The sequence below is a fragment of the Schistocerca cancellata genome, chromosome 5 (genome assembly GCF_023864275.1).
Source record: "Schistocerca cancellata isolate TAMUIC-IGC-003103 chromosome 5, iqSchCanc2.1, whole genome shotgun sequence".
Taxonomy (NCBI): Eukaryota; Metazoa; Arthropoda; class Insecta; order Orthoptera; family Acrididae; genus Schistocerca; species Schistocerca cancellata.
In genome coordinates this window covers 592,159,210-592,447,567 of record NC_064630.1, presented here as the reverse complement: position 1 = coordinate 592,447,567, position 288,358 = coordinate 592,159,210, and the positions used below count along the sequence as shown (strand labels likewise).

At 41.1% G+C, this 288,358-nt stretch overlaps 2 protein-coding genes and 1 pseudogene across 2 annotated transcripts; 1 reads left to right on the top strand and 2 right to left on the bottom strand.

Moving 5' to 3' along the window:
* The first annotated feature begins 119,586 nt into the window (after positions 1 to 119,586).
* LOC126187657 (deoxyribonuclease TATDN1) lies at positions 119,587 to 150,355 on the top strand. The gene is made up of 6 exons (XM_049928873.1): positions 119,587 to 119,801; positions 119,914 to 120,093; positions 134,374 to 134,563; positions 134,625 to 134,828; positions 136,989 to 137,192; positions 150,188 to 150,355. Exons 1-6 carry the CDS (start codon positions 119,720 to 119,722, stop codon positions 150,294 to 150,296), a joined length of 969 nt encoding a protein of 322 aa, XP_049784830.1. The 5' UTR covers positions 119,587 to 119,719; the 3' UTR covers positions 150,297 to 150,355.
* A 37,877-nt stretch (positions 150,356 to 188,232) lies between these two features.
* LOC126187656 (2-amino-3-ketobutyrate coenzyme A ligase, mitochondrial) lies at positions 188,233 to 250,275 on the bottom strand. Its single transcript, XM_049928872.1, has 9 exons — positions 250,101 to 250,275; positions 249,922 to 250,013; positions 231,679 to 231,911; positions 227,877 to 227,978; positions 227,513 to 227,720; positions 213,233 to 213,416; positions 202,183 to 202,375; positions 195,887 to 196,064; positions 188,233 to 189,944 (listed from the first exon to the last, which is right to left on the bottom strand). Exons 2-9 carry the CDS (start codon positions 249,956 to 249,958, stop codon positions 189,787 to 189,789), a joined length of 1,293 nt encoding a protein of 430 aa, XP_049784829.1. The 5' UTR covers positions 249,959 to 250,013; positions 250,101 to 250,275; the 3' UTR covers positions 188,233 to 189,786.
* Positions 250,276 to 269,252: 18,977 nt separating this feature from the next.
* On the bottom strand, positions 269,253 to 269,370 carry LOC126189265 (5S ribosomal RNA; annotated as a pseudogene).
* Between the last annotated feature and the right edge of the window lie 18,988 nt (positions 269,371 to 288,358).

Here is a 288,358-nt window from a genome sequence, read left to right as displayed (position 1 = left end):
CATAGTGCTCAGAGCCATTTGAACCATAACGGCACTGAAGTTGGCATGGTGCCACATTCCCTGTAGGTACCTCATTGACTCTCTTCCTGCACCTCTCACAATGGTGCGCACTGCAAAAGGTGGCTATTCAGTCTTGTGACAGGTGCTCACATTAACGCGACTGATGTTATTAAATGATAAAATGTCTTCACTAACTGCTGCGCCAGGAATAAGTACTGGCGTGGATTCGAGAAATTCTTGTAAATTTCGCGCAGCTATGTCTGGAAGGCTGTAGTTAAGGGGCCGATTGGACACTGAATGGCAGGTGCGGGCGATGTTGATCTTTCGCAGAGTCTGCGAGGCGGGTTTGCGACACCGCTCGCAGGCTAAAGCCTAGTTTACACGACACTAGGTTGCAGGCAACTGCGCTACCGGCCACTGCGCATGCGCGCCGGGTGTTTGCGCAACTCGTCGGAGAAGCTACACAGTTTCTGCGTGTTCCAACTTTGGCGACACTAGTTGCATGAGTTTTGATGTTGTGCGTGTTCGTAGAATGTAGATAAACTGCAATATGAAGTGGGGAACGGAGAATAATGTTCGCTTTTTGGATATCTGTGCCCTGCACAGGTGTTTGTGGGATTTCTGTGATGCTGATTACAAAAATAAGCAACACATTGCTGCTCCTGGGACCGTCATGTGCGATCAGAACATAGATAGTTCGACAATATCTGAGCTGCAGGACCAAATTTATTGAATTTGGAGCACATATACAACTGAATTACGAAAAATACAAGCAAATGTAATTCTAGCTGTAGAAAAGACTAAAATCCCATTGTTCGAGTTGGACCACTCTTTTTTTATTTTTAAGGAATATTGTTGACAGGACGGAAGGCTACGCAAATCAAGAAGCTACGTTCTTTATTTAATATTCATTTATTTAAAACTTCGCAGCAGTGCTCCCCATTCACATATGTTTGAATTTTGAAACATTGCCATCTTCAAGAGAGTAGTTTGCAAACCATTCTCTTCTTAAATGTGGCCTGCTTCGAATATTTACTGCTGTTAATGTTAATTATTATTAATGTTAATAATTATTGGTGTTAATGAACAGGCGTCATCACCACCTGAATCCGCATCTTATAACATGCCAAGTGTTCCAGATTGTAATGCATGCAATGTGATATGTAATTTCAGTTCTGGCGACAGTGCTTCATGCATTACAATATCATTATTCCTTATCACGTAATTAACTCTATTTAGAAGAAACGTTAACAGTTCTGGTGACATTATAACATAATTAAAATTCTTGGGTCTTCCATTACAAATTATTTCAGCAAGGATTCTGAGCAACCGAACTGACGTATTTTCTTCATCCAGTCACGAATCGAAACACGTTACTTATTTTTTTCTTATGCAGCCATTCCACGCAACAAGCTTTAACTCCATCACAACTCGTGCGTCGTGCAGCTGCCAAAACTTTCATTTCAGACACGACTTTGGATCCCATAAAACGACGAAGCTGGAGTATATACAGGTTTCGCCGTGTCTACTGTCAAATATGAAACCATTGGCGTGCAACTCATTCCCGCAACGAGTGGCGCAACCCAATGTCGTCGTGTAAAGTAGGCATAAAAGGCACGGCCCGGCGGGCATTGCATACAAATGTGAAGTTGTCAGAGCAGCACAGGGCACCGACGTGCTCTGAAGAACCCATACATTGCACTAAGAACAGCGTCTAGTGACCTGTGTGTAGCGGCCGAAACAGGCTGAGGAAAGCTGACGCTGTAATTATCAAACAGCACTCCACTTGTCCCCTCCAGAGGAACTACGTCAGAGGCGTAGGGAAAAGATGTATAAATAAGCGAGACCGGAGGCTGAAAACGGGCAGTCGTGTTGCCATTCTCTCTGCGTCTAGAACCGCAAAGAATGACGATTGTTTAACTTGGCGGCCAACCACTACGACTCTTTGTTGATGGATATCGGCGGCCAACCGATCCGCTGATGCTATCTCCAATCTCCGCTGCAAGGACGCGTCATTGCTGTGGAGGGCTCGTCGCACCCTGGAGCTGCACCGGCCTGAGGAGCGAGAAGGCTGCTGGCCTCCCCTCTGTGGGTGACATCGTCCGGCGGACACTAAGCTACTGTTCACAACGGCGATGCCGGAGTGCGAACTCGCAGCCCCTGGGTGCAGAGTCGTCTGTAGGCAATGAACGAGCTGCCCTGGGCGGGCGACGAGAGCTGCTAGGGCTCACTACACCGACGGCGGTCGGTTGCTCTGTTTCGGCGCTCTACATGGGATCCAGGAGGGTGGGAGGGTGGTAAATTCTAGTGAATGGGGAGTTATCACAAAGGGAGTCCCACAGGGTTCAATTTTAGGTCCTCTGCTGTTCCTTATTCATGTGAATGACCTCCCACTTAACGTTCAGCAAGCGGAACTAGTATTTTTTGCAGATGACACGAGTGTTATAATAAATTCCATTCCAGAAAAAGCAGCTGAAGATATATTTAAGGATGTCTTTCAAAGAATTATCAAGTGGTTGTGAGAAAATGGACTCTCCCCTAATTTTGAAAAAAAAAACCACACTATATCCAGTTCTCACTATATCCAGTTCTGTACATTGAACAGAGATGTAGCATATGAACAGGGCTCAGTTAAGAGGGTAGATTTCTCCACAATTTTGGGTGTTCACTTTGATGACAACTTGAGCTGGAAGAAGCATATTACTTAGCTTCTCAAACAACTAAGTTCAGCTTCTTTCGCTCTTCGTATAATCGCTAGTCTTGGTAATAAACAGATCAGCCTCCTAGCGTGCTTTGCATATTTCTACTCAATAATGTCTTATGGAATAGTTTTCTGGGGTAACTCACCACTTAGACATAAAGTATTGATTGCACAAAAGAGAGCAGTGAGAATAATTAGTGGTGTTCACCCAAGGACATCATGTAGGCACCTTTTCAAGTAGTTAGGTATTTTAAATGCACCATCAGTTTACGTATATTCGCTAATGAAATTCGTTACAAATAATCCATCTCAATTCACGAAGAACAGAGAAGTTCACACGTACAACACCAGAGGGAGAAATGACCTTTCCTATCCGTTATTGAAGCTGTCAATTGCTCAAAAAGGAGTACATTATTTAGCAACAAAAATGTTTGATCATTTTCCCAACAACACAAAGTGTCTGGCAGGTAGCAGATCAAGTTTTAAATCTAGCTTAAAATCATTTCTTTTGGACAATTCCTTCTACTCCATGGACGAGTTTCTGTTTCAGAAATGTTTTAAAAAAATTGTACCTCTAAATGTAGTTGCATGTGTAGAACTAAAAATTTCAGTAATATTAATATTAGCACTATTCATATATATATATATATATATATACACTCCTGGAAATGGAAAAAAGAACACATTGACACCGGTGTGTCAGACCCACCATACTTGCTCCGGACACTGCGAGAGGGCTGTACAAGCAATGATCACACGCACGGCACAGCGGACACACCAGGAACCGCGGTGTTGGCCGTCGAATGGCGCTAGCTGCGCAGCATTTGTGCACCGCCGCCGTCAGTGTCAGCCAGTTTGCCGTGGCATACGGAGCTCCATCGCAGTCTTTAACACTGGTAGCATGCCGCGACAGCGTGGACGTGAACCGTATGTGCAGCTGACGGACTTTGAGCGAGGGCGTATAGTGGGCATGCGGGAGGCCGGGTGGACGTACCGCCGAATTGCTCAACACGTGGGGCGTGAGGTCTCCACAGTACATCGATGTTGTCGCCAGTGGTCGGCGGAAGGTGCACGTGCCCGTCGACCTGGGACCGGACCGCAGCGACGCACGGATGCACGCCAAGACCGTAGGATCCTACGCAGTGCCGTAGGGGACCGCACCGCCACTTCCCAGCAAATTAGGGACACTGTTGCTCCTGGGGTATCGGCGAGAACCATTCGCAACCGTCTCCATGAAGCTGGGCTACGGTCCCGCACACCGTTAGGCCGTCTTCCGCTCACGCCCCAACATCGTGCAGCCCGCCTCCAGTGGTGTCGCGACAGGCGTGAATGGAGGGACGAATGGAAACGTGTCGTCTTCAGCGATGAGAGTCGCTTCTGCCTTGGTGCCAATGATGGTCGTATGCGTGTTTGGCGCCGTGCAGGTGAGCGCCACAATCAGGACTGCATACGACCGAGGCACACAGGGCCAACACCCGGCATCATGGTGTGGGGAGCGATCTCCTACACTGGCCGTACACCACTGGTGATCGTCGAGGGGACACTGAATAGTGCACGGTACATCCAAACCGTCATCGAACCCATCGTTCTACCATTCCTAGACCGGCAAGGGAACTTGCTGTTCCAACAGGACAATGCACGTCCGCATGTATCCCGTGCCACCCAACGTGCTCTGGAAGGTGTAAGTCAACTACCCTGGCCAGCAAGATCTCCGGATCTGTCCCCCATTGAGCATGTTTGGGACTGGATGAAGCGTCGTCTCACGCAGTCTGCACGTCCAGCACGAACGCTGGTCCAACTGAGGCGCCAGGTGGAAATGGCATGGCAAGCCGTTCCACAGGACTACATCCAGCATCTCTACGATCGTCTCCATGGGAGAATAGCAGCCTGCATTGCTGCGAAAGGTGGATATACACTGTACTAGTGCCGACATTGTGCATGCTCTGTTGCCTGTGTCTATGTGCCTGTGGTTCTGTCAGTGTGATCATGTGATGTATCTGACCCCAGGAATGTGTCAATAAAGTTTCCCCTTCCTGGGACAATGAATTCACGGTGTTCTTATTTCAATTTCCAGGAGTGTATATATATATATATATATATATATATATATATATATATATATATATATATATACACTCCTGGAAATTGAAATAAGAACACCGTGAATTCATTGTCCCAGGAAGGGGAAACTTTATTGACACATTCCTGGGGTCAGATACATATATATATATATATATATATATATATATATATATATATATATATATATATATAAGATATTCAAACACCCTTGGTGGGATTCAGACTGTGAAAATGCATTGGAAAGGAGAAAAAAGGCATTTCAAGAATATAACAGTAAAAAATCACAAGAAAGTCTACAGTTATTTAACGAGGTTGGAAAACAGGTTTCAAAATCTATTAGGCAAGCAAAAAGGAAGTACACAAAGGCACAACTGGATGCCATAGAAGAAAATTTCCAAAACTATAATACAAGAGACTTCTACAGAACTTTCGCAGATAAAATACGAGGATATATCCCTCAAAATTTATGTTTCAGAAAACCAGATGGTAAATTAGCCCTAACAAACCAGGAAAACTGTCAAGTATTGGCTCAATATTTTTCTAACCTACTAAATTGCCCAGAACCTAGTTTAAGGTTTCCCAAAGAAATCAGTGCCAACGCTCAACCGGATTCATTACCACCAACACAGGAAGAAATCAAATGTCACATTAAAAACTTAAAAAATAATAGAACATCTGGCGAAGATGGCATTGTTGCAGAGCTATTAAAAAACCTAGGACCAAAGACGTTGCAAGAGCTCACAAAAATAATAACAAATATATGGGAAACAGAAAAATTACCAGAGGATTGGAAATGTGCCCTTATTCACCCGTTACATAAAAAAGGAGACAGAACAAATGTCAATAACTACAGGGGAATCTCACTTTTACAAGTCACCTACAAAATTCTCTCAACATGCCTGCTGAAAAGAACACAAGAGCAGCTGGAACGCCAAATTGGTGATTATCAAGCAGGCTTCCGCCCCGGTCGCTCATGCATAGAACAAATATTTAATTTAAAGACAATATTAAAACACAAAGCAATTAGAAATGCCCCCATAATTTGTACATTTGTAGATTTTAAGAAAGCCTATGACTCAATAGACCGGCAATCTTTGTTTAACATTTTAGAGGAACTTGGACTTGACTCCAAAACACTAAGGCTTATCAAAGAATCACTGACAGACACTGTATCTAAAGTTAAATTCAGGGGAGAAATCTCTGAACCTTTTCTCATAAAAACTGGAGTACGTCAAGGTGACGGGCTATCTCCACTTCTGTTTAATATAGTCCTGGATAAAGTCATTAAGGAATGGGAAAAAGAATTAAAAAATCAATCCTACTGGAAACCAATCCATCTTGGTAGAACCAAAGACAACGTGGAGATATCTTGTTTAGCATTCGCGGACGACTTGGCCATACTTGCAGATGATGAAGAAATCGCCACCAAACAAATAGAGATCCTTAAGGAATGCGCGGATAAAGTAGGTTTACAAATTTCGTTTCAAAAGACAGAATTTTTCTGTACAAAATTACATATACACAGTTTGAACACAAAATATGGAAAAATAAATAGAGTAAAACATTTTAAATACCTAGGTGAAATTTTGGAGCCAACCGGAGGAGAGAAAGTTGCACAGAAGATCAGACAACAGAAAATGAAGATAGCATATGGTATGACACATGAAATATACAATAAAAAATGCATCTCCTCGAACACAAAAATCAGACACTACTGCGCAGTAATTAAGCCAGCAGCACTATATGCTAGTGAAACGCTCACACTCCACACAAAATGTGATTTAGAAAAAATACTAAAAGAAGAACGCAAAATTATGAGAAAGATTTTAGGTCCAAAATTAACAGAAGAAGGATATCGGATACAATCAAGAAGAACCACAGAAACTATATCAAACCTGGCAGCAGACATAAGAAGGCGAAGATTAAAATTTTATGGACATGTCACTACACTTCCCCCCACACGACTCACCAACAGAATTCTCACTTACATAGAAAAAGTCAAATCAACAACACCATGGATTAGCCAAGTAAAATTAGATTTACAAAAAGCAAATATTGAACTTAAAGATGTCAAAGACAGAAAAACTTTTAGAAATAAGGTGGAAAAGTGGATTGTATTGTCGGAGAAGGAAGCACTAAAGAGACCAGGAACAAAATGGACAGAAGAAAGAAAAAGAAAACATGGAGAACGGATGAAAGAAGTATGGAAGAAACGACGTCAGAAAGCTTTGCGTGATCCTTCTGGGTCCATTCGCGATAAGTAAGTAAGTAAGTATATATATATATATATATATATATATATATATATATATATATATATATATCTTGTAATCTGACTTATTCCACATCATATCGATAAAATAATCGGGAAAATGATCTACGGAGCATGACATAACTAAAACTAAAACGAGTCCCGTTTGAGGGTTCAGTCCGCCGTGTTCCGGGCCACGGAGCGCAGCTAATGCAAGCGGCGGCCACTTAGCCATGGCGAGAGTGCGAGCGAACCATCCGTAAAGCCCGTCTCACACGGAGCAAGGTTCGGCGCAATTTTGCGAGATGGCGTGCATGCCTGTCGGCTTGCAGGGAAAGGAGGCGGCTATCTTCCATGCCGAAGCTCTCCCTCGGTGCAAGATCGGCTGCATGTTGTATCGAACGAAGATGGCTGCTTCAGGTACAGATGTTCAGAGCAAACTGGCGTTATTAGCTGTTTTGGTGCTAAACAATGCAGAAATGCATGCTAATGAGAGAAGAAGAAAGAAAGAATAGACGAAAAACTGGATTAAGAGGAGAAACGCTGGAAAAGGTGTGCTCTCCATGCTTCATAAAGAGTTGAGGTTAATTCGCATAACACGCCCTTTTGTTTGAAAAGTATCACTATTTCATTACTGTTTGATTTTATAAATATACCGATAATGACTGTTATTTACGACTTTATTTTATATGATAGAAGATCGTACATCCTTTGCAAATTTTATACGAATGGATGTATTGCTATTTGCAACTCTTTCGAGTGCCTCTGCACGCAAGTGTTTATTATAATAGTTTGCGCTTTTCACGACGTACAGACACTGTTCTTCCCTATAAGTACATATCAATGCTTCAATCGCTTCCTTGGACCATTGCGGTGCCATTATTTAATAATTATAAGAACTTCCTACCGCACCTCACAACAGCAGAAAAGCGACTATCAACATAGGCTTCCCGCCCAAGCTTTCCGCGTCTGACGTCACAAACGAAACGCCTCATGATTGGCCAACGCAGGTAGCACGCAGGGAACCTTGCAAGAAAAATAGCACCGGACCTATCCTGGAAATCTTACAAGGCTCCCAGCAAGGTAGCCCGCTAGCAGACGACGGAGCCCGCAAGGTAGCCGCCGCGCGAGCCAGCAAGGAAACTTACAGCGAATCTTGCTCCGTGTGAGACGGGCTTAAACCTGCAAAACTGGACACCAAAGCTGCAGATTCCGGCATTCGCATTGGCGCTGACCCACACATGCTGCACGGCGCCATCGCCGAGCTTAGCAGAAGACCCACTGTGTACCTTCGATGTAATAAAGTCAATGGCACACTTGCCTGTGTTTCTCTGCACGCTTCGGCGTAAGTCATCTCTCTCTCCCAAACCTTACCTCTCGGTCGTTCTGACATATTACAACCCCTGAGCTCGGGGGGTTGTAACATTACCTAAATTGAAACACTTACTAAAGCTACACTATCATGCTTTAATATTCCTGAGTTAATACAGATTAGTTAAGAAAGTTTGTGATTACATAGCAAACGCTTTCTCATAAAAGTGGACGTCAATATAACTCGGGAACCAAAACTAGAGGAGGTAGTAAAGCTGAGCGCTGTGGTCTGAAGCGATGTCGATGTTCTAACTCATCCCATGTTCCATTGAGTTCAGGTATGGACTGTGGAGAGGCCAGTCCACTTCAGAAATGTTATTGTCCACAAACTATCCCCTCGTAGATGCTGCTTTATCACAGGGTACATTGTCAAAATGGTTCAAATGACTCTGAGCACTTTGGGACTTAACATCTGAGGTCATCAGTCCCCTAGAACTTAGAACTACTTAAACCTAACTAACCTAAGGACATCACACACATCCATGCCCGAGGCAGGATTCCAACCTGCGACCGTAGCGGTCGCGCGGTTTCAGACTGAAGTGCCTAGAACCGCTCGGCCACACCGGCCGGCGGTACATTGTCATGCTGATACAAATAATCATCGCATCCGAACTCTTCCTCTACTGCACGCAGTGCACACCGCTGTAAATTGTGTTCATATCCTTTCACATTTAGTGTTTTCTTAAGCGCAATAAGGGGACCAAACCCTAAACATAAAAAGACATCGCCATAAAGTAACACTAACTCCTCCGTACTTCACTATTACAACTATACATGATGGCAGGTGACGTCCTCCAGCCATTCGTTAAACCCACATCCTTCCATTGGATTGCCACAGAGTATAGTGTAATTCAGCACTCTGAATTACTCGTTTCCGGTCGTCCACTGTTCTTTGGCGTCGCTGTTTACACCACTTCAAGCATCGTTTAGCATTAAGTACAGAAACGTGTTGCTCATGAGGGCCTGATCGACCATTATACGTCATCCTTTTTATCTCTCTACGCAGTCATCGTGATCACTAGACTGCTGGTAGCACTCTGGAACTCACAAGTGACTCCTTTCGATGAATTCATGAGATTTTTTATAACTACCTTCCTCAATGGTCAGTGGTCCATGGGGTCTACCTGGTCTTGGTTTAGCTGCTGTTGTTCCTACTTCACAATCACATCACAAAAATTCGGCTTGGGCATCTTTAGAACCGTTGAAATGTTGATCAGGCGACATCCAATGACTAGTCCACGTTTGAAGTCACTGAGTTCCCCTGATTGGCCAATACTGCTGTTACTGTTTCTCTACTGACAACACAGTTCTTCTCGCCTTGTTTTATACTGGCGGCCCGCCACGAATTCCTCTCCTGTGCCAACCTCTTCACCTCAGAGAAGCTATTGCAACCAACGCCCTACATTATTTACTGGATGTATTCTAGTCTCTGTCTTCCTCTACAGATTTTGCCCCCTACAGCTCCCTCTAGTGCATTGGAAGTCATTCCCTCATATCTTAACACATGTCCTATCATCCTGTCCCTTCTCCTTGTCACTATTTCTCTATCTTCCTTTCCTCTCCGATTCTGCGCAGAAGCTCCTCATTTCTTACCTTAGCAGTTCACCTAATTTTCAACATTCGTCTGTAGCACCACATCTCAAATGCCTAGATTCTCTTCTGTTCCAGTTTTCCCACAGTCCATGTTTCACTAACATACAATGCTGTGCTCCCATTTCCGCTACTTCTCATTTTTTTCCATCTTTCTTCGATTTACTCTCAGTCCATATTTTGTACTCATTAGACTGCGCATTCCATTCAGTAAATCCTGTAATTCATCTTCACTTTCACTGAGGATAGCAATGTCATCAGCGAATCGTATCATTGATATCCTTTCACCTTGAATTTTAATTGCACTACTGAATCTTTCTTTTATTTCCATCATTGCTTCTTCGATGCATGGATAGAACACCAGGGGCGAAAGACTACATTCCTGTCTTAAATTCTTTTTAATCCGAGAACTTCGTTCTTGGTGTTCCACTCTTGTTATTCCCTTTTGATTCTTGTACATAGACTGATGACCTCAGAAGTTAAGTCGCATAGTGCTCAGAGCCATTTGAACCATTTGTCTTGTACATACTGTATTTTATCCGTCTAGCCCTATTTTCTTCAAAATTTCGAACATCTTGCAGCATTTTACGTAGTCGAACGCTTTTTCCAGGTCGAAACATCCCATGAACGTGTCTTAACTTTTGTTTAGTCTTGCTTCCATTATCAACCGCAAAGTCAGAATTGCCTCTCTGGTGACTTTACCTTTCCTAAACGCAAACTGGACTTCATCTAACACATCCTCAATTTTCTTTTCCATTCTTCTGTGTATTATTCTTGTCAGCAACTTAAATTCATGACCTGTTAAGCTGACTGTGCGATAATTCTCGCACTTGTCAGCTATTGTAGTCTTCGGAATTGTGTGAGTGATATTTTTCCGAAAGTCAGATGGTATATTGCCGGACTCATACATTTCGCACACCAACGTGAATAGTCGTTTTGTTGTCGCTTCCCCCAGTGATTTTAGAAATTCTGATGGAATGTTATCTGCCCCTTCTCCCTTATTTGAGCTGAAGTGTTCCAAAGCTCTTTTAAATTCTGATTCTAATATTGGATCGCCCATCTCTTCTAAATCTACTTCTGTCTCTTCTTCTATCACATCAGACGAATCTTCCCCCTCATAGAGGCCTTCCACCTAACCGCTCTCTGCTTTGCATTTAACAGTGGAATCCCCGTTGAACTCTTAATGTTACCACCCTTGGTTTTAATTTCATTGAAGACTGTTTTGGCTTTCCTACATGCTGAGTCAGTCCTTCCGACAATCATTTCTTTTTCGATTTCTTCACATTTTATACGTAGGAATTCCACCTTAGCTTCCCTGGACTCCCTGCTGTATTTAGTTAGCCACTTCCGTTGCGGACGGACTTCCCTTTAAGTTTTACGTGATTACAAACCACCTTTCCCTAAACATGTATCAGTATTACTATTACAGTTTGAACTTTTACTTTCTCTTGCAGCACATTACTTTTGAAATTACATTTATATGTAATTAAAATTACATAAATTATCATAAATAATGAATAAAAGATTTCCATATATGTTACATCAAAGAGCATGGTTATACAGAAATCACATTAAGTAAAGACAAACAAAGAAGTTAAATAAGATAATTATAGGTCATATTGATAATAGCGTTATAAATTCTTCATTGCGTAAGAGTGTCCGTGTACCTTTGATCAGAGAGTGTAGAGCTCTGTATCTATAAACGCCTGAAGATGAGTAGAACGTCCTCTAAACGCGTAGCGTTGTGTTAAGTTAAACATAAAATGAATATTTCTGAAAGTTAAAACAGTTCTAGTATGTCTGGATTTTTTATAGGTGCGAATTATATTCCATCATATAATACATTACTGACCAGTTTCAGCCTGTGATCATTTTCAAAAGCCTGCTTAAATTTCCTGTCACGTTACAGATTTCACCTCAAGGGGTTAGGGCGAGTAGTGGGGACAGGGGCTCGTGTGAAATTTTTCTAAATCTCTTGTCGAGAAATTACCTTGAACAGTTCATCAGAGAACCGACCCGTGAAGGTAACATTTTAGACTTGCTGGTGACAAACAGAACCGAACTTTTCGACTCAGTGTAGAACAGGGTGTCAGTGATCATATGACCGTTACAGCGTCATTGTACGTTGGTTGTAAACAGGAATACACAGAAAGGTAGGAAGATCAGTGTTTAGCGAGAGCGATATGTGACTAATTTCAGATTTCGTGACAGGTCAACAGGAAAATTTCGTATTCAGCACACAAAGTTAAGCATCAATGACAAAGTTCAGGAGCATCGTACAGTACACTTTACACAGTTATGTGCTGAGCAAGCTTGTGAGGGATGGAAAAGATCCACCGTGTTAGAAAGCAGTTACGAAAGCAAAAAGAGCTTCACTTGAAATTTAAAAACAAAAACTAAACGGAGCCAAAATTACCATAAGGAAGGCTATGTGTGAAGCGCTCAACTAATTAGAAATTAAAATTATATTTACCGACTTGACAGAAAATCCTAAGAAGTTTTGGTCTTATATTAAATCAGAAAATGAATCGAAGCCATTAGTATAGACACTCTTTGACCAAATGGCACTCAAATAGGGAGTGACACAGAAAAGATCGAAACACTAAACGTCTTCTTCCAAAACTGTTTCATAGAGGACTGTAGTCTCGTCGTTTATATGGTCACACGGACGACGAAATGACAGATATCTAAATAAACGACCAAGGGATATAAAAAGAACTGAAATCGCTCAGCAGAAGATAGACCATTTGATCTGACGGGATATGAATTCGGTCCAACAGAGTATGCGAAAGAACTTGCTCCTCTTCTAGCAGCAGCGTACCGTAGGTCTCTTGAGGAGCGGTGCGTTCCTGATTGGAAAAAGCACAGAACATTCTCGCTTTCAAGAAGGATCGTCGAACAGACGCTCAAATCTATAGACATTTATCTCTGACGTCGGTCTGTAGTAGATTCTTGGAAAACGTTTTTTGATTACATATTATGATATTTCTAAAGATCTCTGTAGGTTCAACATTGGCTCCGAAAACAACTATCGTGTGAAACCAAGTTCGCTCTGTTCACTAACGAGACCCAGGTGCATGCTCCTTGGTAGATCCTGTGTTCTTTGACTTGTTCCAAGTAAGGTTTTAAGTGATGGGAAAGATACACACACCATGGTTTATTAGCCGTCTTAAGAAAGCGCAACGTAAACAAAGAGCACTTCATCTTAGATTCAACAGAAATAAAAACCTAGCTGACAAACACAGGCTGAATGAAGCGAAAATGAGCGTAAGGAGAGCAATGAAAAAAGCGTTCAGTGATTTTGGAAGCAGGACGTTGTCAACCGACCTGTGTAAAAACCTTGAGATTTTTAATCTTCGTTGATCCATTTTGGTCGCATGGACACTACTGGCCATTAAAATTGCTACACCGACAAGAAATGCAAATAATTAACGGGTATTCATTGGACAGATGTATTATACTAGAACTGACATGTGATTACATTTTCACGCAATTTGGGTGCATACATCCTGAGAAATCAGTACCCAGAGCAACCACCTCTGGCCGTAATAACGGCCTTGGTACTCCTGGGCATTGAGTCAAACAAAGCTTGAATGGCGTGCACAGGTACAGCTGCCCATGGAGCTTCAACACGATAAAACAGTTCATCAAGGGTAGTGACTGGCGTATTGTGACGAGCCAGAAGCTCGGCCACCATTGACCACACATTTTCAATTGGTGAGAGATCTGGAGAATGTGCTGGCCAGGGCAGCAGTCGAAAATTTTCTTATCCAGAAAGGCCCATACGGGACCTGCAAAATGCGGTCGTGCATTATCCTGCTCAAATGTAGAGTTTCACAGGGATCGAACGAAGGGTAGAGCCACAGGTCGTAACACATCTGAAATGTAACGTCCACTGTTCAAAGTGCCGTCAATGCGAACAAGAGGTGACCGAGACGTGTAACCAATGGCACCCGATACCATCACGCCGGGTGATACGCCAGTATGGCGATGACGAATACACGCTTCCAATGTGCATTCACCTCGATGTCGCCAAACACGGATGCGACCGACATGATGCTGTAAACAGAACCTGGATTCATCCGAAAAAAATAAGTTTTGCCATTCGTGCACCCAGGTTCGTCGTTGGGTACACCATTGCAGGCGCTCCTGTCTATGATGCAGCTCAAGGGTACCCGCAGCCATGGTCTCCGAGCTGATAGTCCATGCTGCTGCAAACGTTGTCGAACTGTTCGTGCAGATTGTTGTTGCCTTGCAAACGTCCCAATCTGTTGACTCATGGATCGAGACGTGGCTGTACGTTCCCTTACAGCCATGAGGATAAGATGCCTATCATCTTGACTGCTAGTGATACGAGGCCGTTGGGATCCAGCATGGCGTTCCGTATTATCTTCCTGAACCCACTGATTCCATATTCTGCTAACAGTCATTGGATCTCGACCAACGCGAGCAGCAGTGTCACGATACGATAAACCGGAATCGCGATAGGCTACAATGCGACCATTATCAAAGTCGGAAACGTGATGGTACGCATTTCTCCTCCTTACACGAGGTATAAAAATAACTTTTCACCAGGCAACGCCGGTCAACTGCTGTTTGTGTATGAGAAATCGGTTGGAAACTTTCCTCGTCTCAGCACGTTGTAGGTGTCACCACCGGCGCTAACCTTGTGTGAATGCTCTGAAAAGCTAATCCTTTGCATATCGCAGCATCTTCTTCCTGTCGGTTAAATTTCGCTTCTGTAGCACGTCATCTTCGTGGTGTAGCAATTTTAATAGCCAGTAGTGTAAGGGATTCAAAATCATCTATTCATTCCCTCAGCGACCACGCCGGCACCGAAAGGGAAGATAATAGAGAGAAGACCGAAATACTGCATTCGGTCTTCCGAAGTTGTTTCACCGCGGAAGATCGTAACACTGTCCCTCATTTCAATTGTCGTGGGAACGTCGAAATGGCAGATATTGAGATAACCGATCGCAGAATTGAATAGCAGCTGCAATCGCGTAGTAGTGGAAAGGCTTCAGTATCAGATGAGATACCTATAAGATTCTCGAAAGATTATACGAAAGAACTGGCTGCCCTTCTAGCAGTAATTGATCGTAGATCGCTTGAGCAATGAAAGGTACCTAAGGACTGGAAAAAAGCGCAGGTCTTTCCAGTTCTTAAGGAAGGCCGTAAGACAGATCCACACAATTACACCTATATCGTTGACGTCAATCTGTTGTAGAATTATGGAACAGGTTTTATGCTCAAGAATTATGACGTTTTTGGAAAATGAACGTCTCCTCTATAGAAATCAACATGGATGACGCAAACAGAGGTCCTGCTAAACTCAGCTCGCTCTGTTCCTCCGTGAGATCCACAGCGCAGTGGACAACGGCGCTCAGGTTGATGCAGTGTTCCTTGATTTCAGTAAGGCATTTGACACTGTCCCGCATTAACGTGTAGTGAAAAAAAATACAAGCTTACGGAATATCGGAACAGGCCTGAGATTGGATTCAAGACTTTCTTGCAGATAGAACTCAACACGTCGCTCTTAACGGAACTAAACCGACAGATGTAAAGGTAATATCCGGAGTACCACAGGGAAGTGTGATAGGACCGTTGCTGTTTACAATATATATAAATGATTTAGTAGAAGGCGTCAGATGCCCTTTACGGCTATTCGCAGGTGATGCAGTTGTCTACATCAAAGTAGCAAGGCCACAATAAAGTAAGAATTTGCAGAACGACCTGCAGAGAACTTGTGAATGGTGCAGACTCTGGCAGTTGACCCTGAACGTAAATAAATGTAGCATATTGCGCATACATGGGAAAAGAAATCCACTACTTTACAGCTACACTATTGATGACAAACAGCTGGAGACAGCGTCTGCCGTAAAATATCTAGGCGTAACTGTCCAGAGCGACCTTAAGTGGTATGACCAAATAAAACAGATAATGGGAAAAACAGACACCAGACTCAGATTCATCGGAAGAATCTTAAGGAAATGTAACTCATCCACGAAAGAAGTGGCTTATAAGACCCTTGTTCGCCCGATTCTTGAGTATTGTTCATCTATCTGGGATCCCTATCGGGTAGGACTGATAGAGGAGATAGAGAAGATCCAAAGAAGAGCGGTGCGTTTCGTCACGGGATCGTTTAGCTGGCGAGAGAGCGTTACAGTGATGCTAAACAAGCTCCACTGGCAGACGTTACAAGAGAGGCGTTGTGCATCACGGAGAGATTTACTATTGATATTTCGGGACAGCACTTTTCAGGAGGAGTCAGACAACATATTACTTCCCCCCCCCCCATACATATCGTATTGACAACGAGGAGAAAATTCGAGAAATTAGAGCCAATACAGAGGCTTACCGACAATCATTCTTCCCATGCACTATTCGCGAGTGGAACAGGGTTGGAGGGATCAGATAGTGGTACCGAAAGTACCCTCCACCACACACCATAAGTGGCTTGCGGAGTATGATGTAGATGTAGATGTTCAGTACAGTTCCACATTGCGCCCTTATTAACAAGATACGAGCGCACGGAACATCAGACTATCTGAATGATTGGACTGAACAATTTCTAGCAAACAGAAGCAACACGTCATTCTAAACGGAGAGAAGGCTTCAATCATAAAAGTAATTTCGAATGTGGCCCAAGGAAGTGTTATAGGACCGTTACTTTTCACAATATATGTAAATGACCTAGTACGTAATGTAGGAAGTTTCACAAGACTTTTCGCGGATGATGCTGTTGTTTACAGGGAAGTCGCAACTCGGAAAATTGCAGCGAAATGCATGAAGACCTGCAGAGGCTCGAAGATCGGTGTAGGGAGTGGCAATTGACTATCGACATAAACAAACGTAACGTATTACGAAAACGTAGACAGAAAGATCCCTTATTGGATGATTATACGATTGCAGAACAGCCACTTCCATAAAATAACTAAGATATGCACGCGCAGCAATTTGAAGTGGAACGACCATATAAAATTTATCACTGGTAAGGCAGATGCCAGACTGTGATAAACGTAATTCGTCAACAAAGGAAGTAGCTCACAAAATCCTCACTCGACCAATACTTGAATGTTGTTCGTCAGTTTGGGATCCATGCCACATATGATTGATAGAGTAGATCCAAAGAAGAGCAGCACGTTTAGTTACAGATTCATTAAGCACGAAAGCGTCACGGAGATAATCAACCAGCTGCAGTGACAGAGGCTGTAAGAGAAGCGTCCTGCATCACGTTGTCGTTTACTATTAAAATTTCCGAGAGCTAGGGAGGATGGCGAATCAAATCCCCGTCCGGACATCCAGATTTAAGTTTTCCATCATTTCTCTGCTTTGCTTAAGGCGAACCCCGAGGTCGTTCCTTTGAAAGGGCACGGCCGGTTCCTTCCCTATACTTCCTCAGTCCTAGTGTTCGGTGGTTTTCAGTTAGTCAGATTACTCTCATTCTTCGATGAGACTGTAAAAACGTGGGAGGTCTTTCGTTTGCGGTGCGTTGATTTGAATTGCCAGTTAATCGCCTTGGCACGTTTCGAGATTTGTGTACAGGTCTGAATACTGGGCACCTTTGTTAGAATATTTATGAGGTTGTCGGCCGAGCCGTGGTGCTGTAAGATTTCGACGAGTTTCCTAATCAACATCTCCAGGCAAAGCGGTAGGTTCCTGTCCAGTTTGTTTCTTTACAGCCACGTTGTCCAGTCGGGTGCCACCGGGAGAGAAGTCGAGGTGGATTGTGGTGGTGGTGGGAAGGTGGGGGCCTGCCATGGGTGGAAGGGCTCGTGGCGTGAAATCCTGGTGACATCAGTCTGTTCTGCACATTGCCTCCGCCGCTTTCATATCATGGCGTTCCTGGCTTTTTTTTAGTAATACCACATTCCATGCGATGCTTAGATGGAAACTGCATCAGGACTGTTGTTTTCAGCTGAGCAGCACCGGTATTCAATGCCCGGATCTTCCTCAGCCCCCCTGCCCCCCTCCCCCACCAGCACTACCGATTGTGACATCTCTACTGGAGGCATACGACTGTCCCGTCCGTTGAGCCCTCAGCAGGAAGTCTGTAGTCTAGTAGCCATAAAAATAGGAATGGGACATGAATGTGGCACTTTGACTGAAGATGACGAATAGGAAATTACCCGTAACGTTGTGATAACCTGAGAAATTTCATAGATAAAAATCGCCGACAAGGCTTGCATTTCCATCTTTCGTTAGGTGGATGCCCTTCTCAACTTGTTTTCACTAACAATAACGGTACCTTATCTACGGTGAAACTGGAGTAACACCTTAGGCACCTATTGTTTATTTACCTTGATAGACGTTTCAACAGATCTGATATGGTTGAAAATCTAAAAAAAAATTAGAAATATCGTCTCTCGTGGACAGTTTGGTGTTTACAGAACTGTTCAGTATAAAGTGTCTTGTATCAAATTGTTTGTCTCGGTATCCTCTGCTGCATTAAGACGAGCTTCATACATTTTATCTGTGACAGCTTCTACTATTCCAATAGGATATCATATTAACTTGCTGAGATAGCTAAAACAGGTTAAAACACCCAGCCTGTTGGTAGATGACCTGCGTACTTGTGCAAGCAGGAATTTTCGTTACCAGTATTTGGAGGTAAAAAATAAGGAGAGGGTGGTGCTTATCAGCATACTACACCATTGTAGCAGCCTGGCTGCAGAATCATACAAGAGTGCAAAATGATCCTTCTGGCCGAATGTCGTGGACAAAATGTATGAAGCATAGATTTTTGTGTCTGTGCAGCTCCATTCGCTTTAACATTTCAGTATTCCTTCTTAAGTTACGTTGTTACTTCAGAATATGTCTTTTTGGATGATCAAAGGTCCTTGTATGCACCATAAAGTAAGTATCAAACAGTGAATGAAGTTGATATAGTGAAGGTACAGAGCTTAAGGTAGAAGGACAGATAATGTAAATCGGGATGAATCGGAACTGTAAAAAGTATTTATTATATTGATGAACTCTGGCATAGAGTTGAACCAACATGGACCGTCGTAGCTCCGCTCAGTTCGATGCCTTGCCTGGTTAGAGTCGTTGTTTTGTCTTCAGACCTGTAGTTTGTACGATATACAGGGTGCGTCAAAAAAATGTATACACACTTTGAACTGCCACAGACAATGTATTTCCCGTTCTACAAGGTTGAATATCTGTGAGAAAGTAATGGTATGTTTCTTCAACAGGTGGCAGCAGTGGAAAGGAAGTAATTGCAACATGGCGGACGTGCGTTTGAACTTTGAAGCGCGGAAGCAGATAATTAAGTGGTACTGGAAGTTTGAGAATGTAGCTGCGGTTCGAAGACAGTGGAGAAGTGAGTATGGTGCAGAACCACCCTCAAGGTTAACAATTACACGTCTACGAGAAAAATTCGAAATTCATGTAACAGTGTGCGATGTGCATAAAGGTCTATTAGGGCGACCTCATACAGCTGCAAGTGATGATTCCACAACTGCGGTCTTGGAACTGTTTCAACGTTCACCTCAAAAATCTTCAAGGCAAGCGGCACATGAGAGTAATGTAAGTGCTAGTAGTGTGCTACGCATTCTGAAGAAAGGCAAGTTTCGTGTGTACATTTCAAGGCTGGTGCAACAGCTAAGTGACGACGATCCAGATCGAAGGTTAGAATTTTGTGAATGGGTTCAGGAGATGGTGAGACATGAACCGGGATTGATGGGTGGCATAATTTGGTCGGATGAAGCCCAATTCAAACTCAATGGAACTGTCAATAGGCACAATTGTGTGTACTGGGCTGAAGATAATCCTCACATTGCAGTTGAAAAGGCTGTGAATTTGCCTGGTGTAAATGCGTGGTGTGGTTTGTCTGCAAGGGGACGCATTGGGCCTTTCCGCTTTGAAGGTACTGTTACTGGAGAAACGTGCCTAACAATGTCTGCTGACTCCATTTTCCCTGCCATTCGTGCATTATACGATAATGATGAGTTTTATTTCCAACAAGATGGCGTCCCGCCGCACTATCATAGGGACGTACGATCACAATGTGCCAGGCCAGTGGATAGGATGCAGGAGACCAATCGAATTTCCTGCATGCTCTCTAGACCTCACGCCGCTGGATTTCTTCTCTTGGGGCACAGTAAAAGACGAGGTGTAGAAACGTAAACCACGTAACCTGGACACACTTTGGAATGAGATTCAGGTGGTGTGCGCAGAAATCTCATTGGACACTTCAGTACAATGTATGGAATCAGTGGTGACTCGTACTCAGAGATGTATTGATGCTGAAGGCCATCAGTCTGAACATTAATCACATTTGCAAAGTACACTTATTTTTCCAATTGGACTTTAAGCTTTCCATTTCCAGAAATTTAACATTGTAGAACGGGAAATAAATTTTCTATGACGCTTCAAAGTGCGTATACATTTTTTTTTTTTTTTTTTTTGACACACGCTGTAGCATAACGGCGAATGCTCCGCAAACATGGTACGTGACTTTTACATTCCGTTCCACTGTATAGTGTTTGATTGTTCGTGCTCGTGGAAAACTCACCAGGTAAGATGATATGTTGAAAGAGCCAGCCCAGAGGTCGTGGATGCGAGTGCCGCGGTGTCCGCAGGGTTGGTGGAGGGCGCAGAAGAGTGCGACTGCGGGATGGACGTGGAGTGCCGCGAGGTGGACCGCTGCTGCGTGCCGCGCGGCCGTGCCGCCGCCTGCCGCGTGAACCGCCGTGCCGGTCACACCTGCCACCCCTCGCTAGGGCCCTGCTGCCTCTGCTCCTGCCAGTTCGCCGACCTGTCGCACCTCGGCATCGTAAGTCTCACATTCTACTCTGTAGGAATCAACATGGATTCCGGAAACAGCGATCGTGTGAGACCCAACTCGCTTTATTTGTTCATGAGACCCAGAAAATATTCGATACAGGCTCCCAGGCAGATGTCATTTTTCTTGACTTCCGGAAGGCGTTCGATACAGTTCCGCACTGGCACCAGATAAACAAAGTAAGAGTCTACGGAATATCAGACCAGCATGTTATTCTCAATGGAGAGACGTCTACAGGCGTTAAAGAAACCTCTGGCGTGTCACAGGGGAGTGTTATGGGACCATTGCTTTTCACAGTATACTCTACTGACCATTAAAATTGGGACACCACGAAGATGACGTGCTGCAAACGCGAAATTTAACTGACAGGAAGAAGATCCTCTAACATGCAAATGATTAGCGTTTCAGAGCTTTCACACAAGGTTGGCGCCGATGGGGACATCTACAATGTGTTGACATGAGGAAAGTTTCCGACCGATTTCTCATACACGAACAGCAGTTGACCGGCGTTGCCTGGTGAAACGTTGTTGTGATGCCTTGTATAAGGAGGAGAAATGCGTACCATCACGTTTCCGAATTTGATAAAGGTCGGATTGTAGCCTATCGCGATTGCCGTTTATCGTACCCAATATTGCTGCTTGCGTTGGTCGAGTTCCAATGACTGTTAGCAGAATGTGGAATCGGTGGGTTCAGGAGGCTAATACGGAACGCCGTGCTGGATCCCAACGGCCTCGTATCACTAGCAGTCGAGATGACAGGCCTCTTATCCGCATGACTGTAACGGATCGTGCAGCCACGTCTCGATCCCTGAGTCAACGGATGGGAACGTTTGCAAGACAACAACCATCTGCACAAACAGTTCGACGACGTTTGCAGCAGCATGGACTATCAGCTCGGAGACAATTGCTGCAGTTACCCTTGACATGTGCATCACAGACAGGAGCGCCTGCGATGGTGTACTCAACGACGAACCTGGGTGCACAAATAGCAAAACGTCATTTTTTCGGATGAATCCCGGTTCTGTATACAGCATCATGATGGCCGCATCTCTGTTTGGCGCCATCGCGGTGAACGCACATTCCAAGGGTGTATTCGTCATCACCATACTGGCGTATCACCCGGCGTGATGGTATGATGTGCCATTGGTTACACATCTCGGTCACCTCTTGTTCGCACTGCCGGCACTTTGAACAGTGGATGTTACATTTCAGATGTTTTACGACCCGTGGCTCTACCCTTCATTCGATCCCTGCGAAACCCTACATTTCGGCAGGATAATGCACGACCGCATGTTGCAGGTCCTGTACGGGCGTTTCTGGATACAGAAAATTTTCGACTGCTGCCCTGGCCAACATATTCTCCAGATCTCTCACCAACTGAAAATGTCTGGTCAATGGTGGTCGAGCAACTCGCTCGTCACAATACGCCAGTCACTACCTTTGATGAACTGTGGTATCGTCTTGAAGCTGCATGGGCAGCTGTACCTGTACACACCTGTTTAACTCAATGCCCAGGCTTATCAAGGCAGTCATTACGGCCAGAGGTGGTTGTTCTGGGTACTGATTTCTCAGGATCTATGCACCCAAATTGCGTGAAAATGTAATCACATGTCAGTTCTAGTATAATATATTTGTCCAATGAGTACCCGTTTATCATCTGCATTTCTTCTTGGTGTAGCCAGTTTTAATGGCCAGCAGTGTATATAAATGACCTAGTAGATAGTGTCGCAAATTCCATGCGGCTTTTCGCGGATGATGCTGTAGTGTACAGAGAAGTTGCAGCATTAGAAAATTTCAGCGAAATGCAGGAAGATCTGCAGCGGATAGGCACTTGGTGCAGGGAGTGGCAACTGACCCTAAACATAGACAAATGTAATTAATTGCGAATACATAGAAAGAACGAACCTTTATTGTATGTTTATATGATAGCGGAACAAACGCTGGTAGCAGTTACTTCTGTAAAATATCTGGGAGTATGCACACGGAACGATTTGAAGTGGAATGATCATATAAAATTAATTGTTGGTAAGGCGGGTGCCAGGTTAGGATTCATTGGGAGAGTCCTTAGAAAATGTAGTCCATCAACAAAGGAGGTGGCTTACAAAACACTCGTTCGACCTATACTTGAGTATTGCACAACAGTGTGGGATCCGTACCAGGTCGGGTTGACAGAGGAGATAGAGAAGATCCAAAAAAGAGCGGCGGGTTTTGTCACAGGGCTATTTGGTAAGCGTGATAGCGTTACGGAGATGTTTAGCAAACCCAATTGGCAGACTCTGCAAGAGAGGCGCTCTGCATCGCGGTGTAGCTTGCTGTCCAGGTTTCGAGAGGATGCGTTTGTGGATGAGGTATCGAATATATTGCTTCCCCCTACTTATACCTCCCGAGGAGATCACGAATGTAAAATTAGAGAGATTCGAGCGCGCACGGAGGCTTTCCGGCAGTCTTCCCGCGAACCATACGCCACTGGAATAGGAAAGGGAGGTAACGACAGTGGCACGTAAAGTGCCCTCCGCCACACACCGTTGGGTGGCTTGTGGAGTATAAATGTAGATGTAGTTGTTGTGGCCGACCTGTCGCTTCAGTGTGTCAAAATGTTTACGATGTGCATTCAATAAGTAAAACGACACATTTTTATTTTCTCGGCCAATTTCGATTGAAAAAATGCAGAATTTGTTGTGGGACGTCGTGAACTATTCCCGCTTCATGAAGTTCCGGTACGTGGCCGCGTTAAACGTAGCCCTCAAAATTCGGTGTGTAATGGGGGTGCGTTCAGGCAGACAGCTGTCATTGAATTCCTTTTCGGTGAAAACGAGAGCATCGCAGCTAGTCATAGGCGCTAGCAGAACGTCTACAGAAGGATGGCAGTGAACAAAAGCACGGTGAGTCGTCGGGCGATGCGTCTTTCATCATCGCAAGAAGCTCGCGCAAACCTGTTTCACGAGCCAGCCGGCCGCAGTGATGGAACGTGCGGACACTTCATTTGAGGTGCTCGATGAATCAAAATCAAACACCACGTTGCAGATCTGGATGTCTCTGTTGGTAGTGCTGACACACTCGTGCTGAACGATCACCGAGGAGACACTGTTGGTAGCCCCTTGTCTCATCTGGGCGATCAGTTGGTCAACAGTTGCACATCTATACGCCCGTACACATCTCTGCAGCCGTCTTTCACCCCTGTCCATTTATGGCCTGTGATGCACCAGAGATTGCCTCTGCGCCAATTTTGGATAGCGCCGTTTTGTAGTGCACGATCTGCTTTACTATACCTGTGAACAATATACTTGATAACTGTATATTTTAATTATTAAAATAATTAAACTAACTGTTTCAATGGTGGAAATTCGTGTTTAGTTGTTATAAGATTATTGTTAACAATCCAGTGCTTAGTGAAATATGTTTCCATATGATAATTTTAATAAACCAGGACACAAAGACATTTATGTGTGTTGTAAATAAATTTATTGCGTTTTGCACACTTTTTTTAACTGTTGTCTTCCAGGGGCAAACAGCACAGCTTTTTGCTCTTGCAGTTTTATTTTTGTAGATGGTTTGTAGGGGTGCAACTTGAAGTTCTATTCCCAAAAAATCTATCCTCACTATCATATTGTCTTCAACTTGATCATCATCACTGCCCTGTTATCCACCTATTTCATTGCCTACATATTTGTCTTCTCCTTCAACATCATTTTCATCTACACAGTAAAGTATTCTGACAATCTCCTCGCCCGATAATTTTTTCACTACTTTTTCAGTCGTTCTGATGTGTAATATAAAAAACCTGTTGCTGACAAGCTGGACCTGCGTAACTTACAACTATTAGGTCTACTGCTACCATTACTACTACTATTATAATAATAGTATTAGTATTATTATCATTATCGAAACACCAACAGAGCTTCGTATCATCACAAAAACTTCGTGAAAACGGAAATGTAAAAAAAAAAAAAAAACCAACACTATAGTGGGGAATGTGATATTGCAGCAATGCTACTAGTGAGGTGCATAACCGTTTCAAACAAGTTTGGACCTACTGCCAAATATGCCCTACCCGGCCAAATATTAACAGGAATCTCAAATAACGAAGTGTTGCCATCATTTAGAAATATTTGAAGCAGTAATGAGTGGGGGTACAGTATAACTTCATAGTGTGCCAGGTCTATAACTAGTAACTGGGCAACGGCATTGCAACTTCGGATACACCATTTCTCGCTAATCACCGGAGTTAAGCAGTACTTGGACGGATGACCACAGGGAGACACCGAGCAAGGTGGCGCAGTGGTTAGCACACTGGACTCCCATTCGGGAGGACGACGGTTCAATCCCGCGTCCGGTCATCCTGATTTAGGTTTTCCGTGATTTCCCTAAATCGCTCCAGGGAAATGCCGGGATGGTTCCTTTGAAAGGGCACCGCCGACTTCCTTCCCCGTCCTTCCCTAATCCGAAGAGACGGATGACCTCACTGTCTGGTCTGCTTCCCCAAACAACCCAACCCAACACAACCACAGGGAGACACCGGATGTTCCCATTCGGGAGGACGACGGTTCAATCCCGCGTCCGGTCATCCTGATTTAGGTTTTCCGTGATTTCCCTAAATCGCTCCAGGGAAATGCCGGGATGGTTCCTTTGAAAGGGCACCGCCGACTTCCTTCCCCGTCCTTCCCTAATCCGAAGAGACGGATGACCTCACTGTCTGGTCTGCTTCCCCAAACAACCCAACCCAACACAACCACAGGGAGACACCGGATGTTCCCGACTCAACGAATGCAAGTCCCTGAAGTGCCAAAGAGTTGAAAGACTTGCACTACGCAGTTGAGCTGTACGACATTATTATTATTATTATTATTATTATTATTATTACTAGCAGCTGTAAAAAAATTATTCATGCAGATATGACATACATGTTATTGCCTTATTTTTTATTTTATTTAATTTATTTATTTATTATTGCGTAGGCTAGTCATAGAGACTGGTGTACCCTATACCACATCAGGCAATATTGCCACTTGGCTGTGTGAACTGCCAATACCAATAATTTGTCCCCCCATTGCCTATACCTGAACATGCCGCCAGGTCCGGCTCCTACTTTCGTTCTCACTGCTAATTCCACCTGTGATTTCTGAACACTGTTATCAGGGGTTCGCCACGGGGTATGTGGCAATAGCTTCACTGGGGAATGGAGGAGGTGGGCGACTGAGGTTTACACATTGCCATTCGGCACTACCTCGGATACTAGAATACACGGTAGGGATGACGAGGTGTACGCGCAGTAGCAAGTCGTACCGCTGACGTCAGGGGGAACACAGTCAGCGTGCATTTGTCATAGCACATTGTATTGTTATTGCGTTTACGAGCGAAAGCAATGTTGTTTACGGCAGAGTGGATTTTTATCGCTGGCCGGGGTGGCCGAGCGGTTCTAGACGCTACAGTCTGGAACTGTACGACCACTACGTCGCAGATTCGAATCCTGCCTCGGGCATGGATGTGTGTGATGTCCTTAAGTTAGTTAGGTTTAAGTAGTTCTAAGTTCTAGGGGACTGATGACCTCAGAGGTTAAGTCCCATAGTGCTCAGAGCCATTTGAACCATTTTTTTTATTTTTATCAGTGATTGCTGACTGAGTAAAGAGTTACGCCGCAATTATCGGGTATTAAGGGATATTTTAGAGTAAGTTTCCAAGTGAACAGTGATGACTTACTGCGCGTCCCAAAAATAAAATCAGACGAAAAATTGGATAAATGCTTGTAAACGTTCAGATTCGTTTACAGCTGAAAATGGTAGTGTCTGCTCAATACAGTTTACTGATTCGGATTGTGAAAGGGATATGGAAAGTGAACTGTTGAATATACCTTCGAAACGCAGGCTGAAGACTGATGCTCTTCCAACTTTAAACCTACCACCCTGCGGTGGTGATCTAGGTTGTAGTAACGAGCCTAATAATGAGAGAAATATTTGGGCCCAAAAATGAAGCTACGGTAAAGAAGTAGAAGATATTTCAGGGGTAAACATATTACCAATTAATGAAGAAATTACTACTAGAAAAACCGTTAACCGCGAAACCAAACCCTGTTGTGAATGTGACAGTTCGTGCTGACACTAACAATCAGAAACCCTGCTGTGAATGTGACAGTTCGTGCTTACACTAACAATTCGAAATTATGGAAACAGAAATAAAAGACCTTAGGTAAAAGAATGTAGATTTACAGCATCGCTTCTCTCGATATAGAGCCGAGTCACTGAAATTAAAATATTTTCAAAAAACGATTCAGGGCTCTTTTTCTATCAACCGTAACGCGAGCGATATGTCCATGCCGTGTGTTACAGTTCATGCAAGAATGAAAAAGAATTTGATACCTTAAGTGCTAATGTATTGGCGGAAACTCGAGATACGACTGTAGAACCGGTCACCATCTTCTGAGAAGCAAGACACTTATTGTCTACAGGAGTGTGAATGCGACAACAAGGAAGTTGAAGAGATTTTTGAGAATTGTTCTGAATATGACGAGGAAAATGTTCTAGAGTTGAAGGAAAATGTTGAGCAGCTAGGGATGATTGCTGGATATGTTACTCATAGAGTTAAACGCAAGAACACCGAATCGGCACATTTGTGTGGTAAACTAACTGATTACGTAAATGTTTCAGGCAATTTCAAGAGGATTTTTAATGAAGCCAACTGAAAGATTTATGGAATTCACTTTGAGAATGGGAAGAGATTTTCAACAATTCCACGCTAATTTCATTGATCGTAACCCAAAAGTCTTTGTAATGTAAAGGATATTATAACTAAGAAGTATCTAGGAATGGAGGAATTTGCTGTAATGTGTTTCATATGGCCACACACTATCATCAGAATGAAAGCTATCAAGAAAGAAGTGCAAAGCGAACTGAGACTGAACAAAGACAAAACCTAAAGAGAAATGAAAAAAAGTTGCAACAAACTTACCAGAATAGAAAAAGGAAACTTGTTAATATATTTAAAGAGTTTAAAATGCATTAGAGGGGTTTCTCAGCATTACAGGTCTGTGGTTTAAGACTATGTGAGCCTCTTCTACAGAAATATAGCAGATCCCTCTGAGATTGTGAAAGAGGTTGATGGCCTTCGGAGGCCTTACACTAACATTTTTCTTACCATAGAAAAGAATATTCTAATATGAAGCGGAAGAAACGGAAAATCTGGATTTCTTTCATACTTGAGTTAAACATGTGTTCGCCGTATGCCCAGAATCTGCAGCGCTGTGCGGAGTGGTAAGAGGGTTCACAGTGACGCCACAGCTCACGGTCCACCTGCGCATAACCGTGTATTCTAGTATCCTTGGGGACTACTAGTAATGCTGCTGTTTGCCATAGTAGAAAATCCAGATTCGAGCCCCAGCCTCGAATAAATTTTCATTGTCACGACCAATTCATTCTTTTGGGAGTCACATTTTTTACAAATGTAAGCGTAGATAATGGCCGACTGGAGTTCTCTGACCATTTCGGCATTCTGGCAGGATTGCCTCTCGGCGACGAGGCTGGTGGATGCGAAGTGCCCTTGCGCTTCGAAGCACGACTGCACCTGTGGCGTGCTGGGCCGGTGTGTGGGCAACAGCTGTCATGCCGTCGAATGCGCCGTGTTGCAGCTGCCTGAGTGCGAATGCACCCCACACAACGGCAGCTGCCGCACCTGCTGCCAGCTGTCTGCCGGTGACTGCCTCCCAGCTGCAGACGCCGCTCTGCGTCTTGCGCAGCAAGGTGCCTTCACACTGCAGGTGAATTTTCCTTAACGTTGCTCGCGCAAAATACATGGCATCGGTGTAGAGACGCATCCTCGTCTAGAGTGCTGGGCGTTTCCATTGCTCTGTTCCGATGAGGCGCCTGTTTCAACTGACCGTCCCCAGTCGACCCGTACACTGCGAGCACTCTCGTTGCAATCTCTTTGCATCAACGTTTTGCACCGCATTCTTCCCGCACCTTACACTATCTGACCAAAAGTAACCAGGCACCTATTACTGGACATAAACAGGGGTTGCGTCCACTTATCGCCTTTCAATGATTTGAGCTCTGGTGGTGATTCTATCAGTGAGGTGTCTGAAAATCTGTGGAGCGATGGCAGCCCATCATTACCCAATAGGTGAAACCAGAAAAGGCAGCGCTGTTGAACACTGGATTGTGGAGCGAAGCCGCACTAAGTGGCCGCGCGGTTTAGGGCGCTATGTCACGGATTGCGCGGCCCCTCCCGCCGGAGGTTCGAGTCCTCCCTAGGGCATGGGTGTGTGTATGTGTTGTTCTTAGCATAAGTTAGTTTAGTAGTGTGTAAGTCTAGGAACTGATGACCTCAGCAGTTTGGTCCCTTAGGCATTCATACACATTTGAACATTTGTGGAGCGAAGTCGACCTTCTAATTCATCCCAAAGATGTTCCATTGGCTTCAGGTCGGGACTCACTGCAGTTCAGTCCATTTCGCAATGTTACTGCCACATTGTCCACAAACCGTCACCTCACAGACACTGTTTTTTAACTGGGTGCACTGTCATGATAGAATCATTCTCTCCGAGCTGTTCTTCTACTGTATGCAATACACAGTGCTGTAAAATGTGTTCATATACTTCTGCACTCAGCGTTTTCTTAAGTGCAACGAGGAGACCGCGACGTAATCATGTAAAACACCTTCATACCGTTAACAACACCTCCTACTTCACTGTTGACACTTTACATAATAGCCTGTAACATTTTCCTGCAATCCACCAAACCAAACCCTTCCATCACGTTACCACCGGGCATAGTGCGATTCATCACCCAGATCAGCCGTTTCCAGTCATCCATTGTCCAGTAGTGTCGCTCTTTACACCACCCCAAGTGTAACTTAGCACTGACTACATAGATGTGTGGCTACGAGGAGTTGCTCGACCACTACACCCCATTCTTCTTAACTTCCTATGCGTTGTCACTGCGCTGGATGAACTGCTGTTAGCACTTCAGATCTCACGAGAGTTTCCTTTTGCTTCATGTGCCTTTTTACAACCATCCTCTGCAATACTAGACGCTTCCTATCTGTCAGTAAATGAGGCCTATCTGGTACTGGTTTAGTTGTGGATGGTCCTTCGCATTTCCACTTCACAGTTACGTCACCAGCCCGCCCGGTTAGCCGAGCGGTCAAACGCATGGCTTTCCAGAGTGGGAAGGAGCACCTGGTCCCCGGCACAAAACCACCCGGCAGACTTTTGTCAATGTCCGGTGAGCCGGCCAGTCTGTGAATGGTTTTTAGGCGGTTTTCCATCTGCCTCAGCGAATGTCGGCTGGTTCCCCTTATTCTGCCTCAGCTACACTGTGTCGGCGATTACTGCATAGACAAGTTCTCTGCGCACACATACACCACCATTACTCTACCTGAAGTAAATTGTTGAATAACTTTTCAGGAGTTTTGGTAAGAATGATAACAACAACCACACACACCCCTGGCAAATTATTTTAGGTTAAAAAGGCATTGCCATATCCATCTATGTTCATACATTTATATAAAGCTGAGAATATGCATGTATGTCTGGGAAATTCTCCCAGGCCACTGGACCAAAGTGGACCAAGCGCAGCACACAATCTTCTTGCCTTGAGAGGATCAACATGGGGGGGGGGGGGGCTTCTAAGATCTAGCTCTAATATTTACAGAGATAGAGACATATGGTGTTTCTTAAGTCCTGCCATAAAGGTTGCTGTGCAGGATTTGTGTGTTTTATGGGAAGTGTTCTCACCCGTTTTATCGTCCTGCTTTGCGTAGCGGCCTATGCATCAAGGGTGAGAAACAGTTTTCCAGGTTGCCCAGCACTACAGGTGTGCTGAATTGGAGTAATATGTATGTATGTATGTCTAGGATCTCTTTCCACACTCCTGGATTTACTGCAGCCACATTTGACACACAGACAGAAAACTTCACACGCATCAACACTGTGGGGTTTATTACCCCCCAGCTCCAACAGGAGCAAACATGGAGGGAAAAACTGTGTTTTTGTTTCATTCCCTGCCATATAGGCTGCGCTACACGACAGACTTGTTGTGTGTGAAGAATACCTGTCATATCGGCTTGCTTTGCAGGGCAGCCTAAACATCAGAGACAAGAAATAGTTTTCCAGCCCCTGACTTTCAGGCTGCTCTGCACAATAGGCATGTTGTGTTCTCCCATGGTTGGCGGGAGCTACACATGCAGATAGACATGGTCGGGGGAAGGTTGGTATGTATAGAGGAGGGGATGGACAGAGAGGGGGGGGATAGGAGAGGATGGAGAGCGAGGAAAGAGGGGAGGGACAGTGGGAGAGAGCAGAAGGAGGAGCTGATAGACAGAGAAGTGAGGAGGAGGAGACAGACAGAGAAGGGAGGAGGAGGAGGAAGGGGAGGCAGAGGAGGAAGAGAAGGACAGAGAGAGGGGGGAATAAATGGACAGAGAAAGGGATAGGATGTGGTGGACATATATATGGTGAGGAAGAAATGGGCAGAGAGACGGGGTGGTGAGACAATGGATAGAGAGGGAGAGGAGGAGATTGACTGAGGTAGGGAGGGGAGGTTATAGGCAGGCAGAGGGGAAGGAGGGAATGAACATACAGAGGAGTAGGATGGAGTGTGCAGTGAAAGAGGGGCAGAGGAGATGCACAGATGTAGGGGAGAGAATGAAATGGATAGAGAAGGGGAGAGGGGATGGTCAGAGAGAGAGAGGGGGATGAGGAGATGTACAGAGGGAGGGGAGAAGGAGATAAAGAGAAGGGGAGGAGAGATGATCAGATAGAGGGGGAGGTGGAGATGGATAGAGTGTAGTGGTGAGGAGGAGTGGGAGATGTAGGAGGCATTTGGAAGATGGAGAGCAGTAGTAGAAAGGTGGAAATGGAAACGGATCATGGAAGGAATGGACAGAGGGGGAGGATGCAATGGACAGAGAGAGGAGAGGAGGAAATGGCCAGAGAAAGGGTGAGGAGTAGATAGGCAGAGAGAAGAGAGAAGAAAGAGATAGAAAGAGAGATGGAAGAAATGGGCAGAGAGTGGGGAGGAGGAGATGAAAGGCAGAGAGTGTGGAGGAGGAGACATGTGTGATATATATGTGGAATGCATATGCAGGCAAAGCAATGGGGAAAGGGCTAGTTATATACACATAAATCTGAGTATTGGTATGTATGTGTAAGAACTTGTCCAAGGCCCCTGGACTGAAGTGGTGCAAATTTGACACACTAACTCCTTGCCGTGATAGGGAGGTATATAACTCACTAGCTTCAGTACTCACAAGGATACAGACATGCATGTTTTTAGGCTTCTGCTGTGTAGGTTGTCCTGCATGACTGGCATGTTGAGTGGGAACAGTATCAGCTTTCCAAATTAGTGTGCTTTGGAGGGCAGTGTACATACCAGATGCAAGAAACTATTTTTGAGCCCCCATAGAGTGGGCTGCCATCACAACAGTCATATTGTGTTGGAATGGTATCGACCTGCTTTGCATGGCAGCCTATGCACCAGGGGCAAGAAAAGCTTTTTTTAGTCCCTGACATGTAGGCTGCCCAGGCCAACATATGTATTGTTGGGATTAGTACCAGTCTGCTTTATCAACTTCTTTTGTCGGGGCCACACATGTAGATGGATATACCTGTGGGAAGGTTAAGATAAATAGAACAGGAGATGGAGTAAAAGAGGGACAGTTGGGAAACGATATGGAGAGAGGGTGTAGGAGGAGTTGGGTAGGGTGAGTGGTAGCAGGAGGGGATAAACGGAAGGGAAGAGGGTGGAGCAGATGGACACAGAGAAAAGGAATGGAAGAGATGGACAGAGAGAGGAGAAGACAAGATGGAGAGGCAGGGAGAGGAGGAGATGGACAGAAAGAGGGGAGGGAAGAGGAGATGGACTGAGCTATTGGAGAAGGAGATGGACACATAGGGAAGTGACGAGGTGATAGGCAGAGAGGGTGGAGGAGGTGATTGACAAGTGATGTGCACATTACATGTGACATACATGTATGTAGCCATAGCTGTGGGGAAAAGGCTAGTATATTATAAATGATGCTGGGGTTTCACAATCATGTAACCATTTCATTTTCATAATATCTAATATATTTTATCTTTCTATGTATGTAATGTCTCTGTACTTCTTAGATCTAAGCTCTTTGACCATAACGTCTAGTTTCCAATGTAAACATGATGGATGTTGTGAGTGCATGTGCTTTTGTAGTTACTAACATCTAAAGTGCCACTATTGTGTCACAGACATAATATGCAGTACCAGTAATTACCATGGTGTATAATATGTAGTTAACAAGTAAAAAATCGAAATATGTGTGTGAATGATGTGATAGATGTAATGTGGAAACGGTGTGGATACTCTAGCTACATGTAAGTACTGTAATATTTTTCAGAACATGACTGAAGCCACGTCCATTTGTTTTTGTTGAATGTCTTTGGTGGCCATGACATTATTTGTTTTTTATTTAAATGTTTAACTCTAAAATTGGGTATGGAAATAAGGAAATGAATACAAACCACCTGAAGATGGGCAAAAGCCTGAAACTGTTCGTGTGCTACATAAAATCATCTTCTATTGTGACTGGTAGCGGTTATTATTCTACACCCTATAACTGTCCTGTCACATACACTCCTGGAAATTGAAATAAGAACGCCGTGAATTCATTGTCCCAGGAAGGGGAAACTTTATTGACACATTCCTGGGGTCAGATACATCACATGATCACACTGACAGAACCACAGGCACATAGACACAGGCAACAGAGCATGCACAATGTCGGCACTAGTACAGTGTATATCCACCTTTCGCAGCAATGCAGGCTGCTATTCTCCCATGGAGACGATCGTAGAGATGCTGGATGTAGTCCTGTGGAACGGCTTGCCATGCCATTTCCACCTGGCGCCTCAGTTGGACCAGCGTTCGTGCTGGACGTGCAGACCACGTGAGACGACGCTTCATCCAGTCCCAAACATGCTCAATGGGGGACAGATCCGGAGATCTTGCTGGCCAGGGTAGTTGACTTACACCTTCTAGAGCACGTTGGGTGGCACGGGATACATACGGACGTGCATTGTCCTGTTGGAACAGCAAGTTCCCTTGCCGGTCTAGGAATGGTAGAACGATGGGTTCGATGACGGTTTGGATGTACCGTGCACTATTCAGTGTCCCCTCGACGATCACCAGTGGTGTACGGCCAGTGTAGGAGATCGCTCCCCACACCATGATGCCGGGTGTTGGCCTTGTGTGCCTTGGTCGTATGCAGTCCTGATTGTGGCGCTCACCTGCACGGCGCCAAACACGCATACGACCATCATTGGCACCAAGGCAGAAGCGACTCTCATCGCTGAAGACGACACGTCTCCATTCGTCCCTCCATTCACGCCTGTCGCGACACCACTGGAGGCGGGCTGCACGATGTTGGGGCGTGAGCGGAAGACGGCCTAACGGTGTGCGGGACCGTAGCCCAGCTTCATGGAGACGGTTGCGAATGGTCCTCGCCGATACCCCAGGCGCAACAGCGTCCCTAATTTGCTGGGAAGTGGCGGTGCGGTCCCCTACGGCACTGCGTAGGATCCTACGGTCTTGGCGTGCATCCGTGCGTCGCTGCGGTCCGGTCCCAGGTCGACGGGCACGTGCACCTTCCGCCGACCACTGGCGACAACATCGATGTACTGTGGAGACCTCACGCCCCACGTGTTGAGCAATTCGGCGGTACATCCACCCGGCCTCCCGCATGCCCACTATACGCCCTCGCTCAAAGTCCATCAACTGCACATACGGTTCACGTCCACGCTGTCGCGGCATGCTACCAGTGTTAAAGACTGCGATGGAGCTCCGTATGCTACGGCAAACTGGCTGACACTGACGGCGGCGGTGCACAAATGCTGCGCAGCTAGCGCCATTCGACGGCCAACACCGCGGTTCCTGGTGTGTCCGCTGTGCCGTGCGTGTGATCATTGCTTGTACAGCCCTCTCGCAGTGTCCGGAGCAAGTATGGTGGGTCTGACACACCGGTGTCAATGTGTTCTTTTTTCCATTTCCAGGAGTGTAGTTCAGCTGCATCCATTATGGATAAAATTCAAGAAAAAATTTTCAAAGTAGTTAATGTGTTGATAAGTAATTATTTTGTGTTATGGGGCACTTGCCAATAAGGGAACAGTCTTTCACTTGGGATATGATAGATTAGACGGAAGATGTCATAATACAATTGATAATGTTTGGAAAAAAAGTACTAAGATATGTGTGATCTTGTGTAATATGTGGTAGAGGTTTGATGTTACAACAATCTAATATTATACTCGACTAGGATGTGGTATACACCTGACACCTAAGCCACAAATGCAGTGAGATCTATATAAGACTCTGAAGTGTGTTCAGAGGTCACATATGTCAGATGCTTGAGGACTCATTATTACTGAAATTGTAACTGAGTATGGTAAATGTTATGGATCCAAGAAAATTGAGGGATAGCTGGTCTGTTGAGATGGAATCAAGGAGGATATTACTTTCTGGTGTCTGCTTAAACGTTAGATTACTCCTAGACTAACCTATACAAGGATATCAGGGAACAGACTTAGGTGTGTTTATTATTAAGGCATCAGTACACTGTGCTGTTTCAAAAAATGGCTGTGTCTGACTGCTGTTTCTTTTTGTTTTAACTGTGGCCTGCAGACTTTTCTTTCTTGGGAAAAAAAGGAGATTAAGAGAACCAGCGAGCATTCAAATAGAGTTGACAATTTTTGTGTTTCATTCGAGCCAGTGTAACAGTCACATCTGTAATTTTGTGAATTGTCTTAGTCACAACGCGATGGCATCTAGGAAAGAAGAAGGTTTCATCGTTTTCTGATTATCTGGAACTGTGAACAATGCTTGCTGCACAAATGGTGTCTTCATACTCACAGTAACAATGAATTTAACATGGTGGTGCACCTATAGAAGAGCTTTCCACACCTTGTAAAAACACGCCCACAAGTGATGCCTTTCCTACTTCACAAAATGTACACAGCAGTAGCGCTTCTAATGAGAGGGATAACATGTGTAACGACTTGTCTGCAGAATTTGGAACATAAGGTTCGGTGAGCTTCGTTGATGGAAACTAAATGGCATTGCTCGAAAATCAAATGTGCATCCAGTGCTATTGAGCAACACCTCTCGATTCAAGAGGATTGGAAAATTGTTAATGGTGAAGACTAGGGCAAGTGTATTCCAATTTCCCTAGAAAATAAGATGTGTTACAGCAACGGTGGACAAACCGTGACGCATGGGCCGTATCCGGCCCGCATTTGCTTTCAATCCGGCCCACAGAAGGATTTGGTGGGAAAGGGAACAAGGCGCTCGCGCTGTAGGTCACTGCTCTGCCCATGATGCTTTTTCAGATATTCGCCTCACTGTTGTTGGCATTTTTTCAGTTTGTCTTCTTTATAATACAGCCGATATATCCCAAGATCAAGTGATTTAAACTTTTTAAAATAAATAGAGAAGTGATCGCTTAATCGGTATGCATGCGATAGCATGTGTACCTAATATGTGCCAAAATGCCGCGCAGTAAAACCGGATCATTCGGTGCTCCTACCTCTGGTTCTATTGGTGATAAAAAGGCAGGGTCAAGTGTTTTGAATAACCCTTGGGCTATGAACCATTTCTATATCAAACAGAAGAATCGTCTTGGTGTCACTAACCTGCAGTACAGGTTCAAAGTATGAATATTACACGCTTCCTTCTACTTAGGCAAACAGAGCAATCTGTTGGTCCTTTTTGCTTTTGATCTGGTCTACGGTGGGCTTGATGGGACTTTCGGAGACACCATCAGTTCACTGGTGGTTCCCCAGAAAACCTCCAATAGTGTTTTTTTACAATATTTTTGCCATCAGAGGCGAACTAAAATCCAGCCGAGGATTCCAAAACGGCTATGCACAGCAAATGACTGAAATTTTTGCGATATATTCCCAAGATCCTGATTCGAACAACATTGGAAATTTTCTTTATATCTTCAACCGTTCCAAGATACAGAGTTTCAAATTTACCCTCCTCCTATACGTAAAACACAGTATGAGACGAACTCTAAATAATAAATAACCCCAGGAAATTGCTCTTGTTTTAACGGTATATTTTCTAGGCATTTATCTCGAGTAGCGATCTCCTCTTTTACTGAAATCTTTATCCATTATCGATAAACGCTCCAAAAACTTGTTTTCTTGATACCAAAAACCAGCCGCGGATTCCGAGACGACTGCACCGTAAATGTCTGTAATTGTAGCGCTAAGACCCCGATCTCAGAAAAACATTGAAAATTTTCTTCATATCCTTATTCACTTCCGAGATGCAGAGGTTCAAATTTACCCTACTTGTACGCGTAGAATACACACGTACAATCCGTTGTGAGGAGAAAGCGTGCTTTATAAAGTGACGTAGCACGGAGAAATATGCTGTAAAGTGTACGTGCGCATGCGAAATTTTTGTGCACGTAAAATCCGGTCTGAGGTGTAAAATAATTTTGCATTATTTCACTTTTGCGTAAGTAAACTATCAAAAATACTGGACCAGGTCCACTCGAGGAGTAGTCTCAGGTCGTACCTGATGAAGGTTACGAGCTACGTTACCGAAATATCGTGCAAGTATGACGCTGATATCCGGCAGAACACCCGACAACCCAAGATGTGATTAGATCGCCGGGAAAGCCTGATGAGTTACCTCAGAAGACTCTACGGGGAGGAGATGTACCAGAATATCAAGAAGCTGGAAAAGCTTCGACAGAGAAAAGGGAGGATGCTGATTTCTCTGTTTTTTTGCTGAGTTGTCGAGATGGAGAAGTGGTGCCAGTATTTTCCAGAATTAAACATCACATCAACTCCACAACGGCGAACAAGATAAAAAAACGCAGAGCGAGCATGGTACTGGTGAGAGAGAGGATCTGAGATATGCTCCACAGATTAGAGGTGTTACACCTTCATCTGTACTTGACAGCCTCCGTAACAGAGGAAGACTGGAACTGGGTAGACCGCGCCTCCTGGTATTTAGCGGAGTGTGCCAGAAGGAAGCCTCATCTTGCAAATCTGCAAAGTTTGACCGCATGAGCAAGACAGAACAGCAGATGGGGGAGACTCGCACTGAGACGAACCTAAGTGGCAAACAGTTTGATGACGCAACCTTAAAGGTACTCAGGAAGGGTCTCAACTTCGCAACGATCCCTAGAAATGTGCCCATTTCAGGTTTCATCATTGCAATATAGCAAGTTGCAACTACACTTCTGCCTAATGTGGCAGAAGTAGTCCGCTGAGAGACTTGCAGGGCTCTCACCAACGCCAGGCCGCCAAAATCGAACTGCACAACTGAGGAGAGGCGTACACTCGAGAAGCTCTGGGAAGACAACAGTACTGTAGTACTGCCGGCAGACAAAGGGAATTCTACAGTCATTCTGCAGTGGGCGGATTACGATGAGAATATACACCAACTTCTGAGGGACCCAGCATGTAGAACCTTGGAGTGTGACCCCACTGACAAGGTGGACAAGAAGACCAGGGCTCTTCTGAAAGAGACGGGGATGCCCGATAAGATCATCAGACAACTCTGGGCAAAAGCATGAGTACCACCTAGACTATATGGTTTGCCTAAAATGCACAAGGAGGACGTGCCCCTACGCTCAATTGTCAGTAATATTGGGGCACCTATATTGCAACAGCGAAGTACTTGAAAAATCTGCTGTCTCCTTATGTGGGGAAATGTGTTCACCATATCCAAAACTCAGAAGACTTCCTGCAACGCGTCAAGCAACTATGCATGACAGATTCGGAATCGTGGTTAGTGTTGATGTCGCATCACTGTTCACTAGGGTCCCACTGAAAGATTCACTAGAATTGATTGCAGAAAAATTTGACAGTGTTCTGTTGGACCTGTTCAGGCATACACTGACACCCACAAATTTCCTGTATGGGAACCAATATTACGAGCAAACTGAAATTGTAGCTGTGGGCAGCCCACGGTCTCCTGTGGTTGCCAACATGTTTATGGGTAGATCTGAGAAGAGCGTATTAGAGACAGCCAGATATAAACCCACATGCTTCTTCAGGTATGTAGACAACACCTTCGTGATCTGGCCTATTAGGAAGGACTGGCTCAGTGAGTTCCTTGAACATCTTAACTCCTGCCACCCAAATATCAAGTCCACCATAGAACTAGAGAAGAATGCCGAGCTGCCGTTTTTGGATTTACTAGTTAAAGGGAAAGCAGATGGATCAGTTGGCCACAGTGTGTATCGAAAACCCACGCACACTGATTCATATCGGCAGGTCAGCAGCTGTCACCACCCTGCACAGAAGAATGGGGTTCTTAAGACATTGGTCTATAGAACACGTTTCCTGTCAGACCAAGAGCGCCTACCAACGGGAATAGAGCATCCTGAATAAGTGTTCTACAAAAATGGATATACTAACAAACAAATTGAGATGGCACTCCAACCAGTCACTACATCACAGGTTCCAGAAACAGATCAAGATGAAGCAAATAAGGTGGTGTACCTGCCCTGTGCTGGTTCTATTTCTGCCAGAATCAGTAAGATCCTCTGTAAACACAACATCAAGTGTGTGTTCTGCCCATCAAGCAAGATCGAGGAACTGGTGGGAAATGTTAAAGACGATCTGGGGTTACAGAAACCAGGCATTTACAATATACCTTGTCAATGTGGCATGTCCTACAGTGGCCAGACTACAAGAAAAGTGGATATCAGGTGCAATGAACATCAAAGGCACACCCGATTAAGACAGGTGACGAAATCAGCCATTGCTGAACATGTCTAGAACTAGGTCAGGCCATGACTTATGATGAAACCAAGATTCTAGCACAGATACGCAGATTTTGGGACAGTGTTATAAGGGAATCGATAAAGATAAAAGTAACTGACAATTTCATGAACCCTGACATGGGGCACTGGCCAAGTAGAACCTGGGATCCTGCTCTGGAATTGTTAAAGGAGCAATGGGGACAGCTGCATAACTCCATGAATAGAAGAACTGAAGGCGTGGATATAGAAAACGATCCCCAGACAGAGTGCCAGGCTCTCTGGACCGAAGATGGAACGTCTGGGACCGGACCGCAGAGGGTACGCTCAGAACCACAGCGTTCGGCAGGTAGCAGCGAGCGGGTACGAACCACAGAGGGAACGCCAGCAAGTCGCAGCGAGCGGGTGCGGACTGCAGAGGGAACGCTACAGGGGGAAGGCCACAGACATGAACACTGGACCAGGTCCACTCAAGGGAAGCACAGTCGAGTTGTGGCAGCCGCAGCGCGCGGGTCAGTGTAGCACGCGGCGCTCTGCTACTGCGGGAGAGTTAGCTGAGAAGAACGTACTGCGGGCGGGGTGGCAAATTGTCGTGCTGCTGTTCTAACAGCAAGGAAAGCAAATTGTCAAACCCTAGCGCGCGGTATGGTGAAAATGAGTAGCGTGGGAAGAGATGTCGCGAGAGGCGGCAACTCGGAGGCAGAAGAAGAAATTTCCCCCGCTCCCGCCCTGTACATCAAGTGCAGGGAGGTCGAGTGGGTGGAAATCTATGATGAGATGGGGCAACAAGGAGGTTGTCATTGAGTCCGACGACTCTGACGCCACCATCAAGCTCCAGGCCGCGAAATGGAACGACTACAGGGCCCTGAAGGACCTTGTGGCCGCTCATACAGTGGACGCCCCGAAAAGAAGTGCGATGGGTCACAAGATTCGTCGCAAAGAAGTTACCCAGGCACTCCTGACGGGACTGCCTTGGATTATTACGGAGCGAGCAGTCAAAGAAGGGCTGCGCCGCCAAGGATTTGTTGATGCAACCGTCAGGTTGCACAACAAGACCAATAAGAAGAAACCGCCGCTTTTCATCGTTGCGACACCAGCGGCAGACAACGGCGGGGTCATATTCGGAGTCCGAAAGCTCTTAGGCTTTCACGTGGATCCGGAAACCCCCCCCACCTGGACACGAAGCCTCAGTGCTTCAAGTGCCAGGAGGAAGAGCATGTGGCAAAACACTGCCGCAACGCCGCCAGGTGCGTCAAGTGCGGACGTCAGCAAGACAGTCGCACCTGTATCAGCACCAAAGAAGACCAACCGATGTGCGCCCGCTGCGGCGGTGAGCACGTCGCCAACTGGTTCAGATGCCAGGTCTTCAACGGCCGAAATCCCGCCACAGCACCGGAAACGGCGTCCCAGGGGAAGCGGAGACGCCGGAGAAGGAGGAGACGGCAACGTCCCACAGCCGCTGCAAACAACGGGAGGGCAGAGACCACAGCGAAAGGTGGAGACAACACCGCGGGAACAACGGCAGCACCTGGAGGAGAGACGACGGCGGCTCCCGCTCACGTGCGGCCGCCTGCTCCCGCCACGGTGGCGTGGGGGGCAGACGGCTTCGACAGATTCCGCATGGTCCTCCATGCGGAGATGGAGGCCGCCTGCCTCACCCTCCGAGAATCCTTCCGCTGCATTCCATCCAAGGAGACGCAGGCGATGCAAACCTGCGACCAGCGCAGGGACGACGGGCTTGCCACGAAGGCGGGCCACCCAGGTCGTGACCAGGCCACTCAAACGGCCTGGCCCAAAAGAATGACGATAAGCCGAGCAACGCAGGCCGCGGCAGCAACCAAAACAGCGCCGGCATCACGTAAGGACGCGGAGGTCCAGACCGAGGAGTTCGTGAATTTCCACGATTACCTGGTAAATAGCGAAATCCTGGACGACGCGATCCCGGACGTGGCCGAGCGTGACGAGCACCAGCTGAACTACATGCAAAGCTGAGAGCTCGTAAGACGGAAAGCGGAAGCCCGCGTAGAGAAGTTCAGGAAAGAAAGAGAAGAACGAGAAAGAAGGCAAGAGGCCGGGTTTTGCAGGGCGGGTTTTGCAGGTTTTCCTTGGCCGCTAAGGTAAATACCGGAACTGTCCCCAACAAACTCCTGCAAATAAATTCCCAATTGGGAGAACCCCCCCCCCCCCTTTTCGCACCCCCAGCAAGAAAAATAAACAGTGTCACAACAGAAAAAACTTCACCCAATGGCTGAAAAGAGCAATATGTACGCTCTAAAACAGCCCGCCCTTCTCAAGTGAGAAGGGAATGAAAAGTGCTAAAGTGCTAAAAAAAAAAAAATCCACTCAAGGAGCAGTCTCAGGTCGCACCTGATGGAGGTTACGAGCTACGTTACCGAAACATCGCGCGAGAACGACGCTGATACCCAGCAGAACACCCAACACCTCAAGATGTTATCAAAATTTTGCTGACCTAAAAAGTTCTTTTCATATTCGTTATATGTCCTGCTTTAACAAGAAAAAGAATGGAACCAGCAGAAGAATGGTCCTCTGGGATCACGATAAAGGCGAATATGCTACTTTTTTTACTCTGACTGAAAAGTGGGGTACACCTACCTCATTCTACCTTCCTCAGCACCTTTAAAATTTTTCCTTAAAATTTTGGCGTACAAATATACTCGCGCTTTTTTATGCTGAGAGACAAGAAGACAGTAGCAGTGGCAAAGAGAAGGAAAAATAATAAATGCTGGAAGGTAGTAGACTGTGGTTGTGTTCTAGAAGGAGCGTAGGAGACATTGGCAATGTGAGAGAAAGAAAGGGATGCAATGGAACTTAGTTGACAGTGACATAACAGTGCTAGGAAAAGAATGAAGAAGACAATGCCAGGGGAGGGGGGGGGGAATAAAGAGAAACATAAAGTGGAAGCAGGTGAGAGCCAGTGATAATGAGAGACAGAGTATATGACAAGGACATTGAGGCGGAGCAGCAGGAAGGAAGGTATGAGATATAAGCAGATACCAAACAGAAGGATCATCTTACCTACAGTTCTGGTTCAAAGTATTAGCAATAAGAGAGAGCAAGAGGGAGACAGTGACACTGAGAGGAGACTGTAATAATAGGACAGAATGAAGGACCTGCGCCTGTGACACAGGAAACGATGACAGAGGGACACAACAGACGGATAAAGACAGTGAGTTGGACTGAATGATTGAGTGAGAAAAGGCAACTGGGAGTGGATAGGCATGAGAGACTTGCAGTGATGGACTAGCAGGTGTGAGTAATTTACAATTAAAGGAACTTATGGGACTTTGAGGTGAATAGAATGTTAAAAAAAGGACAAATATGTTCACATACCAACATTTCTAGGAAAATTTTAAACGTGCTGAGGAAGCTGAGACAGCTGGTACCTCACTTTTTCGTCAGATTCTTTTAAATAACAAGGAACAAATTCGCATTTTTTGTGCCACGATAGGAGTATTTTTCCGCTGGTTTCTTTTGTGTTACTGAAACAGCGCAAGTCTATGCGATCAGTCATCAAAAGTATTTTTGCACAAATTTTTTAAAAATGCCTTCTAATAGTGTTTGTCAATATTAACAGCGTAAATTTCATTCTAATGACCTGCCTGTAGTCAAAAGTCGCAAAATTATTCTTAACTGCTTGTCGACTGGGCTTGGCTCAAATTGTTCAAATGGCTCTGAACACTACGGGACTTAACTTCTGAGGTCATCAGTCCCTTAGAACTTAGAACTACTTAAACTTAACTAACCTAAGGACATCACACACATCCATGCCTGAGGCAGGATTCGAACCTGCGGCCGTAGCGGTCGCGCGGTTCCAGACTGTAGCGCCTAGAACCGCTCGGCCACTCCGGCCGGCCTCGTTGCCTTATTTTGTTTTTCTATTCCTTCTCGTATTAATATTAGTAAATAATTCTTATCCATTGTGGACGTATGAAAACAATGCAACTGTCAAAACTAAAGGTAATTTACAGTGAGTAAGCTGCAACCGGTTGCTTTTATATATGTTTCCTTTTTTATGATGACATTTCAAGATGCATGGCAACGCTTCTTCAAATGTTTACATTTATTTACGTGTCGTGAACATTGTTTCTTCACTTACGGGAATGAGGAATTTTACAGCTGAAGGTTTTAAAGCGACTACTGAAAAATGTCGTAACTAAAGAAACTACATTCTTGAGACATAAAGAAAAGTAAACATTTGAAGATGAAGTGATCATAAAATTAATATTCTCTCAAAAAACGCGTGTTTTGAGGCATAATTTGCTGGTGTGGCGTGTCTGGGAAATGGTGCCATTCATATCGGCTCGTTATCCGTAAACATTAACATCACAGGCGTAATAGTTTGACTTTACGTGCTAGGAACGCTGCCGTTAAGTCACGTGATGAGATGCCCCATGAACGTAAGTATGTACGTGATTCCAGCCTGCAGGTAACCAAAGGTTTCCCATGCTTGTGTTACATCATATTTAATTTCATTGAAAAGGTTTCTGACTTGTTTATTTCAAAGAAATGAAGAAAAATAGCAATCATGTATGTAACACCCCACCTGCCACTTACCTGGTTTTGGCGTGTGTTCACCCCAGCTAATTGGCTAACAGATCAACAGAGAGTGCAAAACTGCCACAATATCAGATAACGCAAAAAAAGTAATAAGGCCCTGTGACTCCTGATTGATCTGTGGTGGCAGTGTTGACATTAATTGATTCAGAATTGATCAATTAAAAAGGGGTGCACATTGATTTATACTCAGCTATTGAACATCAGATGGAAATGTTGAACATAAAATTAATTAAGAAAGTGACTTGGGATTCCAACTACTTGATTGAAAAACAGATGCAGTCGATTAGCACAAATTTATTTTAACTCCCGACCTTCAATCATCACATTACAAGACTCTCCTATCAGGCAGTGGTAATAAATAGCATTTACGTGGAGTAAAGCGCGATAAATCAAAATTAATTCCTATCGACTAACCCAAGCGTAATGCGAAGTGCGAGAAGAATTCCCCAATACACAGCCCATGAAACCCTCGTGGAAACTTTGCCTAAGTGATCCAACAGATTAATCAGCCGGAGCGGGTGCAATATCACCGAATTCAGCGTGGCGGGGCGGCGTCGTTGTGAGGACATCGGCCGGCCTCGTGGTGCTGCAAGGCTGTGCTCGTCTACTCACTCCTAGCTATTTTGCTCAGTACATAGCTGAACCAAAACTTTCTATCTCCAAGCTCAATCGTTCCATTTGCTAAGTCCTAAACTGCAGATGTGCTCACTCTTTCTCAGGCAAGCTGAGTAAAGAACGCCACGTCTGCACTCTAGGCAAGCTGGAAACGGATGACCACAAAGGAGACTTCTCCCAGTCCGCTCTTCGCGTCGGTTTCCCCTCCAGCAAAATCACTTACGTCAATGGCAGCGCAAGTCGCTTCCCAGCGCCGACCAATGCCTGCTCTGGGAAATGAACTAATTCCCACAAAATTTCCCTTCCTCTCAACTTGTGCAAGGTTAGCGTCTGCACAAAACACCAATTTTTCCGGAATTCTGACTCCCAGGAGAGTACTTCAGATTCCTTGGTCCTACGTTCCCATCGGAGGCCAGTGTATTTCATTCTGTCGCTCTTCACCTGATTTACTTCAGACTCTGTGGACTGTGAATTCAGTGTGAAGTTGCTATAGTCACAAATACGCATATTTTGGCCTCTGTTGACCGTTCCACCGTAGCTTTGCGGGGCTTTCTCATATGTTTCACTGAAAACGGGACGACGGACATTTATCAACAGGCCTACAAGTTCTCCGTCTGCTTTCCGGTGCACCAGGATGGGGTCAACCACACACTCATTGTCACTCATCTTAAGGCGGCTGGAGGCCGCGCCCTGTTACCGCTTTTTCAGAGCTTGAGCCACCCTAAGCTGCCTATTGTCGCTTCCCTTCGCCGCTTCCCAAGTGGCCACATTCAACTCGGAATACTTCCCTAGGATAAACTAGCCTCCAGTAAATCGACGCGTTTCCACAAAGTTTTCATGTCGTGTGAATTACTTTACATCACCTGACATTAATTATTCCAATACATCCATACTGTACCCTCTACAAGATGTCTTGTCAGTCATTTTTGTTCAGCCCTACTGTTCGGTCAACGTGAATTAGGTGATCTTTAATGACTTCATGTAAGGGGCATAGTTCTTGCCATCTTACATGTACAAGAACTGCACGTAGACATGGTCATGTCTCATGTACAGATGATACTGTATATATGATATAGTCTTACTTGAGTCCAGTTTATTCCAATAGTGGTTATATTTTGTAGTGTTATTTTGTTTCAGACATGGCTGATTAAAACAGAGTGCTGAACTGGGGATGGCTGAGTTCCAGATTTGAAGCCTGGTCTCGCGCTCGTATTTCATGTAGCAGAAAGTTGGATATCAGCACACACTCCACTGCAGAGCATCAGATTCACTCTGGGAAATTATGTTTGTTTGATGTGAAGTTTGCACGGATTTTTATATGCATCGACGATTTTGAACAGATGTATGAACCCGCTGTTGTACAGGGTTATTCATAGGTACCTCCAGGGTTTCAGAAGATGACTGCGTGAAAACCACAAGACATACAGAAAATATACACACATCACTGTATAGGCATCTCTCCAAGTTTTTAACTCACATTGCAGGCGTTCAGTACTGGCTACGTTTGTGATCCAGCAAACGTCAGGACGGGTGAAAGAGCACGTGCATGCAATTCGTTGGAGGTGCAGCTGTACAGAAACGCGTAATGACAGCATCCTGCTTTGGGAATCTCTTGATTACGATGCCAATGATAGTGAGGTGACGAAAGTCATGGTATACCTTCTAATATCGTGTCGGACCTCTTTTTGCTCAGTGTAGTGCAGCAACTCCATATGGCATGGACTCAACAAGTCGTTGGAAGTCCCCTGCAAAAATATTAAGCCGTACTGCGTCTATAGCCGTCCATAATTGTGGAAGTATTGCCGGTGCAGCGTTTTGTGCACGAAGTGACCTCTTGCTTATGTCCCGTAAATGTTTGATGGGATTCACGTTAGGCGGTCTGGGTGCCCATATCATTGGCTCAAACTGTCCGGAATGTTCTTCAAACCATTTACGAACAATTGTGGCCCGGTGACATGGCGCGTAGCATCCATAAAAATTCCATCGTTGTTTGGGAACATGACGTCCCTGCATGGCTGCAAATAGTCTCCAAGCAGCCAAAGATAACCATTTCCAGTGAGTGATCGGTTCAATTGGACAAGAGGATCCAGTCCAGTCCAAGTAACACAGACTACAACATTATGGAGCCACTACCAGATTGTGCAGTGCCTTGTGACAACTTGGGTCCATGGCTTCATAGGGTCTGCGCCACACTCGAACCTTACCATCAACTCATACCGACTGGAATCAAGACTCAGCAGACTAGGTCTCAGTATTCCAGTCGTCTGATGTTCAACTGATATGGTCACGAGGCCAGGAGAGGCAGTGCAGGTGAGACTCGCGTCGGTCGTCTGCTGCCTGTAACATCATAGATTAAGGGTCGACCTGCGACAGCAATCGCACAACTTGCGTACGGGCCGCTAGACGGCACCACGAGCGCTAAGAGTGCATTGCGATCTCAGGCGCGCGTGGTGCGTGCGGGCCGCGAGGTGCCGTCACGAGCACAACCGTATATAAGTGCCGACGGAGTTCGGCCAGCTCTAATTTTTTTTGGCATCGCATTTTTGACTATTCTCTTATTTGCTTAGTTGCTTAGCTCTTATTCGTTTATGGCTCATGTTATTGTGCTCTCTTTCAGACATTCTGATTGTTTTGATTTACTCCCAATTGAGAAGTGCTCATTTTGGCATTTCACTTTTGCATATTTCTCATTTTGCTGATAATATGCTCCTTAGCTTTCTACAGTTGATTTGATTAACATAGTCTCATGTACTGTTTGTTCATTTCAGCCTGTTCATATTTTTGATGTTCTTTAAATACTGTAATAATTATCGGAAGCATTTCTTCCCTTAAACTTGTGTAAAGTATTCTCGATGTAGAATTTGTTCTGTGACATAGGTGTAAGGTTTTGAATATAAATTATATACGAAACTGTGCTTTAAAAGGAATTTATTTTTTCAGTTTGTACTACATCAGAAGACAATTTTGTGATACGAGCTAGAAATTTGAGTGGCGAACCCATGGAAATAGTCTTAAGTGATCCCCTTTAAAAATGAAAATTTGTGTGACACTGAAAGACGTGACACTGTAGGCACCGAAAATTTATATATATATAATTATACGTCACAGACCATAGCCTAGGGTTCAAGTAATACGATTACGAGCGCAGGAAAGGAACTGCACATGACACTCGAGTCGGTAGTCTGCTGCCAAGGCCCATTATTGCCTGATTGCGCCACACAGCTCTAACGGATACATTCGTCGTACATTGCATATTGATTTTTGCGGTTATTTCACACAGCGTTGCTTGTCTGTTATCACTGACAATTCTACAGAAACGCCTCTGCTCTTGGTCGTCAAGTGAAGGCCGTTGGCCACTGCGTTGTGAGAGCTAATGCCTGAAATTCTCCTGACACTGTAGATCTTGGGATTATTGAATTCCTTAATGATTTTCGAAATCGAATGCCCCACATGTCTAGCTCCAACTCCGCTGATAGATGTCATTTTTTGTAAGATTTTTAGTTTTTGCGCAGTCGTCTTCCGAAACCCCAGACGTACTTGTGAATGACCCGGTATTAAGTCACAAGCTGCCACTGACTGTGTGTGTGTCTGCCGAGCCAGCAGCTGGAGCAGATGGATGCGGCGCTGTCGGAGTCGAGGGGCACGGCGGAGACTGAAGAGGAGGTGAACTTATGCTCGGCGAGAGGAGGTGGCTGCGTGCAGCTGCACTTTCGGCTCTGGCCGCCGGGCGGGCCGTGTGTGTCGCGAGGCCGTGTCGGCCTGTGCTCGCTCCGTGGCTGCCACACGCAGCATCTACGCCTCCAGGACGTCTGCCCCTGGTACAGCTCCGTTGCCGACAAGTGCAGCATCCCTCTTTTCTATGTCGCTCTCGTCTTCTGCTCTTCCCTGCTACAAATAAAATACGTCATCTTTGATACACTGTATGAAATGTCTGTTCATCTGGAAGACCCCAACCTCCACCGGAGTTGACGAGATCCAGACAGTGCCACAGAAGCTGTAAACCAAAAACCTACCTGTGATGATCACCCACAGGTGGAGAAGCCTCAGAAAATGTGCAGTCCAGTCATACAAAGAACGAGTGTTTAATTACGTAATAACCCTGTTCCCAATCGCGGATTAATACTCTACTCTGAGGTGAAAAAAGTCATGTGATACCTTCCAATATCGTGTCGCACCTTCTTTTGCCGTGCGAAATGCAGCAGCTCGACGCAGCATGGGCTCGACAAATTGTTGGAAGCCTCCTGCAGAAATGTTGAGCCATGCTGCCTCTATAGCTGTCCATAATTGCAAATGTGTTGCAGGTGCAGGATTTTGTGCATGACATCTCGGTAATGCCCCATAAATGTTCGATGGGACTCGTTTTAGCCTATCTGGGTGGCCAAATAATTCGTTCCAATTGTCCAGAATGCTCTTCTGGATCTACATCGAAACTCCACAATCCACCTCACGGCGCATGGCGGAGGGTACCCCATACCACTACCAGTTCTGTGTTCCACGCGCAAATAGAACGAGGAAGAACGTCTGCCTATATGTATCCGTATGAACCCGAATTTCTCGTATCCTATCTTGTGGTCCATGTGCATAATGTATATTGGAGGCAACAGAGTTGTTCTGCAATCAGCTTCAAATACAAGATCTCTAAATTTTCTCAACTGTGTTCCTCAAAAGAACGTCGCCTTCCCTCCAGGGAAGTCCCCTGCAGAAATATTGAGCGATCGTCAATTGCAGACAGTTGCGGTTCAGTGACTTGGTGCATTGTCATCCATAAGAATTCCATTGTTGTTCGGGAACATGAAGTCCAAAAATAGCTGAAAATGGTCTCCAAGTAGCTGAACATAACCGTTTCCAGTCAATGATAGGTTGAGTTGGACCAGAGGACCTAGTCCAGTCCATGTAAACACAGCCCACACCATTATGGAGTCACCACAAACTTGCGCAGTGCCTTGTTGACAACTTGGGTCCATGGCTTCATGGGGTCTGCGCCATACTCGAACTCTGTGATCAGCACTTACCACCAGAGATCGGGACTCAACTGACCAGGCCACGTTTGCCAGTCTTTGGGTCCAACTGATATGGTCACGATCCTAGGAGGGGTGCTGCAGCCAATGCTGTGCTGTTAGCAAAGGCATTCTCGTCGGTCTTCTGCTGCCATAGCCTATTAACGCCAAATTTCGCAGCACTGTCCTAACGGGTACGTTCGTCGTACATCTCACATTGATCTATGGGATTATTTCATGCAATGTTGCTTGTCTGTTAGCACTGACAACTCTGCACAAACGCCGCTTCTCTCCGTCGTTTAGTGAAGGCCGTCGGCCACTGCATTGTCCGTGGTGACAGGTAATGCCTGAAGCGTGATATTGTCGGCACATCTTTACACTGTGGACTTCGGAATGTCGAATTCCCTAATGATTTCCGAAATGGACTGTCCCATGCATCTAGCTGCAGCTACCATTCAAAAGTTGTTAATTCCCGTCATGGGGTCATAATCACGTCGAAAAACTTTTTACATCAGTCACCTGAGTACAAATGACAGCTCCGCCACTGCACTGTTCTTTTGTACTTCGTCTACGCGATACTACTGTCATCTGCATATGTGCATGTCGCTACCCATGACTTTAGTCACCTCAGTGTATAGTAAATTGAAATCCCAGTGGTGGTATACATAGGCCAACTGTATGGTTAACTGAGAAGAATTATAGTTAACTGAGAAGAATCGCCAAATTTTTGCATTAATATGTTATCTTCAGCCATTTGGCTCACTGATGTGGATTGCTTGGGTACAGGACCATTGGGATGGTGGGGACGAATCATTTCTAATATTCGTCGATAAGTTAAATTCAGAGTTGTAAATCATTGACGTTCAGAACAGATGCGTTCAAATTTCGTCTACAGATACGCCTTAATTGATGGAGATGTTTCTCTCTAGCGGTCGTTCACCTGGCGCCACGACAGATTTGTGATGCGAAAAACCGTCCGGTTAAAAGCAGTACCGGTATTTTAGATCTGAGTAACAGGTATATTTCGCTTTTTGTTGGTCTCCGTTGTAACAGGTTTTTGCATTTTTTATTGATAACTATGTAAAAAACGGTATATAAATTTGCCATTGCAACGGTGGTAAAAATTTTAATTTTTACAACGTGGCGTTACGTAGTTTGTACACATGTAAAGAATGGCTGTATTTATGTTGTTAACAAGGTAAACATGTGTGAGCAAAATCACAGTTTAATCTTAGTTTAATTAAACAACATTAAAATAAACTTATATGAACTAAATCACTGTTTAATTAAACAATAATAAAATAACCTTTCGTTGTATCACTCTACTGCTGCGTACAGATGTTACCCAACAGAGCATTAAATAGCGCAGTTTCATCAGCTCCGAGCGAACCGCTTATTCGATTACTAATTACCCCGTTGACGTCTGCCTTTTTGAGTGATTGTGCTGCTAGCTCGGGTAATTTTTTTGCACGGACCGTAAATTTTTTTCCTCTAGCTCCATGTTTATGTTCCATTGCTGCTGTTCATTTGGACGTGACGACACTACTTACCACTGTGTTAGCTGAACCCATAACGAAGGAAAAGCTCCTGTTTAGCCACGATAACTTGACGATTGCGCTAGTGCTGCCAGAAGCGGAGAAAATCGGCATCACTTGAAATATATTCATTTGTCTCGGAGCGCTGTCATTGTCAAGCTGCCCCTAGACGCGAAGTATTACGAAGTCTTGAGTTTACTAGCAAGTAACTTCTCTTTGCACTTGCTGAGGGTTTTACATTAGAACAAGATCTTGCTGAAGTTTACTTGCTCAATTCACTGGGGCAAGTTTATTTCAGGAAGTTTCTGCAAGTACTTGTTGCAGAAGTGCAGTTATTCTTAAAAACCAACGGAGTCTTCACTGTTTTTGCGTTGCTATTAATGAATAAAATCGTGACGAAATATAAAAATAAAAAATAGAAAAAAGTTAGAGGAGTACATATTGATTTTGCCAAGAAACACTATTCAGTCAACTACAGTCAGATCATTTCACTTACATTAAAATTTTTGAGGATGTCGTATGTAAATTTTGAACATCTCTCGTCTATTGCATGATCAAATATTTGATAACAGGAAACAAAATTGCGGCGCGGTATCTCACCAAGAGACCATCTTTTAATTACATTTCGATTTTTGCAAACAGTATTTACTACTTTTAACATTAATTTAATGCATTAACATTAAAAAATAAGTTAAAATTTAAAGACGTCTATACTGCCATTCTGCTTTCCCTTTTGGTGAAACAAATGAATTGGTTAAGTAATTTCGCGCTTCCTTGACTGGTGGTGCCAATTATGTGTGTTTAAAGGTTTCAGTAGTACATTTGTTTCGGTCCATCTGTCTTTGTGTCATTCTCATTTTCGAAACTGACGTTTTCGCATCGGTACTGAACTCACACAAGTTCTGTAAGTTTGAGAAAAACTTCCACAAAATAACAAATTCGGTAAGTACTTGCAGCAAGATGCAAGAAACTACAACTAATTTTCACCCTAGAGCGGAGTGTGCGCTGAGTTGAAGCTTCCTGAAAAATTAAATCTGTGTGCCAGACCGGGAGTCGATCCTGGGAACCTGGTCTGGCCTACAGTTTTAGTTTGTCAGGAAGTTTCATGCACTGTTTTCACTAACTTGAGAATTTCTTAAAGTTGACGAAACTACCAGATGTCGACGGAGGGAGAAGGGGGCGGTGGTTGTTTGCTGTTACGCTGGTTCCTAATCATCACCCAAGTCTGTGATTGTATGGATAATGCGCCATACCACAGCAGGAGATTCGACAGAATACCCAACAAATATGATTTGAGGATCACGATGTTAGAGTGGTTGCGAGACAGGCAAATAAACTGCAACGACTCAATGAGGAAGACTGAACTGTTGTCTGAAAAAGAAAACAAACCAGTCATGAAAGTGTACGTCGTGGATAAAATCGCTGAGAGCAGAGACCATAAAATAGATCGTTTACCGCCCCACAACTGCGATCTAAGTCCGATAGAAATGTCACGGGTAAAATAAAACACAGTTTCAGGGAGAACAATGTAACGTGTGACATGTCGAAGGAAAGATTGCAGAATCTTGTTATTCTGCTTTTCTTTCGGTTACTGCACAGGACTGGCAAGGTTACCGCAGGTAAGTGCAACAGCTGTAGCAAGAGCGTTGGACACGAGATGGAGTAATGGAAATAGAAATTATTGTCAATACCACGCCCTCAAACTATGATGATAATGATCTTGAATAAAATACAAATAACAGCGATCTTTAGTGAACATCATCTTGACAATTCTTTAGGTACATATAATTACACTTTGCAAACATTACTACTGTGCTGCGTTTAATAAAAGCAATGTGCAAATAGATCGAAAAATCATTTTTATCTTTCAGTTCACGGTGTCGTATATTGTACACTCATCTACTTTCATTTTCCATTATTTTCGATGAATAAATAATACATAAGTTGTAGGTAAAACTCTCGAGCGTGAATACGAAGGGCGTTTGAAAAGACGTGCAATGTCCGAGGGATGGCACCACCGGCGCGTATCGAGATAATTGTTTAGTTAGTAGCATCTTTGGAAAGAACGCTCACCAAGTTTCAGCCATATTGGTCTATTTCTTTGTGTTTGGCATTCGTGTGAATCAACGATGTCGAGTGATTGTGAAAATGTGGACGAAAAATAATTTCGTGTGGAGATTAAAAATTACTTTCTGAAGGGCAAAACGCCTCAGGAGATTAAAGACAAGCTTTATAAACATTACGGTGACTCTGCACCTTCGGTCAGAACAGTTTATAAGTGTTTCAAAATTTTCTAGTGGCCATATGGGCACAAGTGATGCTGAACGTTCTGGACGTCCTGTGGAGGTTATGACTCCAAAATCATCGATAAAATCCATGATATGTTGATGAATGACAGAAGAGTTCTGTGGGCATCTTGATTGAACAGGTACATAATATTTTGCATAAACATTTGGACATGAGAAAGCTATCCGCAAGATGAGTTCCACGATTGCTCACACTTGACCAAAAGCGGAATCGTGTGAAGTGTTGCAAGAATGGTTTGCAGCTGTTCAGGAAGAATCTGCAGGACTTTAAGCGTCGTTTCGTAACTGTGGATGAAACATGAGTACATTACTATACCCTGAGCCCAAAGAACACTCTAAACAATTGGTTACCAAGGGAGAATCTGCACCAAAAAATGCGAAGACCATTCCTTCGGTTGGAAAGGTTATGGCGACTGTCTTTTGTAATTCGCAAGGGATAATCCTCATCGACTATATGGAAAAGGGTAAAACTATTATAGGTGCATATTATTCATCGTTATTGGACCGTTTGAAAACCGAACTGCAAGACAAACGCCGGCGATTGTACCGCAAAAAGTCTTTTTCCATCACGACAATGCACCAGCCCACACCTCAGCAGTTGTGGTCGCAAAATTAATGGAAATAGGATTCCAACTCTTTTCACATCCCCCCTGTTCTCCAGACTTGGCTCCCTCAGACTACTATATGTTCCTTGATTTCAAGAAATGGCTGACGGGACAAATATTTTATTCAAATGAGGAGATGATTGCAGCAACTAATAGCTATTTTGCAGACTTGGACAATTCCTATTATTCAGAAGGGATCAACAAATTAGAACAGTGTTGGACGAAGTGTATAAGTCTAAAAGGAGACTATGTAAGAAAATAAAAAAGGTTTACCCCAAACACATAAGTAGTTTTTATTTTTGCATGGACTTTTCAAATGCCCCTCGTATGTCAACATAATTAGGTGAATTCCAGCCAAACGGAATGGTCACTTAAGCAGCAGGCAATAATTGTGCAAGTGCAGCTTCCGATTTCGTGTTAAGCACAAAATGTGGGTAGTGGTGCCAGCACTGCTGCAGGCAACCGACCCTGCCCTCCCGTAGCTCCTCTCCCCTCGGCAGCCAGAATGCGGGGGGACAGCTGTTCCCAACAGCCACTGCGCCAATTGTTCAACTTATTGTGGACAGACAGTAGAGGCTCATAGTTGTAAAACAACAGTGGAATGATAGAAGACAATGTTATTAGTGGTTAGCACACTTTATACATAGGTGCGCCAGTTCAAGGGTAATTTTTTTCAAACGAATAACGCTTATTTGTAAAATTCCCATTGCTTTGAATACTAGATTATTAAGGAAAATGGTAAAAGTTTATAGTGCGGTTGTATAACAACATTATAGCAGCAAACAATAACTGTGAGCAAACTCATGACATAACAATCACTACAACATTGCTAAGATAATAATATACCTGTCGCCAGGTGGCGTGCCCTGTTGGATGGTAGTCTGCACGTGCATTGTGCAAGACTTGCCCACACCCAAAGACATAGGCAGGATTTAGTCAAAAGGGGGGAGGGGTCCAATTTGTTAAATAGGTCTATAAAAAAGCTCATATTATTCATTTTTTCTGAAGGTACATTTATTTATTTTTTAATGATATGTGCATAATTTTCTTCTTGGCGACCTTCATAAAAATACACTGAAGAGCCAAAGAAACTGGTACACCTGCCTAATATCATGTAAGGCCCCTGCGGGCACGTAGAAGTGCCGCAACATGACGTGGCATGGACTCGACAAATGTCTGAAGTTATGTTGGAGGAAACTGAGACCATGAATCCTGCAGGACTGTCCTTAAATCCGTAAGAGTACGTGGGGCTGGAGACCTCTTGTAAACAGCATGTTGCAAGGCACCCCAGATGTGCTCAATAATATTCGTGTCTGAGAAGTTTGGTGGTAGCGGAAGTTTTTAAACTCAACACATAGCAATTCTTGATGTGTGGGGTGTCGCTTTGTCCTGCTGGAATTTCACAAGTTCGTTAGAATTCACAATAGACATGAATAGAGGCAAGTGATCACACAGGATGCTTACGTACATGTCACCTGTCAAAGTCGTATCTAGACGTATCAGGCCTTCCATATCACTCTGACTGACATGGCCCACACCATTACAGATCCTCCATCAGTTTGAACAGTCCCCTGATGACATGCAGGGTCCATGGATTCATGAGGTTGTCTCCATACCTGTACACGCCCATCTGCTCAAAACAATTTGAAACGAGACTCGTCCGACCACGCAACATGTTTCCAGTCATCAATACTCCAATGTCGATATCGACGGGTCCAGGCAAGGTATAATATGCAGTCTTCATGGGTACACACATGGGCCTTAGGCTCCAAAAGCCCATATCAATGATGTTTCGTTGAATGGTTCGCCATTATCACAGAGCAGAAGAATCTTAACTTTCGACTGAATAACTTATAAGGTTAAACGAGCTCAAGCATCTTTAGACAAAAGCTATCTCTCTCCTACTACAAACTTGTATTTAAAGTTACTACTCATATGAATCCAACTAAGAATTCCTTCAGCCTATCAAAGCTTCCCAAAATCTCAAATTTTATTAAAGTATCTTTCATTTCATTAAAATCTTTCAATTTTCTTAAGTGATCAAGAACTTCTTTTTAAATGATTATGTGAACAGTCAGCCTGAAACTATGGCAACCAGATTTTTTTGTGAAGGAAGAAGAAACCCATAATCAGGGCCTGAGGAAAAAGCGGTAGTCGAAGAAAAAGCGGTAGTCGACCAACAGTCCTGCAGTCCTCAGTGATTCACCGTTGGATGCGGAATGGGCAGACATGGAGCCAGCACACTGTTCTCAGGGCCACTGTCGAGAAGTCCCGACCTTGGAGGCGCTACCTCGCAGTCATATAGCAGCTCTATTCGCATCATGAGAATGAGTGCACCCCAGTCCACACCTCCCACTAAGGAAAAGTCCCGGGAAATGCCAGAAATCGAACCTGGGTCCACTACATAAGGGTCTGTCGCATTTACCATTCGGCTATGGAGGCAGACTGTTTAGCTATAAAACAAAATGGGATACACAAATAATAACGAATTCCTCTATGATGTAGAACATACTTTGTCGTTTGTATGACGTTTATTTACAAGTACGTTAGAGTTGTTCAGTGTTTCAAGGATATTGCAAATAAGACATTTCTCAGTAGAGTGTCATTCTTGTAGTAAAACTTGATGACATGATATATTGCTTTTCCTCAAATGTACCATCTTTATACACGGATACATAATACAAAATGACCATCGCTAGCCGCCTACCAATCAAAATATCCCTGAAATACGCAAAATTAAGCTTAAATACTGTCTGCCTGAGAAAGAAATAACTACTCCCCAAATCAAAATAACTACTGTTACAAAAGAAGCAACTAAAAAACATTACAGTTTGAAGACAATCATAGAACATTCAAAAAATCTTCAGTTATTACCATATTACAAGAGTGTGAATAGATCCTGGCCAAAAACGTGAGGGAGGGGGGGGGGGGGGGCTGGGAGATGGAGGGCGCAGTAGGCTCAGACGAATTCAAGCAAACCCTTCAAAGAATGTTTTAGAAACGTAGAAATGCATGAATTATACACCTTTCGCTCTCTACCAATCCCTTCCCATGGTTCCGTACTGGAATTCGTTTTCATAACTGACTGCCGCCCAGGTGACTAAATTGGGCTACTAATGAGAGAATTTTTGGCAAATTGTTTAAAGAAATGCAACCATCGCCGTTTGAGCGACATCTTTGTTGATCAACGAGATTTTTGGGGGTCACAGACAAATACAAGTGTATTTGTATGCACTGATTTTAATTTCATGTTATTTGTTTACAGATCCACTGCCTTGTGGAATACAGAAGTATTGGAACACCAATGTTCTACGAGTCTCCAAATAAAGTTTCCAGTGCTAACATTAAACTGATATAGAAAGATAATTAGATTATTTAGTAGTGCTTACATATTTTTAACTTACCATAACGCTAGTGGAGGAATCAAAAACGATTTTCCTCTTTTTTCTTGTTACGAACTTAACCACAATTAGAAACTATCGCACGAAAGCAATAAACATACAGCACGAATTCAATAAACGGCAGCACTTCCATCAGAAGTAGGAACAGAACATATCGAAACAACAGAGCGTAAATAAAGCCAACAATGTACATTAGTTGGTCATGGCTTCAAGTACGGATGGGCAAATAGTCTTAGTGCTATCGATAAATCGATAGCTTAAATCTAGCGATGGCCTTGTTGACTCTACAGCGCGTATCCCTTTCTCGTCGTATGATTGAAAACCAAAATATATTTCAATTTCACTATATGACAGCTAGGTAGTGAGTAATTTCAGTTAGGTGATAAGGCGGAGGGAGGATAGGGGTGTCCGAACCCCACAGACCACCTCTTTGGCTGCGTCCTTGCCACACATTGTCTCTGAAGTCTATTCACCGAGAGCTGGGACGAAACATAAACAGTGTCACGTGAGCGACTACGCTCGTTTCCAGAGAAAGCATTTGGTGTTCACGTGATACATAGGGGTATGGAAAATCCGTGGCGCACACATTGCAGCTGGCGCGTTTGGCTGGCTGCCGAGCTGTCACAGCGGACCGTGAGAAACCTGGGCAACAGTGTACGAAATAAATTTAACAATAATGTTAAAATAATGTTAAGCTGAGTTCATTGTTAATTTTAATAACAATACCAGTAATGATAAAGGACGAAACAAAGTTCACTCTGTCGAACTTGAACTGTTTTCATTGAGGTTTATAACAAACCATTCCTCTCTATCCTCTATAATGCAGTCTAATTTCCACATTTGAGTTTCCACTTTTTCTACGACATGGAGGACGCACTTGTTCCAATCCTCTGCGGTCACTGTTCTTACTGCTTCTTCTAGCAGTACTTTAACTTCCGGCATTTTGTATTTTTTTGTTTTTCGCTGCAACATAGCCTTTGATTCTGGCCCACATTAACCCGATGGCGTTTAATTCACAGTGGTACGGAGGAATTCTGAGAACAATTTTCCCTGCATTCTTCGCCATTTCATCTACTATGTATTCGGTGTGCGCTGTTCTGTAATTTTTAACTATATCTAAAAGTTCTTTCTTCAACATGCCGTCTTCGAAATCGATGTTTTTAGATTTTAGCCACTCTGATATTTCGTGCTTACTGGAATTCACATTGGGAACTTTTTCGTTTCTCCGAGAATGGTACGGCGCGTTATCAAGAACAATAACTGCATTTTCCTGAAGCCGAGGAAGAACATCTTAAAACTACTTCTCGAAGGTTTCGGCGCTCATCTCCTCATGATAACATCCACTTTTCTTGGATTCGAAAGTTCACAAACATCCTTCAACGAACCCTGCTTTGCTGCTAATGTGTTTCCCTATACCTGATGGACCCTTGCTTCCGGTGGATAAGCCGGACAGAAGCGCTTGTTTTGAGGAATTTATAGTGTCATCTATCCAGACAGAACTTTGGGTATGTCCTGCGTTCACCCACGTCTTGTCCAAATAGTAAATGGGTCTCCCTTCATCTCTCAACCGTTTAATGGTTCGAAGATAACGCCGCCGCCTTAAAATGATGTCATCTCTGTCTATTAGCACGCTATCGCGCCCACGCCGGACATATTTGAAATTCATTTCTCTCAATAACTTATAAAATGTAGTTCTCCGAAAATTGCCCAGATCTGCATCGTTCACGACTGTAAGTACTTGTCAATTGTTGGCAATTCGTTACGGAAAAATAAAATCGTCTACTTTCCTTCGTATCGCATTTATATCGAAGTCATCAACACTTTCAGAAAGTTTCTGTCGTAATTTTCCTTTCTTGGGAGACTTCAAAGAGTGTGTGGCCTTGTACTCACTATCACACGATGCACTGAAGAACGTCCAACACCTGTAGCTGCAGCTGTTTTCGAAACAGTCAGTCATCGACTGCTCTGGATGTAACACTTCCGTTTTATACACATTAAGCACCATGTGCTTCTCAGAAGAACTTAATGATTTCTTCTTTGCTCGCTTCTTTGGTGGACTCAGAACTGACACGTCGACCTCGCTCGCTGAATCCGTAGATGACATAGTGAGGACAGCCGTATGTGATGCTAATGAAATAAGTGAATATATAAAATAAGAAACCATGCGATGCTATTGGATGCGCACATAAACAGTGAATGCTCAGCGTGACTACAAACACATATCCTTACTCTAATAATCAACAACTAGTCTTTCAAGCGTCTTTTCAGATGAACTTAAGATATCCTGAAATCGCCGCTGTACAACACCCACTAACGAGCTCACAGCTGCAACTGAGATGGCCACACTGACAGCGCCGCGCCTGCGAACTGCACAATGCATCACTCTTAAAGGACAAACGGTTGCGCCCATCGCATTTGAACAAATTACAAAATTAAATTCAAACCTTTCTGAAACTTTTCTCGCTTACACCCCCACAAAAAAATTTAAAGGGGAAAAGTTGTTGCTTACTTTATTTCGGATGATGATTTGGTAAAAGTTCTGCATCAGACGAGAGATTTTAATTTATTACTTCACTATTACTGACTCTATTGGGCACAAAATTTGCAGACGTCATCAACACATAGTACTGAAAGCAATTATAAAATTATTTTGCTGTGCGACACACAGTTTAGAAGATACGGCGTGATAAATATAGAGTAACGCGAAAAAACAACTTTTCCTGAAAGCTTAAATATTTCTCTTTTTCAGTGACAATAAATTTTAATGGAATGTAAAAAAAGGTGTCGGAAGGTAGTTCTCAGGTCGCTTTATAATGTTCAGGTGCAAATTATAAAAAAAACACAACTTTCATTTTTTAAATTCTGACTCCCCTGCCTTGTACACCCCTCGACGGCAGGGCTGTGGTCACGCGCCTTGCTGTGTTTACAGTACGTCCCTTGTTTCGGTGAATGGAGTTATAGGGTAATTTCTCGTTGTCGTCCTCGCTATCTGTTGTATTGCAGAATGACACAATTCCTAGTTTGGAAGTGATTTACCGGATGCTGTGGTAATAAAGTACAGGATGATTCAAAAAGAAAGAACAGAATTCTATTATTTGTTACAGATAAACAATCGCAAATAGAAACAGATTGCACATGTCACTGGGTAGAGCAAGGTTCAGTCTTATGTTCACACAGACATTATAACATAAACGCAACATCCTATGTTTGCACAGATATTATAACATAAAATCAACATGAGCATCATGCGATGCTCGAGAAACATCGGAACGGTAGTCTATTTCATGAGTTAACAGACCCCTTTTTTCTAACTCAACAGCTTCAACAGTTCGATTCCTCAGCCCGTGAAGAGTAGCTGCTACAGAAAAAAAACTGTTACGTTGTTAGCTGTGGTGATTTGATAGGTCAAAAGCAGTGAACAAGATCTTGTTGTCCACCTCTTCCAATTCAACTTTGTTGGCTGGTGTTGTTAAGGTAACGCCGCACCTCAAGGTGAAAGTGAGGCGGAGTGCTGTCATGCATGAAAATAAAATCATCAGAATCTTTGTGATGTTGAGGAAGCAATCACTTTTGCAGCATCTTCAGGTGTGATATGTCAGTTACAGTTTCCTCAGCAATAAACAAAGGTCCATAAACTTTATGAATAAAAATGGCATGTCACTGGTTAGAGGAAGGTTCACAGTTTTGACAAAACTGCTCCGTTGTGTATCTGCTGCTACATGGCGACTACAACGCAACAGAAATCGTTTTGTGTTTTTTTGGTGAGTCTCTTCCATGTTCGACGATGACGTCAGGATTTTGAACCCCCAAATTCTTACATTATGGCGGTTTACTCTACCCGACAGATGAAATGTTGATTCGTCGGGAAAGATCAGTCGTTCATAAAAAGTATCCTCTGCCGTATCCTGGAGAAACGAAATTCAAGACTCGTACCTTCTGTTATGGTCGCCATGACGCAACTGCTGCAGTAACTGCAACTTGTAAGGTTCCATATGCAGGTGTCGTTTCGGAAAACACAACACCGTTGCTTGAGGAAGTTGAAGTTCCAGGCCTGCCCGTCTTGTGGACTTCCAACAGCTCCGTGTGAACATATCTCGGACGCGGTCGACATTTCATCAGGCATAGGTGGCAGACTATTGCTGTTCCTATATGTAACCAGCTTCCAAGAATGTTGTACGCCACTCATAAATATATTTGTGGAGACCTCACGCCCCACGTGTTGAGCAATTCGGCGGTACGTCCACCCGGCCTCCCGCATGCCCACTATACGCCCTCGCTCAAAGTCCGTCAACTGCACATACGGTTCACATCCACACTGTCGCGGCATGCTACCAGTGTTAAAGACTGCGATGGAGCTCCGTATGCCACGGCAAACTGGCTGACACTGACGGCGGCGGTGCACAAATGCTGCGCAGCTAGCGCCATTCGACGGCCAAAACCGCGGTTCCTGGTGTGTCCGCTGTGCCGTGCGTGTGATCATTGCTTGTACAGCCCTCTCGCAGTGTCCGGAGCAAGTATGGTGGGTCTGACACACCGGTGTCAATGTGTTCTTTTTTCCATTTCCAGGAGTGTATTTTTGCTCTGGGTCTTGCCTAGGGAAAACTGCTATCGAACGATTACATCGATAGGTCGTGTGAAGAATCAAAGTGTTTAGGATCTTTGGTAGTGTTAACTCTGCCGCGTGGAGCGCGGGCAGAGGGAGAGTCTGGCTGGAGTAGCGAGTGGAGCAGGTGTGTTGTGCGACGCGCCCGCGAGTTGCCGCGCTTTCGGGGTTTGGCAGCATGTAATTGCGCTCGACTCGCGATGATAGTTTCTGACATGGTGTCGCGGACGGGAAGCATTAGCTAGCGCACATCAAGAGCCCGTTTCGTCTGGTGACCGTGTCGAGAAGAAGGCGCGCCAACATCCAGCTTCTGCAACAGCGATGGCCGACAATGAGTGACTGTCACCACCTCCTCGACCGACGGCTTCAAACCTTCAATCAACCGACGAGAAAGACTGGACGCACGTAAAGTTTTAGAACTGTATGGCAGACCTCAGCTTTTCAAACTGTTCCATTTTCGTCACTATAATTACAGCAACTTAGCATGAACGTTTGTTGCTCATTGTCCCAATTGCATTACCAAGCAGAGTCCCTTCCTTTCCCGAAATGAACCCGAGTGTCGTTGAAATTCAAACGCCAGCATTAAAGTAATATAGCTAACTCGTTTTCACTGCTTTAATTTCAAAGTTCAGTTATGGCATTCAGATTACACAAGCACAAATTAAGAGTGCGAGTTTTGTTACCGTATTTTAGCTTACTTGTGACTGCAGCTCAGCTTGGTACGTACTAAATTTTACTATTGTTAATTGTTCAGAATCATTTAATTCAAGTTCAAAGTTAAATCTCTTATTTCTAAATTGCGTAGATTCAAGTAGCTTTTGAAATGATTGTTGAGGTAGTCCAAGACTAACCGTATTTTACTGAATTTCGATGTGCTTCAGGAAGAAAGCTCAGTATTAACTTCAGTCACTAAATTAACTTTCGATTTTCCGGCTTTATTAATTCTTTTGCTAAATTAAGTCAGAGTGTAGCGAAATTTATTACTTCTGAGAAACTTTCAGTTTTCACACTACACGTGTCAATCTTCAGTTGCCACGCTTCTAGTGCTAATTATATGTGTAATAACCTTTCTTTTTCAGTTACTATAGTAATTGTCCTTAGGACTGGGGACCGTAATTTCCCCCAAATCTCAAATACCTAATTACCGCTAGTTAATTGTTAACGTAACGGCTGCACATTTACTTTCTTTATTAACTTTACCCCTTTTCAAAATTAATTTCCACCTGTTTCATTAGCATTTTTCCTTTCATTTAGATGTAACCCTTTCCTCCCTCTTTACCGACAGATTAACTTCGGTGACGATTGCTTTTCCAAAATTCCCATTAGGTACACGCGGTTTCATTTTTCACGGCCATTAAGGTCGATAAGTGAGGGGGAGGTTACACGTGGCGACCTGGTGACAGGACAATCTTCAATTTTGAAGTTGTTCTGGACACGAATTTTGCATTGTGCAAATCTCGTAACAAAGTACTGGTTACGAAATGGTCGTTACGTCAGCGAGAATAAGTAGTGGGAGTAATCCTAATTATATTTGAGATTTGGCATTTATATTGAAAAGTATTAAAGTGAGTGAAGGCAACAATTGCCAAAATTTGGTAGACTTGGATACGGAACAATCGGTCGAACAGTGGGAAACGCGCACCGCGGTACCCATTGTTCAGGGGCAGGCGGCTAGCATGAAAGACGCGACCGCCGAAACGCAACAAAGAGCAGAAATGGAATTCCAAACTTTAGGAAATGTTTCGGAATCGGAAGTGAAAATCAAATCTGAATCCCTTGGTGACGAATACGGAGGGACAATTAAAGAGGAAGCCGCTACGGAAGTGAAACCGGTAGTTTCCGGGAATTTAACTGATTTATTGAATGTTTTGATTAACGAAATCAAGAGTCAATCGGCCAAGCAAGAAGCTCAGGCTGCCAAGCAAGAAGCTCAGGCTGCCAAGCAAGAAGCTCAGGCTGCCAAGCAAGAAGCTCAGTTTGAAAAAATTGAACGGATGCTAGACAATCAGAACAAAGCTATTAACATTGTTAACAACAATGTTGGAGTTGTTAACACAAAAGTTGAGAAAATCAAAGAAGATATTGTTGTAATTAATACCGAAATCGGTAATCTTAAACAGGAAATGATAGGCGTTCAAGCGGAAATTGCGAGCATAAATACTCGTTTTTATTCCGAAATTAGCAGAATCGACGAAAGTGTAGGAGAGTCAGTTGCTCCGATCATCGAGAATAAGGTGACGGAACAAATTCAATTAGTGAAAAAAGAGGATCAAAAGAAAGTGGAAACTTTAAAGACTTTGGTGTCCGAAGTAGATACTAAAGTGAGGGAGCAGGCTAATACCTGCGAAGAGAAAAGGAGGGAAGTGGAAACGCTTGCGACAACCACTTTCCAAGTAATTACGAGAGTGTCGGAATTAGAAAAGAAACTTGACGAAAAACAGAGCTATGTGCCAATCTATGCACATAGTTCGGAATTGTTGACGAAAGAGGAGCGGTTCGACCCCTTGAAAAAAGGCGGTATACACGCGACGGATTTCATTAAGAATTGTGAAAGAGTTTTACCCAGATCATGGACTAATGAGAGAAAAATTAATGCGGTTATTGATGTGCTGGCTGGTGATGCCAAGCGTTGGGGCTTAAACCTCAACATTACGAACCTAACTTTTGACGAGTTTAAAAATTTGTTTCTGGCTGAATACTGGTCAGAGCAAAAACAGCAAAGTGCCTGGCGCGAATTTGTCGTATCGAGGCCTTTCGATGCGAATTCTCGCGGTTCGATGAAGGAGTTTTGTGAGGGCTGGATCCGCAAGTTGGAATATTTGCGTGATCGCCGCACGGAATCCGAAATAGTCTGGGAACTCTACAAAAAGCTTCCAGATGATACAAAACGCTACGTAGGAAGCAATTACAGGACAATAAATGATTTCCTGGAAAGAGTGGAGGACGAGGACAATTGGCGCAATAATCGCGACAGTAGTAGAGGCCGTGGTAACAACAACGGGTACCACAGCAACCACAACAACGATAACCATGGAAATAATGCATACTGCAACCATGGCAGCAATAACAATAATGGTTCGGACCGTAATGACAATCGGTACAATGCAAATAATAACAGGAATGACGGAAACCAGTATCGTACTAACATGATACGGGCCTCACAGAAAAGTAATAACGCCAGAGGGTGTGATGAGCCGCCTCAGCAGCATCCGGGGACCGTATCTGCTGGGAGGAGACAGGGAAACCATTAGCCGCGCCGGTGAGGGGCCGACCGGGCGTGGAGAAATTTTGGAGGCCCAATAACAATAGAAAACCCAGGTGTCGCCGTTATGAAAATTCCGTATGGTATAATCAACGGCGGGAGAGTGTGCCAGTGTTATGAGAAAAGAGTGCGCCCACAAGTAGTAGATCAGCTGTATACACGGCAGTAGGAAGTACATTCACTGTCAGTGAGAACAATTTAAGTAGTGTTCCGGAAATCGATTATAAAGTGGCAGCTGTAATACCCACAGCGGAACTGGAGATTGAGTTTAATAATGATTCACAAGTGTTCAGAGAAGATCAGATGTCGGATAAAACGTCCGTCATCGAGCGAGGGGATGCAGAGAGGGATGAGGTCTGGTTAAGGCAGTTCGGTCGCTTATACGACGAACTAAGAGATTATAGGGGCCTGTATGGGAGAAGTGTTTATGGGGAGCGCGTGCAGGATTTTCCGCGTCTCGTCCCGCAGGAAGATAGTGTTTGTGAAATGATAGAAAGTTCTGGCCCTAACCGGCAGACTTTACTAGAAATAGTTGATGTTAAGGGGGAGCACGAGCAAGATTCGTCGTGTTTCGTCCCACAGGAGTTAGATATTGAAGTAGTAACGGAAAGTTCTGGCCCTAACCGGCAGACCTTACCGAAAGTTTCAGTGGTAGAAGTAACCGACCCATCCGACGCAAGCCTCCAGTTTAAACATTGCGAGAGTATTAAGGAGAAAGATTACGAAAATTTTAGTGATAGCCGGACACGATTGGTAGAAAAGCACATAGATTACAGCGTGTATGAGGTTAGAGCTGACATTATACGGTCAGACGATAACAGTGTGGGTTGCGCCGATCTAGAGGAAGTAATTGCAGAAACTACTGGGCACATTCCTCCAGGTAGATTGGCGGATGAGATCAATCTGGCCAAAGAGGAATCAACGAAGGTGACAATTAGTGAAATGATAGCAGGGCAACACTCACTAGGTGACGAGTTAAAGGAAAAGGTTTCGGTATTGGAGGCGAAGCTACAGACTAAGCCTCAGGACAAACGTGTTGAAATTAAAACTGTATTTGAACAGAGGCTGAAAAAGCCGCCAGATAAGCCGGATTTAGGATCAAAGCCGGATGGTTTTTTCTGGAATGACCTGGATATAGACGAGGATTTACTGTGGGAAAATAAAGAAACAATCGAGGACAAGTGTAGACAGATAGTAGTGTCTGTTAATATGCACGACCTACAACTAAACGTGTTGATTGACACCGGTGCAGAATTGAGTGCTGTATCTGGGAAAATATTTGAGTTACTGAAAGACAGACCTGGCATCGTAGTTATGCCAGTAAGAGGAGTGAAAATTATCGGTGCTACTGGGAAGGCCAGTAAACCGGTCACAAAACAGATTTTTGTCCACTTCGAGATATGTGGGGCACGATTTGAACAAGAGTTTGTCGTCGTGCCAGACTTAACTACGGAAGTAATTATCGGGTTAGATTGGCTATTAAAGTACCGTGCAGTGATTAACTGCGAAAGCAAAACTTTGACATGTATGTCACTAGATAAAACAATGGTAGTTGGTTTTGACGAGGCAGGAGAGGGTGTGCATAGGCAATACCAGCCTATACACATTGTTAAGTGGCCGGATGCCATTGGCTTAGATATGAATTTGAACTGCCGTAACGTGAGGAATCTCGGCATTGACAAAAGTGTAGAAAGTGAATAGGAAGAGATAATCAAATTCCCTCCACGGATTGACATTAGTATTGGTGTGAAAAAAGATCGTTTGCGAGAAGTAATGAAGCTAAAAGCCGATGCTCGCATACGTCGTCATGACGCTAAAGCGCGTTTTGCTAAGTTTGCAATCGGAGACTTGGTACTTGTAAAAGCTCATGAGAAATCGAGCGAGATAGACAATGAAATCTCTAAATTTAAGTTTGTTTATAATGGACCATATAAAGTCATTGGTATACCTCACACAAATGCTTTTTGCTTAGAGTATCCAAGCTCTGGAAAACGATTAGGTATACGGAATATTGTAGACTTGAAATTGTACGAACCTAGGATCAATTAATACCACACAATGGGTAACTTGTACAGTATGTAAATATAGAGTGTAAGATTTAAGGATGTGCCATGTTACGATTCTTTTGCCTGACCTAGAGGTCATTAAAGAAGTTGTAATTAATAAGTAATTAATTTTGACTAAATGATTTAAGAGTAACTGATTAGTAATCATCTGAAAAATCCAAGCTGCTAGTTTAAGTTTTCAGCTGAGTCACAGTAGATTAAGGAATGTAAATATGATATTGTAACTTGCTGTAATATTTCATGAATGTGTGTTTTTATTAGTCATTGCCGATGTACTTAGCCGCTGTTTTAAGTTTCAGGCTAGTACATGCGTGTCATGATGGACAGTGTTGAGTTATCCGCTGTGATAGTGTTTATGGACTCCTTGAGATTACTCGGGAGTGAGTTTTTCCGAAAGAATTCAGTGAAACAGACGTTCTGGAAACGCCGTTACAAGGGCGAGTGAGATCAAGCGTGCCGCACAGGCGGGCGCAACAATACTGGCAAGGCTGAGTCGCTGTCGGCTCTTGTGTCGCTGTCGGCTCTTGTGCCGCTGTCGGCATTCTTTGTACTCGCGAGTACGGAATGTGGAGTTGCATTTCTTCCCGGACAGCTGATGTGAAAGAATTCTGCTGTCAATATTTATGTTTTTTTCGATCTGCTGTATATTATTTTCTTGTTTAGCGTTAATTGGACATGACGAGAAAATTAATTATGAAAAGGTTACATAAAAATGTGTATTCTATGTAATTAATCATTAGTTTGCGTATTTTGATGTACCTGTTTTTTATGACCATGTACTCTGATTAATTTTGCAAATAGTATTCCATTTCTTATAGTGTTACGAATTTTAATGATTTTGGAATAGCTAAACCATTTTCTATGTTTTCTATGAATTTTGATATGTTGTCAACCTGTTTTATTTTGTGCAAGATGACAGAGTGGAATAAGATTAGGAGTGTCGCCACTCAATTATTATCGTTTAAAAATTGGTTTATGGTTAATTAGACGAATGCTAAATTTTTTGATGTTTTGAGCATATGCATTTCCGCTGTTTCTTTTTTGAGACATTTTCTGAGTCTGTTTACGTTGCACCAACATCCTCAGACAATGTGGGGCACGTGTAACGCTGGAAATGCATATCCTCTTATTTCCATCTAGTGTACTGTAATTTTTTTCCTTGTTTTGTTACCTCAAGATATGACATTTCTGTCTCTTTATATATTGTAATTGTTTTGCTGTTTGTATATATATATTTATGCACTTATGTCGATGTATAATTGGTTGTTTTGTAAATATTATTTGTGTTTTTGCGCTGGGTCTTGCCTAGGGAAAACTGCTATCGAACGATTACATCGATAGGTCGTGTGAAGAATCAAAGTGTTTAGGATCTTTGGTAGTGTTAACTCTGCCGCGTGGAGCGCGGGCAGAGGGAGAGTCTGGCTGGAGTAGCGAGTGGAGCAGGTGTGTTGTGCGACGCGCCCGCGAGTTGCCGCGCTTTCGGGGTTTGGCAGCATGTAATTGCGCTCGACTCGCGATGATAGTTTCTGACATGGTGTCGCGGACGGGAAGCATTAGCTAGCGCACATCAAGAGCCCGTTTCGTCTGGTGACCGTGTCGAGAAGAAGGTGCGCCAACATCCAGCTTCTGCAACAGCGACGGCCGACAATGAGTGACTGTCGCCACCTCCTCGACCGACGGCTTCAAACCTTCAATCAACCGACGAGGAAGACTGGACGCACGTAAAGTTTTAGAACTGTATGGCAGACCTCAGCTTTTCAAACTGTTCCATTTTCGTCACTATAATTACAGCAACTTAGCATGAACGTTTGTTGCTCATTGTCCCAATTGCATTACCAAGCAGAGTCCCTTCCTTTTCCGAAATGAACCCGAGTGTCGTTGAAATTCAAACGCCAGCATTAAAGTAATATAGCTAACTCGTTTTCACTGCTTTAATTTCAAAGTTCAGTTATGGCATTCAGATTACACAAGCACAAATTAAGAGTGCGAGTTTTGTTACCGTATTTTAGCTTACCTGTGACTGCAGCTCAGCTTGGTACGTACTAAATTTTACTATTGTTAATTGTTCAGAATCATTTAATTCAAGTTCAAAGTTAAATCTCTTATTTCTAAATTGCGTAGATTCAAGTAGCTTTTGAAATGATTGTTGAGGTAGTCCAAGACTAACCGTATTTTACTGAATTTCGATGTGCTTCAGGAAGAAAGCTCAGTATTAACTTCAGTCACTAAATTAACTTTCGATTTTCCGGCTTTATTAATTCTTTTGCTAAATTAAGTCAGAGTGTAGCGAAATTTATTACTTCTGACAAACTTTCAGTTTTCACACTACACGTGTCAACCTTCAGTTGCCACACTTCTAGTGCTAATTATATGTGTAATAACCTTTCTTTTTCAGTTACTATAGTAATTGTCCTTAGGACTGGGGACCGTAATTTCCCCCAAATCTCAAATACCTAATTATCGCTAGTTAATTGTTAACGTAACGGCTGCACATTTACTTTCTTTATTAACTTTACCCCTTTTCAAAATTAATTTCCACCTGTTTCATTAGCATTTTTCCTTTCATTTAGATGTAACCCTTTCCTCCCTCTTTACCGACAGATTAACTTCGGTGACGATTGCTTTTCCAAAATTCCCATTAGGTACACGCGGTTTCATTTTTCATGGTCATTAAGGTCGATAAGTGAGGGGGAGGTTACACGTCCTCTACAGTGTTTGCCCTCTACAACTCCCTCTAGTACCATGGAAGTCATTCCCTGATGTCTTAACAAAGGTACTATTGTCCTATTCCCTCTCCTTATCACTGTTTTTCACATATTCCTTTGCTCTCTGATTCTGTGCAGAACCTCCTCATTCTGTACCTAATCAGTCCACCTAACTTTCAAAATTTGTTTGTAGCACCACATCTCAAATGCTTCTATGCTCTTCTGCTCCAATTGTCCTAAAGTCCGTGTTTGACTGCCATACAATGCTGTGCTCCAAACATGTTGTTGTTGTGGTCTTCAGTCCTGAGACTGGTTTGATGCAGCTCTCCATGCTACTCTATCCTGTGCAAGCTTCTTCATCTCCCAGTACCTACTGCAACCTACATCCTTCTGAATCTGCTTAGTGTATTGATCTCTTGGTCTCCCTCTACGATTTTTACCCTCCATGCTGCCCTCCAATGCTAAATTTGTGATCCCTCGATGCCTCAGAACATGGCCTACCAACCGATCCCTTCTTCTAGTCAAGTTGTGCCACAAACTCCAAACATACATTCTCATATATTTCTTCCACAAATAAAGACATATGTTTGATACTGGTATACTTCTCTTGACCAGGAATGCCCACTTTGGCAGTGCTCATCTGTTTTTGATGTCCTTCTTGTTCCATCCCTCATTGATTATTTTGCTGCATAGGTAGTAGAATTCCTTGACTTCATTTACTTCAGGACTATTAATCTTGATGTTAAGTTTCCTGTCGTTCTCATATCTGCTAATTCTCATTACTTTCGATTTTCTTCAATTGACTCTATGTACATATTTTGTACTTATTAGACTGTTTAAAATAATGCTGTGTCTGCTTATGAAAATGTAAAATTATTTTTAAATTGGATGAGAAATAAATGAATTTTCACCTCACATTCTCTTTACTTTTTTTACTGATTTCCCCCTACTCACATCTTAATAGGTATGTTGTTGTTGTTGTGGTCTTCAGTACTGAGACTGGTTTGATGCAGCTCTCCATGCTACTCTATCCTGTGCAAGCTTCTTCATCTCCCAGTATCTACTGCAACCTACATCCTTCTGAATCTGCTTAGTGTATTCATCTCTTGGTCTCCCTCTACGATTTTTACCCTCCACACTGCCCTCCAATGCTAAATTTGTGATCCCTTGATGCCTCAAAACATGTCCTACCAACCGTTCCCTTCTTCTAGTCAAGTTGTGCCACAAACTTCTCTTCTCCCCAATCCTATTCAATACCTCCTCATTAGTTACGTGATCTACCCACCTTATCTTCAGCATTCTTCTGTAGCACCACATTTCGAAAGCTTCTATTCTCTTCTTGTCCAAACTAGTTATCGTCGATGTTTCACTTCCATACATGGCTACACTCCATACAAATACTTTCAGAAACGACTTCCTGACACTTAAATCTATACTCGATGTTAACAAATTCCTCTTCTTGAGAAACGCTTTCATTGCCATTGCCAGTCTACATTTTATATCCTCTCTACTTCGACCATCATCGGTTATTTTACTCCCTAAATAGCAAAACTCCTTTACTACTTTAAGTGTCTCATTTCCTAATCTAATTCCCTCAGCATCACCCGACTTAATTTGACTACATTCCATTATCCTCGTTTTGCTTTTGTTGATGTTCATCTTATATCCTCCTTTCAAGACACTGTCCATTCCGTTCAACTGCTCTTCCAAGTCCTTTGCTGTCTCTGACAGAATTACAATGTCATCGGCGAACCTCAAAGTTTTTACTTCTTCTCCATGAATTTTAATACCTACTCCGAATTTTTCTTTTGTTTCCTTTACTGCTTGCTCAATATACAGATTGAATAACATCGGGGAGAGGCTACAACCCTGTCTTACTCCTTTCCCAACCACTGCTTCCCTTTCATGCCCCTCGACTCTTATAACTGCCATCTGGTTTCTGTACAAACTGTAAATAGCCTTTCGCTCCCTGTATTTTACCCCTGCCACCTTCAGAATTTGAAAGAGAGTATTCCAGTTAACATTGTCAAAAGCTTTCTCTAAGTCTACAAATGCTAGAAACGTAGGTTTGCCTTTTCTTAATCTTTCTTCTAAGATAAGTCGTAAGGTCAGTATTGCCTCACGTGTTCCAACATTTCTACGGAATCCAAACTGATCTTCCCCGAGGTCGGCTTCTACCAGTTTTTCCATTCGTCTGTAAAGAATTCGCGTTAGTATTTTGCAGCTGTGACTTATTAAACTGATAGTTCGGTAATTTTCACATCTGTCAACACCTGCTTTCTTTGGGATTGGAATTATTATATTCTTCTTGAAGTCTGAGGGTATTTCGCCTGTCTCATACATCGTGCTCACCAGATGGAAGAGTTTTGTCAGGACTGGCTCTCCCGAGGCCATCAGTAGTTCAAATGGAATGTTGTCTACTCCCGGGGCCTTGTTTCGACTCAGGTCTTTCAGTGCTCTGTCAAACTCTTCACGCAGTATCTTATCTCCCATTTCGTCTTCATCTACATCCTCTTCCATTTCCATAATATTGTCCTCAAGTACATCGCCCTTGTATAAACCCTCTATATACTCCTTCCGCCTTTCTGCCTTCCCTTCTTTGCTTAGAACTGGGTTGCCATCTGAGCTCTTGATATTCATACAAGTGGTTCTCTTCTCTCCAAAGGTCTCTTTAATTTTCCTGTAGGCAGTATCTATCTTACCCCTAGTGAGACAAGCCTCTACATCCTTACATTTGTCCTCTAGCCACCCCTGCTTAGCCATTTTGCACTTCCTGTCGATATCATTTTTGAGACGTCTGTATTCCTTTTTGCCTGCTTCATTTACTGCATTTTTGTATTTTCTCCTTTCATCAATTAAATTCAATATTTCTTCTGTTACCCAAGGATTTCTATTAGCCCTCGTCTTTTTACCTACTTGATCCTCTGCTGCCTTCACTACTTCATCCCTCAGAGCTACCCATTCTTCTTCTACTGTATTTCTTTCCCCCATTCCTGTCAATTGTTCCCTTATGCTCTCCCTGAAACTCTCTACAATCTCTGGTTCTTTCAGTTTATCCAGGTCCCATCTCCTTAAATTCCCACCTTTTTGCAGTTTCTTCAGTTTCAATCTGCAGTTCATAACCAATAGATTGTGGTCAGAATCCACATCTGCCCCAGGAAATGTTTTACAATTTAAAACCTGGTTCCTAAATCTCTGTCTTACCATTATATAATCTATCTGATACCTACTAGTATCTCCAGGATTCTTCCAGGTATACAACCTTCTTTTACGATTCTTGAACCAAGTGTTGGCTATGATTAAGTTATGCTCTGTGCAAAATTCGACAAGGCGGCTTCCTCTTTCATTCCTTTCCCCCAATCCATATTCACCTACTATGTTTCCTTCTCTCCCTTTTCCTACTGACGAATTCCAGTCACCCATGACTATTAAATTTTCGTCTCCTTTCACTACCTGAATAATTTCTTTTATCTCGTCATACATTTCATCTATTTCTTCATCATCTGCAGAGGTAGTTGGCATATAAACTTGTACTACTGTAGTAGGCATGGGCTTTGTGTCTATCTTGGCCACAATAATGCGTTCACTATGCTGTTTGTAGTAGCTAACCCGCACTCCTATTTTTTTATTCATTATTAAACCTACTCCTGCATTACCCCTATTTGATTTTGTATTTATAACCCTGTAATCACCTGACCAAAAGTCTTGTTCCTCCTGCCACCGAACTTCACTAATTCCCACTATATCTAACTTTAACCTATCCATTTCCCTTTTTAAATTTTCTAACCTACCTGCCCGATTAAGGGATCTGACATTCCATGCTCCGATCCGTAGAACGCCAGTTTTCTTTCTCCTGATAACAACGTCCTCCTGAGTAGTCCCCGCCCGGAGATCCGAATGGGGGACTATTTTACCTCCGGAATATTTTACCCAAGTGGACGCCATCATCATTTAATCATACAGTAGAGCTGCATGTCCTCAGGAAAAATTACGGCTGTAGTTTCCCCTTGCTTTCAGCCGTTCGCAGTACCAGCACAGCAAGGCCGTTTTGGTTAATGTTACAAGGCCAGATCAGTCAATCATCCAGACTGTTGCCCCTGCAACTACTGAAAAGGCTGCTGCCCCTCTTCAGGAACCACATGTTTGTCTGGCCTCTCAACAGATACCCCTCCGTTGTGGTTGCACCTACGGTACGGCCATCTGTATCGCTGAGGCACGCAAGCCTCCCCACCAGCGGCAAGGTCCATGGTTCATGGGGGGGTTAATAGGTATATAGTATGCAATTTTGGCCAGATACTAAGTCTGTGGGTCCCTCTCAAGCACAGATGATGTAATTCTAGATATGTTTGCTATATGTCTCTGGAAGTGGACACAGTCATGCCACCTGCTCCCATAACGCAATACGTGCAGCATGATAGGCGAAATTCCATGCAACCAATACTCCATCTTAAACTTCAGCTCCTTAATAGCACCCATGTAGAAAAATAATGTCATATGTGTGTCTTGCACCCAATTTGGTTCTAGTGATACAATCTGGTTCTTTTTTCACAACACTGATACAATTTTGTCTGTCAGATACAATTTCTTTCCTTTTCACAAAACTGGTACAGTTTGTATCTTTTTCACATAATATTTTTCAACGCAGAGATTCTTTTTTTTATCACACCTATTACTAATACTAATAACCAGTACCTGAAACCGTCCCCCACAGTCTACCCACAGTAGCATTGGTTGAACATTTACAATCTTCGGTGCACTCAAGCAGTGGCTGAAAATATTCACAACTTTTCTGGTAGGTAGCATTGGTTGAAAATATTCACAGTTTTTTTATGGACTAGGGGTTAAATATATGTGCACTAAAAACTAATCAGACTTGGATGACAAGCGGTAAGTGACACTTAAAAACAATTCTAGCTACACAACATGCAGGGATTATTTACAAATTTTCCTGTTTCTAAGGGCTATTTAGAAGTATGCATTCTGTCAGCAAGTGATGTGCATATATTTTAAGCAATTTTTGGTCTATTAGCACTATCATTGAACATTTGGTATGCATATATTTACAAGTGCACAACTATGTCAGCAAACATTGTGTGACCATATTTTATTCGATTTTTGGTCTATTTGCATTGCCACAGTACACATCATGTGCATACACTTAAATGTGCACATAGTGTGCAACTATGTCAGCACATGTGGCGTGCTATATATTTACACTAAAAATATTTACACTGTGATAAACGGATCATACCTTTCCATATGCAACCACTATTCACACGCACACTCTTTCTCTCTCATTCACACCACTCTCATCAAGTGAAGAGTGTAAGTACAGTCGAGTTCCAAACCTGTCCACACAAATTACCCACTTATTATCATGAGGCAACAGGCCAATTTTAGACTGCTGCACGGTGTACAGCTCATGTCCTTGGGACTGAATACTAGTTTGCTGTACTCTTCGCTGTGTCTGCAGTGGAGCACCACAACCACTGCTAACAGGTGCTGCAAGTAATCTTCAATTGTGAGGGTCCTTGAGGCCACATGATGCACACCCTTTGACCTACTCTTGGTGGCACCTATCAATGAGCGATAAGTAGACATTTTGGATCTAAGACTCACAAACTCCACAATCGGCAACCCATGCCTCATGTTTCTACTGAACAATACCATAAGGATTAAGAGTCATATGGGAAGATGTGCCAAAGCATTGTCATGACACCTCATTACTTCATATGGACTGCAGCCTTTCACCCAATACACGAAGCTATCTGTAACCATATAAAGTAACTTTAGATCAGTGAAATAAATTTTCACGAATTCATAATGCAATCGGTACATGTGGAGTTAGGACGTATCTAATATGCATATTCCCACATAGGTTTCATGAACTCCACTGCATTCTTCGCCATCTTTACAGCAACTAAATTATTATCGAAGATAGAGACCTGTTTAAAATTTGATCTGGCGACACATTTCCTTACACCATAACGCCCATCCCATTGGGTTCTTATAAGAATGACGCGATGTTTTCTCGAATTTTACATTGTCTTACCGAAAATTGCATTATCAATTAATTTAAAAAATATTTTTCGAAATCATTCTTTGCAGAAGCCCTCATTTGGGTAATGAAATCAATATACTCCTTCAACCAGTGCAACTGCTTGAAGGAGGCAGTGTGAGTGATTCAAACGAGCTACATCCCTAAGCGGAAACACTGTTGGAGGTTTCTGTAACACATGACATAGCTCTGCTTGTCTCCAGCGTTGTCATCAGTTTGGTGATGGAGTCTCCTCACAGAACTAGTTGTTCTGGACATAGCGGCAAATTGCTGTGCTCATCATGCAAACTAATAGGGTATTTGAGGTCTGCCTCCACAGCATACACCACAACAGAATCAGCCGCCGCATCATGGATATTTCTACCTAATTTGACACAGTCGTCTTTGGACAGCCATCGAAACTTGCCAATCAGCTGCGACTGATGCATAGCGTACCCATACAACTTACTCATGTTCGAGTACATGATGTAGCTCGAATCGTTGGCTGCATTGAACTTCTCGTCCCTCCACGGTTATTTGCCTTGACGTGCCTGTGGACACATTGGAAAAGTCCCCTGTGGATCCAACACTCAAAGAAAAGAAGCATGGTAACATCAGTCAATAGCCTGATGCCGAGTTCCACTTCCTTGAGCATAGTGTCCCAAGACAACCCAGGTGTTGTGTAATAAAAGGCAGAATCTGGAACACTGAGGAATTTCTCAAAATCATCCGCAAGCAAACACAGTTTGTGTCCATGTATAGTTTTGCATACTCTCCTAAAGTAGAGATGCTAAACTCCTGCCAAACATTCACAGCATCATACCCTGCATCCGATATGGCATCGCCTGTAAGGTTACCAGTGAATGCAGTTATGTCAGTTAGCCTGGTATGGTTGAGTTTTCCAATACAATCCAGATACTAGTATGGGAAAAACCCTTTCCTTGTCAGAAGTTGAAACTTCGTGTCATTGAAATACGCACCTTGAGTAATGTGCGTATCCTTCTGAGACAAAGTTTCAACTAGTTTCTTGACTGGCCTGCATAAAACGATTTCTTGACGCTCTCAGGCCACACACTGTCCTGATAATTCTTAGTATAGCAATTAGACAAGTGCTCAAAGAAAGTGAGCATCATACCAGCTCAAATCGTGTCAGACTGCATGTGTTGAGGGCGGTACAGAACTTCCCGTTAGGTGAAAATGGTCCCCATGAGGAGTTTCCCCTTTCCAATCGATCAGCTGCCAACAGATGTGACAGCCAACCGCCTTCTTGTACAAATCATCGTTTGATATTATTGGGAATGTTGACGCTGTAAAGCTCATCAACCTCCTATAAGTTTTTCGAGCACAGTGAGCAGCCAAATAGCAGGATTATCGCCGACATATTATTTATAATGGCTAAGACTTGAATCATTCGAACATACAGGCTGGTATGCTGCTGCACATGGTACCCGTTTTTCTGTGAAGATGGTATATGAGGCTACAGGGTCACATCATAGTGCGTCAAAGGGGCAAGGAGGCACTCAAAGTTAGCATACACTGCAAAAGGGCAGCGCTACTGATGATGGGCATTCTTACACTTTACAAGATTTTGTTTTCCTCTGTGGGCATGATAATAAGTACTGGCTCCCTGGTAGAGCAATTCACAAGATGGTTTGCTGATAACCCACTTGTGGGAAAAGCACTGAGACATCTAAGGCATTATGCTTAGTTAGCTGGGAGGAAAGGAATTGAGACATTATCTTTGATCCATACTTAGTTATTATTATTATCTTAGTTATTATTATTATCGAATGAAGTCAGGTGATGTTGAGAGAATTAGATAAGGAAATGAGGCACTTACAGTAGCAGATCAGTTTTGCTATTTGGGGAGGAAAATAACTGATAATGACCGAAGTAGAGAGTATATAAAATGTAGACTGACTATCACAAGGCAAATGTTTCTGAAGAAGAGAAATTTGTAAACATCGCGTACAGATTTAAGTGTCAGGAAGTCTTTTCTGAAAGTGTTTGTATGGAGTGTAGCCATGTATGGAAGTGAAACATGGACAGTAAATAGTTTAGACAAGAAGAGAATAGAAGCTTTCGAAATGTGGTGCTACAGAAGAATGCTGAATAATAGATGGGTAGATCACGTAACTAATGAGGAGGTGCTGATCAGAATTGGGCAGAAGAAGAAACTGTGGCACATCCTGACTAAAAGAAGGGACAGGTTGGTAGGATCACCAATTTAGTATTGGAGGGAATCGTGGAGGGTGAAAATCGTAGAGGTAGACCAAGAGACGAATACACTAAGCAGATTCAGAAGAATGTAGGTTGCTGTAGTTACTCGGAGATGAAAAGGCTTGCTCAGGATAGAGTAGCATGGAGAGCTGCATAAAACCAATTTCTGGATGGAAGACCACAACAACAACATTATCCCCATTGGAGAACAGCTGCATGTTTACATGCAGCTTACACTGACGAGCGTATTCAGAGAAATGAAGGAGTCTGACAAGTTTGTTTGGAACTTCACCAGCTTTATCCATCTTGTTCTCCTAGAGGCCTTATACGTGAACTGATGGTTTGGTATTCTTTGCCTTAAATTCAGTTATGTCCTGGGGCTTAAAAGAGAACTCGATTACTTGAAAAATGTAGTGCCTGGGAATATTATTAACTACATGGTAACTACTGGCACACTGTGGGTCGTTCTTATAATTTCTTTCACAAGCTGGGATTGACCATGCAGAACAATAGTCGATTTTTTTTATTTTGGGCATTAATACATGGCTGCTTGGCCACTATATCCTTAGCAAGCTGTATATAGCTGGACCAACCATTTATCGAATCAGAGAAATCTGTATGGATGTCAAGGTGTAGTATTCAACTGAGTGCTTTATCTGAGCTGAGATGGAAGTTATGTGATTTCGGAAAATTTGGCCAATATAGCACTCAGGATGGAATCATAAAACTACTTATCGACTGATGTGCTCCGTGTTACCTATCCATTTTCCGCCAAATATATACAGTACTCGTCCCCTCAATGCCTGAGTCCTGTTTAGGGGGATGTTTAAGTTTACAACACAGCCAACGCTGCACTTAATGGCGCAGTACCATGGACCATTAATGATTTTCAGGAGGTCAGCCTCCAGAACAAGAAGACATGCTTCAAGAAAACCGACTGGGACTCCATGCATTGCTGCTGGGTTCTCTATCTGAAAAAACGAGATGTGCTCCTCAAACACATCCTCAGTTACTTCATAGTTTAACCGTGGCATCAAATTACGAACCTGGTAACTGTCTATTATAGGGAAGGAGAGGGTATAACACTACAACAGCGTTTACATAGCTTACGTAATCAAATACCAAATTTGATTTATTACGTAGTATGCCCCAACAGAACAAATAGTCCTGTCACGTAAAAGCCACGTATAACACTCCCTGTCTGCTACCACTGTACCATAACCTCAACGCTAGAAGCAGATTGTGACATAAAACAATTTTGTGAAAGCAACTATGGCACAAAGCAACAGAACAGTGTTACCCTCTGAGAGGAATTTTGTTAAATTGACCGTGTTGTTCCTAACGGAGGTGGCTTATCGGAAATGAAAGTAAGAATTACGAAAATATTGGAATAGTGACAAACAAAATTTTGCCTAGCTATACTATTCCTAGAATAAGGGAAACGGTCGCCAGCCTAATTAGACAAGAGAAAGATTAACATTCTCGTTTATGAAAGTAGGTATAAGTAACTATAATGGACAACACAACAGACACAACCTAGACTTAGCAACACGCGAGTGCAATGAACTCTGACGCACATATGTTTTAAGATTGAAGCTAACAGTTAGAGCAGCAGGAACTATTTTCAAAATTATAACAGGTACAGAAAAACACTATCACTTTCAGGGTTTACACAAACTGAGTGGTCTTTATACTGTTAATATGCACACAAGAGAGACAAACACTTGGCATACATGAGAATGTAACGTTTTCACAACTGCAGCTTTCTCACTTTTACTACAACGAAACACAATGTTGACAAAATTGCAAGAAACTGACTCACCTTCTAGAATTTACCACAGACAACAACGTGATCATTTACTTTATAAGCCTCCGCCTAAAGTTTGGAGTTGGTAACAGCACTTTAGTAAGCAGTTTTACTAGGAAAATTATTTCAACAAGCATCATTGAATTTTAACTTTCTCTTTACTAAGTTCAAGAGGCATTATTTAACAAAGCTCTAGGCTTCAACGTACTTTCAGTAAGGACACTCGGTAATCACTTTACTTCAAACGGAGAGGACCCTGAGAGGTATTATGATGAGGAGTAAAATCAAGGTAGGTAAATAAATTCCGATATGAATTACCTTATATTTCAGCACACTAACACATCCATTAGGCTGATCCTTCACTGTACATCAATATAGTATTACGTTACAGTGATTGCGCAATGTGGTGGCAACTGCATGTTGGTAGGTGGTATTGCAGGTAGAATTGCTGCACTCTGTCATTTCTTGGTGGCGATGATAAATACAAATTCCAGAATAGTTCCTTCTATTTATCCACCCATCCGAGGCATTGGAAAGTAGCAGAAAAGCCTCTCTCTCTGAATCAGCACAATATGCACCTTTATAATGACAGTGCACAGACTCGTGGCTCCTTTCCGACTGGTGGCTCGTCTCCGACTGCTGGCTCATCCCCGACTGACTATCGGTTCCACCTTTTCCACCCTGGCCAACCACAATTTGCGCGCGCTACACAGTTCCGTTCCAGAGGGGAACCACTACACCATTTACATACAAACTAACTAAGAACCCTAAGTGAGGATCAGCAATTTACATAACAGCAAACAAATACATTAAATAAAACAGAACATTTTCACATATTGACACTTCTACAAAAAATTATTCACACAAAATTACAATTATATACAATAAGTTCTGTTCCCTCCAAATGGGACAAAGAACTTTAAATTACAGATACACTACTTTGCATAGAATCAAAACATGACTTCAAAGTTTATATAAAGAAAAGAGTACACAATTTTATGTTATCGATTTAAACACATTCACAGACGATCAACAATGTGACATTAAATAAAGCAAAAGCAAAATAAATCCATACGGCATAAGAGCTGTGGTGTTACAAGGGAACTGCCACTAGCCATCAGAATCACTATTACTAGCACTATGGCTAGCAGCCACGGACTGTGACTATCCTGTGGGTGAAGCTGGCTGTGGGGTGGAGCAATGAGGTATGTGGCATCATGCACCAGCATTGTGAGGTCACCGACAGTGGGATGCAGCTGCGTCAAAGGAGTGTGAGCATCTGGGCTGCAGGGATGGTTGCCATGAGGTGCCCGCAACTTGCAGCCTGGATCTGATTGCCTGCGATGGTGGTGTCTTAGCAGCCAGCGGGGTGGAAGCCCTCAGACGCCAGAGTGGTGCCGTAGCAGGGCGGAGTGACGGTGGTGGGGACAGTGGCGGCAAAGGCACCTGTGGCTCGTGTGGCCACGATCCACATCCTGGCGGGCAAGGCTGCATTTTGGCTCTGCCATCTTCACGTGCCTCGGCACCTGCGCCACAGTGTGCTGCAAGGATGGCAGAGTGGCTCACATCTTCGGCAGTGTTGGCTCGCTGACTGTAGGGAAAGAATAACTAAAAAATAAGTGCTCGTTATAAGCTCACCTGATGCTGCTGTAAAGAAAGAATACTGATTATATGTACTACAAAAAATAAAAATTGGTACATAAATTACGTGATTACCACATCCCCGGAGGACTGCCTCCACCTTGTCCTGCATTGGTGGTTAGACTTCACACAGCCAAAGCTCCTTCTCCATTTCCTCTACAACTGTGGTGCTCCCTTGTATGGATCAGTACGGTGTCCCTGACCTACCTCACCAATATCGTTTGCAACAATTAACAACAACATATTGATTTTAAAAGAACATATAGAGCACTCTGAAAATATTTAACGAAAAGAATATGTACATACACGATATCTGCGATAGGTTTAATACACCCCTCATCCTCCTCGAAATCTCCAACAACAATAAGAACTTATCGATTTAAAAACTTATACACATACAGGAAACACAACATTACAAAAGAAAGATTATTGATGGTAATGGGTACTTACATGGGGGAATAACCACTACAAGCTGAAAATGGCTCTGAGCACTATGGGACTTAACATTGGAGGTCATCAGTCTCCTAGAACTTAGAACTACTTAAACCTAACTAACCTACGGACATCACACACATCCATGCACAAGGCAGGATTCGAACCTGCGACTGCAGCGGTTGCGCGGATCCAGACTGTAGCGCCTAGAACCGATCGGCCACTATGGTCGGCACACTACATGCTGCTCTGGGAGCTGTACAGGTTCGTCAGTCTGTATCCTCTCAGTCTCCAGCTGCCAATCGTGATTAGCCAACATTTCAGGAATGAATGCTAGAGAAGTATGTGCCTAGCAAAAATATAGTGGAGGGAATGGATTCTCCTTGGTACAACAAACATATTAGGAAGTTACTGAGAAAGCAGAGAATTTTGCAGTCGTTTTAAACGTAGTCACTGCCCCGCATACAAACAGAAATTATGTGAAATGAAAGCAGCTGTTAGAAGGACAATGAGAGATTCTTTTAACGAATTTGAAAGTAATATTTTATCTGCAGAATCTAAAAAAAAAAAAAAAAAAAAAAAATTTGATCATACATCAAATCTATGAACGTTACAAATAATTCAATACCTTCTCTTGCTGACAGTGCGAGTAATGTAACTGATGATGATAAATAGAAGGCCGAAATTCTAAACCTAGCTTTCAAAAATTCGTTTACGGTAGAGGACTGCAGCACCATTCCCCCTTTCAATTATCGAACAAACGCAAGGATGGCTGACATAGTGTTTAGTGTATGTGGGATTTTCAAATAACTTCCGGGAATTCAGCCAGGTAACACTTTCAGCGACCACCGATATTTCGGCGGGAGATCACCCCGCCATTTTCAAGGCAAACTGCAACGGACAGGCGCCGTACATGCAAATTTAATACCTCGGTTCTCGGACCGAAGCAGGAAAGATAACACACACACACACAAACACTGATCACTAGTGCCACCAAAGATGACCAAAGTCAGAGCTATCGATAGTGAGACTATGAATTCGCAGTCTCATCCATAGTCTCACTATCTGCAATTAAGTCGGATCGGCAATCATTATGTTGCGAAAGGTAAACCAGCCACGTCTTTGTAATGGCACCCGACTTGCGGTGAAGAAATTAAAGAACAACGTAATCGAAGCCACAATTTTAAAAGGAAAGTACAAAGGTTAAGACAGTTTGATTCCACGTATCACTATGATTCCGACCGACATGCCACTCGGCTTTAAACGGTTATAATTTCCAGTGCAGCTTGCATTTGCCATGTCGATAGATAAATCGCAAGGGCAGTCGTTATATGTTTGAGGCATCAATCTTGAGAATCATTTTTTTCACATGGCCAATTGTATGTCGCATATTCCCCTGTCAGGACACCTTCAACATCATTTGTTTACGCACCAGAAAACAAAACTATCAATAACTACAATAAATGCTGCTCTGCAAAAAACTTTGACACTGCTTCACTGACCACCACAAAAGTTGACAGATATATATGAGTTTTCATGGATAGGTGAAGAGGAGATGAACTGAAGTGGCGGAGTCCAACAGAGAGAGGACGAGGAGAAGGGTAGAGGGTGGGGGGAGATGGGCCAAGGGAGGGGGATGGAGGGGAGAGGTGAACATAGAGATAGTGGGAGAGGAATAAATGGATAGAGAGAAAATAGGGGAGGGAAGATGGACTACGAGAGTATGGAATAAATAAATACCCAGGCAACGTCCGGTTTTCAGCTAGTTGTCAGATATAAAAGGATTTCTTCGAGACTTCACAATCTCTCAGTTTTGGATATTCTCAATTCAAACCACCATCAGATCACATCTCAAACAGGTTTGTGTAGCAAGCAGACAATCACTGAAAATGGAACTCCTTTGTACACTAAAAGCTAGAATTAACCACCAGGGGCGTAGATACGGGGAGGGGGGGGGGGCAGAGGTACCCCCTCCCTGGCCCCCCGAGCCCATGAACATAGTGTTTTTTGTTTTAGTGGAACGCAATGAAGTCTGTGTTGCAGGTTTCAACACTGAAATGGATGGATATTTGTACTAAAGAAGCGAACCTCCACCCCCCCCCAAAAACAAAAAGAAGATTGGTCCCCTCCCCAGAAGAATAAATTATCTACTCCCTTGATAACCACTGTACTGCAATGAGAACCAAATTAAGATTTTGGAAGCCTAGATTCTTTAACCTTAGTATGTCTCAGCCAAGTATGACACCAGTTATACAAATATTTAACTACTTTTCCAGGATGTATTTTACTGGTTCTGTGAATTCATTCAAAGTTGTCAAAATCATTCTAAATTGCCAAAATGCATTTTAACAAAATCGAAGCACTTGTTACGTATCCAGTTCGTCTAAAAACTATAGTACTGGGAATACAATGGCGACTCTGAGCCATTTTTCGCGGCGTCTACGTTTGCGTCATGAGAGACCACACTTGTAGACTAGGTCTGCGTCATAGGGACCATAGTTCGGACCCTCATGATGCAGACTTAGACGAGTGTTTACTTGCATGATGCGAACCTAAACGACGACTGTAGACCCTCATTACACAGACCTAACCGACGAGTCTGAATCCTCATGACGCAGACGTAGACGCTGTGGAGAGTGGCTCCGAGTTTCCATTATATTCCTACTACAACACATTCGTGGAAAAAGACGCTCTTCATTTTAAAAGCATTTGTAGTGTCTAGGTCTTCAGCATCTTGACCCTGCTTGTGGGATTCCCCTTAATATAGAAATACAGGAATAAAATTACATTTCGCAATGTGTGTGGAACTCAACAAAATAAATTGTAATTTAAACTCATAATGTGTATTGCCTTAATCCACAAATGAATATTTTATTTTGCAGAACACTTTTCAACATAAAATATTTACAAATTTTCCTTCAGTTCCCCTGAAAGTATTATTTAGGCCAAACCAGATACTCCTAAAAATATTTGGCTACTCTTGCAAACACAAGTAACAGAAAATGGTTTACAAACAATAATAAATGTCACTTGGGAGGATTGAAATCAAAAAGTCTAGTCTAAAATAAAAATGAACTCTATGCATTACAAAATTTCTATCTCAGAAATTGACGCCCAGAAAGCACAATTAGAAAAGTGCACTCTTAATTAGTAAATTTGCACTCAAACTCATAGTTTCCTGTTTAAAGTTCTACTGTATTCTTAATGTGTATGCTGATTAGTGTTTGAATTAATTATGACGAGATCGTTAAGTCTGTCTGTATTAAGACGTGATCGTTTTTCGCTAATTAGGTTTCCAGCGCAACTAAAAATTCTCTCACTAGAGGCAATAGTGGCTGGTATATTTAATATTTTTCTTGCCACACACGCAAGTCGAGGAAGTCGTTGGGAGTTATTTTTCCACCACTGTAGAATATCTCCCTCGTTCACACAGTGTTCTTGCAAGTATCTGCTGACTTCATCATGTAGGAGAGGAGACTCTTCTGCCCAGTCCTCAAATTTCGCCATTTTGTACGGTCCTGGATTTGTTTCTTTGGTGCTGTGATTGAGCACTTGTACTATAACTATACAGGTTCCAATTAATATTTGCAGAATAATGTGAAGATCGTACTACACATAGTTGAAATTATAATAGTTTTTAGATGATGCTATCATTTATCGTCCAGTAAAGTCACCAGAAGATCAAAACTAACTGCAGGACGATTTAAATAATATATATATTTTTGGTGTGAAAATTGGCAGTTGGCAATAAATAATGAAAAGAGCGAGGTTATCCGTGTTTGTACTAAAAATGGTTCAAATGGCTCTGAGCACCATGGGTCTCAACTTCTGAGGTCATTAGTCCCCTAGAACTTAGAACTAGTTAAACCTACCTAACCTAAGGACATTACACACATCCATGCCCGAGGCAGGATTCGAACCTGCGACTGTAGCGGTCTCGCGGTCCCCGACTGCAGCGCCAGAACCGCACGGCCACTTCGGCCGGCTGTGTGTACTAAACTAAGTCCGTTAAATTTCGTTTACAAGATCAACCAGTCAAATCTAAAGGCTGTAGATTCTACTTAATACCTCTGATTACAATTACGACCTACTTAAATAGGAATGGACACATAGAAAATGTTGTAGGCGTTTTAATGACAAAACACTCTTTGGAGCATAGCTACGCAGTTGGAGAGCCTTTTCTGGTACGATTGATGGAGGAGGTGGAAAGAGTCTAAAGAAGAGCAGCTCGTTTGGTATTATCGTGAAACAGGGGAAAGAGTGCCGCGGAAATTATACAGGAGTTGGGGTGGGAATCATTACAACAATGGCGTTTTTTGACGTGGTGCGATCTATATATGAAATTTCGATAACCAACTTACACCTCCGAATTCGAAGATATATTGTTGAGTCCCATCTACATTGGAAGAAATGATCATGAAAATAAAATACAAAAAAGCAGCGCTCAGACGGAGAGATGTAGGTGTTTTATCCCGTGCGAAATTCGAGAATAGGAGACAAATAAGTTGAAAGTGGTTCGATGAACCCTCAACCAAGCACTTGCGTGTGACTTGCAGAGTACCCATGTACATGTAGATGAAGAATATATGCATTATCTTAGGAGCTTACCTTCAGCACACATCTGTCGTGCTGCTTGGTAAACATCAATTTTTTCATCCTCAGTTAACTTTCTTAATGTGCCGTAGTTAGGCACCATAAACGTTGCAATTTTATGCACCATACTAACGCACATTTTCTGTTCTAGGAAGGCACTGGCGGCTTGTTTCTAAGGTTTCATGTCCTGAAAATACATTTTATCAACATACATATTTCACAAGTTGTTCTATAATATTCAGATGGAATAAAATTACAAACCTCTTCATCGTTATCCCGTACAGTACAGTGAGCTTTTAAGGCATAAAACCACGGTAGAACTAAATGTAGGGTTGGCTCCTTGTCACCCTCTAGATCAACTGTGGCTCCTTTGAACGGCTTAAGAAATGCTATAAGCTGGCCAGTTGTATGGTGGTCATAACCCAGCATCTTATCAGACCCACCTTCGCTATGTAAGACAGCCTTCACTGAATCAATCTGAGAATGGACTGGTACAAGCATGTCAAAATAACTATTCCAACGAGTTGAAACCCAATGCTTTAAAGATGAGTTCAGTCTCACACACAGACCTCTTCTCTTGAAGTAGGAAACCGTAGCCCGCACTGTATTAAGAATGGCTAATATATTTGGAACATTTTCTTTCAAAAACTGTTCGCTCAGAACATGTTTCAAGACTGTGTTTATACTATGAGCCATGCATGGAAGACGCTGATATATTTCGAGAGCTTTGACAATGTTACTGCCCTGGTTTGTGACAAATGTAATTTTGGCATTGTCTTCACGAGAAACACCCATAGTTTCTAAGCGATCTTCCAACTCGTTTCGAATATTCGAGCCAGTTTTTGGGCAGTCAGGAAACGCAGAGCACATCAGTACATAGTTATTCGAACGCCAGTCTGAATTTATGTAATGCATTGTCACGGACATATAATGCACCCCTTTGTAATTGTCTGTCCATAGATTAATTGTACTGGCACATATACCAGAACGAATCGCATGCACTATATTTGGGAGCATTTTGCTGTGCACTGTATCAGCTAAGGTTTGAACTTTCCTAGCTGTTGTCACTCGGGAAGGCATAATATTTTTAATATCAACTGAGCCATATTTTTTACCTATGTCGATCAGTGTCTGCCCTAAATTAAGAAATCCTTCTCCCTCTATACTGCTAAATGGTCTCAGGCCCTTCGCACACATTTCGACGCACTTTTCGGCTACTAAATCTTTGTCCTCTTTCAAGATATTTACGGAGTGAGGGAACTGCTTGTCAAATTTGCACACATGTCGTAACATACTCGAGGGTCCCGAATAAGTACTTTAGAGCTTTTTACATAGTTTGCATTGAGACACACCTACAGATTTATTTGAAGCGGCATCATAAACACACGAAAACGTTTCCCATGCGGCACTTGTGCTCTGTTTCGTTACCAGCGTGTATTCGCCAGTTGTCAATTTTTTCTCAATCTCACTAAAGCTCGACCTATTCATTGTGCCGCCCCCACCTTTGCGATAAATGAACTAACTACCTGGCTACTCTAGTCACGGTAGCTTGACAGCGCAACCTGTTGTCAGGCGCAGCAAGCTGAGCGGGTCCCATGAAGCTTGGCAGCCCTGCGGGAACCCAGGTAGCCCGGGCTTGCGGAAGCCCAAGTCGACCGCATTACCCACTATGCCTCAGTACACGCGCACTCTTTGTGTTTACGTCGCGGCAGGCTGACCTGCATGAATGGTTGCAGAGGAGCTAGGGGCAAGCAGGCTGCAAGGGGAATTTGTACACCTCTAATACCAATCTATAGAAATGGTAGAAAATCGGATGCACATAATTACCGGCCAATTTCACTGACATCGATTTGTTGTAGAATCATGAAACATATTTTGTGTTCAGACATAACTACCTTTCTAGACTCTGAGAAGCTCATCTGCAGAAACCAGCACGGTTTTAGGAAACAGCGATCATGCGAGACGCAGCTGGCCCTCTTTGTGCATGATGTATAACATGCTCTAGATACGGGCTCCCAGGCTGATGCCATATTTCTCAACTTTCGAAAGGCGTACGACTCAGTTCCGCACTGTCGCTTGCTCCAGAAAGTGCGCGCTTACGGTCTATCCGATGACATATGCGGTTAGATTAAAAGTTTTCTAACAGACAGGGAGCAGTATGTCGTCCTGAACTGGGTGACTTCAAAAGAAACAAGCGTAACTTCAGGTGTGCCCCAGGGCAGCGTAATAGGTCCGCTGCTTTTTACGATTAACATAAACAATCTGGTTTATCGTATTGACAGCGGCATTAGACTGTTTGCCGATTATGCTGTAGTCTACAGGAAAGTAGTATCACACGAGAGTTGTGAACAAATCAATGAGGATTTGCAAAAAATAAATGCGTGGTTTAATGACTGGCAGTTATCTCTCAATATTATTAAGTGTAACCTACTGCGTGTAACAAGGCGAAATTCCCCATTAATGTACGAGTACAAAATAAATGCCCAGTCTTTGGAATCGGTAACTTCCGCCAAGTATCTGGGTGTGACTATTCGAAATGATCTACATCTACATCTATATCCATACTCCGCAAGCCACCTGACGGTGTGTGGTGGAGGATACTTTGAGTACCTCTATCGGTTCTCCCTTCTATTCCAGTCTCGTATTGTTCGTGGAAAAAAAGATTGCCGGTATCCCTCTGTGTGGGCTTTAATCTCTCTGATTTTATCCTCATGGTCTCTTCGCGAGATATACGTAGGAGGGAGCAATATACTGTTTGACTCCTCGGTGAAGGTATGTTCTCGAAACTTCAACAAAAGCCCGCACCGAGCTACTGAGCGTCTCTCTTGCAGAGTCTTCCACTGGAGTTTATCTATCATCTCCGTAACGCTTTCGCGATTACTAAATGATTCTGTAACGAAGCGCGCTGCTCTCCGTTGGAGCTTCTCTATCTCTTCTATCAACCCTATCTGGTACAGATCCCACACCGGTCAGCAGTATTCAAGCAGTGGGCGAACAAGTGTACTGTAACCTACTTCCTTTGTTTTCGTATTGCATTTCCTTAGGATTCATCCAATGAATCTCAGTCTGGCATCTGCGTTACCGACGATTAATTTTATATGGTCATTCCATTTTAAACCACTCCTAATGCCTACTCCCAATTAATTTAGGGAATTAACTACTTCCAGTTGCTGACCTGCTATGCTGTAGCTAAATGATAAAGGGTCTTTCTTTCTATGTATTCGCAGCGCATTACACTTGTCTACATTGAGATTCAATTGCCATTCCCTGCACCATGCGTCAAACTGTTGCAGATCATCCTGCATTTCAGTACAATTTTCCATTGTTACAACGTCTCGATATACTACAGCATCATCCGCAAAAAGCCTTAGTAAACTTCCGATGTTATCCACAAGGTCATTTATATATATTGTGAATAGCAACGGTCCTACGACACTCCCCTGCGGCACACCTGAAATCACTCTTACTACCGCTATTAAACAGCACGCTGATGCACGAAACTGAAGAAAACGTCCACAAAGTAGAAATGACATGTCCAAACCATTTATCAAACTGTTACTAAGAGGAGAACTTCAAAGCGACTAGTTATCAATAAATATTTCCATATCCTGCCCAGAGAAGAACCAAGAATCCAGTAAGAAGCAGAGAAAAAGCAGGAAGAACAAAGTAATACGAGTAATGAGTGAGCAAATGGAATACCACAGACTAACACAAGAATGCCTAAATGCATGTCATACCTTCCCACCGTGAGACAGACGCAGTTCCGAGAGGAGAAACGACAACAGAAGCCGAGAGCAGAACCGTGCTAAGCGAGAAGGCCCTACGATAAGGGACGGACACCCACGTCGCCAGCTAACCGCTACGACCACACCACCCGCAAGTTTTTAGCGTGAGACTTTTTCGCGTCTCTGTTACGTTAGGACCACCCCCCAGACCATGTTAAAAGCTAGAGCCCTCCCGAAGAACAGAATAGATCTTACGATAACACAAAAAAGGCCACACCACCCGCAAGTTTTTAGCGTGAGACTTTTTCGCATCTCTGTTACGTTAGGACCACCCCCCAGCCCATGTTAAAAGATAGAGCCCTCCAGAAGAACACTATAGATCTTACGATAACGCTAAAAGGACCACACCAGCTGCAAGTTTTAGCGTGAGACTTTTTCGCGTCTCTGTTACGTTGCAAACTTTAAAAAACATTGACCCACCACGAAAAGTATAACGTTTCTCACTGGATAGACAGAATTTTTGTAGGTGGAGCTTAAGGTTAACATTCAGACCCTGATTGGTCAGATGAAAACACAGCCAGATAGTTTTTTTAAACCAACTTCGGTAAATTGTAGTAAGGAGAAGTTAGGAGAGAGTTGCTTCCGAGAGGACGAGCTGGACGGAGCTGCGCCGGCCACCGCCCCCTGACGAACACCGACAAGGTAATGAATGCACGCGATGCCGCAATTTTGAGCGCATAATGCTTCACTCAGAACTGCAGAAGCCTTATCTGTTACATCCCCTTTACGTAATACTAGTGTCGATCGTCAATTAAAGCTCATGGTGTTCACATTTGCCGCTTGAAGTAAAAATCTGAAACTCGATGAGTTTTCTGTTATATAGTTATTGAGAATCCACATCAGCCACTGTAATTTACGACAAGTTAGATAAGTAATTAAAGATAATTGAGGGTCACTGTAGACCATTTTGATAGTTTTCTCTTTTGTGAAACTTAATTTATACCTAGATTATAGATGTGATAGGTCATCCTTCAATCCATTGTAGAACTTGGAAACCCATTCAGGGAATATTCGTTCACATTTTTGTTGAACGCAGTTGGTTTTTACCATCCTGTATTAAAACATTTCCTTTTATCAATAGTGCAATTTATAAACGATGTTTTGTGAGTAGAATAAAATTTCCAATGGTAGACTTAACTACTTTTTCGACGTTATTTTACCAGCTAACTAAAAATAGGAAAGCCTTGAACCCCTTCCACTAAATTTAGTTAGTATTAAGATTCGTTTACAGGGAGTGCAGTGGAGCTGACGCTGAAATCATTAAGTATTTGGTTATATCATCGCTAGTCTCACTGAACTCTTCTGAATTCTACATGTCATATGTGGTCTGACGTCTCCTTACCAGCAACAGGTCTCAGGTTCAAACTAGTAAATTCCCTAAAACACACGCTCAGAGCGTCGTTGCGCGAAAGTGGTAGGGAGACACGATATAGAACAGACACCACGCAGAATGTTTAGAAAGTCACTTAAAAAATTTCACTAGATTCTTTGTCCCTGCCACCCGTTATAAACGTTTGAGTCTCGCAGTCTATATCTGGTAAATTAAAATCTCCACGGAGAACTATAACTTGGTCGGGAAATCTACTCAACATATTTTCCAAATTTTCCTTCAGGTGCTCTGCCACAACAGCTGCTGAGCCAGGAGGCTTATAGAGACATCTCAAATAGAATGATCAGTTTACACAAGTAACGGTAAGGCAAACTCTAGCTTGTGGTTTATTGGTAGAGTCCTGAAGCGATGCAGTCCTTCAGCAAAGGAATTAGCTTACAATACGTTAGTTAATTCACTCTTAGAGTATTGTTCATCTGTATGGGACCCTTGCCGGTTGGGTCTGATTCAAGAGATTGAGAAGGTCCAGAGAAGAGCGGCAAGATTCGTGACTGGTACATTTAGCCATTTCATAGTAAGTTTGAAGTGGGACACGCTTGCAGATAGACGGCGCGCTAAACGGAAGGGGCTGCTCACTAAATTCCGAAATCCGATCTTCATCGAGGATGTAGAGCATATATTATTACCACCAACTTTCAAATCGCGAAATGATTACCATTCAAAGATAAGGGAAATTAGAGCTCGTACTGAGGCGTTCAGACAGTCGTTTTTCCCTCGTGCGATCAGCGAATGGAACAGAGGGAGGCTAAATATGACTTTGGCGCGAATTGTGCCCTCCGCCACACACCGGTTGGTTGCTAGAGGAGTATGTATGTAGATGTAGATGTAGAATAAGGAAACTTTTTTTTCTAGCGATGATATACTGCTGAACTGATGAACTCATTCCATGAAATAACGAAAATATACTTCAAAATTTGGACATCTGGGCTATAAATTCGTTTTAACACACAATGAATACTTGCCACTAAATTCGTTTTTAACACTCTGAGCACCCCCCCATGAACCATGGACCTTGCCGTTGGTGGGGAGGCTTGCGTGCCTCAGCGATACAGATGGCCGTACCGTAGGTGCAACCACAATAGAGGGGTATCTGTTGAGAGGCCAGACAAACATGTGGTTCCTGAAGAGGGGCAGCAGCCTTTTCAGTAGTTGCAGGGGCAACAGTCTGGATGATTGACTGATCTGGCCTTGTAACATTAACCAAAACGGCCTTGCTGTGCTGGTACTGCGAACGGCTGAAAGCAAGGGGAAACTACAGCCGTAATTTTTCCCGAGGACATGCAGCTCTACTGTATGATTAAATGATGATGGCGTCCTCTTGGGTAAAATATTCCGGAGGTAAAATAGTCCCCCAATCGGATCTCCGGGCGGGGACTACTCAAGAGGACGTCGTTATCAGGAGAAAGAAAACTGGCGTTCTACGGATCGGAGCGTGGAATGTCAGATTACTGAATCGGGCTGGTAGGTTAGAAAATTTAAAAAGGGAGATGGATAGGTTAAAGTTAGATATAGTGGGAATTAGTGAAGTTCGGTGGCAGGAGGAACAAGACTTTTGGTCAGGTGATTACAGGGTTATAAATACAAAATCAAATAGGGGTAATGCAGGAGTAGGTTTAATAATGAATAAAAAAATAGGAGTGCGGGTTAGCTACTACAAACAGCATAGTGAACGCATTATTGCGGCCAAGATAGACACAAAGCCCATGCCTACTACAGTAGTACAAGTTTATATGCCAACTAGCTCTGCAGATGATGAAGAAATAGATGAAATGTATAACGAGATAAAAGAAATTATTCAGGTAGTGAAGGGAGGCGAAAATTTAATAGTCATGGGTGACTGGAATTCGTCAGTAGGAAAAGGGAGAGAAGGAAACATACACTCCTGGAAATGGAAAAAAGAACACATTGACACCGGTGTGTCAGACCCACCATACTTGCTCCGGACACTGCGAGAGGGCTGTACAAGCAATGATCACACGCACGGCACAGCGGACACACCAGGAACCGCGGTGTTGGCCGTCGAATGGCACTAGCTGCGCAGCATTTGTGCACCGCCGCCGTCAGTGTCAGCCAGTTTGCCGTGGCATACGGAGCTCCATCGCAGTCTTTAACACTGGTAGCATGCCGCGACAGCGTGGACGTGAACCGTATGTGCAGGTGACGGACTTTGAGCAAGGGCGTATAGTGGGCATGCGGGAGGCCGGGTGGACGTACCGCCAAATTGCTCAACACGTGGGGCGTGAGGTCTCCACAGTACATCGATGTTGTCGCCAGTGGTCGGCGGAAGGTGCACGTGCCCGTCGACCTGGGACCGGACCGCAGCGACGCACGGATGCACGCCAAGACCGTAGGATCCTACGCAGTGCCGTAGGGGACCGCACCGCCACTTCCCAGCAAATTAGGGACACTGTTGCTCCTGGGGTATCGGCGAGGACCATTCGCAACCGTCTCCATGAAGCTGGGCTACGGTCCCGCACACCGTTAGGCCGTCTTCCGCTCACGCCCCAACATCGTGCAGCCCGCCTCCAGTGGTGTCGCGAAAGGCGTGAATGGAGGGACGAATGGAGATGTGTCGTCTTCAGCGATGAGAGTCGCTTCTGCCTTGGTGCCAATGATGGTCGTATGCGTGTTTGGCGCCGTGCAGGTGAGCGCCACAATCAGGACTGCATACGACCGAGGCACACAGGGCCAACACCCGGCATCATGGTGTGGGGAGCGATCTCCTACACTGGCCGTACACCACTGGTGATCGTCGAGGGGACACTGAATAGTGCACGGTACATCCAAACTGTCATCGAACCCATCGTTCTACCATTCCTAGACCGGCAAGGGAACTTGCTGTTCCAACAGGACAATGCACGTCCGCATGCCACCCAACGTGCTCTAGAAGGTGTAAGTCAACTACCCTGGCCAGCAAGATCTCCGGATCTGTCCCCCATTGAGCATTTTTGGGACTGGATGAAGCGTCGTCTCACGCGGTCTGCACGTCCAGCACGAACGTTGGTCCAACTGAGGCGCCAGGTGGAAATGGCATGGCAAGCCGTTCCACAGGACTACATCCAGCATCTCTACGATCGTCTCCATGGGAGAATAGCAGCCTGCATTGCTGCGAAAGGTGGATATACACTGTACTAGTGCCGACATTGTGCATGCTCTGTTGCCTGTGTCTATGTGCCTGTGGTTCTGTCAGTGTGATCATGTGATGTATCTGACCCCAGGAATGTGTCAATAAAGTTTCCCCTTCCTGCGACAATGAATTCACGGTGTTCTTATTTCAATTTCCAGGAGTGTAGTAGGTGAATATGGATTGGGAGGAAGGAATGAAAGAGGAAGCCGCCTTGTAGAATTTTGCACAGAGCATAACTTAATCATAGCTAACACTTGGTTCAAGAATCATGAAAGGAGGCTGTATACATGGAAGAAGCCTGGAGATACTGACAGGTTTCAGATAGATTATATAATGGTAAGACAGAGATTTAGGAACCAGGTTTTAAATTGTAAGACATTTCCAGGGGCAGATGTGGATTCTGACCACAATCTATTGGTTATGAACTGTAGATTGAAACTGAAGAAACTGCAAAAAGGTGGGAATTTAAGGAGATGGGACCTGGATAAACTGAAAGAACCAGAGGTTGTACAGAGTTTCAGGGAGAGCATAAGGGAACAATTGACAGGAATGGGGGAAAGAAATACAGTAGAAGAAGAATGGGTAGCTCTGAGGGATGAAGTGGTGAAGGCAGCAGACGATCAGGTAGGTAAAAAGACGAGGGCTAATAGAAATCCTTGGGTAACAGAAGAAATATTGAATTTAATTGATGAAAGGAGAAAATATAAAAATGCAGTAAATGAAGCAGGCAAAAAGGAATACAAACGTCTCAAAAATGAAATTGACAGGAAGTGCAAAATGGCTAAGCAGGGATGGCTAGAGGACAAATGTATGGATGTAGAGGCTTGTCTCACTAGGGGTAAGATAGATACTGCCTACAGGAAAATTAAAGAGACCTTTGGAGAGAAGAGAACCACTTGTATGAATATCAAGAGCTCAGATGGCAACCCAGTTCTAAGCAAAGAAGGGAAAGCAGGAAGGATGTGAAAATTACCGAACTATCAGTTTAATAAGTCACAGCTGCAAAATAGTAACGCGAATTCTTTACAGACGAATGGAAAAACTGGTAGAAGCCGACCTCGGGGAAGATCAGTTTGGATTCCGTAGAAATGTTGGAACACGTGAGGCAATACTCACCTTACGACTTGTCTTGGAAGAAAGATTAAGAAAAGGCAAACCTACGTTTCTAGCATTTGTAGACTTAGAGAAAGCTTCTGACAATGTTGACTGGAATACTCTCTTTCAAATTCTAAAGGTGGCAGGGGTAAAATACAGGGAGCGAAAGGCTATTTACAATTTGTACAGAAACCAGATGGCAGTTATAAGAGTCGAGGGGCATGAAAGGGAAGCAGTGGTTGGGAAAGGAGTGAGACAGGGTTGTAGCCTGTCCCCGATGTTATTCAATCTGTATATTGAGCAAGCAGTAAAGGAAACAAAAGAAAAATTCGGAGTAGGTATTAAAATTCATGGAGAAGAAGTAAAAACCTTGAGGTTCGCCGATGACATTGTAATTCTGTCAGAGACAGCAAAGGACTTGGAAGAGCAGTTGAACGGAATGGACAGTGTCTTGAAAGGAGGATATAAGATGAACATCAACAAAAGCAAAACGAGGATAATGGAATGTAGTCAAATTAAGTCGGGTGATGCTGAGGGAATTAGATTAGGAAATGAGACACTTAAAGTAGTAAAGGAGTTTTGCTATTTAGGGAGTAAAATAACCGATGATGGGCGAAGTAGAGAGGATATAAAATGTAGACTGGCAATGGCAAGGAAAGCGTTCCTCAAGAGAAGAAATTTGTTAACTTCGAATATAGATTTAGGTGTCAGGAAGTCGTTTCTGAAAGTATTTGTATGGAGTGTAGCCATGTATGGAAGTGAGACATGGACGATAACTAGTTTGGACAAGAAGAGAATAGAAGCTTTCGAAATGTGGTGCTACAGAAGAATGCTGAAGATAAGGTGGGTAGATCACGTAACTAATGAGGAGGTATTGCATAGGATTGGGGAGAAGAGAAGTTTGTGGCACAACTTGACTAGAAGAAGGGATCGGTTGGTAGGACATGTTCTGAGGCATCGAGGGATCACAAATTTAGCATTAGAGGGCAGCGTGGAGGGTAAAAATCGTAGAGGGAGACCAAGAGATCAATACACTAAGCAGATTCAGAAGGATGTAGGTTGCAGTAGGTACTGGGAGATGAAGAAGCTTGCACAGGATAGAGTAGCATGGAGAGCTGCATCAAACCAGTCTCAGGACTGAAGACCACAACAACAACAACTCTGAGCAATGAAATAATGAAAATATACTCCAGGATCTGAACACATTGATTTTACGAACACTTGCTGCTAAATTCGTTTCAAGAAAATGTGAACACTCAGCGCAAGGAAATAAGGAAAAATATACATCAAAATCGAAGACACAGAGCAACTAACACACAAACACTTGCTATGAAAATACATACTCAGGTGTAGTTCCACGGACGTTTACCGCTGCCACTGACGCTGCTAATGTTGCTTGAAGATGCTGAATGCTTCGTGACAATGACAACTCGACAAAAGAGGTGGGCAGGTGCACTAAGGACGGCTGAATGTTGTCACAGACTAGAAGTCTCTAGTTTGTGAGGGGGTAGAGTTTATATAGACTCAAGCTCCACCCACTAGTCTGGCGCAGACCATTGGGAACTCTTGTGCAGGAGGGAAAACCCAGGCCTGTTAGGACAATATGGCGAAATTGGTGTTAATAGGCTATGGCAGCAGACGGCCGACGCGAGCGCCCTTGCTAACAGCAGGACATCAATTGTAGTGACTGTCCTGGGCTCGTCACCATGTCAGTTGGACCCTAGACGACTGGAAAAGCGTGGCTTGGCCAGATGAGTAACGACTCCAGTTAGTAAGAGCTGATGGTAAGGTTCCAGTGTGGCACAAAACCCCCAAAGTAATGGACCCAAGTTGTCAACAAGGGACGAAGCAAGCTGGTGGTGGCCCCACAATGGTGTAGGCTGTGTGAACATGGAATAGACTGGGTCCTGGTTATGTTCTGCTACTTGGAGACCATTCATGAATTTCATGCTCCCAAACGACGATGGGATTTCTATGTATGACAAAGCGCCATATCATCAAGCCACAATTGTTGAAGATGTGTTTGAAGAACATTCTGGACAGTTCAAGCGAATTATCTGGCCATCCATATCTCCCAGCGTGAATCCCATCGAATACTTACAGGGCATAATCTAGAGGTCAGTTTGTGCACAAAATCCTGCACCGGCAACGTTTTTGCTATGATGGGCGCTAAAAGAGAGGCAGCATGGCTCCTTATTTATCCAGGGGACTTTCAACATCTTGTTGAATCGGTGCCACATTGAGCTTCTGCAGTTTATTGGGAAAAAGGATGTCCTTTACTACGATATAGCGATGCTAGCCATCGCTAGCATCAGAGTTTCAGTTATTTCAGTATCTTGTCCATCTAGCTCGTTAAGTTTACAGTTGGCTGCTGATCGTCAGTATGAGACTTCATCGTCAATACTAATGACTATTAAGTATACAAAAATTATAATTAACTATTGATATACACCAGTAAAATCTACAATGTTTAATGGTTGTGCCAACAATGCCCTTCCCATAGGCATACCGTGTAATGGCTGCCAGTCAGCAGGAAAAAATCACAGTTCTCCTTCTATAAGCTTGGTGAGCAAGACTATCACAATGGTGGTGAACGTTAAGATCTTGAGTAGATCCTGCACATATAAAATTTGGAAAAATGGTTCTACAGCTATGTGCAAAAACATAACGATTAATGAAAGGAAAATTCTGACTTTTCAAATGCTTGTTATCTGTGTCATCTGGAATTCTCTCGTTATGATAGTTCTTGTGTGGTAGATCTGGTTAGGAATACTTGTAGCGGAATTATCGTGCCAGCTAGTGTAGATAATACACATTTTATTCTTCACACCATGATACAGAAAAAAGCCCATGCACTCGCAACTATTTTTCAGTGCGAGCTAACTCAACCAGAGAGTCCCTTCACACGTACTCCCCCCACTGACCAAAGAGTCTCCGACGATGGAGTAGACACAGAGAACCCCCCCCCCCCCCCAGGGTGTGCAGGGCATTAGGGCATGTGGGGTGTGATGTGGGAGGGAAGACCACTGTAGTCGCAGTAAAAAATGGTCCAAATGGCTCTGAGCACTATGGGACTCAACATCTTAGGTCAAAAGTCCCCTAGAACTTAGAACTACTTAAACCTAACTAACCTAAGGACATCACAAACACCCATGTCCGAGGCAGGATTCGAACCTGCGACCGTAGCAGTCCCGCAGTTCCGGACTGCAGCGCCAGAACCGCACGGCCACCGCGGCCGGCGTAGTCGCAGTAGATGATGTAATTTTCATGCAGCTGTATGTGAGCAGATGTGCAGTGGATGTTTTCTTTTTAGGACACGGCTGCACCATTTCTTGTCAAGAGGGTAAAAGAGAGTGTGTGTTGTTATTCTCACCCCTCTTTCAATACAGATGATATTGTGAAAGATGGGGAGGGAGTGGATGGGATTTTCTGTAGCATGGCTGTTGGCCTGTTTTGAAGTGGGGTAGTGGGGATAGAGGACTAGGTAGTAGGGTCATAGTTGCAGTAGCCTCAATATCTGTTTGATTGCGTGAGAATGGCTGCTGCTTCTTAGTAGCTGTGATAGTAAGGACTCCATCTGATGATAATCATTATGTACCATGCTTGGTTTGAGAGTTGCTAGTGAATTGCCTGGAAAGGAACCCTTCATCAAACTGCTATTACCCACGCCGCCTTTCAATGATGATGAACTCAACAACCAGTTTCACTGATATATCTTTTAGAATTGTATTAATACCTTCAGCTGCTGACAGGCGTTGATGTATATCAACGGGGACAGGTGAAAATGTGTGCCACAATAGGGACTCGAACCTGGGATCTCCTGCTTACATGGCAGACGCTCTACCCCTCTGAGTCACTCTGAGCCATCGAGGGTACAGAGGACAGCGCGACTGCAGGGACTATCTCGCGCACGTCTCCAGTGAGACCCACATTCTCACCTTCTATGTCCACACACTGCATTCGAACTGTCCCACCCCAACACACTCATTACTCTTGGAAGACATTCTAACCAAGTCCCGTAAGAGTTTACGGAATATGTGTGCATTAGCACAGAAGAAGAAGGCCATGGCTGGTGTTGCCAGAACTATATACTTTTTGCCAGAACTATATACTTATTGCCAGAACTATATACGTATATGGATTCGGACATGTACGAAAGAACAGACACTATATCCATATAAGTATATAGTTCTGGCAACACTGGCATGACCTTCTGTGCGATTGCACACATATTCCCCGAACTCTTACGGGACTTCGTAAGAATGTCTTCCACGAGTAATGAGTGTGTTGGGGTGGGAAAGTATGAATGCACTGTGTGGACATACAAGGTGAGAATGTGTGTCGCGCGGGAGACGTGCGCGAGATAGTCCTTGCAGTCGCACTATCCCCTGTGCCCTCCACCAGTGGCTCAGATGGATAGAGCACCTGCCATGTAAGCAGGAAATCCCGGGTTCGAGTCCCGGTCGGGGCACACATTTTCACCTGTTCCCGTTGATATATATCAACGCCCGTCAGCAGCTGAAGGTATTAATATAATTCTAATTTCATCAAGAGAGCTGCAGGTGATCAATGGTGTCTGTTCTTTCGGACATGTCCGAAAGATTAGACACTATATTCATATAAGGATATACAGTTTGGTTGAAACTGCTGTACATAGAGTTTCACTGTGAAAGTGTTGCTTTCTTCAGCGTATCAGATGCATAGGCATGCTCTTGAGCTGTGGCGGCCAACTATCATGTACTAATGTACAACAGCACACTGTAAATATCACACTAATATTATGTAATTTCCCTTCGAATGTGAGCTGGAAATACGCAACAAAATTACATAATTTCTCTTCGAATGCGTGCTGATATGCAAATAAAACAAACGAAAACATGTTTTATAGCGCTCTCTCCACGATGTATGAAGTGTTTAAATGATGGTCAGCCACGCTGTGATCAACTCAAACAAGGGACATAGCTCTGTTTTTGACTGCTCGTGTTGAAACGTGACGTCTTGCCTTCCGGCACTGAAACTGCTACGTTGCGCACAGTACCAGGTCAGTAATTTTCTTTGAAACTTTGTGTAACGTACTGTGCACGCATAGAGTACGACGGATTTTTGAGGAGCCATTGTCGTAATCGGGCTGTGGCTGAGTGGAGAGTCCGTGTTTGGCCGCTCTGGCATGCAGAAGTCCGTTGTGACTGTTGACAGTGGAGCACTTGTTTACTGTGGAGTTTCGTTTTTGCTGCAGGGAAGTGTCAACTGAACTGAGAGCACCACGTGTTCCACAATGATAGGAATCATGAAATTTATTGTTGAATGGAACTCTGAAAGGCCTACCCCTGTTGCTGTTCGGATATTGGTGATTAATGATGCAAACTTGCTTGATGGGGTAGTATTAGGAATTCAAATTGACATTACTGTGAACAGGGCGTTTACAAAATGTGTAAAAAAAGATGTTTGTGGACGAGTAGTGATGGCCATCATTGGCAGCGTAAAATTGGGGGATAATGATGGGTCTGTCAGCACAGTATCAACAACATATGCGGGCCCTGGCTTGCAATCTGTCACAGTCTGTAATTTACCACGCAAAGTACCACTCGAAAAGAGCAGTGAAATGCTTATTTTGTGCAGGTCAGTTTATGGTATCAGAGAAGAAGCGCAGTTAGAAAACTTTTGGCGTGTTAAGTTCAGTGATAACAGAGTAGCTAAAGCAGAATTAAAAACGAACATACTCCCTTATGTACCTGTACGCTTTCATATTATGTATGAAAACCGACCCCACACATACTCCACATGCAATTCAACTCAAGAACTGTGGCAGAATTGTGACTGTAGACACCCTGTACAAATGCCTTTTGAAAAAAGTCCAGATGTGGTGATATATGCAGCTATTTTGTCAGTCCAGTCTAACCCTATGATGGATACTTCAGGAGTTGGAAGTGGGAGAAATATGAGTGAACAAGTTACAGCATCCACCTCTGACCAGCAAGAGAACTCAACAGCGAGCAGAAACACTCATAATAAAAGTAACTCAGCTGACGAGACTGTTAGCATCACTGGTGACACACATAATGAGGGACGTTAAAGTTGGTCTATGGAATCGGATGAGCCTATCGAGAAGGCAGCGAGCAGTAGTGAAACTATCGCCAAAGGATCAGAGAAAGGAATGGACAGTATCATAGCAGAAAATAACAGTAAAAGAATATACAAGAGTGAACCAGTATCACTGACAACGCACAGGATGAGGAATATCAGAATGCGGCAAGGGAAATGGAAGAGAATGTGGAGGTGGTAGCAAATTTTGATCAAAGTAAGGAACAGTTGAGAAACGGCGACAATAATTGTTCTGCAAATGCAGAACCCAAATATGATGACAAATCTTGGACAGAAAAAGGCACCATGCTGGACAAACCCATACGAATTGGTTGCAGTTATGAATCCCCATATACACCGTGGAACTCTTCAAAATCGTCATTATGAAAGTACAAAGCAGCAACAGTACCTTGTTGAAACCAGAAAAGGCCATCAGTGAAGGAGCTGAGGAATGAAATGCAAGCTCCTGTTTCGAATACTAAAAAACACAAAAGGGAAAAGAAGGACAATGGAATTATGCTAATCTCTTTCTTGCTTCACATGGAATTCTTGAGTTGCAACAAACGGCTGGGCAGATGACCCACCAAATGCGACGGATAAAGCCTATAACTTCTGCTGCGGTACAGGAAATAATTGTAATCTGACGTATGATAATAGAGACCATGTAGTAACCTGTGTCACAAGAAGAAGTGCTAAACTGATTTGTACAAACTGCAACCAGAACTGGAAATTTTTACCATGACTTCATATTTATACACACATCGACAGACTTATTATGATCCTAACATTCAGTATCTTAGGTATTATCACCTCATCCAAATGGTAAATTGTAGGTAAATTCTTAAAAATTAGTGACGTCATGTCGCATTTCTGCAAGAAGTAGTATGTCAAGACATTTTCCTTACAGCCGCATATAACAGCTACAACAATATGGGAGAAAATCGACGTAGTTGTGCAGTCTTAACAAAGAGAAGTCTAGAAATGAGCATCTATGCTACACCCTGATGGAACAAGAAAGGCGCTTAACAGAGTTTTTTCTGCGAAACTATCACCAATTATTTAAGAAATTCCCATAATGGACTGAGGGGGGGGGGGGGGGGGAGGTGACTTTAATTATGTGCTGCGAACCATGGATATCAAAGGTAACACTACGATCTGTGAGCCCCTGCGAAATAACTGCTGTCAGCGCAAAAGACATAAGTGAAAAGCTTAACATTCAGACGACACATTGCACCTACATACACTCAAATGCACCATCCCCACTGGAAGGTTTTGTGTCCCGGAAAATATCGATGTACACAAATATGAAGTCATACCACTCAGTATGACTGATCACCAGGCAGTTCTCATTAAAGTGAAAGGATTCCCGAGAGCAATGCCTGTTGGTAAGTGCTATTGGATAATAAACACTAGCGTCCTAGATGACAAACATATTGAAGAAAAACTTCAGTGTTGAATTCTCCAACTGGAAAAGAAAGAAACGGTATTATAGAAGTCACAGCAAATGGTGAGAGAAAATAGCCAAATCAGGTATTATACGATTTTTTTTTAAATGCTTCGTACCAGTTTTACGGGGGAAGACAAAGTACCATTGAATTTAATTACAGTGCCTTACAGGAAATGCAAAAGCAAATAGATGGTGGTCTCGATAAAATGAGGGAACCGAGGGCGCTCAAACAGAAAACATTCGAGTTATAGGCAGACAGAATGAAAGGGAATATTGTTAGGTTCAAAGACTACACATGTCACTCTGGTCTCTGATGAAAGGTGGAGTCTCTTTCATTTAGCGACAGAACAAAGGAGGATGAAGGGAAGAATTGTAAGAAATATAGCAACTGCAGAACACACAACGTTACGGAAGTCCCCAGACCTTCTGGCAATAAGAAACCTTTTCGTAGAGCGTTACAGTTGGTGACACGAAAATCGCTACATTCTTAAACAATCGTGAACGGAAGTTACGCGACTACAGCAGAAATTCGTTGGTGGAACCTATGAAGACAAATTAAAATCCGTGATCAACATTTGCCAAGACACGGAAGCCGAGGTATTAATGGGATCCCATAAGAATTTTACACGAAATATTGGCACATCATAGATACTGAATTTTTCGAAGTCACAGAACGTAAGAGTGAAAACAGGAAGCTATACACAACTACAGGTCCAGGAATCATAGCGCAGTACTTGTGCCGAAACAATCAACAGCGAATACAATATCCGATTTGCGTCCAATTACATTTCTTTGCACTGATTATAAGATAATAGAGAAACTCCTCGAAGTGCGAATGCAGAGAGTACTGCAACACTGTATTAGCCAGACCAGATATGTAGCGTTCCTGGTAGAAACATCCTCAGTGGAAGACTGCGTTTTATATGCCCACAGGAATCAAAAACAAAGTAATGTACTGGCTTCCTCAGTATTGACATTGACCGTACTGTCGACAAAGTGAAGCACGAATTCTAGAGAGCAATAATGCTTCGCATTAGTTCCCCAGAATAAATAATTCACACAGTGTTACTGGTAAGTGCAGACATGATTTCAAAGGTCCAAGCGAACGGACACCTAACGGAAGGGCTTTCAGTGCAAATGTCTGTCAGACAAGGTGCCCATTGTCCATGATTAATACATACATTACATAGCCTTATTGAAGGTAAACGAATTTGAAACAGCAGCTTTGCAGTCAATGCATATGCAGATGACTTAACCGTAATAGCGAAAAGTAAGGCTGAATGATTTGCGCGAACCATATCTTGGAAACTTACGTGTTGGGATGTGAAGCAGCTATTAATGTCAATGAAACAAACTTCTTTGGTTAACGAATTGCATACACCTCGGCACTCATCCCTTTCAAGAATATGAAGATACAAAAACGCTGAGCATTCGTTTTTGAGAAATAACAGATGAGTTCCTGAACGAGAACGCAAAATAAATTGTACAGGAAATAGGAGGAGCCTTGATACCCATTCAGCGAAAACAAGTAAACATAAAATTACGTGTCGAATGGGTTACACCTGTGTGCTCTCACAGGCATGGTACATACCACAGTTACTTCCATTGAAAAACAAATTTTTTGCCAGAATAAAAACGTATATAGCGAGGTTCCCAAGGAGTGAGATCCTCTTCTGCTTAGCCAGAGAACATTTCAAGCTTCCAATGAAGGACAAGAAACTTGACCTTGTTGACTTAGAATGCAAATCGACAGCACTCCTTGTCAAAAATACACTTCATAAACTCATAGGCCTTGTGGATAGAGCACGACTCTTCAAGGAAGCATGAGGTATGTCTGGAGAGCCACAAGGACCAGTACCAAGGGATATGTCCACCATTATCAAATATGTTCAGCAGGTTGTGAAGAATATGGAAATGGGCAGTAGTGACAGTACCGAAAGTACTATAGAAATTTTGGTATCAGATGAAAAGTCACACCGCACGTTCAGTGAAAAATACTGGATGTGTCATGGAAGACTACATGGAAAAATCTCTCTGACCAGTAGATAGATGCGAAAGTCCGTTCTGACGCATACTTCTTTGTCAACGATATTTATCTACCATCGAGTGACGCCACAGGATCCACCTAGAGCAGCCGGCCGCGGTGGTCGTGCGGTTCTAGGCGCTCCAGTCCGGAGCCGCGCTGCTGCTACGGTCGCAGGTTCGAATCCTGCCTTGGGCATGGATGTGTGTGATGTCCTTAGGTTAGTTAGGTTTAATTAGTTCTAAGTTCTAGGGGACTGATGACCACAGCAGTTGAGTCCCAAAGTGCTCAGAGCCATTTGCACCATTTTGAACCGCCTAGAGCAGAATCCATACTGTCAACACTGCAATATGAGAGTCATCGCCATACACAGCATGGTTGGCTGTTCGAAAACCGTAAACGTTTCGAAATGGACCAAATAGCGAAGTGCAAATCTACAAAATCTCCTATCCGACAGAAAGCTGATTTAATTAGACATTTGAGCCTTTCCATGCGCGAGAATGAGGACAACAGCTCAGTTAATTTGTATTTACATATGTATGTAACAAGACATCATAAAACAACACGCAAAATGTTTCAAAGAGTTTGTATAGAAAGAAAGCTAGAAATTACTTTGAAATCCGAAACTGGGATAAAATACAAACCATACATATGAGCAGTCATATAACACCATGACCAATGACAGCTGTTAATGACCAAGCTTGAGAAATTTTGACTAAAACATTAAGGTTTTGTTCACTGGCCAACCTGATCGCCAATGGGTTTCCCTGGGATCCTATGAAGAAGAGTGAGAGACTGCATTCGAAATTCTATGACTATGATGTGTCCCAGTACAACTGCTGTCATCATTGTGGTCAGCAGTTTGAATGAACAGTTGTGCCTAGAAGAGAATGAAACATTCTGCAACAAGGAACCAATATATTTGTTTAAAGAGATCGATACAAGTGTACACTGACATTGTCTCCTTTTTACAAGTGTGAACTGACATCATCTTCTTTTCTTGTCTGTTTAAATCTCTTTAATAATTTCTTATACAACATTGTAATTAAACGTTTTCCACTGCAATAAGCAATTTTAGTTAAAAAGGAGAACTGCTGCATAGACAGGCTGGGTCCAGTCTCATTGTTTCCAACATTTTTTAATTTTTATTTTATTCTTTACAATGCAAACTATTTAAAAATATTTTAAAAAGTGAATTTATCTACATAAAATTAATATATTCAATTTAATTACAATTACTACTCTTTTAAATCAAAAGAGCTAGAGGGTGGTAAAAGATTTGGTATACAAGGAAATTAAGTATGAAAGTGTTTTCTGTAGATAACCTTTAAATGTTCTGATAAACAGGCCCTTACTCAGCAGATCTTTAGTGAAGAAAGTGGGATTTAGAGAGTTAGGTAGATCTGCTTCAAGTGTAAATCTAACAACAGTATTACATGGAAAGTAGCTATTCGATTTGACTTACAGAAGATGGAAAATTTCGAAATACTTACAAAATATTTTAATTGACTAAATTTACCTCAGCTAACAAAGAAATTGAAGAAATTATTAAAACCTTATAAAGCTAGTGGAAGAAACTCTATTGGAGCAGAACTTAAGAAACGGTATCTACCAAAAATTAAAGAAATGAACTGAAATTCATTTTTGAGAAAACTGGAAAACGAAAAAATTCCCAGGAGAGTGGAAAGGTAGCCTTGATATGTCCCCTACATCAGAAAGTCAATAAGAAGATGAAAACAGCTATAGACAAATTTCCTTGCAACCAGTTGCATATAACATATTTTCCAAGATTATACTAAACAGAATAGAAACATTAATGGAGAGTGATTTAGATAAATATCAAGATGGTTTAAGAAAGGGCAGATCACATTCTGAATAAATATTTAATCTGAACTCGATCGTTTGCTGCAGATTGCTATGTTCAGAAGATGTTTGTTGATTTCCAAAATGCTATTGATTCTGTTGACAGAACTCATAGATAAAAAGAAATTATGTAAGTTGAAGCAGATCGATGCCCCTTTCAGTTTCTAGAATACCTCACCTAAGTGGGCTGCAGGAAAGCTTCACACATAGAGTATGAAGGATTACTGAGGAGCGTTTTTTTTTCTAAATGCGATGTAGTTGAGTGCTTTAACAAACATACTGGTAATTCGTTGACCTAGGTTCCATTCCTGCTGTTACCAGCATTTTTTTCATTTTATTGCATTCCTCACGATGTTAAACTGTTAATAATAAAATTTCAATATAATTAAACAGTGCAGTTTATGTACAAAAAATTAAAATGAATACATTCAATTTTGTTACGATTACTCGACTTGTAAGTCAAAAGGCTACAGGCCCACACATTGTAGCATGTTGGTAAAATTTGATATGCTGTCATTATCTGCTCATGAAAAGATGTAACACAGTAGGACAAATATTATGCTTAGAACCTGTGTATATGTCTTGAGGCAGTTTAGTTGACCACAGACAAATACCCAGCTTATATGCATCCATTATTCGAGAATGGGAGGATTTAACATACTTCCTACAAACTTTATATGTAATTTCAATCCTTTATAAAACTTTTTCTCTGTGACATCCCCCTCCCTACCCCACCCCAAAATGGTGAAAGGGAAAAACTTTATTATATGTAATTTCAAACCTTTGTGAAACTTTTTCTGTGACATATCCCACCCCCCCCCCCCCACCCCAAAATGGTGAGAGGGAAAAATTTTATTGCTTATTGCATTTTTTCTGTTAATGCGGTTACTGATACATCAGGTATGACATTTTAATTTATTACTTCTTCATTACTTACTCTATTTGTATCCATTGCGCAGCCCATATCCACATATACCACTGAATGTACCTACAAAATTAGTCACTGTATGACACATAGCTCAGGAGACACAATGCCATAAACATTGAAATGTATGAAAAACTAGCTTTTGGTCGGAACAGAGCGCATATTACCCACGCTATATTCATCCAGTGTTCCATAATGCGAGAAGTTAGAGACTTCCAACAAACTTTAAACATGATTTCAAACATTTTTCAAACTTTTCTTCACTTACATGCTTAACATCAGGTGTTTAACACATTAACTCATTTCTAAAGCAATCAGAAGTTGGAAGCTGTTTTATACATGTGAGTCTGATTCCTTAACTGGAGGTTTACTGGTTGGCATATAATACTTGTTATGCCCAATGGTTGTGTAAGTTTTTCAAGAACTGTGTTTTTAAACGTCAGCCACACAAATAAACGTTGATTCTTTACCGATTTCGGTCTCTCAGACCATCATCATAGAAGATTCTCGATAGAAAAGTGAAAAAACGCAATGCGCACATTATGTTCCGCAAGTAACGTAAATACAAAGGTTACAATAAGTATATTTGCCCATCTGTCATATACCATGATCTCAAAAAGCATCAAATGAGTCTGACAGTAATACAAGACTGAATGTGAAGAACTATCATGACCAAAGACCCTTGTTGACTAGAGAACAACTAAGTTCACATGTTCATAAGGAACTACAGAGAATATAATACAACGTATACTCTACCAAATACTCAATATAGGTTACATACAAAGAAATATACTGCAAGCAATCAGATAAGTACAAGCAATCAAATATCCCATAGAAGAATAGTGTATTACAATGTGACATTGTTGTCAGCCATGTGAAGACCTATGACATGCATGAAAACAAGCTGATGTCATCACTCAAAGAGTGATACATACAAGTAGTGCAACATGCAAAGTGAAACCAAATGTTGTGTGAATCCTAAACTGTCAACACGAAATCTTAGCAACATATACATCGCAATAATACATCATTTACCCAAAAGTTTCAGCTGCAAAGTTGTGTCATAAATAAATTAAATAGGCCCCAGACACTTTTTAAAAGCAAAATTGTTTCATCTTATCGTCTACAGCTGTACATAAACATACACAAATTGACTCACAAGCATTGACAAGCAGCATATATTAACAAACTGTACCTTTAAACAACCTAAATCATGAGCTGTAATTTGTAATAATCTGATGTAGATCTCTGGCAGTTATCGTTTTGAATTCTGCTTGTCGATTAACCAAGGGCCCAGTCACTGGATGATTTAGATCTTGGATACTATACATCATAAGAAAGGTAATAAACAGGACCTGTTGTATATATTGCTATTGTAAACGGATTTCTTATATCCCTGGACCTGGAGCACTACAGTAAATAACACAATAACTGAGACTTGGTGTATGGGTGATATATGCTGTGGTATCACACTACATCAACAATACCCAAATATTTTGAAATATCAGTGTAACCCTTGTACATCAACCTGCATAGTTACAAATGTGGAACCTCAGAATCTCAATACCCATCTGAAACATAGACCTCAAGCAATAACCGCGTAGATTACGAATATTAACTTAACATAGACCCCAGTATAGAGAAGACCAAAGCATATACAGAGTAAGGAGCATACTATTAATTTATTGTATTGAGCAGTGTTGGAGTATCATATGAGGATAAGATCCAAGCACATACTTACACTGTCAGTTTTACAAAATAATAAGCACATAAACTATTTAACTAACTCAGGTATATCGCTTTCAATAGAATAACATGACATGTAGTAATACTTTCTTGTCTACTATACAATCTACCTATGCACAGTTTAATTCTGTTACACTATACATAAGTACACTTTTCAAATCTACTGCCATTCTGCCTATATACATTTTTTAAAATTTTATTACACGTTATTCCATTTCCAATTTATTGCATCTACCATGGATTCACTGACTAAATAGAAAGTACTTTCTACAAGGAATACTTTTATTGTTTATTTGAATTTCTCTTTCAAGCTGTCGGTGTGTTCCCACTATGCGTTAGGCTCGCAACTATTGCGTTCTTTTTGTGGAAGAAGTACGTCTTCTATATTTCTCATGTTTTTATTGAAGATCACTCAGGACAGAACCCATAACATAGGCAGTGATTACACAATGTCCGCCCCAACAGCTGCGTGGTCAGCGTGATGGCTTGCTGTCCTAAGGGCCTGGGTTCGATTCCCTGCTGGGTCGGGAATTTGCTTAGCTCAGGGATTGGGTATTGTGCTGTCTTCATCATCATTTCATCTCCATCCGGCGCGCAGGTCTCCCAATGTGGCGTCGAATGTAATAATAGGTGCACCCAGGCAGCTGGACCCGTACCGCAAGGGGCCTCCCGGTCAATGACGCCAAACGCTTATTTCCATTTCCATTAAACAATAGTACCCAATGGAACGTTACAGAAAACTTGGGTAGAACTCCCCAGAAACGTTCTGTGAAATCAACAACAGAACAATTATAACGTAGCACATTGTTTAAAAGTCGTGGAACGCTGGCGCGCTGCGGCAAGGACATAAACATGTCAGCGCTCCTCGCAGCCGGCACGCGAACCTCGTTGACACTTGCATTCCGTTAGTTGACAGTGACAGCCAGCCACACGACCGCCTTAGTCGCCACACAGCCCCCTCACAGGAGAGCGGAGCGCCGCTGTAGTTGGTAACTGCTTCAGACGCTGTCCTTGAATCTGGCCAGAAAGTGCACACCCCTTGTGGATCGCGTTGTACATTGCGTCTGCACTGAAGGAGCTGCTTGAGGTGCTGGATTATCAGCTAGTGAAAATGCCAGTCGGTGGAGGGAACTGTACTCATCTAAAGATTCTTCCAAGACAAAAGCAGGTTTAACTCGGTCGACTGATGCTGCTTTCTCCAATCACCATAATGTCCATCGTTTTGTCCTGTCTTGTTATTATGCAGTGTATTCCAGTGTAAGGTGGTGTGAATGCTGGCTTAATGCCATCTTTGCATAGCATGACGTGGGTGCAATGCTTTAACTCTTTATGTACAAATGTATGCGGTGTCCCATGTTGCGATGCCAGATGCAGACGCATGTGTGAAATCCGATCCCGCAATTAGATTATAAACTGGGACGAATGTGATAAGTCTCCGGTGAGGCACCTGGATCAATAAACTCGTCTGGTAGCCACAGGGATTCACCATAGACCAAGTCAGCAGGGGATGCGTCGAGGTCTGGCTTAGTGATGCTGCAGAGGCCGAGTAGTACTAAAGGAAGAGGGGTGGTCCACTTTGATTTGTGACAAGGTAGGGCGGCTTTGAGGAAACGGTGCCACCGTTCAACCATGCTATTGCTGGCTGGATCATAAAATCGTTGTTATGTGATGTGATGCGCCACAAAACTTGCTCAGCTGAGTAAAGGATCTTTTATTGTATGATTATATGATAGTGAAACAAACACTGGTAGCAGTTACTTCTGTAAAATATCTGGGAGTATGCTTGCGGAACGATTTGAAGTGGAATGATCATATAAGATTAATTGTTGGTAAGGCGGGTACCAGGCTGAGATTCATTGGGAGAGTCCTTAGAAAATGTAGTCCATCAACAAAGGAGGTGGCTTACAAAACACTCGTTTGACCTATACTTGAGTATTGCTCATCAGTGTGCGATCCGTACCAGGTCGGGTTGACAGAGGAGATAGAGAAGATCCAAAGAAGAGCAGCGCGTTTCGTCACAGGGTTATTTGGTAAGCGTGATAGCGTTACGGAGATGTTTAGCAAACTCAAGTGGCAGAACTCTGCAAGAGAGGCTCTCTGCATCGCGGTGTAGCTTGCTGTCCAGGTTTCGAGAGGGTGCGTTTCTGGACGAGGTATCGAATATATTGCTTCCCCCTACTTATACCTCCTGAGGAGATCACGAACGTAAAATTAGAGAGATTCGAGCGCGTACGAAGGCTTTCCGGCAGTCTTTCTTCCCTTGAACCATACGCGACTGGAACAGAAAAGGGAGGTAATGACAGTGGCACGTAAAGTGCTCTCCGCCCCACACCGTTGGGTGGCTTGCGGAGTATAAATGTAGATGTAGATGTAGAAACAATTCAGACTCGAACTGGCGTCCTCTGTCAGTTGTTATATGTAATGGACAGCCGAAATGGGCGACCCAGTTGGACATAAATGTGGCAGCCAGCGTTTCGGCAGAAATGTTGTCAATCGGAATAGTTTCTGTCCAGCGAGTGAATCTATCAATGATGGTTACACGTAACGACCAGATACGAGCTTCGTCGTCGCCTTTACCCCTGGATGACATAAATCGTGTGGGTTATTAAATATTTGCTTATGCAGGTCTGCGGGACAAATGGGCGCGCTTTGTTTTTGGAGATGTCGCACTATATCTCAGTTTCTGATCCTGGCACATCAATGAGCTTGAGCTGCAGGCCTGCTGTGTCATCGTTTAAGCAATTATCAAGTTCTTGATCTGATTGTTGTGCTTGGGCCAGGCGTACAATGTCGATAGTCTCCGTAATTGCATTGACGCGAGACAAACAGTCTGCCACTACATTGTTCAACCCAGAGATGTGTTTAATGGCGATGGAAAATTGGGAAATAAATTCCAACTGATTAAACTGCCTCGGTGAGCATTTGTTGTTATTCTGGCAGAAGGCGAATGTCAGAGGTTTATGGTCCGTATAAATTGTAAATACTCTCGCTTCCAGCTGCGTTCGGAAATATTTCACGGAAGCATAGATGGCCAACAATTCCCGGTCGTAAGCGCTGAGAGAGTGATAATTTCCGAGAGAATAAAACGAGGGGCTGCCAGGCTTCGTCCACATATTGCTGCAATGCTGCGACGATGGCCACCTGGTTAGCATCGACAACGAGCGCAAGAGGCGCGTCTAAAGCAGGGTGAGCAAGAAGCGTTGCCTCAGCTATGCTTTTCTTGGCGGTTCCAAAAGCGTCTATCATTGTCTGTGACCACTGCACAGGCGTTTGCCTTTTGTTTTCGGACCGACCAGCGCTGCTGTAAGTGGTTCTTGAAGTTCTGCCGCATGCGACAGATGGCAGCGGTAGAAATGGAGGATGCCGAGGAATCTACATAATTCTTTGGCTGTCTCTGGGCGAGGAAAATTCAAAATGGCTTTAACTTTCTCTGGCAAATGGCGTGATCCCGCAGAAGAAATTAGGTGATCCAATAACGTCATCTCTGGTTGTCTGAAAGCACACTTAGTGACGTTCAAAACAATGCCATAGTTATCAATGCGCTCAAAAACTTCAATGAGATGCTGTTCATGTTCCTCTGGAGTCGCTGAGAAGACATGTATGTCGCCTAGGTAGGCAAAACGACATGGTAACCCTCGTAATACAGAATCAATGACTCGTTGCCATGTTTTTGCGGCATTTCTCAGGCCAAACGTCATGAATAAGCTTTCAAACAAGCCAAAAGGCGTTGTAATGGCTGTCTTCGGAATATCTTTCTCAGTAGCCGGAATTTGTGTGTATACTTTGGCAAAATCCAACACACTAAACACCTGTTTGCCATGCAATGCGTGATTGTAGTCTTTCAGGAGAGGCACTGAATAGCGGTCTGGAATTGTTCTCGCGTTTAAGGCTCGGTAGTCGCCACATGCCGTTCTTTTTAGGCACCAAATACAAGGGTGACGACCACGCCCCACTAGATGGGCGCATAATGCCCTCGGCCAGCATAGCATCAAACTCTGCCTTAGCGATCGCATGCCAGTCGGGAGCTAATCGTCTGGGTCTGCATGAAATCGGGTGGCCAGCCTTTGTATTAATGTAGGGTACTGTATCATTACATACCTTTTGTGGGGCCCCTGGAGGCCTCGTGAGAGCAGTGAACCGTATATAGTATAAGTATATAGTTCTGGCAATACCAGCCATGACCTTCTTCTTCCGTGCAGATGCACACATATTCCCCGAACTCTTACGGGACTTGGTAAGAATGTCTTCCACGTGTAATCAGTGTGTTGGGGTGGGACACTACGAATGTAGCGTGTGGACATACAAGGTGAGAATGTGGGTCTCGCGGGAGGCGTGCGCGAGATGGTCCCTTTCCTCTGTGCCTGTTGTGGCTCAGATGGATAGAGCATCTACCATGTAAGCAGCAGATCCCGGGTTCGAATCCCAGTTGGGGCACTCATTTTCACCTGTCCCCGTTGATATATATCAACGCCTGTTAGCAGCTGAAGGTATTAATGTAATTCTAATTTGAATACAGTTTATGTCCATAATTTCAAAGTTTCTGATGTCACTGCCGTCAAACAGTATGAAATAAATATGCTAAATATACAAAGTAGCCATCATACATCAACCACAAATTGCATTATATGTCCTGCTGCAGCTGACAGCAGCGATGCCCCTTCAATTTACGAACTGTATTGTTACATATCTTACATCTCTGTGGGAATCAATATCACCAGACTGAGTGCACAGTGCACTATACTGTTTATTCTGTAAAAGAAAATAGAGACTGTTGTTTATTTTTTGTTACTTTTTTTTTTTTAGCGCTGAGGAGCGCTATAAAATGGTGACCTCACAAACAAGTGGAAATATGCACGTGAAAAGACAGAGTCGATATATACTGTCGGGTTTGAGGACCACGAGAATGTATATACAAGAACAGTTAGTAGGCATTCAAGACGAGCTACAAAGACAAATCAGGGAGTTGAAATCGGCAGTAGAATAGCAGAATGGTCCATTGATGAGTCCACGGGTGGCAATTGCTGCAAATGTGCTATGATGAGCAAACTTCAGATGAAAGCACAAATACCACAGTTCCTCCCGGAAAACCAAAAATTTGTTTTGTGAAGCTTCAATTGGCATTCGATCAAAATGAAATAACTGATGAACACACGAGGTCTGCAGTACCCATAAACATATTAGCGCCAAAGCTACTATTAAAGCTGCAGACATTGGCCCATGATGGAATGGCAATATACATTTTCAAACAAGTTATTGATCGATAGAATATCTAAACCATTTGAACAATGCATACATCAGATGTTGAAGAATGAACAGATGGGTGACAGGACCCCCTCAGTGTATTGGTGACAACTACGTGCCATTGTCAGAGAAGAAAACCTACCAGACATGAGACTGTAGCACATTTGGCTGGCACAGATGCCCGAAGCACTCGAGGTGACAATAGTTACCTACACAAAAGATGATGTCCAGGCATTGACAACGATAGCAGACAAAGTTTACCCAACAATGGTCAATATGCACATGGCATGTATGACACTGGTTGTGGAAGATCGTGAGCAGCAAGCAACCACAGCTATATGGAGGAGTCAGCTTGGGGATTTGCCCAGACAGCTGCATGAACTTTTGGGGTCACGCTGATGCATTACAATGACAAGTGTCGCAGTTGTTACAGTACAGGAAGAGCTCACCTGGTCAAAAGAAAGATAACAACGGGACTAACAGTGGCAGCCACCACTAGTGGTTTGGCGACAAGACCGTGAGATGTACCAGACCATGTGCGTACCCAAACGCCGACGGCGGTCGGCAGTAGGCGCGGCAGAATCAACAGAAGCGCCTTATGCAAGGAGGTGAGTATGATGAGGGAACTGGGATGGTGAGTAATTTGTCAATGTTATCCACCCTTTCATAGAGGCTGTATATTAAATACTTGAAGTCATGTTGTTTCTATCTGATTGACTTGTGGTCAGATGTCAGTCCACTGCCATTCAACCATTATCAGACTACCACCACAACCTCACATGTGCACCTCACAACAGCAAATGCGTCACTAATAACGAATTATGGTACCTACAAAACGGAGGGGGTTTAGGATTTAGATGGAGCTGCCACTGCAACTTTGTGCTAGCAGATGTGTCTGAGGCCATATCAGGCGCCGACTTACTGTGTAATATGAGAATCGAGATAAATATCAGTGCTCCACAGATTAAAAAAGATGATGAAGTTGTCATAGGTACACTTGGAGGAGACATATGTCGCACCGCAGGCTTCACGTGCAAGGAGGTGGTATGGGGCGAAAATGGCAGCACAAGGGCATTTCAGCCATTGTCGTCACATAGCACAGTACACCACATTAGAATCATACCCTGTCAGTCAGCACCACAATGTTGGTCATTTTAGCCCTAGGCCGAATTCGAGGCTGTGTTAAAAGCAGGCGTGCTACATACCTTCAATAGCGCATTGGCATTACTGTTACACTTAACAAAAAGGAAGGATGGTACTTGTAACCGTTGTGCTGACTATTGAAAGTTAAACGCCCGCACGGTTCCAGGCCGTTACCCAGTACCCTACGACAGAGATTTTACAAATGTCCTCGCAGATTCGACAGTCTTTAGTGTGATTGACTGTAAGAAGGTATACCATCAGATACTAGTCGCAGGGGCGGATATACCGAAGACGGCAGTCACAACACCTTTTGGGTTGCTTCAGTACATCTGAATGCCTTTCGGACTTAAAAACCTGGTGCAGATATGGAAGAGGTTCGTGGACAAGATACTATGGGGTTTAAAGTGTTGTTTCGGCTACCTAGATGATATATTGGTGTACTCAGAGACAAAAGAGATGCATGAAGAATATCTCAGGTCCGTTTTCGAAAGAACTTATCCATGAGGAGAAATGCATGAGCCGACAGCAGTAGGCGACATTTTTGGTTCACATGGTGTCAGCAGATGGCATACGTTCCTTCGACCGATAAAACAGCCATTGTCGAAGAAATACCTCAACCATCTGATTACCAAGAACTTAGAAGATTTTTAGGGGCAATAAATTTCTATAGTTGACACCTGCCACAGGCACTCGAGTTTCAGGCACCATTGTAGCGGCACTGGCGAGAAAAAACACGACTAGGAAGCAGTCCCTGAAGTGGTTTCCAGGCATGCAAAAAGCGTTTCACCAAATGAAAGCAGGTCTGAAGAAAGCAGTTCTCTTTGCATAAAGCAGCGTTGGCTATAGTGGTTGACACAAGTCAACAGGTAATAGCAGCAGCCGTCCATCAATTTGCGGGGAACCACTGGCAACCTCTGGGTTTCTTTTCACGCAAAATCACAGCAGTGCAAGTCAAATGGAGAGCGCATGACAAAGAAATTCTGGCAGTGTACGAAACTGTAAAGTATTTTCGTCCCTGCATGGAGGCCACAGCATTCACAAACCTATTACATTCGCATTCAGAGAATCCTGTTCTCCACGATAATCCCAACAACTAGAGCTCATTGGCCAGTTCACGACAGATTTGCGTCCTATTGTGGGGGCGGAAAAAGTCACGGCAGGTTTCTGGTCGAGGGTCAATATCATCTCGCAGAAAACCGATTATGAACATTTGGCAGCTGCACAGGCCACGGACCCACTATGAGAGTACCAGCAGGGCGTCACTACAGGACTGAAACTCCAGTGAATGAGGCTGGCAGGGACAAAAGTTAGTACTTGGTGCGACACATCGTAAGATAAATATCTACCTTTCGTTCCTGAAAGCTGCGGAAGACGACCTTCGATAGCATTCACGGACTGGCGCACCGCAGTGCAAACAGTGCTGTAAAACTGCTGAAGGAACCATATTGCGTGGCCAAGAATTAAGAAATATTGTCGTAGGTGGGCGAAAACGTGCGTGGCACGCCAAAAATGCACAGTCGGACGGCATCTGCAAAAACCAATAGGAGAATTTCAATGATCTATGGAGCAGTTCGCACATGATCACCTAGACATCGTAGGACTGCTGCCGCCCTCAGAAGAGTACCTTATTTGTTTACTTCTGTAGACCAGTTCACCCACTGGGCAGAAGCAGTGCCATTGGTTGTCACATCGGCAGAGATGGCAACTTGGATTGCTCGTTTTGGTTGCCTCCTCAATGTGACAAAATCTGAATCCCCTATTTTTAGAGCTGGCAAAGTTGTGTGGGTTCTGGCACTACCACCATGTTCTCGACACCGAGAGGGCACGCATTTTGTGTCCAAAGACCTGGAGCACTGTTGCCATACGTGGTTATGAACAGATGCAATACGACCACCCCTGCAACCGCCTTATTCTGGGCTATACGTGGTATTAACAAGAGAGAGCAACATGATGAAGATAGAGTTTCATGGAAAGCAGCAAACCGTCTTCATAGACTAAGGAAAACGTGCCCACATACTGTTGCCTAAGGCAGAAGCAGGACAGCAATGAGAGATAGAGACGGCTGCTGTACCGCTGGAATGGCAGGAAGAACAGACGACATAGGTAGAGAGGCTGCTACCCTCAACGAATCCGGCAGGCTTTGTGTAGGAGCCGCAGATGCCTCTGAGACATTCTAAAGCTGGCAGACGCATTACATACAAGTATCCCTACGTTCCCAGAGCTCTGCTCTATCGCAGGAGGGCTGTGTGGCAATCTTCATCACCACTCACCAGATTGAGCACACAGTACACGTTGTTGTTTATTCCGTGAAAGAATACTGGGATTGTTGTTTATTCTTTGCTTATATTTATTTCTCTTTGTTAAAAAAACTTCTGTCCTTTTATGGTAAAGATTCAGCCTTTTGCGAATACAGTTATAGCTTTCCTGAAACAGTATTTGTCGAAATTAATTACATGGATACTGAGGAGCGCTGTATCTCAAATGCTCATCAGTGGTCATGTAACATAGACTTCGGTTGTGTAAGTAAGGCAATGCCACGAATCCTCGGTTATACTTGACCTGTCCTATTTTACGAGTACACATTCTGCATATAATATAATCAAACGGGGCCAAATAAAAATCAGTCAAAATCAGTCAGTCAACCAGTGTACTCGCTCTCCTTCGTACGCTGGTATAATCCACTTATGCCCGACAACAGACCCAAGTGGCGAATTTTCAGTTAAGTGAGCACTGTTTTTCCATACATAAATTCGATGGTGTCAATCGAACGCCATCACTTTAGCTTTGCGTGAAAACTCGACTTTATGCACATGCACCCGAGAGATATGGAAGTTTACTTCTTTGACATACACCATTTCCCCGTGGAAAATAGAAAGTATGCTATCTTTGTTACAGAAGCACGTAAACATTAAACATACAGTTGAAATGTGGGATGAGAAATATTAGAATAGCGTTGGCAGTAAATAAGGTGGTGTCAACAACTGTCAGGATGTGCACCAGCAGAAAGTTTATCGGTCAGTATCAAGAAACACCATTTTTGCTCAAGATATCGTTTCTTTTCCATTCCTATATATTGATTAGAGTATTTGTATTAATTATCTACAATAGTTGTATTAACTTTATCAGATATTGGTGCGAATCTCACGGATCCAATGTTTAGAGGAATATACCATTCAAAGCGTAAGCACGACGATGATTTTAAAAGTGTTCTCGAGCGTGCGTGGAATATAGGTTTGGAGAAAATAATCATTACCGGAGGAAGTTTGAGTGAAAGCAAGGAGGCTCTTCAGTTAGCGAACTCTGATGGTAAGTTAATGTAAATCTGTTGTGTACTATTCCCACGCTTCACCTTCCTTGTCATCTGAGTTGTGTGTTTAAAGTTAATTTGGAAGAATGTATGTCATATTAGACTTAGAAAACAAATAGTATAAATAATAATACCCACCATGAACCACAGTCTGCAAACATATGCGACGCCGAGGGAAAAAAAAGAAAGAATAACGAAATTTTAATGTTGAAGTGAAGAGAGCGGTAGTTTTGACATGCTGCTATAGAGACAAAGGCATGTAATGTACAACCGTTGCTGCTGCGTGAAATAAGCTCCAAAGCTTTCAGACTATAAATGTTGTTCGTTGGATTTAGAATGCTAGACATCGATGTTATTAATGCAAGAAGATTATGTTTAAGGTAGCAGTCCAGTAGGCTTGACAGCATGGCACCTTAAAATTCCAAGGGTGTTCCCAGCAAGAGGCAGTACAGTGCGGCTATCCTCTCTTACGAAAAAAGGAAAATTATGATTGATGATCTTCATAAACTGAACTTTCATCAACTGCCACTGTGTTTCGAATTTGTTGTGTCTCTTCATTTCACAATGATTTCGTTGTCACCATCCAATGTTGAGAACTATGATAAATATGAATACATAAAGTATCTCATGTATTTACCAGGTAGTAAAATAATATACACAAATCTCGTGTAGACTATGTTAGGTTCAGTGTATGCAGTAGGTATATATTATATGTATTACAAAGAGGTAACATGATTGATTGATATGTGACCTGAGCCTTCCTGGCATAAATGTTCTCGGGAGTCCAGCCAGATACGATCGTCAAATGCCCACAACGTTTTGATGAATAACCATTCCATCATCATCAGATGGTGCTGATATAAAAGTCTGTCCACTCTCCGCTGCTAGTATTTACCCCTTGTGGCTCCAGGTGTGATTCCATGTGCCGATGGTGTGCGGCCTGTGCGGTGGTGGGGGAAGGGGAGGCTGTGTCATATAATTGGGGGGGGGGTGGCGACGCACTATCTCTTTGGCAGCCATGGCGGAATGATCTTGTGTCCACTGCACCATTGCTCCTGGATAGTGCTTAGTATTGTTTCCAGGTCTTACTGAGTTGGTAACAAGTGCCCCTGTTGACTAGGTTGTCTGTTTACACAAATTTTTATGGGCTCTTTGAAGATGCAGTCCTAGTAGTTATTTGTGGAGACTTGTACTTTTGCCTCATCATAATTAGCTGTGTGTCCAGTGTTTATGCAATCTTCTGCTAGGGCAGATTGGCTTGGTTGACCTAGGCAGGTGTAGCATTCATGTTATTTGCATCGATCTCCCAACGTACAAATTGTTTGGCCAATGTAGGATTTGCCACAGCTGCGAGGAATTTTGTATATACCCACTTTCTTGAGACCGATATCATCTTTCACTGTTCCTAGTACTGCACGCTTCTTAGGTGGTGGTTGGAAGACTGTGTCGATCTTGTGTTGCATCAATAGTCTCCATATTTTGGATGACATGTTGCTTGCAAATGGTAGAAATGTCAGGCCATTTTTCTCTTTTCTTTGGTTTGTTCTTCACCTTGGTCCCTACTGCACTTACGTTGTCAGAAGGCTCTTAGGGTTTGGTGGTTGCTGTATCCATTCTTGTGGAACACAGTCTCCAGATGTTTGAGTTCTGTTGATAGCTTCTGCTCATCCGAGATTATATGTGCTCTGTGTACCAATGTGTTGAGCATTTATTTAGCTGAGCTGCATGGTGACAGCTGGGAGCATATAGGTACAGGTCAGTGTGAGTGGCCTTGTGATACTCACTGTGACCTGGCAAGCCATCTGACCTGTGGTGCACAAAATCATCGAGAAAGGGTAGTTGTCAATCTTTCTCGATGCACATAGTAAACTGTATGCTACCACGGATGGAATTTAGATGTTGTGGGAATATTTGTAGTTGATCCTTTCCATGTGGCCATATTACAAATGTGTTGTTCACATTTTGGAAGAATCATACAGGCTTCAGTTCGGCGGTTTCCAGGGCTACTTCTTTAAAACTCTCCATGAATAGGTTGGCTATCACCAGAGAGACAGGGCTCTCCATGGCCACTTCATTGGTCTGCTCATAGTATAGGTCGCTGAAGACAAAGTAGGTATATGTTAATACATGCCTGAAAAGTTGTCGGTTCTGCTCCAAATTGGTTGATGTTTTTCAGTAATTTTGTGTTTTATTTTGTGAGAAATTGTGCTAGGTTTAGTGCACCCCTTTCTGGAAACTAATTAATGGTTGATAGCATTACCACTCACACCAAAAGAATATGTGATTTAACTCACCTTCTGTTGTTGAATAGCACAAAGATGTTTGATAGTATCAAACGCCTATCCTTTGGAGTTAATTTGTGAAGTTTACATTTTGTGAGTGGAACCTTATCGTTGATATTAGCTATTATTAACCACATGTCCAATACATAAACTTTGGTCTGAGCAGAGCAAGATCCACATTACAGTGATGGCAGTCTCTCTCTATTCTGTGTCTTCTTCCTCTGTCCATGAATTATATGCTCCGACATTAAGATCAGTATTGTGACTGGGCCCATTCTATCAATAAGCATCTGTCGTGCACTCCAAGGATGTCCATGTTCTCATTTTGTTGGTGGTATGGAGTCCAAAGAAGTTCACTCAAGATCCATACCATTGCAGCTCAGTCACCTTGTGTTTTACATTCTTAAGATAAGCAATGTTATCCCGCTGTATTGCTGAGGTGTAGAGCGCTGATGGTACGCATAATGAGTCGGAAATCACCATGACCTTGTTCAACCCAAACTGCTTGATGAGCTGGAGAGTTGCATGATGGCAGTTACGGTAGCAATTGTCTCTACAGCATAACAGCATATTCTAGCATATTCTGCGCTCTCCCAATTCCCCTAAGCTAAACCTCTGCTAATGTGTTCCACACTGCCTGACCTTACCTTTTCTCTCTTGTATCCACACTGCTTCTTCCCCATGCAAATCAGTTCTGCTCTACATTCTGAACTCCTTTCTTCTTCTTGTGCAGCCACTGAGTCGTTTTTGGAACCTGTCAACATTCTCTCCTGGACTAATGTTTAGTTTCAGAGCATTCTTTTATGTATGGTTCACAGCCTGAAAGGTGTTCTTGCATAGTCCTTAGGTGCAGTTACTCCATGCTGCCCCATTAATAGAATATCATTATGCCTTCTATGCAATGATGTCACAGTGCTGAACCATGTGTTCCTGACAATCGTGCACAGTCTGTGGCAGTGTGCTTCTTGCTTGTCTGTGTTCGAGCACTCCCAGGTATTAATATTTGTTACACAACCATTGCATGCTGGGCAGCTGTGCTATGCTCAGAGATTTTATTCTTCACTCTAATACTATTTTGCTGTGCAACATTCCCCCATCCTTTATAAAATTCGATCTAAATTTGTGCGCACTCATCCTACCTCTTACTAACTAAAATACGTGTTCACATCTTCATCATTAATTCGCTCATCATTGGGTATCTTTTCCCTCTAATTACATCTAATTCCACGAAGCATAAACCCTCACATGTATTTCCTTAATCTATTACCCCTTTCCCCAGACAACTCTTTATCCTTTATTTGCGTAGATCTATGATTTGACTCAATTACTCAGTGTTATTACTTCCTGTGACATGAGTAAACCAGGCAACTGGTAACTGATTGACAGGTAATTCTGGGTGTCATTCAGTCTTTTGTTTTGCAAAAAATACAAATGACACAAATGTTGAGCAGAGTTGCTGCAGTACTGGTAGCTGAAATGCTTATATTCACAATGTAGTTATGCAGCTTCTCTTAGTACTGCTGAATGTGTTGCAACACCTGTTCTGGCGGAAATATGCCTCTTCTGTGATGCTATCATTCAAAAAGTTAAACCAAATGAGGTGATTCAGTGTTTAGCACACTGGACTCGCATTTGAGAGGATGATGGTTGAAACCTGTGTCCATTCTGATTTAGGTTTCATGTGATTTCCCTAAATTGCTTCAGGCAAATGCCGGAATGGTTCCTTATAAAGGGCATGGCTGATTTCCTTCTCTGTCCTTCCCTGATCCGAGGTTGTGCTCTGTAGCTAATGACTTCATTGTTGACGGGACATTAAACACTAATCTCCTCCTCCTCCAAAAATCTAAAATTCTGAACTGGCAGCATCTTCAATCTCTTCTGTGGCCAAACAGCAAAGGCTGTGTCAATTTGATCACTGTTGTATCCATAATTGTGACTGGAAGTGGAAGATTTTTCTGGCTGTGTCACAAACTACCATTTGTGGGAATGCCACTGTTACTTAGTCCCATCTTAGCCGAACCCTCCGGCTCCCCTTCTCAGAACAGTTCAGAGTTACAACCTGTGGAGCGAATACCAAATAAATCCAATGTGCGCACATTCTCCGAAAATGTGGATAGGGGTTAGTACTTGGATACTCTGTTGCTTCAGATTTCCACAGGAACAGCTGCATCTCATATGCCTGTGTGTTAGTCCAAACCGCCCTTGCTGGACAGACCATGCTACTCTCTTACTGGAAACACCACAGCTCTTCAAAGGACCTTGGAAAATCAATTTCCCCATTTTCAAAGACCATTAGTACTTCACTGGTTTATACCTGTACCCAGTTTCATGCTGCACAACGTTTCACAAGCTAAGGCATATAGTAAAACATTGATATTGTGCATTCAAGCCTGCAGCTGGAAAATGTGCCAACACATGCAACCTTTTGCCTTCCATAATGTCTTCGATTACTGACCTGTGATAAAACGGTGCCAAACTGACTTCAGTTGGTTCTGTTATGTGCAATAACTTTTGGGCTCTCCGCAGTCAGGTAGAAACTGCTGCAGTGACAATAGTGTGGAGCTCAATTGCCTGTGTATGGCATGGAATAGAGCTCCCTGCAATGTAGTTGCTTCTAACCTTTCATCATTTATACTTTCCACCAAAACCCGTGGTAATCTGGCTGCAGCTGCTCACCCATCCTGTGTGTTCTATTGGTTCTGTACCTTTCTAGATCACTATTTACATTCTACCTTGTGCCTTTTGTATATTGCATCAACTCTGTTGCCAACTCTCATACCATCCTCATATTATTCAGTGCATTCTGCTCAACGTTGACCAGTTTAGTAGGCCGAAAGTCTACCTTGTACTTAGTAGCGTCCACTACCATTTGCACTTGCTCCACCGTGTTGTTCAAATTATGAATATCCCCGTTGTCTGCTGTCACAAACACTGTTTTCAACAGTTTCCCACATGCATTTACCCATCTTCTCTTTTTCCAAACTAGTGCTATCAGCATCAGATCAGTCACCTACTCCCTCTGTTTACTATAAGAGCTGTAATCTGCAGTATTATTAGTGAACTTCTGCTAGAATTCTCATTTTTCTATACCTCTTCCTACAGTTCCAAAAAGATACCTTCCAGACATTGAAAGTTGGTATAAACGCTGATCGATGATTTGTTAACAATATATCTTCTTGCCTTGAGAACACTACTCTAGAGTCAACAGGCTGGTTCTGTAATCCACCACTTCTTCCCTCTGGAAGAGGTGTAGCATCAGCAAGATTGCCAAATTATTTCTAGCTGCCCCTGCTGGCACACCAACTGAGCTGCATGTATCCTGATCATTCTTAACTACTGACTCCTTTGCTCTTGTATTGTCTGTCACCTGCAGTGATGGAATCTGTGGCAGAGCGTGTACCCCTCCACTGAAAGAATTGACTTGGTTGATATGAATAACTTCTCATCACTTTCTCTCCCTTATTAAAAAATGCAGATGCATAATAAGAACGCTATAAAAATATAATAATATCATAATATCAACTCCTAACCTAATCAGCACAAAACAAGAAACAAACTGCCAAAACACAGTAGTATGAACCTCAGTGGTTCAGAAACAAGACAAAAATGCATATTGAGATAAAAGAAACTAAATACTGTTTACCTATCATGCAGTCTTAGATCATATGGCATGCTGCATGTATTCTAATCATTCTTAACTACTGGCTTCTTTGGTCTCATGTTCTCTATCACCTGCAGTGATGGAATCTGTGGCAAAGTGTTTGCCACTCCACTCAATGGTTTGACTTGGCTGACATGAATAATAATGTCTCCGTTGGAAGCTGCACCTTCTCATGTATCAGTGATTTCACCTCTATCACTTGGTATGCACCATGATACTTAGTTAAAAACTTCTGTGTTGTGTTCAATGGTATATAAGGGTTTGTCACTAAACCCTGCCGGCCACCTCAGTATAGCGACAGTTTCCCAGTACATTGCCACAGCCATTCCTGACAACCTTTTGCCTAACCTCTCTTAACCATTGTACACTTGTTCACCAATTCATCATTAGCACCTAATTTAGGTTTCAGAACCTTGAAAGGAGATGGCATGTTCCTACCCTATACCACTCCATATTGTGAAAGAGCTGTACCTGTGTGTACTTCACAATTACTTGTGGAGATGACATATTGAAGATATGTATCTCGATTGTCATGCTGATTATTTACGTAAAGAACATTTTAGAAACTCTGCACACCCATTCATTCACTTGCGGATGGAAACGGCTAGGGCAAAGTTTTCAAATATGAAGGAGGTGACACCACTGCTTCAACACATCTGATATAAAATTTGTAGCCCTTCGGGGCTCAGCATTCATTTGCTAGCTACGGGCTTTGTGACACCGGGGTTACAAGGCTGGGGACTGGTAAGCACTGTCAATCCTCAGTCACTGTAAACTTTGGGCATGCTTCAGCACGGCAGTGGAACATTGTGTCTCATAGGGAATGAGGATCTTACGAGGTGCATTCAAGTTCTACGGCCTCCGATTTTTTTTCTCCGGACTGTAAAGAGATAGAAACATGCGTATTGTTTTAAAATGAGGCCGCGTTCATTGTCAATATGTCCCAGAGATGGCAGCACCGTATGGCAGATAGAATTTTACCGCCAGCGGCGAGAATGAGAACTGTTTTAAATACTTAAAATGGCGACGTTTTCCTTACTTGAACACCGTGCAATCATTCGTTTTCTGAATTTGTGCGGTGTGAAACCAATTGAAATTCGACAGTTGAAGGAGACATATGGTGATGGAGTTATGGATGTGCCGAAAGTGCGTTCGTGGGTGTGACAGTTTAATGAAGGCAGAACATCGTGTGACAACAAACTGAAACAACCTCGGGCTCGCACAAGCTGGTCTGACGACATGATCGAGAAAGTGGAGAGAATTGTTTTGGGGGATTGCCGAATGACTGTTGAACAGATCGCCTCCAGAGTTGGCATTTCTGTGGGTTCTGTGCACACAATCCTGCATGACGACCTGAAAATGCGAAAAGTGTCATCCAGGTGGGTGCCACGAATGCTGACGGATGACCACATGGCTGCCCGTGTGGCATGTTGCCACGCAATGTTAACGCGCAACGACAGCATGAATGGGACTTTCTTTTCGTCGGTTGTGACAATGGATGAGACGTGGATGCCATTTTTCAATCCAGAAACAAAGTGCCAGTCAGCTCAATGGAAGCACACAGATTCACCGCCACCAAAAAAATTTCGGGTAACCGCCAGTGCTGAAAAAATGATGGTGTCCATGTTCTGGGACAGCGAGGGCGTAATCCTTACCCATTGCGTTCCAAAGGGCACTACGGTAATAGGTGCATCCTACGAAAATGTTTTGAAGAACAAATTCCTTCCTGCACTGTAACAAAAACGTCCGGGAAGGGCTGTGCGTGTGCTGTTTCACCAAGACAACGCATCTGCACATCGAGCTAATGTTACACAACAATTTCTTCGTGATAACAACTTTGAAGCGATTCCTCATGCTCCCTACTCACCTGACCTGGCTCCTAGTGACTTTTGGCTTTTTCCAACTATGAAAGACACTCTCCGTGGCCGCACATTCACCAGCCGTGCTGCTATTGCCTCAGCGATTTTCCAGGGTCAAAACAGACTCCTAAGGAAGCCTTCGCCGCTGCCATGGAATCATGGCATCAGCTTTGTGAAAAATGTGTATGTCTGCAGGGCGATTATGTCGAGAAGTAACGCCAGTTTCATCGATTTCGGGTGAGTAGTTAATTAGAAAAAAAGTCGGAGCCCTTAGAACTTGAATGCACCTAGTACTTGACCACCTGGATTACAAGATATATACGTGTATAAAAACCACACGTCTCAAGGTTTGCTGTGTGCCAGTGAGATGCAATGCTGTTGAGGTAGAACAGTCATTAGTGGGCAACTTCTGGGGAAGCTGCTGCATCTAGGTTGTATAAGGTTACTCAGGCAAATGGGGTTCTGACAAGTGGACCCTTATTTCCCTAGCTGCTCGAGGGACCAAGATAGAAACTTGAAATCTCCTTCACCTTTCAGTGGTATGGGTGGGCTGCTGGTAGGTATCAATACACAATGTAAGAGACCTCATGTGACAAGTCCTCCAGATTCTAAATTTCTTGTGGGTACTTCCATCTTTTGTAACAGAATTCATGCTGTATGTCAGAAAGTGCTTTTTGTAGTTTAACAAAAGAAGGGAATCTTTTAGCAAGTTCAGTAGCATGACATTCCCAGAGCACCGTGAAGGGGGTATCCATTGCTTCAGCATGTGGCCCTATGTCTCCAACTCAATATGCAGATTTAAATGCCAGTGCTTTGGGCCCACCACCTTAGGATGTAAGGGAGAAGCTGTTTGTGACAAATGTGGAAAAGCTGTCCACAAAGCAGTCAGTTGTTAGTCTCCTCTGAAGTGTGTGAACTGCTGAACAGCTCTGGGGATCATGCTGTCTAGAGTAGAGACTGCAGAACAACAAAGCACATCCTGTTCCTGTGTGGTGAGGCCAAAAAGATGTATAAGGCCATGCTGCCCCCTCCCCCTCTTCTCTCCTCCCCTTCCCCCTGGTCCCCAAAACACGCACACGCGCGCGCGCACTCACTCACTCACTCACACACACACACACACACACACACACACACACACACACACACACACACGCTACCTCATTTCCTTCATCTTTTAAAAAACCTCTTCAGAAAAGGCCATGGTTGCCACGTTGCAGGGCTACCTGCCTCTCCCATGGCTTGGTCTAGTCCATTGCTGCTACCTCTGCTGCAGTTTTGACTCCAAAGCCTCCCAAAGCTAAAAAATCAAAAGAAAATCATCAATCACTGACTGGGATGGGAAGTAAACAGTCTGGCAGTGTCAACATCCTTCTATCTGATGTCATTCATGATTTGCCTTCCGAACCTATGGACCTTGGGTCAGTCTGGGGGGGCACTCATCTCACCCAAAGAGTGAGCCTGCACCCATTGTGGGCAGTCCTCCCTGACAGAAAGACAGGGTGAAAGTGCAACCACCGTGATAAATGGCTTCCATACTACAGTGGAACATTAATGGGTTCAGGACACATGTAGAGGAACTTAAAATACCTAACACAAGAATGCCCCTGTGCTTGTTTTTGGCAGGAAGTGCATTTTTAAAGCATCTGACGCCCCTGTACTATGAGGCTGTACCATCCATTGCAATGATGACCTGATGGGGAAAGAGCTAAGGGAGGAATTGCTGGATTTGTCAATAATGTGCACCACTCCTACAACTCCCCCGGCCATTTCTCCTACTGGGAGACTTCAATGCCCATTATGTATTGTGGGCCTCAACCCCTACTTGCCCTCGGGGTCAGAGTTTGGAGAGGACCATGACACCTCAACACCTCAGGAGCTGTGCATCCTCAACACAGGGACTCCCACTCATTTCTGTACTACTACTACTACTACTACTACTACTACTACTACTGAGTTGTCCTTATCCATCAACTGCTCATTCTGCTCTCGAGCCCTTGAGGACTCTGATCAGTGGGAAGTCATTGATGACCTTCATTCTGGTGACCAGTTCCCACTCTGAACACGTCTACTGGATGGAGCTGTCCCTGAAAGAACACAGCCATGATGGATGATCAGCAGAGCCAGCTGACAGCTGTTCAGCCAGATGATGGTGTTTGAATGCCGCAACAGCATCCAGCAGTTGGTAGCCTGCATCACAAAAGCGATCCACCATGCCACGGACATCTTTATCCTGAAGTGTATGCCTCGCCGTTGCCACATCCTCTGCACCCTCTGCCGTCGTCTTGCTGCCTACAGCCTCAGGCCCCAGTATGGATTGTGGCCTCCACCTGCTGTGGTAGCCTGTGGATTTTGAGCTGCGCTCTGGGTCATTAATGTTCTCCCAACCAGGGAAACCCAAGGAACAGTGCAAGAAATCGAAAAAGACGACCCCCAAGAACAAGGAACAGGATTGCTGGGAGAGGTACGTGTCGACCATTGGCTGCCTTGTATCATTACCATCAATGGCGTGCTGTGTACCGACGCAAATGCGATTTCCGAGCACTTTACTGAGCACTATGCTCAAGCCTCTTATGTCAGAGAAATACGCCCCAGCCTTTTGCAACGGCAGATGGAAAGGAAAGTCCTCTCACTCACTACACGCCACAGTGAACCCTGTAGTGCCCCATTTACGGAGTGGGAGCACCTCAGCACACTTGCACATTGCCCCGACACAGCTCCTGGCCCGGATCGGATCCACAGTCAGATGATTAAACATTTCTCATCTGACTACAAGCGCCATCTCCTCATCATCTTGAACCGGATCTGGTGCTGTGGCGTCTTTCCATCACAATGGCGTGAGAGCACCATCATTCCGGTGCTCAAACCTGGTAAAAACCCACTTGATGTGGATAGCTATCGGACCATCAGCCTCACCAACGTTGTTTGTAAGCTGCTGGAACATGTGGTGTGTCGGATTGGGTCCTGGAGTCACGTGGCCTACTGGCTCCATGTCAGGGCAGCTTCCACTAGGAGCAATCTACCACTGATAATCTAGTGTCTCTATAGTCTGCCATCCGAACAGCCTTTTCCAGATGCCAAGGCTTGCTCTAGATTTTTATCCAGAATTTCCTGTCACTCCATACTTTGAGTCCAAGTTGTGTCTCCCATAGTTCCCCCCCATATCCAGGAGAATGGGGTCCCACAGGGCTCTGTACTGAGTGCATCACTATTTGTAGTGGCCATTAATGGTCTAGCAGCAGCTGTAGGGCCGTCTGTCTCACCCCCTCTGTACGCAGACAACTTCTGCATTTCGCACTGCTCCACCAGTACTGGTGTTGCTGAGCAGCGCCTACAGGGAGCCATCCACAAGCTGCAGTCATGGGCTCTCACTCATTACGGCTTCCAGTTTTCGGCCACTAAGTCGTGTGTCATGCACTTCTGTCAACATCATACTGTTCCTCCGAAAGCAGAACTTTACTTTCATGATGGTCCACTCACTGTAGTGGAGACATATCAATTCTTAGGACTGGTTTTCGATGTCCGATTGACTTGGCTGCCTCATCTTCATTAGCTTAAGTGGAAGTACTGGCAGCACCTCAATGCCCTCCGCTGTCTGAGCAACACCAGCTGGGGTGCAGATCGCTCTACTCTGTTGCAGCTCTACAAAGTCCTTGGTCAGTTCCGCCTTGACCATGAGAGTCTGGCTTATAATTCAGTGGCTCCCTCAGTGTTGTGTGTACACGATCCAGTGCACCACTGTGGTGTTCACCTAGCGACGAGAGCTTTTTGAACAAGTCTGGTGATGATTGTCATGGTGAAGGCTGGAGCCCTTCCATTGCAGATCTGACGTGCACAACTGCTCGTCAGTTATGTTGCACACATTTGTAGTTCTGCTGAGCATCCAAGTCACCATCTCCTTTTTCCACCTGCGGCATATCATCTCCCACATCGGTGGCCAGGTCTGGGCTAACGATTGCGCTTCACGTGCGATCCCTTCTGTTTGAACTGGATTCCTTCCCTTTACCATGTCCTATCCAGGTCCGTCCGCATATACCTCCATGGTGTACACCTAGGCCACAGATTTGTGTGGACCTTTGGCATGACCCTTAGGACTCAGTTACTCCTGCCGATCTCCACTGTCACTTCCTCTCTATTCTTGACGTGTTCCGGGGCTCTGAAGTGGTTTACACCAACAGCTCGATGGCTGATGGTCATATTGGCTTCGCCTACGTCCACAGATGCCATTTTGAACAGCATTCCTTGCCTGATGGCTGCAGTGTATTCACAGCAGAACTGGTGGCCATCTTTCATGCACTTCAGTATATCCGTTCATGCCTCCGGGAATCGTTTCTTATGTGTACTGACTCCTTGAGCAGCCTACAAGCTATCAACCAGTGCTACCCTTTCCATCTTTTGGTAGCGTCCATCCAGGAGTCCATATATGCCCTGGACTGGTCCTGTCCTTCAGTGGTGTTTGTGTGGACCCCTTGCTGACAGGCCATGTGGAGACCGCTTCAGAAGATGGACATCTCTGAACCTGATCTGCTTTGTGATTTACGCTGTAGGGTTTTTCGGCTTTGGAAGACGGAATGGCATGACAGTACACACAGCAAACTGCATCTCATTAAGAAGACTACGAATGTGTGGAAGACTTCCATGCAGGCCTCTCACAGAGAATCAGTTATCCTCTGCTGGCTCTGCCTTGGCCATGCTTGGGTGACCCACAGTTACCTCCTGCACCGTGAAGACCTGCCTGAGTGTCGGTGCGGTGCCCGGTGGACAGTGGCCCATATTCTGGTGCACTGTCCCACTTTGACTGCCCAGTGACGAAATCTTGGTTTACCGGACTCGTTGCCTCTAATTTTATCTGACAACACCTCATCGGCTGATTTAGTTACGTTTTATTCATCAGGGTGGGTTTTATCATTTGATCTAAGTTTTAACGCATGTCCTTTGTCCCTCTGTCCCCCCTACCCTAGTGCTTCTAGGGTGGAGGTTTTAATGTGTTGCAGAGTGGCTGGCTTCTCCTTTTTTATTCTCGTGGTTAACCAGCCATGGTAATCTGCTTTGTTGTTTTAATCTCTTCGCCCGTTTCTTGTGTTTCTGTGGTTTTCTTGTCCCCTTTTGTCCATTTACATGTTTGTTGCCCTTCATTGTTCTTGTGATTTACCATTTCATTCTGTTCGCGCGCCCACACACACACACACACACACACACACACACACACACACTGGAAACCAGAAGAAGTGGAATCAAATCCCGGTCAGACCATAGATTTTATCAGTCTGTTTTTAACCCAGCCTTCACCACTCAGTGATTTGAAGGTTCACCAGGAATGACATGTGGTTTGTGTTCAACATTTTCTAGCTAGTTAGTTACATATTGCATATATCATTTGAATGATTCCTTTACCAAGATGATGTGGAACAAGTCAGTTTATAGGATATGTATACATGATTAGTGTTAACATTAATGAACTCATTATTTTCTAGTACTGCTCATCCAAATACACTAAAAAGTAAGATGTTTTTTCCCTGTCTGCCAGTTTTTAAAGAGAAATTCATCCATGGAATGGGAGGAGTTGTCCAGGAGACATGAATTTAGGTTTGATTTAATACTTGCTTTGGCTACTTATTAAACAGTTTGTTACTGGGCAAATGATTAAAAATTTTTGGTGCTACATGTTGAACTCCTTTCTGAGTCACTGACAGCTTTAATAATGGATAATATATGTCATTTTTTCACCTAGGATTTTGGTACAGACATCACTCCTCTTCTCAAATTGTGATTGATTATTTATGATGAATTTTACTAGCAAATATATGTATCGTGATGGTGCAGTTAAAATGCAGAACACCTTGGAAAGGAACCTAAGTAATGACCACAGGTGTAGACCACATATTATTCTTCCTGGTGGTTTTCGTGCTATCAGTATTCTATTTCTAAGTCATGAAGTTACCCAGAAAAGCACTCCATAATATATTATTGAATCAAAATATGTCAGGAAGTTGATTAGTATCTTTGCAAGACTGGAAATCACTTGAGGAGCAAAAGTAGCTGAATTTTATTATTTGAGAAGCTCAGTAATATGCTTATTCCCATTCAATTTTTCATAAATATATACACGCAAAAATTTGGAGTATGTGAGTAGGATGATGAATTTCTGTAGTTTGGGGATCATATTTCTATTTATGTTTCTTAAACTTCACTAGGTTCCAATTGAAAGACTTGCACCAGGTCACTGACCCACACAAAATCAATGTTATGATTCAATTTCCTAAAATTGTACGGGTATGAGAAGCACATTTCACCATATACTGGACTGGTTTCTATGGGTTACTGATCTGATAGACATTTGAAAATTAATGTAGGGAGGTGCTAAGTATAATAGAGATGTAGGTACCAACCATCACTTTTTTGAGAAAATTGCTGTAAAACTTAAGATTTTTACAAACCCATATACTTTTGAAATGTACAAATTTGCTTACATTGTTATAGAAAGATTATTCAGCACTGTGGGTTGTCATCCAACTCGCTGTGGAGAATTTGAAAAATTTGGAGACCCCAATGAATATCTGAACAGTCTTCAGGAACTTGCTATTCAAAATAAGAGGAAAGTTGTAGCCATTGGAGAATGTGGGTTGGACTATGACAGATTAGAATTTTGCCAGAAGGAAACTCAATACAGGTACTTCAGATACTCAAAATTACATTTCTTTAATACACAGTGTGTATATACATTGAAATAGATATTTTGAAAAACAGTTGGCCATGTGTGAATCCATCAAGCTGCCATTGTTTCTTCATTGTCGTAATGCTGCATCGGACATGATAGAGATCCTCCAGAAACATAGAGATGGCCTGATGGGTGGTGTCGTTCACTCGTTCGATGGCACGAAAGAAGAGGCAAAGGCCTTCCTTGATCTTGGATACTATATAGGTATAAATGGCTGGTGAGAACAATTTTGTACCATTATATTTTTTTATTCAGCTATTGATTTGATACAAATCTATATGTATTGTTTTAGAACTTTTTGAAACTTTTCCACTGTACTTTGTAAACAATGATGTTCTTCTGCATTATGCCACAATACATTTTAAGTTATTGTATGGTGATGCAAATAATATACCCATTACACACTTTTACACTGCTGTGTAGTTGATAAAGAATGAAGCTGGAAATACAATGTTTCGATTAATGTTCTCCATATTCTGGTACCAACATTGTTGCTGAGGGCAGCAAAATGTAGATCTGGCAATGAGGACAGCACTTCATGGTGTTGTAATGTGATGCGAGAGAGATGAAGGTGGTCATGTACATAAGACACACTGAAAATGTAGCAGTTATAATAACTTGAAATAATGTGTTTTCTCTTTCTGTTAAGAGGAATACAGAAGTGGGCAAAACCAAAAGTTTCGATTCCGCCTGTCTGCTTTGATCCGTGACATCATCAAGATGGTAACACCCCTATTTCAAGACTATACAATATGGAAACCATGACATCACACATTATAACCACAAACGAACATATATAATATGTGAAATATTTAACTCCAGCGGTAGAACGAAATTAATAGGTTAACCATGAGAAGTAGAAGGTTTTGGGCAGGGGCAGACTAAATATACAACATTAAGAACAATGACACCATTCCAAAACAAATATTAACCCAATAATCAAGCACACGAAATTCTCAGCATTAAAAAAAAAAAAAAAATGCAGGGGGAAAAGGGGAAAAAAATGGAGTGATATCATAAATTTTGCTTGCGTATGTAGCTCAAATGGGGATCATGATATTAGTAACCCACACAAAACTCAATAACCTGGTGTCACAAATTTCACTTGATCTAAATAGCTCGAACATAGCCCTCAGCACCAAAAAACCCTCATGTGACTCTGAAACCTGATACAGAAAATTTTGCTTGATGTATATGGCAGCTAAAACAAAGCCTTCAGTACCAAGAACCAACAGTCATTTCCATTATCCATTACGTTCATCTACCCTGTCTTATCTAAAACTAAGTCTGCAATAAAACAAACTAAAACTCACTCTCATAACTAATTCAAAAAACATAAACTAACCAGTGATGGTAAACCAATATCCATGATACCTATCAACCACAATTCAATACAGTTACCAAACACTAACAAAAAAATCCACAAAATTTATGAAAACTCCCAAGATCACCAATTTTGATATTCAGAAACAACTATAATCATAAAGACACATACCATACACATCACAATAAAAAACTAGAACCACAAAAGAATACTTACCAATCAGAGCTCCCCCCCCCCCCACCTCCCCGCCCCTCCACACACACACACACACCCACACACACACACACACACACACACACACACACACACACACAAAACCTAAAGAAACAAAAGAAAACAAAATCATCTGCAATGAGTATAAGTAACTGTAGGAACTGGATCGTAGGCAACGTATCTTCACCCATCTCAACAAGTAATAACCTACTCACCTATTCTTAAATTTCTGTCATCGATAATTGATGAAAAAAATGTATTAAATCTCTGACCGTAAGATGCACACAGCACCATTAATTCCAAACACAAAGATGAACTCATCAGCCACAACACACAAAATCAAACTAAATCACTAGCAAATGGGCAGGAACTTCCAATAACAATCTGACACAGTCAGCCCACAACATTAAATGAGTCATTAATAGCGAGTCAAAACATAAACATCCAACACGAGAGTGTGCCACCAAATACTCCCCCCCCTTACACACACACACACACACACACACACACACACACACACACACACACACCTGGTGCTATTGTGTACACATGATGATAATTGTTCAACACAGCTGACTGTACTTGCTGTGTGTCACTGTTGCTCTAGAAACTTACTTTGCTTGATCATGCTACTCGTCTTCATGTATTTCAATTATTATTCACAGTTTGAAGCATTTTTAGAAATGTGTTGTGATAAGTTTTGCACCAAAGTATAGCTGTACCTAATGAATTGTAATTTTTCAATGTTTGTATAATTTTAGTCAGATGTTTTTAGTATTTTGTATATGTCCTGTATTTGGTTATGTAATCAGTCTTGTGCTTTTTATTATAATTCTGTAGCTCACTGAAGACAGAAGACAACCTGAAGACAGTTGCTGATATTCCTAGTGACCGTCTCTTACTGGAAACAGACTGTCCTTGGTGTGGCGTGCGACCATCACATGCTGGGGCCCGCTATATAAAAACTACATTTCCCTCTGTTAAGAAAGAGAAGTGGCAAGCAGGAAATATGGTTAAAGATAGGAATGAACCTGCAAATATTGTGTGAGTCCTATGAAAAAAATTTGTAATGTTTTATGTAATTATCTAACAATTTAAATAATGGCAGTAGTAAACACAACATCTCGGCATGTAGTTGGATAATTGAGCAGCCAATAAGAACATAAAACTGAGTTAAAGCTTTTGAATGGTATTCTTCAGAGTTGTTTAGCACAGGCAGTGTTACCGGTGCCTATCAGTTGATCAGTGTCTCAGCTGCTACCTCTACTCCTTCCATTATTTATATTCCCTGTGGGACTTTTCATTATGATATTTATCATTTTAGAAACCACTGATAACTGAAAGTGAGATATTAGACAGAAAACTTTAATTTTTAAATTGGGACTCGTCCAGAGGAATATAGACATTCACTTTACCCTCACTCCATTTGTGAGTGGGACAGAAAGGGAATGACAAGTAGTGGTGTTAGGTACTGTCCATCATGCACCTTATTTTTGCTTACAGAGTATGACTTAATGTCTGTAGACGTAGATGACTTAATGTCTATAAATGTAAATGACTTAGAAGTGTACAGAAAATAATATACAATGGTTTAATGAAAAGTAATTCCTCCAACTTTGTTAACTGGATTTGGATGGGAATATTTTAATAAATCAAACACAGAAATAATTCTTAGAATGTGATCTTTAATTACCAATATTCACTTTTCCACATAATCACCAGCGAATTGGATACATTCCTGCCAACAATGAAAATGTTTTCTGAAGCCGTCACGGAAAAAGTCGACACTGTGTTTCCACAACCACAGTCTCACAGTTCTCTCAACGTCTTCATCAGAAGCATGGTGATGTCCCCGCATATTGTCTTTCATGATCGGGAACAGATGAAAGTCAGACAGTGCTAAATGTGGCAAATTTCAAGTATGTGCACTTTCATTTCAAGCATCTGGGGTACCTATTGTGCACAGATCTTCAGATAGCCAAGCAAAGCAATAATGTGACCCACATGTTCTTGTGACATGCCGATTGTGCTTGCAATTTCTCTCTGAGTGATATGGTGATTGTTCTGAATAAATCTGTCACATTTTGCTTGTGAAACTTGGTGGTTGCTGTCACAGGACGTCAAACTCTTTGTCACGCAGGTCAGATGTTCCCGCTTCAACATCTTTAAACTTAGTAGCCCAACGCACAGTACTCGCATCAGCACAATCACCATAAACTGCTTTCATTCTCTGATGAGTCTCCCTTGAAGTGACACCTCCTGCTGTCAAGAATTCAATGACTGCATGTTGCTTAAATCGCACTGACCGGCCGTCTTCACAGGGTTCCATACATTACACTGTAACAACACAACCGTTCAATGCTAAGACTTCCCGCCAACTGTAGCTGTAGAGAAGAGGCTGTGGAACACGCCAGTACCTGCCACGTACCAATTCTGCCAACTGTTGAAGAGTTATGAAGGTGAAGACATTACTTTTCAGTCAACCCTCGTACAAAGTGACCACATTTTTCACCATCATCATCTGGTTGTTTTTGTTGTTATCTTCTCTTCTCTTAATCACACATTCCTTAACTCCAACAATACATCTGTTTCTCACATCTTCCTGTATGTCTCCTGCCTCTTATTGTCACGTCAAGGCCCTGTTTTTATATCCCGCTAACTCGAAGTTTTTTAACAAGCCCATACCACTGTGTCTTTTCTATGGTCTGTTAGAATGGCTTCTCTTTCAATGTTTCTCTCATTGTCTCATTTCTTACTCAGTCCACTCCAGAAAGTCATATTCTGCTTTTTTGAAATTTTATCTTGCTTGCTTGTATCCTGCACATCTGACTTTTTCTTCATTACACACATTAGTTACAACCACATGACCACTCTCTCTGGCTGCTGAGGCCAGACTGCAAGCAACTACGCGTGTTGGGAAAAGCAATCTGAGTGGTATGGTTAAGGAGGAGGCTGAATGGGAGGGAATGGGATAGCAGGGTGGGGGTGGGGGGCAGGAAAGTGCTGCTTGTGGGAACATACAGGGATGAGGTGGGGGAAGAGTGGAACAGCTAAGTGCAGTTGGGAAGTTAGACAGAGGGAGGTAGGGGGAAGGAAGTGGAAAAGGAGAAAAGTGAAAAGACTGTAGGGCACTGATGGAATAGGAGGCTGTGCAGTACTCGAGTGGGAACAGGGAAGGGGACAAATGGATAAAGGACAGTGACTAATCAAAGGGTTATAGGAACGTTGGATATTTTGCAGGGGGAGTTCCCACCTGCACAATTCAGAAAAGCTGGTGTTGATAGGAAGGCTGTGAAGCAGTCACTGAAGTGAACAACATTGTATTGGGCAGTTCACTCTGAAATTGGATGGTCCAGCTATTTATTGGCTGTGGATTTTTTGGTGGCTTCTCATGGGCAGTCAGATTTTTGATTGTCAAGCACACACAGATTGCAACTTAGTGGCTGCATCTTATCTTGTAAATCACATGATTGCTTTCACAGGTTCTCCTGCCTTTGATAGGACAAGTGATACTTGTGACTGGACTGGAGTATGTGGCAGTGGGTGGATGTATGGGACAGTTCTCATATCTAGGTCTATTACATGGAGCCATGAGCCCCATTTAAGTTCATTTTTGCATTTTGCTAATGGCCGTACTTCCTCAGGTTTCATCTTGTTTCCCCGTATTTCAACCATTTCATCCTTTCTGTGACTTTTTCCACGTATTTTGGCACACTTTTGCATATTTTTTCACAAGTATATCTACATTATTTATTTATTTTTTGCATTTTTATTCTCCACCATGGATTCTTGTTCGTTCCACCTGCACCAATACAGAAAATTTTTCTTATCTCTAGCCAGAACCCAGTGCCACATACTGTGCCTGTGTTGTTGCCTGGCTCCTGGAATCCCCCCAAATGGCCTTCCTATCAAATTACCCATCTCCGGCTGCAACCCCTCCTTCCACAATGACCTCCGTCTCTTCAGATTCCACCAGTCCTCAACCGTCACAAACATAGTACTGCAAAACCATATATCAGGTCCAAACCTCCTTCCAATACCTCCTTTCCATCTGTAAAACTCTCCTGCTGTGCAATTCCAAATTCCTGTATCCCATCTCCCATATTGCATCTCTTGCCCTCCAGGAACTAGTGCAGCATGCACACTGCCACCTTGAACAACTCTCCAACTTGTTCACTTTGTATTCCCACCTTGGACTACTACTGTCTACCACTTCTACAACAGTGTCCAAATGTGCACCACATCATTTCATAGCTGACAAACCCTGTTTTACTGACATACTACATTTACCACACCCTATAAAATTCCCCGTGACCACCATACAGAATTGAGAACATAAACAGGCCTGAAACAGTCAGGAACATTTCCTCCAAAAGCCTTAATCCCATAGAAGTATCAGTCCTTTACAAAGGCCTTACCTTTTGCCCCGCTCCTACATTCAGTCATGCTGAACTTGTTCAAGACTTTCTTTCCTTCTCCAAAACACATTTTCACCACCAACCCCTTCAATTAGGCTCAACTCAAAACCAATGTTGAACCCTGCTTGACTCAGTTCACTCCTCCATCCAACCATGATCCACCCCCATTGCCTCCAAGTGACCCCTGCTAACTTTCCAGAATTTCTGAACCTTGAGCCTTGGCCCACCATCATTCGCCAATCCCTCAATGTGTAAACTAACCTTACATCCACAGAAAGAACTGCAATCCACCACCTAAAAACTGATCCCAAACTTATAATTGTACCTGCCAACAAAGGCTCCACCATTGTAGTTTTGATGCGCAAGGATGATCTGGTGGAAGAACTCCACCAGCTGTCAGATTCATCCACCTACAAACCCCGCCACAATGACCTGATTCCAGAAATCCAACAAGATCTCCAGTTTCTCCTCAAAACCTTAGGCTCACCACAGAACCTCTACCCAGAGTCTTATCTCTCTCCTCACTCCAACTGTGCCCCCCCCCCCCTCCCTCCATGCCCTGCACTCCTACTTTCTACATGATTCCTAAAGTCCATAAACCCATCCACACAGGACACCCCATTGTGGCCCATTACCGTGCTCGCACTGAGAGAATCTCTGCTCTCACAGACCAACACCTTTAACCTGTTATCCACAACCTACCCTCCTATGTAAAAGACACCAATCATTTCCTCCAGTGACTTGCTACGTGGGTAGGCACATATTTTTCCAAGCTAGTTTCCCGTGTCTTACGCTCTGTTTTATCTTATTGTTCTGAGTCTTTTCTTGACACCCATCTCAATCTGTTACTGAGTGGGCGCTGAAAACCTTGCCGTCGTGCGCCCTTAAAACCCTCTCCATCCATCCATGTTCTGTTCTTTTACTACACGATGCCCTGCTTGGCACTGTTGATGCCACCTCCCTTTACACTAACATCCCTAATGCCCATGATGTTGATGCTTTTGAACCCTACCTTTCCCAATGCCCAGTGGATTCCAAACCTACAACCTCCTTCCTGGTCACCATGTCAAACTATATCCTCACCCACAATTACTTCACCTTTGAAGGTATCACCTACTAACAAATCCATGGTATGGCAGTGGGCAGCTACATGACGCCATCTAATGCCAACCTATTCGTGGGTCTTCTAGAGGAATCCTTCGTAAACACCTACAATCCCAAACCCGTCACCTGCTTCAGATTCATTGATGACATCTTCATGATCTGGATCGAAGGTGAGGATACACTTTTCAAATTTCTCCAGACTCTTAACACTTTTTCCCCCATGTGCTTCATCTGGTCCCCCTCAACCCAAGAAGCCACCTTCCTCAATGTTGACCACAGCATCAGTATTTCCGTCCATATCAAACCTTCCAACCACCAGCAATACCTCCAGTTCAGCAGCTGCCATCCATCCATCCACTCCATACGAAGAAGTCTCTTCCATAATGCTTAGCCATCCATGGCCATCATATCTGTAGTGATGCGCAGTCCCTCTTGAAATACACCAAGGGTCTCACTGAGGTCTCCCAGACTGAAATTACACTCCCAAGCTTGTACAGAAACAGATCTCCTGTGCCTAATCTCTCAGTTTGACTGCCGGCCACAGAGAATCATTCCCCTTGTGACTCAGCACCACCCAGGACTGGAACAACTGAATCACATTCTCCTCCAGGGTTTTGACTACCTCTCATCATGTCCTGAAATGATGAATGCCCTGTCCACTCTCCTTGCAAACGCACCCACAGTGCTATTCCGCCACCCACTAAACCTACCCAACCCCTGCTCCCAACCTCTTGCCTCATGGCTCAGATCCCTGTAATAGACCTAGATGCAATACCTGTCCCACACATCCCCACACCACCACCTATTCCAGTCCAGTCATAGGCTTTACCTAGCCTATCAAAGGCAGGGCTACCTGTGAAAATAGGCATGTGATCTACAAGCTAAGTTGCAACCACTGAGCTGCAATCTATGTGTGCTTAACACACAACAAGCTGTCTGTCCATGAATGGCCACCAACAAACTGTGGCCAAGAAATAGCTGGACCACCCAGTTACTAAGCATGCTGCCCAACACAATGTTCTTCATGTCAATGACTGCGTCACAGCCTTACGAGCAACAGCAGCTTTTCTGAACTGTGCAGGTGGGAACTTTCCCATAATGCCCCTGGCCTGAGCTTCCGGTAGTCATCCACCTGTCACCTTCCCAGTTTCCACTCCAGCATTGCACCGCCTTCTATTCCACCAATGCACTTACAGTCTTTTTATTTATCTCCTTTTCCACTCCCCCCCCTCCCCTAACCCCTCCTTCCCTACCCTCCGTCTAATCTCCTGACTGCACCTACTTGTCCTACGCTCTCCCCACCTTGGCCCTATATGTTCCCTCAAGCAGTACTTTACTGTCTCCCTCTCCTACCCCACTCTCTCTCCCCCTCCCCATCGCAACCTCCTCCTTACCCACATGACTCAGATTGCTTCTCCCATCATGCACAGTTGCTTGCAATCTAGCCTCGGCAGCCACATAGTGTGTGTTGTCTACTCTAGAAGGAGGTCTTTTGACCAAAAGTTTACTTGTTTATTAGTTTTTTTTATTGTGCCTGTCTACAACTCAAATGTCTTCACTATATGGTGAGTAACAATCTATCCTTTTCGTAGTACTGTCATTATTCCATTCTGGATTTTCCATTACTTACTTTTGCTCTAAATGAGGATGCTTACACTCTGGAGGAAACCATGGGCTTGCCTTCCTCTTTCACTAATCCCCCTTATCATTCCTTCCACTGTCTTCTGTTATGTGCCCCAGATACTTGAAATGGTCCCCTTTTCTATAGTGCTTACCCTCTAATACTTGTATCCATTGCTACACTGCCCTCGTTCCTTGTTGTCACCATCACTCAACATTTCTTTGCGTTAAATTTTAATCCAAACTGTCCCACCACTTCCATACATTTAGCTTTTCTTATACCTCTTCTCCTCCATTCCCCACACCATTACATCATCTACAGACACCATTTCCTCCATATTTTCATCTTCTGTTTATGTTGCCACCCTGGTCATTATCTCCTGCAAACTGGGCAATGAAAAGTAGGTGTGATAGTACACTTCCTTGCTTCAGCCCACTGTTCTGATTTAGACTTATATTAGAGGGAAACATTCCACGTAGGAAAAATATATCTAAAAACAAAGATGATGAGACTTAGCAAACAAAAGCACTGGCAGGTCGATAGACACACAAACATACACACAAAATTCTAGCCTTCGCAACCATGTGTGTGTGTGTGTGTGTGTGTGTGTGTGTGTGTGTGTGTGTGTGTGTGTGTGTGCACAAAAACAAAGATGATGTGACTTACCAAATGAAAGTGCTGGCAGGTCGACAGACACACAAACGAACACAAACATACACACAAAATTCCAGCTTTTGCAACAAACTGTTGCCTCATCAGGAAGGAGGGAAGGAGAGGGAAAGACGAAAGGATGTGGGTTTTAAGGGAGAGGGTAAGGAGTCATTCCAGTCCCAGGAGCGGGAAGAGATGTCTGCTTGTGTCTGTATATGTGTGTGTGTGTGTGTGTGTGTGTGTGTGTGTGTGTGTGTGTGTGTGTGTGTGTGTGCGAGTGTATACCCGTCCCTTTTTCCCCCTAGGGTAAGTCTTTCCGCTCCCGGGACTGGAATAACTCCTTACCCTCTCCCTTAAAACCCACATTCAAATTAGGAAAATATCTTCCACAGAGTCTGTTTCCAGGTGAACTATTTTTAGTGGAAGTTTATTCAACCAGGCCTCCTTCGTTTATCAAAGTGACTGCCAATCCAGTATGGAATTCAACAAGATGTCTGCTAGTAGGCCTCAAATTTTTACATAAAACACACCAATTTACTATCATGGTCATAAAAATGAGAAAAAAAGGCTTTCTTTCACCACTTTATTTGCTCCCCCTCAAAGGTATAGTAGCAAGTGTGATTCACACAAGCCTTGTTTTCATACAGTTCAAAATAAAATAGGTTTCTTCTTCTATGTTATTCCCAGTCTTGTTCTGATGTTGCAGTAATTTTATTTTTTGTTGTCAAAATAACTACAATCCTAATGTTTTTCCATTTCACAAACAGCAAAGTGTCTTGTCAACGAAATGGAAGTTCCTCTTATTTCAGCTTCTGGGAAATTAGATGTTTAGTCAGCCCTTTGCTATTTCCTGTACTGTTCTGTAAGGCCATCCTGAAAATAAATAGAAAGCATATAGCAGGCAACTGATGTCCTCTGCACTGACTGTGACCTTGTGAAGCATGACGTGTGGCAACAAGGGGAATGCCGACACAGTAAAGCTAGGAGTACATGCTGTTGCCTGTATTTCTTGATCGCCAATATGAGTGACAGGAGCTCCCATCTGTGTTTTTCATGGTAATACAAGCATTGTAGGGTACCTACATACACATGACAGACATAAGCCAAACATTGGAATACGTTTACAAATCTGAGGAATACATTTACAAATCTAAGAAATGGCTGACATAGGTCCTATGTTGCTCATCTTTTTGGAGCACAAATTTGTGTGACATAGATGCTACATTGCTCAACGGATATGTGTGTGTGTGCGAGTGTATACCCGTCCTTTTTTCCCCCTAAGGTAAGTCTTTCCGCTCCCGGGACTGGAATGACTCCTTACCCTCTCCCTTAAAACCCACATCCTTTCGTCTTTCCCTCTCCTTCCCTCTTTCCTGATGAGGCAACAGTTTGTTGCGAAAGCTTGAATTTTGTGTGTATGTTTGTGTTCGTTTGTGTGTCTGTCGACCTGCCAGCACTTTCATTTGGTAAGTCACATCATCTTTGTTTTTAGGTATATATATGGTTATAATAGAAGGAAACATTCCACATAGGAAAAATATACCTAAAAACAAAGATGATGTGACTTACCAAATGAATATATATATATATATATATATATATATATATATATATATATATATATATATATATATATATATATAGAGGGAAACATTCCACGTGGGAAAAATATATTTAAAAAGAAAGATGATGTGTCTTGTATGTATGGATTGATATGTGTGTGTGTGCGAGTGTATACCTGTCCTTTTTTCCCCCTAAGGTAAGTCTTTCCGCTCCCGGGATTGGAATGACTCCTTACCCTCTCCCCTAAAACCCATATCCTTTTGTCTTTCCTTCTCCTTCCCTCTTTCCTGACGAGGCAACCGTTGGTTGCGAAAGCTAGATTTTGTGTGTATGTTTGTGTTTGTTTGTGTGTCTATCGACCTGCCAGCGCTTTTGTTTGGTAAGTCTCATCATCTTTCTTTTTAAATAGACAAATGTCTGCTTGTGTCTTGTATGTATGGATTGATATGTGTGTGTGTGCGAGTGTATACCTGTCCTTTTTTCCCCCTAAGGTAAGTCTTTCCGCTCCCGGGATTGGAATGACTCCTTACCCTCTCCCCTAAAACCCATATCCTTTTGTCTTTCCTTCTCCTTCCCTCTTTCCTGACGAGGCAACCGTTGGTTGCGAAAGCTAGATTTTGTGTGTATGTTTGTGTTTGTTTGTGTGTCTATCGACCTGCCAGCGCTTTTGTTTGGTAAGTCTCATCATCTTTCTTTTTAAATAGACAAATGTCTGCTTGTGTCTTGTATGTATGGATTGATATGTGTGTGTGTGCGAGTGTATACCTGTCCTTTTTTCCCCCTAAGGTAAGTCTTTCCGCTCCCGGGATTGGAATGACTCCTTACCCTCTCCCCTAAAACCCATATCCTTTTGTCTTTCCTTCTCCTTCCCTCTTTCCTGACGAGGCAACCGTTGGTTGCGAAAGCTAGATTTTGTGTGTATGTTTGTGTTTGTTTGTGTGTCTATCGACCTGCCAGCGCTTTTGTTTGGTAAGTCTCATCATCTTTCTTTTTAAATATATATATATATATATATATATATATATATATATATATATATATTTAAAAAGAAAGATGATGAGACTTACCCAACAAAAGCGCTGGCAGGTCGATAGACACACAAATAAACACAAACATACACACAAAACTCTAGCTTTCGCAACCAACGGTTGCCTCGTCAGGAAAGAGGGAAGGAGAAGGAAAGACAAAGGGATATGGATTTTAAGGGAGAGGGTAAGGAGTCATTCCAATCCCGGGAGCGGAAAGACTTACCTTAGGGGGAAAAAAGGACAGGTATACACTCGCGCACACACACACACACATATCCATCCATACATACAAGACACAAGCAGACATTTGCCTTTACAAATGTCTGCTTGTGTCTTGTATGTATGGATGGATATGTGTGTGTGTGTGTGCGCGAGTGTATACCTGTCCTTTTTTCCCCCTAAGGTAAGTCTTTCCGCTCCCGGGATTGGAATGACTCCTTACCCTCTCCCTTAAAATCCATATCCCTTTGTCTTTCCTTCTCCTTCCCTCTTTCCTGACGAGGCAACCGTTGGTTGCGAAAGCTAGAGTTTTGTGTGTATATTTGTGTGTCTATCGACCTGCCAGCGCTTTTGTTGGGTAAGTCTCATCATCTTTCTTTTTAAATATATTTTTCCCACGTGGAATGTTTCCCTCTATTATATTCATATATATATATATATATATATATATATATATATATATATATATATATATATATATATATATATATATATATATATATATATAGTTGAGCAATGTAGCATCTATGTCACACAAATTTGTGCTCCAAAAAGATGAGCAACATAGGACCTATGCCAGCCATTTCTTAGATTTGCAAATTATTCCTCAGATTTGTTAACGTATTCCAGTGTTTGGCTTATGTCTGTCATGTGTATATAGGTACCCTACAATGCTTGTACTACCATGAAAAACACAGATGGGAGCTCCTGTCACTCATATTGGCGATCGAGAAATACAGGCAACAGCATGTACTCCTAGCTTTACTGTGTCGGCATTCCCCTTGTTGCCACACGTCATGCTTCACAAGGTCACAGTCAGTGCAGAGGACATCAGTTGCCTGCTATATGCTTTCTATTTATTTTCAGGATGGCCTTACAGAACAGTACAGGAAATAGCAAAGGGCTGACTAAACATCTAATTTCCCAGAAGCTGAAATAAGAGGAACTTCCATTTCGTTGACAAGACACTTTGCTGTTTGTGAAATGGAAAAACATTAGGATTGTAGTTATTTTGACAACAAAAAATAAAATTACTGCAACATCAGAACAAGACTGGGAATAACATAGAAGAAGAAACCTATTTTATTTTGAACTGTATGAAAACAAGGCTTGTGTGGATCACACTTGCTACTATACCTTTGAGGGGGAGCAAATAAAGTGGTGAAAGAAAGCCTTTTTTTCTCATTTTTATGACCATGATAGTAAATTGGTGTGTTTTATGTAAAAATTTGAGGCCTACTAGCAGACATCTTGTTGAATTCCATACTGGATTGGCAGTCACTTTGATAAACGAAGGAGGCCTGGTTGAATAAACTTCCACTAAAAATAGTTCACCTGGAAACAGACTCTGTGGAAGATACTTTCCTAATTTGAATCTGGCCACAATAGCCTCAGAGGAGGTATAAAGTTTGTACAGAAAGAATCAAGACAAGTTCTGTGAAACCAGTAAGAAAAGATACCAAGTGTTATTGTGAAGAATTTAAAATAGAAACTTTATTTTACAAAATCTTTGGAATTTTTCACAGCAAGGCAAAAGCAGTTAAATAATTTGCAGTCAAAACCCACATTTTCAAGCAGTTATATTTTCAGTACCAGCAGCTTCTAATTCTACCTACATTTAGGAAGCGAATGACAAAAAATAAAAAAGAAGTCATTGTAAAAATACATTTTCATTTCAGTATGAAAGGCTATGTTTCTTCACAGTACTTCACAGAAAAAGGACCCCTCTTTCAAGCCGGTTGGGGTGGCTGAGCGGTCCTAGGTGCTACAGTCTGGAACCATGCGACTGCTACGGTCGCAGGTTCAAATCCTGCCTCGGGCATGGATGTGTGTGATGTCCTTAGGTTAGTTAGGTTTAAGTAGTTCTAAGTTCTAGGGGTCTGATGACCTCAGAAGTTAAGTCCCATAGTGCTCAGAGCCATTGGAACTCTCTTTCAAATGCAATAAAATGTGTAAGCTCTGTGCAGTAGAATCCACTACACAAAATTCAGAAAAACCATGGAAAAGCACAGTATTGGCCAGTTGCTCTACACCCTAGCTGCCAAGTCCTCAAAGTGTTAATGTTCTATAATGCTTTGTGGAATCAAAAACTTAAAAATAGTTGTCGTATAGTAATTTAAACAAACCAAAATTCATTTAGCACAGCATGAGTGCACAAGTGGCTTGTCATGTCCGTTCTGAGTTTCGTCAACCCATTACTTCCACCAGACTGAGATACCAAGATCCCAAAACTTCACACAATACATTTAAGTCCTCTGAGACCCTATCTATGATTACATTAGTATTCCAGACCCCAGGTGGAGATGTATGAGCAGTACTTAACTTTGTCAGGTCAGGCAGTGTCAGCCTGATTCTGAGTGGTTCCAAATGTCAGAGGCATATATCTCCTCAGTCACTTCCTGTAATTAACAGATACAAGCAAGAGTTTATTTTGGAAGCTCACTGTTAAGACTGTTCAAATAGTTTCCATCTTCAGGAAATATAAAGTAGTGTCTCAGGAAGTCAAACAAAATATTTAGTACATGCTGTCCGCATGGCACCATTTGTATTACTTCACCAGACTCCAATTCCAGGACCAGTACAACATGGATCTTTAGTATGAAAGGTTAATAACACATTGTATGTGAGACAGGGACAATGATGGGTTGTGAGACTATTTTTATACTATTCATATACTGGATATTGCCCCATGTGAGATGCACTATCAGGTCCTGTGCTACTGCTGGCAGAGTTCAAACTTTCACTTGCCAACTTGTCCATCAGCATGCACAGTGCTATGTGATGTGCCCCATAATAGTTATGCATTATAAAGAACCTAGTATCTTTATCAGTATTGGGTCTCATTATGTTACATAAGTACATTTTAATGGGTGTTCTTCAATCGTGTCATCCTGTGAAGGAGGAATATATTTTTTACAAATAGCATTAAACACAGAGAATAGATATGTGTGTAACAATTAATTTGTTATGTATGTGTCATTGTCATCTCATAAATACATGCATTGTGATAGAAGATGAATTGCATAAAGGATACTACCTAAAGGAGGTATTCTATGTAACCATCATGAAGGGGTAGAAGTTATTGGTCAAGAATATGGTGAGCAAAAGCCTGCTGTCCTGCTCAGTAACTAATAAGTGCAAACTAACACAATTTTGAGATTGTATGGGTGTGATTATTAGTAGACCATAATATATTTAATAGTTATGCAGTGCATAGAATCTCAGAGAACCAACAGCATAAAAGAAATGAAAAGGTTAAGTTTTAGATCTTGTTAAAAAGGAAAATGGAACTAGAAAGTCATTCCTATTTCTTTACTCCTATTTTATTTGTTTTAAAAAATTTTTCCTCATTTGTATTTACTTTTAACAGTCTCAACAAAATTGTAGGTCTAACTGAAATGCTAATGATTAATAATACATTTTGTTTATTTGCAGGCATGTTCTTGAAATTGTAGCCGCAGTTCGGAATGAAGATGCTGAAGAACTGTGTGAAAAAATTTATGAAAACACAAAAAAGTTATTTTTCGATCATTTGACTGAATAATTGTATTGGTTTTTGTAAGCCAGTGTAAAAGAAAAAGTAAAGGTACAACAGTGAATTTACCTTTCCTCAGTCTTTCGTTATTTTTGAAAGCTGTTTAATACAGAAAGGCATTGCCTTACGTTCACTTTGAAACTTGATACCAAAATATGTCATACTGGAAAAATCAAATTGCAGATTATCTTAATAACAAATGCTAACTTGCCAACTTGAAATTATGTATCAGATACAGTGTCACTGAAATTATGAAAAAGAGGGAGCCATAATGAAACCTCATTTAAATTATTAATATTTTATTAATAAAGTTTCTGTGAAGCATGTGCTTCTGAGAACCTTATAGTTGTGGTGCTACTATTTTGAGATTGGTATTCAATGTTTGAGCAATGAAGGGAAATTTTACATTGATTGCCTGTATTTTTATGAAAAAATGAAAGATAAACTATGTGGAATATGTTCATTAATTTTTGATTGCCCATATTGGGTTATAGACTGTTATGAATTCAAATATATGGAACAATACCTAGCCCCCAGCAACCCACCATAACTTTTTATTGTAATACTAGCCACAACATGTTGGTCATATTCTGTTTGCAGTCCATTCCCATTTGGGTCATCCTGGGATGTTCTGCTGTCAGTCTGTTCTACATGGCAGTGAGCTTGAGGTTTCTATGCTGATGAGTTCTGTATTTGTTTGTGTGGTGCAATATTTGCTGTCAAGTCATTGTAGGTAATGATGGTCAAGAATACATTCCAGTGGCTGTAGGAGTCATCAGAGAGCATTAACACCCAAAGTTTAAAAACTAGGTGGTCCGTCTGGGGGTACTTTTTTACGAAACGTATTGAGTGAACCATACTGTATTTATTGTTTTTAAGGGACAACTGGTGCTTTCCAACTAAACAGTTCCTTTCCCTTGTATTGACAATATGAGAAGGAATTGCAGGAAAGGTAGACTCCTTTCAGAAATGATAGGATGGCTCATTTCTCAAGAATGAGCTTTTAGAAATTAGACCAGTAGATTCCTCAAACAACTACTAACTGGTGACATTCTTGAGTTTTGGGGTTACTGTTGGATATCATCATCTTACTTGCGTGATATTTGGGTGACATGACTTGTCGCTGTCATGGGATGCTACCAGAGACATCATTGGATGGAGTGTGTCCGTAATTTGTACCTTCTGCCTCTTCCATCCATAAGTAGTCTACCCTCAGATGCTGCCCTTGGGTGTCCCTGCAGCATGAAATTCTTAATATTGTCTGCACCCACAGACAACATCCTTGAGTGTTCTATTTTCGGTCCAAGCCAATTGATCATATTATGTTTGCAGTCCATTCCCATTTGGGTCATCCTAAGATGTTCTGCTGTCAGTTTGTTCCACATGGCATTGAGCTTGAGGTTCCTATGCTGATAAGTTCTGTATTTGTTGGATTTCATTAGATCCAGTACACGATCTCAAGCTTTCATCAGTTGATAACGCCCAGTGCCTAGTTGATTAGCTTCTCTGCCATACAAATCTCAATTGACTGCCTCACTATTCTGTTGCAATATCTGTGTGTCTGGTCCAAGTTTCTTGTCTGATAGCTCTTGGAATGAACAAATTCCAAGCAGTGTTTAGTGATGGCTGACTTGGTTGTTTGCCGGAGATGAGTGTTGAATGATGGTCTTGCAACCTGATGTCAACAATTCTTGTAGTTTGCCCAGTATATGACATGCCACATTGTTTGATGTATATTAAAGATAACATTGGTTTGCGAAAGCCAGGAATTTGTAGGATGCCTTACCAAAGCGGGATATCATATATTGGACAAACTATAAGAGCTGTTGCTATCAGAAGCTAAGAACATCAGTCTGTGGTAAGAAATCAAGTCAGCCATTGCTGAACTCTGCTTGGAATTTGATCATTCCATGAGCTATGAAGAAAAAAGAATCTCAGCCCGAATGCCCATATATTGGGACAGCTTTGAGGGAGTCGATAGAGATTTGAATGATGGAGAGCCTAAGCAATCAGGGGATGGGGCTATCAGCTGAGTAAAGCTTGAACAGCAATGCAGAACTCATCACAGAAAACTTAAGCAAGCTGCTGGGTGACAACAGAACCTCCCAGTATGACCAGACAGGAACAGACCACAAACAGAATGCAACCAGTCAGCATCAACTGAAGAAAGAACACTTGAGGGCAGCATCTGCAGGTGCAGACTGAGCAGAAAGGAGGTGGTGCAAATTACAGACACTTTCCATCTGACAGTCAGTGTCAGGCAACACCTGATGAAGATACTGGTTCAAGTGAATGCAATATCATGCAAGGAAGATGATGATACCAGCAGTACACCCAACCACTCAAGACTGTAAGAAAAATTTCAGAAAAGCCAGAAGAACTGAGTAGCTGGTGGTACAAACATCTACGTGCACTAGAAGTGGTTCATTCACAAAGGTACAGGTACAAATGAATGGTTTGCTAAACTAAATCGAAGAATTGAGCAACAACTTCTGAGGAACAGTTGTTCACTGTTACTGTTCACTTTCGTTCATGCACTGTGAAGGAAAATCACCTTTGTATTTGCGTACTAAAGAGTCACTGCTGTGTGCATTCTCATCTCAGGATTACCACTATTTGCACTGCATTGTGAGAAGGGGATCCTAGCAGTGTTCAACACTTCTTGCACTGTATATAAGAAAGGGGAGTTTTAGTAGTGAATGGTGCTGCACAACCTAAAGAATGAAACAATGTTAAAAAAAAGTGTCTATGTAAGATGATATATGAAAATGTACATATGACCTGTTTATATATCTGATGTTCAGCTCAAGTCTATTTTTATTTTAGTTTGAAATTTTGTACAAACAATTGTTTACGAAGTCACATCTGACCTGACTAATGATTATAAATACAAGCTATCATAAATGAGTTGCAAATACGTGTTGGAATTTGAATAAAAATTAGATAATAGTTGGTGCAGTTAATTATTTTACTTAGATATACAGTAAAACTTGATCAAATCGGCACATGTATAATTCAGAAACTTGCCCAAACCATACAAGCATTTAAGTCCCGATGCATTCAGTGCACTTCTGTATGCTGATTTTTTTGTATGAAGTGGAACATGCCTAATGCGGAAATGGAAACCAATCTTTGAACATACTTAATTTAATAATTCATTGTATAATGCGGAAAAGACCCTAAACAGTACTGCTGTATTACAATTGATTAATTATTGAAGACTCTACAAACCTCTGTTAAGCTGCGCAAAACCAAGAAAAGACGTCCAGCGCAGCACGGCACTGCTGGTGTGGACCTAAAACCGTGCTGCTCTGTGCAACAATGAATAAGTTATGCTCAGTGTTGGTACAGTACATCAAAGGAAATGGTTCGTTCGTCAGCGATCTCTTTGTCAGCTTTCTCATTTTCCTCATTATTGATGTACGCCAGCGCATACAGGAACATTGTTGCGCATCTCTCAGCTGCAATGTGCGCAGTGAAAGAGATGAGCATTGTTCCGTTAAACAATGATTCTACCCGTCAAGGTAATTACTTTCAGCCAATTTCAGTTGACTAGTAGCATTTTAAGAGATACACGATGTCGAACAAACTGCTTGTTTTTTAACAAAAAGATTAATGTAACTGGGGGAATGAGAAAGACAAATCCTCTGTGCACGGAATTTGGTAAAGCACAAATTTATGATACTTTGAGAAACAAGTGTAAGATTTGGGACAATGGATGAAAGGGAATGGGCAGATGAAAAGAAAGGCAAAGAAGACCGGAAATGAAGAAATTAACAAAATAATGGTTCATAAGTGCACAAGCAAAAAATTTACCTTTAACTGGACCTATGTTGCAGAGTGAGGCTCTGAAAGTTGCTAAAGAGCTAGGAATTACAGAGTTTAAAGTGTCCACAGGGTGACTGAACAGTTTCAAACCTAGGCACAACATCGCGTGGAATGAAGTGTGTGGGGAAGCTAAGGATGTGCAGGAAAGTGTAGCAACAGAATGGAAGACAATACTGTCCAACTTTATTGTGAATGGTGACCCAAAAGATGTTTTCAATGCCAATGAAATGGGACTGTTTTATTGTGCGCTTTCTTCAAAATTGGGGCAAAAGTGCACCGGTGGAAAAATTTCCAAGGAAAGGCTCACTGTACTGCTGTGTGGAAACATGTTAGGTGAAATGGGACACTGGTGATTGAAAGACGGCAAAACCACATTATTTCAAAAAACATAGACGTCAGTAAGCTTCCAGTCACATGACGAAGCAATAAAAAGTCGTGGACAGTGAATGGTCATATGGAAGAATGGATGGGCTCTTTCACTGCCAAAATGAAAATAAAGGAAATTGTTAAGTTCTCCTTTTCCTAGACAATGCAACCTGCCACCCGAAAGTTTTACACAGTCAAGTGTCATTATAGGTGATTACTGATGCAATATCTTATTCTTAGTGTTGAAGAAGCAGAAAGTGCGTTTGCTCTTGCACGGCCAGTTTCTGTCCTGGATGCCGTAAATTGGATTGGCTTGGCAGTAAAGGAAATAAAACCTGAAACTGTCACCAAATGCTTCAACAAAGTGGGCTCTGGGGGTCAAGAACAGGATGCTTCTGTGGCCATCGAAGTTCAAGAAAATGCAGCAGTAATTGCTGAATCAATGAAAATGCAAAACATTTCATGTAGCGCAGATGATTACATTCGAAGTGATGACTTTGTCAACTCATTCCACTTTCACTTCAGCAACAGATTTAATAGAAATCTGCAACACAGGGGATGATGAAGAAGAAGAGGAGGAACAAAATTATGTCCCTAGAAAAATGAATACACTTGAAAAACTCATTGCATGCATAAATGATGATAGTAATTTGCAGCACACACAAATTCTCCCTACTTGGTGAAACTATTATATGGTGCAAAAAATTGCCTAGAAAAAGAAAATTTTGAACAGGAAATTAAAACAAATTTCCCTCCTTGATATGTGGTGAAAAAAGTTAAATGTAAAGCGAATAAACATGGGAATAACGTGTATGTACTTACAATAATAAACAAATTTAAATTTCGAGTAAAAATATAAAAATGCTGTGTTATTTATCAATTTGTGTAATAGTCCATTGTTCTATTGTCCAATATATAGTAAATGAACATCTGTGCTGGAATTAAGGTATATAAATACAGTATATGCATAATTAAAATTTTTTACTGTACTTTTGTGCATGATACCTGACGAATTTTAAGTAGCCCAGTGAGTTTTGTGTAATCCGGAAACTTGTCCAATTTGGAAAATTATTTTAGTCCCAGGCGATTCCATTTTGAGCATGTTTTACTGTGTAATGCTGTCCTGCTTTTGCATGCATATTATAAATAGCGATACCAGCTAACAAGTACTCTATGTATTTGTATTACAATAAAGAAGTTCTGTTGGCTGTGTTTCAGTGCTTCATATTACTTGAAATTATTTCTCCAGAATAATATCGGTGCTTTTCTATCTAGATTGATTTATCTCAATAAAATAACTGTTTTTAAGTTCGTCTTATTAATATTAATGTTCACAAACAAAATTTTAATAAGGAAGTGTGTCTCCATGCACAGTTTATCCTACAGTATATCATTGACTTACATGTAATAAACTTAGTTTCGGCAATCAGTAAAATCTGTAATTAAGTTAAAATCCAATAAGCACCTATTACACACAGTTAATTAATTCTGAGCAGACCTATTGGGTAAGGAATTTTTTTACTCACAATGTATTTTAATATTTAAATGTCATGTCACTCATAAAACTGTTTTCATGTCGACAGTTATAAATCAGATAGAGGGGTGACTGCAAAGTCAGCAGTGCAGTTTTAGTTGACAGTTTGTCTCCATGTTGTTTCAGTAAAAAAAAAAATTCTTTTCTATTGTGTCTTATTTATTTTTCTTTCTAAAATATTTTACTATGATTTATCTCTTTCAATATTAATTGCCTATTAGAAAAATGTCCTTTCTTTAAATATTTTTATTTGATCCTGTGCTCAGTTAATATCACAAACTAGACATAATGCTAACTTATTCCATTACTGAACTTCAGTTCTTTGTTTCGCTCAATTAATAGCAAAAAACCCTATCTTTGTATTAATATCTGTTCTCTGTAACAGTTTTCTAAAAGTTTCATTTAATTTCATGTGATTCCCTGCCTTTGTTAGTTAGGGATTAAATAAATGAGTCAGAATTTCATTTAGACACACAGGAGCTTTATTTGGACTTTCTCATACATAAGTGCCAACAAAATCTATCCCCCAGCACCAATAAAGAGATTAAAAAAATTACAAGGAAAAAAAACTACGTGCCATCACCACTTTGGGCATTGGAATTACTTAGTCAAAGCAAATTTTATGACTCTTTAACTGTTGGCCAATCATGACCACTACTTTTTACATAATTTAATGGTCACTAGCCACTGAAAAATTGAAAGTAATGATAGTGTTATGACATACATGCCTAAGTGGTTTCAGCAGTTAGTATTTATTGTTACAGGAAGGATCTTGGCAATTAACTATGTATGACCAATACATAGTTTTCATTCCAAAAGTATGTAGCACTAATGCTATACCAGATGTCACAAATAGAATCACTATTGCTCAAAGCAAATGAACACTCCACTTTGCAAGAATAATGTATTACACTATCTGCTCAGTGTCTGCAAGTCCTACAGATTTGTTAATATGATAATATAACATTCATTGGCACAACGGTGGGTTTTTAGATTGCTTCTGGAGGAGACTGAGTTGATATTATAACAAATACAAAATATTATATCACTTTATTATAACTTGAAAAGGATGAAATAGTTAACTTTTAAAGAATCGGTTGCCACAGGATGTCATGTATATTTACTGTTACTGTCATTGAACACTAATGTGTCACTTGATACAGCAAAAGTATAATTGACTATAAACTTCGCTGCCCTCTTGCACTGCTGGCTATAGTGAGAACAATGCTGTTGTCTGCAGCGATGATTTCAGAGTGGCTGAGCAGAACTCTGATCTGACATAAGTTTACTGTAGCAGTGACAAATGGAACTCTTGATGGCATGTCTATGCCAACGCCTCTCATTGATTTTGTGTGGGGCACCGACTGTAATGTGCTTGTGATTTCTTGCCTCGGCATCTCATTCTTCGGACAACACAAAACTATCTTGATGAACATTCAGTTCTAGCTGAGTGCACTAACTACATACACCAAAAACAACTATTGCAACACTCAGTTACTTCTGAGTTTGTGGCTCAGGAACACTAGTTAGAACTTGCAGAACAATCCAGGTCAGTATGCTTCTACCTCCAGAAAAATATTTAAGCACACTGTTAATTATTACATAGTTTGATCTCTCCATATAGCAGAGATGCTGAGTTGCGACAGGCACAATAAAAAGATTCACACAATCATAGTTTTCGGCCATTAAGATCTTTGTCAGCAGTAGACAGACACACACACACACTCACGCAAGTGCAATTTGCACACACGTTTGCAGTCTCAGAGAGCTGTAGTTTCATCTCTCTTGAGACTGCAGGTGTGTGATATATGCTGCTGACAAAGGCCCTGGCCCTATAGCAGATGCAGGTGCCCAACATATCAGACTGCTAAACAGTTACAAATCAGTTTCAACTATGACAGATTCACTCTTTTCACTTAAAGCAGCTGAAGCAGACACTGAGATGGCAAATGTCAGGGTGAATTGCTGGGAACATTCAGTGGAGGAGTCCACTTTTGCAGTGCATGTTGATCATGATCTATATCATGAAACTATCATCTTGGGAGAAACTGTGGGATGTTTCCTTTTCAAATGCCTTTTTAAATTACATATAGAGCCTCCAACAATATTGATAATGCCTTTGCAATATTTGCATTACCCTCAACCCACCTCCCTTTTTTACTGTAGTGGTAACGATTTCAGAAGATGAAAATTTTTGCATCTGTACCTTTAAAAGTTGCTGGGAATAGTTTTAAAAGGCACTTCCATTCATAGTGAACAATATTACAAATAAAAAGAAAGATGATGAGACTTACCAAACAAAAGCGCTGGCAGGTCGATAGACACACAAACATACACACAAAATTCAAGCTTTCGCAACCAACGGTTGCCTCATCAGGAAAGAGGGAAGGAGAGGGAAAGACGAAAGGATTTGGGTTTTAAGGGAGAGGGTAAGGAGTCATTCCAATCCCGGGAGCAGAAAGACTTACCTTAGGGGGAAAAAAGGACAGGTAAACACTCGCACACACACACATATCCTGGCCCTGGCCGAAAGCTTTAATTGTGTGAATCTTTTTATTGTGTTTGTCGCGACTCAGCATCTCCGCTATATGGTGAGTAGCAACTTTCCTTCTCTTGTATTGTTACATTCCATCCTGGATTTTCCATTATTTGATAGTTTGATCTCTGTATTATTAACTCAATTACTCACAATGTGAACCATTATTCCACTAACACAAACACGTAGAACTAACAAATCAATTGTCTCGAGCCAGTAAGTACTCAAGTGTGACCAAATTGTGCTGTTACTGGGAGTTCTACTATTTCACTGTGAATATTCATACTACAGCTTACTACAACTGTCACCTCATCATGTTTACTGAGAAACCCAGTTCAGCTTGACTCTTCCACGATGACTCCTGTGGACTACACACTGTAAACTGGCTGTAAACCCATGTTAAACCATTTTGGAACAGTTTACACAAACAAACACAAAATGATGCCCTTACTTTTAAAAATTAAGTCATTATTCCAGATATCTGTCAGATCATCTTCTCATGGCTGGCTGTTATTTTTTTCATGTTTGTTGTTTGAACTGCTAATGCTGCATGCCACCAATGTAGGTAATATCTCTACCACTCAAAATCTGAATGCTGTTCATCACATCTGTGTTTGTATTCTATAGCACTTTTTTCAACAAACACACATAAGCAACATATAACAATAAAAGATGAATATTTAACACACATAATCATAAATCTGGCTTTTGCATCAATATGTCAAGATGTAAGAAGACTACCGTTGCGATGACTAAAATAAAACACCTGCCTTTGAACCATCACATCGATCTCAATCCCACTTTGGTCTTGTTTCCATGTCAGTCTCTTTCAGTTGGTCTCTCACTTTGTTGACTGATAACTCGTTCTAGTTGCATCATTCCTCATTCCTGTCTCGATTACATTCTTTTTCAAGTTGTAACTCATTCAAATTCCACCACTAGTAGTTCAGTACTAAGTTGTTATGCTTACATTCACTGTGTGTGTGTGTGTGTGTGCGTGCGCGCGCGCCCATTTTTGTTCAGTCAACCCAGTCTCAAACAAAGGTTTGCTTCAGTCTGCTCAGTTCTCTTTGTACTTAGTGTGGGGTCACTGACATGGCACGTCACCTGACCAATACGATGTATTCTGAGAATGCATACAGGTAAGGAAATAAAAATAATCATTGTGTCTACATTTGGCAATCAATAAATTTATTTTGCTGAAGTAACATTTTGTGAATTTGATACCTTTTTCAGGATTTTTTGGTTTTGATTGCCCAGGGCCCTCTTTCCCTTATGATATTATGTTAAGTTGAACCAAACTGGTGGGTAAAAAGAAGAGGAGGGCAGCCCATTAAAAATTCACAGAACCTTTAAAAATTGCCTTTTGAGGATTTACCCAAATGAAACTAAGTTTTTGATAATTCAACTGATTAACTCCTTTCCCACAATTCAGTGTCCAACTATTTTGATTATTTGCAGTTGTACATATCTATGTTTATTTGTAATATGAATATAATAGAGGGAAACATTCCACGTGGGAAAAATATATCTAAAAAGAAAGATGATGAGACTTACCAAACAAAAGCGCTGGCAGGTCGATAGACACACAAACAAACACAAACATACACACAAAATTCAAGCTTTCGCAACCAACGGTTGCCTCATCAGGAAAGAGGGAAGGATGGATATGTGTGTGTGTGCGAGTGTTTACCTGTCCTTTTTTCCCCCTAAGGTAAGTCTTTCTGCTCCCGGGATTGGAATGACTCCTTACCCTCTCCCTTAAAACCCAAATCCTTTCGTCTTTCCCTCTCCTTCCCTCTTTCCTGATGAGGCAACCGTTGGTTGCGAAAGCTTGAATTTTGTGTGTATGTTTGTGTTTGTTTGTGTGTCTATCGACCTGCCAGCGCTTTTGTTTGGTAAGTCTCATCATCTTTCTTTTTATTTGTAATATTGTTCACTATGAATGGAAGTGCCTTTTAAAACTATTCCCAGCAACTTTTAAAGGTACAGATGCAAAAATTTTCATCTTCTGAAATCGTTACCACTACAGTAAAAAAGGGAGGTGGGTTGAGGGTAATGCAAATATTGCAAAGGCATTATCAATATTGTTGGAGGCTCTATATGTAATTTAAAAAGGCATTTGAAAAGGAAACATCCCACAGTTTCTCCCAAGATGATAGTTTCATGATATAGATCATGATCAACATGCACTGCAAAAGTGGACTCCTCCACTGAATGTTCCCAGCAATTCACCCTGACATTTGCCATCTCAGTGTCTGCTTCAGCTGCTTTAAGTGAAAAGAGTGAATCTGTCATAGTTGAAACTGATTTGTAACTGTTTAGCAGTCTGATATGTTGGGCACCTGCATCTGCTATAGTTGAACCTGTTACAATAGGAGCAGTGCACTCTGCTTTGTCAAATCTTGTCATCATGATTAAGCCCCATCCAATTTCTAAAACAAAGAAATTGATCTTGAGTTGCTTAAAATGGTCTGTAAAGAATAAAATCCCTGTAGCATTGTGGAAAATATGGAATTTAGGAAGTTTGTTTCCCTGCTCTACCCTAATCACCAATTTCCAAGTAGCATGCTTGCTGCCTCAACTGCCCACTAGGTTGTGAGATAATTTGCAACAGAAATGGAACTCAGTGTCTGCACTCGCTTTAATATCTTTAACAACTCCTCTAAATAACCAAAGTTTTCTCGCTCCTACTGTGCATTATCATGATAGGGACATTTTGCTTTGTTTCAGTTGCCTGGAATTTTTTCCACAGCATGTTGCTGAAAGTATACCGATAGTTAACCTTTTTTAAGAAAAGAAGTAACCAACTGGACAATGAATGGCAAAACAGTAGCAGTTGTAACAGAGTACAGCAAATTCTGTGACTGCTGTCAAAACTTGTAAATATCTCTATTCCCACAATATCAAATTAATTATTATCAGGTATAACCTCAATCAAGAGTGTGGAGGAAGAAATTAAATCTCTCTTCAATATTTCAAGAAAATTTTATTTGCAGTTAATAAACTGAAAGAACAGGTGCAATTGAATTTACCAGTATTGAAATTAAAAGAAGAAATCCCAACTTGCTGGTAATGGTATTTCGACATTATAGTATGTGTTTTTGAAAACAAAGTGCTCACATTCCACTTTAGCTGCTCTCAGAAATGATGAACTTAAATTGATGCCAGAGGTTTTCCAAATCATTAAATATTTGACCAAGTTCACATATTTTATGAAATAACTACAGAGATGAGTGCTGAGCAGACTGTGCCATTGCCAAAAATGGAGATTGTGACTCGGATATTCCAAAACAATTTCTGCAGTTAAAAACTGGAAAGGGTTGCCCTGATAATAACTGGAATGTCTGAGTGGATGATAAAAGGTACCAAAGAGAGTCTTGTTAAAAATGTTGGCGAAGCAACATTTCTTTATCCACGGTTAAAAAAGAAACTGGTTGAAAGCAGGCAGCACAAAATATTTGCAGGTGTATTATGGAATTTTGAAGAAAGTTCATAAATTGTTCATCTTCATGACACGGAAAGCAACACCATATTGATGTAGCTATCTTTCACTGTATCTCGTCTACTTCAACATTTGGTTGCAGTTTATTCCTCACATAACACTTCGTAATCATTTGTTTTAGTTTTTATTCTTTGTATCATATTAATCAATGTCATGTTCTCATCCATTTCTTTTAGTATTTTTTCATTACATTTTATTTTCAGTCCTATTTGTTTTTGTGACTGCTCTTCATATCCACATCTTTATTGCTTGTGTTATTTTTCTTTTCTCATTTCCACAGAGTCCACCCTTAATTGTCAGTACAAGAAAAAGGTAATTAATTTGTGTTAGTAACTTCTCCTTCATAGTTCCACCACCACCACGCGAACTTCATCTTTTTCCGCAACAATAAATTTTAATTTACTGGAAGATTTCTACAAAGAAGTAGCAGAAAAAACATAATCTTCATAATCAAAGGCTCTGGCACCAACAAATACATTTCTGAAATGTTGCCCAAGACATGGTGATCTAGTGTTGTGGTGGGAACAAAGAAAAATTGTTTATCCATATTTGTATTCACTTGCCCTAAAAACACATTGCACATCTGCGAGTTCAGTGCAGAAAGAATGTTTTCAGTATCAGGACAAACTTTGACTGAAAGAAGAAACTGATTGGAGCTGCAAAAAGGTTCACAAATTAACAAAATGACATAGTTTAAGTTTGTATATGTGCATTCTACAAATTGGTAAAAAATAAAATGTTAAAATGAAATTAAATGAGTTTATCTAAATAATTCTCTGAAAAATTTTCACTTTTAAGCTTCTGAGCCACAGCTGGTATGTAATACTTTGAAAGGATTAAAGGACAGCTGGATTATCTTGAGTCCTGTCTGATCTCATTTTCATTTGCTCAAGTCAAATAAAAGAAATGATGAACAAATAAAAATTAATGGATCTCAGAAGGACTGATCATCAGTGAATTAGTTCCCAAAGATGAATGGGTTTGCATACCTCCAGTATGTGGTGTTGGGATTTGGGATGTACGGCTGTTAGTGCAAAACAGTCATTAGGTGACAACTTGTGTGGAACTTACCATATCCTGTTTGTATCAAGCTAGAGGAATTCCATGCAGAGAAGAGAGCCGATTTGTTGAAATACTATATTGAGGGCCTTTAGATGGGGGAGGAACTGTCTGATAATACAATAGAAGACAAAACGGGTGTTGATCTTGAAGCCATAGGGATGCAGTATTAAAGCCAGAATTTGAAAGAGGTTTGGAAGAAATTCCTTCAGAAATCTTTGGGGAAGGTGGCAACCAAGTGATTATTCAAGTTAGTGCACAGAATAGAAGAGACAGGAGGAACCCCATTGGACTGTTGAAAGGAGGTAATCCACATTATCTTGAATACATCAAAGGCACACAAGTGGGAGAACTTTTGCACAATCAGCTTAATAGCTCGTGCATCCAGGTTGCTGACAGTATACAGAAGAATGTAAAAGAAAATTGGGGAGCTGTTAGATGACAAAAAGTTTGCCTCAGTGCAGGTAACCACACCTTAGAGACAGTTCTGACACTGTTTTTGATAGTGGAGGTAAAACTTATGGAAAGCCAAGACACCTTCACAGAATTTGATCAGCCTGGAAAGAAATGTTCAACATAACACTGTGCAATATGTTTGACATTCTCATAAAAATAGATATAAGCTATAAATGAAAAAAGTAATATGCACTCTGTACGTGAAACAAGAGGGAGCAATAAGAATGGAAGACTTTAGAGAAAAGTGTTCCCATTAAAAAGGAAGTGTAGCAGGGATATAGTCTTTCTCCCTTGCTTTGCAACATGTATGTTGAAGAAACAATGGCAGAAAATAATTCACAGTCAAAGAATATCAATGTTGAGATTTGATGATGACACAGTTTTATTATGTCACCAAATTCTACTTTTACACATTTTTCTTATTTAATAATTCCCAAAACTGAGTACTTTTTACCAGTGATATTGCAGCTGCTTTATAGCACTTTAAAATTATCTGCAGAGTGGCACATTGTAAACTCACAGCAAATATTGCATAGTTAATTTATCTCATTTAGGTAATGACTTTTGGTCTTGGGAACTGGTGCATGATTAAAGATGGATATAAAAACATTTCTGCCGCATGTGATTTCAACACAACAGTTCCTCATAGCACTGACAACTGGACTATAACAGGGGATACTGCACTTTAAACAAAAAAATACTGGGCTCAACAAATATGTACTGAACGTAACACAAAATAATATTGTCACCTCCCCCCTTTCCAGTCATACCCTTAATCTTGCAACAATCAATAAATTTTTTACTTTGTTAAAAATTGTTTTAGCAATTAGTTTTCTCATAAATGAATAATTTTATAATTTGTGTGATAAACTATTTAATATTTTCATATAAATTTGTGGAAATTATGTTCCTGGACATAAGGAATTGATTATGTTTGCCAGAAGATACTTGCCAATATTACCTACTCATGAGAGTCATTATCCTTTCTCCAAATATACAAATGTGTAATACCTGTCTGCCAATTGCCTGTGTCTCAATTACATAGAGACTTTATTGATGAATATACTGACTTGCAGAAAGATGTAAAATATTGGTTGTTTAATGATGTATTTTAACAAGATTTTCATTTGAAATTTGGTCTGCCGCGAAGAGATATTTGTAATGATTGCACTAAAATGGATGCACAGTGCAATGCAACATCTGATGAGCAAGCTAAACCTGCTGTTATGTTGGGGGCGGGGGGACTACACTGTCAGAAAGCTTAATACTTCTACCTGTATTTGTGGGAAGTGAAGAAGGCATCTGAGAAAGATCCTTCAATACAGACCATTTGTTTTGATTATCCAAAAAAGTTGCCTCTTCTGATAACAAAGGCTGCATAGTTTGGGTGTATGTAACCTGGCTTCCAATGATGCAACTATATTTATGTGCTCTGAAGCAATTTGTGGAAAATTGCCAGATAAAATTATTGGCTGTCTGAAATCTTATGTTGCAAACAAAGTTGATCAGTCTATCAAAGAGCTACATGTTTTCATGGACAGCTGTACATCATAGCACAAAAACAGACAGAGGTATGTACGATATTGCAGTGCCTGTGTTATTCCAATTATGATGCAATGTTCCTTCAGACATACATGCATATGGCGACTGCAGCCATTATGAAATACGTGAAATGTATTCACAGTTGTGAATATGGACAACCATATATATACAATAAAATGATGACAATGAAAATTTGTGCCGGACTGGGACTTGAATCCAGATTTCACACTTATCATGAGCAGTCCCATTACCATTTGGCTATAAACTTTCATGCGTTGTCAACTGTGTGTCTACAACACATACTCATACATCTATTATGTATTTTCCCATACAGGGAAAATACATAATATGAGTCGCATGCATGCATGTCCGAAGGAACAAATAGTGCAGTCACTGCAATATCATATTTATCTTTCAACATCAGGCAAGTGACTTCCAAGTAAAATTTCTCCCCTATACAGGAATATACATAATGACTGTATGAGTACAGGTTATAAACACATTGATTAACTACATAGAGAGGTTTGAGTCTGGCTGTGGGTTATGCATGGATAGCCAAATGCTAAGGCAACCACTTGCAATAAGCGGGACATCCGAGTTCGAGCCCTGTCTGGCACAAATTTTCATTATTGTCTTTCCATTCTACAGCTGATGTTGTCTATATTCACAATTGTGAATACATTTAATGTATTTCGTAACGGCTGTAGTCGCCGCAGTGCTTGTCAGAAGAACATTGCATTGTAATTTGGAATAATACAGGCACTGCAATATCATATTTATCCACCAACACCGGGCAAGTGATTTTTCAGGTAAAATGTCTCCCCAGTATGAGAATATACATAATGAAAGTACGAGTACAGGTTGTATACACATGGTTGATGACATATGGAAGTTTGGGTCTGTCCATGAATCAGGCTTGGATAGCCAAATGGTAAGTCGACTGCTCGTGATAAGCAGGAAATCCAGATTCGAGTCCTGACCCAGCGCATATTTTCTTTGTTGTCATTCCATTATAGAGCTGATGGTTGTTCATATCCACAACTGTGAATATATTTCATATATATTGTTGTGAATTGGCAGGAGCCAATTCACGGAGTTTGGAGGAAGCCGAAAGGCACGCGATTAAGCTCACGCAGGCTGGCGTGAGGTCTGGAACAGTTAAAGGAGTTGAGTCTAGTAAATAAAGTACGAAGCTCTTGGAATACTTAACTTTAATCCACAATTAGAGAACATCGGTCTGACAGTACATAATTTGAATCTCAATATAAACGGGTAATGGCGCCTTGCTAGGTCGTAGCAAATGACGTAGCTGAAGGCTATGCTAACTATCGTCTCGGCAAATGAGAGCGTATTTGTCAGTGTAGCATCGCTAGCAAAGTCGTACGTACAACTGGGGCGAGTGCTAGGACGTCTCACTAGACGTGCCATGTGGTGGCGCTCGGTCTGCAATCACTGACATGGCGACACGTGGGTCCGACGTATACTAGTGGACCGCGGCCGATTTAAAGGCTACCACCTAGCAAGTGTGGTGTCTGGCGGTGACACCACATATATAATGTGTTTTTGCATTTTGATTGCATCTTTCTCAGTTATGCTCAGAAGGGTTAGCCACACTAACCCCCCCCCTTCCTCCCTCCACACACACACACACACACACACACACACACACACACACACACACACACACACACACCAGGGCACTCTTTCATGCTAACTGACTGAATTTTTGGCAATATTGAGAAGAAAAAAATGAGCAATAAATAAAGTCTTAGTTCCTTCCATGTGATCAAAATGACCGGAGATTCACCGCAAAAAAATCCCGTTGATGATGTTTATTGTTTGTGTCAAATAACTGCTCACTGATAATGGGGAAATTGATGCCACTCCAGATGTTGAAGTTTCTAACTTCAAAGTTGCCTCTGATGATGTTCTGGTAAGAAGTATTCCCGAATTTTCTTCAATGTGTGGTGTGTGTTTCAGAAGAAGTTTTGTAGCTGAAGTTTGTCAGACAAAGTTGTCAACACTTTACCATCACCTGTGAATTTTGAAGAGAGGAATGATGTTGCAAACATTATAAAGGTTGTGTAATAATGCTCAAAATCACCAGACAGGTTTCAGAAGATTAAAAAGGAAGAATATGTTACTCTGCAAGAAGATACCACATTTTATGGCACAATGGTGCATGGAAGTGATGTGGAAGATGATGTAGTAGAGATGGAATGGTATTATTTCAATGAAACTAAAATTAATATAATGTATCGAATCTCTTTAGTATATAACGATATTGGAAAAATCCATAGTAGAGACTAGAATGGTGAAAATATGATCATAATGTATGGTAACTTCATCTAACATTTTGTTTGTCATGGAAAAACCCAAACAAAAAAGAAAGAAAGGGAGAGAGAAGTTCTCATGAATGTCACATGTCAAAAATGTGAGAAATATTCAATATAATGTTGTGTACTTCCAAACTGACCTACTAAATATATTTCTTTCATTTGTACTGATATTTTAATATTTCAGACTACTTTTCAAAATTTAAATGAACTCTCATCTAAAATGGTTAAACTTGACTTGACAACTTTTCATTCTGAATGCTTCAATTGTAAGACTGACAAGACTGTCCTTATATCGATACTTTGTTTTTAGTTCAGAGGCAGCATGGACAATGAAGAGTTTACACTGTACGCATGAACTATGTAGAATACGATTCACTGTCCACATCACCCCCCCCCCTCCCCCTCCCCCTCCCTGTTCCCCAAGTGTCATGTTATTTGGGGTTAAAATGTACATGGTGCCAAAAACAAGTGACTTGCAGTTCACTTGGAGGCATGGGCAGTGGCACTGGAAGAATAGGTGTGTCTGATGTCCTCATAGAACTTCGCGTGGGTAGTGTCTCAGTGTTAGCTGGGCTGAAGGCTGGCTTGAGTCTGTCAACAGACATTGTGATAGAAAACAGCCAGAGATATCAACATTAAACAGTTTGTCATGGTGTACTAATACTGTGTAGGCACTGTTTTATGGTGGTTTGAGAGGCTTTCGAATAGTATCAGTTGGACAGAAACCTATCTGTATGATTTTAAGTTACAGAAAATGAACAGTTGCTGGGTGGCATGTTCTTTGGAAATCACTTGACGGAGCTTATGGATCTGCGAGCGAAAATGTTGTGCAAAATCTGAGGCTTCAATAATACTGTTTGTTGTGTCAGTAAAGAACTCTCCCAGTAGTTGAAGTATCTGCCATACATTAAATCAGCTGTTGCTGGATTGAGATCTTGTTTGAAAGCTGTCTGGAAGCCTAGTAAAACAGTAAGTAGGTTGTAACTCTTCAGGCTTTCCCGGTGGTCTAATGACATCTAGGGTTGTCGGGTGTTCTGCCGGATATCAGCGTCGTACTTGCATGATATTTTGGTCACGTAGCTTGTGGCCTTCATCAGGTGCGACCTGAGACTGCTCCTCGAGTGGACCTGGTCCAGTATTTATGCCTATGGCCTTCCCCCTCCACCAACGGCTGCAGGCGCTTCCTCTGCGGTCCGCGCCCATTCCCTGCGACCTGCTGGAGCATTGCTACTCCGTTTTCCGTCCGCTGCGGTTCTAGGTGTTCCCTCTGCGGTCCGCGCCCACCAAACCCACTCCTGAGGGTTTCATCTACGGTCTGGGGTACCAAGCGTTCCCCCTGCAGTCCACGCCCGCTCACCACGACCTGTTGGAGCGTTGCCGCTCCGTTTTTCGTCCGCTGCGGCTCTGGATGTTCCCTCTGTGGTCTGCACCCATCAGTCCCACTTCCAAACTTCCACCTAATGTGGCAGAGGAAGTCCGCCGAGAGACCTGCAGGGCCCTCAACAAGGCTAGGCCGCTGAAATCGAACATCACAACTGAGGAGAGGCTTGCACTCAAGAAACTACGGGAAGACAACAGCATTGTGGTACTGCCAGCAGACAAAGGGAACTCCACTGTCATCTTGCAGCGGGTGGATTATGATGAGAAAGTACGCCAATTTCTGGAGGACCCTGCATACAGAATTCTGCACGGACAAGGTGGCCAAGAAGACTAGTGCTCTCTTGAAGGAAACAGGGATGCCTGATAAGATCATCAGACAACTACGGGAAAAAGTGCCAGTGTCACCTAGACTGTATGGTCTGCCTAAAATACACAAGGAGGGCGTGCCCCTACGTCTTATTGTCAGTAATATTGGGGCACCTACGTACACAACAGCCAAGTACTTGAAAGGTCTCCTGTCTCCATATGTGCGGAAATGTATTCACCACATCTGCAACTCAGAAGATTTCGTGCAACGCCTCAATCAACTGCACATCACAGATTCGGACATCATGGTTAGTTTTGATGTGGTATCGCTGTTCACCAGGGTCCCACTGAAGGACTCACTAGAACTGATCGCAGAGAAATTTGACGGTGCTCTGTTGGACCTGTTCAGTCATACACTGACATCCACGTATTTCCTGTACAGAAACCAATATTACGAGCAAACTGAAGGTGTAGCCATGGGCAGCGCACTGTCCCCTGTGGTTGCCAACATGTTTATGGAGAGTTTTGAGGAGAGGGCATTGGAGACAGCCACATTTAAACCCACATGCTTCTTTAGGTATGTGGATGACACCTTCGTGATCTGGCCACATGGGATGGACAGGCTCAATGAGTTTCTTGAACATCTTAACTCATGCCACCCTAATATCAAGTTCACCATGGAAATGGAGAAGAATGGCCAGCTGCCATTTCTGGATGCACTAGTCCAGAGGGAAGCAGATGGATCAACTGGCCACAGTGTGTACCGAAAACCAACACACACTGATTTATATCTGCAGGCCAGCAGCTGTCACCACCCTGCACAGAAGAATGGGGTTCTGAAGACTTTGGTCCACAGAGCACGTGCCCTGTCAGACCAAGAGAATCTACCTATAGAGATAGAACGTCTCAAAACAGTTTTCTCCAAGAATGGATACACAGACAGACAAATTGAGAGGGCACTCCAACCAGCCACTACACCACAGGTTCCTGAAGAAGACCAAGATGAAGCAAAGAAGGTAGCATATCTGCCCTATGCTGGCTCTATTTCTGCCAGAATCAGTAGGATCCTCCGTAAACACAATATCAAGTGTGTTCTCTGTCCATCCAACAAGATCGGGGGACTGCTGGGGAGTGTCAAAGACGACTTGGGGTTACGAAAACCAGGGATTTACAATATACCTTGTCAATGTGGCATGTCCTACATTGGCCAGACGACAAGAACTGTGGAGATCAGGTGCAAAGAACATCAGAGGCACACTAGATTAAGACAGGTGACTAAGTCAGCCATTACTGAACACTGTCTCGAACTAGATCATGCCATGAAGTATGAGGATACCAAGATTCTAGCACAAACACCCAGATTTTGGGACAGTGTTATAAGAGAATCGATAGAAATTAAAATGGCTGACGATCTTATGAACTGTGACACAGGGTACCAGCTAAGCAGAGCCTGGGATCCGGCTCTGGAATTGTTAAAGGAGCAACGGGGCCAGCTGCAACACTACATAAACAGAAGAAGCAGAGACATGGAGATGGAAAACGAGCCCCTGACGGACTGCCAGGCGCACCAGACCAAAGATGGAACACCCAGAAATGGGACTGGTGGGCACGGACCGCAGTGGGAACACCCAGAGCCACAGCGGATGAAAAACAGAGCGGCAACGCTCCAACAGGTCGTGGTGAGCGGGCGCGGACCGCAGGGGGAACGCTTGGTACCCCAGACCATAGATCAAACCCCCAGGAGTGGGTTTGGTGGGCGCGGACCGCAGAGGGAACACCTAGAACCGCAGCGGACGGAAAACGGAGTAGCAATGCTCCAGCAGGTCGCAGGGAATGGGCATGGACCACAGAGGAAGCGCCTCCAGCCGTTGGTGGGGGGGGAAGGCCATAGGCATAAATATTGGACCAGGTCCACTCGAGGAGCAGTCTCAGGTCACACCTGATGAAGGCCACGAGCTACGTGACCGAAATATCGTGCAAGTACGACGCTGATATCCGGCAGAATACCCGACAACCCAAGATGTAAGTAAGTAGGCTGTCAGCCCAGAACATTGTGGCATGGTACCTGATTGAGGATGTTAACTGCTGATGAAGCCATTCTACAAGACCATTAGCTGCAGGCTGGTAGTCACAGGTTAGAACACAGTTCATGCTGAGCTATACTGATGGTGTTAAAGAGATATGACTTGAACTGCATGCCCAGATCAGCAGTGACACAGAGAGGAATGTTGAAGTGTGGCATCCAGTCACAGGAGGAGGTCATGGCTACAGTTTCTGCCATTGTGTCTTTCATAGGATAAACTTCAAGCCAATAAGAGAAACAGTCAATTGCTGTAAGGCTATATTGGTAGCTTTCTGATGGTGGCAAAGGTCCAATGATTTCGATGCGGACGTACTTAGAGTGTTGACTCACCAGAGCAAAGGCACTGAGTGGAACTCTTAGCTGCCGTGTGTGTTATTTTGTTGCACTTATAAGTGTAGCACTGGTGAATAAATGCCTTATAATTATTTTCTATATTTGGCCAAATAAACGCCTTCTTAACTAGTTATTCAGTTGCCCTTACTCTCGGACGAGAGGCTGTGAAGAGATGAAATTGCTTGGTTGCAAAAATCAGCCATCCTTGTGTTGTTGATAAGTAACAGTAAAGTGCTATGTTCAAGCTCGGTATTTAGATGTGTTGGAGCTGTAACCTGACAATGCCTCAAGGCCTGCCGTCAGCTCGCTGCTTCCTTCCTGGGTGTTGGCAAGCACTAAAAAGTCAAGTTCCTTCGCGATGGCATCAGTGTGAGGTAGTGCATCTGCTGGTCTATTCTGCTCACCATCTACATGCTGAATATCCATAATATATTGTGCAATGAAGTCCAGATGTTGTAACTCGTACAGTGATGCCTTGTCTGGATTCTGATGGAAAGTGAACACAACTGGCTTATGGTCTGTGAGTCGCATAAAATGTCTGCCTTCAAGCACATGCCTAAACTTTTCGATTGAAGCATACACTGCATAGAGCTGATGGTCATAAGTTGATCAGTTTGTTTGTGAAGGTGATAATTTCTTGCTGAAGAAAGCTAGAGGTTGCCAGTCATTTTGCGCACATTGTTTAACATAGCTCCAGTTGCAGTGCATCGTGCATCTGTCACAACTGAGAAAACTGTGTAAGGCAGAAAAATTACCTAAAAATGCAACCTCTGCAATAGCATCTCTTACTTTGACCAAGGACGCTACCTGTTTGTCAGTCCATTGTAGCGTGTCGCCAGTTTTAGGCAAACCTTTTAGCATTTCATTGAGAAGTGCTGCCAACAATGCATAATTGCACATAAAATGTCTATAAAAGTTTGTTAATCCCAAGAAACAATGTAATTCTTGTAATGTAGTGGGCTGGGGAAACTGAGAACTAGCTTCCACTCTGTCTTGACATGGCAGTATTATTTGTGCATTGATAAGATATAGATTTAAGTGTCAGGAAGTCGTTTCTGAAAGTATTTGTATGGAGTGTAGCCATGTATGGAAGTGAAACATGGACGATAAATAGTGTCAGGAAGTCGTTTCTGAAAGTATTTGTATGGAGTGTAGCCATGTATGGAAGTGAAACATGGACGATAAATAGTTTGGACAAAAAGAGAATAGAAGCTTTCGAAATGTGGTGCTACAGAAGAATGCTGAAGATAAGGTGGGTAGATCACTTAACTAATGAGGAGGTATTGAATAGGATTGGGGAGAAGAGAAGTTTGTGGCACAACTTGACTAGAAGAAGGGATCGGTTGGTAGGACATGTTTTGAGGCATCAAGGGATCACAAATTTAGCATTGGAGGGCAGCGTGGAGGGTAAAAATCGTAGAGGGAGACCAAGAGACCAATACACTAAGCAGATTCAGAAGGATGTAGGTTGCAGTAAGTACTGGGAGATGAAGAAGCTTGCACAGGATAGAGTAGCATGGAGAGCTGCATCAAACCAGTCTCAGGACTGAAGACCACAACAACAACAACAAGATACCCTAAGAGTTTTACTTCCGTGGCTCTGAAGACACATTTTTACACATTAATATACAAGCCATGTTCTTGTAGTTGGTGAATACATGTGCTAGATGCTCTGCCTTGCTAGAAAAACATTACAAGCATGTCATCAATGTAGATGTGACAAACTCTAAATCGCTAGTTACTTCATCTACAAAGCACTGAAAGGTCTCGGTGGCATTGCACAGTCTGAATAGCATTCACACAAATTTGTAACATCTGAACGGAGTGCAAATTGTGGTTTTGGGTATGTCTTCCAGCGCAGTTTGTATGAGGTCGACCATGGAGAAAAGAGTCTTACCATGAATGTGCATAGCAAAGTCTTCGATATGTGGCACAGGATAATGATTAGGTATTTTTCTGGCATTATGCTGGTGATAGTCACCACATGGGTGCCACCTGTTTTTCTTCTTAGGACCTACATGGCTGGAGAGATCCAGCTACTATCTGAAGGAAGGCAGATCCCTTGTGCTAACATAAAAAGAACTCTTGCTTTGCAGTTTTTAGTTTTTTCACGTGCAGACAAAGAAGCTACACATAAACTGGCAGCTCTGGTGTAGTGACAATGTAATGTACCATTGAGTGTCTTATTGGTGATGGAGTAGAATGGACTGGTGGCTTCAGGGAACAGATTAAGAAAGTCATTGTATGGTAAATCACTTTGATGCCAGCATGACTGGTAGGGTATAGACGCCTATGACTAGACAACTGTGTTGTAGAATCAAGCAGGTGTCAATTGCAAAGATCTGGAAGGAGGCTGTAAAAATATAAGAAATCCCTCATGCAATGAGATACAGCATATCGACTACAATGAATCTCCATATGAATTCTCGTTGAAGACTGAAGTTTAGATGTAAGTTAATGTAATCATAAATCTTAATGGAAGACCAGTTCATAATATACAGATGATTGCAATTGGTATTCTGCTGTGGGAGACAAAAAGAAGGGTAAACTGAGAGATCAATGAGAAATTGCAGCTTATTAGAGTGCTCTGTTATAAACAGTCAACGACTGTTCGATTTGAAATCAGTCACCATAGCTACTGATCTTTGGTCACATTTCCCTTGTCATAGGGTGGTTGACACTGGTGAGCTACAGCTCCAATTTTGTTGTGATACCAGCAGATATTCTCTGTGGTGGGCGAATGCTTATTTGTGCTAGAAGAACGTCGTCATTGTGATGCATGTGTGGAGTGCCGTATATGTAGAGGTACCACTGCTTAGACTGTTAAGCTACTTTTGCTTGCCATGCTTTCAGAGATATCTCTGTTTTGGCAGAGACAGTTGTGGTGCTTATCAATGGATACACCTCAACCATTCTGTCAGCAGTTGGAGTGAGAATGTCAAGGTCACCAGTGCAAACTGTGAGCATCTTCTGTGCATCTGTAAGTGAGCATAAAGGACAAATATTCCACAGAATATTGTTGTTAATTGCATTACCTGCCAGCATATCAAGATAACAAAGTCACTGAGATGGTATACAGTCACCAAGTTCTTCAGTGCTGAGCAGTTTTCCAAGTCACTTAGCTTCTGACTGAGGCAAACACATTAAGAGCACATGCTTGATAGGCACATATTTTGCAGTGTGTGGCAGTGAAGATAGGAAGACATTTACTTTCATAGCCATTTGCTCATTAATTGCAGCCACCATAACTGTATTTAGTTTCATCCAGAGTGATGTGAGCCTAGACAAGTTTGGTCTCGAGTTGGGCAAGCCATAGTACTGGATTTTCCGACCAGAGTGGCAGGGGTTTCTCTGCATTCAGCTGGTAAGTCTGTGCTTTTCATGGAAGATGTTAATTACACAACATGGTCACTCATGACTGATTGTGTGCAGTGCAGTCTGTATGAAAACTTACAATGCATCTTATTGTTCTGGCTTGCGACTCAATTTTTCTGACATGCAATGCAATCATTCCAGTGTGTGATTTGGATACTTGGGGTCACCAAATGTCATGTGAAAATACAGTTTATATATGCACACAATATAACAGTTAATGACAATGAGTAATTGTAATTTTAAAACTGTCCATTTTTAGCTCAGAGGCAGTGTGGAGAAACAAAGAATTCACACTGTACATATGAACTATGTAGCAGATGATTCACTGCTCACATCCTTGTCCACATAGTAATAGTATGTTGCCATAAGACAATGGCTGTTTTGATGGAACCCTGAAAGCATTACATGCTGATGGCATTCTTTTTCCAATATCTGCATGTGTTCATACCATGTTGATTGACAATCAGCATTCATCTCAAAAAAACTGTTACATTCATTGAACTATCTGTAAGTTTGTCATCTATGCCCAATGTTACAGAGTTGCTTTCCCTCTTTGTGTTAAGTGTATACTGCTTGTCCAGTGTTGATTTATCACATACTGCTCATCTGTTAACATCTTTTAGGGTTTTATTTTATTTGCCTTCTCTATTAGAAGTCCTAGACTTTTATCAATGTCTATGTTGTTGCTATCATCAGGAAAGAGAACTTTCCTCCATGTCTTATACTGCCCAGAAAGTCATTGATATACAATAAGAATGGAAATTAACCCAATTCACTACCCTGAAGAATATCTGTGTTTACATGATTCTTGTCTGACAATTGTTTTACCAAAAATTTATCAGTGACTATTGTGTGAACTATATCTGTCTTTTGCACCTTGTTTTCCCGGTAAGACTGGAACCAGTCATTTGTTATACATATTTCACCAAATGCTTTTGGTTTGTTTAGTAGTGTTTTATGGTCAACAGACTCAAAAGCCATGGACACATGAAAGAATGAGCTTTTAACAGTCATCCTTACCAGCAGCTTCAAGTCCCACTTTACTGAACTGTTTAATAGCCAATATTGTGCTACTTCTACTTTGGAAACCAAACTGCACTTCTACAAGAAGGTTGTATTATTTCAGGTAACTCATTAGTCTATCTTTCATGATTGAGTTGATTATTTTTGAGAATGATAGCAGCAGTGAAACTGGCCTTTAGATTTCAGTACTCTCTGCATTATTTTTCTTTAGTAAGGTCACAACTCATGCATGCTTTAGGTACTCTGGAAAAATCTAAACCGAAGGACTCATTTATTATTTGTATTAACTGGATTTGTATGCAGTCTATGGATGCCCTCAGAACAGAGACTGTAACCTCATCTACATCTGCTGCTGACTTCTTATTTTTTAATTTTTGTATTGTCTTCCTTTCATCTAGCTCTGTTGTCGGAAACATCATCATTGTGCTAGCTGTGTAATGGTGCTACATATGTTTTTGGAAGATTTTGTTGCAACTTCTCCACAGTACCAGAGAAATAGGTCTTTACAAAATTTGCCACTTCATGAGGATTTTCTATAACTCTACTCTCAATTTCAATTTATTAGTTATCATGCTCGTGTCTGCCTTCTTCACTTTCTTGTTTTATGACATCCCAGTATTTTGCTTTTAATTTCTGTATTATATATTATTTTTTCATTGAATAATTCTTTGACAGCAAAAAATATCCCCCTATATTATGATTGTAAAGAAGTAACTGTGGGTTAGTGTGGTGCTTTTGTAAACAGCTGGGAAATTTAAATGTCTGGAAGGTCTTTCTGGTAGACAACGTTATCCATCTGTTTCCTTGGTTGCTGCTGTTGAAATGGTTACTTTTGGAAATGTTTCCTCAAAACTTAATTTAAACAATGTTCAAAATTTGGAGAACTTGTCATCTATATTGTTTTATGTATAAAGTTTATCCTGGGTTGATTTGCCAACAGCATAGAAAAAGTGTGTATTTAAGATCCTTATGCAGGCATGCAGTTTTGTGTATTGTATCAAGTGTGTCTTTGCAGTTGTTATCTGACAGTAATGATGAGAGGCCAAGATTTATACTACTAAATTGTTGTTACCAAAAATCTCAAAAAGTTCTTGACCGATTTTGTGTTAGTAGAAATCTCAAAACATTCTTGAGTGATTTACTATTTACTTCAAATTTATACACAGTCCCCTAATAAACATTTGGACAGACATAGGCTATATAATTATTTAAATATATATGGTATATAAATATATACACACTTATAAAAAGGGGGAAAGTTATTAGCACATATCTCAAAAAGTTTTTGACCAATTTACTCAAATTTTACATGATACTCTAATATTCAGATGAACATAGGCTATATATTTTTAATATACATGTACATATAAAAAAGGGAAAATGTTATTAGCAAAATCTCAAAAGGGGAAACGTTGTTAGCAAAAATTTTGAAATGTTATTGACCCATTTATTTCAATTTTATTACAGAATCCTCTAATAAACATCTGGATGGACACAGGTTATATATTTTAAATGTATATCATATATAAATATATTCATACTATATAAAAGGGGAAAGTTATTAGGAAAAATCACGAAAAGACCTTAAACAATTTATTTCAGATTTTTACACATTAGTCTAACAAAGATTTGGATAGACATAGACTACATATCTTTCTAACATATTTGGAATACAAATGTATACAATAATCTATACTACTGTTTAACTTTGTTACAAAAACCTTGAAAAGTTCTTGACTGATTTACTTCAGATAAATGTTCAGATGGACATATCCTATATATCATTTTATTATAAATACATATGTAATAATAATAGTAATAATAATAATATAAAACAATTCATTATTTAACACTGTTATCAAAAATCTCAAAAAGGGGAAAGTGGAAATATTGTTAACAGAAACTTCAAAAAGTCCTTGACCAATTTACATCAAATTTTCATGATACCCTAATAAAGATTCATACTGACACAAGCTGCATAGGGTTTTAAACAACAATTTGCACGTTTTCTGTTGAAACCAACTGTGAAACATAAATGCTTTGCTGTGTTCTGCTACACTGTGAAAATGTGTGGTCTTGTTAACTTTTCCATAGTCATTTTTAACTTTGGTAGCAAATCATTTAAACCAGTCAACAAATTGTTTCTCTCAGATATATTCTTCATCTTTATATATAATTTTAAACAAAAATTGTAAACACAAGGATATGCTGTTTTGTTTTTGTTCTCACCATTGGTTCTCACAGAAAACTGGAACATATCTTTTATGGCTTATTGCCTTGTGATTAGAATACTACGGCAGAAAATGAATCATCCAAAATGTTGTAATCCTACAACAATGTTTCCTCCTGTTCCCTAGGCTAAGGCAATGTACGCCATTAGCATGACTTTCTAACACCACTAAGGGGTGGCCATACACCACCGCTCTTTAGCCCAATAACACAAAATCATTATGTTAATAGCAAAGCCTTAGGTTAACAGAGAGAGATATTAGTAAATAATTTAATAAAGTATAGACTGAGGCTGCATCTGTTAGTCAAAACCCCGAAGCATAATAACGTGCTTGAAACAGATGGATTTTAAGTTTATATAAATCCCTTTTAATTATTTAAGCAATGGGAACTCCAAGTAGGAATTTCAATAATTTAGGAAAAGACAGATTGCTACTTACCATAAAGAAGACATGTTAGGTTGCAGACAGGCACAATTAATTGTCATAGTGCCTGTCTACAACTTAACACAATGTTTGCAAATGGTGGCCACAAACAAATAACTCATTGAATAAGTGAACACTGTCTCTCAGCAGTGCAAAGGTTGGTATTCCTGTGTGCAGATGTAGCATTATACCCACCAGCATGTGCTAAATCACAATGTACAAGTCCTGGTACACGAAAATAACATTCGTGTCATACACACCACCCATAGCATCACTGGCTCCAGGCAATATACCTCACCAACATTCCAGGCACAAGATGACAGGTGAAAGACCACAAGCTCTGTTCCACATGCCTGTTTAAGACTATGCTCACATGACCACTCCTTGATTCAATGCAAATACCTTCATCCCAACCACTATTCAAAATTTTCAAAACAATTTCATGTAATGACTTATGATAAAACATATGAAAATCTTTGCAGTCATTTTCCAATCTCTTAATAAGCTCTTTTATACATTATTTTAACAATTTCAAACAACCTCAAACACATAAATCGCCACATTTAAAACTCTAATCAAAACAGAACATGAACTTGGCTTATTTTATAAAACACAACTACAATTCAAAATTTATCAAAAGGTACTGGAATATTAAGGAAAGAAACTCAAACTAATAAGATAATTTGGGTTTGTGGAGGACTTCATAATTATGGCCTATTTATGTAAATAAACTAAACTGTTTATAACATTTTTTGTCGAAACAACCTGTTCATTGTATTGCAGGCACTATCTTCTTTCATCTGGTGTAACATGAGTGTGACTTTTGTGATGGATTCAGTTGTTACAACTCACTATAAACAATAATGGTAACAATGTCAATAGCTTTGTAACTATTAAAGCTTTAGATGCGGATTTATGTTTAATGAGCTTGTCCTACTGCAATGGTTCGAAAACTATCATTGGTTTTTCTCTAGCATGTTTGTAAAGAGTTTTAATGTATTCACATTAAAATCATATTAGTGAAGACATTTCAAATCACAGGTCCCTCCATATTAGCTCATCCTGTGACCATATCACCGAAACACACTCCTTTTCATACCTGTAAAAACCGCAGTGACCACTGGGTCTCGTGGCTTGCTTGCCACCTTTACTTCCACTCATCTCACCTGTTACAGCCATCTGACAGCTGGCTGTCCCAACAAACATTCACACCAGCCCACTACCAACCTGTCAGATTCAGTCCATCCTGCAGCAGTCAAATCAGCTGCTTATAACGCCACATCACCCCACTTCATATATCAATCACCTGCTGAGTGGTATATGGAGTAGCACCACATCCCACCATTCACATAATCTCAAGTAATACCAGTTTTTCAGATATTTAACTATGCCAAAACTCATATAATAATTGTGTGAGTGCTGAATCAGTCAGCTTGATCATTATCTCCAGCATATATGTACGCATATTAACTTAAACATAACTGATGTATCTTACATAAAAAAGCTGTTAATAATTTGGTAATCAAGTCTTTGCAACCAAAATGATTTACATGAAACAAGTGCCTATCTAATCTTTATACACACAGCATTCCATGACTTCCGAGTAATCGGGCTATAGAAACTCTTTCCTGGTTCACCATGTGTCAACTGTTTTTAGATTTCAAGTGACACTTAGCAAGGCAACAGTACAAATGCTTAAATATGTATTAAAACAGCTGGATATTTCCATTTATTAATTGATAAACAAAAAAATTAAATTTTGAGAATTTTTTTTTTGCATTCCACAAGTTACCTATGATACTAATTGATAAAATAAACAATTCAGGTCTCACATCTGAACAAATACCCACCAAGCTAGATTAGCCTAATCCCAAATCCATTGATTTCCATGATTCTAAATCTGATTGTTATACCTACGTACTGACACAAGAGAGAAAATCAAACAATGTACTGTACATCCCATTATTCATCTCACCCCAATACACCAGACTTACCCACCATGAGTTATTTCTCATGACACAGTTGCTTTATCTAATGTTTCTGCACTTATATAAATCTGTCATAATTCTCCCTTTACTTCTGACAATAATCGTGTCATTATACAGACTTAAATTTCCCTATATATCGACACATATACCAAATACATATCACTTAAAACATCCATGCATATTGTTTAACAAACAGCAAAATTCCTGTAATAATCATTTAAATGAAACTTTTGCCATCAGTTCCACCAGTATCAGCTGCGCAAATCATGTTACACAGCAGTTATATACCATCCAGAAATACTTAACAATGAGAAACCCCCAAAATTACTTATAACTATATAACACAGTAATAAATATACACTTTATATACATTTGAGCATGTTGTATTCTCTTCATTCACTTTTCAATATACCTTCACAGCTCAGTTATATGGACACAAAGGTTTCTTTGATTTTGGATACACCAGTCTGTAGGGACTGGGATGCGGGTACTCTGTTACTTCAAGTGGCCATGATACGATTCAAATAATTTTTTGGTTTACCAATCAATTACACTGGATTTTTCTTTAGTTCTGACTAATACTCTGTCTCCCTATTTAAATTTAACTATCCTATATTTTCCATCATCTCTCTTCTTTCTTTCAGAACCCTTCTTTAGCAAATGTTGGTTAACTAATGACTCCCTCTCTTCTCTAGTTTCAAGGTTAGCTGAAGGAAACTCGATATTCTCTGCTGTGAAATTATCAGGTTTTCCTCCTATCATCACTTCATATGGAGAGAAACCAGTAATACTACTTTTAACAGTATTCATAAGATCTTGAAATACCATGCTCCTCCCATGTAGTGTGTTTTTTGCTGCAGTAGGTCCTGCACCACCCAACCAATATCTGCATGTACCTCTCAGCAGGATTGGTTGTCAGGTGGTACACTGATATCCTAATGTGTCTAAATGCCTACCTTTTCTACAAATTTGACCCACAGTCTGGAAGTAAATTGTGCTCCATTGTCTGATGGATCTTTTCAGGCAATTTGACATTCACTACATAGTCCTTTCCTTGTTTATTAACTACACTCTTACTTGTGACGGGTTTTAGAGGATACAGTTTGACATGTTTAGAGAATACATCAACTGCTAATAGCATATATTTCAGTCCACCACAGCTTACTGGCAAGGGTTCAACAAACAATAGCCAGTAACTCACCTGTTCGACTGGGGGTGATGTTCTGCATTTCTCTCTACATAGCTACTGTGCTAAACTTCACCCTTTGACATTGATCACAAGCAGATAGCTGTTTCCTTATTCTTCTAGCCATATAATTAAAGATGACATACTCCTGCATTATGAAACACTCCTGTGCTCAATAGTGCCCATGGCTGTAATGAATGTAATTAATTTAATGTTTTACCTGTTGATCTGGAAAACAAAGCTTCCATTCTTCCCTATCTAAACTTATTTGCCAAAATAGTATGCCCTATAAATATTATGATACTGTTTAATTTTTTCATATCCTTTACACCCAAAATTAACTTTAATGAATTTCAGTGTTAGATCCTCAGTTTAGATACTGCCCATATCTTTGCATATTGCTTTCATCTGATTCTCTTCCTCTACACCTTTTATGTACGTTATTTGCAACTCTTTCTTAGACTCCATTTCTTCTTCACTCTCTTCCTCAACAATTGGAGCCAGTCAAGGCATCTGCCACATTGTTGTCCATCCCTTTTATAAATTCAATATGATATCTAAATTGCTGGGGAAACATGGCCCATCTTATTAACCGATTGTTCAACAGTTTACATTCTTGGAGGTAGCTCAGAGCTTTATGGTCAGTAAAGACAACAAACTCACTGCTTTCCAGATAAACACTAAATTTTTGCAAGCCAGATACCACATCCAATAACTCATTTTCTGATATCCCTTACTACATTTCATACTTGGATAACATCTGGCTTGTGAAAGCTATAATTCTTTTCTCTAGCTTTCCATCTATCATTTTTTCCTGGAACAGGACTTATCCTACACCATAATCTAAACTGTCAGATGCAATGCAGAAAGGCAATGAAATATCTGGATAGTATAATACTTCACTGTTAACTAAGCTGCTCTTAATAGCTATAAATTCCTTATCATACTCAACAGACCAACTCCAGGTAACATTCTTTTTTAGCAGCCTACCTAGATTTGGTGAATCACTGATGAATTTTTGATAAAATATGTGTAGTCCAATAAATGACTTCAGTTGCTTCCTACGCAAATGCTGGGGGATGATTCCTTTGGAAGGGCACGACCGATGTCCTTCCCCATCCTTCCTGAATCCGATGGGATTGATGACCACGCTGTTTGGTACTCTTCCCCAAAACCGGGTTCGATTCCCGGCGGGGTCAGGGATTTTCACCTACCTCGAGATGACTGGGTGTTTGTGTTGTCCTCATCATTTCATCATCATCCAGGAAAGTGGCGAAATTGGACTGAGCAAAGATTGGATAATTGTACGGGCGCTGATAACCACGCAGTTGAGCGCCCCACAAACCAAAACATCATCATCATTCCCCAAAACCAACCAACCAATCAATGTTGCTTACAGCAATAGCCTTCATCCTTTCCTTGTTAGGTAGTATACCCTCAGAAGTTAACAGATGACCTAAGAATGACAATTCTGCCTGCACAAATTCACATTTATTCAGGTTAGGAATCATCCCTTCATTATGTATAGCTCTGAACACCTCCTTCAACATTTGGTAATACTCTTGCCGTGAGCTGCTGGTTACCAATATGTCATCAACATACAAAGTAAGTTTTCTCAACAACTCATATCCAAGGACACGATTCAATGCCCTGATGAACACAGCCACTGATATACATAATCTAAATAGAACCACTATAAACATATATGTTCTCCCTTCAAATATGATAGCAGTATGCTTCCTGCTGTCTTCAGCTAACCTCACCTGCAGGAAACCAGATGTTAAATGTACACTAGACATCAGCTGTATGTTGTTAAATTTTTGCAAAAGTTCGTTCATGTTTTCTGGTTGGTCATTTTCTTTTACATTTATTTTGTTCAGTCTCCTCACATCTAACAAAATCCTCAGAGAAACATCTTTCTTTTTAACTTTAACAACTGGGTTAGTATACTCATTCCTGCCCAACATAGTAACCTTCCTGTCTAGCAGTTTCTTTGTTCTGGCCCTTACTGCTTCCTTGTCTGTCACAGCAGCAGTGAATGTTTAACCCTAATGACTTCATTGGGTTTTACCTTCAAATGATATTTAAAATCAAATTTTTCCCCAGGCTTATCTGAAAACACATCTTTATATTTACTCAATAGCCTCTTGAGCTGTGAGCTTTGATCCTTTGACAAATGTTTAATCTCTTTTATTTTATCATTTATTTGTTCTAGAGAACATGCCTCCCTACTATACTCATTCTCCATTTCTAGGTGAGCTGTCACTTTACCTCCTGTCAATTCATTTCTATATTTAACTCTTTTTCTTCCACATTCCTCATTAAATTTCAGAACTCTGTCTGTTACAAAAATACAGCAACCATATTTACTAAGAAAGTTCATCCCAAGAATAATGTTCATAGCAAGATCAGGCACCACAAAGCAAACTACATCGAAATACTGATCCTCAATCTTAAAATCTAATAGAATCTTGATCGTTACTGGCTTGCTTCATCCCCCAGCTGCAGTCTTTATTTTAAGCCCAATTACAGTCAACTCCACCACATCTCTACTACTTATCTGTTGTCAGAATGATTGAGATACAGCTGACACCCTAGACCCAGAATCTAATAATCCAATACTTTCTACATTTGACATTAATAATTGGTTGAACTCGTTCAATAATTATCCTCTTTAATTCAGTCTATTCCAACAGTTCTGCTTCAGTGTCTTCCCTGCTCTCTCTATCCATTATATGAACACTCTTATACATATCCCCATATTATTCTGTATCTGCATCTTCCTTAAACAAATCCTTAACTACTTCCCATATATCCTGTTCATCCCTTAATTCTTCAATTTTCCTTGCCACTTTAAATTTTAACTCATCCTATTCCTCAGGTATTAGCATTTTATGGATCTTACCATAAGATACCCAGTCATTAAAACATCATACTCAGCTTCCTCTTTTCCAATTAATCACTGCTAATATTCTTATTCAGAACCATCTGACTACCTTGCATAAAAACATGTGTCTCAACTTCTTTCTCAGGACAAAACTCAACGTTTTCATTACTGAAATCAACCTCAATTCACTCACTAAACCATCATTACCACCTACAGTACTATCCAGTGCACCCATTGGTAAAGTACACTGCATTTTCATATACATCATTAGCTACTGCTGCACCATGTGCATCCACTGGTAAAGGCACAATATCAATATTGACCCTAACACAACATGCTCCACTCTGATCAGGCTCACAGACATTCACATCTGAAGAACTTCCCTCATTCCTCATATCCATGTCCATGTGCACAACCAGCCTACAAATAACTTCATTATTACTTGCTTTGCCCCTCATTTTCACATCAGCACCTGTTTCTACTTCCAGCAGAGTGATTGCCTCTGTTTGAAAATTCACTGTAGTCTTAATTATCTTCCAGTTTAACCATTTTATTTCTGGCAAACAATTCCCAAAAATAATAGCTAGAATCATCATTGTTCCATTTATTCATATTTCATGTATTATTAGTATTGTTCCTCCTCTTCCAATTACTGTAGTTATTAAACCATTCCCACATATTTTAATTACCTATTATTGCATCCGTGCATACATGAATCTCTCTGCTTTGTTTCTCACTACAATTCTCTTCCCTATTGTAACCTTGTCTTGTCCTATTCTTTGCAACCATTAGCCACCCAGTGGACCTTGAATGAGGCTCCCATTAGTTTTCTGGTGGTCTGACCTGAAACCTTGCACCCTGTGCTCTCTCATGTCTTGGCCCTCACCTTACTTCCTCTCTCCTTTGTTCAAAATTCTCACTTCTTTCATTGTAATTCCATTATCTCTCTGCTGTCTCTCCCTTCAATTCCTACTGTGATTATTATGTACATTCCTATGACCTTCCCCCCTTTCCTATGATTTCCATTGAAATTATTATTGTAATTACCTCTGTCATGACTTCTGTTACTATCCCTCCGCTCAACAAATTTTGCTCTGTAACACAGAGCTCTATCCATATTTACTATGAAATACAGAAACTTTTCTACAGAAACAGTTGGGATGTGGGTGAGTTCCCACTGCACAGTGATTCTGGAATCTCTGGAACAGTTCCGAAGCGAATGCCATGAAGTGATTCCTTCATATTCAGAATCAAATCAAAGTCACAAGGACTTAAGTCTGGGGAGTATGGTAGATGGTACAGTACTTCCCAGTCCCGTCAACCAAACAGAGCAGCAACACCTTGCACTGTATGCGCCCACGCATTGTCATGCAAAATGATGGGTGGGTTGTGCAGAAAGTGGCGCCACTTCTTTCTCAAAGCTGGTCACAGGTAATGCTCCAAAAATGAACAGTAATTCTGTGCACTGATGATCTTCCATGGAGGAATGTAATGCTTTAGGATAACACCATCACAGTTGTACACGAGAATCACCATAACTTTAACCATACTGGGGCTCTGACGCAGTGACCAATCCAACAAATGGCATCATTAAGGGTCGCTACGAAAGTCAAAAGGGTGTGTTAATATTGTTAAAATGTCTGTATTCCAATTGTATATTAAAAAGTGTTATCAAGATAGCAGTGTTTATTCATATTTTCACAGCAATGATACCCGTCTGTTTATCGTTCCATGACCTGCTGAGAATCCTGCAGCAAGAGGATTGAAGGTAACAGGAGGAATTTGCATGAGCAGAGGAGGAGTGATCCGGAACCAGTATCGTCATACTAGTCTCCATGCACAATAGTGGCAACAAGAAAATGAAGTACATAAATTTACAAATCTTAAATGCTGAATATATGTATTGAATATTGAAGGTCTGTTTATATTAGAGCCAGTTAAAGTTCACTCAGGATAGGTGTACCTTCCAATTTGTTTTTTAATCATTCTTTCAAAATTTTCCTTTTAATTAATAAGCAGAAAATTTTTATTCAGTTTCCAACATATATATTACATTTTAGTCCCCCCGCCCCTATTCAAAGTCTCCTCTTTAATGTATAGATTTCTGTAAGTACCCCTAATGGCCTATCCAGATGTATTAATTTATTTAATTCTCTTCCACAAAATTCCCTTGTTCTGTTTTTACCACTCTTATATCCTTGCCCATTCAAAAATTAATTTTGTAATCTTAACTGTTTAGCTATAACTTACTATAGATGGCAAGGCACATTTATCAGTAACATGGTGCTCAGTTAAGCACAAAATCTGAGCTTTATTTATACTGTCCTTTTCACTAATGTTAATAAGGAGTTGATCTGTTTTGTTTTCTGATGCGATGCCACCCACATGTGACGCCACTTCTGCTGCTTGGTGGCAATGTGATGTGGCTCATGTGTGACGCAATGTGAAGATGCCGCATCTGCAACTCAGTGCCGATGCGATGCCACCTGTGTGTGACACCACTTCTGCTGATTGTTGCCAATGTAATGTTGCCAACGTGCGACCCTGTCAAGCCACTGCCTATGCTGCTTGGTGATTGTCCTCATGGGCTGCTGTATTGGCAAAGTACTGTGTTGATGTTGTCTGCTGCTGCTGTTACTAACACATCTATTATGCGTATTGTCTGCACTAAGTGCTCTATTATTGCTGCTGCTGCTTTTACCACTGCCGCACTATACAGAAACTCGCGAGCCCTTATGCTAACTGCTCATTACTACAGCTGGGATACTGGGATAACCAATCTGAAATATCAACAGAATGAAAATACAGTCTAGTCCAGGATGAGCCAATCCAATTATGATGCTTTCTCCTGGTCCCCATCGTGCAGGAAATGTATGGCCATTAACTTGGAGCATGGCAGGCTAACATCAATAGGAGGTAGCCAAACACTGTCACTCATTATCCCAACAACACAACATCATAATGTTATTACCAAAGCCTTACATTAGCAGTAAGACATTAACATATAATTTAACAAAAGATGTAATGAGGTTCAATCTGTTGATCAAAATCTCGAAGGATAATGACATTGCTTGAAACAGAATGATTTTAAGTTTTTTATAAATCCTTTTAATTATTTTTTAGAGAAGCACAATGTATGCAAATGATGGTCACAAAAAATAACTCATTGAATAACTGAACAGTGTCTATTGCCAGTGCAAATATTGGTATTACTATGTGCAGATTTAGCATTATACCTAGCAACATGTGTTAAATCCCAACACACAAGTCCAGTGTACAAAAATAACATTTGCATCATACACACAACCCATAGCATTACTAGCTCCAGATGAAATATCTCACTAACACTCCACACACAAACTACAGGTGGAAGGCCACAAGCTCTGCCCTGCATGCTCATTTAATGCAAATTCTTTCATCCCAAACACCATTCATAATTTTCAGAACAATTTCATATAATTACTTATGATAAAATGTATAAAAATCTTGGAAGTCATTTTACAATCTTTTAAAAAGCTCATTTACACATTTTTTTAACAATTTTAAACAAATCAGAAACACATAAATCATCACATTTACCACTCTAGTCAAAACACGAACTTGACCTATTTCATAAATCACAAGCACAAGTCAACACATGTTGAATGTTATGGAAATATTAAGGAAAGAACCTAATGCTGATAAGATCATTTTTATCTCTGTGGAGGAGATCATAGTTGTGGCACTATTTATGTAAATAATCCACATTGTTTATAACATTTTTATAGTTGTTTAATTAGAAAAACAATGTGTTCATTACATTGCAGGCATTATTCTCTTTCCTCTGGTATATCACAAGTGTGACTTTTGAGATGGATTCAGCTGTTACAATTTACTATAACAGTGTTGGTAATAATGTCAATAACTTTTCAACTGTTAAGGCTTTAGGTACGGATTTCTGTTCTATGAGCTCATCCCACTGTCAAAGTTCCAACACTGTCATTGGTTTTTCTTTACCCTACTCATAATGAATTTTAATGTACTTACACTAAAATCATATTAGTGAAAACATTTCAAGTCACAGGTCCTGCCATATTAGATTGCTCCACAGCAATGTCACTGGTACACAACCCTCATCCTGCCTGGAAAAATCCCGATGACCACTGGGCCTCATGAATTCCTTCTCTTCAGCTTACCTGTCACACCTATCTGACAGCTGGCTGCCCCAACAAACATTCACACCAGCCCACAGCCAACCTGTCAGATACAGTCCGTCTTGTGGCAGGCAAACCAGTTGCTTGTAACGTTACATACCTACGTGCAGATTACAGCTATGCAAAATACTTTCACTGAAGCTACTATCCACACATATACAGCAGCTAGTACGGTCTCTCTTACATTCTGTATACCAATGACACCAACCACTTTCCCATTAATTTTAAGTGGCTTCATTTCCCAATCATTGTTTAGTTTGCAATAACAATAAACAAGGCTCAAGGTCAGAGAGAGAGAGTGGAAGAGGAGATGGACACAGAGAAAGAGAGGAGGAAATGGAGAGAGATAGGGGAAGGAGGCTATGGACGGAGAGAAGGGGGGCGGGAAGGGATGGTGAGTGACAGGGGGAGGAGAAAATGGACAGAGAGACGGGACAGAAGGAGATTAGGATGTATATCCAATTCCCATACATATTCAGCAGTTGTGAAGCATTTCCCATTTCACTATCCTTTTATAAATACATTACAATTTTCCCTGTCTGTATCTGTAAGTACATGGTTTAAGACTGATGTTTACCTTATTGGTGCTCTTTTAGTTGTGTTTACCATTTGTGCCATGCACAAAGTCTTCAAAATGTTTATGAACTCATTTCATCCCCAAGACGTGTTTATAATAACTTCCACAGTTTTCACTCATGGTCAAATACAATAACTGCAACAAAGTGTGCAGGTATGTATTATGTTTATTCCACTATAAAACTGCATAATCTCACAGGAACAAGCAAGGTTTGTTAAGAGTGTAAATGTTTTAAAATGATTGGCTGTCCTTTAAATGAAAACAGATCATTGTTCACAAGTGTTGCAAATTTATAAGTGAGGCATGTCTGTTATACATATTTAATATTTATCATGTTATGAGAAGTATTTTATTTTATCACATTCAGCTTCTTGCCAATGTCAACAAATGCATTCACAGCTTTATCAATTTCATCTTTTGTATGTGCTGCAGATATCTGCACCCGAATCCTGGCTTTGTCTTTTGGCACCACAGGATAACTGAAGCCAATTACATAAATGCCTCTACCTGCAAACAAGCATAGTGATTAGAAATTATAGATAAGTAATGCAGCTAAAGCTTACAAACTTAAAATAACTAAAAATTTCTACTTGCAGAAATAATTGAAGCCATGTATTGCTACCTAGCTCTGAGAACACTTGCTGACACTAAAAGAGTGTCCTATATTTGTAGCTAGTGATCCAGATCTTTCAAGCATGATGTTAATATAAGATGAAGCTGCAATAGCTTAAGACACAGTGATCTTTGTATATTAGTCTGGATCAAATTTTAAAATTTTTTGAACAAACACCAAAATTTTTTCCCTAAAAATTTAACGTGACCATTAATAATGAGCCTTGTTGCTTTTAGTGATGTAGGGCATACGCGACCAATTTTCAACTTCTAAAACTTAATACATGCCCCATACATACTAATCTACAGTTTACTTCCATGTACTGTGTTAAAATTTGCTGCTGCCAGGACTCTACAGTCTCATTATAAACAGTAAAATGAAAGCTTTCTTTTATGCTAATAATTAATCCCTGAAAATGAATTGTGTTTCTTTACATTAAGAGATACAGAAATTCATAATGTTAATGTAACAGTGCTGCTGTGCAGAGTCAAAGGTAATTTAACAGTGGTTAGTGGAATTTCTCTGAAGACCTAGCTGTCTGATCCAGAAGGTTTTGAGGCCTTTCAAATGCACTGTTTAAATCTTACTCAGAGGGTCTCCAAAACAAACAAACAAACAAACAAATAAATATATAGTACAAAACAGGTGTTCTTTGTACTGACATAAAAGTAAGGAGAGTGGGAGGTGATAATGTTAGCAATAGGACATATACTATGCTCAAATTTGATGAAAAAATTTTGATGGCATTTTTACTTCTTCCCCCATGAACCATGGACCATGGACCTTGCCAAGGTGCGGGTGACTCTCATTGCTCAATGATTCAGATAGCTGAATGACATGTGCAACCTGTATGGAAAGGCCAGACTAATCCGTGGGTACTGGAGAGGGACACCAGCCTTTTCAGTAGTTGAAGGGATAACAGTCTGGATGGTTCCCTGATTTGGACTTATAATATCAGCTAGCATGACCTTGCTGTGCTGGTACTTCAAACAGATAAAATAGTACCAATCCAGATCTCTGGGTATGGACTACTCAGGAGGATGCCGTATCAGGAGAAACAAAACTGGCATTCTCCAGGTCAGAGCATGGAATATTATGTCCATTATTTGTGTAGGTAGGTTAGAGAATTTAAAAAGTGGAAATGGAATGGCTGAAGTTAGATACAATGAGAATTACTGAAATGCATTGACTGGAAGGACAAGATTTCTAGTCGGGTGAACACTGATTTACAAATATAAAATCAGATATGAGAATTGCAGGAGTAGGTCTAATAATGAATAATGAATGCAGTTAAATTATTATGAACAGAATAGTGAATGAATTATCACAGTGAATACACAAAGCCAATGTTGACAAGCTCCACAGATACTGAATAGATTGAAATAATGTATGAAGAGATAAAAGAAGTTATTGAGAGAGTTAAGGAAGTGATGGGGGCTGGAATTAGATAGCAGAGGAAGGGAAAATAGCAGAACACCAACAAAAGTAATATTAAGATCATGGAATGTAGTTGAATTCAATCAGGCAGTGCTGCGGGACTTGGACTAGGCAATGAAACACTAAAAGTAGTAGATGAATTGTACTATTTGGGCAGCAAAATAACTGACAATGGCCAAAGTGGAGAGCATATGAAATTCAGACTGGCAATAGCAAGATAAGCATGTCTGAAAAAGAAAATTCTGTAACATTTAATATCTGTTTAGGTGTTAGGAAGTTATTTTTGACGATATTTGTCAGGAGTGTAGCCTTGTATGGAAGTGAAACATGGACAATAAGCACTTCCAACAAGAAGAGAACAGAAGCTACTGAAATGTGGTCCTATAGAAGAATGCTGAAAATTAGATGGGTAAATCGAGTAAAAATGCAGAGGTACTGAATCTAATTAAGGAAAAATGAAATTTATGGCACAGTTTGGCTAAATGACATGATTAGTTGAAAGGACACATCTTGTGTCATCATCAAGGAAATGTCAATTTGATAATGGAAGGAAGTGTGAGGCGTAAAAATTGTAGAGAGAGACCATGACTTGAATAAAGTAAGCAAGCTCAAATGGATGTACGTTGTAGTACTTATGCAGAGATGAGGCTTGCACAGGATGGACTAACATGGAGAGGTGCATCAAACCCGTCTTTGGATTGAAAACCAAAAAAAAAAAGAAGCAAAAACCTCTCAAATATTGACAGACAACTGCTACAGTTTGACAGAAGTGATAACAACTAACTTTTCTGGAAAACTGATTAAGAGCACTGAGAATTCTTTGCTTGTTCAAAAGTGATTGAAAAATTCTCGTGATTGATTTCTCCCAACACTGACATCATGTAGTAACAAAATTGTGAACGACTCAGCCTTGAAATTTTAACTGTGTGAATAGCATTAAAAGTTTTGCTTCTTATTGAAATATCTTGATTATGTTACTACTAGTTTCAATTGTAAGCCCTCTTAAATTTGCTCTAACCTGTCACGAAACTTGCAAGACCTATTGCAGCTCCTAACTGAAATCATCCTAAAACTTCCTGCCAGATTAAAATTGTGTGCCGCACCACGACTCAAACTCTCAGGACCTTTGCCTTTCATGGGCTAGTTGGTAGAGCACTTGCCTGTGGAAGGCAAAGGTCCTGAGTTTGAGTCTCAGTCTGGCACACCGTTTTAATCTACCAGGAAGTTTCATATCAGCACACTCTCTGCCGCAGAGTGAAAATTTCATTCTGGAATCATCCTAAAACCTTGAATGTTTTCATATCTTGAGCTCAAATTGTGCACAAATTAGTTTTAATTCATCAAAAGGAATATTTGTGGAAAGTTTAATTCAGATTGAAGATGATCAGGTGGGTATTACTGGTCTAGGTGGTGCAGAAAAACTATATAGCTGTTCTGAATATGTTTTAGTTCTGATGTCTTTTGGCTGTATGTCCTCTGTTTGTGGATTTTTTAAGTTAGGGAAATCACCAATTCTTGTTTTCAGTTCTGAGTCAAAGATATTGAAGAAGTATTCCACACATTTCTTGTCATCCATTCTTTGTACGTGGCAGTAAAATTAAAGTCTGCATTAACACATAGTGTTCATAATTTGTTATTTTTTAATATATTTATTTTTGATATTTTTTTGTAGGTACCATTTTTATTATTTTGGTCTAGTCTAATGTACAAGATCTTTCATTTCTTTTCATTGAAATTTCTCTAATAAACATCTATCAAGAGGCTAAGAGACACAACTACAAATAGACAAGATGGTTTTTGTGACAGAATTGTAATAATAAATTATAGTTTACAAGGAAAAGAACTTTGAACTGTAAATGTTTTGTGTAGTTTGCAAAACTACCTCCAATGTCATGACTCTTATTTTCAATGCTTCTTCATCTAGCCCATTTGCTATAAACCATTTTATTAGGTATTTAAAGCTGCTGTCATTATAGCTATGTCATCTGCAAAAGTAAGCAATCTATTTCCACACCATTCTCTGTAGTCTTGTTCCTTTTGCTACTCATGTCTTATTTTTTCCAGTACATGCTGAGCAAAAGTGCCAAGATTCTGTATCTGTGACAAACTCATCGTTTAATTTCAAAGGGATTAGAAAAAACTTTAATCTTGGACTTGATGTTAGTCAAGATTACCCTTATATATTGTCATAGTTACTTGTCTCCCATTTTCTTCCATTATGTTGAATGTAGTAAGTCATATCCAATGGAGTCATATGCCCTTTTAAAATTTTCAAATACAGATACATACTGAAACTTGCTGGCAGATTAAAACTGTGTGCCAGACTGGTACTCGAATCTGGGACCTTTGCCTATTGCTGCCAAGTGTTCTACTGTCTGAGCTATCCAAGCATAGCTCACAAGCCGCTCTCACAGTCCTAATTCCTTCAATATGCATCTCCTACTTTCGAAAAGAGTTTGGAGGAGGTCTTCTATCAAGTTCTGGAGGTGGGAAATCAGGTACTGGTGGAAGTAGGGCTTTGATGGATGATTGTGAGTTGTACTTGGATAGCTCAGTCAGAAGAGCCCTTGTTTGTGAAAGGCAGAGGTCTCAGGTTCCAGTCTCTGTCCAGAACACACTTTTAATCTGCCAGTAAATTTCAAATCAGTGTACAATCCACTGCAGAATTAAAAATCAATATAAATACATATTGTCTTCCCTCAGTGTAAATAATGTTGTTTCCTCATTCATGTGTTCATTGTTGATCGACCTGCTCAAAATTTTTCTTTAATTTTTCCCTGTTTATGTCTGTCTTCTTTTCATAGTCATTTTAAAGTGAACAGTTACAGAATTATGTATGTTGCTGAGAATAAAGAGATACCACAATGATTATTCACCTCTGTAGTAATTCCATTTCTATACAGAAGGTAAATGAAGGTTAATTTCCAGTCATCTTCTACGTCTTCTTCCTCTCTATCGCTTCTCAGAAGAAATAGTGGACAAAACCCATACACAAAAAAATAAGAAACTGATACTTTGAAGTGCCATTTGGCAAAAGCTATTTATCAAACACAACTGAAAGAATCTAGATGAATGGACGACATAAATAGTTAACACTTTATTCCATTTTATAGTATTAGTTTTATGTGTATCTGATGAAAAATAAAGATCAAAATTTGCCATTCTTGTAAATTTTAATGACTAGAGCACTGTGAGTATTTATGTCACAGTCTTATGGTCACGTTTAAACTTTGGCGATTTACAAAGATACTTTATCACCTGTTATCCCACACATTTAGCAATTGCCAGTTAGCTAAGTGCTATGCAACATGTGAAAGTACAGAACTGACTGCAGTTTCACTGCTTTATTACTTTGTGCATTTTCCTTTTTGCATACATTCAACAATGTTTAGGAGTTATTCCTATTTTCATCATATAAAAAAATGTCCTTTATTATAATTTGCAAAGCCTTCCACTTAAAATGTACTTTCCTGGCTTATGTTAAGGAAATCTCTTTTTATCTCTCTCTCTGTATAGAGAAAGAGAGGAGAGAGAGAGAGAGAGAGAGAGAGAGAGAGAGAGAGAGAGAGAAATTTCCTTAAAATAGAAAGAAAAATAGAGAGAGAGAGAGAGAGAGAGAGAGAGAGAGCGAGAGAGAGAGAGAGAGAGAGAGAGAGAGAGAGAGGAAGGGTCAGGGTGTGTGTGGGGGGGGGGGGAGGGGGCGGGCGGAGGGGGGAGTAAAGATTAAGGAATAACTAGGATGAACAGACATAGGCAGAGGGTATATGCTGCTAACAAACATCCTGTTATTGAGCATGGTCTACAACACATCAGTGATGACCTCAGTGCTTGCCTCACCACATGTGCCATCTGTATTCTTCCCCCAGATGACAGTTTCTCAGAACTCCACAAGTGGGAACAGGTGTTTCAACATGTCCTTGTTTCTCACTACCCCCTGGCCTTAATACATGTTAATTACGTTCTTTAAATTCTTTGGTCCGATCATTTATTCTCAGTAACTATTTCTTTTTTCATTCCCTTTTGGTTTTCTATGACTTTTATCTTCTAACATGTCTATTTTCCCCCTCCCCCATTTCTACTCCCTATAATGCACTTAGCTTTCCACACTTGTTAGCTATTGCACAATGTTTTTCAGTAAATCTCTGTCTTGCTTATGACTTTACCTTCTACCTTTAAGCTCTCAAGCATAAAAGAAATCAAATCTTTCAGCAATAAAATTGGAGACGGATTTGAAAGATGATTATTCTCAAGTCCTCAGATAGTCAAATTGAACAGGTAAAAATACAATTTATATATGCTCCACTTTTAGATGTACTGCTTATTTTTAAAAATGTTTTACTTCCAATGTGAATTTGTGGAAAAATGCATATATTCTGTTATTAATAATAAAAATACGTACTCAACATCTGTTCTGCAAATATAGTTGCAAGTTTAGCGTCACCTAACATGACAGGGCAGATAGGATGATTCTCCCCAGCAATTGTGAATCCTGCTTTAGTCATTGCAGAACGGAATCTCTCTGTATTCTTCTGAATACGTTCAGTGAATGAGCTGTCATTGATAAGCAAATCCAGTGCCTGAAACATAAAATGCCCTTGATTATTTCTGTTGTCATTCAAAGCTTAATATCATTATGAAATAAAGGTTTTGCTCAGTTTCATATATAACAAATTGCCACAGACTCCTTGACATTTGAGTAACGTAGTGATGGTTTGCTGTGTTACAATTATTATTGATAACTAATGAACTTAACTTTTAGCTACATTGTAGTGTTCTATGAGCTGTGAGATAATTCAACACACAATAAATTATAAGAATATTGCTATTAATTGTTGTCAGAAGGAAATTAATACAAACACAATAAAAAATTTAGGAAGAAGAGAAGCTGAAATAACAATAATGGAAATTCCTAGATGGAGCAGTATGTAAAATAAGAAAAAGGTAACCACTCACTTGTGGAAATAGAAGTATGCATTTGGGTGTCTGTATGGTTGTGTATGCAAATGTACACTTTTCCTAGAAAAAAAGCTAGTTCTTGAAAGTTAGTGTGAACACTGTTTTCTGTTATGTGTTTCTGTGTTCCATGCATCAATCTGCTCTAGGTCAGTGGTTGCCATTCCTTTATTTTCTGAACTGAAATCTGAAATAATTTCACTGAGTAGTTACTTTTGTGTAGCCAGAAAAAACTGTTCAACTTGTATTACATAAGAGCATTCTGATGATTTGTGTTATTTTCAGTAACAAAGTGTTGTTGAAATGGTTTATTTGTTTTTAGCTCTTAAGAAAATACATGCATCGACATGCAGGAAACACACAACCATGCAGTACTTTGTGGAGATCCGTGGATTACACAGGCCAATGATGGAAAAACTTTTTTGCTGAAAATACCTTATTCTTATGTTTTTTAGGGTGGAATATCCAAATATGATACTTAATAAACTGTATCACCCACCAGTTCTTCATATTTTACAGTTAAATTTATTAAATTAAGCGATTTTTAAAGAATTTCACAGCTTTTATATAGTTAAAATAATTTAAAAATGAGGTGTAATGAATGTTGATGACGTTGGTAGCACTGCTGAAAAACATTTGCTGGCAAAAACATGTCGATTCTATTTTTTTGTTAACAGATAGTGTTTTGTTTACTGTTACCCTAACCTCACTTTCCCATTTCCTGTACATGTGCTCAGCACAATGTCTAATCGTGGTTGTAAAAACTCTGCTGACAGTTTTTGTTATATTTGTGGTGAATTTGTGATTAAAAAAACACCAAAGAAACATCAAAGACTTTGTGAAAAAGGTTTGTGTGTCATACTTTAGATCTAAACTTGGTGATCAAGAAAAATCTTGGGCACCGCATAAGGTATGTTATGTGTATGACCTGAGGAAATGGTCCAAAAAGGAGAAAAAAAGCCTTTAGATTTGCTTTTCCTAAGATATGGAGGGAGCCAAGAAATCATTCTGATGATTGCTACTTTTGCGGTGTTGATATTACTGGTCATAATTTGAAATACAAGAAGGTAATAAGCTATCCTAACCTTTCATCCACCATCCGACCAGTAGAACATGATGTAGATTTTCCAGTTCCTGAACCACCAGATGATTTAAATTGTATTCCAACAGAAGTATTTTCTGATGTACAATGTGATTTAGATGAACCAGATGATGATGCATTCCATTGTAATACAGAAAGTTTAGTGCCCAAATTGCTTACTCAGACCGAGCTTAATGATTTGGTTAGGGATCTGGGCTTAACGATAGAAAAAGCTGAATTGCTTGGCTCTAGATTAAAAGAAAAGAACTTATTGGCAGTTGGAAGCAGCATATACATGTATAGAAAGAGAGAGCAGCAATTTTCAAAGTTTTTCCAAAAAGAAGGTGATTTAGTGTACTGCTCAGACATTCCCGGTGTGATGAATGAGTTTGGTATTGAATACAAAAAGGAAGACTGGATAGTTTAAAGGCTATTTTATTACACAATGGTAACATGTATGCCTCTATACCTGTTGGACATTCTGTACATATGAAAGAAAGCTATGAAAACCTATAAATAGTGCTAAATAAAATAGGCTATTCTGCTCATAGTTGGATGATGTGTGGTGATCCAAAAGTAACATGCACACTCCTTGGCCAGCAAGGTGGCTTCAGGAAATTTCCATGTTTCTTTTGTGTGAATGGGACAGTAGGGCTAGGGATCAACACTGGTGCAGAAAGAACTGGCCTGTGAGGTAGTCTTTAAAACCTGGTGAGAAGAACATCCTACGCAAAAACCTTGTAGATCCTAAAACGTACTCCTACCACCTCTACAAATAAAGTTAGACCTAATGAAACAGTTTGTAAAGGCTTTGCCTAAAGATGGACCATGTTTTAAGTATGGACAAGTTTCCACACCTTTCAGAAGATAAACTAAAAGAAGTCATCTTTGTCAGACCTGACATTAGAAAATTGATATAAACTCTGACTTCACAATGACCTTAAGTGAGAAAGAAGCATGGGTATCATTCAAGCAACTCATTACAAAGTTCTTAGGACATGAAAAAGACCCAGAATATGTTTCTATTATAGCTACAATGTTAAAGAAGTTAAAAACTTTAGGTTGTTTAATGAGCCTGAAAGTTTACTTTTTAAGCAGCCACCTTGATTACTTCCCAGACAATATGGGAGATTTTAGTCAGGAGCAAGGAGAGCGTTTTCACTACGACATTAAATTGATGGATAAACGCTACCAAGGCTGCTGGAATACCAACATGATGGGAGACTACTGTTGGTCACTTCACCGAGAAGTTCAGCAAGTGACTCATCAAAGAAAAAGAAGCTTCAAAGAAAAAAACAAAAAGAAAATACCAACCAATTCCAGCTGACAAGTGAAACCTCTATTAACACATATCATTGTTTTAAGTAGCTTACTGTAAATATAATCTATGCTTCTGTTGTAACAAAGCATTTCATTAATTTCCCCACTTACCGTATAGCATAGGATTTTTATACTATACGATAAAAAGCATATTGCTTCAAAACTATGGGTGATACAAAGAAACTAAGGCTAGATTTGGATTCAGCTTATAAAAATCTATAAAGATCAGCTATCAAAGTAAAAAAAGATTTTCAAAAAAAGTTTTTCGTTGGCCTTTGTTACAAAAGCTCATTGAGAACATTGAATCACATAATTCAAAAAGCACTATTTCACTAAATTGCTCTCAAATTATGAATGTATTATTCATTCCTTATGAGTGTTGTACATAATGTTTTCTTCTTCATAATCTGAAATTTATGGAATATATGAATGCAGCAGCTAAAATCAGGAACGAAAGGGGAAATTAAAACTGACAATAGATATGTTACAAAGAAGAATTGGGTGAAAGCTGAAGCAGTGAATTAAAATTTGTGCAGCAGCTGGGACTTGACCCAGATCTCTTGCTTACTAGGTAGATATGCTGACAACTGCACCACTGTAGCATTGTGGCTACCACACCTGTACAGACTACCCTAGTTCAACGCCCTCCCAAACACAAACTCCAATTCACACCTTGAGCCCATTTTCCCCTTCTTTAAATCACTAGTATTTCTGAGGCTCTCTGACACTGGAATAGCACCCCAGCTTTATATGTAATGGTGAAATATTGCCTCTACATCAGGCAAACACTGAAACACCACAGAAACTGGTATAGCCTTGCATATTCAAATACAGAGATATGTAAACAGGCAGAATACAGGTGCTGGCGCAGCTGTTAGATCAGTTACTGCAGCTACAATGGCAGGTTATCAAGATTTAAGTGAGTTTTAACGTGGTGTTATAGCTTCATGCCTTGCCTGGGCCCGTCAACACTGACATTGGACTGTTGATGACTGAAAACATATTGCCTGGTCGGTTGAGTCTCGTTTCAAATTGTATCAAGCAGATGGACATGTATGGGTATGGAGCAAACCCATGAATCCATGGAACCTGCATGCCAGCAGGGGAATGTTAAAGCTTATGAAGGCTCCATGGTGTGGAGCATATGCAGTTGGAGTGATATGGGACCCCTGATATGTTTAGATATGACTGATAGGTGACATGTACATATGCATCCTGTCTGATCACCTGCATCCTTTCATGTCCATTGTGCATTCCGATGGACTTGGGCAATTACAAAAGGACAATGCGACATCTCACATATCAGAATTGTTACAGAGTGACTCCACAAGCACTCTTCTGAATTTAACCACTTCTGCTGACCACCAAGCTCCCCGGACGTGAACAATATTGAGCATATTCGGGAAGCCGTGCAATGCACCGTTCAGAATAAATCTTCACCTCCTCATACTCTTATGGATTTATGGACAGCCCTGCAGGATTCATGGTGTCAATTCCCTCCAACACTACTTCAGACATTAATTGAGTCCACGCCATTGCCATCATATTGCAACACTTCTGCATGCTCACGGGGACCCTACACAATATTAGACAGGTGTACGAGTTTCTTCAGCTCTTCAATATAGATGATCTATTGATCTGATAGAATTACATTTTCCTGGAGACATATGAGTCTCATCAACTTCATCTTCAATAAGGATAGAAGCTGGAAAATTGAGGAGGATTGATTGAGGCAAGATTAGAAAATACTCAGTAACTAATTACTACCCACAGAATTTCAATATTTGTTGTTATTACAAATGTTTCAGTTATAAGTAGAAATACTCCAGCCATTATTTATATTTGCAGAATTATGGCAGAATAGGAACATGAAACACAGTACATTTCATAAACCATTTTCTGATTTACAAGTATCTTAGCAAATCCTCTAAAAGCATTATATTGGCACAGTCGCCTTGAGGCAAATGAAATCAGTTATGTATTCAAACGAATTTGATGAATTAAGTATCCACGTAAAAGTTCTTTTCTTAAGTTCACCAGTTACCCTTTCATTTCCTTTACAACATTCTACCACTTTGTTATTATTCTTTTACTTCTTAAATGCCGATGGGCACTAAGTCTCTGCACAAGGCAATATACTTACTGAACTTGAGAGTCTGATGAAATTATATTTCTTGGTCAGAGCTTTTCCCTTTGGGATTTGTGTAGCCTGATGGGAAATAGCTCTCTCTAATAACAGTATCACATTTATGAAATGCTTTGCCAATAGCAAGATACATTATGTAAATTGGATATCTTTTTGCATATGGACTAAAAACACTTTTTCAAATGAGTCCTCTACTGGAATGAGATTTTCACTCTGCAGCGGAGTATGCGCTGATATGAAACTTCCTGGCAGATTAAAACTGTGTGCCCGACCAAGACTCGAACTCGGGACCCGAGTTCGAGTCTCGGTCAGGCACACAGTTTTAATCTGCCAGGAGTCCTCTACTGTTTTTACAATTTCATATATATTTTTGTATACTCTTGGTTTTCTGTTACTGTTAATAATACACCTTTGGACAGATGCTCTCTGTGAGCTTGTTGAGAGAATGGTGTTTCTCTCATACAGAATAGCAATGATGTTAGGAGTGTTTTTATTTGCTGTATTGGAAAATATTGCATTCCTACAAGCAACTATGGAATGAAAAGTTGACTTAGATAAAATCCTACAGAACTGAACAACCCTTCCTCAGTAGAAACTGCTCACCAACTACACATAAATTGGTGCCCGCCAAAAGCAGATAGGACAGCAAACAGATAAAAAAATAACAAGTAAATTAATGCAAGCAACAGTTTCTAAACAATAGATGACAATTGGCAGGTGATAATGATCAGTGTAGTACTCAGGGCTGGCTTTTTGTGCACCACCTTGTACAATGGAAGGACAGATGGTGACTCACACATTACCCCAACATATTACGATCCACTCCATAGGCTCATAGCATACTTTGAGATTGAGGGTTTCTATTTTCTGTTGTTACAACACAATGCCCAACTGTGGTCAATGAATTATGCACAGAGCTGACAATCACAAGGGACTCAGCTTAAGAGCCCCAGGTTCACTAATCCCTTAGCCGACTAAAGCGGGATAAGTTTCCTGAAAAGCTCACAATGTAGCAAAGATTTGGAGACACACATAGCTTATTGAATGATACAGTTGTGTGCAATCCATAATGACCTCCCCCTCCCCCACCTATTTGATATTGTCATAGTCGTGTATGTTATTACCTGGTATGTCTATCACATTAACAAGAATCAGTCCTGTAGTCATCTAATGTGTATACAGAAAAATTAATTACCTTAATTGCAGCACCAACAACAGCTGGTGGCATTGAGTTGGAAAAAAGGTACGGCCGGCTACGCTGTCTTAGGATATCAATCAACTCCTTAGGACCTGTTGTGTATCCTCCTGCAGCTCCACCGACTGCCTTTCCCAGTGTAGATGTGATAATGTCTATTGCTCCCATCATGCCGTAGAATTCCTCAGTTCCCCTGAAAGGAAAACTTTTTATTTAATTTCAGATAAAATTGAAAATATGATTGATAATTATGACATTATATGAGGATTAATGTAATGTTACTTGAAGAAGAGTTTTTACTGTTCACGTTAAATAGTGTTTCAGATTTGCTGTTGTAAAATAAACCATACTAACCATACATTTTTGCAAACACGAGGTGTTTGCTTCTTTATTTCCTTTCTCTCTGTTAAATAAGCATATTAAAAAACGAAAGGCCAAAAAATTTTAAACAGGCAACAATAATGAGGCAAGCCACCCAGTAACCAATATTGAAACAAAAAGAACACTACAGATAAAGTTAAAATAAAATAATTGTTATGCACTCACATTCCCTCTTTCTGCAACTTTTCAGCCAAGATGTGACTTCTCTTATTTGAGGGAAATTTTCCAGGTATCTACATTTGATCAGACATTTAGATCAACCAGCAGATCAAACTAAGGTCTTCAGTACTAACACTATTTTGCAGCCCCAATAAAAGCTCAAAAAGGCCTACAGTTGCAAAAAATTATGAGAAAAATACCGCACTAAAATATTCCAGTTCATACCATTGTCCCAACTGACAATTGCAAAATTTAGGATGTAATTACTGTGATTACATTTGAGTACCTTTTTTCCCTTTGAAAAGTCAGAAATGAACACTAAATTCGTTTTATAAGAATCCTTTCACTCATTTCCCTCTAAAACAAACCAGCAATTTGGTGTATCCATAGAGAATTAGTCACACACGTATGAAATACTCTCTCCAGCAACTTCTCAATTTTTAATTCTACCAAACCTGAGCTCCACATTCACACTGGGACTTGAAACACAGCAGAGTGTAATAAAACCATTTGTTGTAATTCTACTCCTCCGATAACTATTTTTTTCTTTTCTATTCTATACTGGTATTATTCTTGAACAGCTACAGGAAGAACTCTTTCCTCTAATATAGGTTGTATATGAAAATGAGGAGCTCCCTACAGACTTTAAAAGATTTGTAACAGTACCAATACTAGAGAAAGCATCTGCCAACAGATGTGAATGATATAGGACTCTCAGTTTGGTAACACATGCCTCCAAGATCTTGGCCTTTATCATTCTAAAGAGGACTGAAGGTGGGATGGAAGTGATAATCATGGGCAATGAATTTGGATCTAAGCAATCTGTTGGCACATGAGAGCCAGTACTCAGTTAATGACTGATACTTGAGAAAAGACAAAAGAAGGCCCAGGACATACACATTAACTTAGTTGATTTCTAAAAGCATTTGAAAGGGCAGACTGATGACAGCTTTCTGATATGCTGAGAACAGTGGCATAAAGTATAAAGACACACGACTAATGAAGAGACTGTTTAGAGAAGAGGTGCCTCTAGTAAGATGTGGAGAACATAAAGAAGAAGCTACTATTGAGCAGGTCGTAAGACAGAGCTTCACTCTCTCTCCTGTCTTGTTCATTCATTCAGAGGGCAATAGATGAAATCAGAGAGAGCTAGGAGACATAGGAGGAACTAAAATCCATGGTAAGAAAATAGACTTGCTGAGATTTGCTGATGATATCGCAGTGTTAAGTGAAGATACAGAAGAATTAGAAGAGATGGTGGCCAACGACCTTCAGATCTTCCTATAACAAGAAAATCAATAAATTTATAACAAAAATCTTAGTGTGTAGTAAACAAAAACTGAGGCAACTGTGGTGCACCATGGGCCATAAATGACAAGGATGAACTATGGCTGCAGGAATGTGCATGGTGTAACGGAACATATTAAAGGCTTACTGTACCGAAGTATGCGATACCCTCCAAATTCAACCAGTTTAACGAGTATTTATGATTATAGAAAAGTTATTGTGTATGTTAACAAAGATTGCATAACATGTCTCCATAAACAGTCAACCCATTAAATTATACTGAATAACTGACCCACACAAAAGTTTATATCACTTGATCACTGATACAGCAAATGTCATCATGTAAAAACACTAAGTTCATCTTAAATAATTAATATGAAGTACGAAAAATAGTGGAAAACTTAGGTATTTTTGATCTCGTTAAATAAAAATCACCCAGTGAAACCTATTTGTTCACTAGGAGCGGTTTCACTCAGTATTCACGTAATCAATCCTATTTTAGATGAAAACCAATGTAATTCTTAATAATTCATGTTATTTACTTATTTATGCAAATTAGAGAAATCAATTGACAAACTTCTAAAAAACGGCCTTTTTGTAACAAAGAATTATTCTGTCAAGTCAACAAATCTGTCTGTCATTTTAATAACATGTTAAATTATGTCACTCGATGCAAATTAATAACTTTTCTGCACAAATTATGATAACAGATGCACATGTGACTTATAAACTATATCTCTTTTTAGTAGTTCTTTGACAATGTTATAAATACAAGTAGCAAGAAGGGTCGGGAGGCAGTCGGAATGTCACTTTGGTAAAGTGTGTTTGTGTGTTATTGTTTGAGGTGGATAAACAATGCAAAGAACCTGTAAAGGAAGTACTACTTTGTGTTGTGTCATGGTCTGTGGTGGACAGTGGAATTAAGATGGCCAACGGAGTAATAAATATTTGAAGTTTACATATTTGTTGGTTTTGCTCATTCTTTATCATCAAAAGCACATAAAAAACACAGGACCTCATGTTTTTAACCCTAGACAACCAGATTTAGAGCCAGCATCAGCATCGAGACACAGCAGCGATTCAGCAAGTAGCAGCGATTACCACAACACAATGCATTTTAATGGCGCCAACCTAACATCAAGTGCTAACAAGCTCCGTAAATGGGAGTGAAATAGTGCGATTATAGCAATTAGCAATATCTACGACTAGGCGACCATTACAATGGGCAAATAGATGTGCAACTGCTGAGCAACTGACTGCCTAGATGAACCAAGCAGCTACCAACAGTGTCTCCTCAATAACCATTCAGTGAGCATTGCTGCATGTGGCCCTTCACAGCATATGCCTGGTTTATGCCCTTTTAGTGGCTACTGTTCATTGGGAATGAAGGCTGAAATTTGCATATCGTAACCAGATATTCAAAGAGTGGTGACAGGCAGCCTTTTCCGATGAAGCATGTTATGCTCCACTGGACGCATGGGTGTTGGCTTGAATGACACAGAGGAAGGAGTTTTATTGTCTGGAAATTTGCTTTCATGGGACTGATGGGTGATCTCATCATTCTGGAAAGCACAGTGGATCAATACATCTATCTTGGGGACCATTTCCACCCCTCCATGCAGTTTTTTCTCCTTGGCACAGTTGCAACTACTAGCAGGACAGTGTAATACATCACACAGCCTGCAGTGTATGTGCATGGTTTGAAGAGTACTAGGAGTCGTTTACTGTACTCCCCTAGCCACCACACTCCCCAGATTTAGACCCAAACAAGAATCTGTGAGAACACTTCAATCAGGCTGTTCCCACCATGGATGCTCATCTGAGAAATGTAATACAACTTTTCATGGCACTCCACATTCCTGTCAATACCTTCCAGAACCTTACTGACTCTCTTGCAGCATGCCTCATGCTGCCAAAGATGGTTAACCAGGCTTTAGACAGTCAGTCACATTAATGTGACTGGGCAATATATGTCAGATGGATGGTTGAAGAAGGATATTATTAGCCAAATCCACCAGGAAATATCTGCTTTTAACAAGAGAAGAAACCTTTATATGTCCAGCTGCATAGACAAACATCTCAGGATAAACCTCATAAAGATGTTCATTTGGAGTGTGTTGGTGCATTAAAGAGGAACATGGATGCTTGGAGAAGCAGAGAAATTCAAAATAATAGCTTCCAAGATGTGCTGCTGCCACAGAATACTAGGGTAGACAAGATATCAAATGAAGAGGTGCTCCACAGAGTGGACAAAGAGATCACATGTCTCTTGAAGCTCATCCAATACAGAGGGAACACAAGGGTCGGCAATCTGCTGAGGTATGATGGTGTCATTAAAAGTATTACTGAAGGGCAGAACACAAGAAAGAGGAATAATTCAATGATATCATGGAGATACCAGCTACATCACCTATACCACACACATGAGGCACACAGAAGACAGAAAAGCATGGTGAGCTGTGGCTAACCAACCTGATGGATGAAGACCTAAGAAGAGTCTAGCTGATATTTCAGTAAAGTTCATTATTCATGAGTTTATTTGAGTTCTGCTAATGCCACTAGAATAATTAGTTTTTCAGTAAAAATATTCTTTTAAAAGAAATCTTTAACTTAACATGTTCAGAAATCAGTGCTCAGAAAAATATTATGAGCTAATAATTATTTGTTTTCAAAATGACATAGCTTATTTGAAAGCCCTGATTTCACTCTTTCATTAAACATTCTTCTTTATATGAAAAGTCATTTGTTAAAAAGTTATTCATAATTAAGTTTCCAACATGCACACAATATTTTTGTTAATTGGACCTCTAGGCATGTTTAATTCTGAGAACTGATGTTATAATTTTGTTTCCCTCATTTTTCTGAACTATAAAATACCTTTGGTTATGAAAATAATGTGTTAATTTAAAAAATTAAGCAAATTGAGAGAATTACAAACCTGTGTGTGTCCTCCTCATCTGAAGGATTTTTTAACCACAGGCACGAGAAAGAAGAAACCACCAAAATAGGTAATAATCCAAACAACTTCTCCATTTTTCATCAAAACATAAGGGGAATAAGAAGCAAACTAGATCAATTAGAAGTTAACATAAATAACAAAAACTTTATGAACAATGCTCAGATCTTATGTTTCTCAGAACACCATATTACAGAAGGAATTGAAATGTTACATATAGACAGTTATAGCCTTGCCACCTACTACTGTAGAGATAGCATGAGAAAAGGTGGAGTAGTAATTTTCATTAAGAATAATTTAACTTTTAGATCTGTAGATGTAAGGAAATATTGCAGTGACCAACAGTTTGAAGTGTGTGCAATAGAAGTGTCATTAAACAGTTCCAAATTAATGGTAGTTACAGTGTACAGGGCACCAGGAACCAATTTCACAGTCTTTATGGTTCAGTTAGAATTGTTACTATCAACCTTATTTTCTAAAAATAATGACATTATCTTACTTGGGGACTTCAATGTCAACTTCGCAATGGAATGCAACAACAAAGTAGAGCTCCAGAATTTGCTGAGTTCCTACAATCTTACATCAGTGGTTGACTTTCCTACTAGGATCACACCTGACTGTCAATCTCTGATAGACAATATATTTTTAGATGTAAATTTATACCAGAACTTCACTGTCACTGCAATAGTAAATGGCATATCAGACCATGATGGACAGCTCCTCACTCTACATGACTACAGACCTGTCAAGAAAGCAGTCCCATCCTGGAAGGCAATCAGACTTATGAACAAAGAGACCCTGGAATTTTTTAACCATAAGCTGCAGCATGAAGATTGGAATTCAGTTCGCAGAGTAGATGATGTTGATACAAAGTTCAACATATTCATAAATGAATTCCTATCCCACTTTGAAGAAGCTTTTCCTAAAAAGTTTGTTAGGAACAATATTTCCTCGTCCTTAAAGAAGCCATGGATCACAAAGGGTATTCGAGTGTCATGTAAATATAAGAGAGAACTTTATGTTGCAACCAGAGGGTCAAGGGACAGAGAATTAATCAGCCATTATAACATGTATTGTAAAATCCTAAAGAAAGTTATTCAGACATCAAAAGCACTGTATTATGTAAAAGAAATTGATAACTCCAATAATAAAATGAAGACTGTCTGGCAAATAGTTAACAAGGAGACAGGGAACAATAAAAAAAAGAGCTGTAGAAAACTTCATAATCAAACATGAAGGGAATCTTGTGCAAAATCCTGAGATCATAGCTGAAATCTTTAATAAACACTTCCTGTCAGTGTCTGAGCAAATAGGCTGCAAGGGTTCTGTGAATGATGCCCTGACCTTTTTGCGAAATGCTTTCCCTAACAAAATCATCCAAATGCATATTAGACCCGTTACAGTATCAAAAATTGAAAGAACAATTGCCTCCATGAAAACCAAGAACTCCTGTGGAGTAGACAATATTTCTAGCAAATTGTTAAAGCAGTGTTGTACTTCTGTAAGCAATATACTGTGTCATATTTTCAATGCCTCTTTGCAGCAAGGAATTGTTCCTGATAGACTAAAGTATGCTATCGTGAAGCCTCTCTTTAAGAAAGGGGAGAAAACTGATGTTAAAAATTTCAGACCAATATCTCTCCTGACTGTGTTTTCAAAGGTACTAGAAAAGCTCATGTATTCTAGAATTTTAGAACACCTACATAAATTCAATATTCTCAGCAAACATCAGTTTGGTTTCCGGAAAGGTCTGTCAACTGAACAAGCAATATATGCTTTTATAGATAAGGTTTTGGAATCTCTAAATGAGAAAATGGTGACAACAGGGTTATTTTGTGATTTATGTAAAGCCTTTGACACTGTGAACCACCAAATACTGTTACTGAAGGCAGACCATCTAGGAATAAGTGGTGTAGCAAATAACTGGCTTCAGTCATACCTGACAGAGAGGAAACAGAAAGTAGTCTTAGATAAGTCAGACAATTTGTGTGGTGGAATGATTTCATCGGAATGGAGAGACATAAATTGTGGAGTTCCACAGGGCTCTATTCTTGGTCCTTTACTGTTCCTGTTATTTATAAATGATTTACCTTATTCTTCAATGATTCAGTGCAATTTTACCATCTTTGCAGATGATACTAACATAATGGTTAATGGTCTTAAATGTGAAAATGTTCAAGAGTCTGTTAATACTATTCTTATAGATTTAATGAAATGGTTTACTGCAAATGGTCTTTCACTTAACCTGAGTAAGACTAATTATATTCAGTTCACCCCAACTGCCAAAACTGAGGAAGAAATGACTGTTAAATATGCCACACAGGTCATAGAAAGAGTGGAAGTAACAAAGTTTCTAGGCGTGAAGATTGACTGTCGAGTAAACTGGTCCCATCACATTTTAGATCTTTACAAGAGACTCAGCTCTTCAGTTTTTGCAATGCGAATCATCTCTGTCAGTGCAAACTTAAGCATTAAAAAAGCTGCATACTATGGTTACTTCCATTCTTTGATGGCATATGGAATTATTTTCTGGGGAAATCAACCTCTTGCAAAGAAAATATTCATTGCTCAGAAGCGTGTTGTAAGAGTGATGTCTGGTGTAGATCCTAGATGCAGCTGCAGAAGCCTATTCCGGAATCTGGGAATTCTTACAACTACTTCTCAATATATATACTCACTTATGTGTTTCATAAGTAAAAACACTGATTTATACAAATGTAACAGTGAATACCATCAGTATAACACAAGGAGGAAACATGATTTCCACACTGAAGGTAAAAATTTGAAGATTGTGCAGAAGGGTGTACAGTCCTCTGGTATAAAGATATTTAATGCTCTTCCTCCAGAAATCAAATGTGAAATTGCCAACAAATCTACATTTAAAGAGCTTCTGAGGCAATTTCTTTTAGCCATGTCATTTTACAGTTTGGAAGAGTTTATGAAACACAGTGAGAAACGGCCTTAAAATAAGATGTATTATCATATAAATTGAACATTAAGCTGAACATTCTTGTCACATATGTAACTCTTTTAGTGTTAACTGCTTATATTTAACAGTCTGGGTTGTATGACCTTTTCAGGTTTAATTTACTTTGTTTTATACCTGTAATCTGTAGGTCTAAGGATTCTCATTCCATTATATTGTGTTATGGATCATTGTAGTGGTTAAGTAACTTTATATTCTTTACCTGTAAACATAGTGTACAAGTACTTGTCATTGACAATGTAAAAATTGACACACACTACATCCATGTGAAATTGTCACAGTTGGATCCATGGTGTAAGAAATAAATAAATAAATAAAATGAAAAATTACATGAAGCTCAATAAATCCCTGCAGTACTGCACAAGGTATGAATAAAATTGTATAATCACTATGTTAATTGTCCACTTATCTATCATATGGATAAAAGAAATTATTACTTTGTTTTCTGTAATGTCATTGCCACTAATTTTGACATTATTCCTTTTATAGAACTATGTTTTTACAGATTTCACTAAATTTGATGCACTTGTCTGTAAGTACAACTGGGTAATAAGTCTGGCAGTCTGCACCTAACAATAATCCTCCTAAAATCTCTGTGTCAGAGTCTACTATTAGCAATCTTTATGTTAGTGTCTCAGTGTAAAAATTGATGGCTTGCACTCGTCAATAAACATTTTAATCTCAAGATCACTAATATGTGGAGACCTTTATGTTACAATCAGTAAAGGTAAATGTTTTCAGAACTTATTTCAATAGTCCAGCTATAAATGTCCATATAACTTCTATGCGTTAATGTGTCAGTAAAGCTCCAGTGGATCACTCTGAGAGCTGCTTATGACTCAGTTTTCTTTCAGATGGCATTTTGTGAAAATCTATCATTTGTAGAGACAAGAGTGATGACTTCACTGTAGGAATGTGTACTAATGAATCTACCGCTGTTTAGAGTTCATCCAGTGTAGTTGATAACTTGGTTCATTTGAACTATAAAAATAGCTGATAGAAGAAGCTGACCATCATCATTATGCATTTTTGCACTAATAAATGTGAAATAATCTAAATTTTAAATCACAAGTGGCATGTCCATTGTTAAACTATTGAGTTACAACTCCAACCAGTTTCAGATAATGAGACTTCAAAATTTCAGCATTACTGAAGAACAGCACAGTATAACAAGGTCAGTAACTTTACATATTCAAGACTCACCTTGCCATCATCATGGTGTTTACAAACTAAAATATTACCCACTATTTTAGAGACTCCTAAAACTCACTTCTGTTTACCTCTGTCTTATGTTTTCACACTCATAACTTCCACTTGTACAAAATTCTTGTAACCACAACTGCGAGTTATAGTCCTGCAAGACACTTCTGCTGTATCACTAATTCTTAGGCAGAAACAAACAGATTTAATCAATTGTATCATTCCATAAGAACAGTCAAGAGAGACTCATCAATGAAGGAAGAAGGTTGCTTATAAATGAGTTTACACATCAGCAGAATGTTGCTGCTTCTGGCACTCCAACTGCTTCTGTAGGTCTTTTCAGAAGTGGACCTTTCGTCCTTTCATTTATTTATTTGTGTTTTGTATAACCCAACATGAAGAAGATCCTTCACAAAGAGGTAAGAGGACAGGAATGGACTGACTATTAGATCTTTTCAGAAGTGGATCTTTCATCCTTTTATTTATGAAGGAGATCCTTCACGAAGAGGAAAGAGGCCAGGAACAGATTGACCATTAGAAGAAAAAAATATTGCAGATAAATACTATATTAACAATTAATCATCACCAATCTGTTTTATACACTTTGTGCTTACCTGGGATTCATTGAACAGAGTAAAACTAACAGGGAAAGAAGTTAGTACTTACTCAGCTACACTAGGTAACAGCAACTACTGCTTGCTTAATGTTTATGTGACTAAACTCATAACACCAGTTTCCTACATGTTATGAAAATAAAGACCAGCTTACAGTCGACATTGTTACCTATTACACAGCTAATAGTAAACGGCAATTCTTGGATCTAGACAGTGTGATCACTTACAAAAGAAGTGTGTGATAATATTTTTTTTTTAATTTTCCCTTATAACTATAAAAATTTTCAGTTTCTTCATTTATATCTGTCTGTAACTTGTTAAATAGCATTATAACAAAAACTAGAACCCTCATTTGAACACTAGGCAAACATTTCTCAAATTCCAAGGGTTCCAAGCAAAAAATTCACTTCGATCTGGTTTGTGGATATCTTTAGAATTAGAAGGGAAAAAAAATCCCTGACTTGAGAGAAGTAAAATCCCAAATGCTTCCAGCAGGGACATTGAAAAGTATAAACCTTTCCCAAAGCCCAATTGAAAGTCTCCCAAAAAAATTATAATTGTCACACTAGTCAACTTTATTCTTCCCATAACTGCTTCACTTTAGAGGGCCAAACCTATGAACAAACAAGTTTAGTTATGTCTGTGTCATCCTTTCCATGGGTCAAATGGAAGAGATGTTCCTCAACAGCCTGAAACTAGGGCCTCTGGTGTGGTACATATTTATTGATGATGACTTTGTGTTCTGAATTCATGATGAAGAACAACTCCTTCACTTCTTGCAATCACTTAATTCTTTTTCCTAACAAATATGCTACCAACTGTGACATAATTGAAAATAAGACTGGAATGGTTACTTATGTGAACCCAGTATTTTTTAAGTGGTTTGTGTTAGAATAACATCACACTTTTTTATATGAGGGTGTTAATCTCATGTTTTTTCCTTACAGAATGCACAGGAGCATATTAATAGACTGCACCAGAAAAAAAACTTACAACTTGTTATTTGAAGTGCTATTATTCATGGTCTTGATAAATGATTACCCTGTAGTATACAATTAAGTGTCCGGCAGAGTGTTTGCTGAACCACCTTCAATGCTAGTTATTAACACTAGTGTATTAATCAGGGCCCAACTCAGTTAACTAAACAAAAATGTTAATGGAACAGGACTATAACCAATCCAATGACAAACCATTTAATACATATTATGGAATCCTAAAAAAATATCAAGGATCTTCGGGAGCCATAAGTAGACATTAATAGTCACACACTAAGAGAAATCCAGTGTATAAAAGTTGTCATTGTTCACATGGAAAATAAGCTTAAGTGGAAACAACAAAACGATAGTATGATCAAAAAGCTTTTCTATTGAAGATTTGCATTTTTAGAAGTAGACAAAAAAGATAATTACCATTAATGTTAATACAAGACAGTACAGTTTAAAATGTAGTAAATATATTACACTATACCTTCCTGTTTTCCCAAAAAATCCTGTTGCATGACACTCATCCACAAATGTGAGAGCCCCATACTTTTGTGCCAGTTTGCATATATCTGGCAAAGGAGCAACATTGCCATCCATTGAAAATACACCATCAGTGGCAATCACTTTCAGTCTAGCATCGCTCACTTTCTTCAGATGTTCTTCCAAATCTGGCATAAAGAAATACTTTGAGACTGCAAGAAGTATTTGTGATATTTACCAATTTAAAGCTGTTAGTTTATTCCTATTAACCTTTCCTAAAACCACTGTAATTTAACAGTAGCACATAAATAACAATGTTCATTAGGTACTCCTAAATTCCTTCATGATTAACTTACTTTATTAATGCTATAACAACTTCAGATTGTTCCATATTTCCACAATGCCTGCTGTTGGTAATACTATCATTGTTTCCTATATTATTGGCATGTCTTACAGTATTGTGCAAGAGTATGAGAGGAAAAAATATGAATTAATACAATAAGATTAAATAAATTTGTCACCATGAGCAGCTGTAACTCATGAAATAAGATTCATACCAAATAGTGCTGTAAAATGTGGTACCAAGAATGAATATGGCGTATAATGGGTCTGGTTCTGAGTCGAGTGGAGTGACTCCATCAGAGACTTCAAAGGTTCTGAGACAAGATAGGCTGCAACTTCCCGGACTTGTGCCATAGAGTTGAGAACTTTAGGGTCCCCCTAAATAGGTCAGATGTGCACTACATATGAGAGGTTGCTGCTCAGTTAGCTGACTGTGTGAGGTGTGCACACTAGGGTTTTTAGATTCGGTGGCTCTCCATCCAATCCAGATAATAATAGCTGTAGGAAAACCAGAAGTATCTGTGTAAGATCAAAAGAAATGCCTCCACAGGCAAAAGTATTAAAATCCTAAAGGTAAACTGCCAAAGTATTTGCAACAAAGTGCTTGAGTTTGATGTGCTAATGAAAAGCAGCGGAGCTCATTTAATACTTGGTACAGAAAGCTAACTGAAACCCAAAATTGACAGCAGTGAGATTTTTGGGGAGAATTTAAGGAATTTAAGTGTATATTGAAAGGCTAGGTAAATGGAAAATGGAGGTGGTGTGTTTGTTGCAGGACACAAGAAAATCAAATCCATCAAGATCGAAATTGAAGCTGTATGTGAGATTGTTTGGGCAAGACTCAGTATAAAATGATAAATGGATCCTTCTATCATCCACCAGACTCATCTTCTGATGTAAATGAAAACTTTAGAGAAAAACTCAGTTCTCTTATCATATTGCAACCCTCAATGGAGACTTTAAGCATCCAATAATTAATTGAGAAAGTTACAGTTTTGTTAGTGGTGAGCATGATAAGACATCCTATGAAACTTTACTAAATGCCTTCTCTGAAAGCTTCATAGAGCAGATAGTTAGAAAACCACTCATGATGGAAAGATATCTGATAAAATGCGAAAAAATAGACCTGGCCTCTTTGAGAATGTCCACATCGAAACTGGTATCAGTGACCATGACGCAGTTGTGGCGACAATGATTACTAAAGTACAAGATATACACTCCTGGAAATGGAAAAAAGAACACATTGACACCGGTGTGTCAGACCCACCATACTTGCTCCGGACACTGCGAGAGGGCTGTACAAGCAATGATCACACGCACGGCACAGCGGACACACCAGGAACCGCGGTGTTCGCTGTCGAATGGCGCCAGCTGCGCAGCATTTATGCACCGCCGCCGTCAGTGTCAGCCAGTTTGCCGTGGCATACGGAGCTCCATCGCAGTCTTTAACACTGGTAGCATGCCGCGACAGCGTGGACGTGAACCGTATGTGCAGTTGACGGACTTTGAGCGAGGGCGTATAGTGGGCATGCGGGAGGCCGGGTGGACGTACCGCCGAATTGCTCAACACGTGGGGCATGAGGTCTCCACAGTACATCGATGTTGTCGCCAGTGGTCGGCGGAAGGTGCACGTGCCCGTCGACCTGGGACCGGACCGCAGCGACGCACGGATGCACGCCAAGACCGTAGGATCCTACGCAGTGCCGTAGGGGACCGCACCGCCACTTCCCAGCAAATTAGGGACACTGTTGCTCCTGGGGTATCGGCAAGGACCATTCGCAACCATCTCCATGAAGCTGGGCTACGGTCCCGCACACCGTTAGGCCGTCTTCCGCTCACGCCCCAACATCGTGCAGCCCGCCTCCAGTGGTGTCGCGACAGGCGTGAATGGAGGGACGAATGGAGACGTGTCGTCTTCAGCGATGAGAGTCGCTTCTGCCTTGGTGCCAATGATGGTCGTATGCGTGTTTGGCGCCGTGCAGGTGAGCGCCACAATCAGGACTGCATACGACCGAGGCACACAGGGCCAACACCCGGCATCATGGTGTGGGGAGCGATCTCCTACACTGGCCGTACACCACTGGTGATCGTCGAGGGGACACTGAATAGTGCACTGTACATCCAAACCGTCATCGAACCCATCGTTCTACCATTCCTAGACTGGCAAGGGAACTTGCTGTTCCAACAGGACAATGCACGTCCGCATGTATCCCGTGCCACCCAACGTGCTCTAGAAGGTGTAAGTCAACTACCCTGGCCAGCAAGATCTCCGGATCTGTCCCCCACTGAGCATGTTTGGGACTGGATGAAGCGTCGTCTCACGTGGTCTGCACGTCCAGCACGAACCGTGGTCCAACTGAGGCGCCAGGTGGAAATGGCATGGCAAGCCGTTCCACACGACTACATCCAGCATCTCTATGATCGTCTCCATGGGAGAATAGCAGCCTGCATTGCTGCGAAAGGTGGATATACACTGTACTAGTGCCGACATTGTGCATGCTCTGTTGCCTGTGTCTATGTGCCTGTGGTTCTGTCAGTGTGATCATGTGATGTATCTGACCCCAGGAATGTGTCAATAAAGTTTCCCCTTCCTGGGACAATGAATTCACGGTGTTCTTATTTCAATTTCCAGGAGTGTATATGTTCAGTCAACTAGATAAAAAAACCAGTAGTATAATATCTCAATGAGGAACTTGAGACTTTCAGCACAGGGCAGGAGCATGTAGAGGAACTATGGCTGAAGTTTAAAAGAATAGTTGATCACATACTGGATAGATATGTACCCAGTAGAACAATCCATAATGGAGGGAACCTCCACTGTATACAGTCACAGTAAAGAGACTTCTAAAGAAACAGGGACTACAGCATAATAGGTGTAAAACAAAATGTAAGGCAATAGACAGAGAGATGCTAAATGAAACACATTTAACCATCAAGAGAGCAAGGCATGATGCCTTCAATGATTACCATAACAGAATATTGTCAAATGATTTTTCACAGGACCCAAAGAAACTGTGGTCATATTTAAAGACTGTTATTGACACCAAAGTTAGTGTCCAGTCCCTAGGGAATGAGACAGGAACTGAAATTGAGGATAACAAAACAAAAGCTAAAATGCTTAACTTAATTTTCAAACATTGTTTTACAATGGAAAACCCAGGAGAAATGCCCCAATTTAATCCTTCTACCACCAAAAAGATGACTTAAATAAGTATTAATGTCACTGGTGCTGAGAAACAGCTGAAATTGTTAAAACCGAATGAAGCTCCAGGCCCTGATGGAATCCGTGTCAGATTCTATACTGAATTTGTGGCTGAGTTAGCCCCTCTTCTAACTATACTCTATTGTAGATCCCTCAAACAAAAGTACCATGCCTGTTTCTTGGAAAAAGGCACAGGCCACAACCATCAACAAGAAGGGTAGTAGAACTGATCCACAAAACTACCATCCAATATTCTTGACTTCAATTTGTTGTAGACTCTTAGAACATATTCTGAGCTCAGATGTGATGAAATGTCTTGAACAGAATAACCTCCTTGATGCCAACCAGCATAGATTTTGAAAACATTGATCATGTGAAACCCAACCCACACTTTTCTCACATGGCATACTGAAAGCTTTGAATCAAGGCAATTATGTATATGCAGTACTTCTTGAGTTCCAAAAAGCATTTGACTCAGTACCACATTTATGTTTATTGTCAACAGTTTGATCATAAGGGGTATCAAGTGCAATTTGCAACTGGACTGTGGACTTTTTGGTAGAGAGGATGCAGCATGTTATCTTGGATAGAGAGTCATTGTTGGATTTAGAAATAACTTCAGGTGTGCCCCAGGGAAGTGTGTTGGTACTCTTGCTATGCATGTTGTATATAATAATGGCACTGCAGACAATATTTATAGTAACCTCAGACTTTCTGCAGATGGTACAGTTATTTATGCTGAACTAGTTTCTGAAAGAAGCTGCATAAATATTCATTCAGATTTCTATAACATTCAATATGTTACAAAGATTGTCAACTTGCTTTAAGTGTTCAGAAATGTAAAACTGTGCACATCAAAAAATGAAAAAAATGTAGTAGCTTATGGCTATAATATCAATGAGACACTGTTGGAATTGGCCAACTGATACAAATACCTGGTTGTAACACTTTTGAAATGGGATGATCACATAGGTTCAATCGTGGGTGATGCAGGTGGTTGACTTCAGTTTATTGGTAAAATATTTGGGAAGTGCAATCAGCCTATAAAGGTGATTGCTTACAAATCTCTTGTGCAACTGGTTCTAGAATATTGCTCCAATGTGTGGGGCCATATCTGATAGGTCTATCAGGGGATATTAAATTTATATAGAAAAGGACAGCACAAATGGTCACAGGTTTCTTTGATCTGTAGGAGAGTGTCCCAGAGATACTGAAGAATCTGAACTGAAAGACTATCCCGAGAAAGTCTATTTACAAAGTTTCAAGAACCAGCTGTACATGATGACTCTAGGAGTACACTACAATCCCCTACATATCACACACATAGGGATCATGAAGATAAGATTAGAATAATCACTGCTTGTGCAGAGGCATTAAAATAATCGTTCTTCATGTGCCTCATATGTGAATGGAATAGGGAGAAACCATAATAAGTGGTACAATGGAATGTATGTACCCTCTGTCATGCACCTCACAGTGGTTTGCAGGATACAGATGTAAATGTAGATGTAGAATAATCAGATAAAGAATGCATTCTTCATACTTGTGTGAAAGTTTTCTGAGCTCCTTGTTAGATATTTAGTATTCTACAAGTTGGAATAGATGTTTCAATTAAATCATCTGGAACAATGTCTGAAATGCAGGAAATATTTGTTGGTGTGATGTGTCAAAAAGCATGATGTATCTTGTATGATCTGATACAAGCTACAAAATCCAATTTTTATATACTAACTCTTACTCTTGTTGAACAGTTGCATATGCATTTGTCATCTCAATTTCATCGTTGAAATTTCAAGCATTATAAAGGCTTAGAAAAGTATTAGTGTCAACCACATCAAGACATTTCAATGTGGACTGCAATACTGCCACAAAAGTTTCTCTTCACAAACTTCTGATTTTTTCAACTGCTTTTTAAAATTATTATTAGACATTGCCTTTTCAGTGACATTCTCTCTATTAGAACATATGCAAAGAAAGAATCACTTTTTTGAAACAATAATGCATTCAGCTTAGTTTATTATTAATTGTTTACAAGTATAATTTTTGGGTATTGTGCCACTCTCAAATAATAGCTGCAACAATTTACTGTTGCTAAAATACTATTTATATAAATTATATTGTAAAACGTTTCTACCACATTCTGGCTCTGTATTAGATTAGATTAGATTTACTTTCATTCCAATTGATCCGTAGTGAGGAGGTCCTCCAGGATGTGGAACATGTCAGAAAAACAACAATACACGACAAATATTTACAACTAAAACAAGTAAGCTAATGTACCATTCCACAGGTCCCAAGTGGAATGATCGTCATTTTTTAATGAACACTAAGAGTCATTTTACAAATACTAATGCACTGAATTTAAAATAAAAAAGTATTTTATTTATTTATAAGGTAATAAACATGTAATACAACTACTGTAATACTTATTTACAATGAACACATTACTGCACTGAAATGGTGCAGAAGTTAGATTATACACACACACACACACACACACACACACACACACACACACACACACAAATTTTCAATGAACACATTACTGCACTGAAATTGTGCAGAAGTTATGTTGTACTTATATAGAAATCAGTTGGTTTTACTAAGAAATTCATCAACGGAGTAGAAGGAGTTGGCCCCCAATAAATCCTTTAGGCTTCTCTTAAACTGATTTTCATTGGTTGTTAAGCTTTTTATGGCTGCTGGCAAGTTATTGAAAATGTGTGTTCCTGAATAATGCACACCTTTTTGTACAAAACTAAGTGACTTTAAATCCTTGTGAAGATTATTCTTATTTCTAGTATTGATTCCATGAATTGAGCTGTTGGTTTGAAAAAGTGATATATTTTTAATGACAAATTTCATTAAGGAATAAATATATTGGGAAGCAGTAGTTAGTATCCCTAGTTCCCTAAACAGGCTTCTGCAGGATGTTCTTGAGTTCACACCACATATAACTCTTACTGCACGTTTTTGTGCCCGGAAAACTTTAGCTTGGCTTGATGAATTACCCCAAAAAATAATCCCATATGACATTATGGAATGAAAGTAAGCATAGTATGCCAGCTTTTTCATTTTTATATCCCCTATGTCTGACAAAATTCGCATTGCAAACAGAGATTTGTTAAGACGCTTCAGCAGTTCTGTGGTGTGCTCCTCCCAGTTGAATTTATTATCAAGCTGTAATCCCAAGAATTTAACACTGTCCACTTCTTCTATCTTCTTGTCATCATATGTTAGACATATACTCTTGGGACACCCCATACAAGTTATGAACTGCATGTAGTGTGTTTTTTCAAAGTTTAGTGACAAAGAATTGGCTAGGAACCAGTGATTAATTTCCACAAATATTTTATTGGCTGATCTTTCTAAGACTACACTTGATTTGCTATTTATTGCAATGTTTGTATCATCAGCAAACAAAACAAACTTGGCATCTGGTAATGTTACCGATGAAAGGTCATTGACATACACAAGAAAAAGTAAGGGCCCCAAAATGGAACCTTGTGGGACCCCACATGTAATTAGTTCCCAGTTGGATGATGCCTGATAGCTTGATACATGTCTCTTTCCTAATAACACCCTTTGTTTCCTGCCAGAGATATAAGATTTGAACCATTTTGCAGCATTTCCCGTTACACTATAATATTCTAGTTTACTTAAAAGGATATTGTGATTTACACAGTCAAATGCCTTTGACAGATCACAAAATATACCAGTTGCCTGCAATTTTTTGTCTAATGAATTAAGGACATTTTCACTGTAAGTGTAGATAGCCTTCTCAATATCAGAACCTTTTAGAAATCCAAACTGTGACTTTGACAGTGTGTTATTTGAGATAAGATGGTTATAAAGACGACTGTACATTACTTTTTCGAAAATTTTTGAGAATGCTGGCAACAGTGAAATTGGACGGAAATTTGATGCTATTTCTTTATCTCCCTTCTTAAACAGTGGCTTAACTTCAGCATATTTCAGCCACCCAGGAAATATTCCACTGATAAACGACTGGTTACACAGATAGCTTAATATGTTACTTAGCTCAGAATCACATTCTTTAATTAACTTTGTTGATATTTCATCATACCCACTAGATGTTTTTGATTTTAAAGATTTTCTGATGGACATTATTTCTGTTGGGGTAGTGAGGGTCAAATTCATATTATGGAAGTTACTTGATATGTCTGGTCTAAGGTAATCCATAGCAGCATCTACCGAACCTGACGACCCCATCTTTTCCGTAACAGTTATAAAATGTTTGTTAAAAAGTTCTGCAACACTATACACATCTGTCACCAATGTATCATTTACTCTTAATGCTATTTGTTCCTCTTCATGTCTGGTTCTACCGGTCTCCTCCTTCACTATATCCCATATTGTCTTTATTTTGTTATCTGATATGACTATCTTTTCCTTGTAATATATTTGCTTTGACATCCGTATTACAGTCTTTAATATTTTGCAGTATTTCTTATAATGTGCTATAGCATCAACATTGGAAATGTTTCGGATTGACAGATACAGTTTTCTTTTTGTTTTACAAGATACCCCTATTCCTCGAGTAATCCATGGCTTCTTTGTAGACTTTGCTCTAACCTTGGTAAGTTTTGGGGGAAATCAGTGTTTGAATAAGGTAAGCACTTTATTAGCAAAAATTTTATATTTCTCATTCATGCCATGAGCACTGTAAACATCAGTCCAGTGAATGTCTCTGAGGAGTGTCCTAAAATAATCAATTTTTGGCTTACTGATTACCCTCTTGAGCTCAGATTTAACAGATTTTATATCCTGTTCAGTATTAACATTTAACAGAAGGAACTGCATGTCATGGTCTGAGAGGCCATTGACTATTGGTTTTGTAATATAATTTTGTTCATTGGACTTTTCTATAAAGATATTATCAATGGCTGTTTGTGAGCAAGTGGCTATCCTAGTGGGGAACTTTACAGTGGGAATTAAGTTGAATGATAGTGTTACTAACTCAAATAAGTTCTTATTGGGAGAGTCTTTAAGGAAATCTACATTGAAATCACCAGCAACAACTATTTCTTTGTTTTTGGTTGTTAAATGGGCCAGTACTGCTTCAAGGTGGTTTACAAACAGATTAAAGTTACCTGCAGGTGCTCAATATACTCTTAATATTATGAAAGATTTTTTGTGAAATTCTAGTTCTGTTGCACATGCTGTTCTAGGCAAAATTTATGAATGTCTATGTTCTTAAATTTATGACAGTTCCTGATGAATGTGGCAACTCCTCCTTTCTCCATTTCTGATCTACAAAAGTGAGATGCTAACCTAAACCCTGTATGAAAAGCATCAATGCATATAGTTATTCATTAATATTCAGATGACATTGTTCTTGTGTTAACATACCAAGGATGGTAAAAATCTCTATAAACAAAACCCTCAATTTCAAGGCGTGCTTTATGTGGATAAGATTCTTGACTCTTGAGATGGAACAGTCATTAGCAGGCAGTCTCTGGGGATCCTGCTGCACCTCAGCTGTATAAGGCTTACCTAGGTATGCAGGGCTCTGTCTAGGTGGACTTTTTATTTACCCCAGCTGCTTGTGGGACCAAAATGGAGCCTTCAAAATAATCTCCTTCTCCTTCCATCGGAAAGGGCGGGCCACTGGTAGGTACTAACACCAAATAAAATATGAGGGCTTGTGTAGCCAGTCTTCTGGATTCGGGGGTTACACAGAATTTGTCATTGAATAGTAAAGGATTGCATGCTGCCGGTCAGAAGGTGTTTTTGACTGTGAAGCAAACAGAGGGAAGCTATTACAAGGTTTCACTTTTTTACATTCAAAAAGTTTTAGAGGGCATCCCAGGTACACTGAAATCAGTTAACTGATTGCATAATGGCACTGCTGGCTGAAACTGCTAGTACGCAATTAGTTACCAACTTCCAGAAAGCTAAGTGCCTTGGGGAATGTGCCATAGAAATGAAGCTCCATAACACCTTGAACTTTAGCAAAGGTATTGTGTCATGTAGAGATCCAGTTGACATTCCCAAGGAGGAAATGAAGAGTGGGCTCAGAAAGAGGTTATTGATGTGTAAAAAATACTGAAAATGGTGGAAGGGGAGCTCATAAAATCTGACTCATCTTCAGTAGAATGAAACTCCCAGAACATATCAAGGCAGGTTTCCTTCGCCTACGCATATGACCATACGTTCCCAACCCAATGTCCTGTTTTAAATACCAGCACTTCGCGCATCCCACCTTAGGATGTGGCAAATGTGGCAAGGCCTCCCAGGAAGCAGTTGACTTATTGTTGTGACTCGCCGATCTTTCAAAGTGCCTCCGGGCAGTTACACATGTCCTCTACATTCGGCGCTGTCTGCCAGCCATGCAGCAGCAGCGCCACCTAAGCAGCCAGGGCCAGCGGCCAGTCAGCCGGCGGCCGCTAGACTTGGACTCAGTTATGATTTGACTGTTAAAGTGTACACACGTCTCACTCTGTTTTCTTGATCTGTGACTTGCATGTATTGTGTCTTCCTTGAAATATATTTGTTCAACTTGAAGTTATAACAATTGGCGATGAGGATGGGATTTTTCTTTTCCATCGTTGACCCACGTGTTTCCATTGCTACTTTAGAGCAACTATTGCAAGGTCTCATAGAACAGCAAACGCTTCTCGCAAATGCAATTCGTGATTTTGTCACGGCATCAAATGTGGGGCGTCTCTTGTCATTGTCTCTACCTACTATTCCTCCTTACAACGAGACAGCGGAAGACTGGTCTGATTACGAAAAACGTCTTTGACAGCACTTCTTGGCATTTCATGTCACGGATGAACAAACATGTAAGTCTCCGTTCCTTTCATGGAGTTCACCTCAAATGTATTGGTTGTTGTCACAATTGGCTCCTTTGAAAGATCCTGCGTCTTTGTCCTTTGCTGAAATGTGCTCACGTCTGTCCTTCTATTTTCAAAAGCAAATACATGTGGTAGCCTCTCATGTTGTCAAAAACAACTGAATCAATCCTATCACACTTGGGCTGCTGAACTTCACGGCCTCAGTGGAAAGTGTCAATTTGTTACTGAAGTTCACAAAGAATCCTATGCCGATTCCATGGTGCAGGATGCTATTATCTGATCGGCGCCCAACAAAGAAGTTATGCAACGTGCCCTTCAGTTGGCAAATCCAACTCTACATGAAGTCCTATCCATTGCTTGGTCTTTCAAAATTTCTCGCGCTGCTGGAGTGCAAATAGAGGCATGGGGCAACGTCAGGGAAATACAACCTCTGTGTGATGTTGATGAAGCGTGTGGCGTGTCCCCGCCAGCCGACATGGCCGCAGTACGCTCCCAAGTGCAGCCTAGGCCTAACCGCAAATAAACCTCTAAGAAACTGCAGCAAACCCCATGGCAACTTCCTTCATGTCCACGGTGTTTTACAAAACATTCATGAGAAGATTGTCCACAACGTTGGGCCGTGTGTCACAAATGCAAAAAAAAGAGGTCATGTGTCATCCGTTTGCAAATCTGACCGCGTACATGATGTTCATGAACATGATGCTGATTCTGATTCTGTGTTGTCTGTCAACTGTACTTTTTTGCTTTCAGGGAAGTTGTTCCTCACTGTCCAAATACTTGGTCGAGATGTTCGCATGCAGGTGGATACTGGTTCTGCTGCCACTATCATCAATTCTCAGATGTATCTTCAGTTGGGTTCTCCAATCCTGTCACCTGTCACTAAGAAATAACAGACTTACAATAAACAGAAGATTTCTCTCTTGGGACAATTGGATGCTGAGGTATCTTACAAATCTGTCGTTTGCACTGTTCCCATATTTGTGGTCGACCATAGTAACACAGAGAATCTTTTCGGTTTCGATGCCTTTCACGTTTTTGGGTTCTCCATAGGTGTCTCTGTCAATATCGTCTCTGATGCTATTCCTTATGCTAAATTGGATTCCTTGTCAATGACATTTTTGTCCCTTTATTCTCCTGGGTTAGGCCGTGCAAACAACTTTGAAGCTCATACCATGCTCAAACCCACTGCTTGGCCTAAGTTTTTTCGGGCTCGGCCCATTCCTGTGGCCCTTTGTGATCAGGTCAAATGGGAGCTGGATCGTCTCACTGCTTCAGGGGTCTTGCTTCCTGTCACTTCCAGTGAGTGGTCCTCTCCTGTCATTGTTGTTGCTAAGCCAAATGGTGATATTCGTCTCTGTGGCGATTTCAAAGCCACTGTAAATGCTCAATGCCTTATCGACACTTACCCTATGCCTTGACCTGAAGAATTGTTTACTAAACTTGCTGGAGGCCAGTATTTTTCTAAACTTGACCTGTCAGAAGCTTATCATCAACTTCCTTTCGACGTTCCTTCCCAGCAGTTTCTGGTCCTTAACACGCCTTTCGGCCTCTATCAATACCAACGATTGCCATTCGGGGTTGCCAGCGCCCTGCTCTCTTTCAGCGATTCTTGGAACAATTATTGCTCTCTGCCCCTGGGTGTATAAATTACCAGGACGACATTGTTGTCACTGGCTCCACCACTGACGAACATCTTCAAAATCTCTGCACACTTTTTCATGTCTTACAGACTGCCGGTCTTAAGTGTAATCTTCAGAAATCAAAATTTTTTCAGGCATCTATCACGTACTTGGGGTTTCAACTCTCGGGATGGTATTCATCCGCTTCAGCAAATTGTCGCTGCGATCGATGCCCTTCCTCACCCTACATCTGTTAAGGAACTGCAGGCCCTCTTGGGGAAAATAGCATACTGTCACAAGTTTTTACCATCTGCTGCTTCAGTGGCTCAGCCTGTCACATAAAAACGTGCCTTTTCAATGGTCTGCGTCATGCAATGCGGCTTTCTAGAAATTGAAGACTATGCTGAAACAGGCCCCATGCCTGGCTACTTATCGACCTGGCCAACATCTTGTTCTAGGCAATCTCCTTTGTAGGCTGATTGCACTTCCCAAATATTCTACCAATAAACTGAAGTCTATACCCTCCTTTACCCACGACTGAACCTATGTGATCATTCCATTTCACACTCCTCCAAGGTGTTACACCCAGGTATTTGTATGAGTTGGCCAATTTCAACAGTCACTCATTGCTATTATAGTCATAAGATACTACATTTTTTTCATTTTGTGAAGTGCACAGTTTTACATTTCAGAACATTTAAAGCAAGTTGCCAATCTTTGCACCATGCTGAAATCTTATCAAGACCTGACTGAATATTTATGCAGCTTCTTTCAGACAGTACTTCATCATAGACAAGTGCATCATCTGCAGAAAGCCTGAGGTTACTATTAATATTGTCTGCAACATCATTGATATGCAACATGCACAGCAAGGGTCCCAACACACTTCCCTGGGGCACTCCTGAAATTATTTCTACATCTGACAATGACACTCCATCCAAAATAACATGCTGTATCCGCCCTACCAGAAAGTCCTCAGTCCAATCACAAATTACGTTCAATAGCCCCTATGATAATACTTTTGATAATAAGCATAGGTGTGATACTGAGTCAAATTCTTTTTAGAAACCAAGAAATACTGCATCTACCTGATGGCCTTGATCCAAAGCTTTCAGTATGTCTTGTTAGAAAAGTGTGAGTTGGGTTTCAAATGGTACATGTTTTTGGAATATTTGCTGACTGGCATTGAGGAGGTCATTCTGTTCAAGATACATCATTATGTTTGAGCTCAGAATATTTTCTAAGATTCTACAACAAATCTTCTATCTTTGGATCTGCCTGTTTTACAAATCTTTTTAAGAGTAATTTTGACAGAACTTTGTCGGTGATAAGCAGGAGAGATACTCTTCCATAATTATTTGGGTCTGTTTTGTTCCCCTGCTTGTGAAGTGGATGGATGAGTGGTCATTGCCATTCAAAGGGTATTTGTTTAGTTTTCCAGATTTCTGTTATGATCTTGTTTATAATTTAATTTTTTTACTATTTAAGTTCTAGAGTTCTCAAACTCTTCTCCTGAATCTTTATAATCTACAATGATTTGTTAGCTCTTTTTTGGACTGTCTTCTTTTGAGCCACGTTGTCTACTGAAGCACAGGCTGGATGGCTGATATCTCTCCATTATTTAATACTTTTTACATATCTAGGATAACAAATACTGCTGATTTCAGCTGTTTCAGTCATGTGAAACAATAAACAAGCTTTCCTATTTGCAGGACAATAAACAAATGTATCCTTCTGCAAACACAGAAGCATTTGTTTCCATCAAGCTATTTGTTATCCACCAAAGTAAGCAGCTATACAATCATGTGTATATCCATATGACAAAGTAAAAGAATAAAATTGACATTCATTTATAAATCTACATAAATATACTACTCAAGGTACACTACATAAGAGAAAACTATCAGACATTTTCAGCTCCAGATTCAAGGATTTCACACGTGAGCAGTTTGGATGGAGAGGCCCTACAATTTATTTTTTTAAATTTACCTGGGATTCCAAAACCCTGTCTCATACTTTGGCAGCCTGTTAATTTTTTCCAATGTACTTCAGTATTTGTGATACCTCTCTATCACTATAAATACAAATAACAATCTCTTTCTTACTTACAGTGTGGTAAGATATATAACTGATTGCTATTTGATTCATCAAGTGTGACATGTATTCAGTACACTGTTGCCTGAGAGCCAGTTTTCTCTAATGTCTGAAATATTCTAACAACTGCTGAGAAAAGGCATCATCAGATTCAATAACTTTCACTTGTTACAAACTGGTTGATTACACATATAGCACCTGCGTACCTGCCATATCTCTGTGTTTGTATCTGAACTTCTGTGCCTTGCAGAGACGTATACCATCAATGATGGAAGCATGGTTCAGTTCATCAGAAAGAACTGCATCTTTTGGTGTAAGGACTGACTCAAAAAAGCCACCATTTGCATCAAAACAACTGGGATACAATATAGTGTCTTCCTTACAATGGAAGTCTGCAATTTTCTTTTCTAGTTCCTGCAAGATTTGAAAATTTCCTTAGTATGCAGCACAATTCACATATCACATCTTAGACATTAATTTAGCAATGAAGAAACAAAACTCCACTCTTGATTAAATAAGTTGGACTATAATAATGATTATGATGATGATAATAATAATATTAATTTTTACCTTATGTATACTTTGTGTTCCACAAATGAAACGAACTGAACTCAGTCCAGCACCATATTTTTCAAGAGCTGTTTTTGCTGCATGGACTACTTCTGGATGATTCTGAAAGAAAACAAATTACATTCATTATCTCCATTAAATTAAGTGTAATTGTTATCATATAATGAATGTGTAATATTTATCCCCCCTCCCCATGAACCATGGACCTTGCCGATGGTGGGGAGGCTTGCATGCCTCAGTGATACAGATAGTCATACCGTAGGTGCAATCGCAATGGTGGGGTATCTGTTGAGAGGCCAGACAAATGTGTGATTCTTAAACAGGAGCAGCAGCCTATTCAGTAGTTGCAAGGGCAACAGTCTGGATGATTGACTGAACTGGCCTTGTAATATCAGCCAAAACAGCATTGCTGCACTGGTACTGCAAACAGCTAAAAGCAAGGGGAAACTACAGCCATAATTTTTCTGAGGGTATGCAACTTTACTGTATGGTTAAATGATGATGGCGTCTTCTTGGGTAAAATATTCCTGAGGTAAAATAGTCCCCCATTTGGATCTCTGGGTGGGGACTATTCAGAAGGACGCCATTATCAGGAGAAAGAAAACTAGTCTTCTACAGATCAGAGTGTGGAATGTCAGATCCCTTAATTGGGCAGGTAGGACAGAAAATTTAAAAAGGGAAATGGATAGGTTAAAGTTAGATATAGTGGGAATTAGTGAAGTTCGGTGGCAGGAGGAACAGTACTTCTGGTCAGGTGAATACAGGGTTATAAATAGGAAATCAAATAGGAGTAATGCAGGAGTACGTATAACAATGAATAAAAAAAATAGGAACATGGGTAAGGTACCACAAACAGCCTAGTGAACACATTATTGTGGCCAAGATAGACACAAAGCCCACCTCTACCACAGTAGTACAAGTTTATATGCCAACTAGCTCTGCAGATGATGAAGAGATTGAAGAAATATATGATGAGACAATACACATTATTCAAATAGTTAAGGGAGACAATAATTTAATAGTCACAACTGGAATTGGATAGTAGGAAAAGGAAATAAATGTATGATGAGGTAAAAGAAATTATTCAAATAGTTAAGGGAGACAAAAATTTAATAGTTATGGAGGACTGGAATTTGATAGTAGGAAAGGGATAGAAATGTATGATGAGACAAAAGAAATTATTCAAATAGTTAAGGTAGATGAAAATTTAATAGTCATGGGGAACTGGAATTCGAAGTCAGAAAAGGAAGAGAAGGAAAAGTAGTAGGTGAATATGGAATGGGGGAAAGGAATGAAATAGGAAGCTGCCTGGAAGAATTTTGCACAGAGCATAATTTAATCATCACTAACACTTGGTTCAAGAATCATGAAACAAGGTTGTATATGTGGAAGAGATCTGGAGACACCAGAAGATTTCAGATTGATTATATATTGGTAAGACAGAGATTTAGGAACCAGGTTTTAAATTGTAAGACATTTTGAAGGGCAGATGTGGGCTCTGACCACAATTTATTGGTTATAAACTGTAGGTTAAAACTGAAGAAACTGCAAAAAGGTAGGAATTTAAGAAGATGGGACATGGATAAACTGAAGGAACTAGAGGTTGTAGAGAGTTTCAGAGGGAGCATTAGGGAACAATTGACAAGAACAGGGAAAAGGATTATAGTAGAGGAAGAATGCGTAACTCTGAATGATGAAATACTGAAGGCAGCAGTGGATCAAGTAGGTGAAAAGATGAGAGCTAGTAGAAATCCTTGGGTAACATAAGAAATACAGAATTTAATTGATGAAAGGAGAAAATATAAAAATTCAGTAAATGAAGGAGGCAAAAAGGAATACAAATGTCTCAAAAATGAGATCAACAAATGGCTAAGCAGGAATGACTAGAGGACAAATGTAAGGATGTAGAAGCATACAGCACTAGTGATATGGTAGATGCCACCTACAGCATAATCAAATAGGGCTTTGGAGCATAAAAGAACATACTGTATGAATATCAAGAGCTCAGGTGGTAAACTAGTCCTAAGCAAAGAAGGGAAAGCTGAAAGTTGGAAGGAGTATCTAGAGGGTCTATATAAGCGCAATGTACTTGAGGGCACTATTACAGAAATGGAAGAGGATGTAGATGAAGATGAGATGGGAGATATAATTCTGAGTGAAGAATTTGACAGAGCACTGAAAGACCTAAGTAGATACAAGGCCCCAGGAGTAGACGACATTACGTTAGAACTACTGACAACCTTGGGAGAGCCAGCCATGATCAAACTCTTCCATCTGGTGGGGACGATGTATGAGACAGGGGAAATACTCCAGACTTCAAGAAGAATATAATAATCCCAACTCCAAAGAAATCAGGTGCTGAGAGGTGTAAAAATTACTGAACTATCAGTTTAATAAGGCATGGTTGCAAACTACTAACACGAATTGTTTACAGATGAATGGAAAAACTGGTAGAAGCTGACCTTAGGAAAGACCAATTTGGATTCCATAGAAATGTAGGAACACGTGTGGCAATACTGACATATGACTTTTCTTAGAAGCTAGGTTAAGGAAAGGCAAATCTACGTTTCTCGCATTTGTAGACTTAAAGAAATTTTTACAATTTGTTTGGAATACTTTCTTTCAAGGCACTTGTAAGAGTCAAGGGGCATGAGAGGGAAGCAAACCCCCCCCCCCCCACCTCCCCAGTGTTATTCAATCTGTACACTGAATGAGCAGTAAAGGAGCCAGGAAAAATTTGTAGTAGGAGTTAAAATACAGGGAGAAGAAATAAAAACCTTGAGGTTCGCCAATGACATTGTAATTCTGTCAGAGACAGCAAAGGGCTTGGAAGAACAGCTGAATAGAAAGGGCAGTGTCCTGAAAGGAGGCTACAAGATGAACATCAACAAAAGCAAAACAAGGATAATGGGATGTAGTCGAATTAATTCAGGTGATGCTGAGGGAATTAGATTAGGAAATGAGACGCTTAAAGTGTAGATGAGTTTTGCTATTTGGACAGCAAAATAACTAAGGATGGTCGTAGCAAAGACAATATAAAATGTAGACTGGTGATGGCAAGGAATGATGTTCTGAAGAAGAGAAATTTGATAACATCGAGTATAGATTTAAGTGTCAAAAAGTCTTTCCTGAAAGTATTTGTATGGAGTGTAGCTATATATGGGTGTGAAACACAGATGATAAACAGTTGAGACAAGAAGAGAATAGAAGCTTTTCAAATGTGGTGCTACAATAGAATGCTGAAAATTAGATAGGTAGATCACATAACTAATGAGGAGGTACTGAATAGAATTGGGGAGAAGAGGAATTGTGGCACAGCTTGACTAGAAGAAGGGATCGGTTTGTAGGATACAATCTGAGGCATCAAGGGATCACCAATTTAGTACTGGAGGGAAGCGTGAAGGGTAAAAATTGTATAGGGAGACCCGGAGACGAGTACATGAAGCAGATTCAGAAGGACGTAGTTACTCGGAGATGAAGAGGCTTGCACAGGATAGAATAGCATGGAGAGCTGCATCAAACCAGTCTTTGGACAGAATACCACAACAACAACAATATTTATAATTTTGTGGTACCTCTCAGGAAACCATGAATCACTGCTAACTGTGAAGCTGATTTTGTTTAGTTTGAACGTACCTGAAGTATTGCTGTATGACAGAACTACTATGCAAGAATAAGTAAAAAATAACTGTTATTAATGAGTGTAGTGTTAGAGCTGAAATAATAAAATAAAAGTATGAAAGCATAGATTGCATAGATATAAAATCCATAGATAATTTTTATGCAACTGCACTATACTTACTGATAAACCAAGATAATTATTGGCACAGAAATTCAGTATCTTAGTGTTTTGACCAGCAACACTGATCAAAGTGCTTTGGCTCGATGTGATAATCCTTTCCTCCTTCCATGTACCAGCTGCTTTTATGTTATTTAATTCCTCACGTAAAATGCTTTTAAGGTGTTCACTTGCATTTGAATGCCCACTCCGATACAGTGCTACATCCTTGGACTGTATCAGAAAACGTGATGTCACTGTGGGCATGGAAAACACAAATATTAAAACATTAAGACTAGCATTTTCTCCTTCTGTTACATGCATCTGTGCATGCTTGCATGTGTGTGTGTGTGTGTGTGTGTGTGTGTGTGTGTGTGTGTGTGTGTGTGTGTGAAGAGCACTTCATTCACAAAGACAAGTGCTCCCTTAAAACAAGAAATTTTATCAAAGAAGTTCAATGATTTTTAATTAAATTTACATTGCATTTCACAGCATACAGTGTTTTCTAAGAGCCATCAGCTTTAGCATTTGTCCTTTTGCTCATGTTCTCTCTCATACCCCTGCACCCAAAAAGAAACTCTCATCTCTACAAACAATATGTTACCTCATTAAAACCATGCTTGCTATATTTTGGTCATTTTGCTTCCCTTTGCGGTTGTCCAGTGCCTTGAAACTGTTTGTTTCATGTTAGCTGTACCTGATTTTGTGCTTAGTAGAACATTGGCAATTGACTGTTTCTTTTATTACATACAAAGTTTGTGATTTTATACAAGTCATTAGAGTACAATGCCTTGGTACGTCAGAGTGGCCAAATAAAACTGGCGTGTAAAGTATTTATACTTACAGTAAGACTGATGCAGGGCTAACCCATGTTACTTAAGTTGTGGTTTTTATTCACTACAGGGTCTGTTTTGTGCCTTTTGCCATTAAGTTTTGCACATCAGACTTCGCTGGAGGTTTTGCCAAAACACTTCCAGTTTTAAGCTTTTACACAAACAGTTCCAAACACAGAATGAGATTTTCACTCTGCAGCGGAGTGTGCGCTGATATGAAACTTCCTGGCAGATTAAAACTGTGTGCCCGACCGAGACTCGAACTCGGGACCTTTGCCTTTCGCGGGCAAGTGCTCTACCAACTGAGCTACCGAAGCACGACTCACGCCCGGTACTCACAGCTTTACTTCTGCCAGTATCTCGTCTCCTACCTTCCAAACTTTACAGAAGCTCTCCTGCGAACCTTGCAGAACTAGCACTCCTGAAAGAAAGGATATTGCGGAGACATGGCTTAGCCACAAGGTTCGCAGGAGAGCTTCTGTAAAGTTTGGAAGGTAGGAGACGAGATACTGGCAGAAGTAAAGCTGTGAGTACCGGGCGTGAGTCGTGCTTCGGTAGCTCAGTTGGTAGAGCACTTGCCCGCGAAAGGCAAAGGTCCCGAGTTCGAGTCTCGGTCGGGCACACAGTTTTAATCTGCCAGGAAGTTTCAGTTCCAAACACATTTTCCATAATTTGTACTTTGTATAACACTCAGCAATGAATAGACACTGTTTTATCATGAGCACCATTTTGTGTTATGTTCAACTAGTCATCAGCCACATCTGCTCCTCTCACAAACTCAAAAATAATGACACAACCAAGTACTCAGAATAGAGCATGTGAGAGATGTGTATGAGCATACATGCAGCAATAACCAATTGGTGCACTGAAATAATGGTTTCCAGCATTTTCTGGGAGTGCAGTTCTTCTGTTCATTAAAAAGGGTCAATTACATATAATTTTCTGGGCCAGTTTTATTTTTCCTTCCCTATATAGTGTCTGTTGCAAAACTCAGATAGGACAGATATTTGTATGAGAAAGACTGAACTCACATCCTTCGGTACAGACTGTTTTATTCACTTATTCATTCATTATAACCTGTAGATCCCACTATGAAGGAAAAACTGCAAAGATGTGATTAAATAGAAATTGCAAAGATGTGGAATGGATTAAAAAGGGAGAGAACATCGCTCCTGCTTAATTTGAGTGCAGTGTGCTGGCCGCTGCACTGCCTTGTTCCTTGGGAACTCATCAATATACACATAAATAAAGTGAAGCACTCACTCAGTTCAATGAGATCTACTCCACAGCTGTGTGAGTCCTTTCCTGGATTTCAACCATGATGATATGATGTGTAGCAAACATTTAACTCTTCAGACACACCCACAAGAACAAGTCAGGGCAGTAAAATTGGGCAATTGTTCTGGCCTATCAATGTCTCCAAATCTGGAAAAAAATCAACCAGGAAAATGATGCCCCAAGATATACATCAACTGATGGGTTGTATGAGATCTTTCACAATCCTGTTGGAACCATATGTCGCTGTTCAACTTTGGAAGGAGGAAGTCATTTAACATTAGGATGTAGTGATCCCTAGTAACTGTCACTGAACATAAATAAAGATCCTCAAAAGAATATGGACCAATGATGCCACACAAAACCATGTTGCACTACACAGTCACACATTCACAGTGCAGGGGCTTCTCTCACAACTGAGGAGATTTATCTCACCTAAGTGGTACCCCGTATCTGTAATGCTGTTTACTTCCACCACAATCTAGATAAAAATGTGTGTCACCTGACATCAATTTATATTTTCATATCTGCAGGTTTTCTGCTAAAAATTCAAGGAAATGCAAGCTGAAATCTACCAGGCAATTTTAGCTTGTTTATTTAGTTTCTGTATGACCTACAATTTGTATGGGTAAATGTGCAGGTTATCATGGATGATGGCAGGTAACATTCCACTGTTGTTAGTGCCAAAGCATATCTGGCAGCAGAAGGGTGAGGATTTTAGATGAGTGCTTGATGCACCTCCTTTGCTCGCTCTGCAGTCCACTGTCTTCCATTTCCCTGAACTTTCCTTCTTTGCTCAAGCTGCAGTAGTCTTGAATTGTTGCACCAATTGTACAGTTATTGAAAGATCCAGGTCCTTATCATGTTGTTTCAACTTGCGAGGTGACTAAAGAGTCACTGAACTGTGATTGGAGACTCATTAATTTTGAAATATGCTCAAGGTAAATGCTTGATGCTCTGAACCCCTTGGGGCCATAATTACAAATGGCCGTCCTTCCTCAATATGCAGTGTGCATGTATGTTTCATGCAGCTGCAAGACGGGCACCATACTGTGTGACTCAGATCATACTGTTCATTCTACTCGATCTTGTATTAAAAACCTGCTGTTTATCTTCTGTTAGTAGTTTAATATCTAAATGTCAATATTAATATTTATCATTGAACAACAGTTATTGACACATTATAAATAAAGGGCTATGTAGAAACAATATTTCTATGAGTCATTTGGCTACAAGAAATCTTCAACCCTTAAAGTTATACAAGAACTGACTATAAAGATATTTTTTTAGTTTTCTTTTGAATTTATTAGAATTTTCAATGTCTTGCTTTACATCAGAAGGGAGTTTGTTGAAGAATTTTAAAGTGAAGTGCAAGAACCCACCATGAACTCAAGAAGAGAAGGCATAGGCCTACTGCACATGGGAATAACTTTTTGTCTTGTATTTTGGTTGTCTAAAGTATAATTTAATTGAAACTGATTTCTATTATTAGCAACAAACACCACCAAGGAGTAAATGCACTGGAGAGAAAGTATAAAAAATTTGTCTTAGCAAATTAAACTTTATGTACAACTTGGACTTAAATATGAATCATGACAAGCAAGAGATCCAGGTTTGAGTCGAAGTTTGATAGTAATTTTCATTTGCTGTAACATACCAATGTCCCATAAGTGGTGGACTGAAGGTTGAATCATAATAATGTGCAGCAGAAGAACATTTGTGACTAGCTTTACTTTGAAAATCTAGCAGAGATGTCATATTAGAATCTTCTAAAGTGCTCATTTCTTAAAGGTTGCAGATAGAACTTCTGAAATGGCAACTAGCAGTATTCCTCTGGCACAATGAGTATTGTGTATGCCTGTGATCAACAACTGAAAACTTGTGGGAAGTTCATCACCATATATACACTACTGGCCATTAAAATTGCTACACCATGAAGATGATGTGCTACAGACGCGAAATTTAACCGACAGGAAGAAGATGCTGTGATATGTCAATGATAAGCTTTTCAGAGCATTCACACAAGGTTGGCGCCAGTGGCGACACCTACAACGTGCTAACTTGAGGAAAGTTTCCAACCGATTTCTCATACACAAACACCAGTTGACTGGCGTTGCCTGATGAATCGTTGTTGTGATGCCTTGTGTAAGGAGGAGAAATGTGTACCATCACGTTTCTGACTTTGATAAAGGTTGGATTGTAGCCTTTTTCGATTGTGGTTTATTGTATTGTGACATTGCTGCTCGTGTTGGTCAAGATCCAATGACTATTAGCAGAATATGGAATCAGTGGGTTCAGGAGGGTAATACGGAATACCGTGCTGGATCCCCTCGTTCTCATATCACTAGCAGTCGAGATGACAGGCATCTTATCCACATGGCTGTAGGGGATCATGCAGCCACATTTTGAACCCTGAGTCAACAGATGGGGCCATTTGCAAGACAATAACCATCTGCACAAACAGTTCGACGACGTTTGCTGCAGCATGGACTATCAGCTCGGAGACCAAGGCTATGGTTACCCTTGATGCTGCATCACAGACAGGAGCACCTGCTATGGTGTACTCAATGATGAACCTCGGTACATGAATGGCAAAACATCATTTTTTTGGATGAATCCAGGTTCTGTTTACAGCATCATGATGGTCACATCCGTGTTTGGTGACATCGCGGTGAGTGCACATTGGAAGCGCGTATTCGTCATCGCCATACTGGCGTATCACCTGGCGTTATGGTATGGGGTGCCATTGGTTACACGTCTCGGTCACCTCTTGTTCGCATTGAAAGCACTTTGAACAGTGGATGTTAGATTTCAGATGTGTTATAACCCATGGCTCTACCCTTCATTTGATCCCTGCAAAACCCAACATTTCAGCAGGATAATGCACGACCACATGTTGCAGGTCCTGTATGGGCCTTTCTGGATACATAAAATGTTTGACTGCTGCCCTGGCCAGCATATTCTCCAGATCTCTCACCAATTGAAAACGTCTGGTCAATGGTGGCCGAGCAACTGGTTCGTCACAATACGCCAGTCACTACTCTTGATGAACTGTGGTATCGTGTTGAAGCTTTACACGCCATCCAAGCTTTGTTTGACTCAATGCCCAGGTGTATCAAGGCCATTATTACGGCCAGAGATGGTTGCTCTGGGTACTGATTTCTCAGGATCTATGCACCCAAATTGCGTGAAAATCTAATCACATGTCAGTTCTACTATAATATATTTGTCGAATGAATACCTGTTTATCATCTGCATTTCTTCTTGGTGTAGCAATTTTAATGGCCAGTAGTGTACCATGAAAATGCATTGGATGGACCAAAGATGAAGACCACTCTGTGTTTAAACAAAAATTTAGATGTGACTGCCACTTTACTGGGCACACCATATTTGGGGAGGTAATAAACTGGCAACATATCCAAGAACAAGGAGCTGCTGTGAAGCAGGTGTTAGTATTGCCATCCCCACAAATACAACTCATCTTTAAGAAAGAAAATCTTCATTGTACAAAAATATGCTGTAAGGATAATATGTGATGCTCACCCATGATCATCTTGTAGACATGTGTTGAAGGAGTTGGGCATTCTGATTGCTGTTTCACACTATATTTATTTTCTCATGAAGTTTGTTGTAAATAATCCACTACAGTTCAAAAGGAACATTGCAGTAAGTAACTACAATAACAAAAGGAAAAATGAAATCAAACAATGGAAACTCCAGGTAGGAATATCAACAATGAAGAAAAAGACAGATCACGACTTGTGGTAGTGGCTTTATCTCCATAGGCTCCTCATAGTCCGTTTCCTATGATCTCGACCTAATGGGCCCATGGCATGGATGGAGGCCACACCCATGACACATAGGGGATGGATACAAGAAACTTCAGCAGATAGATAAAGTGACAGTATGTATCTGGACCAGGTGTACGGCATAACTGGCACTGGTGGTAGTCTTGAGAAGTTACTTTGGCCTGACAGGATCGTATTTGGGGGTGTAATATCATTTAGTTCTCATGGGTGGAGATGATTCTTATGACCCAGGAAATGTTCTTGTTTGGCTGCTACTTCATTTAACACGTGGCCAGTGACAACCCCTTGAGTCCAACCCAGAATAACTCCAAACTAGAAAACCAATACAGTAGTACCGCCATGGCTGCAAGGAGTGGGATTGCTTGATAGGGGCAGAAGGTCAAATGGGTATGGTGCCTCTGCTGGTATATGGTTCTGTACAGGAATGGATCTATACAAAGCAAGAAGGCATGTCATGAATACATCAGAAGTCACTATCATCATCATTGTGTTACTTTGAGTCTTGGACATTTAGATCAACCACTCTACTTTTCTTATGACAAATAGAACAGAACTCATCTGATGTGAAATGTAGGCCATTGTCAGATACAATAGTATGTGGCCCTTTATGACAAATATCCATTCTGCAGTTTGAAGCTTGGCATGTTAGATGAGGAAAATTAGTAGGTGAATAAGGGCTGGGGGAAAGGAACAAAAGAGGAAGCCACCTGATAGAAGTTTGCACAGAGCATAATTTAATAATCACTAAAATTTGGTTTAACAATCTGGAAGAAGGCTGTATATGCAGAAGAGACCTGGAGAAGCTGGAAGGTAATAGATTTATTATATAATCATGAGACAGAGATTTTGGAACCAGATTTTTAGCTCTAAGGCATTTTCAGGGGCAGATGTGGGCTATGACCACAATTTATTGATTATGGACTGTAGATTAAAACTACAGAAACTACAAAAAGGTAAGAAATTAAGGAGATGGGACCTGCATAAGTTAGAAGAATCAGAGGTTGCTGAGGCTTTCAGATGGAGCATTACACAACAGTTGACTAGAAGAGGAGAAGGAATACAGTAGCAGATGAATGGGCAGCTTTAAGAGATGAAATAGTGAAGGCAGCAGAGGACAAATAGGTAAAAAGACAAGGCTTAGTAGAAATCCTTGGATAACACAAGGGATATTGAAATTAACTGATGAAAGGAGAAAATACAAAAATGCAGCAAATGAAGCAGGAGAAAGGGAATTCAAACTTTTAAAGAATGAGATTGACAGGAAGTGTGAGATGGGTAAGCAGGAATGGTTAGCAGAAAAATGTAAAGCTTCAGAAGCTTATTTCACTAGATGAAAGATAGATACCACCTATATGAAAATTAAGGATGCCTTTGGGGAAAAAGAGAAGCAACTATATAAATATCAAGAGCTTAGATGAAAAACCAATCCTGAGCAAAAGAGGGAAAGCTAAAAGATGGAAGGAATATATAAAGGGTCTATACCAGGGAGATGAACCTGAAGGCAATATCAGAGAAAGGGAAGAGGACATAGATGAAGATGAGGTGAGAGATATGATAATGTGGGAAGAATTTGACAGAGCTCTGAAAGTATGAGAACTTGACAGACCTCTGAAAGATCTAAGTCAAAACAAGGCCCTGGACGTAGATGATATTCCCTCAGAGGCACTGATAGCCTTGGGAGACCCAGCCATGACAAAACCCATTCACCTGGTTTACAAGATGTATGGGACAGGCAAAGTACCCTCAGAATTCAAGAAGACTATAACAATTCCAATTCCAAAGAAAGCTGTGCTGAGAGGTCTGAAAATTACTGAACTATCAGTTTAATAACTCACGATTACAAAATACACAAATCAAAAATAGTTTTGCATCATCTTGGTTCCAAGAGTTCTGGAATCTGTACAGAAAATTGGAACAAAGATCAACGTTAACATCATTTCCGACGTTTTTATTGCTCATGAAAACCACACATTGCATGTTGTACCATCATACCGTGAGACCTTCAGAGGTGGTTGTCCAGACTGCTGTACACTCTGGTACCTCTAATACCCAGTAGCACATCCTCTTGCATTGATGCATGCCTGTATTTGTCATGGTATACTATCCACAATTTCATCAAGGCACTGTTGGTGCAGATTGTCCCACTCCTCAATGGTAATTCTATGTAGATCCCTCAGAGTGATTGGTGGATCACGTCATCCATAAACAGCCCTTTTCATTCTATACCAGGCATGTTCAATAGGGTTCATGTCTGGAGAACATGCTGGTCACTCAAGTCAAGTGATGTCGTTATCCTGAAGGAAGTCATTCACAAGATGTGCACGATGGGGGCACAAATTGTCATCCATGAAGACGAATGCTTCGCCAATATGCTGCTGATATGATTGCACTATCAGTTGGAGAATGGAATTCACGTATCGTACAGCCATTAAGGTGCCTTCCATGACCACCAGTGGCGTATGCTGGCCCCACATAATGCCACCCCAAAACAGCAGGGAACCTCCACCTTGCTGCATTCACTGGACAGTGTCTCTAAGGCGTTCAGCCTGACGAGATTGCCTCCACACACATCTCTGACAATTGTCAGGTTGAAGGCATATGCAACACTCATCACTGAAGAGAACATGATGCCAATCCTGAGCAGTCCATTCAGCATGTTTTTGGGCCCATCTGTGTTGCACTGCATGGTGTCATGGTTGCAAGTATGGACCTTGCCATGGATGTTGAGAGTGAAGTTGTGCATCATGCAGCTTACTGCACACAGTTTGAGTCATAACATGATATCCTATGGCTGCACGAAAAGGATTATTTGACATGGTGGTATTGCTGTCAGAGTTCCTCCAAGCCATGTGGTCATCCACTGCAGTAGTAGCCCTTGGGCAGCCTGAGCAAAGCATGTCATCTGTCTCTCTGTATCTCCTCCATGTCCGGGCAACATCGCTTTGGTTCACTCTGAGACGCCTGGACACTTCCCTTGTTGAGAGCCCTTCCTGGCACAAATTAACAATGCGGACATAATTGAACCACGGTATTGACTGTCTAGGCATGGTTGAACTACAAATAACACAAGCCGTGTACCTCCTTCCTGGTGCAATGACTGGAACTGATCAGCTGTCAGACTCCCTCTGTCTAATAGGTGCTGCTCATGCATGGTTGTTTACATCTTTGGGCAGGTTTAGTGACATATCTGAACAGTCAAAGGGACTGTGTCTGTGATACAATATCCACAGTCAACATCTGTGAACCGTGGTGATGCAAAACCTTTTTTGATGTGTGTGCTAATATGATTTTTTTACAGGCAAATGGAAAAATTGGTAGGAGCTGACTTTGGGGAAGATTGGTTTGGATTCCAGAGAAATGTAGGAACATGCAATGTAATACTGACCCTATGACTTATCTTAGAAGATAGTGTAAGGAATGGCAAACCTGTGTTCATAGCATTTGTAGACTTAGAAACAGCTTTTGACAATGTTGATGAGAATACTCTCTTTGAAATTTTGGAGGTGCGGGGGTAAAATACACGGAGCAAAAGACTATTTACAACTTGTACAGAAACCAGATGGCAGTTATGAGTCAGTGGGCATGAAAGGCAAGCAGTGGTTGAGAAGGGAGTGAGACAGTATTGTAGCCTGTCTCTGATGTCATTCAATCTGTACATTGAACAAGCAGTATAGAGAACCAAAGAAAAGTTTGGAGTAGGAATTAAAGTTCAGGTAGAAGAAATAAATACTCTGTTTGCCAATGACACTGTAATTATGTCAGATACAGTAAAGGACTTGGAAGAGCAGTTGGACATAATGGACAGTGTCTTGAAAGGAAGATATAAGATGAACATCAGCAAAGGCAAAACAAGGATAACAGAATGTAGTCGAATTAAATCAAGTGATGCTAAGGGAATTAGATCAGGAAATGAGACACTTAAAGAAGTAGATGAGTTTTGCTATTTGGGCAGCAAAATAACTGATGATGGTTGAACTAGAGAAGATATACAGTGTAAAAGTATTTCTGAAGAAGAGAATTTTTTAACATCAAAAATAGAGTTAAGTGTTAGGAAGTCATTGCTGAAGGTATTTGTCTGGAGTGTAGCAATGTATGGAAGTGAAATATGGATGATAAACAGTTTAGACAAGAAGAGAATAGAAGCTTTTGAAATGTGATGCTAGAGACAAATATTTTGAAGATCAAAAGGGTAGATCATATAAATAATGAGAAGATACTGAATAGAAATAGAGAGACAAGAAATTTGTGTCACAACTTGACCAAAAGAAAGGAATAGTTGATGGAACACATTATGAAACATCAAGAGATCATCAATTTAGTATTGGAGGGAAGTGTAGGGGGTGGGGAGCAAAAATCATAAAGGGAGACCAAGAGATGAATACAGTAAGTATATTCATAAGCATGTGGGTTACAACAATTATTCAGAGCTGAAGAGCCTCGCACAGCATAGAGGAGCAGGGAGAACCGCACTAAACCATTCTTCACACTGAAGACCACAACAACAACAACATGACACATATTTTCAACAGTACTCAGATTGTAGCAGGTGAAGCCACTGACAATTTCTGAGCAACATAGGTAAGTTAGAGACAGCATCCACTACAAGAAAGCATATAGCTCCTCTGAAAAAGCTGTTCAGGTCAGCATGCATCAGTCCCATGGTGAGAGTTGTCTCCAGAGACAAATTTTACAATGAGTGAGTACAATGGGTTTCAAGCAAATGTTTTGAAAGCCTGGACTGCACCTTCTAAGTCACCATCAATAATGTAACACCCTGACAAGACCTTCATCCTTGATATCCCCCTGAGTGCTTTGTGTAACAACTTGAGGATGTGAGGGTAGACTGTAGCTGGGACCACAACATGATACCTGGACTCTTCTGGGCCAACAGGCGTGCCCCCTGATTAACATTGAGCATGTGGAGTCTCAAAAATAAGGTCCATAGTGCTGATCCTTAGTTTTGCTGGATACTTCAGTCAGCATAAATGTGCATAACCTTTCTGTGCATTAGGTCCTAATCTGTGAGCATAGCCACCTCCCAGGTCATCATGAGAAATTCATGCAGTGTGTTCATAATGATGTCAGGAACAGAGTGCTTCTTAATTATCAGAATCATGATTAGAAAACATCAGTATACATAACAGGATGTCAGCATTGGCATGTTGAGTGAGCTGGTAATGTATCTCATGAACCAAGAGCTTGCCAGTGTGGGGCAACTTGCATGCCTCAACAACATAAATAAATGTACTGTAAGTGCAACCACAACAGAGGGGATGATTGACTGATCGGATCTTCTAAAATCAGCTAGAATGGCCTTGCTTTGCCAGTACTGTGAACTGTTGAAAGCAAGAGAAAACTATAGCTGTTGTTTTTTCCAGAGGCATGCAGCTCTTGAGTAAAATATTATGGAGGTAAAGCAGCCCCCCTTTCAGATCTGCAAATGAGAACTACTTATGAGGATATTGTCTGCAGGAGAAACAAAATGGTGTTTATATGCCAGGGCATGGAATATTAGATTCTTTAATTGTGTAGGTGGGTTAAAGAATTTGAAAAGAGAAATAGATAGACTGAAGTTAGGTGCAGCAGGAATAACTGAAGAGTGGTAGCAGGAAGACCAGATTTCTGGTGAGGTGGGTACCAACAAATAAATAAAAAATCAAATAGGAGTAATGCAAGAATAAATTTTATAATCACTCTGTCTTCAGGCCATGAGTGGCCTACCGAGACCGTCCGACCGCCATGTCATTCTCAGTGGAGGATGTGGATAAGAGAGGTGTGGGGTCAGCACACCGCTCTCCCGGTTGTTATAATGGCATTCTTGACCGAAGCCACTACTATTCGGCCGAGTAGCTCCTCAATTGCCATCACGAGGCTGAGTGCACCCCGAAAAATGGCAACAGTGCATGACGGCCGACATCTCTTAACTTCAGTGATCTCCCGGGAACGGTGTATTCACTGTGGCAAAGCCGTTGCCATAGATTTTATAATGAATAAGAAAATAGGAATGTACTTAAGCCACTAAGAGCAGCATTGTGAAAACATCATTGAGCCAAAATAAACATCAAGCCAACACCCTATGCATAAGTGCAAGTTTATATTCCAACTAGCTCTACAGATGATCAAGAGAATGGAAGAATGTCTGAAGAGATAAAACAAATTATTCAGATAGCTAAGGCAGACAAAAATTTAATTGTAATTGGAGAGTGGGATTCAATAATAAGAAAAAGAAGAGAAGGAAAGATAGGAGAACAACACCCGGAGAAATGAATGAAAGAGGAAGCTGCCTGCTAGAAATTTGTACAGACCATAATTTAATCATCACTATCACTTAGTTTAAGAATCCACTAGGAAAATGTTATACATGGAAGAGATCTGGATGTTTTAAATTGGGTGAGACACAGATTCAAAACAAGTTTTTAACTCTAAGATATTTCCTGAGGCAAATGTGAAGTGTGATATTAATTTATTTGTTATTTATTATGCACTGCAAATTACAACTCAAGAAATTGCAAAAAGTTAGAAAATCACAGATATGGGACCTACTTAAAATAAAAGGACCACAAGTAGTTGAGAATTTCAAAAGGAGTATTAGGCAATTATTGACCGAAACAGCAGAAAGGAATACAACAGAAGAGAGATGAAAGGAATACAACAGAAGAGAGATGAAATAGTGAAGGTACAGAGGATCAAATAGTAGTAGCAGCAAAAGCAGTTTATTCATCCAGAGGCAATGTATATTGCATGGGTTTTGTCAGAAAGTACATAACATAAAAATGTATACACAAATTTGGTTGGTTACTTAAACATGTGTAAAGATATTTTACACTGAATACATAACTGATATTTTCATACAAACACATAATAGTTCCAACACTTTTGTTCAAATATTATTTCACACCATAGCTGCTACTGGATTAAAAATATTGTTGACACAGTATATGACTATTATTATTTGCTACAAGATTATTACAGGTATTCATTTACATTGTAATAACAGATGGTCGTTAAAAATTTGAACTCTGCTTTCTTAAATGAAGACAATTTTTTATTTCTTTTATCTGGACTGGAAGTTTGTTATGCAATTTAGTACCTTGAATGTTTCTTTGTTTTTGTGCTAAAGCTGTGTTTACTCTGTTTATATGAATAACACTTCACATTCTTGGATTGTAAGAGTGAAGATCTGAGTTAATTTTCAAATTGTCAATGTACCTTTTTTATCAATTACAGTTTTTGTATACAGAGGCACGGTAAGGATGGAGTATTTAGCTGTTGAAATAACTACTGGGAGGATGTTAGCCTTGAACTGTTGGTAATTATTCTAATAAATTGTTTTTGTAGAGTGAAGTTTGTTCCAGACTTGTCTTACTATGACCCAAGAAGGTGAGGCCATTGGTAATAGCAGAACAAATGTACTCAAAGTAGACAATTCAACTAGACTGTCTACTGCACACAATACTGATTACATATAATGCAAAGTAAGCAGAGCTTAAATTGTTAGTGAGACAGAGTATGTGGGATATCCAGTCTAAATTGTCTTTATGTGCACACCTGAAAATTGTGTGACAGCTGCCATCTCAGTTTCTTTATTATGTATTCTGAGGTCCAGGTCATAATGTGACTTTATTTCCTGTAATGGATATAATTTACACTGAAGGAAAAAAATTGCAACACCAAAAAATAATTAATATAGAGTAATGAAATTTAGGGAATGCATTTGTCTAGGCAACATAGCCAATTGATTAACATTGCAAGATCACAATTAATGTAAATGTGAGATAAGCCATTGCAAATGTGAAATGCTGATACATTAACAGCCACTATAACCACTAGAACATTGAATGCAAGCACGCAAACCTGCATGCATTTTATTGTACAGGTGGCAGATGTCAGTTTGTAGGATGGAATTCCATGCCTGTTGCACTTGGTAAATCAATACAGGGATCGTTAATGCTGGTTGATACATGATGCTGGAGTTGTCATCTGACGATGTCCCACATGTGCTCAATTCGAGACAGATCTGGTGATTGAGCAGGCCAAGGCAACTTGTTGATACTTTATAGATGTATGTGGGCAAGCATTATCCTGTCAGAAAACAGCTCCTAGTATACTGCTCTTGATTGGCAGCACAACAGGTTGAAGCATCAGACTGATGCACAAATTTGCAGTCAGGCTGTGTGGGACAACCATGGCAGTGCTCCTGCTGTCATATGAAATCACACTCCAGAAAATAACTCTAGGGGTAGGTCTGATGTGTCAAGCACACAACAAGGATGGTTTCAGGGCCTCACCTGGCCTCCTTCTGACCAACACATGCCATCACTGGCACTGAGGCAGAACCAGCTTACATCACGAAACACAACGGACTCTCACCCCACCCTCCAATTGTGTTGACCTACAGACAGGATTACTAGTATAGAATACTTCACATACGTTCAGTAAATAGTGTCCTATGATATAATTCTGTGGGGCATTTTACATAAAATGAAAATGGATTTAATTTACTGAGGTGTGCAATTAGAATATTGGGTAAAAGCTGAACATCTCATAGAAGTCTCTCCAGGGTCCTGGGAAATTTTACTCCAATATGACACTAAATCTGCTCCCTAATAATATTTGTGATTAATAACAAGATTAAATTTAGGATGAACTCTGCAATTCTTAGTCACATTACTACAGTTAAAATTTATTTTCACATAGATTATACACCTCTCTCTAGGGTTCAAAATGGAATGATACACTCAGTTGCAAAAATGTGTGATAGGGTATTGATAGAAATCAGGCAGGAAATTAAAAATCTCTACTTATTCAAAAATGATATAAAAGAATATCTCATTAGCCATTCCTCCTATAATTTAAGAGAATATGTGGCATTTGTTTGGTATCTGATGTTTCAACCTATTGGGCGCATCTAGTTTGCTGTTGAGGAGTATGCTCACATTTGTGTATTCCACCACATTACAATGACAACTACTGGTACCAATGGACTAATTTAGACCACAGTTTCCATTGTATTTTGTGTGTGTTGTATGTTGGGTGTCAAGTAGAAGTTATTTCTACTTTATCTGAATGCAATTTAGCTAAGGCATCTGTCACTCCAAATATATGATACAAGTTCTGTCATGCACTTCCACAGTTGCATTTGTTACTTTTGTGGTCTTCAGTCCAAAGGCTGGTTTTCTGGTTTTATGCACATCTCCATGCTAGTCTACCATGTGCAAGTCTCTTCACCTCTGCATAACTACTGCAAACTATATCTGTTTAAAACTTCTTACTGCAGTCAAGTTGTGGTCTTCTTCTATGATTTTACAACACCCCCCCCCCCCCCCCACACACACACACAAACTTTCTTCCATAACTGAACTGACAATCCTTGATTCCTCAGGACGTGTTCAGTCAACAGGGGATAATAAAGAATACTTTACCTCATTTCCTTTTCAGGGGACAGGTACAGTTTTTTGTCACAGTATTATTAGAAAAAACACACCTCTGTGTTAAGGATGATCTAAGTAGTCAGATTCAATCAGAGAATATGACTGTTAAGGTTGAACAGAGTCAGATCAGGATGGACAAGGCTCATTTCTGCAGAGAGTCTGACATTTGTAATACTGCTCTGAATTACAGGATTTCAGTTTCTAGTCATATTGTGCCATAAATTACTTTTCACCCCAGTTTGACTCAACACCTCCTCATTAGTTAAGTGAACTACCCATCTAATATTTAGCATTCCTCTACAGCACCATATTTAAAAAGATTCTATTCTCTCCTTCCCTGAACTGTGTATCATCCACATTACACTTCCATATGAGGCTGCACTTCAGACACATATCTTCAGGACAGATTTCTTAATTATTAAATTTATATTCAGTATTAAAAAATTTCTCTTTTTTGCAACTGCTTTCCTTGCTATTGCCATCCACATTTTAAATCCTCTTCACGCTGGACATAATCAATAATTCTGCTTCGCAAATAGCAAAACTCATTAAAAGCTTTTAGTGTCTTGTTACCTCCTCTGATGACCTCAGCATCATTTTATTTAATAGGATTATAATTCTTTTGCTGTTTACTTTGATGACATTCATTTCATAACCTCTTTTCAAGAGTCAGTCCATTCCATTCATTCCCATTCCTTTGCCATTTGTAAAAGAGTTATGGTGTCATGAGCAAATGCTAAAGTTTTTATTTCTTTTCCCTCAATTTTAATCACCTTTCCAAATTTGTCCTTGCCTTCCTCCACAACTTGCTCAGTGTACAGATTGAACTATATCAGGGGTGCGCAACATGCCTATTTCATTCCCTTCTTAACTCCTGCTTTCTGTCATGTTGTTTGACTCGTATATCTGCTGTTTGTTTTCTGCACAAATTGTGAATAACCTTTTTCTAATTTATTGCCTGCTGCCTTCAGAATTTCAAACAATGCATTCCAGTCACCTTTGTCTAAAGCTTTCTCTGAATCTATAAATGCTGTAAACATAGGTTTGCCTTTCTTTACTCTATTACGTAAGATAAACTGTAGGATGAGTATTGCCTTACATGCTCCTACAGCATTTGCCTTTTATGTAATTGGAATTATTATATTCTTCCCGAAGTCTGAAGGTATTTCATCTGTCTCATTAACCTTCCACATGAGGTGGAGTAATTTAATTGTAGATGGCTCTCCCAACAATCTCTCAGTTGTCTACTCTAGTGGTTATTTTTAGGCTTAGGTCTTTCAGTGCTCTGTCAAATTCTACTCACAGTATCTAATTTCCCATTCAATATTCACCTGTCCCTTTTTCTGGTTCTATAATATTGTGTTGAAGTTCATTTACCTTGTAGCCCTTCAATATATTCCTTTCACCTTTCAGATTTCCCTTCTTTGCTTAATACTGGCTTGGCATCTAAGCTTTTGATATTCATACAGATGTCTTTAATTTTCTAATAGGTGGCATGTATCATTCCCCTGGTCATGCATTTCTGCATACAGCCTTGCATTTGCTCTTCAAACATAACTGCTTAGCCATTTTTGTAGTTTCTGCCAATCTCATTTTTTAGACATCTTTATTTTATTTTGTCCATATTATTTGCTTCATTTTTATATTTTCTTCTTTCAGAAATTAAACTCCTTATGTGTTATCCAAGTTCTCTACTCAGCCTTGTCATTTTGCCTATTTGATCATATGCTGCTACTTGGTTTGTCAGTATTATGTATAATATTGGATCCTTTACTGGATCCTGCATTCCTGTGACAAATTATTTGTTTCTGTTGGATTTCTCACTGCTAAAGTTATTTGTGAAACAAAGGTCAGTCAGATGGGAGTTATAGCCGAGGTTAACACTGAATCAGGACGTTTTATTTTCTTTAATACATCTGAACATATTATTTACTGATTGCTTCTAGTTAATTTCTCTATTTTGGACTTACAGATGAGAGAGTGTGGAAAGGACCTGAATAAAAGTTAAACTAGTGTAGTTTTAATATGAACTGTACAGGTGTGTCACTGAAGATCCTACACCATTCAAACGTCGGGCAGTTTATTCTATTACGGGAAGAAAGTATATGTTGACTGTGTATTTCAACAAATGTAATTTCCAACAAATGCGAAAGCTGGTAACAAAAAGACAATGATAATAACAGTTTCGCTAACTGAAAAAAGGATTCGCCAATGTCTCTTGTAATATCAAAATATTCCCGCCTTTGGGTTATGAGAACGGATACTTTCTACAAACCCACCCCGAAAAAAAAAAATGTAAATAAAATAAAATATACCGTAATATCGCAATTGTGTAATTGTTATTTAAGAGAAGTGCGGACTGGTATTTTTGACTGTCAAACTTCTTGAGAAATCCGAAATTTCCTTGCATTGTTTATATGTTACCTAGAATTTGAAAGACACATTATAAGTGTTCGAGGACAATCTGCTAGAGTGTAGAGTAACTAAGCCAGCGACTTACGGTCGTTAAAAACTGCACCGCACTCTGAGTTCAACAGGTGGCTGTCACGCCATCAACTGACATCGTCTAAACAAAATTTTTAGAAACTGAACGTTTATTTTTAGTTATACAGACGATCCTGAAATATGTAGAGATAATAACAGCAGCATACCCATCAAAATAGTCAGGCTAATATTAGGGTCTAATCCTAAAAAAAAAGGAAAGGAGCACTACGACGATGAGTGATGAATCTAGCGTAGTGAAACATAAGCTCGTAATTTTGTTAGTCTTCAATGCCTTATTATAAACAGGACAAAATTCAGTGTTGTTTTCGTCATCGTTGTGAACCATGGACATCCCTATTGACTTCACTACTGTCTGGAAATAAAAGAGAAGCTCCAGTTCAAATTACTTTTGTTGGACAAAAAATCAGCACTTACAGCATTTAAACGACTTAGCTGCCGCCAGAACCGTCATGCTATCGTCTTCAGGACGACAGTGGTGCTACATATGAGTAGCACGCTCCGAGGACCTGCAACGGAATTATTGTTGTCCGAGCGCAGTGGAACAGGACTCCTGAGGTACAGTCACGCAGTATATAAACTCATCAAAAACATACCGTACTTTATTGCTACGATGACACCGATACTACTGTGCACGTATGACTGAACTCACAATGCTATGGAGAGGAGAGAGCCATCTGATTCGAGAAATTCTGCTACGTTTTTTTGTCTTTCACGCGACTACACGAAGCGATCGCGAAAACACATTTCTCGCAGCAGCTAGGAACTTATTTGTCTGTTTTTCTCTTCGGCACGGAGCGGTCACGCCCACTGAGAACAAGTTTCTTCAAGGTGATCGCCGCGAACTCGAAGCGAGAGAGAGGAAAAACAAAAACTGCGGCAAGCGCTGGAGGGCTGTGAGGTTTCTTGTGACATTCAGCTTCGTCATTTCAGTTAAAATACCAATCCGTCGAAAAGAGAGCAGGAATTCTGCGTGAATCACTGAACTTAATTTCCGTACGCAAAACTTATTCGTGAGAAATCTGCAAGACCTTCTAAGATAAAAGACTTACTTTTTCGTAAGTAGGCAGCTGTTTAAAAAGTCTAAAAGAGAAACCGGAAACTATTTTACACTGACCTATATAATTTGTCAATCGGTAAGGCAAGATCAACGGCATCATCTGTAGCCGTACATATAGACCCTATTCATTTCTCCCGCCCTCAGAACACAGTTTGTCAGTAAGGTATTTGCGTGTATTTTCCTGTCATTTACAGAGCGGCCGACTGGTCACTTTTAGGAGAAAACTTTTCACTGACTTAGGTATTTTGGGGGTGGTAAGGCAAGGTTAGATCAATTACGTACCCTGCAAAGCTATGCTAGGATTTATTTCTCCTTTCCTCAGAAAGCTCACGAGTACGGATTGCTTGTGCTTAATATTTTTCTATTCCCAGCATTTACGTATTGTTCAACTGCATAACTACTAGCAGACAGTTTTACCAATCTAGGTCCTACTGCATGTGCAACACCAGTAAAACCAAACTTTAACGTTGGTTGGTATGCCTTACATATACCGGTGCAGTACAATAGGCCTACAGTATAATATGCGGCATTTTACCAAACACTTCGATATGGCTTATCGAGTTTAATAATACGTTACAAAGTTTCTTCTCTGGTTACATTACGCTGAACGAGGATTAAGAATTGACGTGAGCTTACCTTCAGATTGCGCGTTAAGTTCGAAATGGACAATACTGGAAAAAAAAATTGACCACGCCATTGTTTAATAACTCACCTAAGATTCGCTTAAATTAATTTAGGGAAACAACAGAAAGCCTGAAGCTGGATGACCTACCCAGGATATGAACCTGCTTTTTCAGAAAAGGAATTACGTCTGTTAACCATTGAGCCGTTTCCCGAAGTTGGCTGCAACAGAATTAGCGCTGAAAACTCCTGACTTTAACTTCGAGTATGGTACTATTGTAACACCATATTGCGTGTTAAACCTCACACTTTACTAGCCGACCCATTCTTGAACTTTCACTCACAGCTATGTGAATGTATTGTTTATAGTGTATTTCCTTGTAAGGACTCCATGATTCAATACCAATTGGAGACGAAGCATTAAACCTGAGTGAATGAGTGTCATAGATAAGAATAAATTAGATATGACCGTATTGAAATTATTAAGCTGATCCTCGAATCTGAATTACAGTTATTTTTCTTGCAGTCCATTCACGAACGTCACGGGAAAAGCATGATTTACATATAGTGAAACACATGACCTGTTATTTTCTTTACAGAAGTTTGTAATGTGAAGATGCAGAGGGCCTGATTTGGAAATCAGGAGCAAATGTAAACTAATGCAGCTTGACAGGGATACAAACCTAGCTCAATCAAAATGCGAAATTTAGCGTACCATAAAAATAAAAAACAAGAAAGAGACAAAAAACTAAAAGGCAATGTACCATCACCTTCAAATCGTTTAAGCTGCCAGAGCAATCGAAATAAGCCAACCGATAAATCTACTGGAATCTTTATATCTAGTCCTAGGAGTGGAGCAGGCTGTTCGAGATCCGATTCATCGGAGAGTCACTGTTTTTTCAGCCAAGTATCAGACAAGCTGATAATGGGGCAGATGGGAGATCCCAATCGAGAATAAATGGAAGAGGCGTACCAGTTCCGGCATATGCCTTACAACTAAGGGAAACCCCCCAAACGAGGGATGGGAGCCATATCGTAATACCTCCGACCGCAGCCACTTTCGCCAGCTCGCAGCGAGTGGCCGAGAAAGAGGAGGGAGCTGGATATTCACTGCACTCAGGGACAGGAGAGGCAACTGCACCCATTGTGGACGCACACAGCAGGGAAGCCAGGCGGATGCCCTCGCCTCGCTCAAGAAGGGACACGTTGCGAAGGGCTTGTCCGACAATGAGAAGCATGCCAAGAACTGATGCGCACCTGTGGCCATTAGGACGGAATGTCAAGAATATACGCCGAAACCAAGTGAGTTCTTCTGGCCAGGAGGCAGTCATTTTACCTGCCTTAGAAAACAGGAATGTGCCGACAATTCCAACAACCCACTGTTACGGGGAGAAGCGTACACAAAGCGCGGAGAATTCGCACAAGGAGGTGTGTGAAAGAAGTCATCATTCTTAAGACGATGTTTTTCTCGACAGTAATGATGTTCCTTATAAATCACGGATGCCAGCCGACTCTTAGTGAAGCCCAGTCATGAGCCTGTCCAGCCCTCACGCAGAGAGAGTGGTTACAAAGAAGTGTTGTGTAGCTGCTCTCACAACAGCGTCGGAATGCAGAAAAAATCATAAGAATGTGAAATTCTGATTAAGATGCCAATTCACGAGGCACACACCAGCAAACACCAGATAGAAAATTTCCACCCTGCATGGAGAGGTGTGACCATGAAACGGCGATCTGTCATTGGACTGCTTTGAAAATTTTGCCCACCGATGACAACGCCGAAAGGAATAAAATTTCAGGGAGGAGGTGAGCTGAAATGTGGATGTCAGGAGCGAAACAGAAGAGTCGATGGGATGGCGCGGAAACGAGAGGACATGAGCTCTCTTCTACACTCCTGGAAATGGAAAAAAGAACACATTGACACCGGTGTGTCAGAGCCACCATACTTGCTCCGGATACTGCGAGAGGGCTGTACAAGCAATGATCACACGCACGGCACAGCGGACACACCAGGAACCGCGGTGTTGGCCGTCGAATGGCGCTAGCTGCGCAGCATTTGTGCACCGCCGCCGTCTGTGTCAGCCAGTTTGCCGTGGCATACGGAGCTCCATCGCAGTCTTTAACACTGGTAGCATGCCGCGACAGCGTGGACGTGAACCGTATGTGCAGTTGACGTACTTTGAGCGAGGGCGTATAGTGGGCATGCGGGAGGCCGGGTGGACGTACCGCCGAATTGCTCAACACGTGGGGCGTGAGGTCTCCACAGTACATCAATGTTGTCGCCAGTGGTCGGCGGAAGGTGCACGTGCCCGTCGACCTGGGACCGGACCGCAGCGACGCACGGATGCACGCCAAGACCGTAGGATCCTACGCAGTGCCGTAGGGGAACGCACCGCCACTTCCCGGCAAATTAGGGACACTGTTGCTCCTGGGGTATCGGCGAGGACCATTCGCAACCGTCTCCATGAAGCTGGGCTACGGTCCCGCACACCGTTAGGCCGTCTTCCGCTCACGCCCCAACATCGTGCAGCCCGCCTCCAGTGGTGTCGCGACAGGCGTGAATGGAGGGACGAATGGAGACGTGTCGTCTTCAGCGATGAGAGTCACTTCTGCCTTGGTGCCAATGATGGTCGTATGCGTGTTTGGCGCCGTGCAGGTGAGCGCCACAATCAGGACTGCATACGACCGAGGCACACAGGGCCAACACCCGGCATCATGGTGTGGGGAGCGATCTCCTACACTGGCCGTACACCACTGGTGATCGTCGAGGGGACACTGAATAGTGCACGGTACATCCAAACCGTCATCGAACCCATCGTTCTACCATTCCTAGACCGGCAAGGGAACTTGCTGTTCCAACAGGACAATGCACGTCCGCATGTATCCCGTGCCACCCAACGTGCTCTAGAAGGTGTAAGTCAACTACCCTGGCCAGCAAGGTCTCCGGATCTGTCCCCCATTGAGCATGTTTGGGACTGGATGAAGCGTCGTCTCACGCGGTCTGCACGTCCAGCACGAACGCTGGTCCAACTGAGGCGCCAGGTGGAAATGGCATGGCAAGCCGTTCCACAGGACTACATCCAGCATCTCTACGATCGTCTCCATGGGAGAATAGCAGCCTGCATTGCTGCGAAAGGTGGATATACACTGTACTAGTGCCGACATTGTGCATGCTCTGTTGCCTGTGTCTATGTGCCTGTGGTTCTGTCAGTGTGATCATGTGATGTATCTGACCCCAGGAATGTGTCAATAAAGTTTCCCCTTCCTGGGACAATGAATTCACGGTGTTCTTATTTCAATTTCCAGGGGTGTATTTACCGTTAACATCTGCCTTTCAACACAGTAATATCACAACTTCGGCCACGCAACTGACAACGGCAGTCAACTTGGAGATCGTACCTGGGCCCCGCCTCAAAGCCGCGACTGCTGATGAGGGCCGCCAACTCACGCCGCACATCTCCGAGATGACGCACCGTACCGACGCAGCGCCTGCCGCCGTCAGCAGCACACAACGAATGATAATGAATAATGGTGAGACGATTCATCCTCCCCTCTTCCCCCTTAATAACCGAATCGTGTCCACGCTCAGTCAAATCGGCCCTGAGATTTGTAATTTTGTTTTGGTTTGTGTAAATGGCACTGAAATAATACATTTCTAGTATGTTTTGATCATATAAGCAATCTTGTAATTCGTAGATGAACCTCTTAATTTTGTGCCCTTTGTGTTTGATTTCGTTGAATCATTGATATCAATTAATTGTTGGCTCCCAACGAACGGCAATCTCACTTGTCATGTACTGATCATTTCATGTCTGACAGCAGACAAGCATTCCCAGATCACCATATTTTATGGCGCCCAGTGTGGGGCAATCTTATTAGTCATATACTCATCATTGCATGTCCGACATCAGAGAAGAATTCACAATTCACCACGTTTTATGGCACCGAACGTGGGGCACAACTTGACTTCACTCTCATGTTGTTGTTAGTGTGAAAACTTTTAAATTTTGAGCCCTGACACAGGAAAAATTCCCATTCCTTCATTAGCAAATGTTAACCTGTGTGTGACATCAGGCACATGGTCAGTGTGTTTGTGTGTGGGGAGGGTGTGTTAATGAACATATAAAGTAAATATTGTGGTAGTCGGTGTTTTTAGTTTCGGTTCCCACAGCTTTCCCCGTATATTGTGATGTAGGTATAGAACGTACAGTTTGTTGTTGTGATTATTCTGTTCCACGATTTCATAGTCCTGTTTGTTGATACCAGCGTTGTCATCAGCGTCGTATTGTCTGTCAGGTTGTTCTGTGGAGTGCTTTTAGTTTTAGATTCGTTTTTCTATGCAACCGAGGTCTGGGGGACTGATAAATATGGAAAAAGTCAGGCCAGTTGAGGAAAGTTCGGGGGCAAGAGAGGAAACTCAAGGCATTTTAGTGGGGGATATGCAAAGTCAAAGTCCACTAGAACGAATTCTCGCGATATTAGAAAACCACACATCACAGTTAACGGCCATGATGGAGGAGAATAAAACACGGTTTGAAAGACAGGAAACTGAGTTAAAACTTTACAGTCAAAAGCTTGATCGGCAGACCTCTGAAGTTAGGCACGAGATGGAGACCGAAACAGTAAATATACTGACCGAGGTCGCCAACAGCGTGGATGAGGTGAGAAAAGAGTGTGAAACGCGGGTAAACGCGAAGATGACTGATATCTCTGTGCGAGTAGACGAGGAAAGTAAATCATCCAAGGAAACAGAAACGCGAATTCAAGTGTCTGCAATGCGGCAAGGTAATGTCTCTGTAACGCGGGACACGCCATAGAATTTGCAGGCCGTGTTCCCGATGCACGGGGCACACATACCACTGCTCAAGTTGAGTCCTTAAGCCCGAATGCTACTTGGTTGTACACGTACTGTTCCCCTTTGGATAGGGAGGTACTGTAGTTTCGGCAGGATGGATCGAGCTCTACTTGATAGAAAAAGATGACAAATTTTTTTCAGGGAATTGGCGCAGTATGTCCTCGATATGTTCCGGCCTTGTTCCGTGTGCCTCAATGTGATCATTTAACACACTCGTGTTGAGGCAACAACGGACCGATCCGTCTTTCTTAGCCACAACTGCAAGCAGATTCACAATTTCCGACGTGGCCCGCGATATGACTCTGGCTGCCTCTATCGCCTGTATCTCTTCCCTGGCAGTTTTACTGTACTTCCAGGCCACTGAGAACCCTTTCCTTGTAGGCGGACGGTCACACGTTACTGTAAACTTGGGGACCGCTCCGTAAAACCTTCCAGGTAGGAACGAGAATGTATCCGTGAATTCCATGATTATTTTTTCACCTCCTGTTTCTGCTGTAGGCTCCACCAGGGATCAGCTTGAATCTCTTTCTAGGTTTTCCCATCGGGTCAACCTCTGCGTTATTCACGCTCACTTCTGGCTGATCACCTGTACACAAGGTGCGATCTACCGTGTCCCTTGTTTCTGAGTGAGACGTGATCAATTTATCTCGCCACTTCGACGCCTGAAAACCCTGCAGTCCTCCAAAACCCGTCGTATCTTTGCAGATTTTGCGACCGCAGAAGGAACAACATTGCCTTCTCCTGCTGGTGAATGGGCGTTAGTACTTCTGCGGCTCACTGCACAGTGCTCCTCTGCCACTCTGCAATCATTTTCGCATTCGACACTCCACATGAACTTCTCTGTTGCTGTGGGAACTTGACCTTCAGAGGTTCTCATTTTCTCAGCACTCTTGTCGTCACGGCATTTGATTGTGGTCTCTCTCTGTATATCATTAAGTTCCGTTTTGAGCGTGTCATCTATACTCGCATGGGCGGCTTGGAGGAGTCATGGGAGCGCAATCGTTTACGGCCTCTGGTTCTCTAAATGAACAGTACATGTGCGAAGGCCTCTAACCCACGACCAATCGCTTCGTGTCTGTCAGATTCTCTTTCATGGGCTGTGTGCGTGGAGTTCGCATGACAACTTCCGGCCGATCCATGATCAGTACTCGAGAGCATGTTATTGCCGATTATAAAATCGAGTGACAACCCACAGGTGACTGCTGCATTCACCTGGAAACTACGTCTTCCACCACTTAGCGACACCAGGACCTGTTTTTCTACCATCTTGCTTTTCTCCCCAAAAGCAGGAATTAGTGAGATTCCTTTTAAGGGCATCGTACCTAATTTACTACCACTTTTTCCGTCCCCCGTAGCTGAGTGGTCAGCGCGACAGAATGTCAATCGTAAGGGCCCGGGTTCGATTCCCGGGTGGGTCGGAGATTTTCTCTGCTCAGGGACTAGGTGTTGTGTTGTCCTAATCATCATCATTTCATCCCCATCGACGCGCCAGTCGCCGACGTGGTGTCAAATCGAAAGACTTGCACCCAGTGAACGGCCTACCCGACGGGAGGCCCTAGTCACACGACATTTTTTTTTTATTACCACTTTGTACCAGTTTTTCGTAAAAAGACGTCGAATTTGCTGTTACTTCCGACCCGGAATCCAGACATGCTCTCGTCATAATTCCTTCCACGGTTATTTCAATGAGAGGACATCGATTGACCACTTTTTTCGGCAACTCTGGACCACCACAGTGCTAGTGATTACCCGTACCACACAGTACATATGTGATAGCCCTTCTCTTCTCTGGCGTCCCCTGTAATATCTCATTGTCTTTGGTCATTCACTTGTCTGATCTCATGCTCCTCTGCACCAGGAGGGGCCAGAAGTGGTGAATCCTCATTATTCTCAGATCTCTCCAATTATGCTACGCTTGAACGCAGTTCACGTGGTGTCTGTGGTTTCGTACTTTGTTCCTACTCTGCTCTCCCTAGTCTGAATCATGGCGTCTATCTCGCTCTCGTCTACTCCCTTCTTCTTTCCTTCGCCCGTTATTGCACCATTCTGCCAGTCATTGCGCTGCACGCACCCTTGTAGCGCCCAATTTTCTATCCTAATTGCGTTAGCATGTGCCGCCCATTGCTTTGCTTGATCTCGATGTCGTCCAAGACCATTCCTCATCTGTCATTTTGTCGACCAAGTATCCCGCAAGAACAAGGAAGTGAGCAGCGTATGTTGCCATGGACTGGCATGACTGTGACACACACTGGCCTGATATAAGTTCATCTTTGCATTTGCCTGTGCGGCCAGGTTCCAGTACGTTGTCAGACATTAGTGCAAAAAGCCTTGTAATTACTGTTCTCGCATTCGGTATTGTTAGGGCCCTATAATAATCACACCAAAGATGAGGGAATTTTGGGCTGCCTACACCGACGACATAGCTGTCGCGTTCGCTACATTTGAAGAACACGTGCCATATAAAGCAGCTGCTGGCAGTACTCCAGAGATATGATGTAACGCTCAGGCCTACAAAGTGAACCTGTGCACAAACGGGGTGGTATGTCTCGGGTTCGAGATCTCGCCAGAAGGTATCCGTCCAGAAAGGTGTAATTGGTAGTAACCACGAACATGAAACAGCCATCCTGCGTGCGAGAATTAAGGCAGTTCTTGCGGCTGATTTCATTTTACATGGGGCACATTGTCAACTTCTCGCAGATGCTGAGTCCTCTTAATGCGCTATTGAGGAAGGGTAAGTAGTGGAGATGCGGAAAGGAGCAGGAAAATGCATTCGAGAAGGTTAAGACTGCATTTCATGACAGTATTTGTTTGACGCATCCTGACTTCTCGGCATCTTTCCAACTCTTCACAGCCGCAAGTGCACAAGGCATTGGGGGAGATCTACAACAGGAAGACAAGGATGGGACCGTACATATTGTGACCACATGTAGCCAGAAGCTACTGGATGCAGAGACACGGTATTTCACTATAGAACTAGAAATGCTGCAAATGCGACAGAACAGTTTAGGTGATATCTGCTCAGCCGGAAAACTTATTTATATACCATGCTCTAACGTTCCGAAGAACTGTCAGATACACAAGTAACAGAGTGATGCGCTGGGCCCTGGCAGTTCAGGAATTCGATCTGGAATTCGCTTCTTGGCAGTGTAAACAGAACAAATTTGCCGACGGGTTAAGAGAAATCATTTGCGGGAGGATAGGGGCGAAAATGTCGCAGGAGAAAATAATGAGGTTGTAATAGCAAAGATACAACAATGGGACCAGGCGTGTATCCAACAATACAGGACAGAGTTAGCCACAGCACGATACCAACAGCCAGAAATCCAGAGTAAAGGACTTTCTGATGTACGGCATTGGTGGCTAGGATGTGCGAATTAGAAGTACTCCTCTACTGTGCACGATCGAGCAGAGGGCATGTTTCCGGTGTAATGTGAAAGAACGAAGAAGGAAAATGTGGTTCCTCATGCACTTTTGGAAGATTTAGTCGAGCGCTATCACTAGCACCTTGACACTGCAGAGTGACAAAGTTGTAAGCGACAATTGCCAAGGAACGGGAACATGCCGTTCTCAGACAGAAAGTGGCGGAGATAGAGAGGAAATGCAACATGTACCAGCTCGTGAAACATCCAAACGCAACTGTGCGAAATGAAATGCATGCCTTCACCAGAAGCACCCAATTATGTGTTGTGTGATGATCACTACAGTCCTATGCTGAAAGGATATATTGGGTGGCAATTTATTTTTGTTGTTGTGGGCTCATTTACTAAGCACGTCAGGCTTTATGCCACGAACCGCACCACAACGAAAAGCCATGTAAAAGTTTGATGGAAGATTATGTGTGCACATGTGGAAGGCCCAACAAAATTCTCTCAAAGCATGCTACAATTTTAACATCTCCAAAATCGAAGGCAGGATTAGAAAAGGAAGGAATCAAAGTGACATTCTCCTCAATTAGAAACCCTCAATCCAATCCCTGAATCTTCTTTAGAATATTGGTTCCTGACAGACACAATGCCAGGGTCCAGTACCTACCGGAAATAGAGAGGTACTTTAAAGAAGCCATGCATTCAGTACAGGGTACAGACCAATAAACCTACAGTTCCAGAAAATGGAAAAGTCCGTGGCTGACAGGATTGTCAAACCTCCGATGGGGGGAGCGGCAGAGACAAACCAGCAGTAGTAGGGAGATGGGGTTACGACCGTAATTTTGATATCGAATTAATATGCAAATTAATTACATTTTATCAATTAATTCCCCCGACCACGCCCACCCCACCCCCAGATGACATCATGTGTTTTTCTCAGCCTGCATGTGGGCCACAGACCCCTCCCCCCTCCCCACCTCCACCATCCATCCCTATTGCCGGGAATTTCGAATTTTTGTGGGAATTTCTTTGTCAAAGGGCTGTGCTGACATAACACCCCACCCCCAAACCGAGAATTGGCAGGAAATTAAAATTAGCGGTGCCCATTCTGGAACTCAAACACTGCTCCTCTTGGACAGAAAGCCCAAGTGCAGGTCGCCCCCCCCCCCCCCAACATAATTTTACCACTGGAGGCGCGTGGAATAGGCGGGAAATTAAAAATGCAGTACGCTTTCCTGGACTCGAACCCTGAACCTTCTGGATGGAGAGCCCATGTGCTCCCCCCAATACATGGAAATTGTCCGGTTGCAGGAAAGGAAGGTTAGGTTAGTGTACTTTATTTACTTTGTTTGGGAAATTGATCTAAAGATCGGTCCTAATTACATAATTAATCATAAAGATTGGGCCTAATTAAACAACTATACGCATAGCTTTTACAAGGACTGCCTAAAATCAAATCAAAGTTCAAAAATTGACAATACCATACAACTGGCGTTATTATGCCAGAAAAAAATTCACAATACCACTCGAAACAAGTGAAGACACACTCAAACTCTACACTTCACGTACAGACTGGCAGGAAGGAGGCTGGGGTGTAAGGTACTACCTTTATTCTTTCTGGCGGGATATATGTTCCACTGACGAGATGATCTGTAAGCATAGAAATGAGGACAGTATCCATCATTGTTTGCTGTCAGAGTTCGCTACAGACACCTGCTCAAAAACCACCCCACAGCCCAGGTAATACATGCTACCACAACTGATATAAAAAATGCATCACAGTTCTAATTACACTTCGAAATTGTAATGAATAAACCAGCACTCATAATGAACGGGTCATAACAAAACACATGTACTGGGGAAAATCTTCATCCCAAAAGACTGCAGAGGGTGCAGTAGTTGAACGTGCATTCGTCTCCATAGGTGCTGCTCACAAACTGCCGAAATTCAAAGCCCTCTTACCTCCCCTCATCCCTCCCCTCCCTTCCTCCCTTAAGCCATCCAAATATGTGGGGGACACAGGCTTTTTCAAATGATCAGCTGCTCTTCTGTGCTTTGCACTCTACTGCCCTACCGCCTTCGCCACAGTCGCTAACTGCCTTGAGGTGATACCCCTTTGCTAACACAATAGCATGTATAGTCAACTAAACAATAGGAGATATAAGGACGGCTGCCCCAAGTGCAACTTCCTCATCTAAAATATAGCAACACAACCCCACCCCCATACGTTGCAGCTAATGGTTATGGGACGCAACTGCATTGGCGACCTCACACAGACTAGGCACACTCCTGATGCCTCCAATAGGCCTATCGTTCTGTGATGGAGAACACTTTTATTTAACACCAATGTAACTCTTTCCTACAATCTTAGAAAGACTGGACCCCTCTAGAACAACAACAAAAATCTGGCGAACGCTCCAGGTCGGTTTTACAAATGGCTAGCTGCTCCGCTGAGTGCTTCGCTGTTCTTCTGAGGTCCCACTGCCACCCCTCTGTGGCCGCTGGCCTGACCATGCCCTCAGCGGCCGCTTGCAGTACACGGCCTGCCTTGAAGTGACAGTCCTTCGCCAACACAAAAGGGAAATTTAACAGCACCCTAGTCGGAGCACTGCCATGTACGGCGACTACCCACAGTAGACTTGCCTCCCATGCCCTCAGCAGTCTGCTGTTCTGCAATTTAACACCAATGCATCTCTTACAGTGGATCATCTACTAAAAAAGGAGAACAGAAAACACAATAGTAACAATAATAAATGTCCTCTTTCCACAGAAATAAGTATAGTTCATTTACTTTTAGTTTTATCAGCAAAACCGATATAGTTTGTTACTTTCGATTGCAGGATACAATTCGCATCTCATTATTTTGTGATGTCCAACGAAATGCACTGCCACGGATCACAAATGATTGGCAGAGATGTGTCCACCCTGCATAAAATCGACTATTTTGCTACAAAAATCACCAATCACCACAGAATGTCCTCTTTATGTCAAAACTGTGATTGGAGTAAAGAAAAAGCGAGAATTTAAACTCCAAAGAAAAAGACATCCATATGAAGTAATTCCTTTCAACTTGATGGACGAATTACATAACCTGAGAGCATCTTTTGCATTCCGTGTCTGTAAATAAACTCACGTGTATAGAGATTAGATTAGTACTTGTTCAAATGGCTCTGAGCACTATGGGACTTAACAGCTGAGGTCATCAGTCCCCTAGAACTTAGAACTACTTAAACCTAACTAACCTAAGGACATCACACACATCCATACCTGAGGCAGGATTCGAACCTGCGACCATAGCGGTCGCGCGGTTCCAGACTGTAGCGCCTAGAACCGCTGGGCCACTCCGGCCGGACCTTGTTCCATAGATCATGAATACGACACTTTGTAATGATGTGGAATGTGTCAGATTAATAAAGGTGTCTATACAAGATATTACATTACACAAAACGGATATCAGCTGCGTTTTTTTTTTTACATAGGAACCCCCATTTTTATTACATATTCGTGTAGTACATAAAGAAATATGAATGTTTTAGTTGGACCACTTTTTTCGTTTCGTGGTAGATGGCGCTGTAATAGTCACAAACATATGGCTCACAATTTTAGACGAACAGTTGGTAACAGGTAGATTTTTTAAATTAAAATACGGAACATAGGTACATTTGAACATTTTATTTCGGTTGTTCCAATGTGATACATGTACCTTTGTGAACTTATCTATTCTGAGAATGCGTGCTGTTACAGCATGATTACCTGTAAATACAACATTAATGCAATAAATGCATTAAGGCTGACGGACATCATTTTGAACATTTATTGCATTAATGTAGTATTTACAGGTAATCACGTTGTAACAGCATGCGTTCTCAGAAATGATAAGTTCACAAAGGTACATGTATCACATTGGAACAACCGAAATAAAATGTTCAAATGTACTTACGTTCTGTGTTTTAATTTAAAAAACCTACCTGTTACCAACTGTTCGTCTAAAATTGTGAGCCATATGTTTGTGACTATTACAGCGCCATCTATCACAAAGCGAAAAAAGTGGTCCAACTAAAACATTCATATTTCTTTATGTACTGCACAAATATGTAATAAAAAATGGAAATTCATATTTAAAAAAAACGCAGTTGATATCTGTTTGACCTATGGCGCGCAATCTACTGGGCCAACCATAGCGCCATCTGGTTTCCCCCTTCAAGCTAGACAAGTTTCGTTCTTTGTAGTTTTTTCGTTTGACGTAGTGATGGGCTAAACTGCGATTTTCCGATATCAGTGATTTATATGAATGCTACTTTTCAGTATCTGTTATTCTTAACTGTGAATTGTCGCAGTTAAGAGTCGCAGTTAAGGAACATAGGTCTTGTATCCCTCCGCCACTGCTATTTCTGCGATTTCTGCTACTTCCGCGATTTCTGCTACTTCTGCAATTTCTGCTACTTCTGCGATTTCTGTGACTTCTGCTACTTCTGCGATTTCTGTGACTTCTGCTACTTCTGCGATTTCTGTGATTCCTGCGATTTCTGTGACTTACCACCGTATGAAAAAGTTACATCTGTCAACACAGAAAATTGGGGTCTAGTGCAGCAGGGGATACAACCCGTCGGCTTTGAACAATGACGTCATTCCTCAGTCATAGATCGTAATGTCTTCACTTCGAGGCATAGATAATAAAGCAGTTCTGTGTTCTAATAAGCACTATCATTAAAATAATTGAATGTAAATCTAAAAGCGATCGCGTGATATTGGGTGCATCATTTTACTGATTGCTTAATGAAGTAGGATCGGTTAATTCTATCTCGTGAGATTTTTTTTTAAAAAAAGCCAAAAAACTCTTATTACGTACTGAAGGGAGCTAGAACACTAAGAAGAATCGCTTCTCGGCTTTTGACAAGATATTGCTTAATAAAGTAGGATCAGTTTATTCTATCTCGTGAGATTTTTTTTTTAAAGCCAAAAAGCACTTATTAGGTACTGAAGGGAGCTGCTTAATAAAGTAGGATCAGTTTATTCTATCTCGTGAGATTTTTTTTTTAAAAAAGCCAAAAAACTCTTATTACGTACTGAAGGGAGCTAGAACACTAAGAAGAATCGCTTCTCGGCTTTTGACAAGATATTGCTTAATAAAGTAGGATCAGTTTATTCTATCTCGTGAGATTTTTTTTTTTTAAAGCCAAAAAGCACTTATTAGGTACTGAAGGGAGCTGCTTAATAAAGTAGGATCAGTTTATTCTATCTCGTGAGATTTTTTTTTAAAAAAAGTCAAAAAATCGTTTCTTTACTGATTGCTTAATGAAGTAGGATCAGTTTATTCTATCTCGTGAGATTTTTTTTAAAAAAAGCCAAAAAACTCTTATTACGTACTGAAGGGAGCTGGAACACTAAGAAGAATCGCTTCTCGGCTTTTGACAAGATATTGCTTAATAAAGTAGGATCAGTTTATTCTATCTCGTGAGATTTTTTTTTTTTTCCTTAGGTCAAAAAACACTTATGCTTTTGACAAGATCAATGTTTATCTCTCTCGCATTCCTTTGTTTCTCAACATTCTCCTCAGCTCTTTCATCTCTGTAATACATGCTCTCTGGCGACTTGTGACGTCATTGTTCAAAGCCGACGGGTTGTATCCCCTGCTGCACTAGTCCCGCGTCTTTAGACCGTTTTCGTCAGACGAGAGGTTAGTTTCTAAGCGTTTCGATGGACTTAATTACTTCAGTGAGATCGTTCTTGCAAATGTGATATTCATTATAGCAAATATTAGCAATCTACTCTGTCAATTATATTGCTAGTAATTAATGACAGCAAAAATTGTTTAATAATCCTTGTGTTTTTGCAGACACAGTTCGGACTCTGATTACTGGTTGCTGTACGTATCTATCCACATCAAGGCTGTTTTTGAGAGAGACTCGTGAAGATTCAAGACAGCTCTTAGAGGATTTGCAGTTTAAAAGTGAAATAATTGTGAAATAAGTGTGTGAATGATTAAACTGTGTTTTATTGAAGTTGTTGTGCGATTTTAAAGGAATAATAAATGTCAAATACAGTGAGTGAATAATAAAAATCTCATTTTCCACATGTTTAAGCCGTCCTATACCCATAATTTTCCGCCACTTACTTATTGGTTAACACTTGTTGGAGAGTGACATGCCGCCCCCCCCCCCCCCCCCTTTCTCCACAATCTTGGTGTGACACTGACCTGTAACTTATCCTGAAGTCTACAATATGCATTTTGAGGCTGTTAATATGAAAGTGGGAAGTACAGATCTTCCAGTTAAATCAGGAATAGCTTAAGTGCATTACTTGAAAGTAACACAGGAAAAGCTTACTTATGTAGGTGGTAGTAGTGTCGGCAAAAAGTTCTTGTGTGTGAAGTTGCCATGTAGAACACCAGGTGTAAAACTTTTCTCCCGAGTCTTGAACTGTGTCGGAACAAAAGTGAGGCATTCATATGACTGTTTTCATTTCTCTACACTTATACAGATGTCTGAGTTCTGCTGTGTTAACATTGCAAAGTCCTGTAGGCATGTGGAGTATTAACCAAAACTGTCATATTGGAAGCAGAATCAAACACATTTGTTACGTTACTTGATATTTTCAGGAGAAAAAGGCAATGTTGCTTCTTATTAATATAATACATTCAGAGTCACAGCAGTATTTGACCAACCATAACTGATGCTGAATGTGCATGTCGTCATATAATATGAAGGGCTTATTTCAATAGTGGTACTAGTCCATTACCTCCACTTTTCTGTCCATAATGCTTCTGAAATTAGTGATCCAAACAAACACAAATAAAGGTTCATCTCTAGCAAGAAGCCATATGCTTGAATATTTCTGGTATCTCAAATGCAGATTTGTCAGCGCTCATTTAACTTCACGACTCTGTATCTCAAAATGAACAAAAATGGACTTGTACCACTATTAAAATAAGCCCTTCATATGCACACACAGCACATCAATCTCGTGAGGCACAAGGCTCTCATAACGAAGTACGTACGTCGGTCAACAGATGACACTAGGAAAAGTATGTTAACTGCGCTTTTTAGTTGCTACTTGCGACTCTTAGTTGCGATTTGTCACAGAAATCGCAGTTTGACTCGATAGCGAATAGCGTAGTATGAACTTTGCTCAACAGATGGCAGTGCTAACTGCGCTTTTTAGTTGCTACTTGCGACTCTTAGTTGCGACTTGTCACGGAAATCGCAGAAAGCAGTGCTAAATTCGACCAATAGATGGCTCATGTCTTTGAATATGAAATACTACTTGCGACTGCTAACTGTGACTGAAATCGCAGTTAGATTCTGTAAAGTTGCTACTGTGATATCTGTGACTTCTCAGTCACTGTGATTTCTAACAGATACGCGATTTCCTGCCCACCACTAGTTTGACGCTTATTCCGTGAGATATTTGGCTCGGTCACGATCAATGGACCACCCTGCATATATTACAGACATGTGAAACAACATTAGAGGATATAATCTTTCACACCACTGACTCACATCTCGGAAAAAACACATTCAATTTATGTTTGACAACAACAAGCTATAAATCAAGAGGACATAGCTGTTTCGTACACTGTGGCAGGTTCCGTTTAACAATGCAATGCTATATCATACTAACATTTACAAAACAAATCGTGAGAGCCTGTCTTTCCCTATGTAGGTGGGAGACTGAAATTTCGTTAAAACATATTGCCGCACCAAAAAGAAAGAGAAATGCCTGCTTGCTCCTCAGTCTCTACCCTGCCCTTCCTGTAGCTTTTGTCCATATGATCATCCCAGTTTAAGTCAGACCTGAACGGAAGTTGGAGAGCACTGTATCTAAGACCTTCCACAGCTCATGAAGAAACAGGACGAGCTGAGTTAATGCTACAAGAGCATGTTTTGAGCACTCGGTGGTAATGGGAACATGTTGTTGTAGCTCCACCAACCATGTGCGATGTGTATGGCCAGTGCCAAACGAAGATTTCCCCTGCAACATGAGGTAGTAGAAAAGATATTATGAGCAGTTACTGTGGTGTTTCTTGTTGGGAAAATTAGGAAAACTCCACATCATACAGGGCATGGAAGAAGAACGAGGATATTGATACTGCATTGAGGTACATCTCCAGATTACGTACAGGTACCACAGTCTGATGGAGATGTGCATCTCTCAGGGTACATTCTTGTCTGTCTCCCAAATGTTCCCTACCACCTTGGTATTTTGTACCATCCAACAGAGAAAAACTATGCACTATAAAAACTCTGCTAACATCATCTTTTAGAGAACTCAGTAAGGTATTACTGCTTGTCTGTCTTCCAATAAATCGGAAACAAATACTGTCTGTGGGCCAGCATTGACCATATGTGGTGATCCTATTAAATATACAGGTATTGTTTCATTGGAGCAGGTGGTTCATGATCACAGTTCCTTCCACAGACCAGTGTAAAGTTTCATCACCTGGACTGTAGGAGGACCATACCCCACAGGCTATCAATTGCAAGAGAAGGTTCCTGTGTTGTTGTCAGATATAGTGTTTCTTCTGCTGAAATACATCTAAGTAGTGCATGAATACAGTTATATACACAGCCATGATTTGTTTTGTCCACCATAACTTAAAGGTGTGTATCAAGTGCTAAACTGACGTTAACATGTCTTGATCCACTGCCTCTCACAGGAAGCTGGACATCACATGGCATAAATTACGCAGCTGCCACTTCCAAAATACGTGCAGGACAATTGAAATAAAAGACAGAGGTGGGTGGTTTTTACTGACGAAAAACTGTTGAAGACATCAGGACATACGGAAACTGGTAGAGTTTTGCGGCATTGTGGGGCATTTCCAAACAGCTGTTTGAGGGTGATTGATGACCCCTACATTTAAAGCCGTCTTTCTCAGTTACATGGTAGCAGATGTCTAGTATCCCATTTCTATTGATCCAGCATATCACAGTCATGTACGCGATCACTGTTTCGGTGCAGGCCACCCGCAGAGGGTATTGTGCCCACTGAGACTCTCTCTCCATCTCAAACTAGTGATGTCAGTCAATCATCTTGTGGTGATCAACAGTGTACCAGTGTCGGATGAGATAGAAAAGATGCGGTCGATTTACTGAAATAAGAACCACAGTTGATAGTGCGATCAATTTTGGCAATTTTGTACATTTTTCTGTAATTTCAACACCAAGCAATGAGGCAGCAGTGTGCTTCTCAAATTCTGTTTTATTGCTGGACCACCCCTCCACTACTTTGTGGGTACCCTATAGAATATTGTGAATGTAGATAGATGACTGTGCAGTATGTCCATTCATTGTTAATTCTCTCACATTTATGTACCAAAGTATACCAGACAGAGTGCTATACCGATCTACATATTTCTAGTACTTTGATCATAATCTGTTATTTGCGCTTACGATTGCCCATCTTTCCCTATGTGGTTGGCAGCCACAGAGCATTCTCGCATTCTTAGGATAAAGTTGTAGCTTGAGAGATATCCCTGCACTGTCTTTGGCCAACCCTCCCTGAAACTCTGTCACTGATTTAACTTGTGGGTGACCATAAGTCGGAGGCTACCAAATGCACACTATGCAACAGAGAGAACTGAGCCTGTAACTGTTGTTCAGTGAAGAGTGTTCTGCCCTAATCTTACTCACAACTAACTAAATCCTCTTGCACAGGCCATGAAGGCCAAAAGGTACCGACTGGCTGCCGTGTCATCCTCAGCCCACAGGCATCACTGGATGTGGATATGGAGGGGCATGTGGTCAGCACACCACTGTCCCGGCTGTAGGTCAGTTTCCGAGACTGGAGCCGCTACTTCTCAATCAAGTAGCTCCTCAGTTTGCCTCACAAGGGCTGAGTGCACCCCGCCTGCCAACAGTGCTCGGCAGACCGAATGGCCACCCATCCAAGTACTAGCCCAGCCCGACAGCGCTTAACTTCGGTGATCTGATGGGAACCGGTGTTACCACTGCAGCAAGGTCATTGGCTAATCTTACTCACAGCGCCCACCCAAATGTACAAGATTTCTCCAGATGCACGTATGTCGAGGAGGTTAACACCCTTATTGGTGTATAGCTGATATAAGAATGTTGTGATGATATAACAGACGGTTATGAAGAAGAAACGTGTGGTTTATGCATGATGGAGCTCCAAATGGACGTAGTTTGAAGCATTTCATGTAAAGCAACTGCGCTATCAATTCAGAAGTACTGTTCTAGTATATGGAGTCAGTACCAAGAAGGTATCACTAAGAGAAATGATCGTGGAATATAAACACATACACTCCTAAGGCTACACAGTTATGTACTTAAAACACTCTGTATTGCTAGAGTGGCACAGCTTCCAACCTATTAGTCGTGTGTAATACAACACTGTTCATAATCGAACATAAAAAAAATATATTCTCAGTGCATGACATACTTTCTCTCTGGTTGTGTTGCTCACGTACAGGATAATATTGCTGTTTCACCTTGATGCCACATCTCTAGAATGCCTCCTCTCTCCACTATTAAGGTGTGTATATGTAACATAGTCTACTCTCCTCCTCCAGAACATGCAATTTCATTGACTTTGCTCATTAATTGAATATTCCAAATTTAAAATTGTACATTAAAAACGCATAGCAAAAAGGAAGGGGGAAATGCACATCTTGCCAACATACACTGCTGTGTTATTTTCAAAACAATTAGAAAAACATGCAAGAATAAAAATCAACAGGTAAAATTACAAGATTAGTAAAAAAGAAAAATATACAAATAACATGACATCAAATATAACAGAATTTGTTATAGCACAGTAACCGCCATCTGGCATGGGAAGTCAGAGGTGCAAAGTTCTTAAATTACGAAAATATTACGTTGAAACCAAGAAGTCAAATGCATAAATAATGATAATTGTACAACATATGTCATGATTTAACAGGTCAAAATGTTATAAAAAACATTATGCTTTATACAAAAATTTTTAGGGTGCAGACCAACAATTTTTTATCACATTTAACAACATGATGATACACACATCTCATTCATCCCTATGGGACGTGTTAACACATTACAACTATTTCGGAAGCTTATTACAAAAATTCACTGTAATTATGAAAAGCAGAATGATATAAAAACACATTGTGGATGCAGAGATAATTTAGCACACTCATAAGGAAGAACTACTGTTACAAACTGCAAAGAGTTAGTGATATGTTGGCTAGAGACACAAGTGTACGAAGTACGGTAGCCTAGTAGAAACCTCCACTACCACACCTATTATTTATAGAAAAAATTTCCTCATATGATACAAACAGAACTTGTGTATAAGGAAACAGTGTTCTCTTTAAAGTATAAAAGCTTTGTCCCAAAAAAAAATGTTGCGCTTTGGTTATGCACTTTTGCACAAGCACTGGATCAGAACTCATCATTCATGCATTTACAGTTGATACAACAGAAATGAAAACTGTCAAGCAAATGGTTTTGGATACTCGTATGAAGGAGATAATTTTATTACATGTCATATAGTAGCAATGGGACCCCCTATAACATAAAAGCTGATTTTGAAAATACCCATATATCCAAAGTATGTCATAACAATTAATCTAAAATGCAAGGTGTGGATAAGTAGTAATATACATTGTACATCCAGAAAAAAGCATCATAACTTAGGAAAGGTAACAGTACAAATTATTTCCAAAATATACATCATACTATAGACAAATAAGAACCAGATTATACATATTTTTCCACAATTACTCACTAAAGCAATTAAAATCTAGTGACAAACTAGCAACATGAAATAATCACATGAAAGTTACGAGGATTTAAATTTCTTATCTATTGGGAAAACATATAAATTATCATAATTGAACGCTTAATGTGTAGTGCGCATGGATTTTGTTAAAGGCCTATTATGACTGTCAGTTATGTAACCTGACCAACAGCTGACAGAGGTTATTACAAAACCAGTGCTAAAAGTACAAGCCAATTAACAATCTCAATAAAAAAACCTCAAAAAATTGCTGTACATTAAAATATGTTGGCTAGTGAATAGTGTGGGTAACGTGGTTCAGCTATCTGATTCACACGTATTACCTAGTAGGTGAAAACAGTGTTCACGTAATAAAAATATTGTAATGCAGTTGTGAGATACATATGCATGTGCTGTATCAGAACCCTTATTACAACATGTTAATGAAAACTCATTCAAACAGCAAAGGAATAGCAAAGGTACATGAAAAGTAATTACATATAAGTGAAAATAGTTTCTATTCATTTCGTGTCAGCGCCTAAGAGATGTCGACTACAGTGAAAACTATGTTCCAATAGGCTTCCTAAACTTCCAAAATTGGAAGAAAAAAAGGGAGGATACTTTTTAAAAAACTAAAATTAGTAAAATTTATTTGTGCAAGCCAGAATATATGTGTATGTTTTGGGGGTGTCTGGATACTTTTGACCACGTAGTGTACATCAAGAGTTATAACAGTGAATGCATGTAATGCTCCTAAGAGACAGCATAAAACTGCCACTGATGCCACCTTATACCAGTCCCCATCACATCAGTAACACAGGTGACTGACGTTTGAAATCCTCATAAACAGTGAGAGGAACACTGGATCCATTGACAGGTTGAAGCCAGTGTTCATAAGACAAGAATCTTTATACCAGCATCTCTCACACAATCAGACAAAACCTCCACCTGTCACCAAGCAACCTCCCCTGGATCCTTTGCCAACTCTGACTCAGTGTTAAACCCATTTTGAATGATGGGTACTCTACCCAGCACAATTCATGGACTGCACTCTGAACATCAATTGAGGATGACACTCCAGTTTGCTGAAAGGGGGCTACGTATGGATGACAAGTGATAGCCACTGTAGACAACTGATGATGATCAGCCGATGGTTTGGTAGATGTCAATAGGGTTCACGCACTGGCTACCACAACCAATGTGAAATGCCTTCTCCTTGCTGCAGTGTGGAGTTGCAAAGACTTTAATATTGTCAGTGTTTTCTGCTTGCTTATTTGTTCACTTCATTACCTAGACAACTTAACTGTTTGCGCTTTTGCATTAGTGAGCACATCACATTTTCCGGTTATCATGTTGAATAAGAAGGCATGCTATTTAACAAAACAAAGTGTTACTGCAAGCCACACATGTTTTCATATCTAATTCTGGTTGTGACTAGGACATAATATCAAGTTCGCAAGTCTAGCAACCCACAGACTTGTGACTACACTGACATTTCTACATGCTATTTTCTGAATCCAAGTTGGGCTCATGTAACTGAAAATCAGTTACTTGGATGTGTGCTGGTATATCCATGAGCCCACATTTTTAGTGAACAGGAGAAGTACTGAATAGTCTTGATAATTAAAAAAAGTGATTGCTAGTTATTAATTATAGTTTGTTGTAAGTTTGATTCCTTTGTACACATGTTACTTGAATGAATGAAAGTGGTACATGCCTGCCACATGTGGGAAGGAGGGCTATACAAGTGCAGCATGCAGTGCACAGGGGAAGCTAATGTTGTTTGTATCTTTACATTAATTTAAATTTACTGTATTTTGCTCATGTTACTTGGACATGTTAGTAAGATAGTTTTTTTTTTATTACCTTAACAGTCACAAAGTAGTTTCATCCCCTATGTTATCTTAATTGTTGTACTGAAGGGAACTATTTTTATTTATTTATTTATTTATTTATTTTATTTGGCCTTTGAGTGTGTACTCAATTTAGCCATCGGCAACACAATGACAATGTACACATAATTGAATTAACAAATACAGAAAAGCATATTTACAAGAATAAAAAGCTTAACTGTTACAGTTTTGTACTTAATGTTTTAAAAATTGAATCTCCCCTGCTTCTATTAAAAGGGCGTTGGTGGGCGTCGATCGCATGGCTCCAAGACAGGTACGAATGGCTCTATATTGAAGAGTATCTAATTTGGAGAGGTAAATCTTTGACGCAGTGTGGTAGAATTGACAGCCATAACTGTATTTTCAATATTGGCTGATATTTGAAGTAATCTTTTCCAATTAAATCTCGCTTGCCATTTTATTTCAATTAACTAATGTATACTGTTTCCTTAACTAAGTACTGTCAAACCTGTTGGAATAAGTAAAGGATAAATAGCCTGACACATTTTAATTAAATATTCCTTGCTAGTCTATTTTAAATAACTAAAGTATAACCATTTCCTCAAGTATGTGCTGCTGGAACAACTGCAGGATATTTTGGCTGTTGTTTTTAATTATTAAGTGCCAGCATATTTGAAATAACTAAAAGCGTAATTGTTTCCTAAATTAAGTGTTGCCGGCAAACCTGTTTAAATATTAGAAAGGAATATTAGCTAATGCTACCTTACTAGAATGTTACTTGCCAAGCTGTCAAATAACTAGAGATTAATGTGTTCTCAATTGAGTGTTAGTTATCAACCTATTGAAATACCTGAAGTATTAATGTTTCTTAAATAATCACTGTTGTGATTGGAACACTGGCTGTTATTTAAGTTAATACTTCCTTATAGTGAGCTGTGAGTCCATGTGGAATTGAATTTTATTCTGTTGTTTTATGGTCATACAAATTTTATTACAGTTTTCAATAAATGTGATCATCACTTGCTCCATTTTTTTATCCTAATGGCTCAGTATTCTGCTATAAGATGGAGCAGATGAGTTGAAAGTCTTATAGTGGAAGCTGAAGTTTATCGACACCATCTTCATGCAGACAGATTGGAGCTGAGTGTGGCCTGGTGTGGAGAGTGCCTCGATAGAATCACTCTGTGGTGATATATATATATCACTGTGTATCATGTGACTGTGTGTGCAGCAGTAAGCATTATGAAAACTCTGAAACACACAAACTGGGTGATGTTTGCAGATAGTTGCCAACTATGCCATGTAGGCCTACAGACGAAGTTTGAAGAACCAATTGTAAATGAAGAATCTGTGAATATACTATATTGTACTTCATTCCACTTCTGTAGGGTTCACAAAGATAGTATTATACTTATTATAAAGGCCTTTATGCAATCATTCTTCTTGCAGTCCAAACCCTATTGGAATTGGAAGAAACCTTGATATGAGGGACAATGGGAAGCATCCTCTGTCAGATTCTCCACACCAATCTGCAGAGTATGAATGAAGTTGGAGAATTATAGCTTCTTGTTTTGTAGCAACACCTCATTGAGTGTCATTCATATGGATTCTTGGCCATTCCAGTATCACTAGAATTCTGAACCATTCTTCATATACACCGAGCGAGGTGGCGCAGTGGTTCGACACTGGACTCGCATTCGGAAGGACGACGGTTCAATCCCGCATCTGGCCATCCTGATTTAGGTTTTCCATGATTTCCCTAAATCACTCCAGGCAAATGCCGGGATGGTTCCTCTGAAAGGGCACGGCCGACTTCCTTCTCCATTCTTCCCTAATCCGATGAGACCGATGACCACGCTGTCTGGTCTCCTTCCCCAAACCAACCAACCAACCAACCATTCTTCATAAAATTATGAGACATCTGGCCATTGCTTTTCATCAGGAGAAATGTTGGAACTGTAGTATAAAAGCTTTGAAAAGTAATAGTGCCTCTCTCAGGAAGAAGAGAAGATTAGAGTGGGGAAGTTTGTAAAGGAAGGATGCGTCACTCAACCCCAGAATGACATGAATCAATCTTTTGTGAGGATGCCAGGAGATGCAAAATTGTTTACTCTGCCATAAGACCAATTTTCACAAATCACCAAAGAAAAAGAAGTCCCTTACGTATGCACAAAAAGTGGAGCCTTGTGACGCTATGTGTGAAGACTTATTGACCTTCCATATCTACACACACCTTAACAAAAAATTGGCAGTTCAAGGGGGCAGGTACCTTATACCATTGCTAGTAATTCCACATACTGTTTTCATCACAAATGATGTGAGGCAAAAAGGATGCTTATGTATCTCTGCATGAAACTTCTTTATAGTGTCCTCTGTGAAATTAACATTAGCAATAGTAGAATCATTGTGCAGTTGGTCACAAAATGGTTCTCTAGTCTCCTCAGTAGTGTTTCTTTAAAAGATTGTCATCTTTCCCCCAAGGACTCCCATCTAAGCCCATTGAACATTTACATACTGCCCTTGTACTGATGGAACTGACCAGTAACAAAACTAGTAGCTCACCTCTAAGTTGATTCATTGTCTTCCCCTAATATGACTTAGTGGTTTTCCCAGACAGTCAATTATTATTCAAGAATGGGCCATACAAACTTCTATAATTTGTCTCTTTTATATGTGTGCCACACTTGCAAGCTGGAGGCAGTTCTTCATCCGCCAAACAACTAAAAAGTTGTAACCACCACACTCAAGAGGTGCCATGTTTATCAATAGCACAAGGAAATCTGACATTCGTTGAATAGTATCCCCTGTGTGCATCATCTAATCAGTTGACTAATTTGACATAAAATTAATTTAATTCCTTCAACCCCACAACAAAATAAATGACACCATAGGGAATGAGAATGGGTGTTACTGAAAAATTAATAACAACAACCTATGGTTTCACGGAGAGATTTATTAACTAATACTGAGGTCAAGAGAGAACAAACATATAAACAGAAATTTCAAGTGTATAACATTTCATTAACACAAAATCAGGTTGGTTGGCAATAGACTGGGGAATGTAATTGGAATTTATGTGTAGATGAGACTGGCTACTGTGAGAGGAAAAATGCCAATGTAGGCAAGCCCACTCTGCAGTATAATTCCATTGATTGGTCTCTCACATCAAAATGTAATTAAGCATGCAATGGACACTGGGAGTAAGTACTGCGAATACAAGGTTGCTACAAAAAAGATGGCCATGAAAACGATTGATAAGCTTCTGAATCGCCGAAGCGGTGCAATGTTACCAATATAGCTGGTGAAAGACAAGATGCAAGATTACGCCGTCTGTGTGTGGGCACTGCCGAAGCTGCAAGGTTCAGTGGCACATCATACTGTGGGAGATGACCCCATGTCCACTGGCGATTGTCTCATGTCTGCAAAAATATTAAAGTTTCGCCCTGGGGTCTGGGCGAGTTTGCAACTAACTGCCCTCTCCATAGAAACAGAAGAGCTCCAGCATCTGTACTCCATGATGGCCGAGAAGCAAGTCCCAGCCTCTACCGTTGCTCAAAACCTTCCAAAGTACAGCCATTCCCACTGATGTTATTGAATAAGCCTATCATGGCCCAGCAATAGTTACTGTGCCAATCATGTTTTCTAGCGAGGAGACCCAATGTTCTTCAACCCTGGTGCATTCTGCAAGATGACGGAAGCTTCGAAGGGCAAACAAGCTTCATCTCATCTGTAAAACGATTTAGTGGGTGCCATTTTGGAAAGGTGCGGTGGCATCTAAGAAATCCGACATCCAGAGAAATTTGTCATCATGTCTCACAAGGTAAGCTGTTCTTGTAATAAACACATTAGTTGAGTTCCAGCCCAATGCTGCTTTAACTGGATCCACACGTGGGATAAGGAGACCAGACACCCACACCACATCGACTCATTAACAAAGCATAGGCTGGTGCTAGGATGCCCAGCACTGCCAGTTTCTAAAGAAGTGTCATTTTGCATTCAGCCATGGCGTTCCCACCCTCTTGCTTTGGCCGCTAGCAGAACAAGGCTGATGGCCAGAATGGTGGCCTATAAACCACTGCCCTGCAGGACCCACGGCCAGTTCTGGTGACTACAAAGGAAGGTTAGCAATGAGAAGGTTCTGAGATCTCGCCTGCTGCTCAGGGAAAATTCTAAAGCTGCCCCTAATACAATGGTCACCTCCAGCATCCAAAAATCTGTCTCTGTAGCTGAGTTTAATTCTACTACTGCTTCTCAAGTCATGCAAGTACTGTGAGATCAATCAGTGATTTACCCTAACCCTAATAGTCCATCAGATTAATATCAATCAGGGAAAATTTAGATACACCAAAGGTGAATGAAATTTTATAATAATCACTAAAACAAAATGAAAGGGGAAGTGCCTGATGGGTATTACTACAACAGTGGCCTGCCCGGAAGGCACTGCCATCTTTCACAATGTCCCAGAATTCTCCCAGTACACCAGAGGTATCCATCTGTCATCCCTACAAGTGACCTGAAGTGTTTGATCCATTCCAACTTGTTCCACAGTGTCATACCTAGCTACTTAATCAACACAATTGAGAAAAGTAGTATAGCATTAATAACATATGCCTATTCAAATATTATAGGGATGTTTCTCCTACTTATCTGTATAATCTTACATTTATATGCATTTTTAGCAAGCTGCCTATATTGCATTATACAGAAATTCTAAGTCAACTTTTCTTTCCTCTACAGTCCCTTGATGATAAAACTTTCCCAAACATAACAGTGTCATCAGTAAAGAGGCTCATATTGGTGCCTACCTGATTTAACAAATTGTTTATGTTAGCCTTACCACACTTACCTGGACACTCCTGATGTTAACCTCTGCTTCTGATAAATACTCACCATTCACATTAATGTACTGCATTTTATAACTCAAAAAGTTCTCAAGCCAAAAATCGATTTGAGAACCTATTTTGTATGCTTGGACCTCTGTCAACAGTCTACAGTACAGCACACAGTTAAATGTTTTCTGGAGCTCTGAGAATATAGAATCTGCCTATTAATAAGCATAAATAGTCTGCAGAGCATGAAGTGTGAAAAGACCACACAGCTTTATACATAACTGATGCTTTCTAAATCCATGCTTATTTATGGCACGAAATCCTTGCTCATTTATGGACAGAAGCTTCTCTCTCTCTAGGGAACTCAATACATTCAAGCTTAGAATATGCTTAAGGATCTTTCAGTAGACTAGCATTATGGATATTGGTCTCTGATTTTGTGTATGCATTCTTTTTCTCTTCTTACTTACAGGAGAAACCTGTACTTTTTCAGCCACTTGGATTATGAACTACTGCCACCCACTATTACTGAGAACTGTCCTCCTCCTCCATCTACCACTACAACTACTATTACTACTGTTTCATTCATCCATTGATTTGTTCATTCATCATGTTCCATAGATCCCATCAATAAGAGAAATCTTTAGGGATTTGGAATGGGGAAGTATAACTAACAAAAGAGAGTAAATTTGCAGAAATTTAATATGTACACTGCACTAACAATGAATAATCACAGATTACTTACTACTGTCATTTTCTATGCTTTCTGTCATTCCTTTGTTACTTCTATATTCTTGGAGAGGTGGATCATCTAATGCAAACATAAACATTATGCGTAAAAATATTCATGTTTCACAGACTTTATTATTATTATTGAACAACCTAGGTTTAGGTTACAAGCCTATTTTGTAGTACTGAACTATAGACATATATCTCTAACGTCAATCAGTTGTAGAATTTTGGAACACGTACTATGTTCGAGTATAATGACTTTTATGGAGACTAGAAATCTACTCTGTAGGAATCAGCATGGGTTTCGAAAAAGATGGTCGTGTGAAACCCAGCTCGCGCTATTCGTCCATGAGACTCAGCGGGCCATAGCCACAGGTTCCCAGGTAGATGCCGTGTTTCTTGACTTCCGCAAGGCGTTCGATACAGTTCCCCACAGTCGTTTAATGAAGAAAGTAAGAGCATATGGAATATCAGACCAATTATGTGATTGGATTGAAGAGTTCCTAGATAACAGAACACAGCATGTCATTCTCAATGGAGCGAAGTCTTCCAAAGTAAGAGTGATTTCAGGTGTGCCACAGGGGAGTGTCGTAGGACCGTTGCTATTCACAATATACATAAATGACCTTGTGGATGACATTGGAAGTTCACTGAGGCTTTTTGCAGATGATGCTGTGGTATATCGAGAGGTTGTAACAATGGAAAATTGTACTGAAATGCAGGAGGATCTGCAGCGAATTGACGCATGGTGCAGGGAATGGCAATTGAATCTTAATGTAGATAAGTGTAATGTGCTGCGAATACATAGAAAGATAAATCCCTTATCATTTAGCTACAAAATAGCAGGTCAGCAACTGGAAGCAGTTAATTCCATAAATTATCTGGGAGTACGCATTAGGAGTGATTTAAAATGGAATGATCATATAAAGTTAATTGTTGGTAAAGCAGATGCCAGACTGAGATTCATTGGAAGAATCCTAAGGAAATGCAATTCAAAAACAAAGGAAGTAGGTTACAGTACGCTTGTTTGCCCATTGCTTGAATACTCCTCGGCAGTGTGGGATCCATACCAGATAGGGTTGATAGAAGAGATAGAGAAGATCCAACGGAGAGCAGCGCGCTTCGTTACAGGATCATTTAGTAATTGTGAAAGCATTACGGAAATGATAGATAAACTCCAGTGGAAGACTCTGCAGGAGAGACGCTCAGTAGCTCGGTACAGGCTTTTGTTAAAGTTTTGAGAACATACCTTCACTGAAGAGTCAAGCAGTATATTGCTCCCTCCTACGTATATCTCACAAAGAGACCATGAGGATAAAATCAGAGAGATTAGAGCCCACACAGAAGCATACCGACAATCCTTCTTTCCACGAACAATACGAGACTGGAATAGAAGGGAGAACCGATAGAGGTACTCAAGGTACCCTCCGCCACACACCGTCAGGTGGCTTGTGGAGTATGGATGTAGATGTAGATGTACTTATCTGATGCAGGTATATACTAGAAAATGTGTTTATAACCTGAAACTTATCAGATCCAGATGTGTATTAGCAAATGAGCTTATAACCCAAAACCTCTGTTGTACAATAATAATAAAGTTTATGAAACAAGGCTAAGAAAGCATTTTATTTAGTTAATACAATATAAAATATTCCACCAAGAACCACTGTTGAATCAGTTAAAACAATAAAAACAGAAATATCCAAGTCACCATAGACAAAGAAACACAAACACAAATACACTTTTTGCCTCTACCAGTAACAATAAAGGGAGATGAAAATAAGGAAAAATTTGACATTAACAAAAAGCCAGCAGTGACAGACACCATTATTCATACCACAACAAACCATCCAGAAAACCACTTTCCAACACAATACACAGTCTGAATAAAACTCTCTCAGCAGAGAGAACTATGAAAACTAGTGGAAACAATACATCTCATGGTATAACAGGTTGTTCCACCTCTTCCTCACACTTATATGAAAAATGTTCATGTAAAACTATTGTTTGCATAGTTAGCACATAGAGAATTCCCACTGTGCACTCTTTGATTTTGGTGTGTGCAGGGACGATGAGAAATATATAAGCCCAGAACATCAAAAAGGCACGATGCTGTCAAGAGTGTCCATCTGCTATGGGATGGGGTTTATACTTCAGTGTCACAGCTTGGCAGTATTTTGGAAGACACAGAACCTCTGCTGACAATGTAAACATCAGAAAAAGCAGTTGAAAGAAGCTGAGGAGATAAGCCATTTTCTTATGTTCTGTTCTAAGATTCATTTCAGATATGTTTTCCTGAGTAATAAGATGTTTGTCATCTAACACCATAAATGTTAAATATGGGAACACCCAAATGCAGAAGAGTTCTCTAAAAAGGCAGCTACACCATTTCATAGTGAGTTGGTGTAGTTGTGAGCTTCCTTACAGCCCTTGACCCACCTCAGATAGTGAAGAAGTCCCATTGCACAATTAGTTGCATGGCATACTGGTAGCATGTCCTCTGCATTGAGAAAACAAAAGAAACTGACTGTAAATCGTCAGTAACGTAAAAGTGCTCATGGACAATGTCAAGGTGACAAATTGTTTTTTCATTCAGTTACAACACACTAACTTGATCTCTATAACACCTCAAGCTCAACAATGGATATAGCACCCAAATAATACAAAAACTCAACAACAAAACTGAAACAAAACTAAAGAAAAATGAGAATAAACAGAGGGAACAAACACCACAAAACTCCATGAACAACACAGGCACTACAAAAGACACAAAAACACAGAATGGGAATACCTTGACGTGAATAACAAGAAGAAATGGGACATTTTAACATACAAACACAAACCAGTACACAGTATAGTAAATATACAAAGAAAAAAGGATACAGAGCAAGAAACAAATTACAGTTGCATTTACAGATACAAATAGAGAAAACTACGGTGAATATCAAGGAGCTGCATATACCAGTTACAATGTCAAAACTGTGAATCAGTGTATTTGGGAATTACAGCAGAAATTTCAAAACTATATATAAAGAACACATAAGAGGCTGGAAATAAGGAAAGTCCATTTTACCTTTACTGAAAACCTAATAAAACATGGACATGAAGCATCTGGCATAGAAAGTACTGGTATATGAAAATTATTAGGACGAACAATCACAACAGAAAACTCCTAATATTACAGGAAAACTTTCATATATAAAGAGTCTATGCAATGAACACAAAAGTATTAAATGACCAAATCAAGACAAGTAACAGCTTATTGATCATGTTAGCCACTAAAACAATAACAACACAGATGTAGGACATAACCAGACTAAATAATAACTCAACACCAACCCCACCTTCTCTCAAAAAAAGATGAATCAAAATGTAAACAAAGAAATATCTAACTAGTTACAGAAACCAAAACACAAACAAATGATAAACAAAAAACACAGAGTGACAAATAGCAACACTACATACAGTAAACACACCAAACCAAAACACAGTGAACACTGGGAGTGAGGTGTTTAAGTAAAACTTATATGCTTCAGAAATAAAAAGAAGTGAAACATGTATGGCACAATACGAAAAACCTTTCATTTAGTTGCATTAGATAAACCTCATCTCCAAGATGGCACAGGAATTGAGATTGAGGATTTCAAAGAGAAAGCATAAATGTTTAACTGTTTTCAAATATTCGTTTACTGAGGATGATACAGACATACTGCCCCACTGTACTTTTCACACTGTTGCAAAGATTACTGATATAGGTATTAGTGTCAGTGATATTGAGAAATAATAAAATTAAACATGGCTCTGGACCTTGATGTAAACAATGTCAGGGTCTATACAGGGTTTGCAGCTGAGGCAACTCATATTTTAACCACAATATACACAGACCTCTTGAACAAAAGACTGTGGCCACTTATTGGAAAATAACACAGGTGACAGCTACCTGCAAGAAGGATAACATAAGTGATCCACAAAACTATTGTCCTATCTCATTTATATCAATCTATTGTTAAATCCTAGAACACACTCTGCACTCAAACATGATGCAGTATATCAAGCAGAATGACTCCTCCATGCCAGCAGTGATTCTGAAAACAATGATCATGCACAACCCAACTTGCATTTTTCTCACATGATATCTTGAAAGCCATGGATCAAGGAAATCAGGTACATGCAGTATTTCTTGACTTCTGGAAAGCATAAGAGCAAAAATGGATTGGAAGAAGCCCTAATAAGTAGCACAATGGAAAGTACCCTCCACCAGACACTTCACAGTGGTTTGCAGAGTATAGACTCCAAGCAGCTATTTTCACATAATAGTGAAGTGTTGACTGATCAGTGAAAAATCTTTTAGAAGAGGACATAGTTATTGTGACAGTGGTTTATTTTGAAAAACTTTCAACAGGGTTTTCTTAAATCAATAAGATTTTATAGGTTTAATATAAATGTTCATTTTTTTTCAATAATGGAAATAAATTTGGTGTAGGATGTCAGGAAATGTAATGCAATTAATAGTTATACTTTCATTTTCAACAATTAATAATTATTCTTTCATTTTCAACATATCACTGAAAAATAATGAAGTACGATGAACAAAAAGAATGTGCAAGATTCTGCAGGCAAAGTCAATCTCATTAAAATTCATTCTGGGTATATTGCTGCATCATATTATAAAATACTAAAATGTTCTGATTTTTCAGGCGAGTTTAGTGGATTTCCTCTGGATAAAGACTGACTAACAGGGATATGTGATTTTTCTAATTGTGTCATTAGACTGCCTCTGTTACATTTATCAGATGTGTGCCTTTGCTCTGAGGAAAACCATTGCAGCTCAGCCAAATTGGCAGTATATTTCAATGTTTTTAAGTATTTTATAAGGAGATGTGACACTGTATCCAGAATGCCTATAAGGAGATAAATAAAGAGTATCCTTGAAAAATAAGTCATAAGGAAATAACATTAAAATTGGCAATAAGAAAATACACTGAATGTGGCAAAAAATAACATTGAAATTGACCAAACAATAAAAACATTTTTTCCTTTTCCTACCTATCCTAAGTCATGACCTCCTCAGCTGCTCCCGCTTCAACAGAGGACTAACACAGTTTAATAGTGACATACCTAACATCTGTAGTGAATACAAAAAAGTTTAGCTTCTAAATACAAATAACCTGAAAACAGAAATAATAAGAACAAGTCCATTGTAATTTTATAACTAAAAACACAAGAAAAAAATTAAAATTCTTTCAAAAACATATTAAATGAAAATTATTAAAAATATTTATAATTAGACTTGTTTATAAGAGATATAACCAGGTAACTGCTAGCCCATTTCACTTGCACTAATAATTTTTAAAGCAATTAAGTGTGATTTGCACCATCAGCTGAATAAATAATTTGAATGTAATAATCAACAGTAACAGGGACAATATAGCTTTAGATGTGAGCTCTCTATCATGATAACAGTCTAGAGAATTCTAGTAATAGCACAGAATTTCTCCGAGAATATATCTGAAAATTTGACAACTCTACTGAATGGGGAGCCTCCATTATTGTATCCTTCAATAGCCTAAATACAGTAATAACCTGTAACACTGAGGAACATGAGAAAGTGTAACACCTTTTTGCAACCACACCTAAGAAACAGGAAAATAGCTTATGTATACAAATAATCAAAGATCAAGTTTGTTGTCAGTCACAAAAGTTGTGCTGTAAGGCTCTCTCTTGTAGTATTTCTGTTTATTATATATGTAGATATTTTGCCATTAATATTGCCTTGTGATTTGGTGATGTATGCAAATGATTCAAGATAGCTTCTCAAAATTGTGGAGGAGTTGTAATTAAATGCTGCAATACGTAATGGATGGAATAGAAGTAACAATTCACTGTAAAGCTGAGGTGCTGATTGGGTGTGTAATCAAGACTGAAAACTTTGGAAAGCTTTTGAATGACGTCCTTCTTCACAGATAACTAATGCAGACTAAACACACACCTGTTGTACTGAAACTGAACATAGTATCACACTGATTTTAATGACGAATAAGATGCACCATTTTAATGACGAACATGATTTGCCAAGTTAGGGTTGAGTAATGTGCCTGCAATATCTGAGTACTGCAACACCCTCTACCAAGTAAACAATGCTTTCATATCACATAGATCACAACTTTTTGCATATATTTTTTCCAATAAAACATTTTTGTTTTTCAAAATTTAGATGCCATTTAAATCTGAATGTCCTAAAGTTGCTGCTGCGCTAGTATTAATCTTAGTCATAGAAAATGGGAATTCTGTTACAAATTCAGTAAAGGCATGGTTGGGCAATGAAGTCAGGGGCCTCTGGCAGGCTGTGGTAATAGTTGGCAGCCAGTAGGCCACGCAGAGTAAACATGGTGTGGAGCTGTAGCGGCATATTGCACGTACTGTTTGGAGTGGAGCAACAGCGAGGCAGGGAACTGCAGCGTTGCTTTAAGTTATTGCGATGTATGAGGAGAGGCAGTACGCCAGAGCTGGGAGTGGTGATGTGTAAGTGGCTGACGTATGGGAATTTACCCCTGCCATAGTTTCTGTCTCTTTTTGTCACTATCTCAGAGGTGAGGGGAAAATCAGTATAAATAGTCAGGCACTTTTAGCTTGAGGGGGTGTACCAGGTCAGTCGAGAGTTGAATTGGACCTGTGCTGGTCTATGCTTATAGGGGCCAGTCTGGCAGCAATGTTGTAAATATTCTATGTAAACCTGTACTATTTTCTATGTACTTGTTTGGGCTGTATTCTGCCTCCAGGGACACAACACTGGGGTGGAACAGAACGGCAGCTGGGTACTTGGAGATTGCAAGGTCTGCCTGAAGGAGGGCAGCGACAGCGGTCTGCAGTGGGTCCAGGATGGGGCATGTTCGCTACCCACCTGGTGTACTGGGGTCTGGGCGAGGCGTACACATGTGGTAAAGGGACAGGAGCATCTGGTGGCGTATACTTCCAGACAGTTAAGTAGGGCAGAGCGGAATTATTCCACAATGGAAAAGGAGATGTTGGCTGTAATATCTGGAGTAATGTATTTTCGTTGTTACCTTTATGGTAGGAAGTTTAAGGTCATGACAGATCATGCGGCGTTCTAGTCGGTTAACATGGTGGGTTCTAAAATTAAGTGAATTTGACTTTAAAGTAATTCATAAGCCATGGAAGAAACACGGGAATGCAGATGCATTAAGTCACAGGTTAGACGCAACAAAGGGCACAAGCAGAGGATGAGGAGTGCCAGGGTTATAGAACTCAACCACATTTCATTGTGGAGCGAAATTTGTTGTTTAGAGTTACCAGGTGTGGACCATGGGTAGTGGTACCAAAGAGTTTGAGATAGGAATTCTTGAAGCAGGCCCATGACCATGTGCTTTCAGGGCCTGGGGGTCATCGAGCAACGGAAAGACAAGTAGCAGAACGATTTTAGTGGTGCACTTGGAGAAGGGATGTGGAACAATATGTAGCAAATTGTGTACCATGTGCACAGTGAGTGGATGTGATGCATGCAAGGATTCCATTGCAACGATTACCAGCGGCTTCAAACCCTTTCGAGTTTATCGGGCTGGATATCTGCAGGCCATATAACAAAACACTGTCACGGAATCATTACGTTTTAACTATAATTGATCACTTTTCAAGGTTTCTAGGCATGGTCACAATACCAGACCAACAGGCAAGTGCGGTAGCACAGGCTTTAGTCAATAACTGGTTATTGAAGTTTGGGATGCCTGATACCATAATTACGGATCAGGGAACAAACTTCATGTCCAAATTAATGTCACAGTTGTGTTGGTTATTGAGAATTAAAAAATTACAGTCCAGTCCATTTCATCCACAGGTGAATGGGAGAATGGAGTGAGTACATAAGACAATTTCAAAAATGCTAAGTTATTATGTGAATGGAAACCGTGATAACTGGGACGTTTATCTTTTGTATGTGGTCAGAATGTTGCCTTTCGAGGTGGTCTACGGAAGAAAGATGGCATCACCGTTTGACATTCTATGTCCGAAATCAGGAGCTAAAGGGGACACAGTGAGGAAATTTGCACGGATAATATGGGAAGTCTGGAAGAGGGAACAGAAGGCCAACACAAAAGCGTTGGAATGGCAGGAAGAACAGAATAAGCGGTTGGGACCTTTACCACAGCACAGGGTAGATCAATGGGTACTGATTATGAATTCATATACACCTAAGGGAAAGACGAAAAAATTGTTGACGATGTACCATGGGCCATACCAGATCGTGGAGATGACTTAGCCTGTAAATGCTTAAGTGCAGCTGCCAACAAAAACATCTGTTATCCACGTAAGTAGAGTAAAGCCTTTTAAAGGAATGGTGGATGGATTACCTCAATTACAATGAAGTGACCCAATTACAGAGGCTAGGCAAAGCAAACGGAAGAAGAAGGTCGCGGCAGAGGGACAACAGTGGACGCATAATGTTCCGTATGCATTATGGTCACGGAGATAGTAAATTATTATATGTGTAATATTGTATGGCATGTTTACATTTTGTGTTTTTTTTCAAGGAATAATTTGCGTTTTTTTTCGTTTTTTGGTGGGCCAGGTAATAGTTGCATTTTTCTTGTTTGTTGTTTTAGTGTTTTTGTCATTGTATGAGGGAGACTATTTTCAGAGAGTTCGATAGGGGCAGGGTGTACTATTGGGAATTTTTGAGGATGTCGTATGATGTTGTAGTAACTTGTAGTGGAAAGGGGTGGCACAGGCATGTTTTGTTCCTTTTCTACACAAGGACGAGTGATGATTTGCCCTAATCGACCTGTTTTTTTGGATAGTAGTACACGCGAAGTTGGATTGTTCCTAGGGATTATAAATGCCTCAGATTGTGAGAAAGAGGTGTTATCGACACATTCCTACTTCCAGAAGGTAGGGAGGCATTGGTTATATTTGGTATTTACACCGATATAGGTGATGGTCACTTGTTATACCAATCAGAGAGCGAATAAAATAAGGAGGTTGCAACTGCAGGAGAGTGAAATAATTACAAATTGTATGGCTTGTGAAATTGTGGGGAAGGATTTCTGTCTTCCAGCATCATGTACGGGTGAAACAGCTTCAACTTTGACACAGGGAATGTTGTTTCATCCAGAAGGGGTTCTAGAGATATTACCAATGCAGTGTCTGACATATTTAAACTCCAAGTTAAATCCAGAGTTTTTGGAAACGTTGCATTCTTTTATTAATGCACAGGAAGGATCTATCATGGTTAATAAAGTATTGCAACATGTTTGAACGTTACAACAGCATCGAAACAACAGGATAATGACCGTGCGCATTTCAGCCACAGGGTGTGCCATTTTTCTATTTTTCTTGAGTATAGCTTTGTGGAGAGCATGGAAACATGCACCAGTAGAGGAGGTGCCAACACATCAGTTGCCTATGGCATGGGTAACCAGTGTAAACATTGTATAGGGATAGCATTAATGTTTTTATGTTCTCTTTAGTTTTAGTCTGTAGTATATAAGTTTCGTGAAAAAGGTATGTTACGCAGCCACAGGCCACGGCTGTTATAATTCGATTTGGGATGAATCTTGTTGAGAGGAGGGAGTTGTGCTGCACTAATATTAGTCTTAGTCACAGGAAAGAGGAATTTTGTTAAAAATTTAGTAAAGGCGCGGTTGGGCGATGAAATCTGGGGCCGTTGGCAGGCTGTGGTAATAGTCAGCAGCCAGTGGGCCATGCAGAGTAAACATGGCGTGGAGCTATAGTGGCATATTGCACATACTGTTTGGAGTGGAGCAACCATGAGGCAGGGAACTGCAGCATTGCTTTAAGTTACTGCGATGTATGAG

Bases quoted from the DNA above. Each gene is read 5' to 3' on its own strand.
- LOC126187657 (XM_049928873.1), top strand. From the start codon at position 119,720: ATGAGAAATATTAGAATAGCGTTGGCAGTAAATAAGGTGGTGTCAACA. The intron at 134,564-134,624 runs GTACTTCAGATA...ACATTGAAATAG, and splicing joins CAGAAGGAAACTCAATACAG to ATATTTTGAAAAACAGTTGG. The intron at 137,193-150,187 runs GTGAGTCCTATG...GTTTATTTGCAG, and splicing joins AATGAACCTGCAAATATTGT to GCATGTTCTTGAAATTGTAG.
- LOC126187656 (XM_049928872.1), bottom strand. From the start codon at position 249,958: ATGACGGTTCTGGCGGCAGCTAAGTCGTTTAAATGCT. The intron at 231,912-249,921 runs GTAAGTGCTGAT...CCATGCCCACAG, and splicing joins AGCTAAGTCGTTTAAATGCT to TGACATCACGTTTTCTGATA. The intron at 213,417-227,512 runs GTACGCAGGTGC...TCTTTATGCCAG, and splicing joins CAAACACAGAGATATGGCAG to ATTTGGAAGAACATCTGAAG.